Source organism: Martes martes (genome assembly GCF_963455335.1).
Source record: "Martes martes genome assembly, chromosome: 1".
In the NCBI taxonomy this organism is placed as follows: domain Eukaryota; kingdom Metazoa; phylum Chordata; class Mammalia; order Carnivora; family Mustelidae; genus Martes; species Martes martes.
In genome coordinates this window covers 131,940,868-132,229,225 of record NC_137888.1, presented here as the reverse complement: position 1 = coordinate 132,229,225, position 288,358 = coordinate 131,940,868, and the positions used below count along the sequence as shown (strand labels likewise).

At 42.2% G+C, this 288,358-nt stretch overlaps 1 protein-coding gene across 1 annotated transcript; it reads right to left on the bottom strand.

Annotated features, from left to right (window-relative positions):
- Positions 1-56,801: 56,801 nt before the first annotated feature.
- PLCL2 (phospholipase C like 2) lies at positions 56,802-247,792 on the bottom strand (the record flags this gene model as incomplete). Its single annotated transcript, XM_080809822.1, has 6 exons — positions 56,802-58,107; positions 75,829-75,938; positions 99,205-99,280; positions 126,956-127,159; positions 130,231-132,717; positions 247,460-247,792. The coding sequence occupies 6 exons, from the start codon at positions 247,790-247,792 to the stop codon at positions 57,928-57,930; spliced, it is 3,390 nt and encodes a 1,129-aa protein (XP_080665948.1). The 3' UTR covers positions 56,802-57,927.
- Positions 247,793-288,358: the final 40,566 nt, after the last annotated feature.

Sequence of the window (288,358 nt, the reverse complement as noted above, 5' to 3'; positions counted from 1 at the left end):
CATAGCCAGTAAAGACATGAACAGAGCCCCTTCCCTCACCATGGCCCTAACACCCTGGAAAAAAAGTCCCTCTTCCCAGTTACACTAAAAAGGAAAGAGAATGAGCCATGGCTGAGGGGACCACCCTGACTGAAAAGGGATGGTGGGTGATGCCAGAGGGGCATGTCTTCATCCCAACAGCAATGGGAGGGTATCTAGTCAAGGAATACCACCAACTCACCCATCTAGGAAAAACTGCATCAGAGGTCCTCCTCCAGAAGCACTGCTACATCAGCCAGCTACCAGCACCATGCCGAGCAGCTAGCGAGCCATGCATAACATGTGCTAAAAATAATGCTCGATCTGCACCACAACCCCTGCCAGGTGTCCAGAGGATGGGAGTAACCCCTTTCGAAGATCTAGAAATAGACTTCACAGATATGCAGCCGAGCAGGGGGTTCAGATATGTCCTAATAATAATATGCATATACTCTGGATAGGTCAAATCCTTCCCGACCAGGACGGAGCAAAGATGGGAAGTAGCCAAAGTCCTCACGCGGGAGATTATACCCCAGTTTGGCCTGCCATAAACAATCCATAGTGACAAGGGGCCTGCATTTGTAGCAGACACTGTACAGGTCTTGCCCAAGTCTCTCAACATCACATGGAGATTCCACACCGCCTACCAGCCCCAAAACTCAGGGAAAGTAGAGCGGCACTCTCAAGAAACCTTAGCGAAGTTTTGTCAGGAGACTAACCTCCCATGGCCAGATCTGCTACCCCTAGCCCTCTGCGTGCCCACTGCATACCCGGGATGCTAGGTTTCTCCCCTTTTGAATTAGTGTATGGATGGCCTCCCCCATGCCTGGGGAGCCTTCCAGGAAACTTATGTCAGATTGGGGATAAAAAGATAGAAAAACGACTTCAGGCCCTGGGGGCCACCCTAAATAACTTACTAGGTATACTAAAGGTATACTATTGAGAGCACCTCAATCTCCCTAGGGTCCCAGGTGCACTCCTTCGAGGCAGAAGACTCAGTCTGGGTAAAAGTTGGGAAAAAGGACCTACTCAAACCACAGTGGACAGGGCCTCACACTATTGTTCTAACCACCCCTGCTGCCCTTAAGGTCTCTGGTATCACCTGTGGGTCCACCACTCAAGAGTAAAAAAAAAAAGCCCCTCACTCAGACAAAAAGACACAGGTGCGAAGTCCAGCCAAACCCCACAGACCCCCTCCGACTTTGCCTCAAACAAGACCCCACTGACTGATGGACACCTGCTTGCCATGGTCCCTAGCTCTCATCAGCATAACATCCCTCATCCTGGGGGTCAAACTCTACACTGTTGAGCCTTCTGACGGACTTTCCCCCCAGAGACTTGCCGTCGTTGTTTTTTGGGTGACCCTAAGGTGTATTACTGCACTTATTTTCCACAGGTTTTATCTGCTATCAGGTTAGCCACAATGGCTTCCTCTAACTAAGTTCATGGACCCCACTTTTCTTGGCCCTCTGCTGTCTACTCCTAAGTGCATTTCACTATGGTTTTCCTGACCCCAGTCAGTCCTGGTCTTCTGCCACCTGGTGTGCTATTCCTCCTCACTGCCTTTAGCCCACCCAACCCAGGAGGGGGGCCAACCTCTCATATCACTATTACTGGCAAATGGACTTTCCAGCTTATCCCCCTCAATCTCACACCAGTGCCCCCACTGGCTTCTTCCACCTGGAATGGCACATACCAAAGTTTGACCTCCACTTCAGTGGATGTCAACTTCTTGATACCTCCTGGAAACCTCATAGATGGTGTTCTCACCATTACCCTCACTCAGGTTACCAACTGGTAGATATCTACATCTGTGGGGGCCCTATGCCTCAGTAGCCAAACACCTGCCCTCGGTTCTGCTCAGGCCTGAGGATGGGAGTCATGGGTGGTGACTTGGCTGGGAATGGAACGATAGTCCAATGGGTGGTAGAGCCTCAAACCTTGCAGTAACATCCAGATTTCTCTGTCACACAATGTCACCAGTTCCTCTTGTCTCAATGACCACTGTGTTCTTCTCACCATCTCAGGCCTGAAGCCCATTGTTACCTCATGGCCCATGGGAATCACTCTCCTCTTGGGCCAGTACCACTCTTTGGGGACCAGCCCCATGGCCAAGTTTATGATTAAGTCCACATTCACCCCAAGCCTTACGGTCAAACCCCAGAGTCAGACAGAGAATAACTCGCCCTGGCGTATCCCTGGGTGCCCCATCCACACACAGCAAGCATCCCTAGCGCAACTGTTAGGTACGATTAATGCCTCCCACCAATCACTTAACCATTTAGATCCACTCCTAGCGTCTGACTGCTGGGTCTCTATGAAACCTGGTCGTGTCCAATACCTAGGTGTCATCCTCAACCAATCCACGTGTCACCACCCACCTCCACACCAGGGACCTCAGACTATCCCTCTCTGACCCCAGTACCACTGTATGGAAATTCTTCCTCTCCCATCATGGGCCTCAGTCGGGTTTGTGCGCCTAACAACACTTTTCTGGCTTGTGATCAAGGTGTGTACACCTGCATCACCCCGCACAATCAATCATGCACGCTTGTCAGTCTCTTACCCAATCTTCCAGTCCTCCCCGGAACGACGCTTCACTCATATGAAGACTTCCTGGCTGCCCTCTGATGCTCCCCCGAGGCCATTACCCTTCTCGTGAGCCTGCTGGCCGTGTCGGGAGCGGCCCGTGGCACCACTGGTGTGGGAATGTCACAGGTTCATGACCAGGAGCTAACTCAACAACCCACGGTGGATTTTTCTGCCCTCAGCCAGCCCTGGTCCTGCAGCGCCAGCTCGATTCGCTGGCCTCAGTGGTCCTCCAAAGCAGGTGCCGGCTCAACTTGCTCACGGCCATGCAAGGGGAACTCTGCCTCTTCTTACAGGAGAAGCATTTCTAAACTAATGAGCCAAGGGTGGTCCGAGAAACTCTGACCCAGTTACACAAACGAGTAAATCACTGGTGGGAAGCACTCCAGCAGGCAACTTGGTGGGATTCCCTCTCACAATGGTTCCCCTGGTTCGCCCCTCTCATTGGCCCCCTCCTTCTGCTCCTCCTCACAGTAGCATTTGGCTCTTGTATTCTTAATGCCCTTACCAGATTTACCACTGCTCAAATTGCTAAGATCAGACTCCAGTTGCTCCTTACTCACTACACCCCTTGAAAAATAAAGATGACGCCCTCTAAACTAGGTGTTTAACGGGGCACCCAAGGCAGGGAATGACAAGGGAAATCTGTGTTCTAGGGTGGCTGACCAATTCAGCAGGGGAATCCCAGTCCTGGCCCCAGGACCATTCCGGGTTTTCCCTCCTGCCCCACCGGCTGCAGTCTCAAGAGTGGCACAGATACAGAAGTAGAAGTGTATAAACTACCCCCGTTGTGCTGGGGGCTCAGACCTTGAGAGATTACTCTCCCCTGAGCCCGCCGGCATCAAATAAACCTCCGATCCTCCAAAGTCTCCGAGTGCTGCTTGGTGGTTCCGTCAGGATCCATCCAGTCCAGCTTCCCTAACAGCAGGACTCATCCTCTAAACTCCATCTTGGGACCAACCATCTTTCCCAGCCCTCTAAGCCCAGAACTCGCACTTCCTTCCTTGAAGAGAGGGCCTGAGCTTTAGCAATTCATTCACCCATGTTTATTGAGCACTTACTATACAAGGGCAGTGAACAAGACACAAGATCCCAGTCTTCAGGGATCCAGTGGGGGAGCCAGGCAATACCTTCTTACTCAATGCATTGCTTTTGTGAATGAATGAAGGACATAATGACAGATGAGAATGATGTAGCAGAAACTCTTCAGAAAGTCCAGTTCCTTTACTGCCTGGGCAGGGACACAGCTGGACCACGCTTCCCTCACAGTGACTGCCCTTAGACCACTGGCTGTGGGTGATGACCCAGGAGCAGTGTATGGAGGAGGAGGAGCTGAGGAGATGATCTGAGCAGCCCAAGAGTGCAGGAGTTGGGAGGCTGGGAAACCCTTTTCTCCCCTAGGTTTTTCCTAAGCCTCTTTGTCATTCTTTGCTTTCATTCCCACAAATCTTACCCCTAGGGAAAGAGCCGGAGTCAGCTCTGACAGACCAAAGGGAGATGGAGGCCAGTGTCACTACTCCTGCCCAACCCCCACTCATCCAGAGGAGAATTAATGCCATTGGACTCCAGGGCCCTGAGCCCTGCCTGTGTTAACTCTCCAAATGCCAGGGCGCCAGCCCACTCTCAGCTAATTAAAAGGATTTTTTGAGTGTGACAAGGAAGCTCTGACAGCCTCCATTTCCTGGTCTGCAACATGCCCAGGGCCAGGTGGGGGGTGGGGGATGGTTGCTGAGCGTGGCCACCTCTCAGGGGTGCTGCGAGTAGAATCAAGTGTCAAGTACTGGGTCCAGCTGCCACTTGCTTTATTAACTCCTACAGTAACCCCACGGGGATGCAGAAGTCACAAAGCCCTGCTCCCTCCCCGCACAGGTCTGAGGGTGGCCTCAAGCACCTGGGTACCTGGTCTATGGGATGCCTGAGCACAGGGGCCTCTGCGTGGTCCACCTTCCTCTGTCCATGACCGCACCAGGGCCCAAACTCCCTGTGTGGTGAAATAGGGAGACGTCATTCCTGGGTGTGTGTGGGTGACTCACCTAGTACTCTGGTGGTGGCGGCCAGGCTGCTGCTGGGTTTCTCAGAATCCTGCACCTCAGAGATTCAGAGAAACTCAGGCTTTCAGAGAAAGTCTGTCGGTGTGCCACAGAGATGTTAACCACAGAGCCTGAGCACAGGCCAGGTGACAGTTCAGGAGGCCAGGGAGAGTTCACCCTTCCTGTCCCCAGCTGTGGGCAGAGGTCCCCAGTAGCAGAGCACAAATGTCAGCTCCTTGCCCCCAGGTGGGTGTGGGAGGAGCACTGTCTCGGGAGTCCGCAGCTCCTGCAGTCAGCTCTGCTCCATTAAGCAAGACACAAAGCCCACTCAGGCCAAGCGTTTATCCCCAGCCCCCACTCAATCAGAAGACTGGGGAGCCCCTCACAGTTTCTGACAATTGGTTTCTCCATGTGAAAAATAAAGGAGTTTATAGATCAGGTACTTTTTTCAAGCCTTTTTGACCATAACCCACATTAAGAAAAACATTTTACAGCATACGACACAGGATAACCTTAAGGGCTGTAACTCAGGTCCCCGGATGTCAGCGGCTTAACAAAAGAAAAGTTCATTTCTCACTCACATAACTGCAAATGCAAGGCTGTCCTGGTCTGAGGGTGACTCTCCTCCACACGGTGATCCACGAACCCAGCCACCCTGACCCAGAACGAACATGTCCTTTTCAATCACGGTCCACTGATGAGAGCAAGTCAGCCAGGGGCCCCACCTAGAGGCAAGAGTCTGGGAATAGTCCTTCCTAGCAGGGAAGCCCCCTCCCCTGCCTGACCCCAAGGGACACGCATATTCTGTGGGAGGGGAGCACAGATCTGGAGGAGGTCAGCCGCCTCTGCCACACCCTGGACTCCCACACTCACACATGCAACTGAAATAGAAGGTTCACAAAACAAATTTGCTCATGCCGCCAGCGATGCCTTCTGATTCTGACACCTTCTGCCTTATTTCATTAGTGCTGGGCATGACCCACTAAATTAATCCCATGACCCACTACTGGGTCAGTGCCTACAGTTTAAAAATTCAGAGGACTCCTCCAAGAAATGGCCATGATATTATCCAATCCTGTAAGAGTGTACAGAACTGAGTGGCCACATGTCTTGGAGGACTCCATTCAGCCAAGAGAGCTGCTCAAAGCCACAGCTGTTGTTCAGGGGAAGATGCAATGAGGAAAAGGTGGCTTTTAACCTGTGATAGATCCGGATGAACTCCTAGCCAAAGAAGTGAGACCTGGTCAGATGTCCAGGAGCAGAAGGCATGCCTGGAGGCCCAGGAGGGTGGATTCCAAAGCAAATTCCAGACTGGGGTGGGAGGAGGAACATGCTGGCTCTAAGCTTCCGTCTGAGAGGGATTTTGAAAGTTCTTTTCCCAGAATGCTCTTTGAACAAAATTTCAGCTAGGTGGCAATGGCGATTCACTCAAACATTGGAGAAGGAGCAGGCCTCTTACCACCTGCAATGAAATATCCCGGTATCCCCCCGCCACCAAGACTACCTCTTCTCTCTCACCTTACCCCCACTCCCAGGAAAGTTCTGGTCTGCCCCATCTCTTTGCTGGTGTTCCCTGAGCTCTGAGGGCTTGCAGAACAACTTCCATACCTGGATGCCTTTTCTCAGGAACACCTGGGAAAGAGCCCCATAACTGTGAGTCTGCTCCTGACGTCTGTGACCAAAGTCACCCTGGAGACATGGATCCTTTTCTTCGGAGGGACAAGTCAGCCTTCAATGAGTGACCTAGATTTTCCTGTATAGATGTGGTGCAAAATTTAACCAATTTTGGTCCATACACCATACCTTGTGCAACTCTCCCATTACGAACCCAGAGCAAGGATTCTCTCCATGGAAAAGGTGTGTGAGGGCAGGAATATGGGATTGTACAGACAACAGATCTGGGTTCAAGAAGGGCCTCTGACCCACATAAGCTGTGTGCCCTTGAACAACTTGTACAACGTCTCTGGACCTCCATTTTCTTGCCTGGGAGCGATACACACTGCCTGCCTTTCGAGACACATGTGAGGAGCAGGTAAGTTAAAATAAGGAAAGGGCATGACTCATGGTAAATGCCCAGGAGGCACTGGCCTGTCCACCCTGACCCCTGGCCATGAGGAAGGGCCACAAAACCACATTTTCTAAGGAGTAAACTTCACTGCCCTTTACATGGACGTGACAGGCCCCACGAGCCCTTTACTAGGAACCCATGTGTGCTGGACTGGGGTGCATCCAGAGGACCACATATCCAGCCCAGCCAAGGGACTGACCTCCGGGAACTTGCCGCCCCCCCCCCCATATATATCTCCTGACAAGTCCAAGTATGACAATTGTGAATCTGGAAAAGGCAGACTCAGGAGTAGAAGAGGGATGTGCCCTAAACCAGGAAGAAGGGGTAGCAGGTGGGCTTGCCCAAGGAAGTGGAGCTGGAACTCAGAGTTGACCAGGCAGTTTTGGAGGGAGGTATTCGGGACAGCAGGAGCAGCAGCATGTGCAGAGGTGAGGTCCTGAGCAGGGAGGCAGCAGGGGATGTTCCTTGTTGGGGATAGTGCTCAGCAAGAGCCCCCCCGCCCCAGGAAGGTCTGAGGACTCTGAGGCTTCTCTGGGACCTTCTTCCCACTCTGCAGTTGTGTTTGTTGGAGGTGAAAATCTGCAACTGCTTCTAGAAAATCTGCAGTTCAGAGCCGAGGTTCAAAGTTCAGATTTAAGGAATCACCTCAGAACAGCCAGTCTGTGTCCGATGGGAACCTAGGGAGACTGGCACTGTGATAGGAGAACAGCATGAGCAAAGGCAGAGAGGCTGGGATAAAAGGAAAGAAAGATAGTCTACAGAGAATTTTCTGGTGTTAGGAAGGAGCAGGAGCTGGAAATAAGAATCTGAGTTTCTGCCCTGGCCCTGCTTCTCCCTGGGAGACCTCAGGCCAGTCTTGTCTCCTTATTGATGAAATGAAAGGGCATAACTGGACAGAAATCACTGTAGGGGTCTAGAGTGTGGACTTCCAGAGTTCAGGGTACAGGCTCTGCTCACCATCCCTCCAGAGCATGGGATCTGGGCACTATACAAATAGCCACGGGGAGAAGGGCAGGGGGGAGAAGGAATCAGCCCAGCAGGGAGTCTACAATCCATTCCTGTTTCTGATCTGGACAGGAGTGGGGTGGGAGGGGGCAGGAGGAGGTGGGGGGGTGGGGAGTTGGGCAAACAGGTGGAGGAACTAGAACTCTTCATTTCTAATGGGAGTACAAAATGGTGCAAGGGCTTTGCAAAACAGTTCAGCAGCTCCTAATAAAGTCAGACATGCCCACTAACAATCACACTCCTAGGCATTTACTCAAGCAAAATGAAATTCACGTCTCACAAAAACACTCACACACAGACACTCAGAGCAGCCTTGTTCGTTATCGCCCCTGGCCGGAAACAACTCCCGTCCATGGGCAGGTGAGTGGACAAGAAAACGGCGGAACAGCCGCACAACGGGAAGGCACTCAGTACAAAGGAACGAGCTCGAGTTACAGATGACACAGATGAAGCCCACAGACAGAGGGTCAGCTACAAAAGCCAGACAAGGAGGGATACCTACTAGGATCCAACTTCAATAAAGGTCAAGAAAAGACAAAAAGGAGTCTCTAGGGACAGACATTAGAAAATGGTTGCTGCCAGTCAGTGGGGGTGCGGGTTTCCCGGGAGGAGGCCTGAGAGAATGTTCCGCACTGTGTTCAGTAAATACCCTCCTCTTCTCCCCCATCTTGTCCCCCTCCCTCCCTTTCCCTCTTCTCACTGAATAAAACTATATTCCACCTCCAAATAGTCAAATATAGCTATGAGTACCCAAGGAAAGCACCCCTGCAGATCCTACGGACGTAGGAACACATACATGCATTCAACAAGTATTTATTGAGCATTTCAGACACCATCCTAGGCACTAGAGAAGAGGTAGTGGGGAAGAAAAACAACGCATGTGTCTTTATGGAGGCGACGGTCCAATGTTCCCATTCTTGCCCCCTCCCTACCCCAGCCTCCTCTGGTCTCATAGATGTTACAAATCTGGGTCATTGGTTTGGGTAAATGAAAGAGCTCAGAAAAAGTCATGATGAATAATAATTGTGGTTATAATGATGATAATAATGATAAACCAGAAAGAACAACTTGGAAAAAGTGATTTTATATTTCAACATTATACATAAATGGAAACTTCACAATTAGGTGGAAAGATGGGAGAGAGAATTGAGAACATAAGGTTTCTACTGGCTCTCTTACATAGGCTTTTTTTTGCAGGGGGAAGAGGGAAGCAGAGGGAGAGGGAGAACGTTAGGTAGTCTTCACACTGAGTGCAAAGTCTGACTCGGGGCTTGATATCACGACCCTGAGGTCATGACCTGAGCCGAAATCAAGAGCCGGACTCAACCGACTGAGCCACCCAGGTTCCCCTCTTACACAGGTTTAAAAAAAGAAGAAATTTACCTTTTTATTTTGAAATAATATTAGACTCACATAGAAATTGCCAAAATAGGGACACCTGGGTGGCTCAGTCATTAAGAGTCTGGCCTTTGGCTCAGGTCATGATCCCAGGACCCTGGGATCAAGTGCTGCATCAGGCTCCCTGCTTAGTGGGAAGGCTGCTGATCCCCCTGTTTGTATGTTCTCTCTCTCTCACTCTCTGACAAATAAATAAAATCGCTTAAAAAAAAAAAAAAAGAAAAAAGAAAAAGCAGGGGCGCCTGGGTGGCTCAGTGGGTTAAGCCTCTGCCTTCGGCTCGGGTCATGATTTCAGGGTCCTGGGATCGAGCCCTGCATCGGGCTCTCTGCTCAGCGGGGAGCCTGCTTCCCCCTCTCTCTCTGCCTGCTTCTCTGCCCACTTGTGATCTCTCTCTCTCTGTGTCAAATAAGACCTTATAAAAAAAAGAAAAAAAACAGAGTGTTCACCCCTCACCCAGCTTCCTCCAATGAAAACGCCTTCCTACCCAGAGAACAGTTCTCATGACCAGGAAATGGATATTGGTACCTTACTATCAAGTGCACTGCAGGTCCTACTCCGACTTCACCCCTTTTCACAAGCACTCGTGTGGGTGTGTGAGCGTGTGTGAATGGTTCTGTGAAATGTGGCCCCATGTGCAGATTCGCGGAGCTGCGGCTGTAGTCAGGACACCTGAGGACTCCCTCCCGCCCCTCCACAGCGTTGGCCTCCCTGTCACCCGAACCCCTGGGGGCCTGTCCTCCACGGCTACCGTCTTCTCACCTGAGAGTGTTCTGTAAACTGAATCAGTGTGTGACCCGCCTCGGGGACCGGCTTCCGCCTCAGCCCTAATGCTCCTGCCATCCATCCAAGGCGTGTATAGCAATCGCTTGCTCCCTTTGTTGCTGTGTAAGAACCCCACAGTGTGGACGTAGCAGTTTATCCACTCATCCCCTGAAGGACACTTGGGCTCTTGGTAGTTCGGGGCTGTTGCAAATAAAGTTGCCAATTAAACTGCTGTGCAGGCTCTTAAACGGCCTTGACGCACGGACTGGACTTCTTCTGCTCGCCTCCAGCCACAGATCCTCGTTACCATTACTCCACCGTCACGCACAAATCTTCACCCAGTAACACAACCGAGAGTCGGGAAGAAAGCAGACAAGACACGGAGGAGCGACAGTCCTCTGTAAGTGTCACGGAGTCCCCAGAGAAGGCCCGTCAGCCTTGCCTCACATGTTTTACTGCATGTTTTACACCAACCTAAAGGCTTGGCCACATTCTCTCCTGACCACAGCGGCATAGAAGGCATGGAGACGGCTTTTTTTTTTTTTTTTTAAGATTTTATTTGACAGAGATCACAAGTAGGCAGAGAGGCAGGCGGGGGCGGGGGGGGGGAAGCAGGCTCCTTGAGGAGCAGGGAGTCCGATGCGGGGCTCCATCCCAGGACCCTGAGACCATAACCCGAGCCAAAGGCAGAGGCCCGACCCACTGAGCCACCCAGGTGCCCCGGAGACAGCTTTTGACAGCAGCTGGAGTTACAGCTGACAGGAGGCCATGGGGGTGAGACCAGAGAAGCATCCCATAAAGCTGAAAATGCAGCCGTTCAGAGCCGGATGACTAACCCTATTCCTGTCAATAATCCAGAAGGCACCTGTGCCACTGCCACCGAGCACCCTTCCCAACAGTTACCAGAAGCCCCTGGAAAAGACTGAACTATGCTTCCTATGCCCCTCAACAAGACAACAGATGGCACGCATTTGAGAGCAATTTTCACCTCAACTCATGGACAATTACAGAAATCAAAACACTTCAACTAGTGAGCACTAGCAAACAGACTTGAAGAGTACCACATCCTCTAATGCCAAATAAATAAGGTATCATGTTCTTAATTTCAGTGACATCCCAACAGAAGCCAGGCCAGGAGACCCACATATGCTTCACGTCTAGAAGCAGGGTGGAGACAGGAACTGAATCCCACTTTCCCCAAAGAGCATGGCTCTGAAGTCTTTCTCTCTCTCTCATTCTCTCTCTCTCTCTCTCTCTCACACACACACACACACACACCCAGATGTGGTAGTCAGTGGGGTGACCTTGGTCGAGTCATTTAATCTCACTGAGCCTGGGTTTCTCCATCAGTGAATGGGGGTGGTAGTACATGCCAGCAGGGGTCATAACAAGAAAGGGATAGGATGAAGGTCTGTGGCATGTTAGGGGCTTGGGAAGAAACAACTTTCATGTGGGAACAACTTTCATGTGGGGACCCTCCTGGACATGGGTGAGAATGGGGCCAGTTGGTCGTGGCAGTGAAATCTGTCCTCAGCCACTTCCTGCCTCAGTGTCCCCCTCTGTCCCCAATGCCAACCTCAAAGGCTGTGAGTTCCGTTGGACTCTGGGACACTCAGGGATCAGCTGGCTGGTGAGGAATCAGGTTCAGGGCCCCTGGAACACTCCCCGGCCTCGGGACTCCTGTCCACATCCCCTCTCCTTCTCCACCAGCAGACAAGCACTGTCTCTCCTCTCTGGAGACCTGAGGGCTCCTGGAGGCAGCATCTGAAGAAATTATCTTCAGATAATTTCTTCTCGGCCTCTTCTCAAGAAATTATCCTCCGGCAGCTGTCAACTTCGAAACCTCCCAGTGACAGGAGCGTCTCATTCCCTCCAGACACTAACCACACTTAATTAGATGCACTGGGGCAAATGTTCTCTTCCTGAGAGAACCTTTTCAATGCCCCTGTCTGCCTGAGCAGGAAAATGCAGGCACCCTCTTTTCTGCTCTGAATCTACTCCATGCCTACTGGAGGGGACAGGATTTTTCAATGGAGAGTCTGATCCCAGAAAAACTCCTGCTCAGGGGAAGCTCAAATCCCAAGCTCTGCCCTGAGTCCAGAGGTGTCATGTCTCCTGGTGCCACCAACCAAGGCTGCAATGGGAGAAAAAATCCTGGGACCCAAGTGCGTCCTCAGTTTCCTCACCTGCAAAATGGAATGACAAGATCCCCTCCAAGGAGAGTGGTAGGAATTAAAGGAGATGATTTATGGAAGAGTCTCTGAAAGGTCATTGTCCCCAACAAGCAGGCAAGGACACAATTTTCTGATGGCGAGAGCAGCCCTGCAAGTGAGTAAGCCCCACTGTGCACATGCAACTCAGACTCTGGCTTGCACATGTCTGCCATTGGCCAAAGCCAGGAGGAGGGGGAGTAGGCCCCCAGTGGGATGAGGGAGGGAGGGCGGGAGAGAAGGCTAGAATAATTCTCCAGTTGGCCACGGGTGGTGTATGGCTGAGCTGGGATTTGCGCCCATATTCTCTGAGGGCAAAATCTCTACGTTATTAACCTGCAGTGACTCAAATTAAGAATGAATACTCAGGTTTTCTTACTTATAGGAACAAGTCTTTTATCAACATCCTTCTGTGATTGGCCTTAAATTGTTTTCCCAGCAGGGAAAGGCCCACTTAGCAAGCATTTATGGGCTAGGCCTGGGAGTGCTTTACATATATTAACAATGTAATCACCACAACTTTCCTGTGAGGTAGGTGGGGTTCTTATCCCATTTTAGAGAAGAAACAACTGAGGCACAGAGAAGTTAAATAATTTGGCCAGAGTCTCACAGTGAGTAAGAGGCAAAGAGAGGCTATGAACCCCACTGGCTCCCTCTAGCACATGGGCTCTCCCCTTTGGGCCCGCCTGGGACGGGGGCAGCCCTGAAGGACTCTGGCGGTGCTCAGCAGGCAGCAGGGAAAGGGTCTTCTCCATGTCTCACCCCATTTGGGATGGTTTCTTTCATGAGCAGCCTCAGTTCTGATTTCACGCTGCCAGAACACCCCCTCCACTGCTAACACACACTGCCGCCTTTGCAGACATGGCTTCCCTTAGTCCCCGCAGCTGCTGTGATACCCGTTTTCTAGGCAAGGAGCATGAGGGGTGGGGAGGGAGCCACCACGTGACCTCTTCCTGGAGCCAGCCTGGGAACCATGGGGCCTGAGGAGAGAGGGAGAAGGGCCCCAAAACTCCCAGCCTTGGGGTGAGTGGACGCAGAGGGTCCCAGCTGTGGCATAACATGGGGGTACCCCCAATAAGGGGGAGGGGGTGCTGTTTTCCAGGGAGGACTCCGCAGGGCTCTCCTCACACGGGTGTCCTGGGGGGCTGGCATTCCAGCCAAACTTGAACCTTGTCCCCTTCTCCTAGCCCACAGCAGAGGAAACACACAAACACACATCTGATCTCAGAGAGGACGTTCTCTCTTAGAAGTCCTTCCCACTCGACCTTTCCCACTCCTCATGTCTTGGCCCACAACGGCCTCTTACCGGCTCAGCCCCAGCTGCTTGGCCCTGTGCTTGAATGCCAAGAGATCACGGTGTGTGCGCCCCAAAGACCCGAGAATCCCCAGCAACCCTGTCATCAATGGAAACACTACAGGCCAAAACTTTTAAGATGAGGTGGTTATAGGCAACAGCTGAGGGCTTCTTCGAGGCCCAGGGGGTTCTGTGAGGCCCGTCGCATGATGGGCAGCGGAGCGGGGCCACTTCACTGCGGACCTTTTTCAATCAACACGTTGGGGAAATGTTTTGGAGATTAGCAACAATTTGAAAAAGCTCACAGACAAACCATATAGGCTAGAAATATTTTCAAAAATTAAGAAAAAGTGAGATTATAGGAATACAGTAGATCGTACACATACAAAATCTGTCTTTTGATAGAGAGAGCGCGTGATCGGGGGAGGGGCAGAGGGAGAGAATTTCCAGCAGACCCCCAGCTAAGCAGGGCTCCATCCCAGGACTCTGAGGGCATGACCCGACGTGGAATCAAGAGTCAGACACCCAACCAACTAAGCCACCCAGGTGCCCCATGTAGAGAATATGTGTTAAGTGATGACATGAGCAGTAAGGTTTCTGGGCAACAGTGGGCTATTAGCACTATAGTCGCCAACACTAATAATGGGGAGATCTGACCCAAAATCAGGATGCCTTCTCCTGAAGTCTGGGTGGCTCTGTCCACGGGCGACACCAAGCCGGGGCTAGGGAGCCAGGGAGGCACCCACGGTGCATGATCTTAAGGAGCCCCTCCCCGGCCTGCACCCATCTGTCCAGGCAACCATAGCGGTCGAGTGGGGCGTCATGTTTGTCAGGCTCACATTTAGGACTGATGGATATCTCAGTTTACCCTAAGTGGACCCTTGAGAAGCCGAGCCACATTCTACTCTTTCTGCTTCCCTCCTTACCCCTCTTTGCTTTCCTTTTTTTTAAATTTAATAACTGAATTTGAATTCACATACAGTAAAGTAGATCTTAAAGACTCAACCAAGTGAGTTTTGACAGGTGTTTGCACCGCGTAACAGTAAAGTAGATCTTAAAGACTCAACCAAGTGAGTTTTGACAGGTGTTTGCACCGCGTGACAATGGCCCCATCAAGACACAAGAGTACTTCCTTCTCCCGGAAAGCTCTCCCGTCCTCCCAGACTCCAGACCTCCTCACCTGAGTTACCACTGATGCACCTCCCATCACCAGGAATGCTTTCGCCTATTCTGGGACGTCACAGGAATGAACCCTACAGCGGGTACTTTTGGGGGCGCCTCCTCTGTCTCTCCACATACCATCTGTAGACGGGCCCACAGCTGCAGGTCTCCCCAGTGGTTCCTTTTTAGTCCACTGTGGGGTCCTATCGCCTCGGGCATAACTGTTCTCCCGCTGGTGGGCAGCCAAGTCTTTGGTGGGCCGCTGTGAAGAACGTTGACACATGAAGAAGCAAGAGGGGATTTGCTGGAATCTCTAAGCCCCTCACCTTCATGGGGGAGGAGAGAATGTAGATCAGGCCCAGTCTTCCCAACCCTCCCACCCCCCAGCTTTAGAAAATCTCTGCCTGTCTTCCCTGCCCATCCTTCCTGTGGGCTCACAGAGAGAAGGATTTGTGAGAGGGACAGAGAGGGGAGGGGAGCAGCCATAGAAGGGAATTCAGTTTAAGAGTGCTACAACATCACACACTTATACAAACACACACACAGGCGTGCACACGTGCGCACACGTGGCCAAGCCACTACTACATCTGTGGGAATGGGCAGAACCTCCTTAGATCGGCTCCTGCTCATGAAGGCGTCCCTTGACAGTCTGTCTTCTAGCTGTCTGTCTCGCCTCCCACCCTGCCCATCATTCCCGGAGCTGCCGGGTTTCTCTTCCTGCATAAGATACTATTTTGCTCACATCACCCGCTGCTCAAGCACCTTCCATGCCCCCAGTCTGATCTCACGGGCCATACATAGGTGGCTGCTCCCCCTGCCTCCCTCCTGCACACCCTCCACACCTGTTCCCATGGCAGGGGCCTTGGGGCTTTGGCCCGGAGGACCTTTCTGCTTTATCTAAGCCTAAAACCTGGTCAGCTGCCCCCTCCTGGATGAAGCCATTCCCAATGCCAGCAGCCCCAATCCTCTGCTCACGATCTGCACCTGCAGACACACTATCACCTGACTCACCCTCTCCCTGATGTCATTATTTTTGTGACCACCTAGGCGCAGGGCTAGAGGAAAGAGAGGAAAGGAGCACTCAGTAAGTTGTCTCAAGGCCAGACCGTGCAGTTCCCGGCTGACGGGACAGGTCTGTGTGTCTAGCCTAACGGGGGGGGGGGGGGGGTGGTGGGCAGTGTGAATCAGGTGCAGTGGGACAGATCTTGGTCCTCGGCCCCCTTGGCTGCGCTTGGGGTCCTTAGGTCTTTGGGGCACATGCCAGTTCCCACACCCCCTAAATGCATAGGGAAGGTGAAGGCCACCTTTGCATCAAGTATAAGTGACCCCCAGATATAAAGTTTTCCCAGTAAGATCTTTCGGATTGTGACCATCTAGATATTTAGGGATCAAGTGAAACTACTCGAATGTTCTGTACATTTGATTTATTAATTGGTTGCACATAAATCCAAAGCATCTCTTGACACTGGATTGTCTTGTGTGCACTTTCTTCCCTGTTAGGTCTGACCCAGTCTGAGTATAGAGCTGCTTTGCACAGCCCAAGAACAGCCCCATGATGGGGATATGTGAGGGGGAGCCATCCTGGGGACGACCAGGACCAAAGTTCTCCTGAGGGTCCGTGGGGTAGGCAAGGCAGAAAGGGCTGGACAGAGTGTATGCCCAGGCTTCTCCAGGAAGTACACTTTCCCCTTCAGACAGACCAGCCCTGGCTGGCTTCCCTGTGGTTTCCAGTCACAGCCAGTCCTGACTCACCCATGTCCCCATGCCAAGGTTTCTGGATTAGACCAAAGAGAGAGTGAGAGACAGAGACAGAGAGAAAGACAGAGATAAAAAGATATACACAGATTGAGAAAGCCAGATAAGAAAGAGAAAATACTAGCCAGAGAGACACAGAGTGGGAGAAATAGCCAGAGAGGGACACACACGCACGCACACACACACCCCCCCCAAGAATAGCAGCGAGACACTGAGGCGCTCAGAGACACAGACAGAGACACACAGAGAAACATGCCTAGCCACAGGAGCAGATGCAGGGATGGGGAAAGGAAGAAACAGCACCAGAGAGGGAAAGACTTAGAATCTGCAGGAGACAAACAGAAAACTCCTAGGTGGCTGCACAGAGCGCTGATCACGGGGCCCTCCAGGCTTTCATCATGCCCCCAGCTGCCTGAAAGATCACACGTGGATGCTTCTTCAAGAGTCTAATAACCTTCTCACCCAGACCCAGATCCCGGTCCAGAATGCTTTCTCAGCAAGGGGTTCACGAACAATCCAACAGTCGGGGTCAGGAATGCACCCTTCCCCCACCGCAACGGAGAATGAGGCCACTGGGTCTCCAGCCTCAGCCTCCACTGGGACAAGGCTGAGGCCACTTGTAGGGACAGCTACAAGTTGCCCACAGGGGCCACAGGCTGAGTTTCTAGGGGAACAACCTGCTGCCCAGAAACTCTCCCCATTCCGAGGGGGCAGGAGAAATGTCAACACCCCAGAGATGTGTCCTGCCACATCTCAGCACCCTAGCGGTCCCCGCAGTGCAGTCCAGGACAGAAGGCAGAGAGAGAGATGACTCGGGGATCATAGTCTCAACCGTGGCCTGACTTATCCTGTGTGTCTGTCTGTCCACAGCTGTTTCCCGGGGAAAGCCAGGGGAGAGGGACGCTCCTCAGTGTGTTGGGTATAAATAAACCTGGAGCCACATGGGTTCAGACCAGGGACCTATTTTGGGGTTAGAACACATGCTGGCCCTGGATGAAAGAGAAATTCCACCAGCAGCCCAGACCACTTTCCTCCAGGCTGGGATTAAGTGTTTCTCCAAGTCACGGATGCAGGCCAACGTGGCCGCACTGGCTGCTGGCCGGGCCGCTGGGCGCCCCACTGCCACCACAGGGCCCAGAAGGGCTACGGTCCCCTGCTGGCTCCCGACCCCTCCCCGAAGCGCCCTTTTCCTGTCTGCCTGTCAACCGTGCGAACACATGCACCAACTTCCCCCCAGAATAGATCAGAGTTGTTGGGCCCTTACTAAGAAGAAACATTCAAAAATATTTTTTCAAAAAAAATGTCACACAGCAACGTGAATGCACTTCAGGCCACAGCACTGTACGCTTAAAAATGGTTGAAATGGCAAATGTAATACTATGTATAGTTGACACTTTTTTTTTTACAACAAATCTTTTTAAAATTGAGGGGTGCAAACTATGCCATCAGGATCTCTCAGCTCTGCTTTCCTGGTGCTGGCATCACTGGAAAGCAGTCTCTCCCTACCCAGTGACAGAATGGCCAGACGCCCCCTCCAGCTCAGCAAGTCCGCCCACACTCTGCCCGCCAACAGAGCAGGGCACTGTTCCCCACCCACCCAAACCAGCCAAACCCTGGGGCTCGCTGCTGCCCACCTGGGGTCACGTGCCCAGCCAGGAGCCCACCAAGATGTAGGGGTTTGTGGGGGACGGGGCATGGACACCTTCCCGATCAGATTTGGCTCTGAGCTCAGGGACATCCACCTCTACCGGAAGAAGACTGCACGTTGCAACTCCCCCAACCCCCGGCCCGCCCCGAATGTCCCATCTGAGGGCTTCTGTCCTGGGGGAACACACAGGGCAAGCCAAGATGCTGCAGAATGCCATCCCCAGAGCCACCTGGGCCCTTGATGAAGAGTGGAGCTGTGAGCATCCTAGCCTGGTGACGCATCCCGCATGTCGTGGTACCTGCCCTTTCACATCCCTCATGCCCACCTGGCCACCGTGTCTGGTATCACCTTAAATGGGCTGCTTGCACTTGAATCCTTGTCTTAGAATCAGCTTCTGAGATAACCCAAAGCACACAGGGCTCCAGAGGAGCCAGGACCCTGCTCAGAGGGGAGAATGGTTCTGACAGGCCACACCTAGCCTCTTCTCCCTGTCTCCGGACAAGACAAGTGGGCCAGAAGACCCTCCGTCTGGGGAAACTGGCTCCACCCCAAGGTCGTGGGACTTCCACCTCCACCACACACACCTCTCCCTCTCCTTCCCTGGGCAAAATCCCGCCAAAAGAATTCCTGCTTTGAAAGACATGATGGTGCCTCCCGGCAAGACATTTAGCCGCTAAATGTCAGAGGCACCCAGGCGGCAACAATGGATTTAAACAGAAAATAATAATAAAAAAGAGATTAGAGCCAAGCGCTGGTGCAGGAAGGCCTGTCAGCAGGCTCGAGGGACCCGGAGTCGGCAAATCACTTCCCTGAAGCTGAGCTGTCACTTGAGGGTGTGGGATTCAGTCCCAAGTAACCTCAGTAAGAAACAAGGAGAGCTAATGAGAGGATCAGTGGCTCTCGGGGACCAGAATCCCCTTTTGTTTGTAAGTGTAAGGAATTAAGGGGATTTCACGGGAGAAGGGCTTCCTGATGACTTACTCTGGAGCAGGACAGAAGGGCAACTGCTCTTCGGGCTACCTGCACCCAGCCTTCTATTCACGTGCCCACGGCATGTCTGTCCTCCTGGGGGACTGAGCAGACCCTGCTGGGGGGCCAAGTGGCTGGCAGGCTCAAGAACGTCAGTACCAGCAACCAGGATCTGTTGCTGGCTCAGAGAGAGGACTGTGCCTCATTTGATCCGACTGGTAAATGGAAGGGGTAGAGTGGGGGTTTTGAATGTCACAGGTGATCTGCTCCAAAGACCTCTTCATGTGGAGACATACAGAAAGATACACACACACACACACACACACACACACACTCATGGCATCCTGAGTGAGGTACAGCCACCTGAACAGACCCTCCTAGCAGCCATGCCCACCCACTCAAGGCTGTCTGGGTCTGAGAAAGTCCTGCCGGCAGAGGAGCAGGGGGAGAACAGGCTGGAGAGACAAGGCCCCGCCAGACACACTGCCTTTGCCCTCTTCCGTTCCAGGGCTTTCTGTGCATCAGCTGCACCTAAGGATTTCCTCAGGGTCCCTTGCCTCGGGGCCAACCCCATCACATCCTGACCCAGGGAGACTCCACCCCTCCCCAGCAACACCCCATGGCAGGCTGCAGTCCTGTATTACAAGGCTCCCCGCATCCGCACGAAAACTAGGCCACTGCGTCCTTCAGACCATAATGGGGGTGCTTCGGAGAGCTCTGCCAGTCACATAGCAGGAGAGAATGAAGCTTGACCGGCTGGAAAATTGAGGGTAAGTACAGCTGCAGAGCCAGTCACCATCCAGAAAGCTTTTCCCTCTGCAGCCAGGGTGCCAGCTTGAAAGAGCGGGACATGGCTTTTCTCATGCAAGAGCACAGTAGGAAGGGGGTCCCTTCCTACTGCGGTAGGTGAAGGTAGCCCCCTAAGTCTACCCCCTCTAAGGGCTTTGGCAACAACATGCTGAAACCTCCTCTCCCTACAGCCCCCCTGGCCTGCATCATTTGGGGTCAGGCTGTGAGGCAGGCTCAGTAAGGTCCATCCCAAGGACCTCTCCCTTCCCCTGGACCCAGATCAATGGCTTATGCAAAATAAATTGTTACTCAACAAATACTGGGCTCTCTCAGCTCTGTGTCCAAAGTTTCACAGAGTCAGGGTTGTCCTTGGGCTCGTAGGGGCATATGGCAAGGTACCATAAGTCTATGCTGTGTCACAGAACCCACACCCCAAGGCAACTCAACTCAATAACTCTAGCTTCCATGCTGGGCAGAGCCCTGTCCTCGGCTTCATGAACTTGCTTAATCTCCCCAGCAATGCAGTGAGTGATGGTCTAGTTGGGACTGAATTCAGCTGTGAGCCACAGGCCCATCTCAAACAACCATAGCTCAAATCTGTGAGTGCTTCTCACTTTATTTTGCACACAAATCACCTGGGGATCTTGTTAAAATGCAGACTTAGATTCAGCAGGTCTGGCGTGGGGGCTGAGATTCTGCATTTCTAACAAATTCCCATGTAATACCACGGCTGCTGATCAAGCATCACAGGCTTCAGTGAGATAGTAGATTAACTTCTCTGCCAGATAAATGATGTTCAAAGAGAAGCAGCCCTAGGCTGATACATGTCTTGATAGTATCCTTTTGCTCTGCCATCTGCAATATCTAACATCTTCCTCGCAGCACAAGATGACTGCCCAAGAACAAGCCATCACATTCATAGTTCAGCCAGCAGGGAAACATAATAGTTGAAGAGGGCATAATTGCTCCATTGGGGCACTCCCCAGAAGTTATATATGACATTTCTGCTTGTATCCCATTGTCCAGAACTTAGTCACATGCCTCAAAGAAGCCTGGAAAATGTACCCATTATCCCAGGAAGGCACCTGTGCTGCTAAAACTTGGTAATAGTGGTGGTGCTGGTGGTGGTGGTGGTGGAAGGTCTATTACAAGGGAAGAATGAATATTGGGAACACCTATTCTCTCCCCCATTTTACAGATGAGAAAATTGAAGGACAGGGAGTTAAGCAACTTGAGGATTAAATGAGTTATTATATAACACATATTGATCATCAGCTGATGTATTTTTACATGAGTCTGTCATGTTAAAAAATAAAATAAGCAATAAGGTTATGAGCACTGAGAAGCCAGAGAAGCTCAACCTCCTGTCAGAAGAAACATTTGGAGGAGGTACCAGATGGTCACAGGTTCCTCTAATCATTGAAATGGGTCAGTTGAAATGGAGTGGGAGAAGGTGAAGGAAGGGGAAGGATGACCTGCCCGAGTCCTCTGTGCTTCCAGGACCAAGCCACCGAGTTGCAGACCAAGAGATAGAGGAAAGAGTGGAATGGGCTGAGTACCCAGTATGGCCGGTACGGGGCCAGGTGTTGGGGGTCAAAGTGAAAGGGCTGCTCGTGGCCTGGGGGACATGTTCTACTAACTAGAGAGCTGCTGGCTCAGTCAGGTTGGGCGGGGTTATGCTACAGTAACAAAACATCTCAGAGGCCATAAACAGCAGAGCTCAGTCACTCAGGCTCCCCACCTGGGGACCAGGCTGGTGGAGCCTCCACTCATTACGAGTTGCCTGGAAGGAGAGAAGAGTGAGTCTTGGACTGGTTCTTAAAGCTTCCATCCACACAGGACACACATCACTTCCACATACATCGGCCAGTCACCAAAGCAAATCACATGGTTATGCCCAACCTGAGCGAGGTGGGGTACTGGAGACTTACCACATGTCTGGAGGAAGAGCTGGAAAGTTGAATGAATGGCACAACTGACTACCACACATGCACAGGGGTGTCTTGTCCAGGCCGGTAGCATCAGGGAAGACTTCTTGCAGGAGGAGATGCCCAAAACAAATATATGCTGTATATAGTGGGAAATGCATATTATCATTGCTGTTATTATTGCTTGAAATAGAAGAACAACAACAAAAAAATAAGACTTACACTTTCTTGTCCCTCAAGTTCACTGGGAAGGGCTGTAACATTTATAATCAACCTTTCATGTGCTGGACACTTTTCTGACTGGCGTGTCCCCCTCACGGAACCCCTGTGAGGGAGGAACTGTGATTGCAGATGAAGACACTGAAGCTCAGAGAGGTAAAGCAACTTGCCCATGGTCACAGAGGATGGGAAGTACAGAGATTGGGTTTGAACTTGGTGCCCTCAGACTCCAGACGTACATGCTGCTTCACAACCCCCCCACCCCTGCACCCAACATTTAGCCCCTTCAGAACATGGCGGCACAGCTCACAGCTGCATTCCACCCAAATGCTGTTGCTGGGAGGTTCTCACTGGTTTCTTTGGAGTTTAGAGGTGCCAGAGATGGGGGTCTGATCAGGGAGTTTTTAAAGGACCCCTCCCTGGAGGCAGAAGAAACTCTGCTCTCTCCCCCCAGGCCTCAGCCCTCCTGAAACTCCCACATCCAGCTAGGGCTGGCCAGAACCACACACTGTGGGCTTACCCCTGAGAAGCCAACTCATGAAGAATTCACTGAGTCATAAGAAATCACTTTTATGTTGATGTTAAGAATATCTAGAGGGGCGCCCGGGTGGCTCAGTCAGTTAAGCATCTGCCTTCGGCTCAGGTCATAATCTGGGGTCCTGGGATCGAGTTCCACATAAGGCTCCCTGCTCAGTAGGGAGCCTGCTTCTCCCTCTCCCTCTGCCATTCCCTCCACTTGTGCTCACTTTCTCCCTGTCTGTGTCAAATAAATAAATAGTTATTTTTTTTAAAGAAAGAATATTTAGAGAAAAGAGAAAGCCAAAGTAAAAATCAAATTATCATGGAATTTGTACTGTGTTTTTCCAGACAGTTCCATTTTTAAGCTGAGAAGAGCCAACTGTGGTTGAGGGCATCCCAGGGCCAGGAGCTGCACTGAGCCCTCGAAGCGTTAACGCCTTGTTTCCACACAACACCGCACAGGTGCAGTTAGTGCCCGGTGTTCCAGATGAGGAAGCAGAGCCAGGGTTTGGTCCAGGTAGCCGGACTCTCGACTGCTGTGCTCCATCGTCTCTGGGAGGCCCGGAAACCCACAGCCTGACTGCCCAGGAGAGGCCTGCGGCTGAGGACTGCAGAAGACTAGTCACCTTCTTCCCAGGGGCAGGGCCCATGAGGTTCATGATGCCAGACCAGGGCTTTGAAGGGTGGATAGCAAGTCATCAGGGGGCCCAGGGAGAGGAAGACATTCAGGTAGAAGACAGGATAAGGGCAAGGACCCAGAAGCTTGAAACACCCGTTAATACCATGGAATTCTTCATCATGTGAGGAGAAATGGCAGAAGGTGGTGTTTGAAAGATGGAAGAGTCCAGAGGGAAAACGACAGCATCTGAGGATGGCTTGTTGCCGGAATGAGAGAAGCCAAGGATTCCAAGGGTCCTGGCCTAGAGGTGGGCCGTTATTTATTCGATAGGTTATTTTAACCACTCATCTCTTCACTCGCACCATGCCTCGCCTGGAAGGGAGCTGAGGCAGCTCCTTGGGTCTCTCCATTATAAAATCAAGTAAATACCAGAAGGAAATTCCTCCCAAACACCTGTTGAGTCATAGACTCACATAGAAGTGACATACCCACAGGGGTGTGTCCATATTCCTCACACTGTCATTCATGTTGGATAAGAATTGGGGGTGAGAAAAATGACAGAGGCACAGATAGAGTGTGACACATTTGTACACTAAAATGCTTACATCAGGTTTAAAGCATGCAATGATAGGGGCTATTGAACTGGAAAAATTCCAACTGTTTTTACATGGTATGACTAAAATAATGTACCTAAAGAAAACTCTAGAAGGGACTATATGAAAACACTTCCAGCTATTTGGTCCGTGAGGTTCTGGGTAATTTTTGGTTTTGTCTTTATATTCCTGTCCTTTGTTTTCAAAGTCCTTCATAATTGAGAAGATGTTAGTTTTAAAAATTAAAAAGTATTTTCTAAAATAGTTGTAATCTATTATTTATGTTCTTTTAGTAAGTTTCTGGAGTCACAAAAACATAGCTGAGAGAAATGAGGAAAAGGGAGAAAACAAGGTAATAAGTAGAACAAAGTCGGGTGTAAGATTCCTCTGCAGAAACATCTGCCACACAGGTCCCCAAGAGATGCCAGCTATGAGCTTCCTGAGAGCCAAAGCAAAAAGGGAAAGAGTTCACAGAGCCGTTCAAGTCAACGTTAACAACCATTACCACCACACCAAAAGCGTACCTTTTCCTGGGAGGGGATATTCAACAGCAATCGCACCCCATAGGGAGAAGGCTGGTATGATGATGGATACCAGGCAGGACACACAGCCACCCTTGCTAACATTGGCCTGTGCTGCCCAGGTGCAGTGACACAGCCCTAGTGGGAGATGAAGCTGTGTCCAGGGGGACTGTGAGAAGCAAGTGCCTGGAGATCCCACAGTCTGACTGCAGGAGGGGTTCTGGCCCCCTCCTCATGGTGAGTGAGAGCTGTGGGCTCACAGCTCAAACACGGGAACCAGACTAGCCGCCGGCCCTTTCTGTGGGCGGTCTGCCCCTAACTCCCAGCACACACTGTGCCAGGCAGGGTCACCTTCCGCGGTCGGCTTAGCAGACATGGGCCCCCAGGCTCACGAAACTTTGAGGGGCCCATAAAAATGGTTTAATTTCTTTTGAAATCAGAAGGTAAAAAACCGAAATTCAAGGTTAAGGAAAATGTTTCAATATATAAATTAATAAAGTTTTTTATAGCAACATAATTATTATCGTTTTCCGCACATCTTTGTGGAGGAAGTATTCACAAAGGTCCCATCATGTCCTGGGGGCTGGGCTCCATCCTCAATTTTTCCATCCACGATCTGATCTAACACTCGTGATAACCCGCTAAATGGGTGGTAGATGACTCCCAATTTACAGGTGAGCAAACTGAGTCAGGGGGTAAGTGGCCTGCTCTGGGTCACCCAGACGAACGGCCAAGCCCCTCCAGATGCAGGTCATCTGATGACAATGCTCGAGTTCTTTAGATGCCACAGAAATGGTGGTTCCACTAAGCTGGTTGCTCTTGCCCCTGTGGGACCCATGGGAGATGACAGCAAGCAGCCTCGTGGCTGGGGAGTGGCACTGGCTGAGAGTGAGGGAAGGAGGAAGGAGGGGAGGGAGGAGAGGGAGAGCCTGTAGGGAGCAGAGGAACCCTGGGCTGGGTGGGCAGCATGAGGTGGGGCTGAGGGTCTCCTCACATTCAACAACCCTGGATTGGGTTCAGGGGTCTGTGGATGGGTCTTGGGTGCAAGCCCACTGAATGGCTGGTTGTTGGGCCTTGGGCAAGTCACTCTACCTCCCCGAAGACCTAGGCTATAAATGCTTGGTAAGGCCACCTCCACCATGTGTCCCTGTGTGGCTACAATGACATGGTGTGGCCAAGTGCCTGCACTGAGCAGGTGGCCCCAAATGCTTTCTCGTGTGGAGATTATTCCTGTGTGCCCTACCCAGGGGCCGGCTCCCCATGGGTGAGTTCTCTCCCTCACTCAGCCATGACCAGGGACCTTCCAAGCACCTGAATTCATGGAGAGAATGCTCTGAAAACATCTAGAAGCCTGTGCAGAGACCTTCCAACCTGGAAGGCTGGATGCAAGTATTCCATAAACAACTTCTCCAACCTGTGGTGACCACTGAAGGAACACCAAGTGACATGACAAATTACTTGAAACGAAAGTTTCAACAAAAGTTACTAAGGCAAAGAGAGGCCGGAGGTTCGTGTGTACTGTTTCTGAGTCCTCGGGCAGGCTAATTAGGATCCCCAGTCCCGCCGTGGTTGGAGGCAGCCGTGGGGGGAGGAGGGGGCCAGTGCAGGGGAGTGAAGGGCAGCATGCCCCTTCCAGCCCCGGCCATGAAGGCCATTGGCATGCCCTACATTGCCAGCCAGCCCAGTGCAGAGGCTGAAGCAGAAGACACCACAGACCCTAGGAGATCATGCCCTGTGGTGTCCACGGTGTGCCCTTGGCACTCACTGTACCTCAGATACAACTCCAAGCCCGAGGCCTCTTGTGGGCCACGGATCACCCTCAGCCCATCTGTGGGGCAGGCCCCCAGCCTCTGGTGGGTGGAGGTGCTGGGCGAGGCCCCGGGGCCCGTGCTGCTCAGGTGGGAGCACTCAGAGGCCTGTTTCAGTCAACCACGGCCCACATGGCCAGGCCCCACAGCTCAGCGAGGCATCCTGGATTTGCTGCTTCTCCCCACCTCAGCATCCCACTCCCCAGAGGGGCTTCCCCAGGCCCTTCGGGATCTTCTTCTGGGGCAAGGCCCTAAGTCACAGCAGAGGATGGAAAGAGATTCCCTTCCTGGCACCTGAAAGGCGGCCCACACACCCACACAGACCGTGATGTGACCACAGAGAGAAACACATCTTGAGAGCAGCCTGCAGTCTTTTCTCAAAAAGGCCCCAAGAGGCAACATTAGGCTCTGCGTGAGCAGGGTCTCAGCTCTAGGGACTCAGCTCTTCCGCTGGAGAACCTGCCCCCAGAGATAACACAGGAAGGAACAGGCATGGCGGTGGCCCAATAGGACACCGCCTGGAACAGGGCAGCAGGCCTCTGGGCTGACGGCTGGCCTCTGCTTTACAGTACGAAGCCACCCAGAGTGCTCGCCCTGTGTCACGGCAGCTACTGTTGATTACCTTTCTTCTGGGCGTCCAATCCTCTCAGAAATGGTGGCAGAATGTGATTTGCTCTTCCCAGCCATCCGCACAGTGAGTTGGGATTTTCAGCATGGTGAACACTACTTTCTACTTCTTGTGGGAATTAAATTTCCTTTAAAAGAGGTTTGAGTCAAGAAGCTAAAAATGTGGGGGCGCTTGGGTGGCTCAGTGGGTTAGGCCTCTGCCTTCGGCTCAAGTCATGATCCCGGGATCCTGGGATTGAGCCGCGCATCGGGCTCTCTGCTCCGCAGGGAGCCTGCTTCCCCCCTCTCTCTGCCTGCCTCTCTGCCTACTTGTGATCTATCAAATAAATAAATAAAATCTTCAAAAAAAAAAAAAAAAGAAGCTAAAACTGTGAATCAACTTAAAAAAAAAGAGTAAGCTAGCCTCTCCCCCAATGGGGAGAAGAAAAGTGGTAAAAATCCTGAATCCAGGAGGAGGTCTGCTCTCTGGGGAGGAGCTGGGGGTAGAGGACGGTTTCCAGAAAGCCGTAGGCTGAGCTGGTTTCTGGAAGCTTGGGTGTCAGCCAGAAGGAGAAGGAAGGAAAGGCCTCATTAGAAGGGCTCTGCTGGAGGGCCAGGCACCTACAGGAATGATGTTTCTATAGGGCTTTCTAAGGGTCTCAAGACAGCTTCATTTTCTGGCAGAGCGACAAGAAACAGCCAAACGGCTCACCAATGTGTGAGGGGTCTCTTGTGTAAGTGAGCACAGGCCACACCAGACATGAGGTGCCTGGTTCAGCCATAGCGAGCTCCCAGTTTCCCGCCATAACCCAGGATGACTGGCCAGTCACGAAATTAGGGCCTGGCACATTCCCGTTCTCAGTGCCTGTTTTGTTATCATGGCACCTGTGTCTCCCACGGGACATGCCCGGCCTTTCTGCCTCTTGTTCCCCCTCCTTAACAAGCCACTGTTACAGTGTTTGGTCAAAATGTTTTTCAGTTTTGTTTTTGTTTTTGTTTTTGTTTTAAATTTAGGGTTAGTACATGTTTTCCCACAGTTTGCCACCAGCCCCTACCAGCCCCTATTACTCACCACCGACTGCTTCCTTGGGCCCAAGCCTTCCCTGACCGGTACGGGTATTCAAGACTCTTCCAAAGTGGCTGTGGTGACCAGCACTCCTCTTGGCCAAAATTACTCCTTCACAAATTGGACAGGAGTAGAATAGAGTAGAGAAGAAAACAGGGCAAGTGGTAGAGGAATCATGGAGAGGACAGCCAGGGCAGGGGACCAGCCTGGGTGGCTAAGGTGGTCTAAGCTGAGGCCTCCTTGGGACCAAAGTCTGCACAGCAATGAAGAGGCCATTTGGAAGGAAAAATCCAAGCCACGGAGTAGGAGAGTCTATGTGCAAGATACACAGTCCAGAAAGGGTTCCTATTCAGAATATACAGAGAAAGCCTAGAACCCAGTAAGCAAAAGGCAGAGAGTCCACAGGAAAACATGTAAAGGTCTTGATCACAGTCACAAAAGGGATATCCAAATAGCCAATAAACTTACGAAAATGGCTCAAACTCTACTAGTAATCAGAAAAAAATGAATGAAGACCAAAGGAGAAGGGCCTATCCATAACACTATGTGATTTAGGGGGAGAGCAGGAATTGAAGGCTCATGTGCATTTATCTAAACCTTTTAATGTTTTCCATTAAACTGGGAAAGCTGTTAAAAAAATACATTTTTCCCTTTCGGTTTTAACTTTCATAATATACCTTCATATGACAAATACACCTTCACATACATCTTTGGGGCACCTGAGTGGCTCAGTCAGTTGAGCTACCGACTCTTGATTTCAGCTCGGGTCATGATTTTGGGGTCGTGAGATTGAGCCCCACCTAGGTTTTCATGCTGAGCATAGAGCCTGCTCAAGATTCCCTCTCTCCCTCTCCCTCTGCCCCTCCCTGGCTCACGCACGCATGTGTGCCCATGCGCACAAGCGTGCGCTCTCTCTCTCTCTCTAAAAAAAACAAAACAAAACAAAAACTAAAATAAAAAAACAAAAAAAACCTTCATAAAGACAATATTGCAAATATGAATAAAACTACAGTTTTTATATGACTGATTCAGTCACTAAATATTAAAAATGACTGACTTTAATTGATACTTTACCTCTGTGTTCTGTTACTGGGCCAGTGGTGTTTGGATGGGTAATAAAATAAAGACATAATAATTCATAAATATTTATATGTATAATCTCCACAAAAGTCATTCTTTTTGCCTTCCCTTTCAGCCAAATCACTAATTTCAGAAAAACTATAAGGTTTTTGTATAATTTTATTCAATTAAGAGAAATAATTAAAGGATTAAAATATATTCAATGTATATATAATTTTATTAATTTTTATCAAAAAATTAGTGTAAAAATTAAAATTATTTTGTTTTTGAATTTAAAAAATTTTTAATTTTAAATTAGGTAAATCTTTGCATTTTTTAGAAATTAAATTTCCATCATTACAGCATTCAGTATCTACTTACTGCTCATGTAAAGGCCTAGTGTCCCTTAGTGTCCATGGTCTTTATGGCTAGACCAGGAATTCTCAGTCAGGGGCAGTTCTGGATACATTTGGCAATGTCTGCATACAATTTTGATTGTCATAACAGATGCTGGTGCTATTGACACCCGACAGGTGGAGGCCGGGGCTGCTGCTAAACATACTGTGTTCAGACACCTGCAACAAAGAATCATCAGGCCCAAAATGTCAACAGTGCCAAGACTGGAAGCCCTGGTCGAGACTTAGGTAACAGCAAATGTGAACGGGTTTTGGGTTGGCTAATGCAGCAAAGGTTGCTCAGCGGCACTGTACGGGGCTGTGAACGAGTACCCCCAGAACCACAAACTGGAACAGGAAGAAAAGCAGGAAGTGAAGAAATGGGACTCCATTATGCAGGAATCCACTGCCTCCCTGCTACAGGACAGGATCGATTTGACAAGTTTGTTGTGTTCCCTCTTGCTAAGGGCTTCCTCCATTTTAACCCTCCCGCCTCCCAAGGCGGGGCTGGTCCCCGGTGTTGGCTGTGGCCCAACCCACACACCTTCACCAGATTTGGACATAGTTACATTTGGTTGAGGATGGAAGGTGAGAAATGTGGAGAAATGGTTCTCCCAGGCCTTGACAGTGTTAGGAAGAAATGTGGGCTCTCTGAAGCGTGGGTCACAGAGCAGGGGCCCCTTTGGCCCAAGCTGAAAGTTAGTGCTGCGAGGTGACCACCACACACCCATTGGAGTGGTTAAGATGAACAACACTGATAATACCAAGTGCTGACAGCGATAGGAGCAAACGCCATTCATGTGCACTGCTGACGCGACAGTATGCTTTGTGCTAAGGTTTTGTTTTTTGGTTTTTTTTTTTCCTAAGTAGTCTTCACACCCAGCAGCATGGAGCCCAACTTGGGGCTTGAACTCATGACCTCGAGATCAAGGCCTGAGCTGAGATGAAGAGTCGGACACTTAATCCACTGAGCCACCCAGGTGCCCCTATCCTAAAACGTGAATGCAAAAATGTTAATGAAGAATGTCTTATTTACTGTATATTTCTTTGGAAACTAGCAGCATCCACTGAAGCTGAACACACACATACACACAAACACAGCAATTCCAGTTCTGGGTAAATGCCCAACAGTGTGGATGAGCCTGGCACACATGACAAATGCCTTTTTCTGTTAAAAAAGGCAGTGTGTGGGAGTTAGGGTGGGGAGGATAGGGTGGCTGGGTCATGGGCATTGGGAGGGTATGTGCTATTGTGAGTGCTGTGAAATGTGTAAGCCTGATGATTCACAGACCTGTACCCCTGAGGCAAATAATAAAGTACATGTTAATTAAGAAAAAAAAAAAAGGCAGTGTGTATACTTTGTAAAAAATTAAATGGAAAGGAAAAAAAGTTGTCATTATTTCCAGCTCCCAAGGATAAATATTATTAACACTTTGACTGATGCTTTAAAAACTCCTTATGTATATGTATATATCATAGAAAAAATATAGTATAGTCTTTGCTTTAAAAGCATTACAAGCTTCTCTGGCAATTAACCTCAATTATAAGCATTTTTGCATATCATTCAATAATTCATTATGACCAGATTTTAACAGCTGTATAAATCCAGTGTATGTAATAAGTATTCAACCAATCTCTCATTAACCAGCCATTGATGTCATTTCCAGGTTTCTGCTTTATATACATCTGTCTGTATCTCTCTGATTACTTCCTGGCATGTTTTTTACAGGAGAGATGGCTGGGTCAAAGAATTATGAATATTTTTAAAGTTCTCCATGCAATCTGTAGAATAGACTGTTTTTCAAATACAGCAGCAGCTCACCTTCCTTTCAGGAGGATAATAGACTGCCCTTCTCACAGCACTTGCTCCAAGTCTGATCTGAACATTAGTGTTTCTTGCAATCTTTGCCTATTTCATAGATGGGAAAACAGTGTCTTGCTTTAGCTTATTTCTCCCAGATTACTAGTGATGTTAAATATATTTTTTCTAATGTTCTATAATTCTATAGAAATATGAAAATCACTATTCTCAAAGATCACAGTCTAATATATGGAAATTTTTTTAATATATGGAAATTTAAACTTCAAGCACAAAAATATTCACAAGGAAATGTGTATTACTGCATATCACTGTATAATCCTACAAAGTACTCTACAATAATTTCTGTCACTGTAAAGAAGCATAAAATATTAAAAACTATAACTGATACAGTGAACACAGGGACATGTAGCATACAACAAAAACACAAAACCTGCCTCTTGAAAATATATTCAGTGAGGGAATTTCCACACTGCCTGGGATGACAGCTCTGGTGTTACTTTTCTGCTCATTCATAGGTATTACTCTTACGGTCCTTTACACACATAGGCTCAATTTGCTAATTAAATTTCCCAGAATCAGAATAACTAAACTTCCCAACTTGCTTCCGAGTTAAATCTTCCCCTCCCCCCAGCTAGCCTGGCTCCAGGGGACAGGAGCGGGTGTGATCACTGCGCTCTTCTTCCTCGCTTTTCTGCTTGCTGAGGAAGTGGCTTCTGGTCTTTTCAGAGAGTTACACAGAGAAGGGGACGGAGGAAGTTCTTTACTTGTCTGATACTGTCCTGAGCTGGTATTTCAAACTCTGGGCGTCTGGTGAGTATTTAAGGGTCATTCCTTCATGAGAACACTCAAGGACCTATCAGACATCCCCTTGTTGAGTCCCACCAGCTACTGCTCCTGAGAGAGAAGGAAGTCCTTCTGCTTCCCCCTTGCCCCCACTCTTGGTTTTTCGGTGGTCTCTTCAGCACAGAACTCCCTCCATTGGAGTCCACTCGCCCCTCCTGGCTGTTCTCTTGCATTGTTCCAGAGGGCCTCTCTCTCTTAGGTGACCCATCTCTAGCTCATAAGAAACATAACGCAGACTCTTCACCCCATTCTTGGTAGCAGTGCCGTGACTCCCCCAATCCAGCCTTCTACTCCCTCTCTCTGCTGGTGACTGTTTAGAGGTAGCCATATAATTTAATCTTAAAATTCCTTAGTCAGGTGCAAGAAATTAAATTCAATGCCCCACCATAACTGCACTGTTTCAAGTTCACCAAAGACTCTTGAAAAATTAGATACAATTCTCCATCCCTCACCGCCCCCCCGCAGTCACACCGCTTTCCATTGTGACTCCATTGGTTCTCCCAGCAAGAGATGGAACTTATTTTCCCTCCCTTGAAAACGGGCTCGTCTAGTGACTTGATTTGGTCAATACCATGCAGTAAGATTAGGATGGGCCTTATCCAAGCAGAGACCTAGAGAGGCCTTGAACACTTGCGCTCACTCACTTGGATCTCTGCCACGGTCTTGTGAACAGACCTAGTCTAGCTTGCTGGGGAATGACAGACAACATGGAACAAAACTGAGTCGGCTAATTTGTCCCAGACTCATGAGGGAGCTCAGACAAGATCAACAGAACCGATTTGCTGACTCAGTAGCTGACCACACACGTATAAAAGTAGGACCATCCTAGACCAGCTAATCCCTGGCCAACCCGCATGTGACCTAAACGAACGCCTGTTACCTTTTTCAGAGCTCTCCATGCTGTTTTCCTTAGTGCTGCACCAATTTACACATCCACCAACAGTGTACTAGGGTTCCCTTTTCTCCACATCCTCACCAACACCTGTTTGTTTGTTTTTTAAAACTCTATTAGCCAACATATAGCATGCATCCTTAGTTTCAGATGTAGTGTTCAGTAATTCATCAGTCGCATGTAACACCCAGTGCTCGTCACATCGCGTGCTCACTAGCACTTGTTATCTCTTGTCTTTTTGACGTCAGCCATTCTAACAGGTGGGAGGTAATACTTCATCGTGGTTTTGATTTGTATTTCCCTGATGATGAGTGATGCTGAGCATCTTTTCGCGTGTCTGTTGGCCATCTGGACGTCTTCTTTGGAAAAATGTCTATTCAGGTCCTTTGCCCATTTTTTAACATAGTTTTATTGTTGTTGCTTTGCCGTCGAGTTGTTGGAGTTCGTTATATATTTTGGATAATAAGCCCTTATCAGATATGTGGCTTACAAATGTTCTTCCTATTCCATAGGCTGTCTCTCCACCCTGTTGATTTCTTCCTTTGCTGTATCAAAGCTCAGCCCGTTGCACTCTCATGTGTCTATTTTTAGTTTTGTTGCCTGTGCTTTTGGGGTCATATCTAAGAAATCATTGCTCAGACCGTTGTCAGGAAGATTTTTCCCTGTATTTTCTTCTAGGAGTTTATAGTTTCAGGTCTTACATTTAAGTCTCTAATCCATTTTATGTTGATTTTTCTACATGGGATGAGATAGGGATCTAATTTCTTCTGCAGGTGGCTACAGTTTTCCCAACAGCATTTCTTAAAGAGACCGTTCTTTCCCCATTACGTGTTCATGGTACTTGTCAAAGATTGCTCCTGGGACATTTGCAAATTGATTTCCAGACTCTCTATTCTGTTCCATTAACCTATGTATCTGTTTTTAATGTCATGCCATACTATTCTGATTACCATAGCTTTGTCATATATTTTAATAGGAAGTATGATGTCTCCAGCTTTGTTCTTCTTTCTCAAGATTGTTTTAGCTATTCAAGATCTTTTGTGGTTCCATATGAATTTTAGTATTTTTTTTCTATTTCTATAAAAAACGTCTTTGATCTTTGATAAGGATTGCACTGAATTTATAGATTGAATCTTTGGGATTTCACAGTTATCACATTACGGTGCCTTAGTCAAAACTCCAACTTAAGATGCTGTCACATTTCTAGAAATATGTCTGCTAGTTTCACTATCTTTTGCTTATTGCAGGTAACATTTAACTTATAAATGCCAGTGCCTGGTGATTTCTGCCTCATTACTGTCACTGTAGTTTGTGAATCACATGTCCAGAGTGGTCTTTGCACACCAGGTGAAGCTACTCACTCACTGCAATACCATGAATCAACCTAAGAAACAAGTTGTGTCCTTTTTCACACCCCATAGCTCCGGTGTGGGTAAAACACTTTATGATGTATGCAGGAAGTTATTAATACCCTCACTTAATAGATGAGAAAACTGGGGCATAAAGAGATGAAGCGAGTGAGCCAAAGTCAAATTACAGGGCCAGAGCCCAGGGCTCCTGCCTTCTGCCCAGATCCTTGTTTCTTATTTCCCCTTTCCTTTACACCCCTGTCCTGTGCCCATTCCAACTGTCTGGGTCAGGGACCTTGTGACCTTGTAATCTCTTAATCAAGAGAACATAATCAAAGATACAGACAGGTGTTGGGCTTGGCGCTTTCTTTAAGAGGTCCAGGCTAACCTTGTTCTAAAATTTCTCTGTAGCAAGGACCAGGCAGTCTCTTCAATAAACAGTAAACAAGCGGACTATAAAAGGAAAATTACAGTCGCATGGGGTTACACAGCCTATTTATTTGAATTTCAGTTATTGTTACGAGAATTTATGGTATATTTATCATCATGAAAAGCATTTATCTTTGGGCAACTAAAGCAGTAAGAAAGGCATAGCATTTAATTTTACCCACAACGTTTCCTTTAATCCAATCTGACACCGCAAAAAAGAATCAGCTAGGATTTACTGGCTCAGGATAATCCCTAATTCTCAGATGGCAGCTGCCAGAGAAGCTAATTAATTCAGATTGACTGCTGGGCTTCATTTTTATTTGGATTTTAAAAAAATGAATGAGAGGAGCAGATCAATAGCATATGTACAGCCTGGACTCAAATTCTAAGATGTTGCCTGCCAGCTGGGTTCTGTGGCCTTCTGAAGCTCCGTCTGCAGAGGGAAGTTTCCAGGAGGCTGGCGCCTTTCAAGTATCATCAGGAACCAAAACCCTCTGGCCTGGGTTCGAGAGCAGGGCAACCGGGGAAAGTCTGAGCACTGAATTCAGATGAGTCTGATCTCATTCCGTCACTTGCTGACTGTGTGACTGTGGGCAAGCAGAGTCACCATTTCGAGCCTCTGTTTCCTCATCTACAGAATGGGCGTTATACCGCCGATAGCACAGGCTGTTAAAGGGAATTAAATTGCAAGGTATGTGATCATTCGATGGTAAGAGCCTTATGAATGACATGGTCTGTTACGCCAGGTCTTCAATGTGTAGTGTTGTCTTCTAGAAAATGTTCATCCCTTCATTTGTTTGTTCAACTAATATTTACTGAGCCCCTATGATGGGCTGCGGTGCTGGGTGCTGGGGACACACCAATGAACAAGATGGACCAAATCCTGGCCATGATGGTGTCTACATTCTCACTGAGGGAGATAGTTGGTGTACAAGTAAACAAAACCAAAAACAAATCTTGAAAAGAATCAACAAAGTTGATAAACTAGAGAGTGAGGAGTGAGATCTGGTGGCCAACAAAGACCACGGGAACATTAGGATTGAGACTGGAATGATGAGAAGGGACCAGTCTTGGGAAGTGCTGGGAGGAGAAGGTACCCAGCCCCTGTAGGGGTAAGCACGGCGTGTGGTTGGAGAATGGGAGGGAGATTGGACCCGCAGAACCTGGAGATGAGGCTGGGGCTGGGCAGGTCCACATCATGTGGGACCTTCTCATTAGAGGTTGGCGATTTTTTTCCTTTGAGGGAGCCAGGTAATAAACGTTGAAGGCTTTGTAGGTCATGTGTACTCTGTCACAACTAGTCAATTCTCCTTTTGTAGCTGAAAACGGCCATAGGCAATATGTAAAGATTGGGTGTGACTGTGTTCCAATAACCCTTGTTGGTAAAAACAAGTGCCATTACTAGGGACTATCCAAAGGGGCACCTGCATCCCAGTGTTTTTTGCAGAAATGTCCACAATAGCCAAAATATGATATGGAAAGAGCCGAGCTGTCTATCGATAGATGAATGGATAAAGATGATGTGGTATATACACAATGAAATATTACTCAGCCATCAGAAAGGATGAAATCTCGCCTTTGCAATGACATGGGTGGAACTAGAGGGTATTATGCTAAGTGAAATAAGTCAATCAGAGAAAGACAAATACTGTATGATTTTACTCGTATGTGAAATTTAAGAAACAAAACAGATGAACATAGGGGAAGGGAAAACCATAGGAGATTCTTAACTCTAGGAAAAAACCTGAGGGTTGCTGGGCGGGGGGCAGAGGTGGGTGGGGGATGGGGTAACTGGGTGATGGGTATTAAGGAGGGCATGTGATGTAATGAGCACTGGGTGTCACATGCAACTGATGAGTCACTAAACTCTACCCCTGAAACTAACAATACGCTATATATTAACTAACTTGAATTTAAATTTTAAAAAAATACACACACACACACACACGCACACACACACACACACAAAACAGATGGTAAGTAGGATTTGATCCACAGACTGCAGCTTGCCAGTCCTTTGTTTAAATCCTGGTGATGAGTTCGAAATTTATTCCGGGTTCAATGTGTTGCCATTAGAAGGCATCAAGCAGGATGGTGCCATGGTCGGACCTGGGCTTATGACTTCCAACGGGGGTTCACTCCAATAATATTCTGAAACACCGCAGACCCCCCAGGTGCTCTGCATGGAATCCCCAGGAGCTTCCAAAGCCAACCATAGAGAAGAATTAAAAGAAGAAAGAGGAGGAAGAGGAGAAGGAGAACAAGAAGAAGAAGATGTGGAAGACGGAGGGGAAAGGAAGAGGAAGGAGAGCACGCAAAAAAATGCACCTTCCTTGTATTGAGTAAGACTGGCTTACGGTCTGGCTTCCTTCTCTCACCGTTACACCCATGAACACCTACTGTGGTGAGCTGTGGTATTTTGTTTACCACGGCTCTAAGGTATTCCACTGTGTGAACATATCACAATTTATTTACACATTTCCTGTTGCCCACACAACAAGAAGTACATGGGTGGCCAGGAGCCCTTAAAGATCTGATTCTGGTGTCAGTACCCAGAGCTGGTGCCAGAGCCAGGCCCCGGGTCATATCTGGCTGGCTCTGGGGTCCCCGGAGCCCCCCACCCCTAGGTTCTGCAGGTCCTAATAGACACGGAGAGCAGGCGTGAGTGTGAGTTTCCCACCGGCCCTGATCCAAGCCCCATGCTTCGAACCCAAACTAACTGATTTCAGGTAACAGGACATTGACAACCTAGATCTGTGTCCTGGAGGTGTTCACAGGAGGACGTAGTGAGGGGGGCGGGGCTTTCGTGTTCAGCCCAATTGTCCCCACCCCACTGAAGGTAAACAGACCCATGCTGGAATGATCGATCATACCTATTGCTAGAGTGTTGACATATTTCCATAAGAGTAGGAAAGGAGCCACTGCCCTGAATCTCCCCTATATCTCCCTCCTCCTTAGCCCTCCAGGCTCTGTCAGGGGCCACACTGGATGTGTACCTGCCAGCTAGCCTGTCACAGCTCCCAGGCCCTGAACTCTGCCCCTCTGGCCAATGAAGGCCTGGACCTGGTGGGAGGGAGGGTACTGGTACTCACATGCCAGTACTCACATGCCAGTACCTGGTACTGGTACTCACATGCCAGCCTGCGGACCCATGACACTCACCAGCCTCCCAAGGCTGGGGCCGCCTCACGTCACCACAGTATCCACAGTGCATGGTGCCAGTTGTGAAGCCTTTGGAATATCACTTCTGCCTTCCCAGACCAATTTCCTGCCTCAGACAGTTGGAAAGAGAATTACATTGAGGGCTAAATTTGATCCTTGATGAGAGAGTTACCAAGAACTAGAGTAATAATTCTCTCAAAGGAGACCCTGATAAGGACCATCATAGCTGACTCAGCTCTTACAACATGCCAGGCATGGTTCCAAGCATGTTACGTGTTTGAGCTCATACAATCCTCAAAACATTCTTCTGGGGGGCGCCTGGGTGGCTCCGTGGTTAAGTGTCTGTCTTCCACTCAGGTCATGATCCCATGATCGTGGGATCGAGACCCACGTCGGGTTCTTTGTTCCACGGGAAGCCTGCTTCTCCCTCTTCCACTTCCCCTGCTTGTATTTCCTCTCTCACTGTCTCTCTCTCTCTCTATCAAATAAATAAATAAATAAACAATATTAAAAATAAATCCCTCTGGGGTAGGTGCTGCAGTCATGTCTATTTACAGAAACAGAAACTAAGGTCAACTGAATTGCTCAGGACCACATGGTTAGTCAATGGCCAAGCTGGGATTCGAACCCAGGCACTCTGACTCCAATGCCTAGAAAGCAAAAGATAAAGAGAAATAAGAAAATTATTTCCCTTATGCATTTGTTTCCCTGTCATTCCAGGACAGTGGAAACGGTATGCAAAGGAGATAGCGCCTAGAACACGGGTAGAGGTGGCGGAGACATCCTGCCTTCACTGCTTATCTCTACTTACAGTTCTCATGTACTCAGTGCTTCATGCACGCATTGAGTCGTTCATTTAATGGCATTTATTGAGACGGTATTAAATATGAGACTTTGCCAGACCCAGGTGATACTTATGTTCTCAGTGGGAGTGGGAGTCAGCCGGGAACAGACAAGGAAATGGAGATGTCTTTCCCTGCCAGCTCTGAGCAGATCTGGGTTCTAAGTGGGATCTTTACCCCACCTCCGCCCCTGCCATGAGCCCAGAGTCTCACACAATGTCTGTTGGGTTTATGGATGTGCTGGGGCATGTCCACACCAGGGATCCTCCGGGGGATTACGGCTAAGCTGGGTCCATCTTGCTGGGACTTGGTTCCTGGCTGATGGCTGGCAGTAGTTTTGAAATATAGCCATTAATTCTTGACATTGAAAATGTTGGGGCTATGTCATTTCCCCTTGACCTGGTTGGGCCTGTGACTACTTCAAGGAAGGGGTTACGGCAGGAGTACTGCTCAGTGACTTTTGAGGTGAGATTATAAATTGTCACTCAGCTCTGCCTTGTCACCAGGGAATGTTTCCTTCCAAGTCCTCGAACAGCTGGACCTCCCTGAGACTGCCATCAGGACATTCATGTGGAGGTGCTCTGGCTTGTAGTCTGGCTGAGCCCAGCCACCCTCCATCCCAGCCCCAGAGCCAGAAGTATGTATGAGGAAGTCATCTTGGCCTGGTAGTCTGATTCCCTCAGTCAACTGAATCCCACCCCTCACCCCACCACAGCCATTGAGGTCATCCCAGTGGAGGCCCCAGCCATTTACAGAGGAGAGAGAAATGCGTGCTGTGCCCTTTCCAACTTCTCAACTCACAGACGCCATGAAGAGAATAAACTGGTGGTTGGTTTAGCCACACAGCTTTATGGACATTCAGTAATGCAGCCCTAGCTAACTAGACACCTGCTCCTAGCAGTCAGAGTCCACCAGGACATTTATTGCAACAAAATGGCCAAAGCGATGGTGGAGGCTACTGGCAAATCCAAAATCTGTAGGGCAGAGATGAGGAAAGGCAGGCGGGAAGTGAGAGCAGTATAAGAATACAAATTCCAGGTTGGGATCCCACATACATGATCCCACATGATACAAGGTACCCAGAGTGACATGGTGGGCCAATGTTTGGGGATGGAAAGGTATGGGAAGAATGTGTTCCCCAAGCAGCATGCAGGAGGGGTGAATAAAGGATAAGAAGAAGGTGGCCAGGGAGGCTGAGGGGTGGGAGACAGGGCAGGAAGCCATACATGCCAGAAGGGTCAGTATCCCTCCAGTGCAGCTGGAGCAAAGGGTGCTCCAGAGAGGGTGGTGGGAGGCTGGGCAAGAGGACTGGCTCCTCGCGGAGGGCACTGGCATTTGGACTTTATTCTGAAGGAGATGCAAACTACACACTGTGTTACAGTGTTGATTGCTTCCCATGACACACACAAATCTTGCCCTGTGTCAATGTCAACGAGATAAATGGTTAAAAAATACAAATGGCGCCAGCAACAATCCACTGGCGGTGAGTACCTCTTCTGCTTCCTGCCTCCTACACTGTCTCCAAAATGGTACATTTGGTTCTTCACATAAAATACCTCTTGTGCTGTTGCAAAGTATGTGGGAAACATGACTCAAAGCAATGTCACCCAATACCGTAAGAAAAAACAAGGACGTCAATGGTGAGAATTCCAAACAAGCCGCTTGTCTGCTCTTAATGTTGGAATCCTCATAGCTGTCCTGAGTCCTCCACTTTACCAACACCCTCTCCCAGATATTCTCATCAAACTCCTTGGCAATACAGGCCATGTATGTATGCTAATGATCCCCAGATTTATCTTCCCATCCTTGGCTGCCCCTCTATGTTCCAAATTCATATGTCCACCCGCCTAAACATCTCCACTTATATGTTTAATGGGATCTCAACATCAATGTGTCCAAAAAGGAACTCTTGAACTCCCCCAAATGTGCTTTTCCCCTAGTCTTTCTGGTACCATTTCTTAAGTAAGAATCCTAGAAGTTATCCTTCATCCCTCCTTTTATTCATCCAACTCATCCATTGTGTAGAAAGTCTTTGTCACCAACATACGTCCTGGATGCACCCTCCTCTTTCCTCTATTGCAATCTTTGTAATGGAGGCCACCGCCCCCCTTGCTAATATATTATTGCATCTGCACTCTGGTCCTTCCACTACAGCTCTTGCAACCCTCCACTGTTTCCTCCATCAAGCGACAAAAACGATCTTATAACAAAAATTAAATCAGACCCTTAAAATCCTTCAACAGCGGTCCGATCATAATCATATTTAGGATAAAGCCCACGCTTCTCACACCTGTGGCCTACAAATCTCCACGTTATCCAGTCCCTGCCTGTCTCTCCAGACTCACGTAGGTCACTCTTCCCTTTGTGTGTCTCCTCTTGCTCCCCAACAGACCGAGCTCCCCAACATACCAAGCTCCCCTGCCTCAGCTCCCTCCACACATGTTCTCCTCTCTGCCCAAAATGCTAGCTCTACCACTTTTTGTGTAGGTAAATCCAATCTTCTCAAGGTCAGAAGGCTTTGCCTTCCTTAACAACTATACCCAAAAGAGAATCCCTCCTGCCGTTCTTTAAAGTAACTCTTGACTTGTTTCCATAAAACTTCATTACAGCTCGCCATTTATTCCAATGTTGGGTGGCTTGTTGCCTGACCCCTTTATAGAGTCAGCTAGTGTCCTGTTACCCCAGAGCCTAGAACAGAGCATGGTACATATGGGAGCTCAAGAAGTAAGTGCGGTATGAATGCAGACTGTATAACGTCTTCGTTTGCTGCTGATGGGGAAGAACAAGAATCCTATCACCAGCACACATTCATGAGGGATACTTGGGTGAGAATTTTCTTGCTGATATGGTTCTTACACAAGATGTGTTCCATTTAGGTCAAAGAAATCTCTAAAGAGAGAGGGGTCCGAAAAATCCTTAGGTGAAGAAGACAAAGAACTCTGAGTCAGAGATCCTTGGGGGACGCTGCTGTATGCGTGTGTGTGTGCGTGCGCGCATGTGTATGTGTGTGTGTGTGCGTGTGTGCGTGTGTGACATATCAAGTCCACTTATAAAAGTCTGTTGTGTGATTACAGCTCAGCCAAATTACCTCACACTTGGGGAGCAAGAACCTCTTTTGGCTGAGCCCCAGGGGCCAGGCATTCTTATTTCTAAGACCCTTGTCCAAGTTCACGCTAGGCATTTGCGGGGGAAGGGGATCCACCACAAGGAGGAATCCATTTGAATCCAAACTCTGGTCCTGGGTCTGAGACAGTACCTGTTTCTTCAGAAAGGAAACGGGAGTGATGACAAAGAGAGTGGGGGGTCGTTTAGGGAAGAGCGGTGCTGTGAGAACAGGGCTGATAAGAACACTGGCAGGACCAGGACGGGAGCTTGATCTCTCTAGGGAAGTCACTTCGCCTCTCGAGGCCACAATTTCCTCATCTGGAAAGCACAGTTTCCAAATTTCCCTTTTTAAATATTTACAGTTTAAAAAAAAAAAACCAGGTCTAATGTACATTTGTGTCTCCCGCACAGCAGCCCCCAGGGCACCTCTGGGAAGGCAAAGGCTCCCGCAGGTGCTGGTTCTAGCCAACCCTTCTGTGTCATCAGTCTGGTCTGCCTGAGGGTCCCTCGTGCTCCCTTCTCCGGCCACAGACATGGGGACAATGGGAGAAGCTTTCTCTTGCTCACATGAGCCAACACAAAGATTTTCTGAACATAGGAACGATCCAGGATAGAAATGAACATTTATTGATGATTTATTACAAATTATGATGAATATATATGGTGTATCATAGAAATTTATGAGAAATTAAGGTAGTGCTTATAAATATGTCATATACTCTCACTTATAAATCCACTCAATTTTCCCCAAACTCCTCATTTTTCCAGTGAAAATCACTGGGCAAATTTAAATGCCTTGTATATATTATTGGCAGAATTCATTCATGGAACTGCCTTTGTACAGACAATCAGGATAGTCTCTAGACTCCTGCTGTTCAGATGTGGTCTTTGAACGCACAGTGTAGACATGACATGGCAATCTGTTATAAATGCAGAATTTCAGACCTCGTACCCATATTGACATTTTGTTTTTTGAGGTTTTTTTCTCCAAATACTTCTCTCTCTCTCTCTCACTGTCTTCACTAATGCTCTGTATTCAAATCCAGGTCAGGTTCTTTTTTGGAGAAAACTTGACATGTTACAGATAGGAAACCATTTTGTGCTGCTGGTATAGACATGCCAATAAAAATCAATCTCTAAGTTTGTTCTATTAAGGTGCATTTTTATGAGCATTTTCTAGCTATATTTCACCGGTCAACATCCTCTGCATTTTTCTGCTCTCTTCAAGACCTGATCTTATCTTATCTATTTTGTATCTAAGATAAAGCTCGTGCTTTCTAGAGTTATTTTAACAATAGATATAATTTACATGGTAGGAAGATATGTATCCATACTAAGGGAATATGGATTTTATTTTTTTTAAGATTTTATTTATTTATTTGACAGACAGAGATCGCAAGTAGGCAGAGAGGCAGGCAGAGAGAGAGGGAGAAGCAGGCTCCCTGCTGAGCAGGGAACCCGATGTGGGGCTTGATCCCAGGACCCTGGGATCATGACCTGAGCTGAAGGCAGAGGCTTTAACCCACTGAGCCACCCAGGCGCCCCTGGATTTTATCTTTTAGGCCTAAATTTCGATTTCTTGTTTAAGTGAGGGAGCAGGCAGTATTACAACAGTTTCAGAAATTTTATTACTGATAAAAATATGTTGTTAAAATTCCTAAATGAAGATGGGTGCAAAATTTGAGAACCGAATCCCACACCAGGATGAAAACATCTAAATGCGTATCTGATAGGTGACATCACTTTGGCTGGTCCGTTCCACACTGTTGACCTATGTGAACCGAGGAGTCATTTCCAGAGAAGATACATCACTGTTAGGCATCAGCTCCAAATTAAACAAAATTATAGGAACAGAGTTGAAAGGGAATTGTGTTTGGAACCAGAGCTCCCAGGGTCGGGTCTGACATCTGACCCTGGCAAGTTCTGTGGCCTTGGATAATCTCTTAACATCTCTGGCCTCGGTTTCTGCATTTTGAAAACATGTTGGATTTGATGAACCCAGGAGCCGTGGCCACATCTGAAATACTACTGTGCCATCCAATTCCTTTACCCAAGCCTAATGAAGACAGATTTTCATCCCTGATAGATTCCTCCTGAGATTATAAAATGCCAAGACTCGAGTGTCGTGAGTTCCCCCAAATCTTGTGAACATGACCTCAATTTGCCTTTTTCATTTAATCAGCATTCATATTATAGTCGCATGAATATTCATGTTCCTAGTGAATGCCATGAGCCAACAGCAGATGTGGGAGGAAAGCTGCAAGAAGATTCTCCATCCCAACCACACCCCAATCAGAGCACTTCTTTTCCTTCTCCTCTATGTCTCTGCAAATTAAGTGGAGATTCTGGTGATAATGCTCCCTACACTGAAGGTAACTTTGTAGATAGGAAGCACCGTGAAACAAAGGTGGCTGGATAACAAGGCGCACTATCACAACCCACAGGCATCCCAGGGGCGGCTGACTACGCCAACCATTACTGATTCAACAGTTCTAGGGACAGGGGATGCTGACTGCCTGTGACGCCACAAATACAGTATGCTGGGAGTTCTGAGAAATTTCTGTATGCCTGGCCGGTACGTTGGTGGTGGCAGTGAATCGGAATTAGAGTGTCTGCAGAGGTGATATTAACTCTCCACTTAGCTGCAGCCTTCACTATTCCCTACTGCCCTCCCGGCTATTTCACGCATTTATACCACCAGCCTGGCTTCTGGCTTCTGGAAGCACTTATGGTTATAGCTCTGGCCCATTTCCCTCTTCAGATCATCATTTGTCCCATCATCACATTTCTCTTTCATATTTCTGATTAACATTGGGCCTCAGTGACTCATGAAACTGGGACTGAATCACTATAACTTCCCAGTGGGAGCCCCATTAACCTTGCATGCAGGCGACCTCGCCCACCTTGCATTTGAACTCTGTCCTCCCTGTCTTCATTCCTCTGAATTTTTCCCTGTAGCTACAACATGTGCTGTTACTTTTACTCTGGCGTCCTTTCTAAACCATTCCAATCTGTCTTTCCAAGTTGCTAAAGACAACATCCAGTTCGTGTTCTTTAGCAGAGTCCGTAAATATGCGTCTTTCATATCAGCCATTAAAAATACCATCAAACACAGTGCACTCCGGTTAACCGTGTCTGTGGAATTAACAGAGGTATGTATATTCCAAAAATAACCTGCATCTAGCTTGGGACACCATCGCTCCCCTAATCAACGTACCTGCACTTTAGGACTAAAGTACACAGCTGCTTCATAGGCAACCGGGTTTCCTCTCAGGTCAGCCCTCCTTTCAGCATTCTGGCAATAGAGACCAAAGTAAATCTACACACATCTAACTGTGACTTATCACTGAATAGAATGATGGCTGTAAAGGCCCCCAGATCAGTTCCTGAGCATCTCCTCCAGGCTGACGGAACTACAAATTCCCGAGCTCTGACGCTTTGACCCTGGTGTGGTCTGAAGCAGGAAGCACACAGGAGAGCCGCCTGCTCTGAGCCCCTCCTCCCACACACAGGGCAGGCATCATTCATCAATCAAGGCTCAGAAAGAGGTGGGATTAATTGGTAATACTTGCCTGTGTTTTCAGAGAGGGGTAACTTATGTCCGCCACTTCTTTTCTAGTTTATAATGCAATTTGTCCAATTTACGAGCATTTAAGATATCAGCTTGACTGACAGTTCCTGCTTATGGGCTGCCGCGAAGCCTGCCGACAGGCACGCTCCATCCTCTCGGGGAGTCCCCACTCAGGGAAAGACAAGAGAACACCCATGCGCAGAAACCCTCCCAGCCATGTTGACCGGTCCAGCAGTGTTTCATTCATAAACAGGAACGGAGCACTACAGCCCTCCTGACAACCGATGAATAGCAGAGTACAAAAGAGAAGGTCCGGGGCGCCTGGGTGGCTCAGTGGATTAAAGCCTCTGCCTTTGGCTCAGGTCATGAGCTGGGATCGAGCCCCACAAACGGGCTCTCTGCTCAGCAGGGAGCCTACTTCCTCCTCTCTCTCTGCCTGCCTCTCTGCCTAGTTGTGATCTCTGTCTGTCAAATAAATAAATAAAATCTTAAAAAAAAAAAAGAAAAAGAGAGAGAAAGAGAAGGTCCAAGAGAAATAAACAGAACAGCTGACCACATAGGAAATAACACAGGGAAAAGAAACACACTTACAGAAGGTCTAAATAGGGTCTTGATTCTGGTCATGAAACAAGAACAGATGTCCCGAAAGAAGAGACAACCATCAGAAAACAACAAAGAGATCTTGGAAATTATATATATATATCTCAAAGCCAACATCACCTGGATCAATATGACAGCCAGACAAAAGAGGCAAGAAAGACACAGAACAGAAGTGCAAACAGATGGGGACGCCTGGGTGGCTCAGTGGGTTAAAGCCTCTGCCTTTGGCTCAGGTCATGATCCCAGGGTCCTGGGATCGAGCCCCACATCGGGCTCTCTGCTCAGAGGGGAACCTGCTTCCTCCTCTCTCTCTGCCTGCCTCTCTAGCTATTTGTGATCTCTCTCTCTCTCTCTCTGTTAAATAAATAAATAAAATCTTAAAAAAAAAAAAAGTGCGAACAGATGAATAAAACGGAGGAAAATAACAAAATGAGGATTGACCCAAGAAACGGAATATCCACCTAATAGAAATTCTGGAAAGAAAGGTCAGGCAGAATGCACAGGTTATAATACAGAAATAGCAGGGGGAAAAAGGTCCAGACTTGAAGATGCACAATTCACACACAGACTTCAGAAAGGAAGGTCCCGTCAGGTCTCATGCAGGACACCACACAGCACCTGCACGTGGGAGACTCTCACATCTGCCTCCCTCGCCTGACCTGGATATCTGGCACAGACACTGGACTCCGACAGTCTCTTGGGCATCCCGGCTTAGATGTGATTTTCTCCTCCAAACCTGCTGCTCCCCGTGTCTCCCTCTTTCAGTTAAAGGCACACCATTCTCCTAGTTGCCCAGATGAAAACCCGAGTCATTCCTGCTTTTGGGTTCTCACCTGCCACATCCAATTAAGAGCCCAGACCGACGATGTCTCCCCATCTCCACTGCTACACTCTGTTCCCAACCGTCACTGCCTCCCTGGTTCAGCAACGGCTTCCTAACTGGTCTTCCTGCTTCCTGCGCATTCCCACCTCGGCCCTTTGGGGGTGTGGTGTTTTTTGTTTTTTTTTTTAAGATTTCATTTATTTATTTGACAGAGAGAGCATGAGAGAGCACAAGCAGGGAGGAGGGGCAGAGGCAGAGGGAGAAGCAGACTCCCCGCTGAGCAAAGAGCCCAACTCGGGGCTCGATCCCAGGACTCTGGGATCATGACCTGAGCCCAAGGCAGACGCTTAACCAACTGAGACACCCAGGTGCTGTTGTGTTCCCTTTATTGCAATGTTCTTTCCCAGATCAACCCAGGGCTCCTCATTACTTAGGCCTGCGCCCAATGCCACCTCTTCAGAGAGGCCTCCCTAGACTGGTTCAGCTAACGTGCTCCTTATAACCCCATTCCTCTTTTATTTTCTTCTTAGTACTTATCAACATCTGCAGGGATCTCATGTACTTGTTTATATTTTATCGTCTCCTTTCCACACCAGAATGTAACCTCCATGAGAATGGGGAAGTTATTGCTCTATTTCTAGCTCCCAGGCTTCCCTGAAATCAGTATCTACAATAAGTGTCTGTTGAATGAGTGAGTAAAGTTATATATACCTCATCACAACATTTTAGAACACCAAAAATAGAGAATGGATCCCTAAATTCCCAAGAAAATGAAACTGGTTACCCACAAAAGAATCAGAATCAGAATCAGAATGGTCTGTTGCTCAGAAACAATCCTAACACTGGAGGAAAATGTAGTGATACTTCAAAGTTCTGAGAGAAATGGTTTAGAGTCTTGGATTAGACACCCAGTCAAACTGGCCATCAAATATGGGAGCAAGATGAAGAATTTTTGAACATGGACAGACTCAGAAAATCTGCCATCCATAAACACTCTCTGAAAGAATTACCCACAGGTATCCTGAGCAAAAACCAAAGACTACTCCCACCCCCTCAACCCCAACAACACATAGGATCCAGGACAGAGCAATATATAGTAAAACTAGGTCAGCACCGTACTAAATAAAATAAATCTCAGAATTGAATCTGTGCAGCAGTTCTGGAAAGCAGTTAGTCCAAATTAAAAACAAGAAATCAGAAGACTCAGAGGGGAAAAAAAAGTCTTCAAAAGAAAATAATGTGTAAAAAAATTATATAATTAAGAAACAGAAAGGATTTTACTGATAAAGGAAAAATACGAAATAGTATCATATTCCCTCTTCCCACTCCTTTTCCCAATCATTTTTCTCCTGGTCTTTAACATACAATCTCCTTTTAAAAATGTAACCTCAACTTTATTGAAATATAACTTCTATACAAAAAATACTCAGATTTCAAATATAGAAGTCAATGAGTTTTTGACAGGTGGCTGGTACGTTGTAACAAAGATCAGCGTAACTACAATCGATCTAGGGGTAAATTCGCATCCATGTCATATCTGCGTCCCTCCAGAGGGTCCCTTGGCGAGCGAAGCCCTGTAAAAAACCCTTTCTATGGTCGAGTCTGGCTTTGCCTGTTCCAGAGCTCCCTAGGAACGGAAGCACAGGGCAGGCACTCTACAGTGTCTGGCTTTATGCACTCAGCACGAGGGGTTTCACAGTGATCCACGTTTGTGGCGGCCACCAGCAGTCTGTTCTCTAGAGCTGAGAAGTATTAAATTGCATGAATATAGCACAATTTTGTTTATCCATCTTCTTGCTGATGATCATTTGGGCAGTTTAAAGTTTTGAATATTATGAGTAAAGCTGTTGTCAATAATCTTATACAAATCTCACAGAGCATGTAAGTTTTCATTTCTCTGCAGAAACTCTAGGATCGGAATTATTGGTTCATAAATTAAGTGCTTAACTATAGCAAACATCCACCTGTTTTCCAAAATAGGTGCACCACTTTGCATTTTGACAATAATGTATGAGAATTAGAGTTGTTCCATATTCTTGTCAAAGAGTGCAGTATTGCCAGTGCAGTATTGTCAATATTTTTAATTTTAATCATTTTAGCAGGTGCGGTGTGGTATCTTATTGTGGTTTTCATTTGCATTTCCCTAACAACTACCAATACTGAATATAATTCGTAAGCTTTTTGGCCATTATATTTTCTTTTGTCAATATTTCTTTACCTATGATTTTTTATTATATCCCTTGCTTTCTGACTACTGAGTTGTAAGAGTTCTTTACGTATTCTGGAAACAAGTTCTTCATCAAGTATAGTGTGATAAATACTTATTCCAGTCTGACTTTTAGTTTTCTCAGCAGCATCTCAAAAAAACCCACAAAAAACCAGAAACTAATTTTCAAGTCAGATTTATCAAATTTTTGTATTTGATTTTGCCTGTTGTGTTCTATTTGCCCCATCTATGCGTCCTTTCCCCCTTTTTCTTCTTTTTCTTTAGAGTGTTTACTGCTCCGGTTCACCTCATTTGTTGAATTACGAGCTAGAGCTTTGTTTTGCTCTTCTGGTGGTTTCCTAGGGGTTAGAGCATACGTCTTTACTCACAACACTGCACTTTGAAGTGCTGTCTTATCACTTCACACAAAGCTCAAGAACCTCACAGTGATATACTTCTATTTCTCACCTCCAGGATCTTGGGCTTCTGTTGTGATGTGTTTTACGTTTACATAATATTCCAACATTATTTTTGGAACAGTCAAAGATCTTCTTAAAGAGATTTAAATAATAAGAAAAACATCTTATCTATTTATATACACAGTTACCATTTCCCAAACTCTTCATCCCTTTGTACAGATCCATAATTCTGTCTGCTATCATTTTCTTCTTCCTGAGAACTTTCTTAAAAAGTGATGTCTTGGGGCACCTGGGTGGCTCAGTCAATTAGGCATCTGACTCTTGGTTTCAGCCCAGGTCATGATCTCAGGGTGGTGGGATCAAGCCCCACATCAGGCTCCAACCTCAGTGCAGAGTCTGCTGGAGATTTCTGTCTCTGTCTCCCTCTGCCCTCTCCCTCCTGCTCTCTCTCTTGCTCTCTCAAATAAATAAATAAATAAATAAATAAATAAATAAATAAAATGTTTTTTAAAAAATGTTATGTCTTGTAGTGTGGGTCTGTTGGTAATGAATTGTTTTAGCTTTTGTACACATTAACAAAGTTTTATTTTGCCTTTTTTGGAAGATGTTTTTGCTGAGCATAGGAATCGAGGGAGACGGCTACTTTTCTGTCAGTCAGTCATTTACAGATGTTGCTCCCCTGACTTCTCACTTGCACTCCTGCCACCTGCCGAATCTGCGGTCACCCTCATTTTTGTTCTTCCGTGTAGAATGTCTTTTTCTCTCCAGTTGCTTTTCAGATTTTCCCCTTTATCACTGTGGGCTTCGAGCACTCTGATTTTGATGTTCCCTAGTGTAGTTTTCTTCATGTGTTTTGTGCTTGGGGTTTGCTGAGATTCCTGCGTCTGCGGACTTAAAGCGCTTGTCAATTGTACACAATGTTTGTTATATTTTCAGTGTCCTTTTTGGTTCTTCCCACTTTCTCCTCGCCTTTGGGCACTCCCCAATGACACATATTAAGCCACCTGCAGTTGTCCCACAACTCACTGATGCTCTGTTCATTTGTTTTGCTTTGCTCTTTTTTCCCCCTTCCGTGTGTTTTATATTGGAGAGTTTCTATTATGATGTTTTTAAGTGCACTAATTTTTTTCTTTTGAAATGTCTAATCTGCCATTAATCCCAGCCATTGTAGCTTTCACACACACACTGATGTTTCCATCTCCAGAAGTCCAGTCTTTATCTTTTCTATATCATCCATGCAACTGCTTGATTTTTTGAACGTAAGGAACAGCTGAAATAAGTGTTTTAATACTGTTGTCTGCTAATCCCAATATCTGTTCTAGGTTGGTTTTCGTTCATGGATTCATGGATTTTTCTCCTCATATAGGTCATAACTTTCTACTTCTTTGCAAGCCATGTAACTCTCTAGTGCATACACACACACACACACACACACACGTTTATGCATATAATACATAATTATATAAAGTATAATACACATACGATACATGATACATAAATAGCTATGCAGATATATTTGTACGTATGGTGTTAAATTTCATGGGAGAGAATGATTGTAAAAAATGTCTAAGATGACTCATTAGGGGCCTGATAATCTTAAAAGTTTGAGAAATGCTCTCCTAATGACAGTGGTTCTCCTGCCTTCGGGAACGTCCTCATTTGTGCTAATGGGCACCGTGCTGAACACTGATTGTCTGCAGGTGTCTGTTCTCTGTCTGTGCGGCTCTCTCCCCTCCAGCACCCTGTCCCATGAACTCTAGCCAGCTAGATCTCCCCGGTCTCTCAGCTCCACTTCCTGGACTTGGGGGTGAGGGAAGGGTGGCTTCTAGGCTCTACCTTGCTTCCTCTCCTGGCACAGGGCCAGCAAGCTCTCTCAAGATAATCACAGAGACCTCCATCTGCTTCTTTCTCTAAGAGATCACTGTCTTTCTACGCTTGAGGTCCAGTGTCTTGAAGACCATTGTTTTCTGGGTCTCTGGGTTTGTTTCATGCAGGAAGGAAAATCTGTTCCCCATTACTCTGTCTTGGCTGACAGTGGAAGTTGGTTCCATTCACCTGAAATGGTACAGGTTTGGTGGCCTGGGATCCCACAGGTCTTCTAGGAAGGTTGAGTCACACTATTTCCATAACAAATTAGTTCTTAAGAAATTATAACATTATAAAGGCTGGTTATTTAATTTTAGAACCAATCTGAAAGAAAGCAGAGGAAGGTTACAATTCCAGAACAGAATGTAATGCTATCCAGAGACCTTGACAATGGGACAAACATCCCTGAACTGGTTGGTGGCTCTGAGTGCAGGCATCTTGGAGGGAAACAGGGAAGAGCTCTAATAGCCTGACCTACCAAGGTGGTGGGGCGAAGCATGGTAATCAACAGTGGATGTACCGAGAAGCACTATAAAATATACTGCTAAAAGCTATCATGATGAAGCAACAGCACTAAAACTAAAATGTTCCTAGCAGGGCTTGGGAATGAAGGGAGGGCAAAGAGAAGAAGCAGTGAAGTGAGCTGAATTTTTATTTTCCTTTATGTAAAGTAACAGATCTTTTAAAGTTGATAAAGCAGAAGCACAGGGATGAGCATAATCTCTACAGCCACACTGTCCGTTATGGTAGCCGCTAGCCACATGTGACAGTGGGATGACCGAAATGTTGCTAGGGTGACTGAGGATGCAATGTTTTTATTTCACTGAGTTTTTATTAATTAAAATTTAAATTTATAGCCACATGCGGCCAGTGGCTATTGCATTAGATAGCACAGATAGAGATGGTTCCATCATCTTAGAAAGTTCTTTGGACAACATTGGTCTAGAGTTTGGGAGACAATTATCAGAAGAATCAAAACCAGAAATGATTAAGCATGACAAGTGCTTAGCCCTGGGGCTAGGGGGAAATGCAAGGGGGTTTTTATTCTTCATATTATACCTACTGAATGCTTTGACAATTCATTATTCAAATCATATTTTACTATGCATCCAGAATGCTCATCTCAACCTATAATCAACCTCAATGGCCACAACAATCCATTCCCGAAGAATTTTTGTGACTTTTGGTTCAGAGTAAAAAGTAATTTTATTTTTTTTAAAGATTTTATGTATTTATTTGTCAGAAAGAGAGAGAGAGAGAGAGCACAAGCAGGGGGAGCAGCAGGCAGAGGAAGAAGCAGACTCCCTGCTGAGTAAGAGCCTGATGAGGGGCTCGATCCCATGACACTGGGATCATGACCTGAGCTGAAAGCAGACACTCAACTGACTGAGCCATCTAGCTGTCCCTAAAAAAATCTTTTTAGAGGGAAGACATTTGTTCTTATAAATTCTAATAGTCATAATTCACAGAAGTTGTTAATTTCTTTTCTACCTCACATCTGTGGCTTTGATAAAATGCAAATTATTGTAGTTCGTAAAATCAAATTGCTATTCATCACTCTCCAGGCCATAGCTTTACTTCTTAAATACTCGGTTCTTCGATTTCTGTGATCCTTAAAGAAAGTTCTATCTTTTCTCGACAGTGAAAGTGGGAACTTCTGAGAGAGAGAAAGACGGCATTTGCTGGTGTTCTCTGAGCATCCCCACATGAGGAGGAGCTGGCCGAACCCATTTCCCATGGGGAGCAGGAGATGGGCAGTGTGAGAGGCATGGGCACTTTTTAATTTACATTCCTTAGCATTTGATCTTTTTGGTAACAAGGAGCATATATTTCTTTTGCAATTAAACAAAACCAATAAAAGGTAGATTAAATGTAAATAAAACTAAATGTTTGGCACCAGCTTTTTAGGAAAACAAGACCAAAATCCCTGACAAGGCCTACAGAGGCCTTCATGATGGACTCCATGCAGCACCCTCACCACTCATCCCCCTCTCATTGTCGGCACCCCAGTCTCACCCTGCTTCCTTGGGTCCTCAAACATGCCAGCTTTCCTCCTATCCCTGGCTTTTACAACATGCCAGTTTCCTTGCCTAAATTGCTTGAAATGCTTCACCCTCTCCTGACCATTGTTGCTTTCAGGTCCCAGCTAAAATATCACTTTCTCAGGGAATCTTCTGTGGCAGTTTCTATCTTCCAAAAGTGGTCCTAATAGCTCCTATCCCATATCCTCTTCTGCAGCGTGACCTTGCCACAACCCTTGCAAGAGAGGGAGTTCATTTCTCCACCCCCCTGAACCCAGGCAGACTTAGTGACCTATTTGAACAAGAGAATACAGGAGAATGTTGTATTGTCAGAAAGATAGGTTCAAGAAGTCTCAAAAAGACCTGGGGCTTCCCTATGGGTCTTCTGGAACACTCACTCTTAGAACCCAGTGCCCTGCTATAGGAAGTCCAAGTCACATGGAGAGACCACATGTCGATGCTCCGGTTGACAGCCCAGCCCAGCGCCCTGCCCAGGGCCCTGCCCGGAGCCCTGTGGGGGAACCATCTTGAATGTGTAGCCAGCTGGGTGACTGCGGCCCCGGCTGACATCTGGCAGCAACTGAGTGATAGACCCCAGGCAAGAACCACTGAAGTGAGCCCAGCCAACGCCCAGAACCACAAAAGGTATAATGACTATTTTAAGTTCTGAGGGTGGCGTTTCAGAACAAAAGACAGTGAGTCCATCTTCGCAAGAGGGTAAGGGCCCTGTATATATTCTCATGGCTCTGCCTTTCAAGAATAACTACTGGTGATAATACAGGTCCACCACAAGCCATGCACCTTATAAACACCATCTTATTCAGTCCTCCCAAGAATCCTGTGGGGGGGGGGCGCCTGGGTGGCTCAGTGGGTTAAAGCCTCTGCCTTTAGCTCAGGTCATGATCTCAGGGTCCTGGGATCGAGCCCCACATCGCGGTCTCTGCTCAGCAGGGAGCCTGCTCCCCCCCCTCCGCCTCTCTGCCTACTTGTGATCTCTGCCTGTCAAATAAATAAAATCTTAAAAAAAAAAGAAAAAAGAATCCTGTGTGGGAAAGCAGAATTTCCCCCCCACCCCCAATCCTTGAGTTACAGAAGCAAGAGAGGTTGAGAACACTTCCCCTCAGTACGCAGCTAGGATGTGAGCCCAGGGAGCCCCTTCATTGCCCTCAACAGAGTTCTAATTATATCTTATCTTTGTAATTATTTGGATTAATGTCTCCTGCTCCTCAGAACCAAATTGTGAGCTCCACAGGGGTTGGGACCAGGTCTGCTTTTGTTCATGGTGATCCCTAGTGTCTAAAATGTGCTCAATAGAAAAGAGAGTAAATCTCAGTGGTTTCTAGGGAGCTCATTTTCAGTGTGAACGAGAAATAAAATGACAATTACCTCATTATTCTTTATGACCTAGTACATACCTTGTAGTTTAGCAGAGAAATATATATTTGGCATTCAGAAGAGTATAGTGCTTGGGGACAGACTTCAGAGCAGGCACATCTGGGTTCACATCCGGCCTTGAGCAGTCTGTGACCTTGGCTAAAGTCATTGTTTCACCACCTGTAATACTGGATAAATACCTTGCCAGCTGTTGAGGGGATGAAATGACATATGCAAAGTCCCCAAACACAGCCATTGGCATACCACCTCAACAAAGGGTCCCACTGTCGAACATAACAAACAGAAAAGTCTTCCAATTTGCAGTTGATGTGTCTGCTCAGATGAAAGCCTTGCTCAGACGCGAGCACCTACCGAAAATGGTAGAGAGAAATTGAGCCTGGGCTTTCGCACTCAGTGGGTGACACTCAGGGGAGTGATGCTGTTTACTGGGTTTAAATTTGCATTATATTGTTTCAATCCTTGACTAAAGATTCAGTGCAAAGTATTTAATATACCAAATGAGGCCACGTGGTGAGGACGTGGAGGTGGAGAGCATCCTCCCTAGGGAACAGGCCAGTCAGCTGGGGAGGAACTCTCCTTGGGCCCAGACCCCCGGCCACATGGAGGGGTGAGCATCTGGGGCTTAGAGGTTTTCATTCCAACTGTTCAGAAGCTGTAGCTGCTGAAAGCAGCAAAAAGACCAACACTTACAATGGCTCAGGTAGCAGAGAGGATCCATTGGACAAGCAGAGGCCTCGGGATCTCCTCTGTGGATGGTAGTCCACAGCTGCTGGGAACCTGGCATTCCACTCTGCCTGCCTGTTGCCTGTGGGGCGTCTCCTTTCCCCCTGAACTGACCGGGCACTCGCCGTAATCTGTGCCTCAGGGGACGATGCACAGCCCGTGTGGACAGTAGGACTAATGTATGCATTAGTCAAACTAAAGGGCATTATTTGTATTTACAATAAGAGACTTACCGGGGGGTGTCCCCCCATTTAAGGAATGTAGATGACAATGGGGAGCTGGCAAGTCACCCGCTGTTGCCACAATTTATGAACTCAGGAGCATGACTCTCCTTTGTTTGACCAGTGGGGTTAGAATAAAGCCCCCACTCATTCAATACAGAGCAGACCAGTTAGTCCTTTATAGAACAAAAATGCTTACGAAGGTCATAAATCATAACCTTGGCCCTAGGCCACGTGACAGACAGTTCCAGTTTCAGTCTAAATGCGGAAGGAAGGAGCAAGAAGCTCAGATCGCCACCAACGCGTGCTCCGGGTTGGAGCCACCATCTTTTTTTTTTTTTTTTTTTAAGATTTTATTTATTTATTTGACAGATCACAAGTAGGCAGAGAGGCAAGCAGAGAGAGAAGGGAGGAAGCAGGCTCCCCGCTGAGCAGAGAGCCCGATGCGGGGCTCAATCCCAGGACGCCGGGATCATGACCTGAGCTGAAGGCGGAGGCCTTAACCCACTGAGCCACCCAGGCGCCCCATGGAGCCACCATCTTGACCGAAGGGTGGGGGTCTCGGTAGGCGGGGGCTAGACAGCCAGGAGGAGCAACGGGGCAGCTTTGGGAGCAAGTCCTCAACAAGGGTGCCTCCTTTTTCCCATCATGTGGCTAATTCCTTCGAAAAGATGGGTCAAAAGAAGGCTGACTTTTTTTTTTATCGAGGAAAGGTGGAGCAAACCCAGGGCTGGGTGTACGGCCAACAATGCCCTATCAGACTTTGTATCGTTCTTGTCTGCAACTCCTGCATCTGGGAAACAGTGTCAGAGGCAATCAGACTTCCTAAAGTGCTGACTGTGCACCTGGAAGAACTGCAGTGAACCACGGGTGCCTTGCTCTCACTCATTCAAGTCACATCTTCCACAACGCCTGCCACCACCGTAAATGTAGCATTTGCTCCAATATTATATTTTTAATGTTATTTTTAATTGTTTCTGGTTTTCACTTTAAGTTGGATATTGCTATATATTTGCCAGCTAAATTCAAGGATTGCTAACATTAGTCTAAATTATACATTATTTTATTTTTCCTTCTATGAAACTACTTTTAATTCTTCGCTCTTTTCCCTTTCCTTTTTTCTGGGTAGAGTTCCTATCTGAGCTAAGAGCCAAAGCTAGCAGCCAACTGCTTGCTGGGGCATGCAGGGAACTCTGCTATTACTCAGGTAACAGATAGGTTTAATTTTCTAACTGGAATTACATCTAGGGAGAGCCAGTGGAGATGCATACCTTAACTTAGGCATGCTATTAGAATGCAAACGACAGGAGCTGAGCAGAGAAAGTGCTTTTTTAAGAGGATGTTTAGGAGTCTGGGCAGAAATAAATCAAATATATTGGCCTGAGCATCTTCCTAACTGGGAGGACATAGCAGGCTCCTTGTACTTAATCTACCACCCAGACCTGAGCCACCGAAAAGAAAATGGACAAAGCAAGAAGAGTTGCTGAAGATTTAGATAGCTTTTACTCTTCCAAAATCTGAAAGCAAGTTGGGTTTGGGGGAGGCGGTAATTAGGCTGCAGTGTCTGGTATCTTTTCAAAAATAGCACAAAGCGTCACTGATTTAGAAAATAAAGGCTTGGCTTAAGATCCCCGCTGGCCGAGGACAGCTAGGAGCGCTCCAGCCTCTGCCGTCCTTGCCGCACTCTTTGCAGGACCGTGAGAAAGGCAGGAGGCAGAGAGAGGCGTCCCCGTTCCCGGGCACCCGCTGTCAGCTGTCACGGGGCAGAGTCCTGAACACCTTCCTCGAGGCAAAACTGTTAACGCCAGACAAGCAACTCACTTTTGACAAAACTGTTTGACAACTGGGTACTCTGGAGAGTAGAATAGTTTTAGCTAGAAACTTTGAAAGTTAAACTTTCATGAAAGGCAGGAACTGCTATTGGAGAAATATCATAAAACATCTTTTTAATGTGAACACTACTTCATACAATGAAAAACTATTTACAATGTGTTGCTTCCAGACCGGTCGCCGTTAACATCGCGTGGCTACCCAGCGGGCGTCTTCAGCCAGAGGCTTCCATCCTGCATGTTCTCCTTGTGCTCGACGGCTCTCCAGGGCCCCTGGGGACTCGGGGCATCTGTCCACTTACATTCTCCCTAGTAATTATGGCTCAGCAGGCATGCCACCAAAATCATCTATAACCCAGAGACTCTGGCAATCATCTATAAACAAAATGCGTAGATTAGATTTCTCTCCAATAAATACTACTTTGACAATACAATCCATTTCCGTCTCAAGAAATTGTTTTCAGGCAGAGAAAACCTTTTTTTTCTCAATGGAACTAGAGCGAATAGTCCTGTTGTTCACACTGGAACTGTTATGATGTCTTTGTATACAAATATAGCATATTTGGGCCAGGAATATAGTTTCTTGTTAAAGAGTTTATTTGCCTTCACACGCAGAATTGCTACATACATTCACAGTTTTAACAGACTGTAATTAGCTATTCCAGTTGTGCTTTAAAATCCCAAATATTATTTTCATTAGTGAGTGCAAAGCAAATGTCCCATTTGACTACAATTGGTCCTAGAGTTATAAACTCCATAATGGTTTCTAGAAAATTCCTTCAATCTCCAGTTTCATCATTTGCTTTTTCAGGTATGACTTCCAGGCTCCGGCGCGGCTTCTGAACGTCGGCATTTTCTGTGCCTGGTTTATTCAGTCCACATGAAAGAGCAGCATAATGGATTTGTTTCAGGTTCTCCAAAGTCTCGTTCTTAGCATATTTCAGAAGATCCGCTTGTCCCTGTAACAAGATACGCAATTAAATGTTAGGTGTGACATGACTTCTTGCTGCAGTCTGACAATATAGGTCTCCCACTGAAATAGAAACATTTTGATGCTGCACGAGGGCATGTTATTTGATACTGGCTCTGCATCCGAATAGGTTAATTTTAATAAAAAAACAAGTTTGTCTTCCCAGTTTTCCACACCAAACTCCAAGAGTGTGCTGTGTCTTCAGTCCTTTCTATTTATCAGTCTGAACCGAATTCGGTGTGTGTGGACCACAGCTGCCTACCCTGGTTAGAAGTATATCTTTAGCTAACTTGTTTGGCCCATCTTGGTTTTTCTCTTTTAAGATTTGCTTTATTTTTGGCTTTTCATTCTGAAATTAGTATAAATTCACAGAAGGATGCAAATATAGTACAAAGAGGTCTTCTATACTTTTTCCCAAATTTCTCCCAGTGGTTCCATCTTATATAACTATGGTCCAGTATCCAAACCAAGCAGCTGGCACAGATGCCAGGCATGTGTATAGCTCTGTGTCACTGCATTCTAAGGGGGATTCATGTAACCACCCCTGCAACCAACACACGGAGCTACTCTGCTGCCACAAAGATCTCCCCGGTACCATGACTCCATCATCACACCCAACACCATCCCCCACCATCCCTAGCCCCTTGAGCACCTGAGTCCTGTCTCCATTTATAAAAATGTGCTTTGGAAGCAAGCTCTGGCAGACAGGCACACAGCAAGTTTTCACTGACTACTTGCTAGTCTTTACTTTACTTTACTTTGGATAGACTTTCTTAGCCAGGTTGTAATTTCTTTTATGGGGTGTGGCCAATTAAACATATATGCGGTCTAGCCACATTACAGGTCAAAATACAGTGGGAAAGACTGGGAGTCTTCACTGGGAGTCCGTCAGCCTTATCACTCTAGACATTTTGACCAGAGCATTCTTTTGCCAGGTGGTTTGCGGGGGTAGGTGGTGGGCAGCTCTGTTGTGCATCTCAGGCTGGGTAGCAGCATTCCTGGCCTTTTTCCACTAGAGACCAGTAGCACACCTTCAGCTGTGACAATCAAAATGTCTGCAGATGTTGTCAAATATCCCTGGGGGTTGAAACTGCCCACGTATCAGCCAATCATTAAGATTACTGCTTAGGAGAGATGATGTGGTGCTCCACTGGAAATTCCAACGTTCCCACTTTGGTAGAACTTTGGCTCTATTTTTCCTTCCTATCTTTAACTGCCTTCCATGAATAGTCTTTCTACTTATTCTATTACCTTCCCTTCTTATTTTTCTTGTTTGCTATTTTTTCCTCTCCTCAGGCTCTAAGTTTATTCTATTATTCTCTTTATTATCCCTCCACAGTTTGGCTTTTTCTTCGGTCATACTTACATGCTTGGTACGATCCTTCCTTCCTCCCTTTCTGTTTTTGTTTTTTTTAATGGCCTCCCAATGCGCATCTCCATTAAAGTACTCCTGTACAACAAAAGCTGGGGTCCAGCTGCCCCAGGGTAACAGGTATAGGACTTGGCTTGGCAGGCAGCTGGACTATAATCAAATCTCAGTCTCTGGGGAGACCAAATTGCAATGTAATTTTAAGCTACTCAGAGGCCAGAATCCACACAATGGTTTGCTGTTTACCACTTACTGTTCATGATTTTCCTACTCTACAAAGACCTTTAATTAGTAACTATAAATAGATGCTCCACTGCTTAGTTTAACTGAAGGAGCTTCATTTTTTATTCATTCTTACTAGTCACTGGATTCACATACTGAAATTTTACAAGCAGTAAAGTCTTTGTATATAAATACAGCATATTGTGCCCAAAATGTAATTTCTTGTTAAAGAGTTTATTTGTCCTCCCATGTGGGACTGCTACATACATTTATGGTTAATAGACTATAACTAGATATTCCATTTGTGCTTTAAAATCACAAACATTATTTTTAAAAATTAGTAACTTTATTTTTTTAGAGCAGTCTCAGGTTCACAGCAGAACTGAGCAGTAAGTACCGAGATTTCCCATATGCCCCCCTCCCGACAACAGGCACCACCCCCTCCACTACTGACAGCCTGCCCCACCATAGCGCATCCATTTGTTATAACCGATGAGCCTACCCTGCACATCACTGTCACTCAAAGTCCACAGTTTACATTAGGGCTCACTCTTGGTGGTGTACATTCTGCGGGTTTGGACAAATATGTAATGACCTGCATCCATCACTACAGGATCACACAGAGTAAGTTTCACTGCCCTAAATATCCTCTGTGCTCCACCCACTCATCTCTCCCTTCCCCCTAAACCTGGGCAACCACCAATCTTTTTACTAACTCAATAGTTTTGCCTTTTCCAGAATGTCACATATATGTAGCCTTTTCAGATGGGCTTCCTTCCTTCTGTATGATGCATTTAACTTTCCTCCATGTTTTTTATGGCTTGATAGCTCATTTGTTCTTAATGCTGGACGTACCACAGGTTATTTATCCATTCCCCTACTGAAGGACATCTCAGTTATGACCAAGGTTTGGCAATTATGGATACAGTTACTGTAGGCATCCATGTGCAGAGTTTTGTGTGGTGTAAGTTTTCAATTCATTTTGGTAGATACCGAATGGAGCGTGATTGATGCATCATATAGTACATTTCGTTTTGTAAGAAACTGCCATACTGTCTTCCACCACAAGGGCTGGGCCATTTTGCATCCCACCAGCAATGAATGAGGGTTCCTGCTGCTCCATACCCTCATCAACATTTGGTACTGTTAGTGTTTAAGATTTTGGTCACTCTGATGGGTAAACACTGATGTCTCATTTTTGTTTTAATTCGCAATGCTCTCATATTTAATGTTGAATAACTTTTCACATATCTACTTGCCATCTGTGTATCTGCATTGGTAGTGTCTGCTCAGGTCTTTTGCCCATTTGTAAATCAGACTGTTCATTTTCTTATTGTTGAATTTTAAGTGTTCTTTCTATATTCTGGGCAACAGCTATTCATCAGATGTGTCTTTTACAAGCATTTTCTCCCAGTCTGCGGCTTCTCTTCTTGTTCTCTTATCTTTTGCAGAGCAGAGGTTTTTAATTTTAATAAAGTCTGGTCTTATGAATTCTTTTATGGATTGTGCTGCTGGTGTTACATCTAAAAAGTCATCACTGTACTCAAGGTCATCTAAGTTTTCTCCTTTATTATCTTCCAGGAGCCTTATAGTTTCCATTTTACATTTAAGTCTATAACCTCTTTTAAGTTAATTTTTATGCAGGGTGTAAGTCTGTATCTGTCTGTCTGTCTATCTATCTATCCAACTATCTATATATATATTTGTGGGTTTTTTTGTTTGTTTGTTTTGTTTTTTTGCATGTGGATGTTCAGTGATTTCAGGATGGTTGTTGAAAAGAATATCTTTGCTCCATTGTATTGCCTTTGCCCCTCAGTCAAAAATCAGTTGACTGTATTTATGTGGGTCTATTTCTGAGCTCTCTATTCTGTTCTACTGATCTAATTGTCTATTCTTTCACCAATATCACACTGTCTCAATTTCTGAAGCCTTATAATAAATCTCAAAGTAGTGTTAGTTCCCTGACTTCATTTTTCTCCTTTTATACTGTGTTGGTTATTCTGGGTCTTTTGTTTCTCCATGTAAACTTGAGAATCAACCTGTCAATATCCACAAAATAACCTGATAGAATTTTGATTGAGATTGTGTTGAATCTATAGCTCAAGTTGGAAAGAAACATCTTGAAAATATTGAGGCTTTTTAACCATGAATAAATGTCTCTCCACTTACTCATTTTATCTTTGATATATTTCCTCAGAGTTTTATAGTCTTCCTCATATAGACCTTGCACATATTTTGTTAGATTTATACCCAAGTATTTCATTTTTGGAGGTGCTAATATAACTGGCATTATGTTTTTAATGTCAAATTATCCTCATTCCTTGTTATTATCTAGGAAAGTAATGGACTTCTACACACTAACCTTGTTTCTTGCAACCTTACTGTAATTGCTTATTAGGTCCAGGAGTTTTTTGTCAGTTCTTTTGGAATTTCTATATAGACAATCATGTCATCTGTGAACAAAGACAGTTTTATGTCTTCCTTCCCAATGCACACCTTTTAGTTTTCTTGTCTCATTGCATCCACTAGGACTTCTAGTACACTGTGGAAAAACAGTAGAGTCGGGATATTCTTGCCTTGTTCCAGATCTTAGTGGGAAAGGTTTGAGGTCTCACAAGTATGATGCTAGTTACAGGTGTTTTTTAGACGTTCTTTATCAAGTTGAGAAAGTTCTCTATTTCTACTTTCCTGAGAAGATTTTTTTTTTTAAATCATGAATGGGTATTGGATTTTGTCAAATGCCTTTTTTCAATCTATTGAGATGATCATGTGATTTTTCTTCTTTATCCTGTTGATGTGATGGATTACATTAATTGATTCTCAATTGTTATACCAACCCTTTATACCTGGTATAAATCTCATTTAGACATAGTGTATAATTCTTTTTATACATTGCTGGCTTCAACTTTTTAATATTTTCTTGAGAATTTCTGCATCTATATTCATAAGAGATACTGATCTGTAGTTTTCTTTTCTTATAATGTCTTTGTCTGGTTTTGGTTTTAGGATAGTGCTGGCCACATAGAAGGTATCAGAAAGTATTCCCTCTGCCTCTATTTTCTGGAAGAGAATGTAAAAAATAAAAAAAAAAACTGGTATAATTTCGTCTTTAAATGTTTGATAGAATTCACCAGTCAACCCATGTGAGCTGGTGCTTTCTGTTTTAAAAGGTTATACTTAGGGGCACCTGGGTGGCTCAGTCGGTTGGGCATCTGCCTTTGGGTTGGGTCATGATTCCAGTGTCCTGGGATCAAGTCCTCCGTTGGGCTCCTTGCTCAGTGGGGAGCCTGCTTCTCCCTTTCCCTCTGCCTAATGCTCTCCCTGCTTGTGCTCTCCCACTCTCTCTGTCAAATAAATACATAAAATCTTTTTAAAAAGGTGATAATTGTTCATTCAACTTCTTTAATGAGGATAGGTCTATTCAAATTGTCTATTTCTTCTTGTGTGAGTTTTGGTAGATTGTGCCTTTCAAGAAATTGGTCTATTTCATCTAAGTTATCAAATTTGTGGGACAAGAGTTGTTCATTGTATTACTTTGTTGTCCTTTTAATATCCATGGGATCTGTACTGACGTCCCTTCTTTCATTTCTGATATTTGTAATTTGCATCCTCCTTTTGTTTTTCCTTCCTAGTTAGCTTGGCTAATGACACACTGATTTTAATGATCTTTTCAAAGAGCCAGATTTTAGTCCTCTTGATTTTTTCTATCAATTTCCTGAGTTCAATTTCATTGATTTCTGTTCTTGTATTTTTACTAATAGAAAATCAGTGGGTCTATGTTCAAAATGCTCACTTGGCATGTCCTCTTAGACTTCACATTTCCAAAACTGAGTTCCTGATATCCTACCAGTTTCTCTAACCAACTCTTCCTAGGTTAAGACAACTCAGTTCTCTCAGTGACTTGGACCAAAGGCCCCACTACCATCTTTGAGTCCTCTCGTTTTCCTGCATCCCTCACCCCACTTGTCAGCAGCCCCCATTACCTCTATCATCAATCCACATATACACATATACAGGTTCTCGGCACTTCTTCCCACCCTCATTGCCACAACAGTAGCCTGAGCCACTATCACCTTTGTTTGAGTTTATGATAATGCCCTTCCAACTGGCCATCCTGCTTCTCTTTTCTCAACATGACAACCAGAGAGACACAATTACACGCAGTCAGAACATCTCTTCCCCCTACCTTCTGTGACTCCTCATATAATTCAGTGAGAATCAGAGTCCTTTCCCACAGCCCTATATGTCCTGCCCTTGAGCTGTTCTCACCCCCTTGATGGTCCCACCTTGTGTGCTCAGCCACTGTGATGCTGGGCCCCACAGTGCTCCTTACACACAGCAGATACTCTCCAGCCCAGCCTCAAGGGGGCTCACTCGGCATTCCCTGTGCAGGGCAGGCCTTTACCCAGAAAGGAACATAGTTTGCTCTCTCACCTCCTTCAGGCCTTGACTACCCAACCACCTTTCCAAAATGAAAACTGCCTATCCTGCCCACAGCTCTCCTTGTCCCTTCCTGGCCTTGCTTTCTCCATAATATGTACCACCATGTAATGTTCTCTGTTGCTATTTACTGTCTGTCTCTCCCATTAAATGTGAGCTCCATGAGAACAGGGGTTTTTACATCTTCAGACCACTGTTGAACGCTCCCCCTTCAGGCCTAGAACAGCAGCGGCCATACAATATGGGCTCAAGAAACAGACTGAGTGAATATAATGAGAGTAAAATATGAAAGTACCTCTTTTACTCACAGAAGCCTCCCAAAGATGGAGGCATTTTCTTCTGGATTTATATGTATTATGAACAGGTATTTTATTTTACTTTTACAGAAATGGAATCAAGCAAACTATTGAAGTCTTTGGTTTTCTTTTTGTTCACCAAAAATCATGCCTTGGCAATCTTTCCATGTCAGCCTATACAGATTGGCCACAGGACGATGGGGCATTTAAATACAGAAATCCCCAGATGGTAGAGGATAATCACTGTGGTAATAATACAACTCTTTATGTGGTTGGATCTTCTGCTTCCCAAGTTCAGACAGGTCATTAACTGTATCTCGTACAGACAAGGCGATGGGCCGCTAGCCTGGGAGACACAAAGAACCCCTACAGGCTGTCAGCCTGGGCTGGGGGACCGCTGGGCTTTATTCATATTACTTCTGTTTTGTTCTGTGCATCTAAAACTTCGTGTCCGACACGTCTTGGGACTGCACCATCCAGCGGGAATAAAGAACAATTTGAAAGGGGCGATGATGGTGTTTGCTGCAGCAGCGTTCACATCTCATTGCTTCAAAGACTTCAAAAGAGCAAAGGCTATTTAAAACACTGCCGCCTACCGCCACAGCGTATCTGGGTTTGAAGACTCCTACGAAACTGGCTTCACAATGTTTCCAGTTGAGAAACTCAAACCCTATTTGGTTGCACACATTCTGTTTTGAATTTCATAACTTATTCTATTTGGTTTTCACCATGAAAGACTTCTAACAACCTTAGGTCAAAATATTTAAGGCTCCTACTCAAACTCAGAACATAATCTTTAAAAGACGGAGCTAAGGGCAGGGCCAGATCCCAGCGGCTCCTGCTGAGAGTCTGGCCGACCATGTTCCTTCTGGCCCTGCCGGTGGCTGCCTGAGATGGGGTCAGACGCTGGAGCTGCCAGAAAGGAATGATGGTGGCTGATACCAGACACTGGAGCCAGATTCCCAGCCATACTCAATGATCGGCCAATCACCAAATTTTCTCTCTGACCATAAAACATGTCTTAGCTTTGAAAATATTTTAAAAATACTTCCAGGCACATCTGTTAGTGCTACATAGTTTTTGAATCTAAAATTAACAATCACAATTCACTGCTTTTATTTAGACCTAGAGCTGAAACAATAGGGATTCTATACTTCGGTTATTATTTTTTTTCAAAGCCTTTTCTATCCAACTATCTATTAGAGAAGACCAGAGTTGCCTTCCTACTGAGGTGAGTGAACCAGAATGGCCACAAAGACTCCCCCGACCTCTGCCACGAAACCACACAATGGCCACATGGCCAAGAGCTGGAGCAGGCAAAGATGGCCACCTGCTGTTCCCTGGGAGTTAGCAGACCTATTTCTTCCAAATTACAAGCAGTGGGAGGGAAGAGAAAAAAGAGGACACTCACACCATTTTGGGAGTCTGAAGGAGGCATAAAGGTAGTCAGATACTTTTAAATTTAATGCAAGTGAGAACCCAAGTTATCAGTATCTGGCTTGACCTCAGCATGTCCAGGGGCCACCCTGACATTTGTGTTGTTCTGGGGCTAAAATCTCCAACCCCAGAAGGTTCCCTTGGTTGGTAATGGACTATGCTGCCTCCTTCCTGCTTCCTTATCCACTCAGGAATACAGTGAGAAGAAAGAAGCTTCTAGGCACCCTCACTGACACTTTCTGCTCCCCCAAGAGATGAAGCTAACTCTGGCAAAAAGAGATGGGGGCAGACACTTAGCCTGAAGGCCCAGCAGGAAGATGGACTGCCACCCCGCGTAAGCCTAGCACCAACCCACAAGCTGGGCCCTTACTCAGCAAGTTGCTATGCACGTGTCCTTATTTTTCCTGTCGCCCTGGAAGTCTTCAAGAGGCCACCCATCTCCTCCCTCAGCATCACTCTGAGAAGACGACACAGGGGCCTAGGACTCTTCTGCTACTTCTCACAGGAGCACCTTCTGCAACCCGAACCACAGAATCAAAACTGCAAAACCCTAACATAGTCTCATGACCAGGAAACACAGTTACTGGGAACACAGTAACTACAGCGCACTAGGCACCATATTAAGCCCTTCACAAAGATTATGTCATGAGAGTCTCTCAGTTCTGCCAGAGGCGCTCTTCCTATCCCTACTTTTATAGATGAGGAAACAGAGTTTGGAGAGATTAAGGGCTTGGCAGAAGGCAGAGTCTACACAGCATGTTACACTTAAACACACAACTTCTTCTCTGTGTGTTCTGTTTTCTTTTTGGATTAACTAAACCACTGGGCCCAACCATAGAGCTGAGCCCCATGTGTGACACGTGACACTTTCAAGCAAGCCAACTGGAATGTCCACCACCACCTCTAATGTCCTCAGTGCAGACAATTCACTCTTCCTGGGCTTAAACAGAAGCACAAAAATAGAGCGCTCCCTCTGTATTTATTGAATGAGGATAGAGTGAACACCACGATGGTGGGGCTGTGGGTATCTTGGTTCTGGGATATAAGCCGCCTCGTTACACTCTGACAGCTCCCTCTGAGAGGCCTGTGTGGCCGGCAAAGGCTGTAGCATGTTCATCCGAGGTACAGAAGGCCCTCTTCCCACTGACGTCCCAGTAAGCCTTACACTTGAAAAAAGGCCCCCTGATCATCAGTCTAAAGTGAGAGCAACAAAGCCTAGCAGCACGCACTTCTCTATAGAACATTAAATTCCTTTTACGTGTTTCATTATTTTTTCTGTCCTTTTAGCTTCTACTACGTTCATTCACGTGTTGGGAGGGAGTGGAATGGAAACTGTATATCGCCTCATCTCCCCGCAGCAGGAAGACTCTGCTGCGGAGTCCCCAGAGGGCTCCTGGGTGCTGGCCAGATGGATGAGGACCTGGGAGAGTGTGAGAATAGTTCTGGAAACATGGCTCCTAACCCCGGTTCTTCCCTTAATCCAGAGCCCCTCCAGGCGTATAACGCAGTGTCGATCACACAGGCCTGCTGGGTGGATCCCGAGACGCCCCCGGCACCTTGATCCTCTCACCCTTGCCGAGAATTTGGCTATTTCATCACACTGACAGCTGTTCCTCAATTTCGCAGTGGTGGCGCTCAAAGATTTATACAAAGTTTAATTTAAATTTTTCAATATAAGATGTCATTTAAATTCAGAATGGACATCTCCCACCTCAGAAACAAGTTTATGCCTCACTCAGCGAAGATGGGGGGGTGGGGCAGGGGGCTCCCAGGAGCTCCTAGGCAGCACCGTGGAGGAGGTGTGGTGTCTGAGTTGGGCCCCGGCAGACGGGTAGGAAAGGCTTTCAGCAGGCCGACGGGCTGTGGAGGAGGCCACCTTCCACACGTGACCTATGACTCCAACACATGATGCCTTTGGGGCCTAACCACGGCTCAGGAGCATGACTTCTATACTACAAAGCTTTCTGAGCTCCAACTGTGTTGCCATCTCCCTATAACAGGAACGGCCATGGGAAGGGCTAAATTTCCCACTAGTGGTGAGTGCCGGCCCCTGCCCTGGGAGAAGACCTTGCCTGACACAGAACTGGTGGCTCTGGGGGAGGGGGTGGGGTGAGGGTTTCAGGAGCTGCCCCTGGAGGCTCCAGACAGTGGAAGGGAGCCGGGACTGAAGGGCAGAGATGGGAGGTCGAGAGAGGGCTCTGGGGAGTGGCACCAGGACCAGACAGGAGGGTGGCAGGTCTGGCGAGAGCAAGGGGTTGTAGAGGGAGGAGCAGGGCCAGAATCATGAGCGTGGAATCTCCTGAAAACACTAGTTAAAACAGCATGCAGAAGCACTTCCCTCGCGCCATTAGTCTTTTAAGCACAACTTCTGCATAATTAAACATTAGCTGAAAGATCACAAATTCCACATTAGTAGGATCCAGTGTCTGAGGTTTTACTGTTTTAAGTGGACCAGAAAGAACAGCCTGCCTAATGACAAACACTACTGTAGTTTGGTTTCCTGAGCCGTGCTGAAGAATCTGCACACGCCAACCAGAGGAATGGCGTTCAGCCGATTATAGATTTTCAGGAAAACAGGCAATATAATACATTTCTTATAATGCATAACATAGCTAAAGGATATTGCCATCAATAAAGAAAAAAAGTTGCACAAAGACCATCGCAGAAATTTTTGGAAAAGAAACAAATGTTAGTCTTCAGGTCTTCAAGGTAAGTACTGCACCTCAGGTAAAAACGAAATCAAGATTAATGTCTTACCAGGTGCAAAGACCGTCTGGTTTAATTATTTATTTTTGGCAGAAGTCTTACGTTCCTAAAGAGAACAAATCTCTAATTGCTTTCAGGGTTTAGCTTTTAGTCTTACTTCTGAGGGTGGAGCGGCACAGAGCAGGGAGAGCTAGCTTGGCAGCAATTCATCTGGAAAACATCTTGGATTGTAATAAGCTCCATCTGAGTTTAGGATATGACACAGGTGCTAGAAAAATCCAGCATTATTTTGGCCTGTATTAACAGTAAGATAATTTTCAGACTATGAACAAAATCATACTGACAAGTCCTACCCTGGGGTGGTTAGTGCCCTGTGCACCCAAAGTACGAGGACAATTCTGGCCACCCCATCTTCCAACAGACACTGACAAACTAGAGCCTTCAGAAAGCCAAGGAACTCAGTGAGGAGGGGGCCAGATGCCATCTCATCCTGGAATCTGCACAAGCTGAGCATGTCTGACCTGAATCGGGGAGGTTTAAGAGAAGATAATGAGAGTTCCCAAAGGTATAAAGGGATGTTGAGGAAGAAGGAATAGAATAATTCTGGGCTATTCTGAGGGTATTACTGGAACCAGTAGGAAGAAGTGAAGTTACAGAGAGATCAAATTCTACCTACTGTATGGCAGAACACAGCTAAAACTCCACGACGGTAGAGGAGGCTGGCAAGCAGGAAGGAAGAAGCGGCACGAAGGTGGATTTGATGACCCCACGTTGTTGTGGGGCCAAGTCTCCACTCGTCAAAGGGAAAATGCTTCATTCACAGGTTCTACCACTGTAGGATGCTCTCTGCAATGGCAGCTGCCCATAATTGCTTCTATCCCTGTCCAGGCATCCTGCTGCTCCATCCACTAAGAGGTGCAGTCCAATTCCCCCTCCCTTGAATCTGGACTGGCCTTGACTTGCTTTGGTCAATTAAACGTGGAGGAAGTGGTCTAATGAAGCCTGGCAGCTTCCCTTTTTGTCTTCTTAGAATCTCACAGCCATCTAGGGAAGCTGGGGCTGGACTACTGAATGATGATGGACCTCGGGGGGAGAGAGAGAGAGAGAAGAGAGAGACCTAGCCATTCCAGCCATTTCTGGTTAGATGCCAGCCATGTGAGTGGAGCCTTCTTGGGTATTCCAGGCCCAGCTGACCTCCCAGCTGGACCGTGCCTCACAGGTGACCTGGTCAACACCAGAGGGAGCAGAAAAGCCACCCAGCTGAGCTCAGCTAGCCCACAGAATCACGAGTTTTGGCATGGTTTGTTACACAGCAACAGGGAACTGAGAGAGTAGGTCAGATGGCCGTATTTTATGTGTTGTGACAGTGCCTTTCTGGGCACAGTGGATTGAAGCAGGCAGAGAACCTGATCCAAGGAGAACATGATACAAGAAGAGGCTTATAACTTTAGGATTCCTGGTCTGGATGTGAAATGAAAGGACAGGCTGAGCCGATCAGATTTCCTCTCTTTGGAATTTAAATTAGGAAGTACAAGTAGATTGAGGACTTGGAATAAAAACTTCTAAGGTATAGTCAGGGCCAAAGCAACACAAGACCAAGTCATAGAGCAGCAGAAACCACGAGTGAGCAGGGGGAGCCACTGGCAGATGGAGAAGGACAGAGTGGATGACCACAGTCCCCCAGAGAAGAGCTGTCCCAGGCGCTGCTGGGCTTCCTGACTGCTCTTCACTCTCGTGTGGCCAGACCACAGCTTCTGGTCTCGGGCCTCCCTGTCCTCTCATGATCCCTTCTATGAGCCAGAATTGCTCATTTCTCCTCTGTAAGCCAGCCTACAGGAATCTGGCTTCTTATACCAAAAGGGACCAATTAAAACAGGGCTCTTCTACCATGAGGATTCTATCATTTGGGGAACAATAAGAAATAGAAACAATGAAAATGATCACCAGTTCAGTGAATATTTTAGCAAATGGAAAATAAAGGGAGAGGAACATCTTGATTAAGCTTGTGGGTGGAAGACATATTAACAGAATTTCCTTCCCACATTCCTGATGAGACAAGCAAAAAGTAAAATTGGCAAACACACACATACTCGCACACACAGACACACACGCACACATAACACAAGCAGCAAACAAACAGAAGGGTGTGACACAATTTAAGAAACTTCTAAACCTCACAGAATTCACAGTGGCAATTCATAAAAATCCCAAGAATTCTAAGAGCCACTCAAATTGGAAAGACACAAAGTGTCCTTCTCTTTTACGTCTGTTTGATGGAGCAGAACAGACGATGGGACAGAGGGCAGGATGAAAGAGATGACACAAGACAAGTGAGGAACAGGGCTGACACACAAGTGGAGAAAACTGGACACGATGTATTCAACAATGATGTTCCGACAGTGCAACACAGAGAACCCTGAGGGAAAAGATGCAAAGGGGGGTCCAGCTCCCTATTTGGAGCTGTGGTGTGGGAAGAGGTCCAGCCCTCTTCCAGGCTGTGGTGTGGGAAGCCAGAGCCCAAGCAGAGCCCAGAGGCCCCAGTGAGCCCAGGAGATGGACTCTGGAGTTTGGGGAGGTAAGGTGGCCAGGATGTGTGTGGCAGATTGGGGGGCCTCTTAAACAATCACCGTAAATATCTACGTTCAAGAAGACGGGGGATACGGTGAGCACAGAGACGAGAGAAGTGGGGAGCTGGGAAGGACTAATGGCAGCGTAGATGCTGCGGAAGACACAATAATATTGCTTGAAGATGCAGAACTAACAGAAACTATCAAAAAAGAAGGAAAGAAAAAAGACCTAAAAAGAAGTGAATAGTGGATCTGTCACTTCTGGGAAGGTAACAAGCAATAAATAAATTAAAAAAAAAAAATATATATATATATGGAGCTACAGAAGAAAGGGTAAGACAGGAAAAAAGATTTAAAGAAATAAATGGCTAAAAATTTTCCAAATTTGATGGACACTATAAATCCACAAGTGGAAGAATCTCAAGAAACCCAAAGGAGAAGAAACATGATGAAAATCAGACTAAGGCCCATCATAATTCTTTTAAAAAGCTAAAAAAAAAAAAAATCCAAACAAAAAGCTGCTCTACCTCTACACATGCCGTACACTGGCTAAACTGACAATAGCAAATGTCGACATGGATGTGGGATAATTAGAACTCTCACAACACTGCTGGGGGAATACTACATGGGCCAGTTTGGAAAGTGGTTTGGCAATCTCCTATAAAGTCTGACATACACTTAACCATATGATCCGGCAACTGCACTCATATTTATCCGAGAAAATGAGCACATGTTCACACAAAGACCTGCTTGGGAATGCTTACTGTGGCTTTAGTCACGAGAGCTAGAAACTGGAAATAACCCAAATGCCCATCAGCTAGTAAGTATATGAACAAAGGGTCCCATGGCCAGCAAACAGAATACTGTTCATCAATGAAAAGAAATGGATTGCTGAAACACACCTCAACTTGGATGAATGTGCAAAGCATTATGGTGAAATGAAAGAAGCTAAATGAATCACTGAACAAGGTTTACTGTGAGAGATAATTATTTCCTATAAATAGAAATTCATTTAAGTTCTTTATGGTTTACTTTTCTTCTTTTAAATTAAGTAAAATTTAGTATTTTTTTAAAAATTAAAAAGAGCGGGGGCGCCTGGGTGGTTCAGTGGGTTAAAGCCTCTGCCTTCGGCTCAGGTCATAATCCCAGGGTCCTGGGATCGAGCCCCGCATCGGGCTCTCTGCTCAGCAGGAAGCCTGCTTCTCCCTCTCTCTCTGCCTGCCTCTCTGCCTAGTTGTGATCTCTCTCTGTCAAATAAATAAATAAAATCTTAAAAAAAAAAAGTTAAAAAGAGCGATCCTAGTAGGATTCTGTCTATTGGCGTACCTTATTTCATAATATCTGAGACATCAGTTCTTGTCAGAGGTTCTATTAAGAAAGAAAATCACTGCCAACGAACTAGGGTATAGTGTACAGATACCATGGACTATAAGATACATGCCAATTTAGAAGATATCAGAAATAGAAAAAAGAAGTATGATTCAGAATCAATAATATGTATCTCCGTCCATCCATCCATATGCAACTAAAATGGTTCCTAAAATAAGGTCACCGACATTTAAATTTCTTTTAAAAAATTTATTTATTTGACAGAGAGAGAGAGTACAAGTAGGCAGAGCAGCAGGCAGAGGAAAAGGGAGAAGCAGGCTCCCCGATGAGCAGGGAGCCCGATGTGGGGCTCAATCCCTGGACCCTGGGATCATGACCCAAGCCGAAGGCAGACACTTAACTGACTGAGCGACCCAGGTGCCCCAATATCATCTACATTTAATAATAGTTATTTCTCAGAGAGCTTGAGGTCATTTTAAAACTTTTATCTTTTCTACATTAAAAAAGGCTTCATATAAATGAAGATGCATTTACAAAAACAAATGAATGATTTTTACTCAAAATAAAAAGTGTCTGGGAGTAAATATGCTAACGTGTCTATAGTAGATAACTCTGGATGTGGTGATCAGAGCTGACATTTCTTCTTTATTCATTTTTGTATTTTTAAAGCAATTCTTAAAATTGCAAAACTAAACAAAGCAAGCAAAAATTCATAAAAACTGGGAGGCACATCCCTAGATGAAAGGAGTTTATGGCAGGAGGCTCCCACGCTGGGTGACCATCATCTTCTGGTTTGCCCAGGTCTGTCCTGATTTCCACACGGGAAGTCCTGTGTCCCAGGATGATCGGTCACCCTGCCTTCTTCAATGTTCAAATGAGTGGAGGAAGATACTTTCGATTTCGTTCTAGAGCAGAGGTATTCCATTTTTTTAGGATGCCTCAGAATCCCCCAAGGAACTTGTTAAACAAGTAGATTCCTAAGTTCTGCCCCTAGAGATCTGACCCAGCTTCTGAGGTGGGGCTCAGGAGGCTGCATTTTTAAGCACTACAGGAAGTTCCTGTTTGGCCTCACAGTTCCAGGGCTCCCCGGACATGTCTCCCCGCCCTCCTTCTCCTTTTCTCTCCATACCCAGTGTCATCTGAAACCTTCCCCTAGCCTCTGGGTCCACCATGAGGTCACGGTTGCCTACTGCCCACCATGCATAGCCTCGGAGGGCCGCCACCTCTCCTAGCTTACCACGAAGAACAAGTGGTCAGAGGAATGCAAAGGATCTGATTCCTTCCTGCCAGGAAAAGGTTAGTATCTCAACTCAGATCCAAATTCACATCCAAGGGGTCACTGATTCTCCTAAACAAAGTTAAAACTTGTGAATCACCCAGGGGTGGAAAAAGCCCTTCCATTATATGGAAATGACACATAGATCTCTCTGGTTCTTTCCCATTCCTCACTCAGCTTCTACCACACTCAAACACCATCTAGAACAAATATGCTGGAAATTCTAAAAAAAATCCTTTACCCTGTCCTATACATTAGTTTCCATATGAATGCAAGTCTGAGGTGTTAATTCTCTGTCCTGGACATAAGTCAAAAGAAAATGGGTTTTCTCGGCGTAACTACTAAATAAGTTCAATTACTTATTTCTAAAATCTGGTATATTACTTTATGTCAGCTGTTTCTCATTAATGTGTGTGCCAGGCTCCCATTTTCGGTGGCTCTTAGCCAAGTGCGTCTCAGACTTTAATGTGCACGAGAATCCCCCGGGATCTTGTAAAAATGCATATTCTGATTCGGTAGACCTGGGGTGGGGCTTGGGAATCTGTATTTTTGAACAAGCTCCCAGGTAATATCCAGGCTTCCGGTTCCCAGACCTCAAACAAGTAGCAAGGACAGTTGACAGGTGAAGGGTCTGGTCTGTAAGTCTGGTTTTGCCTTTAATAAAAGCAACACGAGCATTTGTTCTATCACAGGGCTTAAACTACTGTGCTACTTTGTTCCCTGAGATTTGTGGGAAATTTGTTGTGTACCCCCACCTCTGGGTGGGAATGAGTCAGCAAGTTATAAAGCTAAATTCCTTTTCCTTGTAAATTCTTCTATCTGCTGTTTACTAAATTGCAAACTATCAAAGTTAACCTCTAAGGTTAACTTTGATTAACCTTTTGAAAGCTTACAAAAGAAAGCACATGTGAAGGAAGGGAACTGTTTTAAGAAGTCAAGAAAATGATTTTAATTATACAAACAAGTAGAGGTTTAATGTGAGAAAATGCAAGTTGGCTAGCTTTGGAAGGGTGACTTTCTCTTAAATCAAATCAGAAAACCATTGTCTGCTGCAGGGATGCATCGTTTAACTTGAGGAGAAACAAGGAAATTAAAAGAGGCAGCAGTGAGAACATCTTTATAGTTTTGACTTCAAGGGAGCAGAAAGTTTGGAGGGTGACTACCAGAGAGTAATTTTAGATTTAGCTGTCCAAGATCCAGAGTGAAATAATATTTCTATGTTATGATTATTCAAGTGCCCAAACACGGAGAAGAAAAGTAAAGACCACTGAGACAAAACTTAACAAAGGCTTCAAGGTACATACATAGCCTCATTTTAAAAACCATGTCACATGATACACAGCACAGAGAGAAAGACAGGGAGAGTGTACAGCACAAGGCTGGTGGTAGTCGCCTCTGAACGGTGGGACCATGTCCATCTTTGCCTATTTCAATTTTGACAGTTTCAACTATAATGTATTACTTTTATAGTAAAAAATACTAAACATTTTAAAAATGGTCATGCTGAGGAAGGAAGGAAGTGAAGGAGAGGGAGGGAAGGAGGGAGGCAGGAAGACAAACAGATGGCTTCTAAAGCAAATTTTCTTTCGAATGGCAATTCCTTTACATATTTGTTTTAATTATGCCCCACGTAAGTCTTTCCCATTTTGTCCGGGATCATATAAATATTAAGGTTGTGATTATACTTGGAAGTATTAAATGACATTTGAGTAATTAGAATCTAAATTCCCAATCATCCCTCTATAATCACACTATTTCACAGATAGCAACTGGCGTTTATAAACTTGACAGTGTTTTAAGGGTAGAAGCCAAGGTCCTCTCCCTTCCCGTCAGAATCCACAATGTGCCAACCACAGGAGTCCGCTGTGCTCTCTCCAAGCCGCACCGCACCGCCCGGGGACTGTGCCTGCGGGCTCTCCTGAGGGCTGAGTTCTCACTGGACGGCGGTGGCCGCGCTATCGCCTCAGTGGCTGATAATTCCTAAGGCAAGACCTGTTCTACTTAAAGGAGGAAACGTGCTGAGAAAGGCTGCAGCGTCACCGGCATCAGAAACAGCTTGGCCACATACCTTTAAGATGGTGATATTCCAGGTAAAGCTCTCCACTGCTTTTTGTAGTTTTCGTTCCTTCAGTCCTTCCTTGGTGCCGATGCTGTGTAAGTGTTCATGGAATTCCATGGCTGAAAGAAACAAAGCATTTTACTTCCATGTCCAACCTGTGCTGATGAGCAGGCAATGCTTATTTTTCTAGGTAGAGCTCAAAGAATTCCAGTCTCCAGTGGAATTTCATAAATGTGACTCTTTAAGAGTGTAGTAATTGAGGGGAAACACTGACAATTCATGGTCTCAGCAAGACAGAAACAACTTAGAGGTCAGCAGTCACTCCTCACGGTCTGGAAGGGAGAACGGGGCACATAAAAGCATTCTCGTCCTTATTTTAGAGATGAGGAATCTGAGGCCTGGCAAGAGTGAGAGATGGACAGCTGTGGAGGAAGCAAGAGGAAGAGCTGGGACTAGAACCCAGGTCTTTGGAACCTCAGGAGGCAGATTTCAGCTCTGTGGACGCCATGCTGGCAACTGGTGATGAAATAAATGCAAAGTAATACCCTTCCTGTCACAGAGAGTGTCAGTCTGAGGTTAGACACCAAGCCTGCGTGAAAGGGAATGGACTGGGACAAAGTCCCTGAACTCTAACTCTGCATTCCCATTATGACTCTTTAACATAATTTACATAATCAAATGAACGTTCCCTATTGCCATTCAAAATAGTCTCAAAGAAGCGCCCTATGCAACAACAATACAATAATGCAGGAGTGCTATGATGGTTCTTTTGCTGTTTTAATACCATGAAAACCCATGGAATTTTATATATTAAACTGCGGTCAATGATCCCACTCTGGCCAATGGGGACCCTTCAGGCGGTTCCTATATCCTTTTGAAATGACTCATCAGCCTTTTGGCCCAAGATGTTCTAGACTCACCGAGTACATTTTCCACCTTGACCCTGGAGCCAGGCATTTCTTCAAGAACCTCAGGGTTCTTTTACTGGGGAGTGATATTTAAAGACCACAATCTGGGTGCCAGGAATGCCTATCTTTACTGAGTTTTCATTATTTTTTAGCCCTTTTCATTGGACAGATCTCAGACACATTTCTTTCTTTTTTTTTTTTTAAAGGGAGGAATAACATCTTGCTAATACTTCCTTTTTTTTTTCTTTTTAAGATTTATTTATTTGAGAGATGGGGAGAGCATGCGTGCATGAGCACAAGGGCAGGGCGGAGGGACAGAGGAAGGGAAAGAGAATCTTTTAAGCGGACTCCCTGCTGAGCGTGGAACCCAGTGCAGGGCTGGATCCCAGGACCCTGAGATCATGACTTGAGCTAAAGCCAAGAGTTAGCTGCTCAACCCACAGCACCACCCAGGGGCCCTGCTAAGATTTCTAATTCAAATTTAAGGGTATGAGGTTTTTACATATTTTGTAAAAATTTTTATGCTTATTTTATATCTCTTAGGTGGAAAATCTTAATTCCTAACCACATCAACCTAACTATTAGTAGTGAGACTGCTGAATATGATTTAAAATCTGCATTTGGGGGGAGGGGGAGGGTCCTCAGAGAGCATCTTATTAAGAATGTATAGTAAGAATATTGTCTTCGAAGGTAAATCAAAATAATTTTTTCTCCACGTTGTTATGTCACCAACAAAGTCCAATTAGGTTCATTTAGCTTTTGTTTTGCTCTTCTTTTTCATTCTATGTGTGTGTGGTGGGGTAGTGCCTTTTTGGATGTAATCTGTTTTACGACTATGTGATTACGTCAAAGCTTTATACATGATTCCAGAGCCAAACCTCCTATCAGAGTGTGCTCAGTTAAGTCTTGCTTCCTCCTTGTGTCTTGCATCCAGATCCCTCCCTTCCCCTACACATTTTTGGTAGTTTTTAATTTACTTTCTCCTGTATTGTTTCTCCTTGAAAATATAAGCAGCTGTGGGGAATGACTGGCTCAGTCAGTTAAGCATCTGCTTTCACCTCAGGTCATGGGTGAGGGTGCTGGGATCCAGCCCCACATGGGGCTCCTTGCTCAGCAGGGAGCCTGCTTCTCCCTCTGCCTGCTGCTGCCCCTGCTTGTGCTCTCTCTGACAAATAAATTTAACTAGTTAATTAATTTTAAAAATATATAAATAATTTTTTAAAAGATTTTATTTATTTGACAGACAGACATCACAAGTAGGCAGAGAGGCAGGCAGAGAGAGAGGAGGAAGCAGGCTCTCCACAGAGCAGAGAGCCCGATGCAGGGCTTGATCCCAGGACCCTGGGATCATGACCTGAGCCGAAGGCAGAGGCTTTAACCCACTGAGCCACCCCGGCGCCCCTATAAATATTTTTTAAAAAAATATATAAACAACTGTGTATGTATATCCATGAACATCCCTTTCTTGCACAAGAAATTTCTGTACTTGGGTTTTTGTTTTCTGTGTACTGCTCAGAAATACACTGTTCTGTACCTTGGTACATAGTGGATGGAGATCACTCCATGTCAGCCTGGAGAGCTCATTCTCACTTTTTTTTTTAATAGCTCATGGACTCCTTGAGTGGATGAACCAGGATTTATTTAACCAGTCCCCTCCTGATGGACACTGGGTTGTTTCAAGAGCATTTGCTGTTACAAATAATGTGGAGCAGTCATAATCTTTGTAAGACATTTCCTGTGTTCCTCTGTGCAAGCTTACTGCTCAGTTGGGCATTCCAATTCCTAACTCCCTATACTGTGATTGACAGCAACTCATTTCTCAGTGTCTTTAAACAGTAAGCTAAAGCTGACACATATGATAAATATAGTAAAAGCTGCCAATTTTGTCTTTTTTCTTCTTTTTTTTCCCCTCACTGAATAGGAACGATGGTTCCAATTCCTGTCTTGTAAAGGCTTAACAACATAACTGGTTTCAAGAATGAACAGTAAAATTCATTGCACTGTTTAGAAAATTTCCACACTAACCACTCCCTTTTTCTCCAACTTCTCTTTTGCCAGTGATGGTACCTGAGAACATTCCCAACTTGATCAACTAAACCCTTCCTCCACAATGCTGGTGACCTGGCGCAGACAGTGGGCTGTGTACCCTCTGTCTAGTTCTTCTTGGCTTAGCATACTGCACACACATACAAACTAACTAACTAACTAACTATGAGTAGGAAGCAATCTACAGGGTTTTTTTTTTTGCGAGAGCCTTTAATTGCAGGTATGCGAGTACGTGCACACTTTTCCCCTGGCCACATCTGGGAGACTCCTGGAGAGCGCTGTGATGACTCAGACCCACTTCTGAGAACATGGCCCGGTGAAGACTGAGTGGTGAGACCTTGATGTTCTGGCTCTTCTGTTAAGATTTAACACTGGACTAAGGCAAGATCTGGATTTCAGGAAGGGACATGAACACTCAGTGTTTCTATGCTGTTCATCAGGAGGCAATGCAGGCTTACAAGCATCACTGAGGATGGCAGATGGAACTCGTCGCTGGAACTCAGGAGAGAGAAGAGACACCGGAGAACTGCTGGGGGAGAAGCTCTCCATAAACAAGAAGGTAAACAACCCTGTGGTCTCTAAGGGAGTGCTGAGCTTAGACAAACATCTATGCTCAATTTTTAGCAGCTTTCTGCAGGAAAGAACAACGCAGGGCCAGAGGCAGTAAAAGGATGGGCTGCCCTGAGAAGGACTGAGGACTCAAGGAAGAAGAAACACAGTTAAAATGATTTAAAAAAAATGATATCGATAAGGAAGAAACAGGGAAACGTGTAAAGAAATAAGGGTAGCTGAATACATGGCTGTGTCTAAAAATCTCATATTTTATATGTTTACTGAAAAGTGAGATGACATGACTCCCTCTTCTCTCCCCTCTTGAAATATCAGTAGTCCAATAAAAGTCCATACAGAACTACTAAATGTATTAGTAATGAAATTCTTTTAAAAATGTATGCAAAGGGACGCCTGGGTGGCTCAGTGGGTTAAGCAGCCGACTTCGGCTCAGGTCACGATCCCAGTGTCCTGGGATCGAGTCCCACATGGGGCTCCTTGCTCGGCAGGGAGCCTGTTTCTCCCTTTGCCTCTGCCTGCCTCTCTGTCTGCCTGTGCTTGCGCGTGCGCTCTCTCTCTCAAACAAATAAATAAATAAAATCTTTAAAAAAAAATGCATGCAAAGGGGGCGCCTGGGTGGCTCAGTGGGTTAAAGCCTCTGCCTTAGGCTCAGGTCATGATCCCAGAGTCCTGGGATCAAGCCCCACATTAGGCTCTCTGCTCAGCAGGGAGCCTGCTTCCTCCTCTCTCTTTGCCTGCCTCTGTATACTTGTCATCTCTGTCTGTCAAATAAATAAATAAATTTTTTTTAAAAAAAATGCATGCAAAAAAGGTGAGAAAACTGGAAAAATTATTTTAAAAATATAAAACCTGACCAATAAATATATATATGCATACATATATGCATATATATATATATAATCCAAAACTTTAAAAAGCAACCAAGATGATGAGTCCTACTGTTATATTATTCATTATTCAGCTTGCTGCATAACACAATGGTTTCTTTAAAAAATTTTTTATATTAATAACTTAGAGATGGATATTTGCAAACACCTGCTAGTCCACTGATTCAAAGTGTATGTTGATTTTAAGGAAATCAAAGGATTCTGACCTTGGCCCATAGAACATGACTGTACCTTTCACTTGCTCCCCTGTGATATGCAAAAGCCCAGGGCAAGGACTAAGGGCACACAACTGAGGGAAGTGAAAAGCAACTGGCCAGGTGCTTTACATGTATTATACAGGAAACTTGGAGAGAGGCTAGAGCACTTTCCCAAGGAAATGAGAAAGAAGGATTTGAATACTGGTTTGTTCGAGCCCAATGTCCCATGGTTTTTCCAACTACCATGTCTTCTTTTTTTTTTTTAAGATTTTACTTATTTATTTTATGGAGAGAAACATAATGAGAGAGGGAACACAAGCAGGGGAAGTGGGAGAGGGAGAAGCAGGCTTGCTGCTGAGCAGGGAGCCAGATGCAGGGCTTAATCCCAGGACCCTGGGATCATGACCTGAGTGGAAGGCAGAAGCTTAATGACTGAGCCACCCAGGAGCCCCTACCATGCCTTATTTCTAATCAAGAGTCTCTACCCTTAATGTGAGCTCATGCTATGGTTATGCATATCCAATAATTCTGCCATGAGGTAGAGCACTGTAAGGGCAAATGCACAGGCACTGACCCAGTTCTAAGGGAATACAGAGGGACAGCAAATGAGATTATGCGTTCGAACTGGGTCAGCCCGTACATAACAAGGAAATCTAATTATATTAGATGCAAATTGCATTAGTCCCTTGATATTAAATTATCAGGAAATCTACTCTAACGTGTCACAGGAGGTCTTTTTGGTTCTTTATGTCAACATTGAGTATAAAGAACTTGTCTAGTTTAGATGTTAAGTAACTTTCTCCCTATTTTCCACATTATTTTCAGCAAAGAAACATGAGCCCAATGAGAAAGTGTTTAACTTACTAAGATACCACTTATATATATACCCCTTCTCCGTCCGTAAGTTATACCATTCTGTCTAAAGAGCAGAGTGAGATTTAAAGCAACTGGTGAAAATCTAATAAGCAAAAATTTTAAGACAAAATTAGCACCTCTCTCACCCCTGCCCCAACCCCCACAAGGAAGCCAAGTTGTTTTTGTTTTAAAATGCTTTTTCTTCAATTAGAGTTTGAGGGAGGTGGAGATGGGTGTTAACCAGCACCAGGAAGAGCCTGGGGTGGGCAATGGGTCAGAAAATAACATTTATTGATCACACACCATGTGTAGGTCATTTGACTATATGCAGGGTTGAGCTCTACTAAAATCCAGTGCTTAAACCTGTTACTGATCATTCCGCAAAAAACTAGATTTCGGGGTGCCTGGGTGGCTCAGTGGGTTAAGCCTCTGCCTTCGGCTCAGGTCATGATTCCAGGGTCCTGGGATCACCCCCCGCATCGGGCTCTCTGCTCAGCAGGGAGCCTGTTTCCCCCTCTCTCTCTCTGCCTGCCTCTCTGCCTACTTGTGATCTCTGTCAAATAAATAAATAAAATCTTAAAAAAAAAAAACAAAACTAGATTTCGAGAAGTATGGGGAACAATCTGAGGTAAGGGAACTAGTGCTCATATTATCAACTCACTGGCAACTCTTTCATAAAGAAATATTTATAGATTTGTTCTGGAACACAATGGCTGAGTTTAGAGGCATCAGGATAGCAAATAGGGCAACAGCATTAAAATGATGATGTGAGAATACCTAACAACAGCTGCTTTTTAAATTGAGGCCAAAATAAACTCTGTAGGAACACTATCAAAGCAGGACTTTTGTACTAAGAAACAGACACTATGCATGGGAGATTTAAGAGGCATCTACAGTCTATGTATTAAAATGTCAAATTCTACTGAATAAATTACAACCAACTGATCATTTAAGACTGAATTGCTTCATCTTAACAAAGTAATTGAAAAATAAAAATTCAGACAAATTTAAATTTCTGAAGACCTAAGTAAGTCCACTCGGTGTTTTTCACTTAAGTGACTGGATAGAAAAGGAGCAGATAATAAATATGTCCTAGGTAGCGCTGATCACCCTTGAACCTACTATACAATTGTAAGCAATTCCATTGGAAAGCTACATAATAAGGTGGACAGGGAGGCCTTGCTCATTTCCTGCTCTTGATCCCTGCTACCTTAGTGTTCTAAATGAACCGGTAAGAACCCTGGATGCTGATTCAGGAGAGGCTTTCTGCTTAACTCTCTCCCCAGCAGGCAGGTAGGGGGCGGGAGGAGCCAGGGAGGCAGGGCGTGCCAGCCCAACCCCACCCCCCAGCTCAACTGCACCGGCCACATGCTGGCTGGGCCTCAGGATGCCTTTGTTTAGAAAGGGGACCTGGCCTCTTCTGCCAGCTATTCTTGTGTTAGCCTACACAGCTCAGCCCTACATCCTGCCTTCCTACTAACTGCACTATTATCCAAACTGACATGCAGTTACACAGACTAAATACCAGACATATTTGCACGTTCCTCGTTTACCAATTAGCAGTGTGTCTTTTATCTGCCTGGTGTATTACCTGTATTTTTTAGAGTGAAAGCCCATGCGATCTGGGAGGGGGCTGTTCATTTACATAGGCGCGGTGTTTAGAAGCAGTCCTCACAGCTGGCTTTTAGCTGAAGTGAAGCCTTTACGATTCCTTTTTTTTTTTTTTTAAGATTGCATTTATTTACTTGATAGAGACACAGCGCGCGCGCGCGCGAGAGAGAGAGAGAACACAAGCAGGGGGAGTGGGAGAGGGAGAAGGAGGCTTCCCGCTGAGCAGGGAGCCCAATGTGGGGCTTGATCCCAGCATCCTGGGATCATGACCTGAGCCCGGAAGGCAGAAGCTTAACAACTGAGCCACCCAGATGCCCTGCCTTTAGGATTCTTAAAAGGGTAAGAAGAGGGCGCCTGGGTGGCTCAGTGGGTTAAAGCCGCTGCCTTCGGCTCAGGTCATGATCCCGGCGTCCTGGGATCGAGCCCCGCATCGGGCTCTCTGCTCAGCAGGGAGCCTGCTTCCTCCCTTCTCTCTCTGCCTGCCTCTCTGCCTACTTGTGATCTGTCTGTCAAATAAATAAATAAAATCTTTAAAAAAAAAAAAAAAAAGGGTAAGAAGATGCAGAAGCCCCCAAACCAGGTTCTGAGAAAGTAGAAAGAATAGAGCACTGCAGCTGTCGCTCCCTCCACAGACACGCAGACACAATGGAGGTCTGTCCCTACACACAGCCCTGCCAGCACGTGGTGGGAAGAGGCACACGAAGGCGGCTTTCTACGCAAACTGCATATTCACCTGGGGCATTAGCGGGTGAAAGAGAGGGCTTTTTAGCTCTAAACCACAGTACTTCTCATTGATGAATTATAGGTTAAAAAAAAAAAACCCGAAAAACAAAAATCCTATATGCTTCTGAAAATAATGAGAATTTTGTTGATCCTGAGAAAATTTCTTTTGTGATCATCTGCAAAATCATTATTTGGAGGTTTCGAAATTGCAGATTTAAGACCAAAGAGTTCTAATGTTCTTACAAAATACAGCTCTTAGCTTCTGTGGCCTGAGTGTGGCAGGTGGACTTAGAGAGAGCCCCCAGACAGGGGCTGGGGAGAAGGGAGGGGTCGCTGGCTCTTGCGCACATACCTATCATGGCTTAGTGACAAGAATCCCCACCGTGAAAACAATATCCAGGTTCAAAAATAGAAGCCAGGCCAATAATAAGGAGGGAAAAAGAAGTGGGATCATTTTTCTTCTTTCAGGAACACGTTGCATTTCCCTGTAGGTTTCCGTTACCTTCCAAATACGCCACCAACACAGTTTATTCATAAATCTGTGTATTTTAGGGCCATGTGTTGCTATTCACAATATCTTGTATTTTTCCTATAGGTTATGTCCCATTTCCTTGTCTGATATACATTAAATGGCAGTATAAGAGCCTCAAAGAAAGTGTGGCCTAACTAACATTTACAACATGTGGGGGCAACTAGAAAGGTAGGGGAAGGAAACAGGATTCCTTGATTCTACCAGGATGTTGCCACCCAAGTAAGACAAGAGATAACAGTTAATTCTGGCCAAAGAAATGGAAATCTTTATAAGTTTTAGGAAACTTCACTTGAAAACCAATAGTAACTAGATAAACTGTCTTTTGAAAAGGGTGACATGCTATCCAATTGCAATGGGCTATACTATTCAACAGTCAAAATACATGGTGTGTATAAAGGCATTAAAGTTTGCAGACTGTGAGCATCTGTTACGCAAACCCAATGAAGTGCACGGGAACATGGACAAAAGCCTGGGGGAAATGAGCCAGAAAGCAGAGAATGGTCATGTCTCATGCACAGCCCTGGCCGGGCCTGCTGTGACCGCTCTTTTGCCCAAAGGATTGTCTTTGAGCCCTGGCTACTCTGTGCCAAAGAACCTACACTTAGGTTCCCCTGACTCCATGACCCCAGGTTTCTGTTTCCAGGGAAAAGATGTGAATTATTTTTCTTCAGGAATGTTAACCAAGAAGAAAATCTGCTCGAATTCTTTGGTGGTAATGAACTTGAGAATTAAGGAAGTGAAGAGCTGGTGATCAGCAGCAGAGAAAGTACAAAGGGAAAACCCATACTCAGGTGACTTCTATGAGAGTTTAGTTCCATCCTGGTCTAAGAGAATGGGAGACATAGGTCATGTGAACAAAGAACAGGGTCAGGTGTCCATGGTGGGAACTGAATAAATCATTTAATCTTTCCATTTTTAGCTGTAATATTAAATTTTAAAAATTGGTCTGGCCACACAAAAGTATATGATTTGGTTTTGTTTTTTTTGTTTGTTTGTTTGTTTTTAAAGTTTTTTTTTTTTTAAAGATTTTATTTATTCACTTGACAGAGATCACAAGTAGGCAGAGAGGCAGGCAGAGAGAGAGGAGGAAGCAGGCTCCTCGTGCAACAGAGAGCCTGATGCGGGGCTTGATCCCAGGACCCTGGGATCATGACCTGAGCCGAAGGCAGAGGCTTTAACCCACTGAGCCACCCAGGCACCCCTATGATTTGTTTTTTTTTAATGTTAAGAACTAATTTTGGAAATTTGTCATTTCTTTCCATGTCATCTCTTGAAAATCTAAACAGCTAAAATTTTTTGTACACATAGGTATTGGTTTCATATAATTTTCCAATTATTATTTCAAAATACTTTATAATCTAAATATTTTAAAGAGTTTCTTTTGGGAAGGGCTTAAAGCTTTATGACTAAAAATAAAATGTAAAGCTGACAGATTAAGTATGTTTTATAAAAATTAATAAATAAGTATACATTTTCCAGGATGATACAATTAAGTTAACTGAGCACATTACTAAAACTGCAAAGAATAGGGCATACTGGAGCTTCTATTAAGTTTCCTGCTTCCTATCACAGATAAACTTAGATGAAAGCCAAACAGCCATAAAAGTAAACTAGAAATGTAAAAATATATGAAACATACAATAAATAACTAAGATATGAAAAAGAGGCTTTTGCTTGGAAGGGAAGGGAGACTCAAGAAACATGGCATCACTTCCTCTTCGATTAAAACGAGTGCCATTTCTTCTTGCCAAACATAAAGCAGATGACCTTTCAAACATTCTGGTTGGGATTTTCTCTACCAATTTAAATGATATGACTCTAAAATACACCTGTAGCACAAGGCTAAATATTTTTAGAAACAAATACAATTTAAAAAAAAAAAACTTAGAGAGACATATTGATCTTAAACTTATATACTTTTTTTAAAAAAGATTTTATTTGTTTATTTGACAGATAAGGATCACAAGTAGGCAGAGAGGCAGGCAGAGAGAGAGAGAGAGAAGAGGAAGCAGGCTCTCGCTGAGCAGAAGGCCCAATGTGGGGCTTGATCCCAGGACCCTAGGACCATGACCTGAGCTGAAGGCAGAGGCTTTAAACCACTGAGCCACCTAGGTGGCCCTTAAAATTATATACTTAAAGATCAGTTTTTCAACCGAAAATTTACTTTGTTGCCCTAAAAAGCTTTTATCACAAACACAACCAGTGCAAAAATATTTTTTTTATGTGTTGAAAATAGAAACCACAAGCAAAGTGCAAAATCTTTCAAATGGCGACAAAAGAAATATATATTTATATTTTGTTTCAAATTCCCCAAGTTGGGTATAGTGAGGTATTTCCTGGAAGATGGAATTCCATATAACACAGGTCTATCTGGGACCTCATTCAAGAGGATGATTTATCAACAGTATTAAAAGTACCTTAATAAGCACACTCTGCACGTGCCTTGTGGCACATCAAAGTATCTTGAACACAAAATACGGTTATCTGATTTTTCTCCCCAACTAATTTAATTATAGCACCCGTTAAAATACACAGCCTTTGTAAACTCTACGCTCTGCCCCCAGACTCCAGGGGCCTGAAGTTTGTGTGTGCTGCTAACATGTGGGCCTTTACACCATAATCCCCACAGAGACATGGAAATGCCTAATTATTTTTCATACAGTTCTAGCTGGTAGTCTCTTTTTCTTGGCCTTCTTTCCAATCTTGGCATTAACAAAAGCCAAATTATTTTAAGATGGATTTCTGAGCTGTTAAATCCCGTTCCACATGAGGTGGGATAGATAAACCAGGTCTCTTAAATATATCCCTGAAACCCAGATGGATGACAAGATCCCCGGAATGCCACATCCACAGCGGCACACTTTGTGAATGAATTGCACAGGGAGGTTTTCCTTCCTCTGCCAGCCTGCTCCATCTGGGTAAATTGAGGTGAGAGGAAGTTGCATAACTTTCAGGCCTGTGCGGAATCCAAGTGCCAGGCCACCATCCTGACCATGAGGCTACGTGAAGCACGCGGGCCGGGGTCACAGGAGCCATGAGGCGGTTAGCAGGACCCTCCCCAGTTCATTTCGCTGAGAAGTAAAAAGGCCTTCTTCACCCCAGTTATCTCAAAGATTAGTTTCTTTTTAAACCTAGGACACCTTTACTTGGATTGCCACTCTTAAATTGGATCCTGTCTCTCTAGGTCAATGTGACACGATCACCCCGGCACACCCGGCCTCCTCACCTTACCCTGTCCGTGCCTCCCTTGCTTTTTGTACCACTTCTTATCTAAATTTTTGAACAGATATTACTGTGATGTGACTCAGCAATTTAAAAAGTCTAAACTGGTATATGGAGTTCTCTCTCCTTTCCCCATCCACCAGTCTTCTTGCTCCCTTCCCAACAGGCAATTGCTGTCGACTCCCCCTTACGAATCCTCCCAGACAGACTCACACCCTCACAAGCACACAGGGCCCTATTCTCCCACCCCACCTTTTAAAACAAATGTTAGCAAACAGCATACACTGTTTGATTTTGAAAAATATATATACAGATTTAACCTATACGTATTTATAAGATCTTCCTTGTGCATGTGTAATCCATAGCACCTTTGGGGGCAGGAGAATGTATATATACAGATATAGATTTTATTCTTTTTTATGCTAGCATAGTGTTCTATTATGTGGATTTATCAGAATGTATCTAACGAGGGCCCTTAGGGTAACATTTAGCCTGGTCTCAGTGTTGCAAAGAAAATTCTATACACATTGTCCTTCCCCAAGTATATGATCATATCTGTAGAATAAACTCTGAAAGAATGGAATTGTTGGTTCAACGTGTACATAACTTGTAAATCTGACATTTACTGCCATACGGCCCTCCCCAGGTGTGGACCCCCAACAATGTGACAGGTATCATTTTCCCCTGTAGCCTCACCAATCCATCATGACCCCTGTGTGATGGAACTCTGCAATCCTGGATATGAACGTTTGGATCTGATATGTGAAAAGTGGAATCTCCTTGAAATACCTCATTTACTCAACTTCTAGAAGATCAGTGTTCTCCTCCTGCCTGTCTGGCTGCATCCACACCTCCTGTGCTTGGTCTTCCACAGGCACCCCTCCCACCGACACCTAAATGGTGGAGGGCCAGGGCTCTGTCTTCTCTACCCAGTCACTTCTTAGATGACGACTGTCTCCAGGCTTAAAAGATCACTTTGTGCTTATGGATTCCAAACTCATTACCTCCAGTCTGGACCCCTCACCTGAACTTCAGATGTGGAATTCAACTAGGCATAACTTACCCTGTTCAAACCAAATCCTTGCCCTTCCCTCTCAAGCCTCTCCTGCTCAGTCCTCCCACCTCAGTCAAGAGCAGTGTCTACTTTCCAGCCCCCAATCCTGCAGTCATACTGACTTCCCTCTTTCTTCCCTCCTACCCACATCCAATCTACATATCCAGAATATAGCCGAATATCCAGCATATAACCATTTTGCCTCATTCCACCCAACTACCACCCATCAAACCATAACCACAGACGGGGCTGGATTGTTGCAAAAGCTTCCTGAATGGTCTTCCGGCCGCTGTTCTTGCCCCCACGTCCTATCCTCAAGTCATCTGCTCAGACCCAGGAAAAGACTGCTCACCTCACTGAGAACAAAGCCAGCCCATGTCTGGCCTCCTGTTAGCTCTGGCTCATTGTTCATGCTGGTTCCTACCCTCCCTCCCTGTCCTGCAGACACTGCAGCCACACTGGCTACTAATTCCTCTGCTGACACATGGACCGCCCTCACCTCAAGGCCTCTGCTTCCACAGCCCCTCTTCCTGGGATCATCCCTTTTCCAGATGTTTGGAAAGCTTGCTCTCTACCTCCAATCATGTTTCCATCAGAAGTCACTGAGGGCTTCAGTGAGGACTTTAATTAAAAACGCCACCCTGACTGCTCTCCTGGCACGCTCTCTCCCCTTCTCTGCCTCTTGTTTATGAAACACTCACCACTGCCTGATACCTAAATGTTTTATCCATTTGCTTTTCGTTTCTTTTCTGTCTTTCACAACTAGCTCTCAGCTTCACGAAGGCAGGGGTTTAGACTTTTTATTCATGACTGTATTCCCCATACCTCGAACAGCTCTACACCTTTGACGAATGAGGCTTAACATCTTTTTATTTTGTTTTCAGTCTTCTGAGTTCTGTTACCATGCACTATGTTCAAATTCTTTGCAAAGAATATAGGGTTGTTGGCCTTTTTCTTACTGATTTGAGGGGTTCCTCAGAGCAGGGGTATTAGTCCTTTGTGATATGTATCGCTTACATTTTTTCTGTTTGTGGTTTTTGCTACAACTTTGCTTCTGATAGTTTTTGCTATATAGAATTCTTTTTATGCAGTACTGATATATCAAGTTCTCCTTGTCATTCAAGGTTATGTCCAGGCTTCTGGGTTTGTGCTGTCCCTGCCTGTACCTCCAACCACAGTTGCTGCTCCTGCCTTTGTCACGGCCACTGCTGGCATGGGCCGTCCTGTGTCACCCTGCACATGTCCTCCTGCCTGCCTGCCTGGAATTCCTGTCCCAACCTGCCTTATTCCCAGAAACCACTTGCAGGACTCAGCTGCTGTTCTGAGACCTGGTTCGCTGATCACCCAGGACGGAGTTGATCGCAGGGCGTGCTGTGGAGGGCATGCCCTCTTGCTACCGTGTGAAGTATGCTGTGCAGGGGGGCTCTCTTTACAGGCCTGTCACTGGAACTTCTGCCCAAGTGCCCTGGGGACAGGGAGCGAAGTCCCCAGCTTCTGTCGCATTGGGAGTAAGGACCTTGTAAGTGTCTGGTGAATAAGAATGATCGAATGAGTGCAGCATTCAACATTCAATTCAACTCAACATATATTTGCTGAATGCTGAGCACTGTTGTTGGAGTTTGGGATACATGATAAGTAAACTCCTGCCCCAAGAAGTTTATATTCAAGTTGCAAGAAAACACAGTAAGCCAACTGCTTGATCAGGTGTGCCAGGAATGCTTTTACGACTTGAGGTTAAAGTAAAATAACCAGTACTGAATTAGGGGTTCATAATCATGTCCCTGGATTTTCAGTATTTCCTCCCAACCCCTTGTTCCTTAGAGAACTCATCCAAGCAAGTAACTCTTCCATATGGATGACACCAGTTCTATCTGTAAGCCTGACTCCATCCCAAGCTTCATTATAGTTGCTTCAACAGCTTACTAGCTTTTTCCACTGGACCATCTGCTAAGGTCTGCATGTTTGTGTCCTCCTCCGAATTTATATCTTGTAATTCTAATGTCCAGTGTGATGGTATTAGGAAGTGGGACTTTGGGGAGGTGCTTAGGTCGTGAGGGTAGAGCCTTCATGAATGGGATTAGTATCCTTATGAAAGGGATCCCAGAGAGTTCCCTAGACCCTCCCACCACTTGCGGACACAGCAAGAAGGTGCTATCTACCAACCAGGAACTGGACCATCACCCACCACCTATCAAATCTGCTGGCACAGTAATCTGAAACTCCCCAGCCTCTAGATCTGCGGGAAATACATTTCTGTTGTTTATAAACAGTGCTGTCAGTGGTATTTGTTATAGCAGTGACGCCCTACTGTGATCATGCTCACCAGACCTGACACAGGTCTTCACAGTCAACTCCTTCCTGTTCTCACATTGCAAGCATCCACATTCCTTTGCTGGGAGGAGCATCTGAATGTGGAGGACAAAGGGCAGAGATGAGTCAATCAATGAGTCCCTGAGCCTGTCCCAAACTATTTCGCACCCCCACCACCTACAGCAGTTTCCTAAGTATTCAAGACACTGACAGAACTCTAAACGAGGGCTTTATAAGAATGTAAGTTCAGGACACGCTGAGTTGAACTGAGGATATTTAGCACGGTAATGTGTACTGAGAATTTCCAAAGGGGAGTAAGTTTGTTATGAAAAGTTGATGATGAGATCCTTTCCTGAGTGTGACCAGTGTTCCTTGAATCAAGCTTTGAGAAATGCTGGTCTAGAAAGGCAACCCCAAATACTTTATCCTTGAGTTAAAACGCTTCCATCATTTGAAGCAAGCTCTATTTCCAAACCTAATTTCTGCTGCTTCCAGAAGCAAGTACTTCCCTTAGACCAGGGCGATATATTTCATGTGCGCAGAAAGCACAGCTCGGTAATGAGGCCTTCTACACTTCGGCCCACCTAGAAAGTCCTGTTCCTTCTGTTCTGCCTCCATGGATCCTGCATTCCTTCAAGTCCTTTCATTATTATTATTATTATTTTGCAACTTTAATAAATAATTAGCATATCTTGTCATTGAACATATTTCACAAATGCATAACTGTGTTCTTCTTATCCTATGTTAACATGTATAATGACATGTTTTTGACATGGCACTGACTGACCTGTAATGAAAGAATACAGGTTAATTAAAGTTGCTTTAAACTCCTTATTCCTATAAGAAGACATATCTCTAAATATTGTTTCAACATTCTTAGAATGCATTTGTTCACTTTTACTCACTACAATGCCTTATTTCTATTATATTATGGGACTTGTAGACCATAAAATTTGAGAGCTGAAAAAGCCTTAGAGACCATCTGGACCATTTATTTTAGACCCAAAGACATCGATTAGGTGTACACATATATATATATAAGCTTCTGGTATTTGTCCGAGAAAGACGATTTATCTGTGGACTTTATTTGAATTGTGGTTCTTCTCAGCTTTAATAAACAAGTGTAACAGAACAGTAGCAAGAAAACAAAACAAAACAAAAAACATGTATGGGAGTGCCAGTGATGCTTTTAGACTCCGGGGGTTTACAAAGGAGGAGGGAGGAAGAAATGACAAGAAAGCATAGCTTTGGGATTTGCTCACAGGACAGGTATCTCAGGAAGGTCAAGCATCCCACCCAAATTCCCTCCCCTTCATTTGTGGAGAACTTTCAGTCACGAAAGGCATGTTAGGAAAAAGGGATCCACCTCTGGAGAAGACAACTTGGCTGCCAACCAATCACGCCACCAAGTACATGTCTGTGTCTGAACAGTTTTTCTCCCTTTGTGGAATGTGAACCCCAGAGGGGGCTGCTCCGCTCCACCCTCCAAAGAGAGGTTCTCAAAAACCTGAATGTCCTCATTCAGGTGCAAGTTCCTGAGCTCTATCCCCACAGATTCACTGTGGGTAGTGAGACAGAGGAACAGCATTTAAAACAAGCATCCCCAGGAGATTGGGACCACACTTAGGAGGAATTCTGTTGTATGATGGAGGTTGTGGGAATCTTAAAATGCGACTGGGTGGCGGGCACAGGAGATGGAGAAGTGTGGTAAGGCAGAGGATTCTAGGTACCAGTTCCTTATTTTGAAAATTTTTTGCCCTGAATTGGGCCTAGATGTCACCTTTGTGATCATTCTCTTTACTCTCCCTGATCAGCAATTGAAGGTTCCTTCTGGGGGAACAAAAGGGCAGGTGGGGCAGACTTGCAACTTCTTGGTGTACCACGCCTTCACTAACCAAGCTAAATGAAGTGGTTGGGGGAGGATCTGTCAATTCAGTCTCCACTCTTTAAGAAGAGTACAGATGCTGAGGGTCCCGGAGGACTTTTGCGGTCCACCTCCAGGTCCGTGTCTCAGACTCAGAGAGGTCACTCTGCACCTTCAATGTTAGGCATTAACTTTCCCACTTGAAACTCATGAGGAGCAGCTGCAATTTAAGTGTCCCCATGCCACTGGATGAGGCCGCTTGTTTGCTTGTTTAATCTTGTAATCTTTTTAAGTAACTGTAAGCAAGCCATTCCAAAATTGCTAATTAGACAACTGATCTAAGGTCACTGCGTTTCAGCACCTGCGGCACCAGGAGGGAATCACATACTCCAGTGTCACTCATAAGGAGAAAAATGAGACAGAGAGGGGTAGTGACTAACCTAACGTCACACACAAGGCACAAGAACACAGGTCTCTGGATCCCCAGGGAAGAACCTCTTACTTCTGTCAGACACAGGTGAGAAACACCCTGACATAAATGAAAACAGAAATTATAGGTTTCCTTTTGCAAACTTGTGAGGTGCTTTCAGGATAAATCTTAACAGCTGCTTTTATGTTTACTGTGTTGGGTAAGACACTGATGTGAGCAAAGCAAGTAATGGGTGGTGACAGGTTGCTTCTCTGGTAATCCCAGCTCCTAGAACCATGCTGAGATCCGAGGAGTTTCCAAAATAAAAAAAAGAGCAATCAAATGCAGGACACACAGGCCTGGCCCAGTGCTCTGCTGCTTCTCTCTGAGTAGGAGTGCATCGGGCTCTCACCTGCGTTTAGTGAGACAAATCTATCAAGCCTGGCCACGGGGGAGATGCCAACTGCTCAGCAGACTAGAAGCAGCAAATTAGAAAGGAAAAAAAACGTCGGTGTACTAATAGGCAGTCGGATACAGTACAAATTAGCAGTAGGAAGTGAAAATTGAATGGAAGTAACGAATAAACCATTAACCCTGGAACGGGATCTGAGCAGGCAGAGCGGTTTAGGGGTCCTCTGGGAACATACAGGCTCCTGGGGGACTCACCATTAAACTGCAAGATAATAACAGATGCCTCTCAAAATGACCCTCGGTCGTGAAAGTTCAAATTATGTTTGGTAAAGCAAGTTTAAGGAAGCAGGGACCTACAGAATCTGTTATAGAAAGTGTTCCATTAAAAGGATTAAAATGAAGGGTAACAAAAGCTTTCATTATTTGGAAGTTTAGCTTATATCCCACTTCACTAGGTAATGATGTGACCCTACCATGCATGAGAATCCCTTAGAGCTTTTAGAAAAGGAGCTTCTATTTAAATAACTCTGGGGTGGGCTGGGGTTTCTTTCATTTAGAGCTTGATCTTCCCCCGTCATTCGGAAAGAGGGTAGAATCAATTCTCCTGCCAGAAGAGGAACTAGGCTGTTGCCCACCCAGGCACCCGGACATCACCTGTGCACTGGGCCTGCCCACGATGCCCGTGGGTTTCCTTGGCAGAAACCCTACCTAATCATTCAATACTGTCCCCACACCTGGGGAGTGTGGCCCATGCCTTCTCCTGGAACATTCTCAGTCAGGGATTCTTGGGACAGCTTCTGGCCCTTGATTCCTTCCTTCTTTCTTCTGTTGTTTAATTTAGTCATTTAAATGAAATTTAGATTTATTATTAATTTAATTTTGATCAATATTATGTACATAGTTTAAAGAGCCAAATCGCTGTTACCCATTCCCCCTTTCCAGAAGTAGTTATATTCGACCCCTTTAGTTGTTTGTTTCTTGTTTCAGTGTTTTTGTCCATATTTCTAAGTAACATGATGATAATGTTCCATTTTTTTTCCCTGGACATTACCTACTCAACTCCCCAAATGAAGGATGAAAATTTTGTTATTTTCACATTTCCACTGTCAGGACACATGCCGTCTCCCAGGCATCTGCGGTCTAACAGCTCCTTAATCCCCCCTCTCAGACACTTCTCTCTTTATCCCCACCTTCACCCCAACCTGCAGAGAGGCGTCTGGTGCCCCCATGTTCTGCGCAGTGGCAGGGGAGGGGTGGGCGAGGCTGGCAGTATAAATCAGATTGCACGCAGTGTCCGCTGCCAGCCTCCAACTTGGCTCTCCTGCACCACCTAAGCCAACTGCCACTTGTTCGGGTAGTTTTCAGTTTCCAAAGTGTTGTTCCTCCCATTTTGTCCTGATGAACTTATGCCTTAAAATAAAAAAAAATAAAAAAATAAAAAAATAAAAAACACACACAAAAAAACAACCAACATACCCTAACCATCATTTTAATGAGGTTCAGAAGGGAGGGGAAAGTAAGTGCGTGTGTTAATTCACTGTCTTTAACAAGAAGTATGTCATTGACTTCTTTTTCCTTTCTGGAGAGCAAATTATTTTCCTATTAAATTCACCAGATAAAAAACACCCAACGCACTGAAGCAAGGCAGTTTGGGTTTCCTTCTACATCATCTTCCTATCCTTTATGAAGCAGATCAAGGCAGTGACCAAAGAAGAAATTAAAATTCAAAGATAGGCTGCCATTTGGGGCCAGCAAAAGAGAGACAGATAATACATAGTGGAAAAGACTTATCCCCAGAAAGAATCTGGCTACCCTTTTATCACCTTCTATAAACTTTTTTTAAAAGATTATTTATTTATTTATTTGACAGACAGAGATCACAAATAGGCAGAGAGGCAGGCAGAGAGAGAGGGGGAAGCAGGCTCCCCGCTGAGCAGAAAGCCCGATGTGGGGCTCGATCCCAGGATCCTGGGACCATGACCTGAGCCGAAGGCAGAGGCTTTAACCTACTGAACCACCCAGGCGCCCCACCTTCTGTAAACTTTTTAAAGAAGAACTCCTAGGAAGCTTCCCCCTTTGCAGATCTCAGTCCAGCTCCCCTGCCTGTGCTCCCCAGCAATCTCCTCCTTTGCCCTGTCTTGGAAACACAAGCATGTGTTAGATTTAGGAGAGAGTGAGAGTGTGTTCATTCACCTGTGATCCTGGAAATGCACACTCACACGCATACAGCCACACCAGATCTGACTGACCCCTCTCTCACTCACGCATCGGCCCAGACCCACTTGCCCTCCATCCCTCCTGCACCTCCCTCTGTGCCACCTGTCCCTCCGCTGGCACTAGGCCATTGGACTCTGCCCCTGTCCAGAGGCCCTTCTTCCACTCTCTCACTCCCGAAGCCGGTGCCCTCCTATGGCATTGTGTCCACATCTACCTGCCCAATGGAAAACGGTCCTCTCCTCCTCGGAATTTCTCTCGATGTCACAGCTATTTGGAGTGTCTGGGAAGAAGAGGGGCCTAGTCCCCTTTCTAAGGTCAAGTTGGTCACAACTGTCCTGGATTTCTGCCCTCCTCCCTTCTTCCCTCCTTACTCCTTGTTTCATCTTTTAAGGTCTTCCTCTTCACCTCTTCAGTGGCTCTTTCCTATTTTTAGGGACATGGTTTGCTTATAAAGAAGTCCTTTTAACCCCTCAGCCCTCTGTGCTGCAATATTCTCCTCTTAAAAGAATGGGCTCCGCAGGCTGCCTGAACCACTCATCTCCTTCGTCCTGTCCTCCCCAAGGGGGTCGCTTCTGGCCAAGTGTCTGCCTGCCAAGGTCTGCAGGATCCCAGCCCACCCTGGCTGGAGGTCTTCACTTCTTGGCATTCTTCTCTTGCCTTACCCCCTCTTCCTAAGAACACCATGAGCAATACCCATTTCTATCTATCTATCTAAAAAAAAAAAAAAAGAACCAGAGAGCTGGGAGTCGGAACCTGTTCAAACTGGGCACGATTTTGAACATGGGCTGGAGGTGGCTGCGTGATTCCATATTTCATGGAGCTGTTTGGATGAAGGTTTATCTATAAGAATATAAATTTGGGTTTAGAAGTTTGAAATGCTTCTAAAAGAATCCTTGCTTATAGCGCTTTGGTACCTGTATCTTCATTTTGTCACTGTCAGATTAAGGTTCTGTAAGCAGAACAGCAATTATTTTCAGAAGTAAAATCTCATGCAAATGTTTTTGAGCCCAATACAAATTAGCAATTCTTCATATGACTAATGACTATATGCCCTTCCGATAACTGTAAACATGAGAAACAAAAGATCAAGGACTCTAAAATAAGCACTTGGGATAACAGAGGGGCTGTGTAGGCGGTCAGCAGTAGCTGTGAAACCAAAAGATAATCGTTATGTGCTTCTCAGGATCTTCCAGCCCAGAGCAGCACGCACCATTACACTGTGGTTATTCCTGCTTGCCCTCCAAGCAAAGTTCTTAATAGGCAACACTCTTCAGCTTTTTAAATACAAGCAAATATATCCCTCACCGAAATTCAATAGAACGACAACAGAAAGTTGCATTATGCTAGAAATAGTCACATTTCATAAACCAATGAAGTCGCAAAGAACTGACAATAACTCTAATTGTTAATAAATAGTTCTTTTTTGTCCGATAAATACAGCTTCAGATTCTAAAAGTCCACAATTCTCATGACAATACATGGATTGAGTAGAATTGAGTACTTAGTACAAGTCAAATCACATTTAGTCAGTACTCTACTACCCGGTGTAGAATGTGAGAACGGGTGCTGTGGGTAAAATACAGAGATCTCAACATGCAAGCCTGTGGCACAGCAGGTCATGAGCCTGTTTAAAGGACAGGGAACACATTAATAAAACACAGTCACTGAAGTTCTGTGAGCTGAACCAAACACATTCTGCAGGGCTGAATAGAATGGTTAGGTGACGTAACTCCTGCAATCACAAAGGTCTCCTGGAAGACCATTGAGACAAAAGGACGAAATGTACAGACTAGCCGAGAGGAGGGGAAAGAAGTCTTACCAGAGGAGAGGCTTGTGAAAATCTGACTAAGGAAAAACACACTGAGAAGTGGGAAAGGCTGCCCAAAGGCCAGGCTGGATGCATACTGTCACTTCACTTCCTTCTCACTGTTCCCAGCAGCCTCCCAGTTGGTTCTGCCCATGAAAATTTTCTGCACACAGATACTGTGATCACCACCTTAAAGCTCAAGTTCTCTCTTACTCTGCTCAAAAAAAAATCAATGGCTCCCCATTCAGTCTGAATGGCTCCTCATTCAGACTCCTGAGTAACACAGCATAAGTACTCAATGTATTCGAGTATGTGTGATTACTTTCATAATCTCCTGCTTAATTGAAAAGTTCTAGAAGGCAAACAACTATCTTGCTTACTTTTTAATATTTTGGTATGTGATAGCTCTTACAAGTACATCTTACAAGTACCTTTGGTACGTCAGAAGTTCAAAACATTTATTAAATGAATGAACAGATGATTTAACTAACAAATTTTATATAGCATTGGCAAAATGGGCGGGCCCGTTAGTAGATAACCTTATATGGGAAGTCAGAAGCTTAGATTTGATACAACAGACTCTAGTCAGCTACTGGATAATTTTGGTACAACAGTGACAGGATAAAAATGGTGTTTGAAGTATCTCATTCTAGTTGCCGTTGTAGAGAGTATTAGCCCAGAAAGGACTAGATGTAGAAAGATCACTTTGCTAATGAATAAAACAAGATTAGGATTTTCGTCTGTTGATTAGTCACTAATGTGAATGTTCCTTCAATAAACACCAAAAAAGAAAACTGTCACATGTATCTTTGTCTTTGATCTATTTTTAACAAGTTCATTTCTGAGATAAGAGATGATTTTTTTTTTTTTTTCAGACTAAGTGGTACTTATAGTCCCTTGATGTTAAAGAATAGCAACCAGGGGCACCTGGCTGGCTCATTTGGAAGAATATGTGACCCTTGATCTCAGGGCTGTGAGTTGGAGCCCCACACTTGGTGTAGAGATTACAAAAAATAAATAAAGGCTTAAAAAAAAAGAATAGCAACCAGAAATCCTAGAAATTAAGGACAGATATTGTTATTTATGCATTACAAATATTCTCCATATTAACATCTTCCAAAATGATGCCCTAACAAAATAGGAAAATTGAAAGAATTCCATTTTGTCTATTCTTAGTACAATGCAGAACACTTGAGTTTTTGGTTTTATCTCAGCTAAAATTCATCAGATGGTAGCATTTTATAATCTGGTATAACATTTTGATATAAAATGGATGAATCCATCAGCATTTGAACATGCCAGTGTATTAAAAAGTGTCAAGAGGCTCTAACCGATGCCCACTCTCCTTTCTAAGAACTTACAGCAGAGAGAGCTCTGCTCAAGCCCCACTCACCCTTCCCACTGCCTGCTGGAAGGTCATGGGGGAAGCAAAGGGGGGTCAGCAGCATAGGGCAAGCTGAGGAGAAGGTCAGCGCAGCAGCTCTCCATCTTGGCTGCTCACCAGAAACACCTGGGACATTTAACAGCTAGGAATTTTTCATCCATACCCCAGACTGTGTCAGTATATTTTAAAAGCTTCCCCCAAGTGAGTTTGTTATCCAGGCTTGAGAAGCAGTGAATTAGTATTTTCTTTAGCTATGGAAAAATAATTCTTCATCTGATTTCCTGGATATAGTTTCCAGCAAAAGATAAAATAGTTTAAGGACATAAATAATGATGCTACAAATTTCATTTTAAAGAGAAGAAATAAACTTTCACTTACCTGCCTTCTGACAATGTACAATCTTTTCATACACAGCATCTGCATTTTCAATCACGGCCTTGAGGGACTGGATCATCTGCAAAGGGAAGACCCAGACACAGGGTTACACCTGACGACCAAGCACCCGTCTACGCATGAGCAGGGGCCTCTCTTCTCCAAACAGGCTGAGGTGTTGGGGCAAAATGCTCTTTGAACTGACTTCCCTTGACTCAGTCCAAACGTGTATGTACAAAATGAAAAATCCTGCCTTCCAAGTAGTGGTTCGAACAGACTGGGAGTATCGTGTTTCATAGTTAGGTTTGTACAACACTGAATTTGAACCTTGTGTCAATGCTGAATGGGGTTTCAGTGTGAGAAGCTACAAATAAATATGTATACACATCTGATCTGTGTTTTAAGTTATAGTTTCAGTCATTCATTTTAACAAAATCTTTAGTGGCATCTTACAGAGAGCTCTGCCACCTACACACCTTACTCATTACAGCTAAAATGCCTTCATCTGAAAATTAGTTTAAAACTTACCATGAGGATCAAAAAAACAGCATTTATTATATGTTTTTTTAAGATTTATTTATTTATTTTTAGAGAGAGAGTGCAGGGTGGAGGGGCGAAGAGAGAGGGAGAGGGAGAGAGAGAGAGTCTCAAGCAGACTCCCCACTGAATGCAGAGCCCAATGCAGGGCTTGATCTCACAACTCTGAGATCATGACCTGAGCCAAAGCCAAGAGCCAGATGTTTAATTAATTGACCTACCCAGGTGCCCCTTAAAACAGTGTTTACTTAATGCATCACTAATGATATCACTCAAACTAGTATTTTTAATGTGCCTAGCAATGATCTTAAAAGACTTAATTTTGAAAAGAAAATAAATAAAAATAAAAGATTCAATTTTGAGTTCCTATTCCAAATTACATGTGTTTGTTTTAGCAGGCAAGCTTGAATGAAAAAAAAAAAGAAAGAAAAGAAAAGGAAAAGGATAAAGGCACAGCTGATCGATTATTTTACTTACCAAAATGTTAGGAAAAGATCTGTCTGAAGTAATCCTTTTGGCTCTAAAATCACTATGAAAATGGGATAGCCATTTTTTATACCAAAATTGTACCATAATTGAGTACTAATATGATGCTTACCTTAACTATAGATTTCAACTTTTTGTATTTAAATGTCCAAATATTTTGCATTATAATATTACCCACCTATATTACATGACCATTTTATTTTAAATAACAAACACCCATCCATCATCGTGCATTTCTTTAAATCCTGCCTTGTTTTTCTTTATAGTATTTAACACTAACTGCCACAGTCATTATTTTATAGAAACCAAATATATGTAGGTTGGATTATTTGTATAATTCAAAGAAGGAACACCCTATTTTGACTAATGACAAACCAGAGCATAATCAACGTGCCTCTTAAATGCACCAGGTCCTTCAAATGAGTCACACAGCATTTATCAACTTGTCTACTGTTCTAAGAGAATTATAGTGAACACCAAAATGTTTAAGGCCAACACAGGTGTTCATTTATGCCTTCATTCACTATCCATGGCCCAGAGCAGGAACTGGGGACACACGGACATACAGGATATAGCCCCTATCTTCAAGAAGCCTATATTCCAGTGGAAGAGCTCACACTTTGGAATTCAGTATTTTCACATTCATTCTTCAAGATCTGAGTCATGCCTGTAACTTAAAATATTCTATTTTATAACTTGACATATTGAACAGGCAATGATAAAAATGAATAGTTAAGAGCTCAATTACACTGATATAAAGTCATTCATACCATGACATCATTTGCATACTGAAAAGGTTCATACCGTCATCAGTAACCTTTTTCAGCTTTGATGTCAAGCCAAAGTGACAGATATGAAGAAGCAAGGACTTCTTAAAGCAAGGATGGTGGTTGTCACAACCCACTATCAAAGAACTAGCTAACTGTGCCTCCATCACGCAAATAGGAAAAAGGAGGGAAAAAAGTACCAGCAATGAAAGGAACCTGGTCAGGAAGCAGATGGGCAGGACAAGGAGCGATTAACAGAAGGAATATAGGAGAATAGAACAGCATTAGGCACAGGCTCCCGCATACCTGTGGGGGAAATGTGGTCAGAACACACCCTTACCAGGGGCGGTGTGGGGGCAGAAAGAACACAGATTTCTATGGGCTCAAATCCTGGTTCTGCTGTTCATTAGCTTTGCCATCCAGACCAGGATATTAAACATCATGAGCCATAATTTCCTACCTATAAAATGAGTTTAATAAAAGACACTACCTTCAAAATGCTGTGAGTAAATGAAAGGATGTGCCATTAAGGCACTTGCAAACAGATGTGACCATGGACTCCCCCACTGATCCAGGGGGCCTGGCAGAGCATTTTCTGGCAGCCCAAGATCAGCTGGACGAGCATGCCTCACTGGCAATGTTTCAAACATCCATTACTAGTTTTAGTTTTACTTGAAAACCCTGGTGTGATGAAGCTGAGAGAAACAACAAATCACATTCTTCTTCTTAGAAGCCTCTTTCAGTTTAAAGTGTCACCAAAGGTTAAACAGTTAAGCACCTTTCGGTTTATAAAATACATGCAAAGTTTAAGGCCAGCACATCCATTACAAGGGTCTGGAGAGAGAGAAGCTCGCTGGCCTCAGATGCTCTGAACTCTTGAAGGCTCAATCCTTTACTGAGGTCCTCTGAGTGGGGGGCCCCTGAATTAAGTGCTACAGATGAATACAGAAGAGTTGCTGACCCAGGACTCTGGGCAAAAAATCATCACAACAAGATGTGGCATTGCCACTGTAGCCCACGTGCTACTGGGCATGACAAAGTTAAATACGCCTAAGCCACAGTAGGCAGACAGGTTATTTAGTGGGGGAGTAACTGGTGGTGTGGAAGAGGCAAAATTTGTGTCCTAAGATGGCCCACCAAGCCAGCAGGAGAGCCCCAGTCCCTGCCCCAGGGCTCTTCCCGGTTCTTCTCCCTGCTCTGCTTCGCACGCGCACCAAAAGTGCCAAGTATGCGGAAGTAGAAGTGTATAAATTAACCCCCTTGCTTGTGTTCAGAGCTCAGACCTTTGGAGATCACTCTCCTCTGAGCCCGCTGGCGTTAAATAAACCTCCTGTCCTCAAAGACCTCCGAGGGCTGCTTGGTTCTTCTCTCAGGATCCAGGCCGGGTTCCGGAACAGTATCATGGCGACTCGCTGATGCTCTGTCTGCGGACCAGACTTGAGCACACACTCCACCCCTTATTTATGAGCAGTATATCAAACATGAAGGGGCAACTCCACCAGGGTGGAGAATGCAAACACAGCGAGAAGCCACTCCTCTCAGGTCTGGAAGTCAACCACGCAGGTTTTTGCAGACCATATTGGAGGGGTATTCTAGAGGGAACCAGCCTCAGAGAAGGTCAGGCACCACAACAAACAATCAGCAGAACTTCGAGAAGCAGGAAGAAAGCACATCCAGACCTTGGCAGAGATGATTCATCTTGCCACACCTATTACTAAATGTTTTCACCACTTCCTTGGGAAGGAGGAACTGCCAGTTTATGTCTTTTTATAGTTCTAGGGTACATATTTACAGTTAGGGTGGGCACTTACGTTAATGTATAGTAAACAGTTTATAGTTCTCGTCCAGAGAGTGAGTTCAGTAATCTTCAACTCCTGCAGTATTTGCATAAATTGTCCTTGAGTGGGAGAACCCCACTGCGTATTCCCCAGCAAGCTCTCTGGGCTGTGGGCTCCTCTCAGTGCACTCAGCACAGGCTGAGAGGGTGGAGCCAGGTGGTGGACCGTCCTGCCTGCCCACCCAGCTGCCTGAGGTCTTGCTTCATTAGCTCACAGCTAGGACTGAATGTAGAGCACATGGCACGGAGGGAGCACAGACAACATGGGGAGGACCATTAGATCTAGTGGGGGCCCATCTCTGCCGTGGTCTGCAGCTTTATAACAAGCTGTGATCATAAACAGTACCAGTGTTGATTGACTGAATCAAAATGAAAGCCACTGAACACGTCCTCTGCATCAGGTGTGTCCTTGGTGCCTTCTATTTCATTTCATTTAAGGTGGGTATTTATAGTGTTGGTGTTACAGGTGTGAAGGCTGAGGGCCTGAGAGTTAACTTGCTTCCCCAAGGTCCTCTGGTTAGATGGGCGAAGGGACTGCCACTAAGAAACAATGCATTCTGATTGACCTCAAAGCCCCTGCTTTTCCACAGCACCATGACGCATCTTGCTGTAGGAGTAGAACTGCACAAGGAAAGCTGAGGAAAGGGCATTCCAGCCAGAAAGACACACAAAAGCAGAAAGGAATCTAGTAACACCTGACAGGTGCTACACACAGTAGGTGGTATAATCTGTACTACTGACTTCAACCTACAATTGTCTTTTTTTTTTTTTTAAGATTTTATTTATTTATTTGATAGAGCGAGACAGAGAGCACAAGCAGGCAGAGAGGCAGGCAGAGGCAGAGGGAGAAACAGACTCCCTGCTGAGTAGGGAGCCCGATGCAGGGCTCCATCCCAGGACACTGGGATCATGACCTGAGCCGAAGGCAGACACTTAATCGACTGAGCCACCCAGGCACCCCAAGAATTGTCATTTTAAAAATATTTCTGTAAAGTGCTTTGGGAAAACATTTCTTTTAAAATGACAACAATAAACTATTTGCTTGGCTCCACTTAACAATTCATCATTATAAGAGAGAAATCATTTGCATTTAATATGAAGCTACTAGAATAAGCACTTCAGAGTAGACAAAAGCAAATACATGGGGAGTGACATCAACAGATGAGTCAAAGGGAGAAACTGCTTTATATTAAGTTACATTATTTTCTCTGTATATATTACATGAATATGTCAATGTAATAAAGACCAGTAGAGTGGTTGGCTTTAGAAGCATCATTTGCATTAATGCAAATGAGTTTCCATTGATCCCTTTAAACACAGAGCTATGGGTCTTGGCTCAGCAATGAGATCACTCTGCTGCTAACCCTGGTAACTTCCCACAAGGACAGCTCATATTATTTATGAAGTACAAGATGCTTTTGGGTAGTTGTTGCTAATAGATTTTCTATTAGTGTCCAGTTACCAGTAACTCCCTAAATTTCTGGAACTAATGCATTAGGAAAATCTACGAATTTAACATAGCCTGGAAACCCATTTCATAAATTTGATCAACTCTAATATATATATATTAGGGTTTTAATACAAGACTCAAGCAGATGAAAAGCAGGATATTTCAATTAAAGGCAAGTAAAAAATTCATATTTTATTAAGCTGGACAGAAACCAGAAAGGCCTTTCCTAAGAATATTCTGTTTTGAAAGTAACTCCTCTATTTGTATAAAGCAAACTTCTCCATTTAAGGATATGGTTCTGAGAACTGTTACTATACTAATATATTTTATATCACTAGATTTCTAGACTGCTTCTTAATTTTATGTTTTGAAATTTGCACATCAAGCAGGAAAATTATGTTTTCACGATAAGCAAGTCTACAGTTTTATAGAAGGATCTTATGTCTGCTTTTGGACAGTACACCAAATTTCCTTTCATCCCAGGGAACATAGATTTTGAGAATTACAAAAACAATTTGCCAATAATTTCAAGTCCTCGGGTGAAATTAGTTTAATCATAAGATTTCCTGAGTTCTAGATTTTTCCCTTTATCTTGCTTTGACCTCAGCTGCAGGCTGAAAATCCCTTCCACTTAAGACTTGGCTTTGCCCGTCCCCATCTTCACACATGGCTGCTGCTGCTGCTTTGGCTGTAGCTATCTGTAATGAAGTTACAGGTCTCAGAATTGCTAATGTCCTTATAAAAGGGAACTTCTAGATAATAAAAAAGGTTTGTTCCTTGACACAGAATCTGTGACTCTGTGACATATAACAAACTCAAGTAATTGAGCATCATTCTCAAACCTGCCAACAGGCTTAGAGAAACGGTACACCTGCCCCGACCTCTGAGGTACCTCCCCCCAACCCCCTGGCCCCCAACCAGGTTCCAAGGCTGTCGTGGAGATCCATGGAAGGCTTTGGTGGCCAGTGAATGCCCAGCTGGCAGGTGTGGCTTCAGGTACCACCCTGGACCAAAGCAGGACTTGCCTCTCAGGACTCGGGGAATGAATACGAAAACAGCAAAAGTGAATCAAGGATTGATGTCCTCAGAAGACCACCCAATTCAGTCCAAAGCAGTGCTCTCCCCTCAGTCAGAGTTATCTGTGCGGATGTCTCTAAAGCTCAGTGTCACCAGGGGACTGTCACTACATAGGCCTACAAATTGAGTCACTTCGCTAATGCTGAGAATGGGATTAGAGAAGAAGGGAATTCTCTCAAGAATCTGTAAGCTTTGGTGTTCACTTCTGGGCTTTTGAAAAAGTCATGTCTCTCTAATAACACCAACTTTCTTTTTAATACTTTAAAAAAAAGTTTTTAAGAATTTTGACGAATTTTAGAATCAAATACAAGAACACTGGGATTCGTGACTTCGAAACTGAAAATTCAGAGGTAACGTTTTCTTTCAGTAAAGTGTCCCAAGTCCAGCAAGATGTCCCAGAGCTGAACCAATGGAAGAGTTACTGTTGGAAAATACGAGACAGCTTTTAATACTTGAAAATAATAGGAAAATCACATAATTGAATGAAGCGTCAAAGTTCTATCCCTGTGGGGGTCCTTGCCCAGCTGCCTGCTAGTTAACCCCAGCCCCCCTGCAGCTCACACGGGGGAGGGGGGAGGGGGTGTGGGGGGGAAAGCGAAGGGGGGCAGAGGCCGCAGCCACAATCTGTGGAGAGCTGGTCCCCATCTAGGGGATGAGGTATGCCACGTCATTAATAGCTGCAGGCATCATCCCTTCCAGCAAGGCCACTATAAAAACAATTTCCGTGTAACAAATGGGGTTTCCAGAGTAATTTGTCTTAGTTTCCTCTTGAAACCTCACTTCCACTTCCACAGTTTTCCACTATATAACTCAAAAGAGAAAAGTATAGAAAAAAATGCTGTATAAGAGAAAAGTTACAGAAAGAACCTATAGCAAGATGAAAACCACTCCTGAGTTGTGGCCAGCATGTAGAGAGGAGCACAGCTGGCTGCTAGGGCACCTGGGGCCCCACTGTAGGCGTGGTGGGGATGTAAATCAATGTCAAGTATCATTACCCTCTCTAGGCACTTCCACCAGGTTAGAGGAAAGCAGGGAAGGGTCAGTTTGGATGGGATACCTAATCACAGCTGTGAGCAAGAGAAAGAGGAAGAAACGCAGGGTGGGGGTGTGACGGTGGGGACAGGAAGCAGGCAGGGAGCCAAAGCTCTGGAGGGAGGGGAGGGACATGGGAGGTGGCAGAGGGGCTGGGAAAGGATGAAAGTGGGAGACTCTGTAGGGGACAGAGCAGGTTTCAGTGACTGGCTTGCTGTCGGCACAGGGGAAGAGCCAAAGACTCTTTCCCCTTAAAGGGGTAACTGGACAGATAAGACACACCCCACAGTGGGTCAGAAAGCATTTCAAGGTTACAAGGTGTCTTTAATGTGTTCACTCCTCTAGGATGTGGAGTTCTTCCTTAGTAGAGCAAAGTAGGTGGCTACAAGGAGGCAGTCAGTGTGTGGAGGTCTAATTCTGGCACTGGAAAATTGGGGATTTTCTGCACAAAGGTAGCGGCTGAGATGAAAACAGATATACATCTCCGAGGGAGGAATTTTAGAAGACAAATGAGGTGAAAGCATCATAGTTATGCTCCAGAATCACTTAAATTTAAGCAGAGAGAACTGGTGTATGACACACAGCAGGAGCGGTCAGAGGGGAAGGAACAGACAAGGATATTAAATGTTTACAGATGTGTGAGGAGTTTCTGGAAGGAGGGTGGATCTGGGCCTGGGAACTCTGGATTTGGGCATTTGGTAATTGACCCCATAGTTCTGCTATAATGGGATGTGCAGGTTCCTAAAAATCATTGCACTATACAGAAACATTTTTTCTTGCATTTGCACCATGCAATAAAAATCACAATGTTTGTGGGGAAAATGGGGTTAGGGCCAGAGCATTCAAAAATTTTGCAATGACACATTAAAAACAGACAGGAACTGAATAAAAGTCACAGACCCGCTCTGCATATGTTAAAGAGTTAAGGAAGGCAAACCTACTGCAAAGCATGTGGTGACTGACCTTGAAAAAGACCTGAGGTTTGCTTGGGAAGTGGGTGTTCTGAGGGTTGGTGGAGGGGGTGATGTGCAAGGAAAGCGGGGAATAGGAGCTGTGGGATGGGCCCAGCTCCAGAGGCGCTCATGCACTGGGGGGGCTGGGTGCTGTCTGAGGTGCCTGTGTGCGTGCAGGTCAGCCAGGTCAAGTTTTCTGTGTCCACCAGTGTTTCTTGTGGTCAAAACTGTACACACCCAAACACAAAATGTGAGGTTAAAATTGTTCCTTAAGGTAGCCATCACATTCAAATAAATTTGCATTTTCAAAACAAGTGTTATAGCCAAAGTGACTATAAAAGGGAGAGCACTTCACAACCCTTCTGAATTTTTTTTCAGAATATCCCATGCAATTTTTTTGTGAAGTCCAGTTAAACTCTCAGTTGCTATGATTTTCAACCGAAGCATGGTTTCAGCGTTGTATAAGCCTGCCTCCACACTGTACTCAACTATTTTAACAACTGTTTTTGTTGTTGTTTTTTTGCCAGAGAGTAGATGCCAAATGCTAGATAAATCTGGAGTGAATTATGAGTTATGAGTGACCCAGGGTCCGCATTCAGGAAGCCAAGAATTCTCTAGCTTTTCAATATGCTCTGATTTTTCATAAAGGTCACTTCAGAGCTAGGGTGGTATATACCTAAGGAATGAACGTGGCTTTCCTGTTATATAACTTTGAGATCTGAATATTGGTACAACATGAATCCCTTATGCACTAAACTTCAGATCAAATCCTGTAAAGCAACACTGTATCTCATGCATAAGTATCTAATTGAATTTTCACATGACATAAAGCCTCCTCTAGAGGGTTTTGAAGGGGCGGGGGTGGGAGGGTGGGGGAACCAGGTGGTGGGTATTAGGGAGGGCACAGATTGCATGGAGCACTGGGTGTGGTGAAAAAACAATGAATACTGTTACGCTGAAAATAAATAAAAAATAAAAAAATTAAAAAAAAAAAAAAAAAGCCTCCTCTACCACCATCATCGTCTCCATCTACCACTTCTCACTTTCAGTTAATATATAATGACATTCACAACACTTAGAAAGGGTGACATTTCACACACTAAACCTCAAGTTTTTTTTTTTTCTTCTATATACCTCATTTTGTTTCTTTTTAAATTTTTTTAATTAACATATAATGTAATATTAGCCCCAGGGGTACAGGTCTGTGAATCGTCTAAACCTTAAGTTTTAATTAAACTGCAGATTCTCAAGTGAATCACCAACCACATAAATACAAGACAAAGATATTATGTTTATTATACCAGACTAATATAGGTTTCTCCTGTACTCACCTAAAAAAAAATTTGGATTCAGTATAAAATTTATGAAAATAAATAGTATCATGTAGTCAAAACAACCAACTGATTGCCCTGGGTTCTTGCTTTCTGCCAGTTCCCTGGCACCCAGCTTACACGGAGGGCCAAATGTTTATACATGTGGGTATTTCTGAGTGGCATTTCCAGTGTCAGCCGCTAGAAGTCCTTAGTTAGACACATTTGCTACACTGGAGGAGAGGAGAAAGGAGCAAAGATGAGAGAAAACACTGCAAAGAGAAAACTGGGCTTGGGGGGAGTGCTACAAAGAAGAATAAAAGATTGGGAAAAAAAGGAAAAAATCACAGAGGCAGAGCTCAAAGGAATTAAAACAACAAATGCACCAGGGTGATCTATCTTATCAAAAATCATATTTTAAAACAGATAAGAAAATTTTATTTTATGTAGACAACTGAATAAACTATTAAGCCATAACCAAACACTGATTTAAAAGAAATTCACTCCTATTTCTAGATTAATTGGGGTTTAGCATTACTACAGATCTCCATATATTCCCAAACATGTTTAAATAGACCAGAAGCTGGAGGAGCTCCACTAGGCAAAATAGCTTGGGGTATTAACAAAGGGCTCTGGAAATACCTAGGGATCTAACAGATCAAAAGATTAGTTATAAAGCTAGTATACAGATTTTAAATGTTTATCCTACTATAAACTGTTGGCGAAGTTTTAAAACTTCTGAATAGTTTCAGCCTCAGGAAGTACACAGAAATCCAAAAAGTTGAAAAGAATTTTGGTTTTACTCTCGGGCTCTTGTTGGTCCTATACAATACAATATTCCAAGGAAACAAAAACTGTTGAAAATTAAGCAACAAAACATAACCTAAGCTATCCTAAAGAGGAACTCCACCGAATTATAAAACTATATATAGAGAAAGTATATAATAATTCTTATTAGTTCATATAATAATATATTGTACTATACTTTTCTGCATGGAGAACACATATATTGTAAAGTTCAAATGCATTTAAATTATAATAATGTTCTCATCTCTCCATTTTATGGAGCCTTATCTCATCAGGGAATAACTTGGTGTGCTACACAGCATTACATGGGGTTTACACAATCACTGTGGGAAGACTCAAAGTTCTCACACTCAATGGGCCATCTACGGCGTGTGATGAGTCACTGGGCACCATGGCTGCCTCAAGGAGACACACACATAAACCCCATCCTCGCCAGGACTTTGGTCATGTCATGTCAGCCTCTTAACGCTGTAAACTACATCTCCCGCTTTCCCAAACTATAACAACAATGTGATTGCATGACACACGGCAGGAAACCCAAGTGCATCTGGTGTCCAAGCAGCCTCTGCTGTCAGGATAGAAGGAAGGAATGGGAGGACAGAGGGACGCAGCAACTTGCAAAGGGACTTACAGCTGGGCCTGAGGGGCAGCCAGGCACAATCCAGCAGGGACACAGTCTATAGCCGGCCACTCCCTCTGCCTCTAGTAAATGCCTGGAAAGCCGGAAGGAAAGAAGGGCAACGCTCTGCTGTTTTAAGTCTCCAGTCTCGGAAGTTTTCTGGACAGCGAGTTCAGAGGCTACCCCTTGGATGGAGGGGAGTGTCCTCAAGGAACTGATAAGAAGGGCTTAAAACTTGGCCAGAATCACCCCTGCAAAAGAATGGGGAACTCAGCTCCTTAAACCCAATTATTCAGTGAGCAAGCTACTTCCGGAAAGGGATTAAGAACTTCTGGATGCTACATTAACTCTTTCAAGTCACCAAGGACCATTTTGAGCTCCGACATCCTTGTTTAAAACAATTATTACAACATTAATTGAATTTCAAAAGATACAATTAGAACGAAACATAGTACCACTTTTATTACTGTCTACTTATACAAGTCTTTTCTCCAAGGGGATCAAGGTGATTTATAAACTCCTAATTAACAGAAGGTAATTCAATCACACTCTTACTGTAAGGTATCATTAGTTTCTCTCAGGTCTGTGTGACTAAGTATAGATGTTAGTTAAGAGAAAAAAAGCAATTGGAGGTTTCTCTGTAATGAAAAGCAGTATTTTTATTTTATTTATTTATTTAATTTTTTAGCCCAGTGAAGTGCCCGCAGTATTCCAGGAATTGCAGATCAAGAAGGAAGACAAGAATGAGGTTGACCAGCTACTAGTATATTTACGGTAGAAACCCAGGATTTGTTCCGGGTGTTGACAACGTAACTCAAGGGTTCCCCTGTCTCTTCCCCTTTCAGAGAAGAGAGACAACTCACCTAAACCTTATCTTCTGCTTTTCACTTTGTAATTTAAACCTGCCTTTATGAAATGGAGCAGCCATGCTCTCTCTACAGCAGAGCTGTGCTCTGAACTTTGGAGTGATACACGCACAGAAGGTTTTAAAGCTTCATGAGCTGCAGGTGTCTAGCATTTGGAAACTAACACCATGATGATAACTCCCATTTACTGAGAATTTACAATGGTCTGGGCTATTTACATATAATTTTGTACTCTTGGAGGTGGTGAAACTATGCCCACTTTACGGATAGAGAAGTAGACTCGCCCTCAGTCACACCCTCAGATAAGCACCGATAGGCAGGGCCCATTTCATCATCAGGGCTCATATTCTTTGCCAGCACAACCCCAGCCCCCAAAACCCACTCATATACTTCCTAGGGTCTGGGGTGTATACTTCCTCCTTCATTCCCCAATTTCTAGTCACGGTGCCTTTGGAGAGAGCTGTTTTGCACGTAGGTATTCATACTGCACGCACACCCGCCCAGATGGTCAGTGTGAAGCTACAACTGTACTTACTGGCGAAACACACCGGGGCATTACCTTCTGCTGGATGCCCGGTGCACTAACTCAATTCATGATGGCAGGTGAGATAAGGACAAAGACTTTCCCAAGGTGGGGTCAGAGCTGGTGGGCAGTGTGCATGTGCGTGCATGCATGCGCGTGTGTGTGGGTGTGTGTCCAGGAGAGTCCGGATTTTTCTCCCAGGAGCACAGGAGTGTGATACAGCTCACTTAGCAGGGACAGTGAGTGCCAGCAATGAAGCGGGTGGGACAACTGAGAGAAGATGGCTGTCTGACTCAAGTATTTCTCTGCTTGGTACAACAGGAGCCTATGCCCGTCAATTAGCTCGAATGAAAATCCATCTGTGGACCCGCTCTAGGAAATCCTAGAACAGTGCACTCTATATGAGCAACGTTCCCATCCCAGGGTGGCTTCACTGAATCCAGCTGGGTGAACAACTAGGACTCTCCCTTCCACTCCTCACCTCTGCTGCATTTTCCTCTTAGGACATACGAATCTTTAAGTAGGGAATTTCAGACACAGCAAAGTCCTCTGGCAAAAGGTAGGGGAGATCTGAGAGTATGAACAAGAGGTAAATGATCTGGGAAGGGGACCCTCATGCCTGCATTCCTCTATCCACCTGTTGGGAGTCCCAAGCCTTTGGCCTCTGGCCCACCCCTCCCACTGGCATCTCAGGCATCTCCTTCTTGTGGGACCCATTACAAAGGCTCCACTCACTGCCTTAGGACGTAGGGACTGCCGTCTGGTACCAAGCCTGGAAGAGCGGCAGTCCCAACTTCCAGCCCCTGGCCAGCCCTGAAACCTAACCCTCCCAAGGAAGACTACATGTGATGACATAAATCAGCCAAGTTCAGGAAAATGTAGCCATTTGGGGGCAGAGAGACAGGGTAGGAAGAACACCTGATCTGTGTCCTGGAGATCAAGGTCATTTTCATTCACTCATTTATACATCTACCTTGTGCACCTGCTCTCTGATAGAGACAGCATGGTGAGCAGGGCACACACTGTCCCTGCCATCCTGGAGCTCCGATCCAGCAGCGGGCGAGAGAGGTACCTTAAAAAAAAAAAAAAAAAAGAAACCAAACCAACGAGTATATAATTACAAGCTGCAATGGGTGCGAGAAGGAAATGAACAGCATAAAGAAGCAGGGTGTGGGAAGCTGCAGAGGGCCCTCGGAGTAGACCCCATTCCCCCTGGTGTGGGGTGGGGTTCACAGGTTCCATCTCCGCCTCTAGCACCCTTTATATCCCTTCCCTGATGAGACAGCTTTAAATAGAATGTGGTTAGCACAGCCTGAATTTTTTCATTTGAGAGAAAGCCCTGCTCTCTGCTTGGAAAGGGTAAAAGGAAACCAGGGCTTTTCAGAGACATACAGAGCCTGCTTGGGAATTCCACCCAATTCCCCCTTCTCTGCAATAAGAGAAGCTGGCTTCAACTGATACAAGCAGCACCACTTAAACTCCATTCCTTGGCTCATTTTTTAACGCCTCAGTACTAAGCAGCACAAGCAGGACTATACGCTCATTGTGAAGTAAGCTAGTTACACAGTTTTCTGGATAACAAAACTCTGCGCGATGGTTCACCATTCCCGCCGAGGTAGCCAGCTTGCCTGGGGAGCACTGCCAGCAGCCAGAGCAAAAGTTTTTGTTGACTTTCCTCTTCCAATGCCCCCCTCTAGTGCCTGCAGGTTCTTGACCATCAAAAAGCTAACAAATGTCAACAGTGTTAAGCTTTTCCAGGACAGGAGCCCTCCAGCTCTGGCGGCGTGCTCCTCCTACCAACTGAACAAGTAGAATGCTGTTGTGATGGGTCAAAATTCAAAACGCATTACTTTAAAAAAAGTAACTCCATTACTTTAAAAAAAGAGAAAGAAAACCCTCTGAAATCATAATTTAAACTGGTGAAGGCAAATATGGGAACCAGGGCATTAAAATACCCTAGGGACTTTTTCGCCTGATCCTCTTTGTGAGGGGTTGGCCAAGCCTTCCTGCGAAGGAGCAGACCGTAGGTATTTGAGGCTTTTAGGCTCAGGCTCAGTTTCTGTCTCAACAACTCCGTGCTGCTGTTGTGGTACAAAAACGGTCACAGAGCATGTGAGGGTTCTAATACAGCTTTGTTTATGGGCACTGAGACTTGGATTTCACATTACAAGTCATACAGTATTATTTTTCTATCGTTTTCCATCATTTAGCATGTAAGAACCACTCAAAACAGCTTGCAGACCATACAAAAACAGCTGGTGGCAGATCAGGACCCACAGGCCAGTTTCCCAACCCCTGACCTAACATGGTACAAGATGCATTGGTGACATTGGACTAAATGTATTCAAGAGAACATAGCTTGAGAGATTACATTCACATTTCAGAAAAGAGCATGAAAAATTGAGTGCAACTAGTATTTCCAAAGGGTAAACATATGATATGTGTCGGCTAAAGAAAGATTTGGTTATGGAGAGTCCTAACATTGGTCAAAGACTTCCATAGATTCACCACAAAAACAGGGCTCCGTTTCAGGAAATCAACTAAAAATTAGTTAAGTACCATCCCACTTCCATTTAGCTAAATACTCAGCCATTTCTATTTATAAAGATAGGGTTTGGGGGGTTTGTTTGTTTGCTTGCTTCCTTGCTTGTTTTCGGCACCAGATAAGTGATTTAAAAACCAAAATTATTGGGCTCCTCCGTGGCTCAGTCAGTTAAGCATCTGCTTTTGGCTCCCAGAGTCCCAGGGAAACAGCCCCATAGCACATGGTGGGGAGCCTGCTTCTCCCTCTGCCCCTCACCCAGCTCATGAGTTCTCTCTCTCAAATAAATAAAATCTTCAAAAAAACCCCCAAATTATTTTTTGCCCATACGATGACATAAATGATGGTGTGACTCCATACACTCCTCTAGCGTAGGAGTGTAATGTTTATAAAGACAGAATGATCAACACTCATTTCAAAGAAAATACCAGAATTAAAGAGTTCTGTAAGTTGATAAAAGATGTCCTATATAAAATCTCCATATAAAAATCTAAACCGGTCAGCCCTAAAGATCTGACTAATACGAAATGCAGTAGGGAAATAAATATTTTAAACTACCTAACATGTTATTTTTAAGTTAATTGGTAATTAAGCTTGTAGAGTTAAACTTAACTCTGAACACATCATATTGTCCACCCACTGAGTTTACAGTGAGAGTAGTTTTCTTATGGTTCAGAATTTAAAATACCCTAATTAAGTTAGAAAAGCCTTTAAAGCCATTATTAAGTCCTATTTTTATTCCTGATAAATTCATGTGGTAGTAAGGTCAGATTTCTGGTATTAAAGGTGGTTATTTCTGTGGGGTGAGTGGCATTAATTATTTCATGTCAATCTGGGGGAATAGAAATGAACAGAATGAAAAACAGGAGCTGTTAAAATAGAGTAAGGAGTGACAGTTCCTGCGGTCCCCACTGAGCGAGAAGTCGGTGTGCAGAGGGCAGTCACTGCGTGGCCCCCTGCACACTCGAGGGTTTTGGTGAGGTTGAGGGTGAACACTCCCACTCACGCCAAACCGGGAGAGAACAGATCCACAGGCAGGGCTTAATTTTACTTGTCTCATGAGGATGAGGTCAAATGTAACACATCAACAAGATGTAGGCTTCAAAGCTTGTGTAGTGCCAAATGTTATTTATAGGCACACATCTAGCTGTGAAGAAAAATCACCACCTCATTATTCAAAAGGCTGTGGAAAAACACCTTTAAAACTTTAAAACTAGGGATATAACAGACTTAAAAAAAAAAAAAAAAAAAAGGTCAGAAATGAGTATACCCTACTGCCCCAGAAAAGATGTCAGAAGGTGGTTCGAGTAAGTGCCTACAATCACATTGTAGTGCATACAATCTCAAAACCGATTCGGAAATACATGATTTTTCATATAAGCTGGTTATCTCAGTAGCTTCATTTTCACGGAGTTGGTTCCATTCAAATTATCCCATTTCCTGGAGAGTTGTCTTCTAAACTGTGATTGCACATCTAAAGCATATTGTCCACAAAAACAGAGGCGCTCATCTTTGCGTTTATAAACAAATCTATGTATCACCACTAACAACTTTATACAAGTATCTGATGTAATTTCAGTCTTTTTAAACTCAACTCCAAATTACACTTGTGACAGTGCTGAATTCCTAAATGGAAGAGTATATGCTGTTCTAAACTCCACAAAAATGGGTGGTAATAAATCAAATCAATCTTTGAATGGATCTCACATGTATAAAGTCAGGGCATGATAGTAAAAACATCAAAATTCTAAATAATAAAATTATATTATCCAGGTAACTTCCATGTTTTCTAAACTCTAACCTGAATATGGACAACAAAGGGACACACTGAAATATTAAGCTGCTCATCCTTTTGATGAATCTTTGACCAAAAAAAATACTTCTGAAAAGAAATTCACACGTGTGATTCTTACTTGTTAATTGTAGCCAGCACTGGTAAAATAATCACTCAGGCAAACGATTTCCATTTAACCGCCTGGAGAACATTCTGAACCCCAAATGGAGCCAGACACAGGGCAAACTGCAGGCTCAGAGGGCAAAGGCAGCCATTTCTCCAGCCTTTCCTGGGTCCTCCAATGGGGTGTGGCCCAGGTAGTACTTGGGGTTTCAAAGTGGAGCCCACACTTGGGGAGCTCCAGGGTTCCCAACTCAGGTCTCTGCATCCTGACAGAGATGGAGATGAACACACTGATTTCTCTGCCAAAGTAGCTGGCAAAGCCACCTCTGTGCCAACAGCAAAGGTTAGAGGGTCAAGAGAGACACAGCCATCTGCTGGGTCCAAGGTGAGAGGACCAGAGGGCTCCCAAGCTCAAGGGAAAAAGCAGGCTGAATGTATCAGTGAGCTACGAAGTGCATGTTCTAGGTCAGCTAATCTTCATTTCTGTGAATCTAAAAGGATCTGGAACTCACAAGCTGCGTAAAGACATACAAATAAATTACCATGCACTGAAAGCCAATTAGGTTCTTTTTGTTTCTTTGATCATCACTTTTCTGTTTGAAAAGGATTCCCACAAAAGAGGACACTCACACCTACCAAACTAGATGTAGAGATGATATTGTTCTGTGGACATGACAAAAATAATTCCAAACTTTAAGATGTCAAACAGATTCTGGAAGTTGAAAAAACTTTTTCTTTTAAAGAGCTTCACAGTAGGGGCGCCTGGGTGGCTCAGTGGGTTAAAGCCTCTGCCTTCGGCTCAGGTCATGATCCCAGGGTACTGGGATCGAGTCCCGCATCGGGCTCTCTGCTCAGCAGGGAGCCTGCTTCCTCCCTCTCTCTCTGCCTGCCTCTCTGCCTACTTGTGATCTCTGTCTATCAAATAAATAAAATAAAATCTTTAAAAAAAAAAAAGAGCTTCACAGTATTAATAGTAGCAAATCAAAAATTTTGAATCTGGAAAACTTCAATTGCTGGAGAAATATAGGCATGGAGTAATTGTCCTTAAAGTTATTTTTCTCCCCTTCTTGCTTGGCAATTATTAGGCTTAACATAACTTCATCAGTCCAAACACACCAAACAGATGCCACTGTTCCAAGAGGCTCTAAGAAGAATGTTATTCACCTAACAATAAATGAAGGTCGCAGAGAACAATCTGGCTCTGCTTCTCCAGATGATCATAACAGAATCCCTTTAGCTGGTGGGGTTTTTAAAGCTGTCCCATCATACTTCTACTTCTACCCTCTGGCTCCTTTCTGAAACCCCCGGGGTTTCCTCTAGCTGGGACTTCAGGACTCCAGCAATCCCAAAGATGTGTTGCAGTGGGAAGGGAATGCTGACATCCGGGGGGTGGGGGGAGGGGGGCACAGCAGGAGCACAGGTGCTGTGGGAAAGGGGCAGAGCCACTTTTTCCCACATGCACTGCCATACTTTAGAAACCATTTTGCCCCGGGGGCTTTCCACCGATTCAAACAGCTAGTTTCAGAGCCCTGGGTGAAGCGTAGCTCGCTTATAAAATCAGACACTTCTCCGTTTTAAAGGTCAAATTAGATTTTTATTTGGGTTCCCACCAAAACAACAGGCTTGAAAGTCAGGATGTGTGGAGGAGAAATAATTTTCTAGATTGTTTTAACATGCGAAGAATCAACCCACAGATCACAGAGCCTTAAGCCCTGGAGTTGGGGAGACGGCCATCCACCTCCCAAGGCTGGGCGGAAAGGTTGGCGGCACGCAGACAGGAGGAGGGAAAGAACAGTGGAGAAGTTAGAAGTCCGTCTCTTGAAGTCCTGAGTGAGAGTAGCTAGGGAGTCCCTCCATTGCATGGCCATGAGTGTGGCTAGGGAGTCCCTCCACTGCATGGCCCGGTCTCAAGGTGAATGGGGACAGAGGGGAGGAAGGCAAGCTTTAGAGTGATGCTCTTTATAAGCACAAAGAAAGAAGCCTTCTGCAACCATTCCCCTCCAGGCAACCAGTGACCACTTTGTAGAGAAGCAAAGGGAAAGAAAGTCCAAGAGACTGAGCATTTTACCTCAAGAGATGAGTATTTACAGTCCAAAGAAGATAAAATAAATCAATGCAATGGATTCAAGTTCACCAAACTGAACAGAAATTGGGGCATACCCACCTCCCTCCTGAGAGAGGAAAGCTGCATTTTCCTTTGCCTTCTAAGTTGAGTGTGAGGTTTGCACTCAGACTCTGCCCCAGAGGCACAGATCATAGAGGGGCTGAGCCTGGGTGCTGGCCACAGTAGCCCAGCTCCCTCTGCTCAGTGAACTTTTACTTCTTCAAAGTTAAATGGAGACAAAAGTTTACCGAATAAACTAGGATAAGAAAGCTAAACACTTCCTCACAGCTTCTAGAAGCCACCAGTGCACATCACAACTAACCAAAAGAACAGTATGAATGTATTATTTACAGAGGAAGGACAGCATTTTATGTATACAGTTTGTTCCTTCTTTCTTTCCTTCCTCCCTTCCTCTCTTTCTTTCTTAATTTCCTGGAAGCATCCTTGACAGAAAGAACTTAGCAAACAACCTGCCTTTACCCAATGCAGAAACATAAAATACTTTCAGGCAAGAAGAGACTATATCAAAAATAAACTGAAAGAATGTAAGAGCAAAATCGAAAATGCAATGTGGGATTTGATGGGAACAAGTAATTCCCCTGCTCTTGTATAGGCAAAAAAAAAAAAAAAAAAGATCACAGGGCTTCAGTGATCTTAGTACTATAAAAAATGTAGTAGTGTTCTTCTGCATAAAGCATAGGTTTAGAAAGAAGTTCCCTAAAAAAAAAAAAAAAGAAGAAGAAGAAGTTCCCTAACTTTTCTGGAGCTTTAGGTGGCGGATATGTTTTATACATAGTTTCTACAAGATTCAGTAAAATAAAAATATGAAAATAATAAAGAAATTCAGTGTTTGAAAAATAAGCAATCTTGCTTTGCCCTTTAAAAGGCCAAAGAAAGACTCCAAACAGAGAAGTAAAAGGGTAGAGACCCCACCAAATACATGTCCCAAACCACTGCAGGGTAACAGTTCCCCAGGTAGCCTTGGTTCAAGTGATATCCACCCGAGAACCGAAATGAGCCAAGAGCCGGCTCCCGTTTCCTTTTACCAATATGGTTGGACAGCACCAGCCATATCACCGTTTCCTAGCTTACGCAGAAATTTTAAGTCAGACTGCGGGTATGTCAGATGATACAGGGGCTTGCTTAATACCATTTATCACTTCTTGCCTGAAGACACCGCCTGACAACATGTTGAACTCCATTACGGTTTTCATGTCTGTCCTCCCAGAGAGTCTGGAGTTAGGTATCCAATTTAGTTGATAAAAACTGCTGTAGGGTGAAGTCTCAAGGGAATGGTCAGTCCTTCAAATGCTATTCTTTCCCCAACTGCTCATTGCTTAAGTATCTGGTGGGGGTGTGTGTGTGTGTGAGAGAGAGAGAGAGAGAGAGAGAACTTCTGAGTATGTGCTCCTTGGTTTCTGCGGAGACATATAAAACTAGAAAACGGATCAGAAGGAAAATCTACCATCACCAGCGCGTGCACACCCTGAGCACTATCTTCCAAATGTTTCTGAGTCTCCCTGTATCTGATTACCGAGTGGCAGCCTGCTGCATCTGATCTAATCCTGCATGTGACACTGTCATCACGCTGTAATCTTTAACGTTTCCTCCCCCTCCTAGCAGCGCAGCAGCTTGAACGGTTTTGGAGTGGCTCAGCTGTATGGTTTGAACGGTTCCAGGGAAATTGCGTTTGGACACATCACTGGCTGGACCTCCCCTGTCACTGAATTAAATGACAGCCTTTGAGTTTCTGATCCTCCCTCTGTGGGATATCCACCTTTCTACACACACACACACACAGACACACACCCTAAGCTCAGTCTTATCCTAAAGCATAGTAATCTATCTGGTCTTTTTTCTCTGATTACAAAAGTTGGGAAGGTTGACACCTCCAATTAAAAAGAAGCTTTTAATGTCAAGTTCTGAGGCAGTAAAGTGATAAAAGGAGCCACAAAGGAGACGGGGATCAATAGCAGCCTTATTATAGATCATCTCTGGCTTGGTCCAGATGGGCCGACTCCATTAATTATGAAGTGTGATTTATCTCTTTACCGCATTAGGCAGTGGCAAGACAAAATACATGAAATCACACCCGTAAGATAAAGCAGAATGCTCCTGACGTTGCATGCCAACCACCAGCATGTCTGTATAAGAAGGAAGACCTTCATTTCACATATTTCATTGAAAGAAACTTGTTTTAAAGAAATATTGAAAGTAATGTGTTAGAAGGGACTATTCAGTAATTTATATAAAAACACTCAGAGAGCAAATAATATCCTCCCAGACAAAGCATCAGTTTCCTCCCTTTAAACACTGAAAAAATACTATTCTCTACTGGATAAAGGGATTCCCCAGAGTATGCTTTCTTAATTAGATGTGAAAGCAATTAAAACCAAGATTTTTGTGAAGCTGTAAAAAGATCAAAACAAACTGAGTTTCAACAGAAAGTAGATACAAAGGCACTGCAATGGTAGGAATGAGGTCCCGTGTAATCTTTGAACAGATGGGGCTGCTTGTGCGTCCACCGCTGTGCGCAGGAACAGCCCTACTGCCTGGAACAGAATCAGGCATAATTTTCTTTACTGTTTCTTCTCTCCTTTCATTCCCTACAACTCCACTTTCAAGTTCATTACGGTGACTGAAGCCTATTCCGTGTTACAGAAAATCCTAACAAAATCAAGGAAAAACTTTTTTTCTTAAAAGAGCTGCATGAAGAGACCCTTCATGGGAGAGCTATCCTCTTAACCAATTTTAGGTGTACAGTCCATTTCTGTTGGCTATTGGCACGATGTTGGCCGGTGGGGACTCTGGAGCTTACTCGTCATACTTCACCAGAGCTATGCCTATTGATTAATAACTCCATTCCTCCATATCCTCCAGGTCCCTGGTAACTACCATTCCAGTCTTGGATTGTATGAATTTGGCTATTTTAGATCCCTCATGTAAGTGGAATCATGTAGTACTTATCTTTCCATGTCTGGCTCATTTCACTCTGAAGACTGTCCTCAAAGCCCCATGAAAAAAATTCTTAAGGAGAACTTTCTTTTCATGCAACATTTCCAAGTTTTCTCTCTAAAGAGGAAAGATGTTGAATCCTTGGTCTCTATAGTTTATTACAGATCTCACAAAAATTTAGAAATTTTAAGTCTGAAATAGGACACTAATAAAGATAGCTAGAAAGCTGAATTATTACTTTCATCAATACTAAAAGGATGGTAAAAATCACTTTCATTTAAAACGATGCTGAATTAGATCACTGATACTGATGGGCGGGAAGGGTTACACTGACCTGCCAGTGCAGGTGTGCTCTTAACAGCACTGTGTATTGTAAAGAGTACTGTTGTTCACTGTAACATAAACTCAGGTTATGTAATCCTTATTTTCTCCTACCAGCTTTTAATTACATGAGAGAACATTCTAGCTCAATTTTGATATTTGATTGTGAAAAGCAAATGCACTCAAGTTCATTTACATAAATTTTACTAAAATATTGAAATGTTTTGTTTTCTGAACTAATAATACAAAAGATATGTTCAGCTACCTATAACCAGATTTCTTTGAGTGGAATCTGATCTAGCTTTTGAAATAGGCTTCCTCAGTTTAAGCTCATCAAATCTGTCTTTTAATCTATACCAAAGTATGAAAAATGAATTCTTTTTCATCGTCATAAGGAACAGGAATCAGAAACAAATTACCTCCTACTTGGAGAACCCCACGTGAACAACTTTAGATTATTATTATTGAAAATATCTGAGCTTTATCTGTATATTGATCACTCATCTATACATCACACATGGTAATTTTCCTGACCTGGATTGCAGAAAAAACATGGGACAAAGACTCCTAAGCCTAGTTCTACCACTAATTTGATGTGCCAAAGGGTTTCCGTGGTTTCCTTTGGATCAGGAGCAAAATAAAAGCACTCACCATGTGGTCTTCAGGCTCTCTCTCACTCTCAGCCTCCTACACTGCATAATGCCTGAGGAAACATGCAGTGTGTATACGCATACTGTTCCAAGATGTACAGGAACAACCATGGCCCTCAGGTGAATCTCCCAGAATATCTGCTTCCACATTTCGGAGCACGTTTCACTCTGTGAACTCAGCTTTCAACAGCCTCCTCCTTATCACCTCTACCTATTCAAATGTGACTCATTCTTAAAGGTCTAGCTCAAAGGCCAGTATTTCCCTGAAGCTTCCTAATACCTAAACCTGAAACTGACCATTCTTGTCTATAACATCCAAATGGTTCGTTTACACATTTTATTTTTTTTAAGATTATTTATTTATTTATTTGACAGAGAGAGAGAGAGAGAGAGAGATCACAAGTAGGCAGAGAGGCAGGCAGAGAGAGAGGGAAGCAGCAGCCCCCCCCCCCCCCCTGCCAAGCAGAGAGCCCAATGCAGGGCTCAATCCCAGGACCCTGAGATCATGACCGGAGCTGAAGGCAGAGGCTTTAACCCACTGAGGCACCCAGACGTCCCTCGTCCCTCGTTTATACATTTTGAAATATCTGTTATGTATCATCTCACTATCTACGGATACACTTTATCTCCTCTATTAAACTGTAAACACCTCAAGGGGAGAAAAGGCTTATTTGCCTGACAACACATGGCCATTCCCAATCTCCATACCAGTCTAGTCCTTGTTTTCAATATCCCCCACCCCAATCTGCCTAGCCTAAGAAGGTGTCTCTACTTCTCTTCTTCCTCTACTCCTGCATGGCTTTGACACCTGCATGACTTTGACCCAGGGTTAAACCTCACCACTTCTAGGACCCAAGGAGGGACCACACATAGTACAAAACCACAATTTAGAAGGTCCATTTGTTGATGGTAATCACAAGGGCCATTAGGGCAATCAAGGGGCCATGGATAGGGTAACCACACAACTAATTATCTAAATAGGGTCACTTTTTTTTTTTTTTAAGATTTATTTATTTATTTATTTATTTGAGAAAGAGAGGGAGAGAGAAAGCAAGCACAAACAGGGTGAGGAGCAAAGGAAGAGGGAGAAGCTGACTCCCCACTGAGCTGGGAGCCCAGTGCAGGGCTCAGTTACAGGACTCCGGGATCATGACCTGAGCTGAAGGCAGATGCTTAACCGAATAAGCCACCCAGGCGCCCTCGATAGAGACACTTCTAAGTGTTAAAGGGGAACTATTAATAATTACTCTGGGGCAAGAGGTGTGTCAACAGGAAGACCAGGATATGTGGCCACCCCAGACGTGGGCATTCTTTCCTAGCCTCCAGAATGGTTTATAGGTTGTTCACATTTGCGTGATCAATTCCTTCTCTGCATTCTCCCCTTTCCCAAAGAAATGGCACATTTTTGATATATTGGCTTATTAATAAGAGTTTAGACACTGAGAAGTAATCACAATCGTGACAGCATAAATACATAACCGCACACTCTTAGGAGACGGCACACAGGGCTCTGGCCTCCCCAGAGGGCGAGCTTCAGCGGTGCAGACGGGCAAGGACACAGGAGTCCTGGAGGGGGTTTCTCACACTACTCTTAGTTCTCACTTGCAGCCTTTGTATTATAAATGGGAAGTCAACAAAATGAAATAAGATCTTATTTCCAAGGTTAATTTTGGGTAAAGCTCAACATAATATTACAAAAACAAAGAGCTATATTTAAGGTTCCAGACTGTCCAGGACATTAGCATACTTCCCATCCACACTCCTTTAGCTAGCTTTAATAAATTAATTGTCACAAGGTAAGAAACCATTAAATTACTTTAAAAAAGAAATATAAAATATAAGTATTACAAGAGTTATTGCTGTAGCAATATTATTTTAAAGTTAAAATTATAATAATTTGAATTTAATTTTAAATATTCTATGGCTTACTTTTTCAGATGGAGTTAAAACAGAACAAATCAATAGAGCTAGGGGTGTAATGCACCACAGCTATGTCTGTAAGGGCCTATTTAGCCAGAGCGATGCCATCCGGTTAAATAATGACTTTGTTGTTTACACAGTAAAACTTAAACTGTCCCTGCCCCCCTTCCCCCAGGGGCCTTACTTAAAACAAATCCTGGAAACTAGTCCCAGGTAACAAAGCCCAAATACAAGGGGGGGTCAGGCCAGGTGGAGGCATTCAATCAGTGGGGGTGCATACTGTTTCTTAGCTACCAAGGAGTGTGGGCCCCACACTTTGGGTGCCTTTTGGGCGCCCATTCTGCCCAAGGTGATAGGCGAGTTCAAATAGCTACTATAGGGTAAATTGTAATTCAGTTGGTCACTTATGTGTGACCTAGCAGGACTGTGCAGCTTTCTCCGTGTTACAATCTCATTGACCACCTCTGCGTGGCCAGGCCCAACCACACGGCCTTTGCCTATAAAAGCTAGTCTGTAAGGCAGAGAGGGTCATCGCCTCTTTGCAAGAGACGTCCCTGGCCAGTCAGTTTGATTCTTGATGCTTGGCACGAAATAAAGCTTTGCTTGACCTTCGCTTTGTATCAGTCTTGCTCATTTGACCATGGACCCCACATGTCCATTAAACATTAGGTAAGAGTAAATTTCACAGTTTAAAAAATTTGAACATACTAAAGCATTCTGTCTGATCACTTCTGCAGCAATACAACTATCCAGTTATGTGCAAATAAGAGTTTCGTGGTTAAGAGTTATCATTCAGGAGTCCAGGAGAAGAAGGGGCAGGGAGCTAAGGAGCCCTAAGGGATTCCTGTGCCGGATCCTGTGATGGGCGCTGGGAGGTCCAGGCGTCCAGAAGCCTCTTTGCCATGAACCCTGAGAACCTCCGTGGTCAGCACTCAGTTGCTGGTCTAGGTCCTAGGTCCTCACCCTTGTCCAGTCACCCCTGTTATCACCCACGTGGGGTGCCATCACCCCACTCTCGGGAAGTTCCTGGTAAAAAGGTTACCATGAAGAAAGGTCACTGAGGGACTGCCACAGAGATCCATGAAGCCCCAAGGGTCTAAGCCGTGCTAGATTTTGGTGAACAAAAGAGGTCTACAAGATGTCTAAGGATTTCACATGTGGCTTAAGCTTAAGAAGCATTTATATGCATCAGCTACCTCTTCTGTTTTCTTCTCATAAAACATGAGGAGGTGGGAACTAACGAGGTGGCCTCAGCCACAGCGTAAAAGAGTTCTTCAAACTTTCCCGTTTTTATCTGTTTTCCTACCTTTCCACTTTTTTCACCTTTACCTTCTCCTACCTTTCCACTTTTTGCTGCAAAGGAGCACAGCATAAGTGTCCCGTGCTTTGCTCCCCAGCTGCCTCCCTTACCCTCCGGTGGACTGGATGGCTCCCTGAGGACAGGGGCAACTCAAGTTCATTTTTGCAGCCCCCACAGTACCCAGCACAGTTCTCTCCCAAGTGTTTAGACGAACTTGCCCCTGGCCTTCCCTCTTTCTTCAGGCTGACCGCCACTCTCTGCAGTGTGCCTGCAGAGCCCACTGTTTTGGTCCTTAGATTGCTCACACTACCATGAATTCTAAGCTAGAAATAGTAGGGGACTAATACATATCTGCTAAAACGTGTGGCTACTGTGCAGGAATCGAGGAAAAAGGTAGGTAATGAACGGATACTCTGTTTAAAATACTGCATTCTACTGACTCGTACTTCCAGAACTTCTTTGCCTGAACACTTGAGCGAGTAAGATCAGGAAGTGACGAAGACCAAGAACAAAGGTATTTAGAACTTCTGTTTTTGGAAACAGTACCCCTTGGTCCAGTCAGCTTGTGAAACAGGGCATTCTCTATGTATCGCCCTCTTGGGAACTCAGTGTCAGCAAAAGCCCTAAGATATCCCGCAGTAAAGACATATGATTAGTTTTATTCAAACCAGTATTTCCCCAAATTGCTTTACCAAGGAGCCCTTTCTCCCATGTGACATTTACTAATCCCCTAAGAAGCCAAGGTTCCTCTGAACACACTGTGGGAAATGCTGGTCTAATCTGTTTTGTCTTTCCTTTGAATTGTATAAACCCCTCTGAATTAAAGCTTTCAGATCCAGTTCTAGAACGGTCAAAAATATTTCTGTTAAGTCTTATGATGCCACTCCCATTCTGTCTTATTAACCACAGCAGCTACATCATTCGAGGCCTAGTGTTTTGTGGTTGTAGCCCATGCATTTTGTGTAGAAGAGGTGGTAGAGGCGGCCTCCCAGTGCAAAGCACCCTGAGGAGCACAGGCTGCCAGCCTGGCCCATCTGGGAGAGGAGTGTCCCACACCCTTAACCTTGCAGGCTGGAGAGCAACCGTCAGCACTCCCGAGTGCTGACAGCCTCCACGACATCCTGGGGTCCAAACAGTGCTCTTCGCCCACTAATTCTCCCTTAGAGCTACGATAAGTCAAAAAGTACAATAAGACCAGGATAGGATTAACACAAATGCGATATATGTAAGAACAAAAATGTAATATTCTAGGTATCCTGAGGATACCTCATTAACGTTAAGTTGATTACGAATTACAGGTATCTCAGAGCAGTTGCTGTAAGGAAGGAAAGCGTCACACATTATAATCACAAGATGGAAGCAATTGTCCCTAATGGTGCTTAAAATTTATTTCAGAAAATAATTAAATTTCTCAGTTCTACCAGCCTGAACAATGAAAACAAAATAAAAATGAGCAAATCAAGGGCTGGATGCAGAGAAAGATAAAAAAAATTCTTCGCCGTGTATGTGTAGGAAATAGCACATGCTTTAGAAATCAATTCAGATATGTTCTTGAAAAGCAAACCACTATTTAATTCGACGGAAGCAAGTATTTCTGAATCCTGCTCTCTAAAACAACACTAATAAAATACTGAGCTCTTTCAAATGCAGCAAGGTCAGAGGAATCATTTTTCCAACATAGGTAAATGAAGCATGAAATGGGAACGCTCACCCTAGCAAGAGTGCCTGCCTGAGTATGTCTGGTTTTTTTGTCTTGAGATATCTCTCTCACCCAGGCTCCATAAAAATACAAAGAATAACTCACCATGTCATAAGTTGTTACAATCTTCTTTAGAACCTCAGGCACAATTCCCTGCAACTCCATCGTGGGGTACTGCTCGCTCAGATTCAGGACCACCAGCGGCGTGTTGTCAGGTCCCAAGAAGCGGGGAGACACCGCCAACATGCACTGCATGAGATTGGCCACAGACGAGAGGCCACACAGCTCCTTGAATGACACCACAGCATTCTGTTCAGTGGAAAGAAAGGAAGCGCTTACTTATTAACTGGAGGTTTTAGTTTCTTGTGGATATTCTACTTGATAGACTTGATTATACTTGAACTGCCTGGTACAACCACTATTAGCAATGTCATGACAGAATTAACCAATGATTATTCCATACCAGGGAAAAGTGGCTATTTTCCAAAGTAAATACAGTTATAGACATTTTCAATCCAATTTATCAAAAGTACAGAAGATGTGAGTAAGTTAAATTCATCTGAAGGATAAAACCTCTTTTCAGATCCAAGTTCACGGTGGTGCTAATGCTGATATGCAATCACAAGCAAACAAAAAGAATGACTTCTATGTTCAAAAAAGGTAAAGGAAAAAAAAATCAAATCAGGTTTACAGTAAGCATCAAATATGCCAGCCATCCAAAAAGGAAAGGAATATTTGCAAGGAAGGAAGACACTTGAGTGTCTTTCACCCATTTACACCAGTTCCAAATAGAAAGGAATTTTTTTTTTTTTTTTGGTTTAAACAACAAGCTTTTTGTCTCAGTTATGGAGGCTAAAAGTCCAAGATCAAGGTTTTGATATGGTTTGTTCCTCTGAGGGCATGAGAGACAGACTGCACTATCTCTCTTAGCTTTGGAAGTCATGTGAAGACAGAGCTCTACCAGCCAAGGGATGCCGAGGATTGCCAGCAAACTACAGAAAATCTAAAGGAATTTTAAGGACAAAGCAGTTTACTCAGGAGGTCTGCCCAGTAGGAGACCCTCCCCTATTAGCATGTCCACTGATTGCAACATCTCTCCCCCACCATCCCCTTCTCTCTTTTCTCACCACCGGAGCTATGCCATTAAAATCAGAAAGGACAAATACCCAACTTTTGTAGCAACATGGACAGGACTGGAAGAGATTATGCTGAGTGAAATAAGTCAAACAGAGAAAGTCAAGTATCATATGGTTTCACTTATTGGTGGAGCATAACAAATAATATAGAGGACAAGGGTAGATGGAGAGGAGAAGGGAGTTGAGGGAAATTGGAAGGGGAGGTGAACCATGAGAGACTATGGACTCTGAAAAACAACCTGAGGGTTTTGAAGGGGCGGGGGTGGGAGGGTGGGGGAACCAGGTGGTGGGTATTAGGGAGGGCACAGATTGCATGGAGCACTGGGTGTGGTGAAAAAACAATGAATACTGTTACGCTGAAAATAAATAAAAAATTTAATTTAAAAAAAAATCTCTGGTAAAGAAAACCCCTTGACACTGTCAAATGTCATGGTTGGCATTCTTAGAGCACTTACCAAGTGCTAAGCGAGTAGGACTACCTAGTATCCATTCCCTCACTTAATACTCCCAACAAGCTGTGCTGTGGGTGTGAAGCAGAGTCTCGGCTCTGACCTCTCTCTGTTGTTTCCCTAAGGTCACTCATCTGGTGAGGGAAGGAGTCAAAATTTTACCTGGAATCTGTTGATACTGAGGTTTATGCTTTTAGTTACTGTGCTATAACAACCGGTAAATTCTAACCAAAATGGGAGTTATTCCCGGTGCACTTGGGTCCTGATCTGGGCTGAGCATGGTGGCCAGAGGAGAAGAATCCAGGCCTTCCAAGTCCTGTGTCTTCTGTTCTCAGATACCCCAGTCTAAGAAATAAGCAGCACTTTGGTTTTCTCAAACATTTTCTTTAATATCTCTTGAAACATGGACTTTTAAGGACATTTCATTTAAAATCTCTTGGATGGTGACTGCTCATGATACCAAACCATGGCTGTGGGGTCTTCCAATCACTCCATCACACCTCCCTGTTTTATCTTCTTCACAGATCTTGCTAGCGTCTGCAACTGTCTTATTTGCTCATTCACCTGCTCACGGTCCATTTCCCTCCCTGCCGCCTGCTTGCAGCTAAAGGCACTGCTTGTTCATGGCTGCGTCCTCAGGGCCCAGACTCTCTGTGCGACAGGTGCCCATTAACCCTGCCACCGACCGCTCTGCCGGGCATGGCGCAGACACGCGACTCTGGACACAGGATGCTAGAGCTCCAGAGGATCCCCGCGGGAGTGCTGGGGCACGCACAGCCCTAGGGCAGGCAACAACAGTGAGCCTTGCTCTGAGCTAAGGGTTTCCCAAGCCATTCTTGCCCTCAGAAACAGGTAAGAGCCCTTCAGGTCTCTGCTAAAGCTTTGACTTGGAGAGAAAGAGAATAAAATTCCTCTATTGTGGCAAGGTCTTTTTATGAATGAGGTATCTATAAGATCTGTGCAGGGTTGAAATCTGCTGAATATTCTAAGTCAGATTTTACTTGCTGGTGGCATTCTTCTCGTGATAGTTATTTATAGTTATATAACCAGCTAATATATTTAATATATATGTTTTAATAAACACACACAGAGCAGTTACCACAGAGTGGCAGGCACTCTCACACACTGGGGTGGGAAAGGGCCAGAAGCTGTGTGAGGCAGGCCCTGGCACACTGCTGGACATGCGGACAATCCTTAATTACTTCCTGACTGCTTTTAGCCATTACACAGTTTAGAGGTAATTATTATCTTAGACTTCTAATAAATACAGACTCCACACGTCTTTTACTTAAACACTTGAACAACCGTCCTCCAAAAACAAGAGGCAGCTCAAAACACACACACATCAGATCACTTAAGTGCTTGCTATTTTCCTAGCAATACAGCTTCAGAAGAAAGGGTTGGAACATGGGCCTTTTAGTTTGGTAGGTCATCAAAGTATGTTCCAGCTAACGGATATTCTGGAAAACCAGAGATTCCCACGTACACTCTTAGAAAACAATGGAGATCTGTGAAGCAGACAAGGACTAAGATGTGGTTATGTGAGACAGCAACAAAACTGGCTTACTCTAATGCATTATCAATACTTTCGATACCAACTGCGGTTCTAGAAATGCAAATGATAAAAAAAGATGAGACTACTGGTAAATGTTCTAATAACAAATTGGAATTTACAAATTACCGAAAATGAAACATACTGTTGTAAACCCCAAAGCCCTCAAAGTATTCGTGGATGGTGCAGAGGGGGCACTGTGAAGAAAAGCCATTAAGGAAATACTTAAACCCAAGAGCATACCTGCATGTTCTCTCTCAGATCTGTGGCATCCCGGATAGGGGGCTGGGCATTCTTGAACACCTCGTCCACAGTTTTAATCCACAGTGTTCTTAAAGATGCATATTCCCTGGATTTCTTCCCTTTTCTCACAGAAAGGCCCCTTTTATGAGGTTTCCCTCCTCCTCTTCGGTTAGTAATAGCCACGTGGACAAACAAAGAGGCGTGCGCGAGGACCTCTCCAGTCAACGACTGCAGGGGGACGTGGCGGTAGCCTGTCTGTAAACATTCAAAGGGAATTGTGTACTGGCCAATGAACTCATCCCCAATGTAGTCATCATCCAGTACTACAAAGCGCACCATGGCCAGTTCAGGTAGGTTGATCTGAAATTCGAAGCTTTCATCAAAAATGGGAGCATCTCCATTCTGGTGCACAGTTTTTGTCCTTTGTTCTGCACAGTCGGCAGGGATTCCGTGAATCTCCACATAGACGTAAGGATCCACCACATCCCCTTTGGCACCTGATCCTTTGGGTTTGGGAAAGTTCTGCCCGCTGATGATTTTAATGTGAAGAAGCTGCGGTGAAACTCCTGGCACAGAGTCCTTCGTGTTGGCACTGAAGAAAGAAACCTCTTCCCTCATGATGGCCGGCCGGAGGACGTAGCCGCAGTTTCCGTTCTGCCGAAACCAGCCAATATTCAGGTCCATCATCAGGCCTGGGGTCTGAAAGTTCATGGCTACGATCTGACAGCCACACTTCCAAAAATCTTGAGGGTTCATGTTACTGGAGTCAATTCTCATTGGGCTGGGGAAAACCCTGGCGAGAAAACGTTTGTTGTAATTCACAAAGTCCCCGGGGTTTTCATTGGCGTATTTGCTGGCAAGCACTTCGTTAAACGAACAGACCTCCCAGTACTTCTGAACCTGAAATGATACCTGAAATTCTTTGAACTGAACGGACTTACAGATGCTCACCAGCTCAGACAGTTCTTTACAGAGCTGAAATCGCTTCACAGGCACATTGTTGGGCTGCTCCACATTCTCTTTGCCCATCCTCTGAGACATTTCTGCCCCTTCATCTTCGTCGGTAACATCCCCTTCAACGCCAGAGCAGTTTGAGGACAGCTTCTTTGCTTTAATTAGTATCCTCCCTTTCAGGACATCTGGGGATGGTAGGTAAGATTCCTCCACATTGGGCGATGTTGTATAGAGTTTGTCCCCTAAAATCTTCTTCATGTGCTGAACCATTACCTTCTGCTGTTTAATAGAGCAGTGATTTTCTAAACACAAGATTAGAGGGTACTCTGAAGCAAAGAATGCATACTTGTTAATAATATCAATGACGCTGCGGAAGACTATCTGAGAGGTCATGGTGTGGCCCGTGTAAATTACAGGTTCGTTATCTGGCCCATCCCACACATCCAGTTCAACACTCCGGCAACCCATTTTAAGAGCTCGGATGTATCCCGTGATGTCAGAGGGACCTCGGAACTGATCCTCTATTAAGTATGTATTATGAGATGAGTTTATAAAGTAATGAGACAAAGGTTGCTTCATATCTTGACAGACCTTCTTATGTTCCGGATCAAATATATAACAATCAGGGGACATAAGGTACTTAGTGAACCCATCTATGGAAAGCCAGCCCTTTTCCTGACCTTCTTTGGATGGCTCATATTTGCTAATAATTTCAAGGCTTATTTCCTCATTTATATGTGCCACACCCTGCTCTGCCTCAAGAAACATCATAAGGTCCTTGGTATCAAGAAATTCTTTATTGCTTGAAAACTGAACTAAAAGGAAATAAATTTCAGGTCTGGTACAAAGCTCATGGAAAACCTCAACAAATTCTTCCTTTGTGACTTCAGTACCAGCTTTGTCCTTGGATTTGTGCAATTCTTTGAACTTAAGCTCAATTTTGCTAGTTTTTAAACCGGGATTGAGGTCTCTGATACACTGCACAGCATTACACAGAGTTATATGTCCAAGGTTATCTACATCAATTTCACTAAACATTTGTGAAACCCAAGAAGTCCTCATGTTGTCTTGGCTACTTTCTAACATATCAAGTGTATGTTTTCCATAAGAAATTAGGTACCGCAGTCCCGTAACCCAGATGTTCGCAACATCTGCAGTGTTGGCAACCAAATCAAGTGACTCATAGTTCTCTCCATATATGACTGAAAATGCACAATCTTCAGATATCTGGTCAGAAATGCCATTGCTGCGGAATATGTCTGTATTTTTTCCTGTTCTCACTTCCTTGATGGATTTGATATCAATCTTGGCTTTCTCGGAATCCTTCTTAGATGGTTCCCACCTCAGGCTCTGCATGTCAGCATCCAATAAAAAGTACCTATGGTAAATCCTGGAGTTGGAGCGAACCTTCTTGAGTTCGGAACCCTCGACCATTGAATTGATGCAATCGCTTGCACTGCTGATCTTCTTCTCTGTCGGCATGCTACTAAACGAGACGGTCTTCTTCCGTTCTCTTTTCTGTTTTGTACCATCCTGGGAGAGAAAAAAAAAAAAAAGTGTAAAAGAATAACATAAACATGGGTTTCTGTGTTCAAGACTAGGAATAAAAATTTAATTTCTTCAAAAAAATCCTACTGTGAGGATCTCCTATTGAATGATCTATGATAAATGACAATCACTTCTAGAGCTTAGAAGCAGCCCTGGAATTTGCAGTCTAATATAAACAGGTAAAAAATCATTATTGAATAATTGCAAGCCCATGGGTGTCAAGAAACACAATTTCAGTAATACAAAATAAAATCCTGTACAGAGAATGGACTGCTTAATTTGCAAGGCTCAGGGAAAAATGAAAACGCAGGACTCCTTATTCAAAAATTGTTAAGCATTTTAGGGGCTCTTGGTGGCTCAGTCAGTTAAGCATCTGACTCTTGATTTCAGCTCAGGTCATGATCTCAAGGGCCATGAGGGCAAGCCTCCATTAGGCTCTGCACTGAGTGTGCGGAGCCTGCTTAAGATTCTCTCTCCTCGCCCTCTGCCCCTCCCCAGTCTCTCTCTCTCAAAAAAAAAAATTTTTTTTTGTTAAGAATTTTAAGGTGACAAAGGGGGCACCTGGGTGGCTCAGTGGATTAAGCCTCTGCCTTCGGCTCGGGTCATGATCTCAGGGTCCTGGGATCGAGCCCCACGTGGGGCTCTCTGCTCAGCAGGGAGCCTGCTTACTTCTCTCTCTGCCTGCCTCTCTGCGTACTTGTGATCTATCTCTCTGTGTCAAATAAATAAGTAAATTAAAAAAAAAAAAGAATTTTAAGGTGACAGAAGAGTATTGATTCAAGTACAGGGCCTTACTGAGTGTGGGGCCTACCCAACTGCACAGGTCATACACCCATGAAGCAGACTCTGCATCTGAATGCATCTCCCACACCAGTGTTCCTCAAAGGCCTGTCCCCACACCACTTGCCTCAGAACCACCTGGCTTACCTGATTAAAATGCAGATTCCTAGGCTCACAGGATCAGATCTCTAGGGGGTAGTGCTCAGGAATTCGCACTGTAAGCAACACTCTAGGTGAAGGGGAGGCACACTGAAGTTTGAAAACCACTTCCTGACCACTTGGACTCACTAAGATATCTGGGCTATTTCTGGAAACGCCAAAAATCCAGAAACAGCTAAATACTGACCACTAAACTGTGTGTTAAATGAGTAGACACTGAAATTCCAGCCAAAATTCCTGGCTCTTAAGTGTCTCCGATTAGTCATGGTTCTCAAGACTTCGCACGCGTACGGTTCTGCGGCTGCAGTTGTACTGAGTCTGGGTGGGAGGACAGCTGAGGGTGCTTCTGACACCCTAGAGCTGGATTTATTAAAGCCTACTGCCACGCACAGGGCTAGTGCTCAGAACAATGTCACCTAAGTATGTGCAGCATCACCGGGTTGTGAACGCCATCAAGGGAAACACTCTCAGCAGTATCTATTTCTGAAGAAGTCTGCGTCTCCAAGGGCACAGCCCTCAACTTCCTGCACAGTGTCACAGGTGCCCGCCTTAAGAGGTTGATGCCATAGTTATGTGTGTATTGAAGTTCCTTCCCTGTACAGACATCTTTATTACCTTTTTTTAAAATGCTCAAATGACCTCAAAGCATCTTTCATAATTTTCACCTAAAACGTGATATTGCCTTTCAAGAAGTATATGAAATTTTTGATAAATTTTCAGTAAGTCATTCCATTCATACACAGGAAATAGACGTGGAGGTTGAGATTATATAACTTTTGTGGCAATGAAGAGAAGAGCATGAAGAATATTATACAAAGGCAATTCTAACTTTTCTGCTTTGGAGAGAATCTATTTTGAGTAAAATCTCTACATTTTAGAGAGTGATTACACCAGTCTCTGCATCCGAAGTTTAAATCCACTCTTACTTTTTGACTACCTATACTTCCAAAAGCAATTTGCAGGAGGTAATTAAACTTGAACTTTAAATCATATGGTTATCATTTCCCTTAAAGTTTCAAAATGAACCATAGAGGCTTTTTAAATACCAAGATACAACATAAAAGCCACAAGGTAGCATATTTCTTTGTAACTGAATCCTCAGAACAATAAAGTGCAAAAGACATAAAAACTGTGGCAGTTGTATCCATAAGATGAATTGCATCATAGCTCTTCCAAACCCCTAAAGCATAGCCTGTGTTCTATCTATTTAAGTGAGTTGGCATGAAATTAAATTTGTAATCAGCCATGCATAAGGGCCTGAAACAAATGTATAAATTTCCAATTTTTCAGAACGACGGTTGCTTTACCTTTAAAAACAAACATGTACCTTTAGTAAAGACAACATACTAATTAAGTAAGGGAATTTTATAATCGTTATAAATTATATCTCTAAGGTGCCACTAGTAAAAAGAAGTCACAAAGATAAATGAAGTTGCTTACCCATTTATCCATTAAAAATACATATAGCATTTCCTCAGCACCGTAATCTTTCATTCTGTCCATCTTAACATACTGATTAATACTCACCTACTACTGTCTAATGTATTACAATTGGTACATTTCAGATTCATAGTTCTCTTTGTTATTAAGAAGAAAAAGCCAAATCACAAAGCACGTTAATAACATACTTATGTGCTCACACATCCCCATCTGTGGGACAGACAGGAGCTTAACCACCACACTTGAGGCTTTCAAAACATTGCCCTGCTTTTCACAAGCCAGCTAGGTTTTGATTGGTGAGTTCTGATCCTTCATTGCAGACACAGGCACATGACGGTCACCCCAACATAGGCTGATATAATGACAGCAGGGACTTCCCTTACAAGAGACCTTCCTGTCTCTTCCCCCTTGTCTGCTGTGACCCAGAACCTTCCTGTCCTCTCAGAGCACACCACGGCCTCCTTCCTCTCCAACAGATGAAGCTATTAGCAAACACCAACAGTGTGCTTGCTTAGAGACCAAACAGGAGAACGGATGTGCAAGCTTGCTCTCGCCACCGGATGGACCTGAACCACTGGCTGGAAGCTGCAGGTGGATGTGAAGGCAGGCCAGCCCCCACGGCCCAGAGGAAGAGAAGAGAAGGACAGAAGCCCCTGTGTGGGAGGGAGGAACAACTGAGGCTCAAATAGCAGGAGATCCAGGTCCCCAGTTGACCTGACTCCCAGAATCTTTATCCCACACCTACTCGGCTTTCACTTTTCAGCCCAGGTGTGATCAAGAACAGCTCACCCTTGAACAACTCGAGGGTTAGGGGTGCCCATCCCTCACACAGTTGAAAATCTGCTGATCATTTCTGATTCTCTAAAAACTCAACCACTCAGAGCCAGCTACTGACCAGTAGCCTTCCCGGTAACACATAGTTGATTAACACATACTTGGCATGTTATGTATTACATGCTGTATTCTTAGAATAAACTAAGCTACAGAAAATGTTTTTAAGAAAATCGTCAGGAACAGAAAATACATTTACAGCACTGCACCATATTTATTGGAAAAAAAAAAGTCCACGTCTAAGTGACCCATACAGCTCAAACCCTCGCCTTTCAAGGGTCCGCTGTACTTGCATAAACTCAGCAGCTGATCAACACCACATGGCTGGAGTCTCTTTCCTATATTCGCTCCTAGTGTTACTTAGTTTAAATTTAACAGTGAAAAGTGCTACATATATAGTCTTTTTTATCTAGAGAAAACAAAATTCATATGATTTACATGAACTAATCACCTAAAACCAGAGGAAAAGATGTTAAGTTTCTGCTGAGATAAAGATGTCTCAAAATGCTTCTAAAAACAGTGTGATGTTTCGAAGCTGGTTCTTCCATTTTAAGCACTCACCATCTAAATCTTCTCAGTGGCAAAAACAAGAGAATATAAACTTCTGATACTCTATCAGCACTTATTAACACCAAGAGAAGAAACACGAAACAAATGTTCGGTCTGAAGGAAAATCAGCTTTCGAAAAGCCTATCTCCACATCAACCCTAAAATGCTGAATTCTAGATACAGGTGGGGATTCCAGAGTGGGCTGGGGGTGGGGCATCTCAGAAGGAAGAAGGGGATGGACTACGAAAATATGAAAACCAAGCCTTCGTTTGCCTTTCTGGTTTGTTTTGAGTCAAGTCATTTAATTTGGTTTAGAAATAACATTTAAAAAGACCTTGAGATCTATGTGTTAATTGAAGGGGGCCTAGGAATAAAGAGAGTTAAGAAACACCAGGTTAAAGAAATTTCTATCCTTAACAAAAGAAAACAGGACGCCCCCAGAAGCAACTTGAGGCCCCTTAAAGGAGCACAGCAAGGCCTGACCTTTCTTAAGCTCAGTAACAAGAACCTGAATTGAAGGAAGAAGTCATGCTGGGCACATCAGAGCTACCTTGCAAGGTTTCTCATTCATCGTTAAAACTTTGATGTGCTCTCCAAGATGAGCAAAGACGGTGGGGGGGTGGATCTGGAGGAAAATCGGTCACTTTGAAGGTCATTTTGTACAATCAGATGAACTGAAAAGAATAAAATAACTTGAAGAAAAGCTAGGTACAGCCAAATGTTGCTTCCCGCTCACGTGGAATTCCCTTTACTGCAAATAACAGAGAGCTGCTTGGCCCACAGGTTCCTCTCCTCACGGCCCCCCTCTCCCAGGATGCCCTCTACTGCATTCCCAGAGCTCACCCTGGCCCAACTTTGGCAAGAAGTCTGTGAACCCGCAGATCAGCTTTTGGCTTGGGAACCCACAGGAGAATTGAAAGTCACGTGTGTGAGCAGGTACCATCAAGAGGATAGCTCAGAATATGGAAAGCCAAGAGAGAACATCATTACCACCAGGATGAGAAAAAGCCAAACTATCTATAAAATCCTAAGTTTTCTTCTATTCATCAGAATAGATGTGGTCACAAAGCAACCAAGGGAGCTGCATTCCAGAGAGTGACAGGCCCTTCCAAGGACAGACAAGACCCAGAAACTGCTTTACGTTTGACCGGGCATGGGAAAGAGAGGTCATCATGGAAGCCACACACATAAGAAGTCGGCTAAGATTTTCAGGAATTCCTACAGGCCAAGTGTGGGCTAGGATATCAGTGTAGAGTAACAGGGAGCCCCAGACACACGCAGAGTTTGCACACATTTGTAGGTCTGCTTCATGGGTGCTCCTGAGAAAAACTGGGAGAACAGGAGAGAGAGCCCCTCTCCAGGGCACAGACATGGGGGGCAGATTGAAACTCTGCCTCTTTCCCCAACTACCCTCCCATATTGAAGCAAACGCCTTAAGCCACTGAGGGAAGGGCAGCAAGCCCTCTTTCTCCTGCACCACTGGGGTCAGGGTAGAAGCAAAATCCATCTATCTCTACAGCCAGGCAAAGATCTACTGCCCCAAAGGGTAGAAGAACCTCTTGGACTCAGGAGCCTGCACCAATAAAAGCAGAACTCTATTACCACCAAGAGAGAGCAGAAGACTATCTCCAGCCCCAACTCCACACAGACACTGGCCGAGTGTGGCTGCTGAGGGGAGCAGGGCAGGTGTGCCCACAAGGTTCCATCCTGATGAACAGAAGCATATGGCTGCGGAATACTGAAACTAGATCAGGAGGACAAAGAACTCCCCCTGACTTTCCCAGAACCCTGGCACCAAGGAGCAAGCCGTGCACCATGGAGGTGGGGCAATAACACGGAAAGAGACTCCTTTCTCACACAGCCATCTGAGGATTAAGCCGAGGGCAGAGCAGGTACAATAAGTAAACCTCTGGGACTCTAGTCCCCACCCTAAACACAAGGCTATTGTTGCCCACTGGGGGAGGAATTTAAAGTCAGTGGTACAATAAAGGTAACAATGGCGCTTCAAAATACAAAACCCATGCAATTATTAACTAGACTGGATCAACTTCCCCAACATTAACGACCCAGAAGATGAAGAGGCATGTTCATTTCTGAGCATAAGTGTTATTTACTTCAGTCTTTACAAAACATGATGCCCAGCATTCAATCCACATTATAGGACACACACACACACAGACACACACAGACACACACATACACATAAAACACCCCTTTGACATCTCACAGTCAAATTGCTCAAAAACAAATACAAAAAGAAAAACCTTAAAGTTATATACAGAGGAACACAAATAAGAATAACAATTCAGGGACACCTAGGTGGGCTCACTGGGTTAACGTCTGATTCTTGGTTTCAGCTCAGGTCATGATCTCATGGGTTATGGGATCGATCCCAGCATCTGGCTCTTCGATCAGCGTGGAATCTGCTCAAAAGATTCTCTCCCTCCGCCTCTCCCCACCTTGTTCTCTTTATCTCTCTCTCTCTCTCTCTCTCTCAAAATAATCACTCTTTAAAACAATGACAACAGGAGTGGATTACAGGTGATCCACTTAAGTCTAGCCACAGGGCATCTACTTGACCAGGCTTGCAAATGTACTGAATTATTTTCAAAAGTTATTCCCCTTTAAAGCACTACAGTTCCTAAATTTTCCTGTGCTGCCAGAAAGGTGTCCCTAACCTAGATGTCAGTCTCTGAAGGCTCACAGGAGGGTTTCAGAGTCCTCAAAAGACTGAGTGGATTCTGAAAGTGATACACAAACCCATCCCTCTTCCTCGAAGAGGTTTAGAGTCATGCACCTTATTAACATAAACTTCAAAAGGCAAAGAAAAAGATTATCATTTCCTAAAAAAGAAAGTCAGCCTTACACGTTAAAGGCAAAGGGTATATGTTTTATAGGACTGTCAAGGAAATTTTAAGGCTATCCAAAAGAGAGATGACAAACTGAGAGGCAAACAAAAGGAAACCACATAATTTACGAATATAAGGAACAGATTTTCACTAATAACAGCAAAACCAATCAGTCATAGGAAGAGTTCTTATTTATAGCTGTAAAATAGGTTTTCTTAATTCCAAGGGGAACAAAATAATCTGATAGCTTATGTACTTTCTAATTTAGGAATCACCCACAGAAATACTATGAGCCCCAAGAGGCAAGCTAGCATTATATAGTCTTTAGTCCTCCAGCTTTCCAACTGTAAAACGGAGACTTAAAAAAATACCTGTGCCCCCCATGTGTTATTTATAGTATCTACTTCATAGGGTTGTTATAATAATAAATGAGTTCACAGCTGGAAAGTGCTCAAAACGCTGCCTGAAGTTTTGTACACTCTGCGTGAGGTGCTGTTCAATAAATACATTTCAGGCTGAAATTATTTCTTCATGAAAGAATAATAAAAAGAACACGATTATAAATGTGCAATTGCAGTACTCTAATCACTTAGGATTTGTTGGAAGTTAGTCCCATTCCAGAAGGAACAGAATGAACACAGTTCCCTTCTGTGTCGTGTTTCACTGAGGCTACCAGTTAATGCTCCTGGGGGGACTTTTAAGCACAACCAAGTGGATGTGATGCCCAAGATATATTGGGAAACTGTCAAAAGCAACCAGATGCCCTCTTCAGCAGGTTGTATCCCCACATTCATAGGGCACAAATAAATAAATAAATCAGTTCTCAATGTCTTTTGTTAATTTTATTTATTTTTCTTTTGTTAATTTTAAATCCCATCAATTTAGTTAGAATTATAATTTAACTCACACGTAAGTATTCATATGTAAAAAGAAAAATACGAAGCAATGATCTTCATAATATTTTTGTCTAAAAAATACTAAAACGACTTCACTCAAAGCACTTTCTGACCAGAATTATTCAGATGACCCCTTCTACTTCATACGCCTATATTATTTCCTACAGTGTTCAAAATAACTATGCGCAAAGAAAATACATTTCCAGTTCCTATAAAATGAAGTTTTCAATGTCAGGTTAAAGCTTCCAGCTCATTCAATGTGATGGGTTGCCCCTGCCTTGAAAAAAAAACAGGATCTTTAATTATGAAATCAGGAGAACATAATGGAATACAATACTTTTATGACAACACTCTTTTGGTCAAACACTTTCACTACCACTGAAATATTTATTCAAAGTAAAGTAAATTTATAAAACCATAATGTACATCTGTGTCCAATGTACACTGCAATAAAATTCATTGGTTTTCTCCAGTAATGAAAAACTTAATGGTGAGCACTGAGCTCCTATAAACTATGCAAGTGCTGCTTTACATTCCAGTGAAATTATTGATGCTAATGAATTTTAATTTATGATCTATAATAATGGTACTTAAGTGGCCCACTTTGGTGTGAAAACTGTCAGTGTTTCCCAACTGTGTATATGATAATTCTTTATTCAGCACATCATAAAGCCGGTTGACTTCCTATACTACAGTGCTATTTCAAGATGTGGTTACATAACTTTAATTGTTAATAACTGTTTGGTAAATCATACCGAGTTTTAAAAGCCATGCAAGCTGAATCACATAGTATATAATCTTAGCCTCCAATATGATCAATTCTAAGAACAGCTTCTCAATCACAATTTTTCCACCTACATTGTGCTGGTTCTTCATTATTTCGGGATAGCATGGAAGGATATTTTCCTTCTTTCCATAGAAGGATATTTTCCTCACTTTTTACCTTTAAATCCATCACTACGTGGCACTGAGGGGAAATGATGGCTCTGCGGGGCTAGTCAGGACCCAGAAGGAAAGCTCCCGGGACTCCTGGCTGGCTCAGTTTGTACAGCACACAACTCTTGATCTCGGGATTGTGAGTTCAAGCCTCACATTAGATGTACAGATTACTTCAAAATAAAATCTTTAAAAAACCGAACAGGAAAGCCTCACAGAGACCTGTAAGCAGGCAGACCTGCAGAGTTGCCGTCTTGGACCACACCCACCACAGAGAAGGAAGAGGCAGTAGCTCTTTCAGTCAGAAATTTTATATTTTAAAATTAAAACTTTTATATTTTATATATTATAAATATATATTATATTTATAAATATATATTATATTATATATATATTATATTTTATATTTTAAAATCAAACTTTAAAAGGAAAATTCCTTCACAGATAATTTACTCTGCAATCATCTTGTTTATTATTTTCCATCTTGTCTTATAGGCAAAACAAACTTCTTCCTGGGGCTTTTTTTAATCTAATGGTTTATTTGCATATGAGATTAGTGTGTGTGAACAATTAGCCCGGGGGTGGGGGGGAGAGCATGAATCAAATAAAAGGGAAAGTTCACTTTCTACAAAATATTCTTTTAAATTCCAAACCATTCACAAGGCTGTGCTCTCAATGCCGTCTCTTCTCCAAACTCTTATAGTAGTTAAAGTCTTTACCCTATAATTTAACACTTAATTATAGTCTTATTCAGTTCTCTAATTGTTTTATGTGGGTTCGCCTTATCTCTCAAGCAGAAAGTGAACTTTTTGAGGGAATGGGCTCTTATAGTCCATAGCCCCTGGTGAGACTAATGCTGGCCATCAGAACAGTAGCCCCTTTTCATGAACTGGTAATCTCAAAGATCAGAGGGTCAACTCAACAAAAGGATGTGACATTTGTAAATATTTATGCACCTGACATAGGAGCACCTAAATATATAAAGCAAATATTTACAGACCTGAATGGAGAAATAGACAGCAATACAGTAATAGTAGGGAACTTTAATACCCCACTTACATCAACGGATAGATCACCCAGACAGAAAATCAATAAGGAGACACTGGCCTTAATGACATGTTAGACCAGAGGAATTTAGCAGATATATACAGAAAATTCCATCCAAAGGCAACAGGATTCACATTCTTGTCAAGCACAGATGGAACATTCTCCAGAATACCTCATATGTTAGGTCATAAAAGAAATCTTAATAAAGTTAAGAAGACTGAAATCATATCAAGCATCTTTTCTGATCACCATGGTCTGAAACTAGAAATCAATCACATGAAGAAATCGGGAAATTCACAAGTACATAGAGATAAAATAAAATGCTACTGAACCACCAGTAGGTCAATGAAGAAATGAAAAAGCCTTGAGACAAATGAAAATGGAAATACAACATACGAAAACTCATGGATACAACAAAAACTGCTTAAGAAAGAGGTTATAGCAATAAATGCCTACATCGAGAAATAAGAAAAATCTCAAATAACCTAAGTTTATACCTCAAAGAACTAGAAAAAGAACAAACCTAAGTAAAAAGCTATTCGAAGGAAGGAAATAACAAAGATCAGACTGGAAATCAATGAGAGACCAATAAGACAAAGGGAAAGATCGGTGAAACCAGGAGTTGTTTTTTTTTTTTTTTTAAAGGTGAACAAAATAGACAAACCTGTAGCTAGACTTACCATGAAAAAGAGAGAGGACTCAAATACATCAAATCAGAAAGGGAAGAGGAGACATTACCACTAATACCACAGAAACACAAAGGAAGAGTTATGTTAATTCTTCCTCAAGTGTCTGCTAGAGTTCACCAGTGAAACCATCTGCTTTTGGGCTTTTCTGTGTTGGGAGGTTCTCACAACAATTTTAAAGCACTTATTGTTTTAATGAAGTGCTTTTTGTACACTGGTCACGTGCTCTTATTACTGAGCATGCCTTTGAGATGTGTGTGTGTGTTTATTAAATACGTGTGCTAGCTACTAACAGATTGTGTATGTTGGAGAACATTCACAAAATGAAACTGAAGTTCTAATATTTTCTTCCTGGCATACTCAAGCTGGCCAACACCACGCTAAACCATGAGCCCAAGCTAGGTGCTGTGGCTCAGCAGGCTTTGGAGACCGGTTCCCTGCCTGGCAGCCTTTGGCCATCAAAACCCTGCAGGCCTTCTTCGTGGACCTCCCAGGCCTGGTCCCAGCTGTGGTGGGTGCTTCGTGGCTTCCCTTGCTTCTTGCTCTTCATCCAGACAGCCTCCGGATAGATCCCTCAAACGCCCTAACTTCTGGTGAGTCTGGCCTCTACCACTTGTTCCACTCTGCTTTCTAGGAAGAAGAAATGACCAGTGCAAAGATGCTGAGGCCCAAGCGACATTGAGTACTCCAGCACACAAAGGAGAAAAATGTAGCGGACGTGTAGGTAGGTGGTGAGACTGGAAGGAGAAGAAACCACAGGGAGGCAGAGGCTAGAGCCGATAGAATTTTACAGGAAGGCACTGGATTTAATTCCAAGGGCAACTCCTTGAAGGAGAGTGCCGTGGTCTGATTTGCCCTTCTAAAACAGGCCAAGTGGAGTGGATGAGGAAGGGAAGGGCCGAGGCAGGGAGACAGCAGAGAGATAACTACAGCATCCCACACATGGGACCATGGTAGCCGGAGCCATGGCGGTGACATGATATGGAGAGATACGGAGAGAAGATACAGATACGGATCCGCTTCTCTCCGTATCTCCAGATACGGAGAGAAGCGGATGGCTTCACGACGTCAGTGACAGAGCTGATGACACTGGCCGATGGGCTGGAGGCCACACATGAGAGAAATGGAGGAGTCTGAGGCAGCTGCCAAGTTCCTGGCTTGATGAAATGGTGTGCAATGTTGTGATGTCTAATTAGAGGGGAAGATTAAGGGTTAGTCTTGGGGGGAGCGGGGACTGAAAGGAAAGTGAGGAGCAGAGAGCGTGAGTATGGTTAACTCCATGAAGAAGGGGGTTAGAGGGAGGGAGAGAGAGTGTTTAGTCAGACTGGAGACCATACAGCAGTGTTCAAGGCTGAAGGGATTCACCCAGTAAAGAAGGGAAATTAATGATGCAGGAGAAAGGAAACATGTCATCTCCGAAGGAGCAGAGTCCTTTGGGAAAGCAAGAGACAAGACTGTCATTAGCTTCCCCCAGACGGTGGCTTTTGAGCTGGATCCTGATGAAAGATGAAGAGGGGAAGGCTAATCAGAGGGAACAGCAAATGCAAAGGCACGAGAGAGGAAAGAGCCTATAAGGTTTGAAGCCACTCATGGGGCCTGGGAGCAGGAGAAGGGGAAGCAGGCCAGGAGGCTGGCTCTGAGCCAGCACCTCCTCTGAGAAGGCCTCCCAGTCTTGGGAACACATACTCCCATGCCGTAGACAGAAAAAATACAAATATGTACAGAACTGATAATCAGGCGCATTTTTCCTATGCGTGTGAATACGACTCACCACCTGTTTTAAAAGGTCAACAAAGGGAAAAAGCCTCATTTGTTTTACAACTTTAACAATCACCAGCCCGTTTAGGGAACTATGTATTTTGCTTCCGCCTTAACAGTCTGATAAAACTGAGCTAAAGGATAGATAATGTTTAAATGTTATACAGTTTATCAACCCCCCTGAATGAATGAACTCAAAGATTACTATTTTGAACACCAGATAGAAACCTGCACACTTCTAAAATAACTTTTGAACAGTTAGAATTATCTCCAAAATTATAGTACACCTTGTTATAGTCCAATTCTTTTAATCATTGAAAATTCTTAAAATTAAAGCCAATTTCTAAAATTAAAGCCAAATACACGGCTTTCCTCCTCAGAGAGGTTCAAATAAAAGATTGTCTCATGCAAACACCAGCCTAAGTAGCACAGACAGACCTTCACCATCTTTTTATCTACTTGATTTACAGCAAAAACATACATACGCTTTATGTTATGCCCACAGTAAGACTTTTTTTTTTTTTTAATTAAAAGCCCCACTTGGCTTAAGCAATCAATAAAAATGCCAATGCCGACATGGCAGGAATCCATAAGACTTGCACAATTAGCTGAGAGCATTTGTAAAACAGAGCAGTGCCAATTTGGATTGTAGAAGGTCCGGTTCTGCCATTTTCCTTCATCGTCGTATACCCTTTTAAAACCATAAGTCCCTTCCAGATTAATTAGCTCATCAAACTGAAATGAAAAGCAGTTTTAAAAACCAGTAAGATCTCATCATTAATGCATCTCAGACGGTCTATGAGGCCAGTGACAAAGCAACGGAACTGCTTCCGTGCCATCCCGTGTCACATTTCCAGCCCTTGGTGCCGTGAGACTTGGCAAGGGAGAGAACACAGGTCCCCAGCGCACAGGTCATGCCCCACAGCTGTATGACACTCGCTCTACAGACGGCTTCCCGCACCTGGCTCAGGCTTTAAGTAATACAACATAGAACGCACTGTGAATAGGGGTCTCTATCCCATTCTGTATAGGACATAAAATCAAGAAGCTCAGGCAATCCTACAAAAGTACATCCCATAAACTTGGGTTTTGAGAGTTGGAACTAGAAAGCTTTTCACGCCTATGTTTCAGGATACTGGTGTGAAGACAAAATACAGGCACTTCTAAGGCATGCTTAGATTTTCTACAAAGGTAAAGTATGACAGTTGACCTTTGAACAACATGGGTTTAAACTGCGCAGGTCCCCTTATACACGGATCTTTCTACAGCACAGTACTGTAAATGTATTTCTCCCCCTTTTGACTTCTTAATAACATTTTCTTTTCTCTAGCTTACTTTATTGTAAGAATACAGTATATAATACATATAACATACAAAATATATGTGTATTGACTGTTTATGTTACTGGTAAGTTCAAGAGTAGGCTATTAGTGAAGTTTGGGAGGAGTCAAGAGTTATATGAGGATTTTTGAGGGCAGGGGGAGGTGTTTAATTTTCCTACCTCCGTGTTGCTCAGGGGTCAACTGCATAATATAAAAGGCAAAAGATTTATGCAATCTGAAGAGAAACCAGAGTATCAACTACATAATGTAAACTTAAAATACCACATTTAACTATATTGTATTATATTTCATTAAAGTTACCTAGGAGTGGACAACAAGGACTAATTCCGAATCTACTTACAAACCAATCACCAAAAGCCCTTACCAAGCAGGGTGCTGTCCTTATTCCAGGAATCAGGCTGCTTTACATACTACACCTCTAAACACTGCTTTAAATTCTGAGAGTGTCGAAGCTGATCCTTCAGCCAGTTATGCAACCCTGACTGACTCGCTAAGGCCCAAGCTTCTCCCAGGGAAGACTTCTGGGGAGAGAGCACTGGGGAATGAAGCTGTACCCCAACAGAAGCCTCCGAAAGGAGGACAAAGACACAGGCCCCCAGCACCCACAGACCACCAGCAAATGGTGGATTCTATTCCCCCAAGGTAGAATGACATCTAAACTGGGACACTTCTGGGAGTGAAAGTGGGAATTAGTAATAAATATGCCACAAAAACCGGGGTGGTCCTGGGCAAACTGAAATATTTGATCACCCTGTTTGAAAGTGACCTTATTAACCATGTGTTAAGTTGTCACCATGTGCCAGGCACTGCAGAGTCAGGTATAACCAAAGTCTAATCTCAGCTACAGAGATGTTCCCGGGCCAACTTGCAGGCTCGCAGGCTGGCGGTTTAGCCTCTCTGGACACTTCCAACTTGCACACCTCACCTTGTCCAGTGTAAGAGCCCATCCTGCCTAGGCCAGGAACCCACGTCTAGGTGTTTGTGAGGTGTGGTTAGTCCTGCTGTCTTGAACCAGTGGACAGATAGCCATGTATACCTTTGGGCATGGTGACCTAGTCCTTAGAGCTGTTTCTTACTAATTTCCTGAGGTTGCTACAGTTTTCCCTACCCTCTGCCCCTTTGTAGCCCAATCTCCAGCCTGCCTCGCTAGAACAGAGTCCCTGCCCAGCTCCCGGCTGGAGCTCCCCTTTGCTCTGCATGGACCTTGTTGGGAGAACAATGAGATCACCTGCTTAGCTGCACAGAGCTAAGCTGTTCTCCCATGACTCGCAGGAAGAGCTGCCCTGCAGGCACTGGCTTGGGCTCGCCACACAGCCTTGGGTGTTGCAAGTCAGATTCCCCTGAAGTTCTTAACTCCTGACTCTCCCAGAGTCTGGACTTGTTGCAAATCACACAGAATTCCCTATGCAGCCCACAGAAGGGGGAGCAATACACAAATGGATGTTACAATCTTCTGGAGAGGTTAACAGGGGCATGGGTAAGCATTGTAGAGAGTAAGCAAAGGGAGGGAGCCCTGCAGAAAGGGGATACAGTTGTTAGAAGGGGGTCCTGGAGCGGGGGTGTGCATTCTTGGAGCTAGAGCAGAGAAGTAAGGTGTGAGGCAGGGTAAAGGAACTGAGGGCTGGGCTATTCCAGTGGACCACAGACCAGTTCTTCTGGGGATCGATTCATGCCTCCCTGCCCTCCAAAATATGCATGTGTATTGCAGATCTCATTCCAAATTGAAACATGAATGTACTACACACATATAACACCATCATCATCACATGTGTCACCACTGACAACCTAGGACTCTGCCCCAGCCTTCTCACAATTCAACTCTCCAACTTCGGACATCCTTTGTAAGGTTGCTCGGTTGAGTCTGTGGCTCATGACATTTAAGAAATGCATCTAAAAACAGGATTAGCAAAAAGTTTATCTCTTAATCTGATTGGATGCATCTCCCCTCCACCCCCCCAAGCCAAAGACGACGCAAAATTCACTTGGGTTTACTGGAAATTATAATGGCAATACAGAAATCACATTTTATCCTCTGGAAAGAGGAATTTTAGCTGAGTCACGTTTACTCCAATTATAAAATTTGTTTTTCAAGTAATTTAGTTGTGCTTCTAAAAGCATTACTCTAGAGCAGTTTTTAATAAGACTAAAACTTGAGACCGAGGGCTTTTCAGAGTAAGTTGGGGCTAGAAAAATGGGTAAAATCAACCCTTGCATGACCAGCATCAGTGCCCTCTGAGCAATCCTACTTCCCTCTTGTAGCCCACTAGCCCCGGACAAAATGGGAAATGTCCTTGATGTAGTTAATATAATGCATTTTCTTTATGAAGTAACTGAGAAAGAAAATTGCAAGAAGAATGAAGAAAATGAAGTGTGGAGAATGACTGGAATAATCTGTGACTTTTTGCAGTGCTCAGACCATCAGGATCTCACTCATTCTCATGTGCCACACACCCATGCTTTTTAGGTCACATGGTAACCACTGTCCATGCTAACTGCAGGTGTTCCCTTGGGCAGGGGAGGTGGGGCAACCTCTGCTGAACTATGTCATCCACAGGCACTTTATAAACATTATCTCTTTGAATCCTCAACTCTGAGGCAGGACCTATCATCACCCCCATTTCAGAGGTTAAATGGTTTGCCAGGCAGATGGGTTCCTTCTCCAACCTTGCAGTACTCTGTATTACCAGGGAGCCGGCCCTTGGGGTAGATGTCCTAAGATCCCATGTCAGCTGTATGACTGCTGGATTACTTTCAGGAGCTCTGACAGAACCAGACCCTGGGCAGGAGGAGGGGCGAAGCTGGGTGGGTTTTCATCTTCCTCTGTCTGCAGGGGAGAGGCTAGCAGAGGCTGCATCCCCTCAAAGGTCCCCATGGTTCCTGGGCTCAGGGACCAATCTGCATCGTCTCTCCACCCTGCCCAGGGGGATGGTTTTCTGCTGTTGCTAATCTCTGGGTGGCTTCACCAATCCCCCATTTGGCCTTGTGGTTCTTTCAGCACCTGTAACAATCCCCTGGATTAAATTCTCAAGAAAAATGCTATTTTTTTGTTTTGTTTTTCTGATTGGAAGCGATTTAGTGCTAAGTGATTCAGTGCTTGAAGGCATAGCTGCTGAGTGCAAAGCCCGGTCCCTCCCACTGCCCGAGCTGGCCCACTTTGCCAGCCAGGGCTGAGCTCTCCCAGATCCCCAGTGACCGACTGCATGCCTCGGACGGTCAGTAAACCTCTTGAAACCTCAGTCACTGATTTCATAAAATGAAGAAAGTAATTACTTGCCCTTAATTACTTCACAGGGCTTTGTAAGGCACAGGTGAGATACCAAATGTGAGAGTACTACATAGGTTGACTTACCCAAGACTTACTTTACAAGTCCTCAAGTCCCATCTACTGGGATTGCTGTACAGAGAAAAAGGAGTTTATTTGAAATCCACCCCCAAATCAATCTCAAGGATCTAAATGGTTAAAAATGACACAGAGCTGCCCTCTAAGAGCTCACCAGGCACTGACAAGCACTTTGACCTCATAGAGATAGTGGGTTGGCCATGGTGTCTTTGGCTTCCACAGGTATGGTCTATTGGTCTATTGTCTGTGGTCGGCTGGAGTCCACACCACTGCTTCCTGTGTAACTACCCCTGGCCTGCTGCTTTGGGAACCTGGACTAGATAACAGTGCCTGCTTCCTAGGATTGCTGCTCAGTATTACACAATGTAGAAATCAAATAATATAGAAATGCCTACTGAAGCTGTTGATGCCCCCAGTCAATGTCAAATGTAGTCCACGTGGATGATCTTATCACTACTATTCTTATTAGCATTACCACTATTCTTTCCTAGGATGAGCATTTCACAAGAGTTTGATTAGAGCTTTCTCTTCTGCTTGTATCATTCCCAGAGAAGTAGCAGCCTAGGATATGCTTTCCTGGACCTCATCACCCACATCAAGCAGTCATGATTACACACAAGAAGGACGGCTCTCTTTCCCACCCCACCTCTTCCTTTTCTTTTATTTCTAGTCTAAGCACCTGGGAACTTCAGTCCCCCCGCCTTTTTTTTTTTTTTTTTTTTTGTATCATACTGTGACAGAAGCAAACTATTATGTAGCCATGTGTTCATATAAGAATGGGTTAAAGGGCTAATAATAAACCATAATACTCTGATTTCCTATCCTGTTACTCTTTGATTGCTATTGTTTGTTGTGGTTATAAACATGAGCACTGATGGAGAAAACACTGAATTATTTTTGGGAGATGGATACCTTCCCTTGGCGATAGCACTAGAAAAAAGCAGAGATCATCTAGATCAGTGGTCCAAAAAAGTATGAGTCATATATGTAATTTTAAAATTTTCTAGTAACTGCCTTAAAGAATATAAAAAGAAACAGATGAAATAAACGTTAATATTTTATTTAACCCCAAATACTGTCATTTCAACACGTAATCAGTATAAAAATTATGAAAACACTCTGCCTTCTTCTCTCATACTAAATCCCTGAAACCTAGCACATTCTGATTGACCACAGCACAGTTCTCAAGAACTACAAGGATCCAAGCTAATGCATCAGACAGCACAGGTCCAGATGACAAGCTCCTTAAGGGTAGGAACTTGTCATATTTCAATTCCAAATTCCCCCTGACATTTCTAGTGTGGTGCTTTGCCCAAAGCAAGCAGTCAACAAATTTCATCACTGATCTCAGGAATGGATGGCTGGAAAGAAGGGCTGTCACCCATAAAAGCAAGCAGAGCCAATATAAGTTTCTTGGAAGAAGTTACATTTTATGGGTCTTACACACTTTAAAACATGCAAAATGAATGTCATTGCTAAAAAGTCCCACAATGTTCACTTACCCTAATATCACTGCAAAAGTCACATTATATATAAAGAGAAAGCAAGGTTAACTTTCTTCTAAAAAAGAAAAAAAAAGTGAGGGGGAGAGAGTAAAATAAAAAATGGCCCCAACAAGATCTCTGTAACAAAAGACCTCAACGAATCATCAACTATTGTTTAAATGACTTCTTATGTCTGGTGTTATGTAAGACCATGTAGTGTATGCTTGGATATAGACATACCTTGAAAGAGCATTAAAACTAATATTGCAACCAGTTAATTTATGGAAATGATGAATACCTTTTTTGTTCAGTGTTACTAAAAGTATATTTGACTTGAAAGTTTTGAGGATTAATAAACGCTAATTACAGTTAGCTTTTACCTAGTTCATGCAAACAAATCAACTTTTCAGTCAGGATAAGCACTTAAAAAAATAGCTTGCATTTCCTGAAGGCCACAAGATCACACTGTTTATAGAACTATAATACACACACAGCCAAGGTTAAGAAGGTAGCTCCTTCTGGCCTGTGGTACAGAAATCACAAAGCTCAAGTCCCTTTTGACTACCAGAAATACTAACTGACTGCAGCCACTGGTGTGTGATAGCTTCTCCACAAAATTCAACAGGCTTCCCATTCCCCTCAAGAAAAGGAACTGGAGAGCCTCAACAAAAGTTGTATGAAATGGCGAAGTACTTGGTGTATCTTCGCTAAGACTGTGAAATGAACTTCCAAGGAAAAGTCAACTAGGATTAAAGGCACTTACTTGAAAAGGTGCTTTCTGTGGGAAAACAAAAAAGCCTCTCCTTTACCATGACAAGATTGGTTTTTGCTACTTCTAAATACACTTTGACCAAAGGGATTTAAAAAAAAAAAAAAAAAAAAAAGGTATCTCAGGGTGCCCAGCTCTCTGTTAAAGCTCCTGTCTCCTAGGTAAGGGGGATCTGAGGTGATTCAACCAACTGCAAGGCAACTGTGCTGACGAAAAGCTCCATGGTCACAGCGGTTGTTTTTTACCTGTGGAGAAAAGCTCTCATTTAACTGAAACTTGACTTGTTCAACCTCATAGAATTTCCCTCAGATCCCAGGCTTGACAGATTTATGGTTCTGTGGTTACTCATAAATACCAGTGTTCAGCTAGCCTTTTACATTTCTATCATCAAAATTCTCATAAAACTATAGCTAATAGCTGCATATAGAATTTATTTGGTGAAGAACTGGCATGGTGTATTTACTTCTTCAATTATTGTATTTACTTTTAATTTTCAATCTGATTGAAAATTTATTGTTCTTACATGAAAACAAACAGTGCTTTAAAAAAATCTCCATTATGGCAAGATTTGAACATTTACACTTTAGAAGAAAAGAAGTGGAGAACACACGAATCAAAATTTATGTCATTATTATTTTTTAAGAGCTATTTTTAGGCTTATCAGTTTACTTTTCTCAAGAAGCAGCTTGTGCCTCTTCAATCGTTTAAAAAATTGTTGACATCTTTTGAATTTTATCTTGTGTCAGTTATTCACATATTGTCCAATTTTAAACACAGATCTTTAAAGTGCTGGATAGCCACTTGAGCGGAGCCTGTATTAATAAATGTCACATATTTTTCAGTAACTCAATAATGTTGATGACAAATTTCATATTGCTGACAACCTGCCACTTGCTGAAATAATTAGTTTTCTACCTTAACTTGTGACTTTCATTCACTGAGTAAATATTTACTGAGAGCTTGCCATGTGCCAGATGTTGCTGGGCTCTGGGTTTACCAAGCAGAAAAGGCAGCTCCGGCCTTCCAGGCACTCACTGTGCAGAGGGGCTACTGTGACTTTTTAAAAACCTGCCCTGCCGGGAGGCTTTCCCACATATCACCCAACGTCAGAGAACCCCTGATGGATGTGGGTCTGAATTCTGCCTCTGCCTGACAAGAGCTGGCAGCCACAGGCTCCTAGATTTGTCCTCTGTCAGCCTCAGTTTCTTCATATTACACAAGGATACTAATTTATTCTACAGGGTTATTGTGAGAGCCAAATGAAATGGGGGAGGTAGCCTGATTCCCCCATCTTGAGTTTCTCTGACAACTGACATATTTTTAGTCAATTGTTAGTTATCATTTGCTCTTCCTCCGTCAGAGCTTTAAAATCAGTTCTACCACGCCCACAACAGGAGCTAAAGAACCCCTAAGGTTGTGGCCCTTCCATTGACGGGGGGGGGGGGGGGGGCGGCGGGGAGGGGGCAGCGACTCACACCAGAAGAAGAACTGTAGGGTCAGGAAGGAACTAACATGGTAATAAGCATAACCGTGGCGTGCCAGGCCCAGGGCTAGGTGAATCGTATGTGTTACCTCCTTTAAACCACACAAACACTCCAAGATGCAGACACCATTATCTTCTACCTTCTACAAAGAAACCCAGTACTCAGGGAGCGTGAGAAGGTCCACAGTGATGAAGATACAAGTGGCCCAACATCATTTCTCATGACTTCTCTTTTGACTTACAAGGCCACTAAACTCAGTTTGGCAGATGCGTGGCTGGATGCTTCCTACAGCTCCTCTGACAGTTCCTGCTGGTTAGACAAGATCTCCCTCCTACGAATTAGAATTCCCTATGTCTTGGTTCCACTCACTGTTCCTACCAACATCTCCAAGGTCATCAGACTCAGGGGCAGCTTATGACATCATGGTTCCATGGGCCATCTCATTTTTTCTGTTCTCCTCCCCTTGGTCTCTCCAAGGGACTGCCAGGAATATCGAGAACTGCCGTTCAATGCTGATGACTGCCTCTGTTCCTTTCACAAAGCCCTCAGAAACTGCCGGTGGAAACAAGCCAACAGTCTTTCATGCCTAACTCCCACCTGTCCTTACTAAGGGTGGATGTAGCCCGTCTAAGCCTCCATACTGGGTGCCTATAAAGATAAAGGTGGCCTTCCAGGGCACAGCAGAGTAGTTGTTATCACTCCTCTTGGCAGGGCCCGAACACTGTAACACAGAGGCAACAACCCTCAATCCTTTTCATATATTCTCTTGTGGAGGCAAAAGCACATAGAGAGCACAAATTAAGCACAGACAAAACCATTAGACTCTCAGTCCCCTACGGAAATAAACTAAGAATGACACTAGATTAGAATAATAAGCAAAAGTCTCCCTCACCTCCACCCCTCAATGTTTCAATGTGGGTAACTAATGGAATATTATACTCATCAAGTATAGTACTAACTTCAGGCATAAGACAGCACAATTTTATGCTTTCTATTTTGGCTTTTAGTTTAGTTTCAATTCAATAAACGATCAAAAGCATCATGAGCCAGGTACCATGGAAGTACTAAAAAAGCTTAAAGTATGGGGATGACAGAAATAACAATTTCAAAAGGATGTGATACAGAAGTCTGCCCAGGGAACTATGGGCATCTAGAGTGGGGCTACCATCCCCACCAGAAAGGCTTAGAGAAGGCTTCGTCAGGACTCTCAAGCCTTAAAATAACTAAAACACAGAGAGGTCAAGTTACTACCTCCTTTACTGAAGAAAAGAAATAACTGAAGCAATTCCATGAAATTATGTCTTTGCAAATGATATACTCTTACAACCAAAAATCAGAAATGAATGTCCTTGCACTTGTATTTCATGAAAACAATCAACCTTAGCTTCTTTTAAGTAATCTATTCATGCCTGAAATTGCTAGGCATGGGTCTGGTTCTTAAGTCACAACCCTTAAATCATAACTCTTTTTTGCCCCTAGTGGTGACACCCTCTTCTTTCTGACTTTCTATGTCAATTATGAATGATCATTGCTCTCATTTTTAATTTATGGAGATCAGAAGCTATGTAGATTACCCAAAGAAGGAACACTGGAAAAATTCATATAAAAACAAAAACTCTAGCACTCTGTCCACACATAATGCCTTATAATCAAAGAAACAGGGAGATGATATATAATTTAATGAAAACTTATTTTCCCAGTATTCCAAAACTTCACAACCAATTATAAATCTACTAAGCAAAATCAGAAAGGAAAAACCAGTGAAAATAACTGGTGCTAGTTTAGTTTTATTCTCAGAATTATTAGATATTTATTTCCTCTTTAAAAAATCATAAACTTGGGGCACCTGAGTGGCTTAGTCAATTAAGTGGCTGGCTCAGGTCATGATCTCAATCTGGATCATGAGATCAAGTCATGTTTCAGGTTCTGCACTCAGTGGGAAGTCTGCTTGAAGATCTCTCTCTCCCTCTTCCCCTGCACTTCCCCCTGCTCAAGCTCTTAATCTCTCTCTCTCTCTCTAGAATAAATAAATCTTTAAAAATAAATAAATAAATCATCAAAAATCACGATCTTAAAAAACAAATTAGCTCTGTTTAAGTAATTTTTTAAAAAGGTTTTTTTTAATTGAGAGAGAACAAGAGCACAAGCAGGGGGAGGGGTGGACAGAGGGGGAGAAGCAGGCTCCCCCTGGAGCAGGGAGCCTGACGTGGGGATTCAATACCAGGACCCAGGGGTCATGACCTGAGCTGAAGGCAGATGTGTAACTGACTTAGCCACCAAGGCACCTCTGTAATTTCTTCTAAAAACAAGTATTAACACCTGCCAATGGGGTCTTATTATTTAAGCTTCAAATATTAGAAAAGAAACACTCTCAAAACATTTAAGTGTGAAGACATAAGAAGGCTTTAGGCAGAAACTGTAGAATTATACCATTTCCTGTCTTGGTTGTGAACAACAATTTACCTAAATGACTGAAAATAAATAGCTTTCATATCTTGACTGTCTTCACAATACACACAAAAATGTAGTTTGCTGCTGACCTACAATGAGGTACAAAATCATTACATTTGAAAATGTGACTCCAGAAAGCAATGGAAGCCTTGAACATATTCCACATCAAAGGAATAAGAATTTGCTCAAATGATATTTTACTTTTCTGATAAAGTAGAAAAAGTCTGGACAACGAGGATATCTCTGTCCTTATTAAAATCATCTCAGTTTAAATGAGTCATTGTTAGCATTATAGAATGCATTAGTCTGTGGTGGAGGATTCCAGCCACTTCGTTTATTAAATCTTAGCTCTAAAGACGCTGAAGCCCTTCTCCCATGTGGGCCATTTTATTTCCATAGAAGACACTCAGCTTTGCTTTGAACCATGGCCACAGACCACAGACTTTTGAACTTGGTTGGGCATCTTATAAATCCAAAGGAGAGTTGGATTAGAGACTGTGGTTGGATGGGGAGACGACCAGCCCTGAACAACAGCAAGCATCCTTTAACAACAGCTGTGCTGGATGTGTGGACAACTAGAAGGCAAAATGCACTAACAAAAACAGTGGTGTGGGAGGGTGAGACCTGGAAAGATTCTTTTTTTTTCAAAATGTTCTTAAATATATACTCTCGATCATCTTTAAGTTAATATAAGAAATTTAAAGACATAAAAAAACAACCACACTGCCATGGAAAAACAACTCACAGCGAAGGCCCACTAAGGGTAGATGGATGCATTAGGGCTTATATCGAATATAGAAATGCAGACACGGTTGAGGACATAGTGATGTAAAAATAAAAATATACTTAGAGATAAATAATTTTGTGTCATTAAATTGGGAAGAATGGATTACATTTTTGAAAACCCTCACTCTGGCTTTCTTTTTTTAAATTATCATGTTTTTGTGTTCTGGTAAGAAAACAGGCAGCTGTTGAACAGTTTCCCTCCTTTGAAGGAAGGAAGAAGAAAGCTAGGCAACACAGCAAGGGTGCTCAACACTGTTAACAGAGGAAGTGACTTCCCCCGCTGCCAGGGAGCTCACACGTCAAGGGGAAAATGAGGACACAACTGCTAGACCCTAAACACTAAATTAAACCATGCAGGTCCAGACAACCTCTCACTCTTGCTTTCCAATTCAAAATGGCTGGAAAACCCTCTGCCCAGAAGTGTGCGTTTCTGTCTTGGCTTTGGGCCACCTTCCTGGGTTTTGATAAACGGAGTAGGTTCCAGCTGCTGCACTGATGATGATAAACACTCTCTCCACCACCCCAAAACACAAATACCCCAGAACAGGAAAAGAGAACAGAAATGGCAAGTCGTGCAAACACTATGGCTCAGAAGCTCTCACGGAATTCTCAGGCAGATAAACAGTAGCTCCTCCAGACTTGCAAAAGCCTGAGTAAATTGGTACCATGATAAAGAGGATAGAGTCTGGGATGAAGAAAAAGGGCACTGAGGGGAACAGGTCTTAATTTACAGTTTGGAAGAAAACTCCTGTGGTATAGCCACATCAGTTCATCCAAATTTTACGGAGTGCCTCCCATAAGTAATGCCATGGACTTTTCTAATGCACTCCGGGTTTTCGAACATGAAGCAAACGCATTGTCTGCCTCAGATGTTCCCCACTTCCATCACTTCCATAGGGATGAAAGTATTAACCAGAAATAATATTTTTAGAAACGTGTATCCTGCCTACTTATAAAGAATCTGAAACGGCATATGGTTACAGCATAATATAAAAGAGGATAATTTGGGGTGAAGAAAATAGAACACCTAAAAAAAGCTTTAAGATGTCACCACACACCTGAAGTGAGCAAACTGCTATAGTTAGATAGAAGATTATTGTGACAGAAAAGTCACAAATGGCAACACGCAGGATTATGCATCTTCCACTGTCCAAGAAAATTAAGCAAGCGAAAGGCCTTGCTAAGATCCTTCCGGAAACTAAATTCGAGATGCAGCTCATCACATGGTTCTTATGTAAAGAGCACTGTGGAGGAAAGTGGGTGGCAAGTGCTTTTCTATCTAGGAAAGAGAGACCCAAAGAAGTGAAAATTAACCATCAAATTAACCTTCAAGTATAGTCTCTGGATATGATTTAAAAAAAAACAACAAAAAAACCCATCTTTTGGAAGATGTATCTACATCTGAACCAAATAACCAAAATCACAGACACCTTCATTGCCATTTTAAACTCCATGTGATGTCCCGATAACACTGAAGCTACTCCTTCTCACAGACAGTGAAAAAAGAAGATGGAGTCACGATTTTAGTCAGGATATTACTGTGGACTTACTTTTCCAAACCTTCAAAATAAAACTTTAAAATGTTATTATTTTTGAAAACCTAATTGATGTACAATTTGTTTGCATTAAAATGAAAAGTAAACTGGGAGAAATATGCCTTTATCATTTTTGCTGCCTAATCAGTATATAACCAACATTATATTATTAAAATAAACATATTTCCAGCAAATACAAATTACCACAATTTTAATTAAGGGCAGTTTGATAAACTGTATTTTTTCAAAGTGGTAGTTCAAGTTAAGCCACACCCCAAATAGAATTTATATATGCTGAACACCCTGGGGGCAGAGAGGAGAACATATCCATAAGAACTAAAAAAATTAGGAGTTCATGCATTACGCCTAACTGAGGCTTTTAATCGCAAAATAAATGTGGCTTGTATTCCTACAATGTATAAATCACATCATCAGATGATTTTGAAATACGAGTCAAATTCCAGGATTCCAATTTGGGTTCACAACGGACCCCAGGCATACTATCCAAAAAGTAAATAAGGCAACAACAAAAACAAATTACTGGCGCTGTGAAAGAGTAAACATTCCAAAGACAAGACTTCTTCATTCCTTACAATCGTCTTTTCTTGACAATTCTCTCTCTGGGCAAGTAGCTGCTAACAGGTCTAACAGAACAGCCAAGGCCACGCACGAGTTTTCTTGCACTTTGGCATAGGGCAAGATCTGGCTTCCTCTCTGCCAACAAGACTTCCTAATGTGAAAAGAGTCATTTTCAATAAGTTTCCGACATTTAAAATCGTTGCTAGGATTCTGGGCTTGTTGCACTGACATAACATCGTCTGGCATCGGAGCCTGCCAATGCTTCTACTGCGAGAAAGCTAATGAGCTTGTGAGAATGTCCTTACATCGTTACATCCCCAAGAACACCGTGGCCGCCAGGACTTCTCCTGTTAGAATATTCTTCTGTGAAGTGGTGATATCCAGGCTGGACTGCAAAAGAAGCCAGCAAATTCACTGAACTGCAAAAGAAGCCAGGAGGCTCCCGCCTAGCCTCTTTTTTATAACTTTTCTACCTTTTTCCCTTCTCTCTCCTTCTCTCATGTTACTGGACTAAAAGTTCCTCACAGTAACTAACTGCAGTAATAAGAAAAAAGAGGTTCTAGATGCTGTCACTGGCCCTCAGGGCAAAGCATCAGTAACCAGTTTGTGAGCGCTAATGAAAATGGAGCTCACTGATGAAGAAGTCACAGATATTTTTAATCTGTCTTGTAGCCATTCATTTTAAACCTCCAAATGACTGTGGGTTTTTCTGGTCAACTACCCTCTTATCAACAATAAAACAGGCAGGAAGCATCACTATTTCTTCTTCTGTCTTCTGACTACATTCCAAATACAAAAAGAAAAGTCTGAGATTGTCCCGAAACTGGATAATCACCTCAAAATAAGAATGTAGTGGCTGAACAGATTCCTAACATATAGATCAAACATGCAAGGCCTGCTGGAATCCTACTTCATTACCACCTACAGAGTGCAAGGTACTGAGCAGGCACGCAATACAGAGTGAGACACAGACCCTGTCCTCCAGAAGCTTTCACCACAGGGACAAACAGAACACACACAGTATCCAAAGAGAAGTCACGAAAGGTCTGTGATCTTTGCAGACAATGAGCATGGGGTCCTGGGGAACCACCAGAGATTCTTGTCTACTGAAGAGTGGATCTGAATGGGTCAAAATGGAAGGAACTAGCAAGATAGGATATTTCAGGGGGAAGGAATAGCAAAAGAGTGAAAATGCTTCTGGGGTGACTGTGAAGGGAGGCTAGTTTGGTGTGGCCTGAGTGCAGGTGATGGGAGGGGAACAGTGAGAGCTGAGGCTGGAAAGCTGAGGCAATCACGCGAAACATGAGTGCCAGGCAAGGAGGAAGCTCTTACAGAACTCTGTTCTAGAGTATACTAGACGGAAATTCCCCTCCAACAGGGGAGGGGAGGAAAAGGAAATACAAATCATCATGTGAAGTGATGCGAAATAATTCACTCAAGAAATAGATGCTCAATAGCTATTCCAATACCTAGCACAGTGCCTTGAACTTGGAAGACTTCAATACTTTTCAAATGAACAATGTCCATTATGCATGAGGCTCAGTACTAAGATACTAGACACTCTGGGGCTGCTACCAAAATGAACGAACACAAATTCTATCCTTAAGGTGCTTCCACCTATCTATATGGGCTCAAGAGAAGACCAGGAGTCTGGGATTCTGGCTGGTACCAATAAGGGTAACCTTTTCAGGAGACAATGATCTAGGATACAGTGATCCATACCATACCAATGATCCATGGTAGAGTGTGCCAACAGAAGACTCTAAGTTCAAGAAGTAGCTAAAAACTGGGGTGCCTGGGTGGCTCAGTGGGTTAAGCCTCTGCCTTTGGCTCAGGTCATGGTCTCAGGGTCCTGGGATCGAGCCCCACATCGGGCTCTCTGCTTGGCAGGGAGCCTGCTTCCTCCTCTCTCTCTGCCTGCCTCTCTGCCTAATTGTGATCTCTCTCTCTGTCAAATAAATAAATAAAATCTAAAAAAAAAAAAAAAAAGAAGTAGCTAAAAACTAAAAAAAAAAAAGTTCCACAAATAAGGACTACACGCTCCTCTTTCCACTACTTCCCACCATCTCTTGAGGGGAAATGCTCACCTAATGACCTTTCTTCCTTTGTAAGATGACAGTATTCCATGAGACTGTGGTAATGGTTAATTTTATGTGCCAACTTGGATGGACTTTGGTGTGCTGCTGTGTGGTCAAACACTAGTCTATATGTGGCTGGAGAGGTATTTTTTTAGATGTGATTAATAATAACAATCAGTTTACTTCAAGTAAAGCAGATTAAACTCCATAATGTGAGTGGGCCCCATCCAATCAGTTCAAAGCCTTAACAGTAAAGACTGAGGTTTTCCCAGGAGGAAAAATTTTGCCCCCAGAAGGCAGCACAGAAAATCTGCCTGAGTTTCCAGTCGTCAGACTCAAGACTGCAACATGAGCTCCTACCTGAGCCTCCAGGCTGCTGCTGGCTTATTTATTCTATGGGTTTGAAACATGCCAGCCGTGACAATCACTTGAGCCAACTCCTTAAAATCAATCTCTCATTCTTTCTCTCATATACACATGCACATGTACACATATACCTACATATGTGCATACACATACACACACACACACACACACACACACACACACACACACACGCCTACTGATTCTGTTTCTCTGGAGAATCCTGACTTAGCTGTGATCTGGACTGTGGCCTCTTTTATAACCATCCCTTTTCTAAATAGCTATTTGAAACATCCTTTTTGTCCTTTGCTCATTTCTTTCCCAGACAGAATCACCCAGATGAGCAAGATTCAGTGTTCCGTTCTCCTATCAGTTCATTCTACAATGGGACTGAGGCCCTGCCAGCTACCATCTGCTCCACCAACCAGCAGTGGCTCAGCTACACCAGATCTGAGCCAAGGAGAGTGGGCCTCCTCCAAGACTGGCAGTGGCTTTCCTGCTGCCAAGAGGGTCTGAAGGAGGCTGGCTGCCCCAAACCTAGGGCATGGCATCTGGATGAACTTTGCCCCCATCACTCAGAGCACCTCAGTTCAAAAGCTTCCTTTTCCTAATTGAGTCACCCTGGACTTCTGCCCAACCAGTCTCCAGCCCTTCAGTTTAGGGCATGGCTTTTCACCACCCCAGCCACATGGAAGAACCTCCATGGTACAACTATGGGATGTGCCTGCATCCAAGCATCCTATGGCCTAGAAGCCCTACAGCAAGTCCCACGCTACCTGGGCCTCTCACACCTTTCTGCCAGTGTGAACAGTCAAGAGGGCTACATCCTCTGCACTCTGTAATTGGAAAGTCCGATTCATCACAGGGGTCCAAAACTATTATAACGAGAGTTTTTTTTTTTTTTTTTTAAAGATTTTATTTATTTATTTGACAGATAGAGAGATCACAAGTAGGCAGAGAGGCAGGCAGAGAGAGAAGGGGAAGCAGGCTCCCCGCTGAGCAGAGAGCCCGATGCGGGGCTCGATCCCAGGACCCTGAGATCATGACCTGAGCCGAAGGCAGCGGCTTAATCCACTGAGCCACCCAGGCGCCCCTATTATAACGAGAGTTTTTAATAAGCTTTTGCAAAGCAGCCAAGCCTGCTACCTAAGACAGCGAAGGCCCGAAATCAAAGTGATTCTAGGCTTCAGTGAGCTGTACCTTGAAGAGATGAATAAGGAACCAAATCCTAGCCTCAACCTCTCATTACTTAGGAAAGGTCACCAGGACATCCTTGGGAGAACAGGCCAAACACAGGTCTTGTGAGAAGTCTCCGCATTTATCAAGGGTCTTTCTACTTCTGCCCTACTGTCATCTGAGACTTGGGCAAAGAACATGATTTGTTCTTTGAGAACTTTCAGAGGAAGGCAGTACTCTTGGAACCCAGGGTGGGGTTCTCCATTCTCACTGCCTCTTCTACACAGCCAGACCTGAAGCGAGCAAGGTCTTCCACTTGGGCAAACCTCCTCACATTAAACATCCATCACTGGGAAAAAAGGACCAGCACCAGAACTGGAACTGATGGAAACAGGAGGCTCTGGAGGGATTCCAAGTGCCTCGGCCACAGACTTTAGCTCTTTCCCTTCCAATACATATAGAGTCTCGTCAGGACAATCTTCAAGACTAAGAAATAAGCACAAATTGTACCTAAGACATAACTACATTTTCAAAAGCTATTAAATCTTTGTGCTATTGGGCAAAGGCGTAGGAGCTTAAATTTCACTTAGCAAATAATATAAGGCTCAGGAAGATAACTATGATCCAAAATCGGAGCTCTTAATACCAGCAGCAGGAGAGGAACTAAGTTCTATGGGAACTCAGGGACAGGAAGGATCATGTCCATCTTGGTGACAACAGTCTGGTTCTCTCAAGAGCACTCAACCTGTCTGCCCAGCTGCCTCCCTGACATTTCTTCTTGGTGGTCTCAGAGGCACTTCAATTTCAGCATATAGCAAATGGGACCTAGCTTGTCCTCTGGAGATGTTCCCCCCTTAGCAACGGTTTCACCATCCATAGGCCAGAAGCCTATAAGCATCTTTGACCAACCCACACTTCCTTCTGTCCTTCCTGTTGATATTACCTCCAACATCCTGCCCAGACCCATTCACTTCTTTCTTTTTTACCACCATCGTTATGTCTCTGGGATCCTATAAAGGCCTCCTAGCCTTCTATGGTCACTCAGTCCTGTCCTCTAACCCACTGTCCACTGCAGCCATGGCATATGGTCTTGATGCCCATCTGTTTAAAACTCTCCAATGTTTTCCCTTCCCTATCTGGTTAGGGAAGGGAACACTCCTTCAGGTGGCCCATGGAGCTTGGCAAGACTGGCCCCTCCCTCTCAAGTCCCGGCTCATGTCCTGTCTCCCTCTCCCCACCATTCTCTCTGATACCTCCCAAGCCCCATCATCCACTGGGCCCTTGCCTGTGCTGCTCCATTTGCTCTTCTTGTCCTCTGCCCTCTTTGCTTAGCTAACTAACTCCTCCTCAGTCTTCATATTTCAGAAGAGTGGTCATTTCCCAGATCCCCATCATCATGGCTAAATCTCCCACTATGTCTTCTCTCCGTTCCATGTACCTCTGCTGTCCAACACTTGCCATTGTTGGAATTTTATATTTATTTCTCTCATTACACGATGGACACTTGTTTCTCCCATTAGACATTAAATTCTAAGCTCCCTGAGAGCAAAATCATGACAGTTTATACTCCCTGGTGTCTAGCACAGGGTCAGAAACTTGGCACACCCTAAATAAAAATTTGCTGAATGCGGGGCGCCTGGGTGGCTCAGTGGATTAAAGCCTCTGCCTTCGGCTCAGGTCATGATCCCAGGGTCCTGGGATCGAGCCCCACATCGGGCTCTCTGCTCAGCGGGGAGCCTGCTTCTCCCTCTCTCTCTGCCCGTCTCTCTGCCTACTTGTGATCTCTCTCTGTCAAATAAATAAATAAATAAAATCTTAAAAAAAAAAAATTTGCTGAATGAATGAGTATATGAAACGTACAGGCTCACGGTGACAGGAGCAGTAGCAGAGCTGAGACTCTTCTCACTCCCATGCCACTCCTCCTGATCACACTGTAGGGTTCCCAGTGTTTTTAAAAACAATACTTCCTAAAATTCATGATTTTCCTTATCTTGATCTTCCTTCCTTATTATGATTTTCATTATCTTAAGCATAATTCAAAAATACTTAAGGGTTATAATATTTCTGATAATTTACATAGTTAAAAAATTCACTAAATCTGGGTAACTTTAAATAGTATAACTTTTCTGCTCTTTATTTCAAGTACTTTCATTGACTAATTACAATGTTTGAACACAGTGCTGGGTATTAGGAATATAAAAATGAGTAATGCATCTCCTGCCCTATTGTGGGCTTTGGAGCTCTAGCCCCTAGGTTCAAATTTCTGTCTGGTCATTAAGGAGCAACATCATATTAAAACAAACAAACAAACAAACAAAAAAACTGCTTAAACTTCTCAGGCTTTAGTTAACTCACTTGCAGAATGAAGATAACAATACTAAGTCACAGGTTACTCTAAAACTTGACATTCTGTGTAGAAGCATTATTATCAGAGGAGCTTTTTAGTACTTTTATGAATACCTGCTAGAAATACAAGTTAAATGAGGATGCACTCTACTTTCAAAGAATTCACAATCAAAAGGGCAAGGAAATGATTACTAAAAAAATAATGTGAACATGGAGTCATAAATGCTATACTCAGGTATGTATAGTTTGCTGGCATAGGCTCAGAATATACGATCTTATTATCTATTTGTGAATTAATTCATGAATTACTCTATTTGTAATACTAATGCACAGCTACTCTTCTCTCAAGATAAACTATTTTTTCATCTTCATGACTATGATGGTCTTACTTTTTTCAGAGTCTGATAAGATATATTGCCTCAAAAACATACACACATATCTATGTGTGTATATAGACTTTACTTTTACTACTAGATCCTATTATCTTTAGGAATCAAGAAAAGGGAGGTTTTAATACTTGGGAGACAGTTTTTTTTCAAATCTCTTATTCACCATATGTTTTGTATTTGGAAAGGTCCTCGTAATTCCTTTTCCTCTCAGTTGTTCTTGGTTCTATTTTCAAAGCAGCTTTAATTGTTTTTCCTCTCTTCACATTTGAACTCCACTGCACAAAATTTTTACAATATCAAGTTTTATCAGTAGTAGGTGATGCCACAGGGCAGAGTAAGGATTATGAGAATATCAATGAGTACTCCCATTACTTTCATTTTTTTCACTAATTATTTATAGTTAGGTTATTAAAAACAATTGACTCTGAATTATTAATACTAAAGAACTAAAATAGCATAAGAATCAAACATGAAAGGTCCTAGGGGGAGAAAAAGAGCCTAGGTGGGGCTTCTCCTGACTGGCTGAGAATCCAGAAAACTGAACATTTGGGTCATGAGGCATGCCAGCAGTTAAGGTCTGCTGTGATTCAAGGACAGAGAGGCCTCATTCTGACCAGACCTTATCAGTATGTCTCTGCTAGCTTAGCCTTCTATTTCAAGACAACTCAAAAGACCATAAGCTTTCACAATAAATCTATTTTAAAATAATCTCTTGTCTAATATCCCTTCCCCTTCATTCCTTCAACCAACTGGCTATTTCTTACATATTAACTGCCACATAAAGAAAATGTCTACTGTCCCTGGAATCAGAGCCACTCGTGTCTAGCCCCAGACTTCCACATTCCCTGAGCTTGCCTGTAACCCACATGGATCTCGGATCATTCCTGCATAATTTGCCAGTAAATTCCTGCCATTTACTTTCTTCATCAATCCCAGCTTCCTCCCAACAGGAGCTGGACCCCATTTCCTTCACACAGCCTTCAAAGGGTCATCACTGTAACCTTCAGCCAAACCTTCAGCCTTTTCCCTGCTATTGGCACTTTCCCTCAGCATTAGACTTCTTCAAATCCCTTCTATATTAAAACATCATAGGGGTGCCTGGGTGGCTCAATGGGTTAAAGCCTCTGCCTTTGGCTCAGGTCATGATCCCGGGGTTCTGGGATCGAGCCCCTCATCGGGCCCTCTGTTTTGCAGAGAGCCTGCTTCCTCCTTTCTCTCTGCCTGCCTCTCTGCCTATTTGTGATCTCTGTCAAATAAATAAATAAAATCTTTAAAAAAAAAAAAGAATCATAAACCAAAAAGTTTTCCTCTCCCTCATGTTCCACTGTGTTTCCACTTTACAGGGACTTGTCTGCCTCCTCTAATAGATTATGTTCTTTGAGAGTGGGGAATGTATCTTTTTTTTTTTTTTTTAATGTATCATTGCCCAGCATGGCCTGACATACTGCAGGTGCTCATTAAGTGTGTGTTGGATGAAAAAAAATGTGTGAATAAAATATATGCAAGTGTGCAGTGGAAAGGTATGTGGATTTGATGTAAGAACATAGCATAAGTAAGAACCAGCATCCAGTCACAGCCTCAACATCTGCCAGTGGTAGAACGGGCCCCCAATTTCTGTTGCCTTCAGCTGTGCAAAGAGAAATTTCTGCCAAGACTATCTGTAAGGCCATTCTAGCACTGACTTCTGTGACTCTAGCATGAGGGAGTTTTATGTTTTGAATGTTAGAAGGCTCACCTAAGCAAAGTGGCCGACTCTCCATCTCCGTTGAAACAAGAGGACACATTTTAATATTCCAAGTATTTCAGCTAGAAAACATTCTTGTTTTTTTAATTCCAAAAATGTTAGGCCCTGGTGTGTTGCTAATATTTCGTGAAACATTGATGTTTGGATTATTTAAAATCTTCTTTAAGTTTCCTTCACCTGTGAAGTATTCAGACTGTAATGCTCAGCATTTAATCAATAAGTAAGTAGTTACTGAAATTATCCCCTGAGTAACAACAGTCACCAGAGGGGACAAAGAAAGGGATGAAATAGACTGTCAGCCTTAAGAAGCTTCAAGTACAGGGGTGCCTGGGTGGCTCAGTGGGTTAAAGCCTCTGCCTTTGGCTCAGGTCATGATCCCAGGGTCCTGAGATCGAGCCCCGCATCGGGCTCTCTGCTCAGCGGGGAGCCTGCTTCCTCCTCTCTCTCTACCTGCCTCTCTGCCTACTTTTGATCTCTGTCTGTCAAATAAATAACTAAAATCTTTAAAAAAAAAAAAAAAAAAGAAGAAGCTTCAAGTACAGTCAGGAAAATAAGACAAAAATATGTTTGAAGAAATGATTAAAAAATGGAAGGGATTTAAGAAGGGCTTCTGAGGGAGGGTGAGGTTTATGTGCAGGTGATTGCTTACTTATTCACACTAGACAGAAAGGAACACTACTCAGTTAAAGGTACTGACTTGAGGTGTAGCCTCAGAGAAGTGTTGGCGGTCCTTGTAAGCGAGGTAGGACTGGGAATGGAGTGAAGCACGCAATCCTGATAAGGAGACACATGACTGAAGGAACAGACAGAGAATGCAGCTGACTCAGGGGCATGTGGACAGGAGGAAGGAAGCGGGACACAGACGGAAAGGCAAACTCCCAAGGGTTTTGAGAGTCAGGTCTAGGAGCTAAAACCAATTGCAAAACAAGGAGGGGATGGCTGGAAGACTGGTGGCTTGCCGCAGTGGTGTTCACAGAGTGGTCTTAGGTGGCAATGCTCCAGCAGTCAGAGGCAGGACAAGATGAGCAGGACCCGGGTGGCGGTGCTGAGCAGGGGCTGGGGGTGGGGGGTGAACTGACCTAAATCAGCACATGACGCCACTGAGGAAACAGGGTGGGCAGACTTGAGAGACTTCTAGATTTCTCAGCTAAATCACTAGAAAAGGTGGCATCACTTACAGAGATCAGAATAATGACGGTGCTTTGTTGAAACAAATAATTTCTATGCATTATAGGTTTTTTTTTTTTAAAGATTTTATTTACTTATTTGACAGAGAGAGAGAGAGAGACAGCAAGAGAGGGAATACAGGTAGGGGGAGGGGGAGAGGGAGAAACAGATCCCCACTGAACAGGGAGCCCCATGTGGGGCTAGATCCCAGGACCCTGGGTTCATGACCCGAGCTGAAGGCAGAGGCTTAGCAACTGAGCCACCCAGGCACCCCTGCATTAACCAGTTTTAAGGAGAAAGTGACTTTCTTTTCTCCCAAAAAATAGCACGTTTTCAGGGTGGAAAGGATCGTACAGGTGGAGAGCTAATTGAAAAAGTTCTGGATGTGGGTGGGATACAGTCCGGACAGCCAGGTTAAGTCTTCAAGGATAGGAGTCACTGAAGAAGCTGTTAGTGTCGAGGTGCTATCTGCTGCTTATGAGAGTTCTCCAAGGGAGAAAATATTTATTGATAGAGGAGAGTATGGACCTGCAGGCAGAGGCTTGATGAGTGCCTACTGTCAGACAGCAGGAGGACAGTAACCAGCAAAGTATGCCGGGAAGATCTGCTTTACTAGTAGGAAAAGAATCTCAATGGACAACATGAGAAAAACGAAAAAAAATTCTCATGAAAGGCGTAGTCAGCAACATTAGGGTAGTGGAAAGGCAAAAGTAAGAAACAGTGAAGAAGAGAGTTTGGGTTTTGCAACAGAAAGATCAAAGGCAGCACTGAAGAAAGAAGTTCTGTAGACTGGTGGAAATGAAAGTCCATTCGGAGAAGCCAGGAGATGGTGGCCATGAACCACTTCTTCAGTGTGTTTCATAGTGAAAAGGAGCAAAATAGAATAGGAGTGCCAAAGAGCAGAGTATTATGATAGTGAGGCTTCAGTGTGTGCCTGAATTCTGAGGGAAAGGCAGAGATACCGGAGAGAGTAAGGATGAGGATGGAAGTAAGCAGGGAGGTGGGAAGGAGTTACGCCATCAGGTACAGGCAGGGGCTAGCGCAGGAGTGAAGCTGGGACCCCCTTTCTCTGCATTTGGATGGGAAGCTGGAAAGATGCACCCGAAGCTGAAGATGGTCTAAGGTGCTGATGAGGCTAACTGTAGAAGTTAAATTCCGGTAGTGGAGAACAGGATGCAAAGATACCTAATCCCAATAAAGGGGCAAAGGTGTCCGGGCAAGGCCTGCTCAGCAGTCATGGTATACAGCTAATGGGGAGCAAAGCTAAAGGGAACTAGAACCTTCCTCTGCCACTTCCAGAGATGTAGCTTTCAGCATTGCTTCTGACCCAGGTGTGCATTCAAACAGTATTCCACACAAATGCTTACTGAAAACACATTGTCAGCTTGGACAGAGCTTAGAGGTACAGGATAGAATCAGGCAAAAACTAATGCAGGAGTTTAAAAGTGCTTCAAAGTGGAAAACTTGTTTTTACCTGCAGTGACTTCACTTTTATACAAAAGAATTAGACATCATTATTTTAGGCCAGTACTTTCATTTTTACTCTGTGTGATCTACTTATCAGGAATTTAGCGTAGTCATTCAAGGTAGCACTCATTTCAAGTATCTGCCAATGATTCTAAAGAAAATAATGACTTCACCTATCTATGAACTTTCAGGGAATAAACTGCACATGGAATTACTCTTGCTTCTGTTGCTTGCACTTTTAATTTGCTTTATTTTCACCTTTACTTTGATCACTGTACCCACACTTACTGTACATAAAGTACATTTTCAGATACCAGAAATAAAACATGGAAGAATGAAAACACAGAGTATGTGAGCTGTAGTGATGTGACATTTCTATAAACATTGTTTAAAAATCTAGCTTCCTAATTACCTACAATTAATGGTTTCTTGCTCATCCTTTTCTAAGCTTGGCTTTCAGTTAAGGGTTTCTGGTAACTAGGCAGTTAAAGAAGGGCTAACAGAACTGCTCAAGAAACACAAATGCCAGTGAGTGGAAAGTATAGCTCAATATTGTATGTATAACAGGTATTTTAACGTTCATCTGGTCCTTTAAATGAAAATGAGAAATCAGCTAAAAACTTAAATATATGCATGCATCTTTTTAACTCTCTATGATACTTATGACCCATGGTAAATAATAAATTCTCCTAAGACAATACTATGCAGCCATCAAAAGACATGAAATCTTGCCATTTGCGACGACGTGGATGGAACTAGAGGGTATCATGCTTAGTGAAATAAGTCAATCGGAGAAAGACAACTATTATATGATCTCTTTGATATGAGGAAGTGGAGATGCAAGGCGGGGGTGGGGGTTGGGGGGAGGTAGGAAAAGAAAAAATGAAAAGATGGGATTGGGAGGGAGACAAACCATAAAAGACTCAATCTCAAGAAACAGACTGAGGGTTGCTGGGGGGAGGGGGGACGGGAGAGGGTGGTGGGGAAATGGACATTGGGGAGGGTAAGTGCTATGATGAGTGCTGTGAAATGTGTAAACCTGGCGATTCACAGACTTGTACCCCTGGGGATAAAAATACATTATATGTTTATTAAAATTAAAAAAAATTTTAAAAAAAATCACGTTAAAAAAATAATAAATAAAAAATAAATAAATTCTCCTAAGACTTACTTCTGTATCTACCATTAAAGACACAGCAGTACAAACATTGCAAAAGCTTTAATTGTTTCATAGGAACATTTTTAAAGTTTGCACTCATGTTACTAATTCTACCCATCTAATTCCTTTTTCAGACAAGTTAAATATCCATTTTGGGATTATCTGACCTGTAAAGGATAAACATCCATTAAATTAGTTCTAGTCCACTGAGGGAAGAAATTACTAAATTGTTATTAGGTTGACGAATGTTAACTAGACCTGCTATAGTGAGATCATTTTGCAATATCTACAGATAACAAATCATCACGTTGTACACCTGAAACTAACATAATGTTATATGTCAATTAAACCTCAGTTTTTCAAAAAGGAATCACTCAGTTGTAATTATTTGACTTCTAGCAAATTATCATGTTACTACCAAATAAAAATAATTACATGAACTTTGTATACCTATTTAAAAAAGAATTTCAAAGGGCAAGCTTCTCAGGAGCAGTCATTCTATTTCACATGCTGATTACATCACTAGGATACTACCACACACAGAAAGGGCATACATAATAGTATCTGATTGCAGTGCTACTTTTTTATACCTTTTTAAACCTAAAATTTACTTTTATCAACATTTGTTTAAAGTAATTCTGTTTATTGTAAAAATTCAAAATTATGGTAATACATGAAGTCACTCAGGTTCCATCTTTTGCTCACTGGTAAGTAATGTTACCTACATCAAACGTATTTCTCCAAAATATTTTTAATGCATATACATAGTATGTATGAACATGTACACATACATCCTATTTTACAAAACTGGGATCCTACTATACATGGTATTTTGTAACTTGTTTCACTCAGCAATGCATCTTGGACATTTTTTCATGTTATTATCCAAAGATTCCCCTTTCTTTTTAAGGCTTGTATAATATTCCCCTATTTAGATATAGCACAATTTATTTGACCAGTTCCATACTGAGGGATATTAGAATTTTTTTTTTCCGCTCAATTTTTTGAGAATAAAAATTCAGAAAGGTGAAATCCTTTGTACTTTTATAAGAAATTGTAATTAATTAACTAATTAATTAATTAATTTTTAAAAAAGAAATACTGCAGGTTAATTCCTAGCAGAGAACTTTCTGGGCCAAAGGATATAAATATTCAAAATTTTAACAGCTATTGTGAACCTGCCCATCACATGGTGCCTAGCACTACTACCAACAGCAGATAAACACACCAATTTCCCCTTGCATTCTGAAACACAAAATATATCATCATCTTTTTATTCTTTGTCCATGTGATACTATTTTACTTTAAACATCCTTGACATATTTTAGATTGAATCAGTCATAATCATTTAAAGCACTTCTACCCTTATATAGCTATTCCAATATTAAATTTAGTGCTCCTCTGATTTTAGATCACAATCATCTTAAACTAAAAAAATTATTTGGTAAAAGATGTTTCCAAAGACATATATTTCATTATTAAATAAATCATCACTGTAAAAATTTTGAAAACATAGCCAAGTATAAAGAACAAAATGAAATTACCTATATCATAATTCAAGAGATAACTGTTAAAAAATCTTTTATTCTATGTAGATATTTAATATACATATACTGTTTTTCTCAAAATGCAATTATATCATATCCTATTTGATATCCTGCCTTATTAAATAAAAACATCAGCAGTAATTATCCCATAAGAGTAAATATTTTTTAAAAAACGTGATTTTTAAATACTTTTTTCTAAAAGTAGACTCCATGCCTAGCATGGAGCCCAAGGCAGGGCTTTAACTCACAACCCTGAGATCAAGACCTGAACTAAGATGAAGAGTCAGATCCCTGACCACCTGAGCCACACAGGTGTCCCTGTAATATATGATTTTTAAAGATTACATAATATCTTTTCTTTCTTTTTTTTTTAAGATTTTATTTATTTATTTGACAGAGAGATCACAAGTAGGCAGAGAGGCAGGCAGAGAGAGAGGGGGAAGCAGGCTCCCTGCTGAGCAGAGAGCCCGATGCAGGACCCGACCCCAGGACCCTGAGATCATGACCCGAGCTGAAGGCAGCGGCTTAACCCACTGAGCCACCCAGGCGCCCCAAAGATTACATAATATCTTTTCATTTAACTGTTATTACTGGACATTTACCTCTGATTTTTTATTATTACAAATAATGCAGAAAGGCATCTTCACATCTCTGAGTATTCCATTAGGTTTGAGCGATTCTTAACAGTGGTTAGAGCCTATCTTGAAAGAAGTTGCTGTGGCCGATGTCAAAGAGGTTACTGTAGGTTAACAGTATTGTTATCCTCTAGATTCCTGCCTCACATTGAGGTCTTTTACCCATTTCAAGTTTGTCTTTGTATATGGTGTAAGAGAATGGTCAAGTTTCATTCTACTACACATTGCTGTCCAATTTTCCCAGCACCATTTATTGAAGACATTGTCTTTTTTTCCATTGTATATTTTTACCTGCTTTGTTGAAGATTATTTGACCATAGAGTTCAGGGTCCATATCTGGGCTCTCTACTCTGTTCCACTGGTCTATGTGTCTGTTTTTATGCCAGTACTATGCTGTCTTGGTGATCACAGCTTTGTAGTAAAGCTTGAAATCAGGCAACATGATGCCCTCAGTTTTGTTTTTTTTCAACATTTCCTTAGCAATTCAGGGTCTCTTCTGGTTCCATACAAATTTTAGAATTGTTTGTTCCAGCTCTTTGAAATATGCCAGTGGAATTTTGATCAGCATGGCATTGAAAGTATAGATTGCTCTAGGCAGTATAGACATTTTAACAATGTTTATTCTTCCGATCCATGAGCATGGAATGCTCTTCCATCCTTTTGTGTCTTCAATTTCTTTCATGAGTGTTCTGTAGTTCCCTGAGTACAGATCCTTTACCTCTTTGGTTAGGTTTATTCCCAGGTATCTTACGGTTCTTGGTGCTATAGTAAATGGAATTGATTCTCTAATTTCCCTTTCTATATTTTCACTGTTAGTGTATAAGAAAGCAACTGATTTCTGTACATTGATTTTGTATCCTGCCACATTACTGATTTGATGTATGAGTTCCAGGTCTCCAAAGACAAAGGAAACAAAAGCAGAAATGAACTTTTGGGACTTCACCAAGATCAAAAGCTGCACAGCAAAGGAAACAGTCAACAAACAAGAAGGCAACCCATGGAATGGGAGAAGATATTCTTAAATGACACTACAGACAAAGGGCTAATATCCAAGATCTATAAAGAACTCCTCAAACTCAGCTCACACAAAACAGATAATCACATCAAAAAATGGGCAGAAGACATGAACAGATATTTCTCTGAAGAAGACATACAAATGGCCAACACACACATGAAAAAATGTTCATCATCATTAGCCATCAGGGAGATTCAAATCAAAACCACATTGAGATACCAGTTAGAATGGCCAAAATCAACAAGACAGTAAACAAGTGTTGGAAAGGATGTGGAGAAAGGGGAACCTCTTACACTGTTGGTGGGAATGCAAGTTGGTGCAGCCACTTTAGAAAACAGTGTGGAGATTCCTTAAGAAATTAAAAATAGAGGGGCGCCTGGATGGCTCAGTCGTTGGGCATCTGCCTTTGGCTCGGGCTGTGATCCTGGGGTCCTGGGATCGGGCCCCGCATCTGCCTGCTTGTGTTCCCTCTCTCACTGTCTCTGTCTCTGTTGAATAAATAAGTGGAATCTTAAAAAAAAAAAAAAAAAGAAAGAAAGAAAAGAAAAGAAAGAAAGAAATTAAAAATAGAGCTACCCTATGACCCTGCCATTGCACTATTGGGTATACAGATGTACGGAAAAGAAGGGCCACCTGTACCCCAATGTTCATAGCAGCAATGGTCACAGTCGCCAAACTGTGGAAAGAATCAAGATGCCCTTCAACGGATGAATGGATAAAGAAGATATGGTCCATATATACAATGGAGTATTATGCCTCCATCAGAAAGGATGAATACCCAACATTTGTATCAACATGGATGGGATTGGAAGAGATTATGCTGAGTGAAATAAGTCAAGCAGAGAGAGTCAATTATCATATGGTTTCACTTACTTGTGGAGCATAAGGGATAACATGGAAGGCAATGGGAGATGGAGAAGATAAGTGAGTTGGGGGAAATCAGAGGGGGAGACAAACCGTGAGAGACTGTGGACTCTGAGAAACAAACTGAGGGTTTGGGAGGGGGTTGGGTGGGTGGGGTGAGCCTGGTGGTGGGTATTATGGAGGGCACGTATTACATGGAGCACTGGGTGTGGTATATAAACAATGAATTTTGAAATACAGAAAAAAGTTAAATTAAATTAAATTTTAAAAAGTGGTTAGAGCAGATTCTGTACTTTATCTCTTTTAAAAGTTTTTATTTGAGTACAGCTGACACACAATGTTACATTAGTTTCAAGTATACAACATTGTGTTTGAACTCTATCCTTTATGCTGACAAGTGTAGCCACCATCTGTCACCATACAACACTATTATAATACCATTGACTATATTCTCTATGCTGTACCTTATATTCCTGTGACTCAGTCTGTATTTTAAAATAATAAACAATATCTCTACAATATTAAGTCCTTAGGTTTTTACAGCCCCAACTACATAGGTGACTCCTTACATCCTTAGGATATGACAGGTGCCATGGTTGAACTGAACTCTATAAATAAACCAGAAATGTGTCCTTTCTTATTTTTTGTAAAATTGTTTATGACTTTGAATATCAGCATATTTGACTGACAAAGCAGTAATCACGGAGACACTCTTATATTTTTCTCAGAAATCATCAAATTAAGAACAGAAAACTAGAGAGGAGAGTGTCTAAAACAAACATTAAATAAGTATTAGTCTTTAGTATACTCACAAAAAGCAATCTTGTATTATGCCACAAAAGAGCACTCAAAAACGTTCCCCAAACAGAAAACATACAGGTGAAATAATCTGACTGATCAAAAGTACCCTACACATGTAGAAATTTTGAAACACATTTCAAAAAAACTTGTAGGTTAAAGGAAAAACTAATCAAAATGGAAATCACCAATTTTTAAAAAAAAATGAATCATATAGGAGTACCGCATGCCACAGCCTTTGTGCTGCTGGAAAAGGAGATCTGAGGAAAACCTATAGCTCTAAATGCCTGTTTAGAAAATAAGAACAATAAAAACTAAGTAGGTAAACTTTTGATCAAAAAGCTAGAAAAAGAGAAATAAAATAAACATACGGAATAGGGCGGTTTATAAAGATATAAGAAGAGACTGATAAATGGAAAAATCAAGAAACAAAGGCAACTCTGAAAATGGTTGAGTTGATCAATAAAACCAAAACCTATTAATTTTCAAGGACAAATAAAATCTCTGGCAAAATGAATTATAAAAATAAAAAGAGTAAAACTATTACTTTTAAAATCTAGATGATATATAATCAATTTAATAGGGATAAATTAGGAAAAAATAAACAAAATGGCCAATTCCCCAAGAAAACACAATTATCAAAATTAGCTCAAGAAGAAGATAACGACTGAGATCTACAGTCTAGAAAAAAACTGAAAAGGTAGTCAAAGCACTATCCCTTTAAAAGGCACCAGACTCAGATCATTTTGAGTAAACTACACCAAACTTTCAAAGAGTAGGTAAATGTTATGTTATATAAACTATTCGGGAACTTAGGGGAAAAAATAGAGAGCTAACCAGCTTTATAGTCTAGCACAGTGTTTCTCAAATTCAGTACTCCTGACATTCTGGACAGAATCATTAATTTAGGGGATGGGCGAAAGCAGTCTCATGTATTGTATGGTTTAGTATGATTCTGATACTCAAACCAGACAATGACAACAACAAAAAAGAAACAAAATGTATCATTCACACTTACGAACAAAGATTCAAAAGCCCTTAATAAAAAATACCCGCTAATCAATTTATCAAGAATAGGCAGAGTTTATTTCAGAAATACAATGGTATTGTTTATGAAATACAATGGCACTGTATCTATGTATAGAAATACAATAAATTTTCAATTTATAATAGAAAATTCTATGAAGGCAGTCCCTATATTAAATTAAAAGAGAAAAATTATATGCTTGTGTTAACTACCGCAGAGAAAATTATTTGATAAAATGCAAAACACATTCATGGTAAGATTCTTAACAAATCAGAAACAGAATTTTCCTTAGCTTGAAAAAGGGAACCTATGAGAAACCAACGGTAAGGTTTTTATTTAATGATGAAATGCTAGAAGCATCCCAACTGAAGAATAAGACTTGTACTAGCCAAATCGGTATCTCAAGAAAAAGACAACATAAGACATATATATTAGTAAGAAAGACACAAAAATGTCATTATTTGCAGATTTTTAAATTGTCTGAATGAAGAGCAAGAGAACCAACTGGCAAACTATTAGATATATAAGGATGTCAGTAAGGAGGTCAAATACAAGATCAAAAACAGAAAAACTGTTAGCTTTCATATACATTAGCAATGATCAATTTAAAAAACTTAGAAATAAATCCCATTCAAAATAAAGATTTGAAAAGGCCTGACATACAAGACTGTTAGGAAAAAATATACAAAACTTTGCTGAAAAACATAAAGTAATTACATAAGTGAAGTATCTGGTCCCCAGATAGAAATCTCAATATTAAAAAGCTTTAATTTTTCCACAAATCAATGTATAAATTTAATGTAATCTCTAACAGAATACCAAATGGAATTTGCAAGAAATCTGACATGCCGATACAAAAAAGTAAAGCAAATCAATAAACATACAAGAGAGTTGAGGCAATCTTAAAAAGAACAAAGGTCTCGTCCTACCAGATATCAAAAAAAAAAAAAAACACCTCTGTGAAGATACAGTAATTAAAACAGCTTGATACCAGTGCATGAATAGATGACCAGATTCACAGAACAGAACACACACACCAGAGACATCCCAATGAATACAAGGAAATTCAAATATAAAAATAGTATTCTAAATCATAGGAAGAGGATTAACTATGCAACAAGTGGTGTTGAAGTAATTAGTTGGCTGTTTGCAAAAAGCACAAAATTAAAAGCAATAAAATCTCTTCTTCACACAAGTCGCACTCAAATATATCCCAGAGTAATTAAAGACCTAAAATCTAACATAACATATACGCAGGACCAACAACATAATTTGTGGGGCCAAGTGCAAAATAAAAGGTGAGACATTCAAGGTGGCAATGGCAGAGAATTAAACAAAGTGGGGAGGAGATGGACAGGCCCTGAGCACAAGGAACGTTATGTTGCACTACATCTAAATTTAAAACTTCTGCCTGAAAAAAGATACCAGTAAACAAAGTTTAAAGACAAGCCACAGAAGAAGAAATGTTTACAACACATATGAGACAGAGATTAATATCTAAATATATAAAGGATGTCTGTCAATCGATAAAAGATAAGTGATCCACTATTTTTTTAAATGGATAAAGGATATACAAGAGTAATATGCAAAAGTGAAAATTAAAGCGACATTAAACATGAAAATCTGTTCAACCTCAAGGATACTCATGCAAATATAAATGCAAATTTAAACAAGGAGTTTTTTGGTTTTTTTGGTTTTTTTAACCACAGATAAAGACTGATGATGTCAAGTATGGGCAAGTGTACAGGGAAACTGCTGGTGGGAGAGTACGCTGGCATCTCCGAGAGGCAACTGGGCAGTTTCAGAATAGAAACAAGCGTATCTTCTACCTAGCCATTCCGTTTCTTGCTTCCTACCCCAGAGAAAACATTTCCACATGCAAGGAGTCCTATATGGGGACTTTACTGTTAAACCGCTCCTAATAGCAAAAATTAGGGGGAAAAGCTTAAATGACCATCAATAGGGGAGGGGAATGGTTAAACAAATTATGGTATATTCATATTATTTATCATACCTGCATATAGTAAGTGTTCTGCAACAGTTAAAAAGAAAGGTATAGAACCTTATACATACAGGCATAAAAGGCTTTCTAAGACCTACTTTTAAAGGGAAAAAAATTGAGTTGCAGAAAAATAAACACAGGATGCTACTATATGTTGCTTGATTTTTTAAAAGAAACCACATATCCAAACTATAGATTTCTATAGAACGTATGTGTATATATGAAATACAGAGAAAAAGACCTAGAAGCCCGTGGACAATACCTACCACATCAGTAACTAACAGTAGTTTCGTCTCTGGAAAGAAATGGGATTGGATGGTGTTTTGAAGGGAATTTTAGCAGAATCTGTGATGTGATGAGATGTGTGTATCTTTTTTTTTTAAATGACACATACTCACAAATTATTTAATAATTAAAAATAACTTAAAATGTGTCAGAATAAATATTGCCTATTTGAAGACAGATTTTATTCTTAATATACTTCACCTGGGCAGCATTAAACAGCTTCAAATCTCCTATGCCCCTCCCCTCAAAAAAGTGTCTTCCATCTCAAAGAGGAAGAAAAGAAGCCCAAATATTTTTTTTCCCAAATATTTTCTTGAGACCTCTTTGCAGTACAATGATGTCTCATTTCCCCTTCATACAAGCAGAATTAATTATTAAGTGACTTTAATTTCCCAAATCCACACGACAATTGCATTGCCTGGACAGCCCCTTATGGTTTATGCAAACCATGATATTACGATTGGCCTGGAGATACACAGAGCAAGGTCATCGCTAAAGCAAACAGCAGTAACAGTCTAAGTTTCTGCATGAAACATAGCAGATTGTTTCAGTCTTCCAGACCTTAAATGAATATTTAAGTACATGTGAACTCTGAGGTCTGCTCCCCAGTACATAAGTACAATAATATTTTCAAATTTATGGAAGAAGAAAGTTGTTCTTTATTCATCCTCACTGAATAGCGTTTCAAAAAGATGTTGAGAATTTTCTTCAGTAAATTCATTTGCTCACTATCCATTATATTTATCTAACTGACCATGCTGTATACCTCTGAAGTCTTTTCCTGATTATATTAAATAAGTGGATGAATTACTAACAAAATCTTTAGTAACAGCTTTATTGAGCTATAAGTCATACATGATACAATTCATCTATGTAAAATGTACGACTTCAGTAACTTTTAGGATACTCAGAGAGGTGTACAACCATTATCACAGTCAGTTCTAGAACACTTTCATCACCCTAAAAAGAAGTCCTGTACCCATTAACAGTCACTCCCCTTGCCCTCCAATCCCCCACTCCAGCCCTAGTCAACCACTCATTTATTTTCTATTACCACAAATTTATCCCTCTGGACATTTCGTATAAATGGAATTATAAATATGTGGCCTTTTGTTACTGGCTTCTCTCACTTTAGCATAATGTTTTCAAGCTTCATCCATGTTGCAGCATGAATCAGAATTTCATTTCTTTTTATTGTCAAACAACACTCCATGGTATGGATATATCATATTTTATTTATCCATTCATCAGTTAATGGATATTTGGATTGTTTCCACTATTTGCATATTATGAATAATGCTGCTATGAACTTTCATGTATAAGTCAATTTTTTCTTATTTGAGAGAGAGAGAATGAGTTGGGGGGGCAGAGGTGGAGGAAGAAGCAGACTCCCCGCTGAGCAGGGTATCCCCCAGAACCTTGGGATCATGACCTGAGCCAAAGATAGACTCTTAACTGACTGAGCCACCCAGGTATCTCTCAATTTTTTTTTTTTTTTAAGCTGACCAATTCTATGTAAAGGTGTGCTGGAAGACTTAGAAAGTAGGACAATTAAAATCCATGTTTTTCTTTATTCATACTAACAAGAAATCCCTAATGAATCAAATGAGCCATTTTATAAAAATAATGAACAGGAAACAAGTACTGATATCATACTAATCATAATTAACTTGCAAATTAACTTTATTTTAAATGTTAAATTTTATGAAATTAGTTTTTTGAAACTAGAGAAATACCCTTGGCCATCAACTATTTTACTAATTAGAATTTTATAAAGAGAAAGAAATAAAAGGGTTTCCTGGAATAGTGGGAGAAGGAAGGATGGTTAAATCTTGCCAATCACTGAGGTAACTGAATACTTTGGTGGCAAAGATACTTTGCACTTGGACTCAGAGTGAATTTTTATAAATTATTTGGAATAATAAAATAACTGGAGACAAAAGTATTGCAAAGAAAGATATTCCATTTTTAAACCACTTCTTTCTTATGGATGTAATGAATTGTCCTTCAAAAGTGCCAAAGTGCAAGACAGGTAAGGTATATCCACCCAAAGACTGCAGATGGCCCTTGCTTTCTGACTGTCTCAAAATAAATTGTTATTCGTTCAGCCCCATTTATGGAATGTGGTTCCAGGGACAAAGGTCTGGTCCCTTCTGAGGAGCTCACCCAGTAACTGGTCCAATCCCACAAAAGTAAGAATTCAGAAAATCTTTATTTACTGTTCTTTCAACAATTTTGAGCTCCTGTATAAAATAATATTCATAATGTTTTATTCATATTTATTCAACTATTCATTTTAAGTGGGAAAATGAATATAAAAGAAAATCTCTACCTAATTATAATATGATTAAAAGGCAGAAGAAGAACTACCAATCATTTGTAAAATACTATAATAGGAAATTTGAAATAAAATTATTTATGATAGGACTTAGAACTTGTTTTTACTTTTTGATTAACTGCATAGAGTAGTTACAGAATCAGAAGGAAAAGCCCACAGTGGATTCCACTTATAAGACTAGAAAAACAAAATGTGAAACCAAATCTTAAGCAAAACAAAAAATAAAGTTGGTTATAACAGATCAGTCTGCCCTTACTGTATAGTCCAAACATTTCTATGTAAGTCACTTGTTTGCAACTCCAAATTCATTCTCTCACAAAACTACAAGGTAAACAGTGCTTACAGTCTCAGAGCAACCCAGGAGAGCCTATTTAATCCATAACGTAGCTGAAATGACGAGGATGGACAGTATTTTAAAATGGCAAACTACTGCTGGAATGCTGGTAATTAAACCAAACAGAAAATAATTCAAATTCAATAAAAAATAATTTTTAAACCTTTCTTTGATCCTCCTATTCAATCTAGAACAGGAAGGAAAGTACACGAACTGAGGGAAGACTAGATGTGTTCCTCTGCTGAACGTTGGAAGGGTCCTCCAGGCATGCTGCGGGGCTGAGGAAGCTGGGGGACAGGAGGTGGGCACTCTGCTTCAACCCCCTTTCCCTTTCTGCTCTTCTATCCGGATTTTGCCAGCTTCTGATATTCGGTTTAAACCTATGTCCATAAAGGCCATCTGTCAGCCTGAAAGGATCTTGACCTAGACTAAAAGGCTGCTGCTTCCACAAGTTTTTGCTGTTCCTCCTGCAGCGAGCATCTCCATGCCAGCCCTGCTCTTGTTCTTCTTCTCACCAGTCAGGGACAGGTATCTGCTGGCCAATAAGGGATCTGAAGTGAGCGGGGGAGAAAGATAAGGAATGGACCCCTTCCGAGAGAAGTGAAGGAGAAAGGAGGGAAAGGTAGAGAAGGAGTTGTTGCATCAGCCTACAGGGCATGAAGGGCAGTGTAGGGTAAACGGCAACGGGGCAGCTACTAGAAAAGACCCCCACTCCATTTATTAAGTAGAGCATGAGCTCAGGGCCACCAGTTTGCTCTGGGCCAAGTGGGGAAAGAATGGGGTGCAAGATGGCTATGGGAATGCTGCTGCTGTTAGTAGCCAGGCATCGTCATTCACTGTTTACTGAGCACCTAGTGTGTACAGAGTACCACTAGATACCCTAATCCAAAACTGAGGCATTTTTTCTGCTCAAGGAGTTCACAGTCTATGGGGGAGAGACAGCACAGAAATTATAGTAAATCTAGAATATATTAAGAACCACATGAAACAAAGAGCTATAGGAGCACAGAGGGAAAAAAAGGAGATTGGAAAAGAACCAAAAAAGAAGAAGAAGAAGAAGAAGAATTAGAAGAAGAATTCAAAAACAAATGTATGAAGTACCTAATAGAGGCCAGACAAGGTTCTAAGTGCTGTGGATATACAGTGAATAAAATGGACCAGAAGATCAGCCCTGATGGTATAACGAAAACAACAAAAACCTACCACTTAAAATACAAGCACAGTACATGGCATGTAAAATGATGAGTATCATGAAGAAAAATGAAGCCAGGGGTGCCTGGGTGGCTCAGTGAGTTAAAGCCTCTGCCTTTGGCTCAGGTCATGATCCCAGGGTCCTGGGATCGAGCCCCACATCGGGCTCTCTGTTGCACGAGGAGCCTGCTTCCTCCTCTTTCTCTGCCTGCCTCTCTGCCTACTTGTGATCTCTATCTGTCAAATAAATAAATTAATTAAAAAAAAAAAAGAAAAATGAAGCCAAAGGGAAGACAAGGGTTCTGTGTGTGTGTGTGTGAGAGAGAGAGAGAGAGAGAGAGACCACGAGAGAGAGTTCATTGAGAAGATATCGAGTACAGACCTGAAGGAGGTGAGCCTGAGCACCACAGATACCCACAGGAACAGTGTTCCTGGCAGAAGGAAGGGACAAGCATGGCCGTGCGCCTGGTATGGGAGCAGCAAGGAGGCAGCAGAGGCCAAGCAGATGGAGACAAGAGATGTTTGAGAAAAGACTAATGGTGACAAGTGCCCGGATCACGTAATGACTCACAGTCCACAGACAGACATAAGCCTTGATTCTACAGGAGCTGGGTTTTAGGAAAAAGAGCAACATGATAAGATTTAGGCCACACCATCTGGGTGCTGTAATCATCCAGCCTAAAGATGATGTTGGCTTGGACCAAGGCGATAGCAGTGGAAGGAGGTAAGAAATAATCCAATGCTGGATATATTCCAGGGGGACCTGAGAGGATTTCCTAACAGATTCAGTGTCAGGTACAAGAGGAAAAGATGTGTTGTATTAGCCTACAAATATAACAAATATCAAACATTCTGCCAACTGGATGGCTTCAACAACAGAAATTCCTCTTCTCATAGCTCTGGGCGCTGGAAGGCTGAGATCGAGGTGTGGACAGGGCTGTTTCTTCTCAGGCTTCTCTCCCTGCCTTGTAGATGGCCATCTTCTGCGTTTGTCTTCACAGGGTCTTTCCTCTGCAAACTGCGTTATCTCTGTGCCCTCTTCTTAGGAGGACACAAGTCCTGTTGGATTAGAGCCCATCCCAGTGGCCTCACTGAACCTTACTACCTCTTTAGAAACTCTGTCTCCAAATACAGTCACATTCTGAGGCACTGAGGGGGTTAACGCCTCCACGTATGAATTCTGGGGAGACACAATTCATCCCTTAACAGGTCAAGAATGAGTCCAAGGTTTTTGGTGCAACCAAGTAGAAAGGTAGAGAGCCATCTGAGCTCACTATTGAGCAATGAGTAGGTTTCTGATGCACAGAGATGGTTGGGTGCAGAAATCACAAGAGCCAATGGCCAATGAACATGTATGGAGGGCTTATTAAATGTAAGGCACCACACTTGGGACTTCAGGCGCATTATTTCTTTTAATCCTTATGACAACATGAGAATTTTGGGATTATCATCTCCATTTACAAATCAAGAAGCCAAGGCTTAACAAGGTTACACAACTTGCCCAAAGTCACACAGTCAGTAAGAGGAATAAAAGGGATTTATTTGGATCTAAGCACTCAGATTGCAGCAGTCATGTTCCTAACCACTATTGACACTGCCTCTGCCCCCAAAAGCTGGGAGGTGAAGGCAAGAAACCATAAAGCAAACCAAAACTGACCTGAAAGATGGTACGCAAGAGATCCTCAAACTAAACTCTAGGCTTTTATAGGCATCGGCGTGGATTCAAAAGGTGATCAAATTATTTGTTCAACACAAGCTTTCTAGAACAGGCTTTAATTAGAATGTCCTTTACTTTATAATACAAAAAAAAATGGAAATAAGTGTATTTGGTTTGAAAATTACAGAATGACTCTGTAATAAAACACCTTGCAACTATTAAAACAATGCTGTCAAACTACACTGATTACGTGGATAGATACTGTGTTTATGAAGTTTGGTTTTTTTTAAAGCAGGTAATACAATAACACTTCAGAATAACCTTTTAAAAATGTTACATACATTGCATGTATATGCAAAAGCCTAGATGAATATACAGTAACAAGGAGACAGTAAGAAAGTGGGTCATTTCCACTTTCTTTTTAAAAACCTTCTATGTCTGATTTTTTTCTATAGTAAATGTGCATTGTTTGTAAGAGTAGAAAAACAATAATGCCAATGTAGAAGGATTTTTTTAAAGCTATTTCCTCTACACTTTGCTGCCCAAAGCTCCTCCCATCTTCAGGGCTCTCCGGAGAGGCTGGCCTTCAAGCCCTCCAGGAATTTCTCTCTCTGGTGGCTCTGACAACCCGCAAGGCCGCCCTCGGGAGGTGATCTGTCAGCAGGAGCATTTCACACTTGGTACAGAGCACAACTGTACTCCCAGTTCATCACTCATTTAGACTCAGAGAATCAACTTTTCACAAATGAAGTGTCTGACCTAAGAAGTGAAAGTATATTATTCAGCTGGTATTTTTAATAGTATCAAATCTGTCAAGATTGTCATTGGTGTCAAAGTCATTTATGTCAGGATTATAAAACGAAGCACTGACAATAACATTTGAGAGAAGGAAGCAGATCAGGGCACAGACGAGAGTGGGGAGATGCTTGGGGCAAGCCCGCCAAAAAGCCATCGCAGCACCATACTTAACAGTTAGTAATTCACCCTAGCTGGACAGCAAACTAGGACTGAGCTCACTACTCCCTGCATGGCACCACGCTACGCCCTACAAAGTTAAAGGTCAGCAAGCCACGGCCCCCGAAGGCCATGATCGTTTTTAAATATGTGGTCTATAACACTATAACAGGTTCCTTTCCCCTTATAAAGTGTGGGTGCCCAAAGAAGTGGAAGCCATCTGACAACAAGCTTTGTTTACAGCTGTTTCCTTTTTCTCTTCGCTTCTGAGGCAGTGGAGGGGAGGGATGGAACAGGAGGAGGAAGAAGGCAGAGTGAGAAGACAGCGGGGCACATGAGAGGAAGGGCCAGGAGTACTGAGGACCAATGCTGAGCTGGAAAGGCAAAGAGTCTGGAAAGAGGACAGCACAACTCAGAAGGGAAAGTGGTACACATTACCGAATTTCGTCTGGTCCCTGCCAAGTCCACGAGCAGGGCAGTGAGGGAAGTCAAGGGGAGGTGTCGGGATGCCCTGTCAGAGGTTCTGAGAACGGCATCAGTGGGCCCCTGAGAGGGAAGGACATATGCCTCTGCCTCGGGCGGGTGTTTTCTGGCCTGCCTGTGGAAAATGCACAGGAAAGTCAATACAGAACCCTTCACCTGATCGCCCTTACCTTCCTCGGCTACCCTGGCCGCAGCAAAGCCATTTCACAGTCTGATGTGGTGGAGCCCAGCATCCCGAAAGCAACAGAGAGCTGCCTCCTGCCCCCCAACTAACAATCACATAATCTCTCATACACATTTGCACAGGAGCACAGGTATTCTCCTCCGCAGATCCTCCCTCACCTGAGCTGTCCTACACAGGATTGAACTGCTCCACGGGACACGGAGCTTCAGTGCGGAGGCCGAGTCAGGGATGCGCTTGGTCTCAGGGAAGCTGCCTGTCACACAGTCACGTCCTTCATCCCGGGAATCCATGTACTCCACTATTCCCCCACCCTTGCTTCTTTGAGAAGTAGCAGCTTCCATTTAACAAGCTTTTTATTTGACTACAAACTTTGCTAAACATTAGGGCTAAGGGGATGAGAACAGTCCTGACCCTTGAGGGGTTTACAATCCATGGGGAAACATAAACACACTTTTAGCAGAGCATGGCAAATCCGTGCTTTTCCAACGTTTTTGTTGTGCCCCTCAGTAACACCCGCAGTGTACACAGCAACCCTATGTACATCTATACACCCACATGTGAAACAGCATTTCCTCTTCTGGTCCATTCTGTCCAGTTTTATTTAATCATTTAAAAATGGGTCAGGATGACAGCCTGAGCAGTAGGTGGGGTGCTGTGGGGGACAAGGCGGGCCTTAGCCCAGGATTCAGAGGGCCTTGTACAGACAAGCTCTGTGCTGAGGTTAAGCAAAGTGGGCTAAGCGAAGAAAGGAGGAAATGTATTCCAGGCCGAGCAAACATCACGAAGCTGGAGGCAAAGCACGCGCAGTGCCCTAGCGGCCCCGTCAGCACTGGACATCATCAGAGCATTACTGTGACGCGGGGAATGACGCGGATGGGGTGCCCAGCAGGTGGGCGCCTGGGGGAGAGGGGACTGGAGAGTCAGGTAAGGTGCTGAAGCTCTCATGCTGCTGGGCCAGGGCCTTGGCTGAAGGGATTTAACAGGGACTAATGGATTTGTCTTCCAGAAATCACTCTGTGTGACAAATGATCTGAGGAAAAGCACATACAGAAGAAAAGAAGAACAGTTAGGAGGCTAGTGCAACAGTGGAACTGAGAGGTGTTTGGGGTTTCTCCTGCACTCTGAAGGAAGGCGTGTAGGGCTCCAGGGATCATGTCCGATGATGGAGAACCAGGAGCATGGGCGGGGAAGCACATGGTGAGACACCAGGAGGCAGAGGCCAATGTCTGGCGGCCTCCTCTGAGCAGCACCTAGGGCAAGCCATGGGCAGGGGCTGGAGCAAACCTACAGAGTGCAGCGCAGAAGGTGGGAGGTGGGAGCCGCGGGAGGACCTCGGGCGGACTGCAGGCCTCCGAGTTCGGGCGCCGGGCTAACGGCCGGCTCTGTGCAGACTTGGGAGCAGCACTACCCTTCGTGAGGCATGTCCTGTGGGCTGGCACCACGTGCTGCAACGCTGTGAGATGCTTCTTGAGCACATTTATGCTGCATCATATTCAGTCTTTACAACAAAAGAAGCTGTTAGCATTCCATCGTATGACATGAGGCCCAGGCAGGTCACACCACTATCTACCCAACGTCACTGGATTCGTTTATAGCAGAGCCAAGATCCAAACCCCCAACTATCTCACACCAAGGTTTGTTTTAAAAGGACTACATTTTTACAACATGGAACTTAGTTGTGGCCCTTGTAAAAGCAAACACAAGCTCCCATGTAGTCATAGTTGACGCAGAGAGACAGACAGTAAGGGAGGGCTGAAAATGACAAGGAGGAAAACCCAACAGAGCATGCTGACCCTAAACAAGGATGGTTTGGGAAGTGAGGGAGCAAAGCTGGTTTAGAGAAAGCATCTGAAGGTGAGGCAAGGGGCCCAGGGAACATGTCACCCTCGAGGCTGGAGTGGGGCAGGGAGGAAGGGAGCTGCTGCCTAGACGATTTGTGCTAAATGACCGTTTAACGAGTCTTTCTCTTACTCTCCATGGTTTCCCTTGAAGCCCTCTCACTTGAAGAACGGTTTTGAGCGCCACCGTCTCGATTACAGAACTGTGTTTTTACAGTATGAATATTTTTGTTTGTAGACCTGAAGGCCCAAGGTACAACCCACCCCCCACATGCTTGGATATTCTCTCGGCTCCCCCACTGCCCTGCACAAGGGGAACGGTCTCTCAGTTTCTTCTCCTTCTACAGCGTCTGGAAGCAAACATTGTTCTGAGGTTTTCTGAAATATGTTACTTTGCAGAGAAAGAGATGGAGTGAAAATAACAAAGAATCATCCCAATGAAAGCTGTCCCCGATATTCTGCACAATGTAAATTCAAGACCCTGGACTTCTGTATTCAGAGGCTCTGTAACTCCTAGCAATCATTTTTGTTCCACTGAGGACTAATCCATCTTTACTGATTTCTTTCTAGAAATAACCACCTTTTGGTTGTCTCACCCGATTTTAATAATCAGCATTCACTTATCTGATAGCTTTCTCATTTATGTGTCTGTGGTCATCTTGTTTGCTGGTGTGAGCTCAGCAGAACAGACATTCACAAATATCTGTGGAATGCAAGGATGCTCTCTTTGGCCCCAGGACCCTGAAGACCACCTCTTCATAGGGAGTATCAGGGAGAATTAGATTGCCAACATTTGCACAAGCACATATGCGCCTTAGCTGATTTGCAGGAAGCCAAAACATAAAGCAGGGATCTGCAGTGTTCCTAGAAATGTCTATATTTAGACAGAGACGAGGTCAGATGATTCAGGCAAACTCTATAGCTAGCTATTAATAAGCTTCTTAAGTTGAATAAAGAGACAGGACTAATACCCTCCCTCACACACTTGTATCCATTGTCTTCACATTGCTAAATTCTTGTGCTCTAATTTTTAGACGGTGTTAGCCATCTCTCTCTTTTTTCATGCAAAAATATGGAAGCAGTAAACAGAATGTAAATCCTTGATAGAAAGCATTCATGCCTGGGTGAGGCCTTAACAAAAGGAGAAGAGGTACAGGGAAGAGAGGCTCTGATGACATCTGTTCCAGTTGTTGCCAGGAGGAATCCAGTTATGATAGATTCTGACATCAGTTTCATCAAACTGCTACCTTTGTACTATATATACAATAAAAAAAAAATGGGCTCCTACTTCCTGCTTTCATATGGAAATGCATTAGGACAAGGGCCAATGAAAAACTGCTAGAAAAAAAAAAATTAATGCACCATCTTCCACAAGTGGATTCTGAGTCTGTGGCTTCTCCCGACCACTATCCCATCAACTTCTACTATAGGTGAACCATGCAGGCTGCACAGAGAGAGACCGAGGATGGCGAGGCTTCTTGTATTTCTTTCCAAATACTTTTTTGTCTGTTTTCTATAGTACCTCTTCTTTCCTCTACTAGCAATGATTACTGAAAGGTGACTATAATTTTAAGTTCTAATTATTATTTTATAGTCCTTTAAAAATTCATTAAGGGGCATTTTATACAGTGCAGAAACAGTTCATCCTAATCTAATTATCTGAAAGCTTTTTTAAAATCATCAGAATGTTTTTTAGAAAACAGATCCAAATATGACTGATTACTTGTTCAATATAAGTAAAGCAATGTTTTTGGCAGGGGATTTGTAATTCATTCCAGTTAAATAATTAGTAAAAATATATTTAACAATGAATTAATGCAAGTGCATTATATAGGCAGTTATGGTTGAAAGCAGTACTAAAAATTAAGTACTAAAAATTAAGACAACTAAATTTTAATATGGAACATCAAATTACACATCAATTGCCACCTTTCAGACCTATTTTTCATAAAGTAATTTCTATTGCACTATTAAAAAAAATCCAACATAAAACTGTAACCCATTACCCCAAATTAATGCAACTACAACATTTTCTGCTAGAGACTTAGTCTGTGGCTTTTTGTCTTTTGTTTGACATGTGTTGCCAGTGTTAATAAAAAGGAAACACCTTTAAAAATCAGCAACGGTGGAAATTGAACCGTCTGAGAGGAAAACACATGCCACTGATTTCTAGTCAAGTGTATAACTTGTAGTCATTAAAATACGTAGTCAAGTAAGGGTTTTGTTACAGGCTTTGGTTGATTTTCCAGATTTTCCACAGCAGGTGGGTGTTTCATCTGAATAGGTCAACTGTCCACAGAAGGCCAGCAAATCTTGCATAGCCAGCACAGCCTAGAAGGGCAGGAGGCTATTTTAGGAAAGAAGCATCCTGTTCTTTGATTTATGCCATTAGCGCAGCAAATAACTAAATTTAACGACCATAACTGATTTACCATAGGAGTGCCATATGATTCCTGCCCTTTGCCTGGAATCAACTGAGACCTACATCAGTCTTCTAATCAGTCTTTCTAGAAAATAACCTCCCAGATTGTCAAGACTATCCTTGGGTTTCAGTTCACTGATCTTATTTTCAATCTAACAAATTTAGTTAGTGACTTTCAGTGCTATGGAATTTAATTGTATTTCCACTGCAGCCCAGGTAAAGGGTTTCTTCCAGTGGCCTATTACTACCCTGAAGACAACTACCTGACTTGAAATTAGACCACAGAAAAGTCACACATAAATCCTGATCTGACCAATCTTACCTTCTCTGCATTGATGACACCAGTGGTTCTCAACCAGGGATGATATGCCCCCAAGGGGATACTTCGCAATGTTTATGGGGACATTTTTTAATTGTCATGGTTGTGGGGGGAGTGCTACTTTCACCTAGGGAGTATAAACCAGGAATGTGGCGGAACATCCTACTGCACAAAGGCCAGCCTTCTGCAACAAGGACCTAGCCAGCCCTAACTCCAGCTGAAGCTGGAAAGCCTGAACTATAGCGATTAAAGGGTTACTACCTATACCTGAGCAATATCAGAAAACCTGTGCCATAATTATAAAAAGGATGACTTCCAATACTCCTTCTTTTATTGACCGATATGCAGAGTACCCAGTTATAGCCTTGCTTTTTGAGAAACGATTGCTCGGCCTGCTGGAAAAAAGTGCTTTACAGAGTCTTATGTTCATTTTCATAGTTAATATTCATATCCTTAAAAAAAAAAGAAAAGACCAAATCAGGGGCACCTGGATGGCTCAGTCAGTTGAGCATCCAACCTGGTCTCAGCTCAGGTCTTGATCTTAGAGATTTGAGTTCGAGCCTAGCATTTAAAACAAAAACAAAAACAAAAATAAAAACAAAACCCTCAAATCACCTCAAAAAAAGAAAAAAAAAAAACCCACCTCCCAGGAAAACGTTCTGTTCTTTCAGGAATACAATTACATTTAGATTCTCCATAAATTCATGTAAAATTGTAATCATCTTACATATCATTGTTTGCATGCTTTTTTTTTTTTTTCAACAAGTTGGCAAAAACACAGAACAGACAAACCACAGAATTTATCAAACAGAAGCACATGGCATTCTGGGTGGCCTGAAAGCCACCAAGCCGTACCTCAGACTCTTGCAAACAGCATTTACTGGGAAACATGGCTTCACTGGAGAGCCCATGGTACACACTAATGGGGACAACACAGCCCCTCTGGGCCATGCACAAACAAACAGTCCCATTACCAGACGCCTCTCTGATTTTCTCAACAGGAAGAACAGGGCAGTCCTTTTTCTCAGGAAAAACAAATCAAGCTCCAGAGCGTTTAGGTGCTTAATGGAAATATATATATATATTTATATATACATATAAATATTAATATAAATATAATATAAATATATATATTTATATATATAAATATATATATATATATTTCCATTAAGCACCTAAATTATTTCTAAAGGTTTAAAAATGTTTATCTTGCTGCCAAAATGATGAATGTCAGTGACTATGGCACTTTATTTTCTAAGATTTCTTGAGTCATTTTGAGGCTTTGCTTTAGTACTGTAGGTCAGCACTCTATAACGTTTGGTCTTGTTCTGATTTCCTCTACTGCAGTCAAGAGAATGGGTTATCTTGGACATTCTGTGCAGAAAGAAACCTATGAATACACAAAGATCAGAGCCATCAACCACCTGAAAATTCATTTCAATGTGAGTTAATGTTTCAAAGAAGAAAGAATAACTCTGAGTTGATGAAATGCAAATTATAGCCACATAAACCATAACCTTAATTTTCCCATACATTGAATTCTTTTGACCATGTATAATAACATCAAAATCCTCAGAAATTCCAATATCAAATCTCTAAGACTGCCTCCCCACACAAACTGCATAAAAATTCTTTGCTGGATGGAGTGTGGGGGCACGATCTTGATTTTTGCTTTCAGAAAAAAAATTTTTTTTTTAAGATTTTATTTATTTATTTATTTGACAGACAGATCACAAGTAGGCATAGAGGCAGGCAGAGAGAGAAGGGAGGAAGCAGGCTCCCTGCTGAGCAGAAAGCCCGATGTGGGGCTCGATCCCAGGACGCTGGGATCATGACCTGAGCCGAAGGCAGCGGCTTTAACCCACTGAGCCACCCAGGCACCCCTTGCTTTCAGAAAATTTTTTTAACTTTTTTTTTTAGTCATTGGGAACTACAAAGGTAGATTCCTACATCACATCTTAATCCTGATTAATTAATTAATTTCCACATCACAAAAATCCTGATTAATTAATTATTTAAAGGTAAAAAATGAAAGTAAATACTTACACAAATTCCAATATTTATATAACCCAGGGTTGAGGAAGGACTTTATGGACACTAAACTAAAGGCAGAAAGCATGAACAAAACATTTTATTACATTTAAACACAATCTTTCTGCTCAGTGAAACAACAAAAGTAAGCAGAATAACAAATTAGAGGAACATTAAAACAAATAGGGCAACATATATAAAAGACAAAGGGTTAAATATTTATGGAGCTCCTAGAAATAAAAAAAGACAAAGATAAATGGTTGAAAAGAAAAATAAAAACATGAAAATTGCCGTTTGTGGAAATATAATTCATACATATACACGAAAAAATGTCCAGCTCACAGTACTCACAGAAACAAATGAAAACAGAGGAAAGACAGGTATTGCCTGCTTATTAGATTGGTGTCCATTCGCAGTGTGGTGACACTCAGGGAAGGCGATGCTGTGGGGAACTGGCAGCGTCCTAATTACCACCAGACCTATAAATTGGTAAAGCCTCTAGGGAAGTGATTTGACTACATTATGAAAAGATTTAAAAATCTCATTTCCTTTCACTCAGCAATTCCACTTCCAGGGTTTATTCAAAAGAAACAATATGGGGGCACCTGGCTGGCTCAGTCAGAAGAGCAAGTGACTCTTGATTTTGAGGTCACGAGTTCAAGCCCCACGTTGGGTGTAGAGATTAATTAAATACATAAAACTTAAAAAAAGAAACAATATGGAAGGTTCATGAAGATGTATGTATTAATTGCATTGTTTATAGTTCTGTTTTAACTGAACACCCCGGGGGCCAAGTCTCTGCTTCTACACGTACGTCTGGCAATCGGCCCTCATTCGGATTACTATAACAGCTCCCTAAATAGCATCTCATTGCTTTCCACTTCATTCTCCACCTGGCAGTCAAAATGAGACTTTAAAAACACACATGAGGTCACTTCACACCCCTCGTAAAAGCCTCCAGGGGACTCCCACTGCTAAGTTCCAACTCCTCACCGCTTGCAAGAGTCATGGCTCTTCTGACCCCTGATGACCGTGCTGGCCTCCTCTCCCCACGCTCCCTCAGACACTCTGAAGTTCCTCCAGTGATGGTCTCTGGGCTTGCTGCTGTTTCCTGTCCTAGAGCAGGGTCCCTACACCAGCCCACCCCATAGCTAACTTAGACACCTCAGGCACACTCTTCAGGGTTCAGCTCAGCAGACCTTTCCTCAGGGCAAACCTCTCCTGCCTCTCCCACATTTGAGTCGGATGTAGCTGCCGCAGCACCCTGCTCTTACCCAACAACAGCCCTGAACACACTGTATCGGGACCATGGGTCACTTAGTTTGTGGGTACCTCCGGGCACCATTATTACTGCTTGGCCTTTTCTGAGGACACAGGAGTCAGCATTCGCAGCAGCTTCCTCCTTCATTCGCGGACCACAACCCCAACAGCTCTTTGACACACGCTCAACTCTTTCACAATACATACATACACCTGGGTGTAGCTGCCTGAGACAGACCTACTGAAGCTGCACATTTTTAGACCATTTTTGTGGTTCTTGGGCCCTCATTAGTTCCCCTTTAAGCAGTATCAGATGTGATGCTAGTTGTTTTGGAAACAGAGATCCTACGTAGTTTCTTTTATTCTTTTTTCTAGGACAAACTATTCATCATATGAATAGAGCACAGCATATGAAGACAGCTTTCTCAAACTAAGAAGAGAATTTAAAAAACCAGTTCCTTCATTCCCAATCCTTTGGTAATAATCAAAGATGGAAAGCAACCTAGATGTCCCTCAAGAGGGGACTAGTTAAATAAACTATACACCAATGCAGTGCAGTACTGTGTGGCCATAAGCGTGAGACTCTCTTCACATACTGACTTGGACAACATCAGGAAGTAGCGTGAGGATGAATGATACTATAATTCACTGCTGTGTCTAAAAAGGGGAGGCATATGCATCAGTTAGGTCTGGGAGAACACACTTACAAGGAGGGAAACTGAGGGGCAGGGGCCAGGATGGAGAGACTTGTCCCTGGATGACCTTCTTGTTCAGCCCTGTTAGTGTGCTATGCACTTCCATGACAGCTTACTACGGATTCCCCTTTAACTAAGTACATACAAATGTTTGACAAAACTTTTCACACGGGAAGAAGCACAAAGGCTGATTCTAATATACCCCTTCCCCTCCCACATGCAAAAAAATCCTTACAACTTCCGGTGCTCTGGACCAGGCTGCCAAGTGGCAGCAGTGGCACCATCGTCCCTGCCAGGTAATTAAAGTACGTCTCAGAGGAGGGTTGCAGCCTTCTCTCTTGGGTCTGTTCTGCAACTCTAAGGCCTTCATCCCAGAACATCCTGAGCAGCAGCCACTATAAAATACTTCCCCGACTAGCAATACTTAAGTACATTCCATTTCCTTGGAGGCAATGTGAACCTAGTAAGATTTCTTCCCAGAAAGTGGTGCTGAGATCAACCTTAAAGGAAAAGTAGAACTATGAATCTGTACAGCCAAATAGCACTAACTACAAATTCTGCTTTTGTGGCTCCTAGTAGCATAAAAAAATGGACGGACCAAGGGAAAACAAAAGGAAGAAACAAGAGGGAGGGGAAAAAAAGCCTTTATTCCAATGGGCTTTTCCTTTGACTTGGGACAGCCAACAGGGCAGGACAAACAGGGTGGGCCGATTTCCCTGGGAATCAGTACTACGGTATAGATTCTGTCTACAACTATTAAGTTGTGAGTCATATCTCAGAGTTGTCTTTCCTACAACTTAAAGGTATGTGTGAGGAAATACTATGTTCTAGATCTCCTATTTATGCTGGTACCAACCAAGTATCATGCTCACCCCATATAAACCAGCATATGACTATGGAGAGAAGGTCCTTTCCCAAAGGAGAACTTCAATGGATGGAAAAAATTCAGCAGAAACTCCAAAATAATGATAACCATGAAATATCTTACTTCTCATCTTCATGCAAAGGTGAAAACAAATGCCTCCAAAATAAAATTGCTAAATTTAATTACCAAGTTTTTTTTTTAAGAAGATACCATTAATTTGGTATTATCCAAAATATGGGAGAGAAATAATGAGGATTCCAAAAAAAAATTTTTTTTGAGAATTCCAAAAATTCTTAAGTGAAAAGAGGAAAATTCAGTCCAGTTATCTTATAAAATCATTAGTTGAAATAATATTCATAAGTTGTGAATACCACAAAAGGATATTACTTATATGAAATAAAGACAGATCTGGAAAACTCAGTCCTCAAGACATCACATACACTGACAGCTGATCTGACATAAAGCAACTAGTAGAATGAGTATCAAATCCAGGTCTAACAAATCCATCTACCTTCAAATTCAACTTAAAAATTACATGAGAGGTTGTTCTCATTTTTTTAAGAGTTTATTTATTTATTTAAAAAGAAAGAGAGAGTGCTCGCTTCGGCAGCACATATACTAAAAAAAAAAAAAAAAAAAAAAGAAAGAGAGAGAGAGAGAGCATGCACAAGTGGGGAGAGTGGCAGAAGGAGAGAGAAAACCTCAAGCACACCCCCTGCGGCTGAGAACAGAGGCAGAGGTGGGGCTTGATCTCACCACCCCAAGATCATGGCCTGAGCTGAAATCAAGAGCTGGATGCTCAACTGACTGAGCCATGCAGGCGCCCCCAGGAGAAGTTGTTCTGTATCAGTACTTACTCTAGGTCTTACACTATACAGGATGCTTTCCTATCCAGCATCTGATCCAATCCTTAAAATAACTTTATCAGGCAGGTATTATTAGTCTCCTGTTGCAAAGGAGAAAACAGAGCCTAAAAACACTGGCAACTTGGCTGGGGTCACTCGGGTAAAAAGTGACAGCACCAGGCCTGGAACCTGGATGCTCAGCCTCTAAGACCATGCCTTGTCTCTATAACATCAACAGATGTTAATGAAACTGCATTTTGACAGAACAGTGAGAATGCAACCAGGTTATTCTATCTGTCGACACAGGAAGACTGTATTTAAATTGTTTTTATAGAAACAGAACTTTTATGTACTTCTTTCTAAGTGAGAGAATCAAATGAGCAAGGAAGACAAAAAAAGGACAAAAAAGAGGTCAACAAAAACATAATAAGCACCATTTAACGGTTCCTCTTTGATTGTATATATCTTTTTCTAAATTTAAGTCAATTAAATGTAGCCACTAGTTTTTGCACTGACATACGTGCCAGACATGGATCTCAGTAAAAACTGAATTCCTACCCTCAGAGATCTCATAATCTAGCCAAAGGGCCAAACCTGCAAACACAAAGTTACCCAATAATTTCGTGCATATTAGAGTGAAAAAAGAAATGGCAATCCAGAGGAAGAAGGGAATGCATCCCTCTGGGCAGGGGGCTCAGGGAGGAAGGGCTCTGCTGAGGATGTGACATCTGGGTGGGGGGCTGGGAACCAGCCAAGAGGAAGAGAATTCCAAGCAGATGCATTAATGTAAAGATAAGGGCCCTATACCAACAGCTACAGACACACACGAAAGAGTACAGGCTGACTTGGCCAGAAGACACACCTCAGAAAATGGGATAATCAAATGCACACTGGAGGTGAGCAAAAAAGGAGATAAAGATGGCTTCTAGATTTCTTGCTTGGGTCATTAAACAATGCCATTAAGGACACAGGAACTACTGGAGGAGGAGGAGACTTAAGGAAATGGTCTGCACATCTGAGACATGCTGAGTTTCAGGAACATTCCACGTGGCATAAGAAAACAAGTGAGCCAAGTTTAGGAGAGATGACGGGGTTCACAGATCGGAGAAGCAGTCCCTCGGGGAGTTTCCAGAACTCTAGGTTTATGACTCTAGGTTCAACTTCTTAGAAATGAACAGAGGCTGATGAAGTCTGCATCAAAAGAAACAAACACTGAACTACGGTAAAAGCCTGAGGAGTTTAAGCAAACAGCACATTAGACCGCTCTTATTTACAGCAGTCCTGATCAAAACAAGGAGATATGATCAGCAAAGGTCCTATTCATACATTTGTTGGACCGCAGATCTACAGATGGAATAAATAACAATTAGGAGACTGTTCAACACAGCTGTTCTCTGCAGTAGCTGAGGGAGGGCCATTGCTTTCTCTCCACCGCAAGTATTGTGCCCTTGGAACACTCCCTCAAATTCGGGTGTTCTCCCATCTACTCGGGAAGTCTTGCCTGTCTTCAAACTGAGGGAAATAAAAATAGGAACCCACGAGGTTACTTCCTCAAGTTACATGGAGAAATAATCAAAAGCATCCTCTAACCCACATTCATTGTTATTTAGACAGAAGGAAAAGGGAATAAACTAGGAGCCTGTACCGCAGAAGAGCCCTGCTCCCAGTGCTGGGGGAGAGGGCATGCCAGGCAGTCAGGCTGGAAGAACCCACCTCTCAACTCAGAGTCCTGGGACCCTTCTGCGTCCTGTGCTAGTCCCCTCGCTCAGCATTCCTCCATCTGTAAACAGAAGCCGCCACCTTCCTGACAGTTGTCCCTGAGGCCCTATCGGTGGTGAGATGCAGGAGAGTCCAGAGAATAGTGTGGAAACAAAGCCAGGACCTCAGGGTTCCTCGCTAGGCCCTAGAGGCCGTCAATATGTGCGCCAGCTGTCCACTTGCTCCTTTGGATTCAAGCATGGAGAATGCTCCTGAAACTCAACCAGTTCCTGTGTCAGGGAGCAGAGAGCATTCCCCTCTCTTTAAGTTTCAGGAAGCCTAGGCTTCCCCAATCCTCCAAGACTGGGGGATAATGGGAATTGCTCCCTGCCTAGTATTGGAGACCGGGAAGGAAGGAGAGTCTGTTCTCCTTCATCAGAGAAACATGTCCACGGCTACGAGCGAAGGAGGGGATGTTGGCAGACACATCTGTGCACAAGGAGACCAGGACAAGCACCGAGGGCTGCAGTTCCGAGGGCATCTGGGAGGTTTGTTTTTTGTTTTTTGTTTGTTTGTTTGTTTTTTTAAGTTAATAATTACTGCAAAGTGAGTCTGCATTCCAAGGTGACTCCCAGTGTTTGACATCTTTGCCAAGATGCTCTGACTCTTACCTGTCTTCTCAGAAGCCCTTTCAGGATGCGAAATCTGTTCTCTTTATGTAGAGAATGCCACAATGGTGCACTAACCCCTGATTTTCAGGAACCTGCCAGTCTCAATTCCAGTGGTATCTGGACACTCCAAGGCAAGTCCTGGTGAAGGAGGGTCTCCACCCCCTGCACCTTCCTAAGCCTTTGCTTTTCTAGTTCTCACCAGCCCTTGCCGAATTTCACCACCACTGCACCCCCCATCCCCGCCCCCAGCCTCCTCCTCTCAGCATTTAAGTGTGCTCAAGCCTCTCCTATCTATTTCTTCTAAACCTGTAATCAAAAGCCAACTGTCTCCAGCAAGAGTCCTCCCCCAAACCATTCACAACTAACCTTGAGAAAATGTCTACACGCACAGCCTCTACTCTTCCACCTCCTACTCACTCCTCAAACTGTCACTCCATGGAAGTGGATCTTTGCCAAGGTCACCCACAACCTCCATCGCGCTGAACGCAGCGGGTGTTTCTGAGTCCTTGTCTTATTTGAAAATAATAATGATGCTATCACCCTGTGTTTACTGAGCACTTTCATGTGCCATCTCTGAGACTCCAAGCTATGCATGCCTCATCCGGCCTTCACCAGCACTTGATGAGGTAGCTTTGACAATTACACCCCTTCTATAAATCAAACCTTTGAGAAGCAGAGTACCGTGTACCCACTGTCACACAACCTGTGAGCAAGGCAGTTAGGACTCAAAACACAAGCTCCGCTCCAGAGTCTCACTAAGCCCTCAGCCACTCCAGCCTGCCGTTTCCCTGCAGCACCAGAATGCAGCCCGTTGCCTGTCCCCACGCTTCCTCCTACTTCCTCCTTGTCCTCCATTTGGGGCTGCTCTGTGTGTACCCTTAAACACTGATGTCCCCAGGGTCTGGCCTTGCCTCCTCATCGCCAGGGTACTCTCATCCAGTCCCTGGCTTATTACTCACAGAATCAAAATCTGTCTCTCTAGCAGTCTACTGGTTGGTCTCTCCAACTGGTCTCCTATCGCCTCCAGAGGTGCCTCAAGTTCACTGCACTGCACTTGGGTCCCCCGCCCAATATTGTAGTCACCAGGTCTCTAGCTGCCTCTCCTGTGTGCTGTCACTGTCTCCCCAGTCCTAACGCTGACGCTACTGGGCATTCTGGTTCTCCCTCAGCAATGAGATTCATTAATATGGAGCCTTTGGTTGCCTTCCTAAGACCTCAGTTTCCTCACCTGGAAAACAGACCTGGAAGGGAAATGCTATTGACATCTAGTGGATATAGATCAGGGATGCTGTTCAACATCCTACAATATACAAGACAGCCTCCCCAACAAAGAATTATCAGCCTAAAATGTCAAGAGTGCCCAAGCTGGGAAACCCTAAGCAAGACTGATCTTTATTGTCGAGGTCCCCTCCAACTCTAAAGTTGCTGATGTTACCAAGCCACAAAGACTTACTAAGACGCTCCAGATGAAGATAATGGGACATCCCATCTGGAACAAAGGCTGAGCCAAGATGCATTCTTTTTCAACGAATAAAGAGGGTTTGGTCAGAAGGTTCACTAACCATTCTTGGCTGTTCTCATTTTTTCGTCTTCACTTGTTTATTTCATATGTCTTGCATTTTATACTATTTTATTTGCATGTGTTGATAACATTACATTATGGGGCAACAACTGGAAAAATTCATTTTGTCTGGTTACTTACTATAACAAATAAAGCAAAATTAAAGGGGAATGTGACAGGTGACACCCTATTGCACAATCAAATGTCTTGCAAACATTCTGTGAAGGATTTACCCTATTCCTTCTTACAGAGCAACTTCAAGTGATGCTAAAAGGGATGGTGGTTTTAACCTTTCGTCTTTGCTAAAAAATAAATTTTCTCTGGGGGTGCCTGGCTGGCAGTCCATTAAGCATTCAACTCTTGGTTTTTGCTCACCTCAACAAGGGTCTCAGGATCAAGGTCAAGGTCAAGCCCCACATCAGGCTCTGTGCTCAGGATGGAGTCTGCTTTAGACTCTTTCTCCCTCTCTCCCCACTCATGTGCTCGCACGCTCTCTCTCTCTCAAATAAATAAATAAATTGTTCTAAAAAAATTTCTGTGTCCATTTTTTTTAACTTTAAGAAAGAAGGAAAAGTAAAACAAATTGCTTTAATTTTTAATTTTAATACACCAAAGATAAAATGAATAAAAACTACCAAAAGGCAGTTTCAAAGTGATTTTTTTCAGCTATTCTCCCATTCTTCCTTCACCATAAAAGTTTTGATTATACATTATTTTGTAAAAATAGAAAATCTGATCTTTATAGTAAAACAAGTTTCATCTCTGAACAGTCTCAGAAAGTATTTTTATTTTTTTAAAATTTTTTAAAGATTTTATTTATTTGACAGACAGTGAGAGAGGGAACACAAGCAGAGGCAGAGGGAGAGGGAGAAGCAGACTTCCCACTGAGCAGGGAGCCCAATAATGTGGGGTTTGATCCCAGGACCCTGGGATCATGACCTAAGCCAAAGGCAGACACTTAACTGACTGAGCCACCCAGGTGTCCCCAGAGAGCATTTTTAAAATATTATTTATTCTTCCAAAGAAAATCTCTGTAGTTAAATAATAATATAACAGTAATAATAAGGTTAACAATAGAATATTTATTGAGTGCTTGGGAGGTGCCAGGCCAAGTGTTCTTCATATATGATCTCATTCTAATACTTACAGATGTAAGTAAATTACACCTAGAAGTAGATACTATTATTAATCCCATTCTACAGAGAAGGATACTGAGGTTCAAGAAGGGAAGTTTTTCTCCCAAGGTGACACTGCTAGGAACCTAGCATCAGAGCCAGCAATCACATTTGTCTGATTCTAAAGTATTTAATGTTATAAATAATGGGCTATTTCAAAATTTGTGAGCAATTTAAAGTTAGTTTAATCAGAAATGCCAGCATTTCTTAATTCTGATAAGCATGGCAGTAAGATTTAGACTTAATTCTGATAAGCATGGCAGTAAGACTGAGAAGCCCTGGAGAGAGTAATCAAAAGAAAAAACTGTTAACTGTTTTCATCCAGACACTCCTCTTGCAAACTCTTACAGCACTTGAAACATTTAGTTCATAGACATGTGAGTCAATAGGCCACTCCTTTGTTTTATGAACCTGAAACAATAACCTGGACCACTTTAGAAAACATTTGTCAATTCCTCAAATAATTAAACATAATGTTACTACATCTGACCCATTAATTCCACTTCTAAGTATACAGCCAAAGAGAAATGAAAACACATGTCCACACAAATATACAAATGTTCACAGCAGCATTATTAATAGCCAAAAGGTAGAAGTAACCCACATATCCACCAAATGATGAACAGACACTAAATGTGGTAGATACACAGGATGAAATATTACTCAGCCATAAAAAAGAATGAAATACTGATACTACATACTACCACATGGAAGGACCTTGAAAACAATTATGTTAAGTGAAACTTGTCAGTTGCAAAAGACCACATAGCCTATGATTCCATTTATGTGAGCTGTCCAAAATAGGCAATTTAAAGAGACAGAAAGTAAGTTTGTGGTCACCAGGCGCTGGGAGTGACTGCTAACGGGCAAGGTGTTTCTTTTGGGGGAGATAAAAATGTTCTAGATAGTGGTGACAGTTACACAACTGTAAATGTACTAAAAACCCATGAAATGTACACTTTAAAAGGGTGCATTTTTCGGTAGGGGAATTACATCTCAAGAAAAAAACAAAAAAGGCACAGTGGATAACTGCAAGAAACAAAATGAATAATGAAGCTCATGTTTATAACTTGAATTGGTTACGGTAACTAGGTGCACCACAAGACATACTGATTAACCCTATAACTTAGGTCATTCACACTAAATAACAAAGACAAGAACAAAAATCCAAACAGATTTAAATTCTGTACATGTGAAGTAAACCTGAACAAAATCTGAAATTCAGACCTAAAGGTATCTTCTAATACCTAGTAAGAACCGTAGCTTCAGGAGTAACACTGATGTACAGTGAGCTGGTAAACCACCTTCTATCCCACCTGGAAACAGCAATGACCCTTACAGTGCCAGGTGGAACTCTACCATCCCGCATCCTCTGTGCCAATGCCCCTGTGCCAGCAATGGACAATCAGAGGGGGACTGAAGGTGATGGACAAGTTAACTTGTTCCCACAGCTTGGAATGCTAAAATCCTAGACTTTTGATTTAGATTTCACTCTTCTTGTTACAAGATATTCTATGACCTAAGAGTATTTTGTATTCCTTTAAATACAACTATCAAATAAACTGTCTTGAAGGTCTAACAGAAAGTGATTAAAAGAGAGTGGGCACATAGAATATGGTTTTTAGGGTTTTCTAAGTAAACCACAAAAACTAAGGATAAAACTTACATATGCATTCTTTGACCAGGAAGGTTTCCTATAACTCCATTATTTAAAAGGTTTAGATAATTCTAGATAATGAAGTCATGTAAACCTTCACTCTAAGTCTTCACCTAACAGCCCCTATGTTTATTCATTCATTCTACTTTTCTTTTCTTTTTAACATTCATTTATTTATTTGAGAGAGACAGTGAGAGAAAGCATGAACGAGGAGGTCGGAGGGAAAAGTAGACTCTCCGTGGAGCTGGGAGCCTGATGTGGGACTCGATCCCAGGACTCAAGGATCATGACCTGAGCTGAAGGCAGTCACCTAACCAACTGAACCACCCAGGTGCTCCATTCATTCTACTTTTCTTGAGCACCTACTGTGCCAAGCACCATGCCTAATGCTAGGGGTACAAAGGTGAATAAAAACAGAAATTGTCCTTGGATTAGAGGGTTCTTAGACTGGTGGGCAAGACAGTCAGTCATCAATCAGATAATAACATATAAAAGTGTGCAATGAACACTGTTTATTTAGAAGTTAGGTAAATTCTAGGCAAGTTGAACCTTGCAGCAATTGTTAAGATTCACTAAGCTTTATCTCATTTATTGTCATGCAAGGGAATCTTACTAAAAGAAGACACTAGAACTTAAATTTTTATTATATTAACTTGGAAAAATCAATAAAATTGCTCCAGATATGCCTACAGACTCTCGAGGAACATGGAAAGCATATTATTAGGAAAAGCAAAGGTTGCAGTATCAAATGGATAAGCAAAAAAGGGTATACCTATTCATAAATTTCAGTAAAAAAGATTCATCAAGAAAGGTTTAGTTTTAGACCAAGTTTAAACTAAGCAGTTCATTTGAAGTTGATAGCAGCCTATAAAACGAAAGTCAGATGGTAAGTGACATTAGTGAAAATGACGGAGTAGGGAACCCCAAAAGTTCCCAGCTCCATAACAGCATCAAATAAACTAGCAAAGCTGTCAAAATCAGCTTTTTGGGGGGACTGTGGAAACAACCACAATATTGCAGCAACTCGAACTTAATAAAAACCAGCTAGGTCTCAGTAGGAAAATCCAGCCCCCTCATGGTATTATAACTTGCCCCAGTCCAGTCCCTTGCTCCCCAGCTCAGTGAAAGGCCTTGAAGACAAAAGCCCATATTCCGTGTACAGTTACCATTACCAGAAACAGCAGAATGGAGCTTGCTCTGAAAGAACTGGGGTTCTTTGTTGGGATCTGCCTCCTGGCTTCAGTTGGAAGGGCTTCACCAAACCTCTCCAACCTGGAACCCTACCAACACTCAGCTGGCTGCCCAAGGGGGTGGTCAAAAGCCCTGGAAAGCTGATGCCTGGGGCAGTAAGTCACTGGAGGTAAACAATAAACTAACCAAAAGGCTCGGGAAGAAAATTTGGGGAATGAGATATTTTGTCAAACATATGTCTATCAGACATAGAGGGGTTATAGCTGAGCATCTGACTAAAAAGATCAGACATATTCTTGGGAATCTAGACAGTCGTGTGCATGCATGGCACTAAGGACATGCTCAAGAAAGCCCTGAGATAACTTTAAACTCAGATGGCTTGCTGACCCCCAAGTTCTGTGCATACAGGACGTGAAGGCTAAGTCAGAGCTGTTATCTATCCAACCACTAGCTAAAAACTAAGCTAACAGAATAGAGATAGCGATGGCTACACATGACAAAAAATACAGAATTCACAAAATTAGTACAGAAAAGTCACAAAACAAGCAACAGCAACTGTGACAAGCAGCAACAAACCTCAGGGCTGAGAAGAATCTGATTTTCTGAGTTGCCACATCAGTATATTAAACATGCCACAAAAAAATTCCACAACATGTTAAGAAAGAAGAAAATATGGCTCATATATAGGGGGAGGGGGGGAAAGGCCACTAATAGAAACTATCCCTGAGGAAACATACACATTGGCCTTGTTAGACAAACACTTACGCCAACTATTTTAAATATGCACAAAGAGATAAAGAGAACCGTGTACAAAGGACTAAAGGAAATCACGAAAATGATGTCTCACCCAATAGAGATGATCAGTAAGTAGATAGGAATGATGTTTTTTAAAGGAACCAAGTGGAAATTCTGGGTTTATGAAGTACAATAACTAAATGCGATTTTCACTGAGCAAGCAGAAGAATCAGCAAACTTGAAGATAGGTCAATTGCTACCACCCCATCTGAGGAGCAGAAAGGAAAAAAAGAATGAAGCAAAATAGACACAGACTAAGAAATCTCTAGACACCACCAGTCCCACCAACATACACATAATGGGACTCCTGGAAGGACAGGAAAGAGAGAAAAGAGCAGTAAGAAGGTTTTAAGAAATAATGGCTGAAAACCAGAATGCAATGAAAAATAAGAACTGATGTTTACTTAAGGCCAAAATTAACAGAAGTGGTTGTGTGAGGCAACTGCCCCATGCCAGTGGTACTTCTGACACAGGAAGAGTGAGAGAATTTAAGAAAACAGGATTACTTGTGAACAAAAGTCCAGTGAAAGTTGAGTGCTCTGACAGGTCTAACAGCACTCTATGCTGAAGATCCTTTGGATAACAGGAGACAGCAGACAGAAATCCAGGCCTCCATCCATGTACCCTTGGCCACTCTCACTCACCAGTCTCCACGCTTCTGCTCTCTTGCTGTGCTTCTGCTCCCTTTACAGCCATAAGCTGCCTGGGCCTCCCCAGCCCTCACAACCAGTTTCCTGATGTCACACACACACTCCCTCACAGGCCAGTAGCCTGCCCCTGCTCCTACTTCCAAATCACCAGAGTAGTGAGTGGCCACTGTTAGGGGCTGAGGTTTGCCTGATCCCTCCAGCAAGGAACAAAGGGCTGAGATGCCCACCCTACAGGTGTCAGGGAGTCTGACCCGCCCTGGTCAGTGGGGGAGTCCGACACAAATCACATTTCAGTCACTGGCTGGAAGAGAGGTGGGCTGATTTTAAATGCTTAAAACATTTTATTATACTTTGTAATCTTTTAAATTCATTCTTAGAGGTTCTTATATTTTAAATATAATAGGGTTACTATTTCCTCCAATTAACACTTTTCTACTTTTACAGCCGGTATCAAGAGGGAAGTGAGGGCTCCATATGCAAATTCAACCTCCAGAAGCTTTTTGTTTGTCCGAAGTATTAATGGATGCTTTGATGGAGGAGGGATGAAAGAGAGGGTCTTTAATTAAATCCCATAATTTGATTACTTTTTTTGAGGTAGCATATTAACTGTCTCTAAAAAGATTTTTTTTCCTAAAACATAATATGTTCATTTTTATTATTTGGGCTAAGAAAGGAATCTGTGCCCATTTATAGATAGAATGTTTCAATTGCCCCATGCGAATTATGATTTCTCTACTGACAGAAATAAACTGGCAGAATACATTTCAATAGTATCTAATACCAAAGTTTCTAAGCCCGCTCTCATACATATTATACAGTTAACAAATACATACATAGGAAGATTAACCGCCCAAATACAGCCTCCTCCATAGCCATATTTGGTGGAATTACAAAATTGTAGGAATGATTTCTTTTGACCAAGGAAAGAATCTCTTATGAGAGTTGAGATACAATGCATTATCTAAAAAGTTCTAACTGGTTAGAAAAGCAGGAAGAGATTTCAAATCTTTTAAGTTACCATTTTTAGACCATTTCAAAATTTCAGAATTCTTTTAAAATTTTGAGAGGAGTTATATGCTTAAAATAGGTTTCAATTTAGCATTTCTATTACAAACTCTAAAATTGCAGTGCTGAATTCTGAATACTAAAATTCTGCCCGAATAAGTTTTAACATAACAAAAACTCCAGAGCCAAATTCTATTCTAGCAGTAAAGATTCTGCTTTGCAGGAATTAATTTTATACATTCATAACCATTAAAAAGCATGAGTTTTTCTCTTCCCCACCAGAGATTAAAAATAGCTTTTGTTGTATCACATTCTTTTCAAATAGTTGCATGCAACTCTCTTTTTTTGTCCTGCTAAAAATATGTACAACTTAACCAACCTACTAAAATCAAAGCAACTTCAACTTTTTCCCCCATAGCCACCAGTTTCCTGGATGAGATTCTTCTACACAGCTATCTTAGTATTTCCTGTCCTCACATAAATAGAAAATAGTTCTATTTGGACCTTTCATAATCAAATTCTCTCTTGATGATTGCCTAATTAATAGAAAGAGGCTGTGGTAAAGATCATGCTAAAATGATCTGCACCTGTCTTTACAGAACATTTTTTTGCACTTGTATATGAAAATGAATAGTGATATGCTGGGAATTTAGAACTTTATTCTTTCAAAAGCTGTCATGCTCCTATTTCACTTTTTTTTTTCCTAAAATACAGGCAGCAGTGCGTCTCCTGTTTTCCTCATCCAGATCCTCGCCCAGCCTTTGAATAATTCTGAAAGCACGGTGAAATAAGATCTCCTCTTAGGGAAATCCGGATGCTGTTTTCCTCAAAAGATTGTTCTCAGCTCATGTGTTCAATGATTTTACCATTTGCTAGATATTTCATCAGCTTGCCAAGAATGGCTATGACAGTCACCAATTTACAGTCCTCCATTAAGCAGGTAAATCTCATTTCCAATTTACCAGTCCCCTGACCCTTTGGTCACTCCATTAAGGCTTTTTTATACGATAAAGACAGATGATTACAAATAAAACAGTCTGCTTCTGCACAAGAAAGATCCTCTACCAAAGCAAATTCATTGTGGGATTGTCCATTTTAAGATATGTTACGGCTCAGTCAGTTAAGCATCTGACTTTTGTTTTCAGCTCAGGTCATGATCTCAATGTCATGGGATCGAACCCTGCATCCAGCTCCACATGCTTAGCACACAATCTGTGGGAGATTCTTTCTTTCCTCTCCCTCTGCCCCTCCCCCTACATGTGTGTGATGTCTCTCTTTCCCTATAATAAGTTAACTGATTAATTAAATATATATATGTGTCTCTCTCTCTATATATATATTTAAAACAGCTATCTACCGGGTAGCAGCTATTTGTTATACATATAGCTATTGTTATACATATAGCTATTTGTATATATTTATAGATTATGATCTCATGCTGAGGAACTGATATTCAAAATGTTTTCTTGTATTCTCATGTAGTGGTGGTTATAATGCAGTGGTTATCAATACAGTAAACTCTTAGTTATTTATAGTAGTGGAGGAACGGGGTGACCTGCAGTTAAATAAGCAAATCTATTTTATTTTATTTTATTTATTATTTTTTAAAGATTTTATTTATTTATTTTGACAGAGAGAGACACAGTGAGAGAGGGAACACAAGCAGAAGGAGCAGCAGAGGGACAGGGAGAAGCAGGCTTCTTGCGGAGCAGGAAACCCGATGTGGGGCTCCATCCCAGGACCCTGGGATCATGACCAGAGCCGAAGGCAGATGCTTAATGACTGAGCCACCCAGCCGCCCCAGTAAATCTATTTTAATTTTAAGTAAAAACACCACACAAGCATCTGTACTCCTGCATTCTGTGAGCACATGCTCCCTAGATGGCTGGCCCTCTGGACCCCACCAATGGCCAAACCAGTGGACAAGAGCCACTTACCAGGTTCACAGTGCATGTTTCTTGCTCTCATGAGTGCACGCACTCTTCTCTCTTATCTACGTATCTTTTTCCTAAACTTCTGGTTGATCTTTCCAGTTGTTTGTTTTCTCAATAAACAGAAGTTTATCGTATAACTGTATTAAATAATAAAATTAACTTATATTTATGTAGAATACCCTACGAGTTAATACAATGCTGTCCTTATTCATCTATAAAAGAAGAAAAATGTATGAGGATTAACATTATATCTAATAAACACAGTTTTAAAAAGTTAAACGATATTATAAAGCCATGAAATAATGTCCTCCCTGGCCTTCTAAATAACAAGCCTTTCCAGAATCTGGAATCCATTATAATGTGACTCAAGAATCTGTTGTCACATTTACGTGCTACTGTATGGAAGATGTTTTTTCAGGTAACAAAGTAACTAAACTACAAATAGTACCATTAACAAAACATTATGGACAAATTATGTTAATTTGTTTAAAAACACATGGGCTCTTTGTCTCACTGATTTTTCACCCTCAGAGACAGTGAAGGAAATAAACTGGGTTCTGGTGATTACATTTTAGACTGATGACACATACGTGGCACATATAGGTATTATTTATTTCACAATTTGCTTGAACGAACTCCCAACTGTTTTGTCTATTCTTATGCCACAGCTTCCAGAAAATACCATCTTGAAGTCCATATTCACAGAATCTTCGCAGTGAGGATTCCCAGGGAAGAACATTCTTCCTGCACTGTTACCTGAGATAACTCTTCCTCACTCTGGGGGAAGCACCTCCAGGAAAACAGATGCCCACTCAACCTAAAAAAGGTTAGTCAGAAAGAGGCATGTATTTTTTGTAAGCTAATTATACATGCCACAGAATGAATACCTTAAAAAGAAGACTAAATACGAAAGCATTTAACTTCTAAAGTCAGAAAAATAGCAAAAATAATTTAAAAATTAATAAATAAACTCAAAGAAGAAAAGAAGAAGAAACAAGGATAAAGGAAGTAAAGAGAAAAGCAGAAACTAATGAAACAAAAGGGATACAACAGAGCAACAGAGAAGATCAGCAAATCTTTTTTAAAAAGTAACGAATCTGATAAGCCATGGCAAGCCTAACTGAGAAAAAAGAAAGAACAAATAAAAAATACTAGTAATGAAAAGAAGGACATAACTACATATGCAGTGGATTACAAAGACTTGGGAGAATACGGTGAACATCATTTCAATAAATTTGAAAACTGAGGGGAAAAAAGCCCCAGAACCTCTACTGTACTATGTCTTATTAAGGTGTTATTTAGTAACTTAAATTCTGGCTCCAAATGAGTAAATTCAGGTTTGGGGTTCAAATGAATAAAACTAAAAATTTTATCTACAATATTTCATACTAAGTATTATGATTTGTAAATGCTCTAAATTTAAGAATGATGTCTGTATCTTCTTAAAGAATTTACCTAATCAGAGTTTTCCTCTGGTATCTCTATTTAAATTTTGGGATTAATTAATGAAGGTGTCTAGATGTTGCCAAGTGTGAATGATCATAATTTAATAACTTTCTAAAACAGCTAAATGACCCTTGTACTTCTATATTTAATATTAACTTTCAGCTGCCATATAACTGCCTTATTTCAGGCCTAGGTAAGTACAAGAACAATAAAGTCAAAGCATTATAGAGCTGGAAGGGATTTCAACCCCTTATTTTACAGATAAGAAAGTTGAGACCCAAAGAGGTGAAGTAACTTGCCCAGGTTGTCATATTAACTATCTCTTTTTCCTCCGACACAGAAAGTCATGATAATTCTGTATTCAGTGGAACATAATTCTGCCCCATTACCTTCACTAGAAGGTAAAAGGAAGCTATTGCTAAACCCCCAACGTGCATCTCTCTGCGGCACACTTAGAATCAGTCCAGTCATTAGCATCACGGGAAGTTTTCGTACATTATCTAAAAGACTATTTTCAGCACAAAAAAAATTTCCACTATTTTAACACTTCTCTTTTTTTTTTTTTTTAAAGATTTTATTTATTTATTTGTGAGAGAGAGAGAAAGCACAAATGAGGGGACTGGCGGACAGAGCAGGCAGAGGGAGAAGCAGGCTTCCTGCTGAGCATGGAGCCTGAAGCAGGACTTGATCCCAGGACCCTGGGATCATGATCGGAGCCGAAGGCAGGTGCTTAATTGACTGAGCCCCCGGGTGTCCCAACACTTGTCTCCTTTTATCTTCGTGGTTAAATGCATTGTTGACCATAAAGTTCCTGGTTATAATTTGCTCTTCTTTGTAATAACCAAGCACAATCTTATAGTCTTACTTTAGTTTCTCAGATTAAGAATACAAGACTGTGTTGAACAGTCATCCTTTGATTCTACACTTATACAAAAGTTATATAAAAAGTCAGTAACACAAATAGGCTAAAGGGAGAATAATCAAGCAACCATTCTAAAGTTTTTTCTATATAGTACTAAATTTTCAAATTATGAGACATTTGAATGAGTCACATAAGAAAATAGAAATTTGGCATTGTAGAATCAAAATATCAAGATGCAGTTTCCTCTTTCACATAAATTCTCAAGATGACTGCTACGATGTCCCTCATGCTGGATGGTTTTTTTCTGTATGACCTTGTCCTGCCCCATCAAAAAGTGGGGGTCTCATTGCCTACTCCTGAATCTGGGCTGGCCTATGACTCACTAAAACAAAGCAGCAAAGGTGACTCAGAGTGACCTCAGGGGCTAGGTCAGAAAGACCATGGAGGTTCCACCTGGTTCTCTTAGGAGGCTTGCTCTAAGGAACATTCAACTACTTGAGACCATCACATTGGGAAGGCCACATGCAGGCACTCAGCTGAGCCCAACCTTCCTATTACCCACACCAAGGTGCTCAATATATGGGTGGGTAAGCCAACTTGCAAGTGGAGCCCCAGCTGTTGAAGTCACCCAGTCATTCAAGTCTTCCCAATTGAGGCCCGGACACTGGAGAGCAAAGACAGACACTCTGGATATGTCTTGTCCAAACTGATGACCCAAAGAATCCATGATCTTAATAAAATGGTTATTGTTCATGCCACTAAGTTTAAGGCTGTTTGTTACACAGATACAGTTGAAGATGACCAGAAGGGTATGTTTGGGCCAAAAACAAAACCAAAAATAGTAAAAAATCTACAACACTGCTGAATGTAATTTTAGGACTGATTCTTCTATTTATTAGCTAGGTAGTGAGATAAACCAGAAGGTTAAAAAGGCCCTTCAGACTTGACCCAACTGAAAGGAAGATCAATCCACTAGCACACAGAGGATGTATGTCCTTAACAAAATGGGACTGTAGCCTATGCACATCCGGATTGGGAAGGACTGAAAAGGGCTAAAAGTACCAGGAAAAGGCTCAGCCAGGGGAGGAAGAGCCTTTTATAGCATAGCTATCTCATTCTCCAGTCACTGCCAGGCAACCTACTAAGGAAACTCTGAGTCTCCAAGGGGCTCCTAAGACAAAGAACACAGGCAAGGGGAGAGGGAGATAAAGAACACACACGTTGTTCCTCTACGCTTTGAGGTACAGGCTGACACATGGCTAATGTACGACCGCAAAGGAGAGAAGAGAGCCTAAGATATAATTTACCATACAGACCTGAACACCAGTGAAGGAAAATCAAGTATTTTAACTATCTTTACCTTTTATCCTTCAAAATTTGTTTGATAATATATGTATATTCTAAATCTCTTCAAGTACTTTTCATCAAAATAGCTCCAACATTCATCATTAACAATTCGGACTTTTCCTCTAACTAAAAAGATGATAGAGTCATATAAAGCACATTCATTTGATGCCATATTATCACTGACTCTTTATATAGATGGTATCAAGGTTCTTCTTTTAGACTGGAAGTTCTTGGCGGTAAATTATTCCTGGAGTTTTGGTAGTAACAAATTTGAGTGCGAAACTTCAGAATATCCGAAATAGTGCCAGGAAGACTACGTCCCTCTTGATCATTTCCCCCCCACCCCCCATTTTATTTCCTTTCTTCAGTGCTTTGGGAATGATACTCTCAGCAGATGTATGAATTCATTTACTACAGAAACCTATTAGCATCAGCAAAACCTGTAACAGCAAGGGATATTACATTTTCTTAATCAAAATAAGTGAGAAACAACTAGATCAAAAGCAAAGACTTTGGTGGTTGTTTTAAAAAGCTGAGTAATCTTTCATTCCGTATTCCACATCCTTCCTCAAATTTGTCTATTCCCTAGTAGGGCAGGCCTAGACAAGTTTGAGGAAGGATGTGGAATACAGAATGAAAGCAAAGAGCAGCAACGACAACAACAAAGAAAGACCTTTCAGTCAGATCAAAACACAAATGCTTTTCAAGAATGCATCCCCTTACTAAGTATGCTTTGATTCAGTTAATTAAAAATAATGAAATATATACCGAAAATTTCAGAGATCCTAACAGCAAATACATGCTGACTTTCTCTAGTTAGGTTTTGGCTAAATGTTAGCATAAAGAGAATGTGTGGAGTTAATACTGAAAACTCTCACCTTAAAACTAAAAAAGGCAAGGTAAGAATAAATACGAAATTTCAAAGAAGTCTTAAGCAAATTCTAGGTCTAGGTCTAATCAAAAGCATTAACCTCATAGAGAGAAGATTTTTCACTAATACGCATTATTTGGTTTATGCTGATTTTTCTTTGCCACATTACAGAAGATGTTTTCATTGATTCATTCTAACATTTATTAATACAGCTTTTCATACAGATGAAATCTTTGTTTTTTAAATTGAAAGTATTATCTAAAATTTTAAGTGATATTTTATGAATCTACCTTTAAATCTTTAAATTTTTAATCATTCACTTCTATTACAGTGTAATTTCATGAAAACTATAAATTTACCGAACTGTATTAAAAGAAAAGATATTTTACTTTCAATACCACAAATTCTAGACCAGTAAAATTGGACCACCAAGAGAAAAAAATTTGAAAAGTAAAATTTAATTTATCTTGGAAGTACACTAATACACGAATTAATAGGCTCACAATTAAATTCAACATACTAAAATTACAGATGGGTGAACTTAAGAATATATCCTTTGAAATCCCATCTTTCTCCTATATAAATATTAGTGTTTAAGAAAATTTAATTGAGCTAGTATGCTTCTCCACTCACTGTTATATATATTTCTCCATATACATACATAAAATGTACTTTATTATCCTCATGAAAACTTTATAGACCATATTAAGATCTATGTTAGAGTTACTTTAATTTCCTCTCCAACTACTTTCTCCCAAACTCAAAACTAAAAAAAAACTTCTCATAAAATATGTGTACACCAAAAGTTCCACATTAAGGGGCACCTGGCTAGCTGTAACGCATGTTGCCTCTTCTTTTTTTTTTAATAAATAAGTATCTTTTTTTTTTAAGATTTTATTTATTTATTTGACAGAGAGAAATCACAAGTAGGCAGAGAGGCAGGCAGAGGGAGAGGAGGAAGCAGGTTCCCCGCTGAGCAGAGAGCCCGATGTGGGGCTGGATCCCAGGACCCTGGGATCATGACCTGAGCCGAAGGCAGAGGCTTTAACCCACTGAGCCACACAGGCGCCCCAAGCATGTTGCCTCTTGATCTCAGGGTCATGAGTTCAAGTTCCATGCTGGGTTCTAGTAGAGCTTACTTTAAAAATAAATAAATGAATAAATAGATAAATTTTAAAATTCCACATTAAAATTCAAGCATTCTATTCAAAATGATTATGAGTTTCGTTTTGTTTTTAGCAATGTAATCATGAAAATAACTTCATGAAAGCCTAATTATATATGTACAAATATATTTATAACATTCCTATTCTATAAGTAAATGGATTTAATTTCATGTTCTCAAAGCAAAGTCACTTCACATTTCTCAAAATCTTCGACTAAATTTAAATATTTATTTTCCTTACAGCCAAATCTAAAATGATATTAATTAAATATAGCAGAAAGCAGTAAACCATTAAAATATTATTTGTTTACTAATCATAACAGAATTTCAGCAATAATCTGATAATATGATTTTTTAAAGATTTATTTATTTATTTATTTATCTTAGAGAACACAGGGGGAGGGGCAGAAGGAGGCAGAAGAGAGAATTTCAAGCAGACTCCTTGCTGAGCATAACACCTAAGGGAGGAGTTGATCCCACAACCCTGAGATCAAGACCTGAGTCGAAATAAAGAGTTGGAGACTTAACTGACTGAGCCACCCAGGAACCCCTATTTATTCATTTGAGAGAGAGAGGGAAAGAAAGCATGAGCAGGAGGAGCAGAGGGAGAGGGAGAGAGAATCTCAAGCAGACTCCACATTGAGTGTGGAGCCAAACATGGGGCTCAATCTTACAACACTGAGATCACAACAGGGCCAAAACCATGAATCAGATGCTGCGATCCAAGCACCCTAAATCTGATAATATGATTAAGAAAAATCTGACACCATATTTCATACCAGGCAGTCATCCCATTTTCTCAGTGAAGACATTTAGTAAGCCCACAGAAGAATCTTAGAAGCTAAAGAATATAGCAAACCCCTACAATCAAAATTTCAATTAACAAGTGAGAAGTGAGCCCCGAGAAGGGCTGGGCATGCTAAGCAAAGGAGAGGAAGAGAATTTCTGGAGTAAGACACAGCATACAAAACCACAGGGATGAGAGGGATGGTAAAGTGACTGCAGTCTGAGGGGCCCAAGCTGGCTAGAACAGGGGTTGATGAGAAACAGGAAAGGATTCTCGAGAGACACCAAGGATAGAAGGGAGATAATCTGAAAACCAAGATGAAGGTCAGGGCTCCAGCCTAAAAGCAAAGAGCATCATGGAACTGTTGAGTGAAAAAATTCTCAAAGTAGTGTTATAGGGGTATTAATCTGAAAACGATCGCGAAAAGATTGGAGGGAAAGGAAGAGGACAGGGAAAAGGAGATTAATTATTAGTGTTCCAAGCGTATGGTGACAAGTGCCTGGTTCCAACATTAGACGTAACGAGACAGATGTGGGGAATAACGAGAACATGGTCAGCTGGTAGGAGGAGGCCATCTTTCAACACAAAGATCTCAAGAAGGGTTTTGCTCGTCTGGATGATTGACTTGGTTTGGTGAGGAAGTACATCTTCATACAACTAACTAGGATCCGTGTCACAGTCCTTAGTTATTCAGTATTTTGTGTTAATATTTTTTAAGCAAAGAAAGCAGAATAACTCAGCATTGATTTCACAATTAGGAACCCACAAATCTATTTTTGACTTTTTGAACAATGTGGCTCATCACCTTATACAACCAAATAGGTCTAAGTTCCCCTCAAAGAAACTCATGAAGGCGGGGGGGGGGGCGGTGAGGAGGGGTAATGACAAACAAACTTGAATCTGTGCAACCAAATGCCTAGGAATAAAACTGCTACATAAATGCGAAACCACTAGCAAGTAATATTTTCTGAATGATGCCAGATGACCTTTAATTTTACCAAACTGGTTGCATTTTGTGTTATTTATGAGAATGTTCATGTCTGAACACGTTAACACCGAAATTCACCATTTTATCTACCTATGATCATCTTTCCATAACTGTGTTTTGCTTCTAAGCTTAAAGATCAATCACAATTGTGATATAATTTTGAAGCACCATATGACTATTTTCAAAAACTGACAAGCAAAGTATTTTCCATAAATTCAAATCCAAATTAAATATTTAAAACAAAAATAATATAGGGGCGCCTGCATGGCTCAGTTGGTTAAGTGTCTGCCTTTGGCTCAGGTCATGATCTCAGGGTCCTGGGATCGAGCCCCGCATCATGCTGAGCCTGCTTCTCCCTCTCACTCTCCCTCTGTGCACTCTCTCTCTCTCTCTCTCTCTCAAATAAATAAATAAAAATCTAAAAAAAATTTTTTAAATAATATAACAGTTGAAATAAATCACTTAGCAGGCTGTCTACGAGACAAGGCTTCAACATACTACCTATGAAAACAAAGAGACAAAGAAATGATAATTTTCATTTTGCATGAAAATTGATTGTAAGGAACACCTAACAGTCAGTGGAGATAGTTCTAACTTCCCCTTGTCCATACAAGCTGCAACTGCACGACCTCTGAGAATCCAGCCCTATAAATAATAAAAGCGAAGCTTATACATTATCAGCTAATTGGGGAAAAGGTTTTGAACTCCTGTTTCTTCAAGATCTGGGTTCCTTCAAAAGAGAACAGAGTCTACTTTGCAAATTAGATTTAAATTTCTTAGCACTAGGGAGACAAATGAATTCTAAAGATACCCTGGAATATTCTTTTTCTGCTCCTCAGTTTTGCATGGTCTCCCTATTCTCCCATTAAGCAGAGACATTTTTAAACATGTAAATATCAAATTAAAAATGTATTAATGCAAAATAATAGTGAAGACTTTGGAACCTGACAGAACTGATCAAATCAGAGATGCACCCATTACTAACTCTCTAATGGGGATAATATCTTCAACACACACTCAGACTCTACATATATTTTGAAGACAGGACCAGAAGGACTTGTTGATAGGTTGGATGGTGTGTGAGAGAAAGAGAAGAGTCAAATAGACTGCTAGGCCTCAACAACCAGGAAGGCTGCCAGCCAATGGAGATAGGAAAGACCTCAGATAGAGAGAGGGAAATGGAGAAATGCACTTGAGACATGGTAAGTGGAGAGTTCCAGGAGGCAGGTGGATATAGGAACCTAGAGTACAGAAGAGATACTAGGCTGGAGATATAAATTTGGGAGTGGCTGACACACAGATGGCATGTAAAGCCATGAGACAGGATGAGATCACCCAAGGAGCATAAACAGATAGAAAAGAACAGATTGGAAGGGAAAGAGATCACTACAACATTCTGACGTCAAAGAGAAGGAGGATCACCCAAGGGAAACTGAAAAGACAGTTGAGTGAGATAGGAGGAAGGCGGGAGAGGAGGGAGCCATGAAGATGTGTGAAGTAACTAAAGCGAGATAAGAGACCATCAGCCATGCCCCATGAAGCTGATGAGGAAAGGGAAGGAAGAACTGACAACTGACTGATGGATTTAAGGACTTGGTGACCTTGACAAGAGCAGCTCTTCTCCTCAACAGTGAGGGAAAGAACATGAATAGAGTGGGTTTAAGAAAAACTAAGAGCAAGGAATTGGAGACCGTGAGCACAGACAATTCTTCGAGTTGTTTTGCTGCAAAGGGAGACAAAGAAGTTGGACCGGCAGGGAAGTGGCATCAAGAGAAAGGGAAGAAATATCAGAATGTTGTCTGCTGAGGGGAATGATCCAACTGAGAATAAAAACTAACTACAGGAGAGAGAGGAGGAAAATGCTGATGAATGCGCTGAGAGGACAAGGAGGGTGGGTAGTGGAGATCTTACATCTGAACTGGAGACTGGTTTGGGGAGGACCTAGACTAGTTCACCTTGGTAATAGGAGGGAAACCAGAATATGTGGATGCAGTGCCGAGAAATGGGTACACAGGTAGTGGGCCACGGCCAAATAGCAATAATGGTAATCATTCACACCAATTCTATTATTTCTTAAGAGTGGGAAGGGAAGACCCCCATAAAGAAGAACAAACCACCCTAAATTTTAATTTTTTTCACCCTAAATTTTTAATGTCCTAATTATCTAAAAGAAATAGCTATTAGGGGCGCCTGGGTGGCTCAGTGGGTTAAGCCTCTGCCTTCAGCTCAGGGTGATCTCAGGGTCCTGGGATTGAGTCCCGAGTCGGGCTCTCTCCTCGGCAGGGAGCCTGCTTCCTCGCCCCCCTTTCTCACTCTCTGCCTGCCTCTCTGCCTACTTGTGATCTCTCTCTCTGTCAAATAAATAAATAAAATCTTAAAAAAAAAAAAAAGAAATGGCTATTAATGCAATGTAGGTTGTGTTAAACCAGAAAAGGCAGTTATTTTTTATATATTCCTGCCTTTTGTTGAATAGGAGTAGGGACTCCAAAGCAATATTAAATAGGTTATAGAGTATAAAGGAAGTTACAGAATAGAAAAGAAGCATTATAAAGAAGAGTTATAGCATGCAAATTTCAACCCCAGGACACATAAAATACCCTTGTTTCTAATCCTCTTCATTAGTCATTAGTTGTCATCTGCTTATGCACCTTAACTCAATGATCCCAAAAGATACTGAATAAACAATAACAGTAAGAATAGGAAGAATGATATATAGAACTATTGTGAGCTTTGGTGGACCAAACTCTGTGCTAAATGCTGTAATATACCCATTCTCAACAAATCAGTACAGAAGGCCTCTGAAGGAAGCACTGTTTTACTCCCTTTTCATAGATGAGGAAGCTACAGCACAGAGAAGTTATATAACTTTCCCAACAGTAAGTGGGTGAGCTAGAATTTAAACCCAGGTCCTTGTTGACCTCTGTGTTAAGAGTGTACATTTTAAGTTATTACCTCAAGAACTCAGCTCATGAGCATCAGTTTGGATAACAATTGTTTAAACTTATTAGACAAAAATATGAAAATATCTCTTCAGCTGGTAAACTATTTCTGCCTTCACCCAAGTTCAGTAGGTGGATAATTCAAGTTCTTCTAGATTATTCCTGGGACTCAGTGATAACGACAGTCTGCCGTCTGGGATGTCATTATAGGTACTAACATTACTTATATAATTACTAACATTACTTTTATGATATAATAAAAAGAAGAATATAAAGAAGCCTGACCTGCTGTGTTCCAAACGATCTAGTTAACTTAGATGCCACAATGCTTATCACACATTACCTTAAGTTTTCAATTTAGGCATTATCAGATAATAAACTGATACACTACAGCTTTCCAATAGTCTCTGCTACCATCACATTTTTATTAATTGCATCTTCATCTGAATAAACAAGCACTTTTAAAGCCCAGGACCAAAAATGTATAATAAACCACACACCTGGGAGGCAGCCTCAGTCTCCGGCATCTCCTCCCTGAGGCTGTCTGCCTCCAGGACAGCCAAGTTGATTACTCCACCAACAAGCCATACTATGCCATTCCTGGGTCTTTGCTCATGCTGTTTCCTTTGTCTGGAAGTTCTCCACCAAGTAGTGGATGCCTATCCAAGTCCCCCAATTGCTCTGAGTATTGGTTGTTAAGAGCTCTCCACTAACCATGGGGTGTTATGTCCCCAGGCAATGACTGACTAACATGGGGAAAATTAAAACTTAAGAGACACATCAAGAGAATTGCAATATGTGGGACCTATCTGGACCCTAAATTAAATAACCTACATCTAGGACAATAGGACAGTACCCACAAAATTCAGTTTCACTTCTATTTGTTTAAAGATTATTTGGAGTAAAATACTGGGATTAATAGAAAGCACTAGAATAAAAAATGTAGTGAAGATTCATTAAATGTGTTTCGAAATAAACTGAATTGAAATAAAGTGAATCGCTATTTCTTTCATGCAGTCATTCTAAAAGTAGGTAAAGAAAACAGCCAGATCCCACCTGAAGGGCATGACCTAAGATATTAAGTTTACACTCCTGCTAATCTGTAAGTTTGTACAAAAGCAGTCACTAATTCTTATGAAGGTTGTGTTCTACATATACAGCCTCAATTGATTCTCACAAAAACCCAGTGAGGTTGATCCCATTATTAAACCTATTTTAGAGATAAGGAAACTAATGCTAATAGGTGATCCCAGTCTAGACTGAGAGTAAACCAGTGGACTCCAAAGCCTAAGCAACGTACTGATCCTTCCAAAGCAGTGCTCTGTGGAACTGGCATCATCAGCGCCCTACTGCCCAGATGCAGAGTTAAGAAAGCAACATCACTCGGGCAAAACATCATGACAATAGCACATGCTTCAAGCACCTGACTAATAAGACGTGTGGCTGGTCCACCAGGGGTACCACTGGGCTGCCCATCTGGTGGTCATGGCTTTGCATTAAGCTGAGCACTTCCCCAGGATCCTCATAACCCATCACACAAATGACAGGCTCTGGTTAATGTTCAGCCCTATGAAGCTGTGTCTTTCCTAGGTGATAAACCTACTCAAGAACTAAACTCATACTTAGGCCCTTTTAAATACAATGACCAAATAAGTAGCTATCTTTTCAGACATGCTAGCATGAAAAACACAGGAAAACTTAGTTATGAGCTAATAAATTTCTAAAGCATAATCATTACTAAAACCTACAATTTCAAAATTTCCTTTCATGAAACAGAGCTTAAATATATAAATAAAAAGAAAGAATAAGGAACCAAAAACTAAACTAACATGGCCAATTTCATTTTCAGATAACAGCACGTGAAAATAAATCATTTGAGCTGACAAACAAAGGAAATAGGAATCAGAAGTTAAAAGGATGATCTCTTTCTTCAACTCTGCAACAAGGGGGAAGATGATTTTAAAAAAACACCCTCCAAGTCACCATCGGCAGTCCCCAAGCCTGCAGCCACACGGCTGTGTTTTTGCTTGGGTGGAGCAGAGAGTAAATAAACAGAGTTTCTATTTTTAGCATGCATTCCCTGGCCACTCTGAAATTTCCAAGTCACAAATTATTGCCTGTTATCTCTTAAAGTAGATTTTTACTCAAAGAATCATAAAAAAAAACTTCTCAGGTCAGGAAGTGACTATATAAGTTCCTACATAAAACTAATTTATTTTAGAAAATAATTTATTATGTAAAAACCATGATACATTCACTTAATAAACACACTAGAAAGAATGTTTAAAATATTTCCATTGTGTATACTCAAAAGAGTACATCTTCTCAACTACAGAATAAAATTACTGGTGTTAAGAGGGTAAAATTTTCATTTTGAAACTCAAATTTTGTTTGAATTTTGAAAATGAACTTCTTTGCAAAAATTGACAATACAATGAAATCTCAATTGAAGAGACAATTTATGTATTAACCAATGCAAAATTATCTCCAAAATTTAAATTCACAGTGTGCTGAAAAATTCAGCTTTACTCAAGAATAATAGATTGGAAATAAAAAGAACAAAGCTATTTGTATATTCTACTTTTCACACATTTTAGAAAGAAAATCAAGGGATCGTCTATACACATCAGGCAGAGCCAAGTTATCCATTGAACAGTAGACACAATGCTTAAGGTCCACAATATTTTTTAGGGGCCCACAAAAATGTATGAATTTCTTTTAAAATCAGAAGAAAAAAGGAATTTAAAAAAAAGGTTGAATGTTTTACTATACAATATTAATAAATTTGTCTTTATGCCAGCAAAGTTGCAATAATTTTAATTTTTTTTTAATGGAGTAAGGAGAGCACAGAGAGCAAAGGGCCTAGGACCATGAAAGTCAATTAGCAGGCCTGCTACACATATACTTGAGCATCACAGGTTTGAGTTGCCCAGATCCACTTAGATGCAGATTTTTTTCTTCAATAAATACAGTATAGTAATGTCAATGTATTTTCTCTTCCTTATGATTTTAACTTTTTTCCTGTAGCTTACTTTACTGTAAGAATACAGTATAGAATAATATAATATACAAAATATGTATTAATCAACTCTGTTATCAGTAAGGCTTCTGATCAACAGCAGGCTGTGAGTAGTTAAATTCTAGAGGGAGTCAAAAGTTATACATGGATTTTTGACTGCACTGGACTCGGCACCCCTAACCCCTGTCTTGTTCAAGCATCAACTGTAAGTCCTTCCTGTCCCAGAAGCCTCTCTACGTGGATCTAGATGATGCTTATCAAAGCAGAAGATGGTTAGTGGTGCCTTTGCTGAGCCTGAAGAGTGATGGGCACCTGTCAGCAGCTACTCCTCCATTCATGGGGACCCATTCCCAACAATCTCTTCCTCCAGTTGCCCCCACAGACAGGACACAGAACTAAAAGGCTCCCTGTATACTGTCAATATTCTGAGGAGGCTTAAAAGGTAAGCTGGGGCTGCTACCACAGCACAGTTTTGCTCTGAATCAATTGTTTGGTTCCTTCCTAAGTTTCAGATGCCTCTGGAAATCTGACAAAAACTTCTCAGAAACATGTGCACATAGCCACAAAATTTTACATGTAATTAATTTCATCCTTAGAAATTCATTTCTTACACACAGATTTAAATATTTTGGAAATACTAATACTCTCATTTTAAATGCAAAAATGAACTGGCTGTTTCTGAAAAAGAAAATGAAAGAAGTCTAAATTGTACAGATAAAACAGAAAGTACACTGTATCCCACAAGAAAGCTGCAGTGAGAGGGTAGCTCCAGTTTGATACAGAAGTTGAAACTGGGCCCTGGTCCTCAACAGTCGATCAGCTTCAACTTCTAGTTTCTGTTTTAATGAGAGGAGGCACGTAAGTGCCACATGCAGTCACAGCCTACTCTGCCAGCAGACTAGACCAGGCATGAGTGATGAGTGTAAAAATCCCCCAAACCTCTTCTAGTTCCATTCACTTTACATTCACTCCCTGTGCCCATACACCCTGGGCCTTTTGTAGCAAGGACAGCACCAGTGATGCCGTCTGTGTCTTGAAGGAGGGATCTAGTACACATTTCAATAGAAGCCTGTCAGAACTGAAAACACTTTCATGAGTGTTCTGGAGGTTTTCATGGAGTCCACCGGCTTCCTCGTACACACAGGCTGCCAGGGCTATTGTACTAGGTTGTCGAGTTGCTGGGCAGTGCTGGAGCAACAATGCACTTTGCCATCTTTAGCATATTCCCGTGTAAGGAGAGACAGATGTCCATGGTCTTGTGGCAGGACAGGCCTGCTTTAGTGCCTATCAACAAGGAACAAAACTGGTTCTGTAACATGAAGGTCACTGCAGTGGTGACTTCCAGACCGTGCACAGAATCATTCCATCCCACTCTTACTCACCTGCAGCAAAAACGTTTGGTAATATTCTTGGCATGTGCACGTGCATACACACACACACACACACACACACACACACACACATTCTTCAGAGAAACAAATTTGAAAGTAGCAGGAAGGAAATTAATGAGGAAAAATTACAAATCACATATTCCAGAATAAGAACTGCTTCCCCACTCTAAAGATGATTAGACTCCAAACAGAAACCTTAAAAGAAAATCAATTCTTCATGTAGATACCCCTCTTCAGAATGCTTAAAAACTGTCCCTCTCTGACTCACAAATATGCATATCCCTAACTTATAACACCTTTCCTCTCAGAAACAAACGGTTCTGAGCCAGATACCAATTAAATTTTCCTTTGTATTAAGTAAACCAATTCATGGCAAATAGTAGGAGACTCTCAAAAATTAATGGAGGTTGAGGGCAGAGGCAGATGAATACCTAGATAGCTGTATGATTTCTACCAAACCATTTTAGAATGAAAATTAGAAAATTATACCTACAAGTTATATCATTTTAATTCAATTCAGCCCAAGTTCTTACCATAAGAATCATGCACTTACTTAAATTTTAATAGCACCATATACCAGAACTGATCATCTCTTTAAAAAAAAAAAAAAGGTAAATGCAAGCATTTTTCTTGTGAAAGAAGAGCTTGCTATAATTTCTTAAGCTTTCCAATTCCTTTAAAAAATACTCTTTCATCCAGACTGATTCTCTAACCACAAAGAAAGGTAGATGGGCGGTGGTACCATTTGCCAAACTAAATAGCTGTAGACAAGGCCCAAAGAGGAGGGTGGGAGCAGGATAAGAAGGGGAAGGCCAAGTTTGAACCTGTTGCAGTGAGATGCACTGAGTGCGCTGAGGAGACAGCTGGATCTGGGGTTCCGAGGGCAAATCTGAGCTAGAGACATCAACTGGAGACTCAGCAGTGATTGCCTAGTTAACTGCAGCCCAGGGTGTGGAAAAGCTGTCCAGGATGAGGCCTGGGATAAGGGAAGGAGGCCTATTAACTGTATGGCACAGTGAGCCCCGATGACCTTCACTGGTGGCAGACGGTAGAGGAGCAAATGCAAGGAAAGGAAATGGAGCAGAAGATCACAGACACTTGCTCTTTCAAGATGTAGCTGAAGAGCGAGGTGAAGAGAGAGGAGGGAAGTTATTGCAACCTCCCTTGTTTAAAAACCTGAGCATGTTTACATGCTGCTGGAGGAGACATGAGCACAGAAGTAGAAGCTAAAGATACAGGAGGAAGAGGATGGGAGCTAGGGTACAGGGACAGTAGGCAAGGGAGGCAGCCCTCTACCACAAGATACGGGGGGCTGGGGAACAGGGCTCAAGGCACAGACTGAGGGATTTCTCTCAGAAGCATGAGATGAGATCATATGCTAAGGACGGTGGGGAGGAGGTGACAGGATGGACATCCACAGATTTCCTAGCCAACAGTCATCCACCTGTGTAGGCACGCTGTCCCCACCCCCAAGGGCCAGGGATGCAGACTTGGCCCAGAGAGTGAAGTCTTTCCCTCAGAGAAACTTGTTGACTCAGAAGAGGGTAGTCTATGACCCCCATCAGTACCTGTGCCACCCTGGGTCACATGACCGTGGGAAAAGGACTGCCCCAGCACATCTGGCATGACGCAGCCCTCACATTCTGAAGGGTCTCCAGTCACCCGGGAGCCGCACCCTCCGTGGAGCTCTTGAAAGCAGCAGGTGGCCTCCAGAATGGCCTGGCGTGATACTCTTGCTCTCTTGGAATGACAAACAGGTACGACTTGCTAAATAAATTTCGTGAAAAAATTTAATCTTTTTAACTTCAAGGACGCACAGATGCTCTGCCTTATCAGAAGAAGCAGTGAAGCAGTTAATTTTTCTCAGTACTAGTGGGCCGGAGACAAATGTTCAAGGTATTAAACTTCAGGGCCTTTCACAACAGAAAAACAACTCTGGTTTCTCAGTCAGCACCTCATATAGGTGCTGCCCCAAGATTACTTGTCAATGATACTGGGTTTCTATTTTTGTGTCTTGTTAGTTAAGTGGGTGAGGAATTAAGAGCCACCTGCCCAGTTTACATGAGTAAGATGTGTGAACGTACTTGCACAGCACAGAGAGTGAGGGGAGGACTGGACAGCAGGTCAGGGGAACCCAGGCAAAGCTCAGCCTTGCTGACCTTTTGTGCAACTCTGTTTCACTCTGTACACATGGGGCTCAACACTTTTGCCTATAAAATGGGGGCCACCAATGATGTCTACAGTCCAAGACAGTTGTCAACCTAAGTTGCTGTTAAAAGTGCCTCCTAGAGATTAAAGAACTATGCAAATATGAAGTGTTATTAACATACAAATGAATTTGCCCAGATTTTTTTGGTTTTGAAGTGGGTTTTTTTGTTTGTTTGTTTGTTTATTTTGTTTTACCACCATTTTGTGTTTTCAAAACATCTTGCTTTAGGAGTTTTAAACTTCTTTCAAACCATCAGGAAGATTATCCTGATGAAATGAGCAGATCAACATACAGCTTTATTTCAATTTATAGAAAATTTAAAAAGACATAAAGAGTTTAACTGATTTTCTTAAAAGTCAAAATACAAGCTAGATATAAAGTTCAGATCTTCTGTCTTCAATTGGATACTCTCTATGTGAAAAAAAAACCAAAGTATAGTTCGTAATTTGTTAATTAAAACAAAAAATAAAGAAATAACTGTATTTAAATTGTTATTGTCTTAAGACACTTCTCAAATTCTCTCTGAATTTTATCACTGTCCAAAAAATTTTAAAAAATGAAGGTGATTTTCTTTAGTATCACAGTCACTGCTACCAACTAACAGACACTTTTGAGACTCTGAGATTAAGACTTCGACTTCGCTTTCCTGGTAATGACTAAAATAATCATATCAACCCACCAGCTCACAGAGCTGAGAAATAATTATGGACTGGGGACAATACACAAGGTCTGGGGTTAAGTGTTTCCATTTAAAACAGTAAGCAAACCAAAGTCAGAGTGAACGAAATTAAAAATATGAAACCAAAACATGATATTCAAATAAGATGGAACAGGGTGTGTTGAAAACAACATTTTAAGCTATGGATGATAAAAGAAGGGGAAAAATTAAATGTGACCTTTAAAATAGGATAGAGGTTTTGCTGGGGTTTTTGGAAGGAAGAAAGCAAGTAGTTTAATGGATTTATAAGCAAACTGACAGGAACAGCACAGACCTTTCTCACAAAGAGAATCAAATGAACAGTAAAATGGGAGAAACCGAATCATTCAGACAATGATTATATCTATGAATGTATCTATACATTCAGACAATGTATAGATCCTCCCAAGATCTATACAGTTTTACTTGCCACATCAGTCATGCAACAAATACCGAGGTGCTCGAACTACCTGTAAGAAATCTGGCAGATAAGAAATCCCGTATTTCTTACAGCAAAAAAAGGGGAGATACCAGAGTCCTTTCAATCACCCAGAGGGTTAGACCCTAAATCAGAACACTTAACTCTGGATCTGCAGCTCCAAGTCCCCATGGCCAGCTCCCTGACCACCAGAGCTGGAGGCCAGGTACCAGGTTTGAGCCTCTCCGGAGAAACCAGGCGAAGTCAACCTCTCTGCCTACTTGAGGCTCTTCTGTTGTCGCTTTTAAACACAAGCCCGGTGGTCCGCCCTGTTCAGATACAGCAGAAAAGCCTCAGGCTAGATTCACCATCCTCTCTTGGTATGAAATTAGGCCTCCTGAGAATATAGTTCCTTGACTGTTGCTCTCACTCTTGAGAGGCTCCATTCCTGTTCAGTTCGCATGGCCACAAGCCAGGCCAACCCGTCTGCTGCTCTTGTTTGCACAGTGGCCACAGCTCCATGGCATGTCTTAGAGCCAAGCTTCAACCCACCATCAAGTAAATTTGCTCTTGGAGCTGTTTATGGAGGGCATCCCCTTGACAGCAACGGAGGCTGAGCACCCCAGAGCTGACCGTACCTTTCCTTGTACCTCTGTTCTCCTCTCCATTGCCTTTAAAGCATTGCCCACTGATGAATGTGCCTGAGTGCCCCTGGCCCACAGGCCTGCGGAGCTATTGCATCCAGCACCCAACCGACCCCTGCCTCCATCCCTATCCTCACATAGCTGAGCAGCACCCCTAGCCACAAGCAGTCTCTTCCAACTTCCTGTGCAATTACATCTCTTCCTAACTGCAGCCTGGTGTGGGACTGCTTGAAAGCACTCTTCTGGAGCATGACTGATGGATCCCATGGCCCTGGTGTTCCTAGGAGTGGTGAGCCTGGGAGCTGCTGAATTCCCTCTGGGGACAGAAGCCTTCTCATACCCTGTTATTTGATGACATATTCTAAGCATTATCTTTGTTTTTTACAAGGACAGCAGGATAAATGCAGTGGGTCAGGGCTCTCCCCCAGAAAGGACACTTCTCATCTACTTCTCACAAGTAAGGAGCCCAGCAGAGGCCCATGTACCTTGTTTCTCTCCCTGTATTTCACTCTCTAGTTTCCAGGCCCCTCAGGGTACATGCACCAATGGCAGCTATTCTTTGGGATAAAAGGGCTACTTAACTATTTAAAAATATTCTTCAACAATACTTTCTTCCCTAACAAGGAAGATGGGGAAGAAGATCTGGCTAATTATGCTGGAGGAAAGAAAATTCTTTCCTTACAGATTCTTTGCTTGGTAAATACTACAGAGTACTGAATTTTCACAAGAAGTTTGTAGGCTCTCTCCCCCCAAAGAATGTTAAAAGTTCATTTCTACTGTTTTTCCCATGTATAAAGAAATAAACTACTTATTGAAGATGTATATATGAATAAACAGCCCCTAACCACGATCAGGAAGGCACCAGGACACTCTCTTTCTGTTGCCAAACTACGAGTACTCCTCCAGGCTCTAGAGACTGGAGTCCCCAGAGACTCAGCGCTCCCACCAGACCACGTCTCTCCTTCAGTGCCTACCCAGGGTAAATGGACACAAGCTTCTCTGCTGAAAGATCCACCTATGCTAACATGGAAGAGAAAAAAATGACCTAACAGAATAAACATGACTGATGATGATGTGCTAACGGAGCAACGAGGCTAAGGAGAAGTACACACCACGTGACTAAGACCGTGACCATGCAACACCACGTATTTACATGTTCCCTCTCTGCAGCCAATAAAATATATCTCACAGATGCTCAAGGAGTTCAACAGCCATTCCTCCTGACCACAAGGGGCTATGTGGCGAAAAGAAAATGCCACAGCATTCAGAAAGTAGACGTTCACCCAAAGGTCATGACATACCAGCCCAGACTGTCAGCCCACCACAATGGGGTGCACTGAAGCATCACCAGATGGGCTCTCTTCCTCCTAGTGTAAATTACACGTGCAAGTAGATACCTGTCTGACAAGGGTCGCTTTAGGATGTTCTCTAGGTAACAAGGGTTTTTACCATGCACTGCCACCTGAACACAAGATGAGCTGGTTAAAGGAAATGTGAGACTCCTTCAGCAAATTTTAAAATGTATGATCACTAGTCTCTAGAAACAGAGCTAGTGCCTCAATCAAACTATTGATGATTCTTTCTAAAAATATTCTTCCTAAAAATATTCCCCCTGCGGAAGTTCTTCCTCCGTATGCAGAATGCCATAGGCACACAAATGCCTCTTCTCTTGTGAGGGATAGAAAAGGGCCAAAAGATGGAGGAAGTAGTGCTGCACAGTAATGATTAATTCAGGTAGATGAAGGCTCCAAACAACCAAGCCCCAGGCTTTCTGGAAACTGACACAACATATTCCTTTACTTGGATCAAAAATACATTCTTATGGTACAATGATGAGTACACAGTGTAGACCATCGTTTTCAAATTTAAAATCTGTTTCTACAGATTTGACTAAGGAATTGTTCCCCTTACTCAGTACTTTTTCTCCCCTCAGAAAAAGGGCAGCTCAACTTCTTATGGGAAAGCTTCTGTGAGGCAGCTGAAGGTTAAACCCTATCCCCTGTTCCCCACCAGCCACAAGATCACCAACTGTCTCTCGCCTGCAGAACCTTGGAGCTGCTTGTTCTCTCATATCTAACAGAGCTAAATGTGGCAAAGACATAACAGATGAGAAAGGTCTCACAGCTGTTCTTAACCCTACTTACAGCTTAAAATCTCCCAGGGCATTTTAGGAAAGCCCCAGAAATTCTGATGTAATTGGACTCGAATGGATCTACACACTAGCAGTTTTAGAATCCAGATTTAATTCTAGTGTCCTAAAACGATCTATCTGAAGATTTGTTTTTTTCCCCACCTAGAATAATATTTAGATGAGACAAGATAAGTATCGGTAGAGCTAAAACTCTTTGCTGACCACCCAGTGCTAATCAAACAACTCTCACTTTTTTCTTGAAAACCTGGATAGCTGGTTTCTGTTTGTTAGTTAACTGCTTTTAAGACAAAAAAGAGCAATCTAGAAAACCATCATGCGGAGAACAGGTGCTCCACAAATGAGTGGTTCTCAAAGTTTTGTACACGTAGCACACTTTCGAACATTAAACCTGAAGGGATTAAACATAAACCTGAAGGGATTAAAACTCTCAACAGGACACCAAACAAGACTTAAAAACTCCCAGCAATCAAAACAGTGTAAAAACAGTATAAAATGACTCCAGTGACCAAGACACTACTTCACTACTTCACTACTGGGTCAACTCCCCCACACCCTCACCCCGAGGCCCAGCTGCCCATGTGCACACTCAATATAGCCCAGGAAAGATACAGTCTTCACACTTCCAGCCAGCTGCCTTTCCCTCCACCTGCCCTCCACATCGTCACTCGGCTCAGAACTCTGCCAGGTCCCACTGCCACCCAAGGGCTCCACATTTCATGTGTCCATCAACAAGCAGCAGCAAACTGCTGTCCTTCACATCCTGCAGAGTGGAGTGGCCAATAAGTACCTGCATTTGATTAATTTTCACAATGGAATTGTTTAAACCAACTTATTTACTGAAGTATGATATACCTCCAGAAAAATCATGAGTGTCTACAACTCAATGGATTTTTACAAAGTGTCCACTATCAAAACCACCCCCAGAGGCAGCAACAAAAAAATTAATGGCACTCAGAAGGAACTTGAGGTTCCACCTCAAATGTTCATTTAGCCTCAAATGTAACCGCTATTCTGACTTTTATCACCACAAATTAGTTTGCCTATTTTAGCATATTATATGAATGGAATCATACAACATGCATTGTTTTCTGTCTGGTGTCCTTCCCTCAACATTATGCTTGAGAGACTGGTGTGGAACATAGCAGTTACCTGTTTATTTTGTTCTTTCTTTTGGTCCTTTTTCTTCCTAGTATTCCAATGCATGATATGCTATTTTTACAAGATGGGCATTTGAGCTGTTTCCAGTTTGGGGCTACTACACTTAATCCACTATAAGCATTCTTGTATGTATCTTTCAATCTAGTACATTTGGGTATATACTTCAGAATATACCTAGTAAGAAAGACAGTGTGGTGTGAACAGAGGGATAGACAAATAAACCAATGTAACAAAATAGACTCCAGAAACAGACCCACACATACACAGTCACTTGATTTATGACAAAGGGCCAATGCAGTGCAGAAGGAAAAAATGATTTTTCAAGTAAATCATGTTGAATTAATTTAATATTTATATGGAAAGAAAATCTTGACCCCTATCTCACACCATACACAAAAATAAATTCCAGATAGACTATAGATGTAACTGTGAAAAATAAAGGTACTAGAAGTCAAATAAATTAGTATCTTCATGGTCTTAAGCTAAGTAAAGATTTCTTAAATATGACATAAAAATAATAACCATAATGGGAAATATTGATAAACTGGATTCACTAAAATTAAGAACTGCTAGTCAATAAAACACACCCTCTAAGACAGGGAAAAGACAAGTCACATACTAGAAGACATTTTCAACATATTTATCATACAAAAGACATATGTAGAAAATGTAAAGAAGTCATACAGTGTTTTAGAAAATAAAAGCCCAATTTTTTTTTTTTTTTTTTTAAGATAAAGAGAGTATGAGGAGGGGGAATAGGGGAAGAGGGAGAGACAGAAAGAGAATCTTAAGCAAGCTCCATGCTGAGCACAGAGTCCTATGCGGGGCTCTATCTCACAATCCTGAGATCATGACCTGAGCTGAAATCAAGAATCAGACGCTTAACTGACTGAGCCACCCAGGTGCCCCATAGCCCGATTTCTTAAATGGTCACTTAACAAAGGAGAACATCCAAATGGCCAAGAAAACATACGGAAAGGTATTCAACATCATTAGTTATCAGGCAACCTAAAAGCCACAATAAGGTACCATTACATAACCACACCATACCAAGTGTTAGTAAGCATTTACAGCAGCTAGAACCTGGTGGGTGTGTAAATGTGGTTTAACCAAGTAGAAAAATCACATGATAATATCTACTAAAGCTAAACATATACATATCCTATGTCATAGCAATTCTACTTTTAATATTATTTTTAATACATAAAAAAATTTTATGGGAATACATATAAACTAGAGAAAAGCCTTGAACAGATCTCTTTCAACAAGCCGTTAAAAACCCCAAAGATAAACACATCTTTAAAACTGGCATTACGTCAGGAATTCTATTAGTTCCAATATGAAACATCTGAATAATTCTTTTGGTACTTAATATGGACTATTAGCATGGACTGGTAGACATAAAAATCTGAAAGTTATTTGCTGTATTTCCTTCAATAATAGACATTAAACTGTATTAACTGTTTGAAAAATTACATCTACTATGCCCACAGGCTATCAGAGCTCAGAAGGAAGATGAAAAATAAAAGGTAGCAGGAAACCATATGGAGAGAGTCATATGGCTCGTGGTTCTAATGGTAGCTGCAAATGAGGTCACTTATCCCTCTGTGGCCACACTAATTGGTCAAGAGCAAGAGAGGCTTCATCAGCAATGCTCATAAAAAACAGCCAACCTCTTCCTGGGCATTTTCAGTTTAGACAGCAGACACCTGCTACCCATCAGTCTCTCACAAGACAGGACTTGTGTCAACCTACCACTACATTATTTGATTTGCTCCTAATCATTGCTATTTATAAACAGAGTCTTCAGAGTAGATGCATGCACAAGTATAGTGTGTGTACACATGCAGCCATCTATAGCAAAAAACAAATTCTCAAAAATAGCTGCTTGGAAGACCACATCTTGTTCTATTAATACTCACATACTGCAGTATTACGTAACAAATTTTTTCCAATTCTGCTATGCTAATATGCAAATAAATGAACTCAACCATAGCCAGGAGCTAAATGTACTAATCAGTACGGCCTTGTGTATCTCTAACTACAAAAGAATTTTACATGATCTCTTTCGGTTCTAAAAATCCCATGAATCTACATTATTAATTACTTTTAAATCCAGCTGCTTGGTTTCTGGGATATTAATATCTGTAAATCAGTATATTTAGCATGCTCCATGAAAATACCTGAACACCAATTACCTGGTAATGTGTTGTAAGTATTAAAAACATTCTATCACTTCATAACTATTTGACAATTCCAAAACAATAACAGGGATAGATACTATCAGAAGCTCACCTAAAAACAAATTGTTACTAATGACTACCTGCTTTACTTTCCGGCACCCTAAAAAGTGGGTAACTATAAATCAACTTTAAAAAAAAAAAAAAAAAAAGAAACAAAAGTGGAAAATGACCTCCCTCATCCTTTGATGGGTTTGAAAGAAGTTTTCAGATCCACGAAAGGAAAGCAGAGAGGAAAAAGACAAAATCCTAGTGTTGTGGATCAGACAGAAACCTACAGCATGGTGCAGAGGACGACTGCTATGGCTTTTTGTTGATTAGGTACATGATGGCTTCATCCCAAGATTCAGCCACAGAAGGCCAAAATTCCTTAAAATTCAGTCATCTATTTTAGGACTGGTAGGAACTGCTATGATCAAGGAGTCAGAATTCCTTAGTTAAGCAGGAGAAGAAAGGAAAAAGTCAATGATACATTTCAGAAGATGAAATAGAAAGTGGGTGATGAGCAGTTCAAAGTGTGGGCTTTCAAGTCAATCAAACCTCATCTCATGTGGGCTTTGCCTCTTACAAGTTCTGTGACCTTGCCTGGAAATTCCCAAACCTTGAGGAATGAGTTTCCTTGTCTGCTAAAAGGGAATGATAATGTCTCCTTGCAGGCTGTGGGGAGACTTGCATGAGACGATACGCATACAAAGCATTTCTTAGTATCTCTTCTACACCAATCCTTGGGTGGCAACTAAAGGTAGAATTTCTAACACTGTATGATGAAATATGCTGAGGGATTAAAGATCCTACTTCTCCAACTGTGCCTATTAGTACTCTATATTCTTTACGTATTTTCTTTTTTATTATTAATTCTATAGCATTCCCAATGAACATCTTTTGACCATCCAATAATAATGACAATAAAAAGGATTAAGTTTCTTAAAAATAAACTAAAACTAAGCAGAAACCACAGATATCACTTAAAGAAATCAAATACCAGAGAAGAAATCAAATGCTTTAACAAACAGTAAGATCTTTTGCCATGCTTTTTCAACTTTGATAGCAGAACATAAATCAAAAGAAATTTTCAAAGGTCTACTCTTATTTCAGGGGCACAAATGGGACAGATCATTTATATTAACATCTCGTAGAACAATTCTTGAACCATCCAAATTCCTGGATCTAAATTCAATGAAGGTATTTCCTTCCATTTGATCATTTCCAAAATTATGTATGTGAAATAAATTTTTCTTTGAAATACACAGCCCACTGAGTTTTACATTCCAATCAAAACCAACTGGAGTTGGAGGAGGTCCAAAATGGCAGCATAGGAAGATTCTGAACTCACCTCCTCCCACAGCCACACCAAATTTATAGCTACAGATGGAATAAATCCTGCCGAAAAAGAACTGAAAACTAGTTGAACAACCCTCTCCACAACAAGGGATAAAAGGGTCACATCGAGATGGGTAAAAGATGCAGAGAGACAGGGTCTTGCCCAAAACTCCACCCCAGCACAGCAACCCACAATAGGGAAGGATCTCACAGGTCCAGAGCTTCTCCCTGAGGAGTGAGAGTATTGTTCCCCACATGAGACACAGCAAACCTTGGGGCCTGCACTGGAGAGATGAGGCCCCCAAAATGTCTGGCTTTGAAAATAAACAAGGCTTATGCCCACGGGACCTAGAGGTCTATGGGAATCCGAGATACTCCTTTTGAAAGGCATATGTGTGGCCTTGCTCATCCCAGGATGAGCACAAAGGCAGCAGTTTGCAAGGTGACTGGATAATATATGGAGATTCATTTGCCATTCATAAAACATCTGCCGGAGGGGCAGGGACCAGGAGGGGTTCTTTGGGGACAGGGCTACTTGTGAGCATTGTTTTTGCACTCTCCCTCCACCTTGCTAGCTCAGGAGGGTGTGCATGGATACAGACTTGCTAAAGCTGCCAGTATGCCCCATCCCAATGCTCCTCTCCTATATCTCTAAAGCTCTGGGCATGCCCTGCCCCCAACATTCTTCCCCATCACTAAGCCACAGATTGGCTGCACCTTCAGCACTCTCCCACAGCCTGTTAAAGAGTTCAAAGTAATGGTCATAAAGATGCTCACCAAACTCAGGAGACAAATGAATAAATACACTGAGAACTGCCACAAAGAAACAGAAAACACATGAAAGTACCAAACAGAAGTCAGAGAGCTGAAGAATGCAATAACGGAACTGAAAAATATACTAGAGGGGTTTAACAACAGCAGACTAGATGAAGTGGATCAGCAACCTGGAAAACAGGGCCATGGAACTGACCAAAACAAAGCAGCAAAAAAGAAAAAAAAGAATTCTAAAAAGTGAAGATAGGGGCACCTAGGTGGCTCAGTTGGTTAAGCATCTGACTCCTGATTTCAGGGTCACGAAATTAAGGCACGCATGGGACTCTGTGCTCAGTGGGGAGTCTGCTTGAGATTCTCTCTCTCTCCTCCTCCCTCTGTCCCTCCCCCAACTTGTGCACTCAAAATAAATAAATAAATAAAATCTTAAAAATAAATAAATAAAAAGTGAAGACAGCTTAAAGGATCCGTGAAACAACATCAAATAGAATAACATTAATATTATAGGGGTCACAGGAGAAGAGAGAGGGAAAGGGGGTAGAAAACTTATTTGAAAAAAATAAGGTTGAAACCTTCCCTAACATGGGAAAGGAAACAGACATCCAGGTTCAGGAAGCACAGCGAGTTCCAAATAAGATGAACCCAAAGACACCCACACCAAGAAACGTAATTAAAATGTCAAAAGTGAAAGATAAAGAGAGAAGCTTAAAAGCAGCAAGAGAAAAACAACTTTTACATACAGTATAATGTCCATAAGACTATCTGCTGATTTTTCAAGGGAAACTTTTAAGGCCAGGAGGGAGTGACATGATATATTCAAAATGCTAAAAGGAAAAACTTCCAACCAAGAATACCCTTACCCAGCAAGATTATCATTCAGAATTGAAGGGATGAAAAAAACTATCCCAGACAAGCAAAAACTGAAGGAGCTCATCACTACTAAACTGACCTTACACTTCTTTAACATGAAAAGAAAAGCCAACAACTAAAAAGAAAAAAACATAAAAGTAAAAATCTCACAGCTAAAGATATACAGTAAAAGTAGTGGATAAGCCACTTAATAAAACCAGTATGAAGGTTAAAAGACAAAAGTAGGAAAATTAACTATAATTAAAGGACACACAAAATTAAAAATATAAAATATGATGTCAAAAACATAAAATATGGGAAGTAGGAATAAAAAATGTAGAGTTCAGAATGTTGTAAGATTTAAGTTGCAATCAGCCTAAAATAGATTGCTTTATAGGCTGTGATTAGTGAACCCCATGGTAATCACAAAGCAAAAACCTATAGTCGATACAGAGAAGATCATGAGAAAGCAATCTAAACAATGCTAAGGAAAGGCATTGAATCACAAAGGAAGAGACAAAAAGAAGAATGAAACAGAAAGGATCTACAAAAACAGCCAGAAAACAATTAACAAAATGGCAACAATTAAATACCTATTAATAATTTCTTCAAATGTAACTGGACTAAATTCTCCTATCAAAAGACAAGAGTGGCTGAGTGGATTTTTTTTTTTTTGTAAAGAAGATTCAGCCATATGTTGTCTACAAGAGACTCACTTTAGATCTAAGAACACACACACTAAAAGCAAAGAGATGGAAAAAGATATTCCACACAAATGGAAACAGAAAGCTGGTGCAGCTATACTTACATCAGACAAAATAGACTTTAAAACAGAGAGTATCATAAAAGACAAAATAAAGGGCATTATGTAATGATAATGATGAAGGATGTCACAATTGTAAATACTGATGCACCCAAAATAGGAGCAAGTAAACATGTACCTGAAGAGAGAAATTGACAGCAATGCAATACAGTAATAGTAGGGACTCTAATACCCACTTACATCAATGGATACATCATCCAGACAGAAAATCAATAAGGAGACACTGGCCTTAAACAACACTTTAGACCAGATGGATAATAGATATATTTGACATGGACAGACCAGATGGATGTGGAGATATATTAATTGATATATACAAAACATTCCATCCAAAAGCAGCAGGATACACGTTCTTCTCAAATTTATATGCAACATTCTCCAGGACAGATCATGTGTTAGGGCCATAAAACATCACAATACATTTAAGAAGACTGAAATCATATCAAGCCTCTTCTTTGACCACAATGACTAGAAATCAATTATAAGAAAAAAACTGGAAAACCACAAATATGTGGAGACTAAACAACATGTTACTTAACAACCAATGGGTCAATGAAGAAATCAAAGGGGAAATCAAAAAAATACCTTAAGACAAATGAAAATTGAAACACAATAGTCCAAAATTTATGGGATGCAACAAAAAACAGTCCTAAGAGGGAAATCCATAGTGATACAGGTCTACCTCAAGAAATACGAAAAATAGGGAGGGAAAAAATGAAACAAGACAAAATCAGAGAAGGAAACAAACCATAAGAGACTCTTAATCTCAGGAAACAAACTGAGAGTTGTTAAGAGTGGAAAGGGGTGGAAGGGATGGGGTGGCTGGGTGATGGACACTGGGGAGGGTATGTGCTATGGTGAGTGCTCTGAATTGTGTAGGGCTATGAATCACAGACCTGTACCCCTGAAACAAATAATACATTACACGTTTAAAAATTTTTTTAAAAATCTGAAATAATCCAACTTTACACCTAAAGGAACTAGAAAAAGAAGAAAACAAAGCCCAAAGTTAGTAGAAAGAAGGAAATAATAAAGATCAGAGCAGAAAAAAATGAAATAGAAACAAAAAAATTAGAAATGATCAATGAAACTAAGAGGTGGTTCTTTTTTTTTTTTTTTTAAGATTTTATTTATTTATTTCACAGTCAGACAGAGATCACAAGTAGGCAGAAGCAGGCAGAGAGAGAGGGGGAAGCAGGCTCCCTGCTGAGCAGAGAGCCCAATGCGGGGCTTGATCCCACGACCCTGGGATCATGACCTGAGCCGAAGGCAGAGGCTTTAACCCACTGAGCCACCCAGGCGCCCTGTAAGAGGTGGTTCTTTAAAAAGAAATAAAATTAACAAACTTTAAGCTAGACTCACAAAGAAAAAAGAGAAGACAGATATAAATCAGAAATGAAAGAAGTTACAATGAATACCACAGAAATACAAAGCATCAAGAGACTACCTGAATAATTACACACCAAAAAAATTGTTGAACTGTTGACAGCTTACAAGAAATGGATAAATTCCTAGAAACAGTCAATCTTTCAAAACTGAGTCATGAAGAAATAGAAAATCTGAATAGACTAATGACCAATAAGGAGATTGAATCAATACTCAAAATCTCCCAACAAATAAAAGTCCAGGATCAGATGGCTTCACTGGTGAATTCTACCAATATTCAATAAAGCTTCAATACCTATCCTTCTCAACTCTTCCAAAAAACTGAAGAGGAAGGAATGCTTCCGAACTCATTTTATGAGGTCAGCGTTACCCTGATACCAAGACCTAACAAGAACACCACAAGAAAATCACAGGCCAATATCCCTGATGAATATAGATGCAAAACTGCTCAAGAAAATATTAGCAAACCAAATTCAAGAATACATTAAAAAAATCATACACTATGATCAAATGAGATTTATTCCAGGGATGCAAGGATGATTCAACATCCACAAAACAATCAACATGATACTCCACATTTAAAAAATAAAGGAGAAAAATTATATGATCTTCTTAATAAATGCAGAAAAAGCATTTGCCAAAATTCAATATCCATTTATGAAAAAAACTCTCAACAATGTCAGTATAGATGGAATGTACCTCAACATAATAAAGGCCATATATGACAAACCCACAGCTAACCTCATACTCAACAGTGAAAACCTGAAAGCTTTTCCACTAAGATCAGGAACAAGACAAGGATGCCCATTCTGGCCATTTTTATTCAACAGAGTATTAAAAATTCTAGCCAGAGGAATTAGACAAGAAAAAGAAATAAAGAGCATCCAAATTAAAAAGGAAGAAGTAAAAGTGTCACTATTTGCAGATAACATGACCCTAAAGATTCCAATGAAAAACTGTTAGAATAAGTGAATTCAGTAAAGTTGCAGGATACAAAATCAATATACAGAAATCTGCTGCATTTCTATACACTAGTAATGAACTATCAGAAAGAGATTTTTTTTAGCTACCATTTACAATTGTATCAAAAAGAATACCTAAATATAAATTTTACCAGGGAGGTGAAAATTCTGTACACTGAAAACTATTAGGCCCTGAAGAAAGAAATGAAAAAGACAAATAAATAGAAAAATACTCCATCCTCACGGATTGGAAGATTTAATATTATTAAAATGTTCATATTACCCAAAGCATTCTACAGATTCAATGTTATCCCTATTAAAATTCCAATGTCATTTTTCACAGAACTAGAACAAATAGTTCTGAAATTTGTATGGGACCACAAAAGATCCCAAATGGCCAAGGCAGACTTGAGAAAGAACAAAGCTAGAGATATCATATTCTCTGATTTCAAACTATAGTACAAAGCTATAATAATCAAAATAGAATGGTATTGGCACAAAAACAGACACACAGATCAAAGGAAAAGAAGAAAGAGCCCCAAAGTAAAGCCACACATATATGGTTAATTAACACATAAAAAAGGAACTAAGAGCATTCAATGGGGAAAGGACAGTCTTTTCAATAAATGGTGCTGGCAAAACTGAACAGTCACATGCAAAAGAATGAAACTGGGCTACTATCTTACAACATACCTAAAAATTAACCCAAAACGGACTGAACACTTGAATATAAGATCTGAAACCATAAAACTCCTGGAAGAAAACATAGGCAACAAGCTCTTTGACATTGGTCTTGGCATTAAATTGTTTTCATCTGACTCCAAAAGCAAAGGTAATAAAAACAAAAATAAATAAGTGGGACTATATCAAACTCAAACACTTGTACACAGCAAAGGAAACTATCAACAGAATGAAAAGACCTAGTAAATAGTAGAAAATACTTCCAAATGACAGATATGTTATGGGGTTAATATACAAAATATATTTTTTTAAAAACCTCATATAATCAATAGTATAAATAATAGTAAATAAATAAATAAATAAATAAGTAACAGGCTGAGTACAAATAGACATTTTTCCCAAAGAAGACATAAAGATAGCTAACAGACATATGAAGATGGTCAATATCATTAATTATCAGGGAAATGTAAATCAAAACCACAATGAGATATCACCTCATACCTGTTAGAATGCTATTATCAAAAAGACAAGAAGTAACATGTGTTGTAGATGATGTGGAGAAAAGGTTGGAACTTGGTACACCATTGGTGGAAATATAAATTAGTGCGGCCACTATGGAAAACAATATGGAAGTTCCTCAAAAAATTAAAAATACAACTACCATATGATCCAGCAATCCCACTTTTTGGCATTTATTCAAAGAAAACAAAAATACTAACTTGAAATATATATGTATACCTATGTTCACTGCAGAATTATTTACAGTAGCTAAGGTATGGAAACAAACTAACTGTCCGCTGATGGATAAATGGATGAAAAAGTTCATACAGTGGACTTGCACCCATAAAAAGAATGAAATTTTACCATTTGTGAAAACAGGGACAGACCTTGAGTTATGCTTAGTTATTATGCTAAGTGAAATAAGTCAGACAGAGAAAGGCAAACACCTATCATATGATTTCACTTACAAAAGGAATTCAAAAAGCAAAGGAATAAACATTATAAACAAAGCTTGTAGATATGGAGAACAGACTGGTGGTTATCAAAAGAGAACAGGCTTGGGGGTGGACGCAATGGGTGAAGGGGACTTACGATGGCAACCATGTTTATCGTGATGATCGCTCTGTGCAACCATCAAATTATTACGATGTACACCTGACATGAACATAATGTTTATACCAATTTTAAACGAAGTCTAAATATCTTGTTTGAACCCCTAAGGTAAGTTACAACATCCATGTCTATGTATTCAACCATTCACACGTTGATTCAATAAGTACATACCTAAAAACAGGGCTTTTCACAAGACCTAGGTGCCTTCCTAAATTCAAGGTGATGAAGACGAAGTTACCTAAGAGGCAGAAGGAAACAAGGCTGCACAGAGATACAGTCAGAGTGGTATTTGGAAGGCAGAGAGAAAGGGACAATTCCTTCTGAGAAGTGATCACCTGAGGAAGCCTTTGAAGATAACACAGAAGAGGGAAGCACCCAGGCTGAGAAAACAGAGGCTGGGTGTGGAGAGCAGTCCACCGGGCTCCCACAGAGCTGATCAGTAGGGTGATCACATTATTTCTCATCCAAACTAGGATGCCTCTGAGAGGGAAAGGAGACACTATTACTAATTTTGTCAGGACAAAAGGTGTAAATCTGGAATGTCCTGGGCAAATGAAGACAAACAGGTACTTGGCTCAGTGAAACGGACCATTCAGTACCCTCTGAGCCCTCAGCTGGGGTAACTGACGCAAGCGCACTGTTGTCCTGAGGCATCAGATTTAGAAAGGCACCAAAGCAAATCATTTTTGAAAGCATCTTTAGAATATGTCTGAAAAATCTCTCTGGGTACATTCTGCAGATTTCAAAAGACAAAACTTCCAACATGGGCATGGCAGATCTCCAACTCAAATGGAGCTAAGTGCGTTTGCTCATCTCAGGATAAACTCGAAGTAAGAGAAACTAAAAATCGGAAAAACAAACATATTAGGTAGTGCTTATTGAGTGCTTCTTAGGCACCACACACTGCTCTGAATATTTCAGACACACATCATCTCATTTAATCTTCACCACAAAGCTATGGGAGGGGGTATTCTTTCCATTTTAGAGACAAGGTAACTAGACACAGAGACTTAAATATCTTTCCCCGCGGCCACACAGAAAGGAAGAGGGGGAGCCAGAGTCTGATCCAAGCTCCTAACTTCACACTCTATTTTTCTCACCACTTTCCTGCCTCCTGAATAATCCAGACATGCAACATGTGGGCTGAGTGCTGCCCAAGACCCCGGAGTACAGTCCAGCTGAAAGTATTAGCTAGAACATGCTTTACCTAATTACCCCTGCCAGGCGACCAAGCACTGGTGGCCAGCAGTGCCTAGCCACCTGCTCTCCTCTACTACTTGGAACTAGGCAGGTGCCAAGTGTCCTGCCAGCAGCCTGGACCATTCACATAATTGTCATGAAAGCTCAGTGTGATTAATTATATACTTTGAGTACTCTAATGCTATGCAATTATTCTGACACAAGGAAAATGGGTACTACTGAATCTTCCCCGGTGGTTCTGACTTGTCTGAGTCACTACTAACGCTCTTATGCCAAGGACATCCCTCTTGGTCTACCACTCTCAACAGCAGAAAAAAGCCAGTCAGGCAGCTTGCAAACACACAGTGTCTGGTTAATGGTAAAAATACCTGAATATCCCTTGCACTAGAGAATCCCATTAATATAAAATAAAAAGGTAGCTAAACTAATCTAGAGGTCTGGTAAAAGACTAACAACAGCCAAAACTTAGCATGAATAAGAAATAGAGCAACTATTTTTTTTTTTCCAAGTAGCTGGGCGTGGAGCTCAATCTGTGGGCTCACAACCCTGAGGTTATGACATAAACTGAGATCAAGAATTGGATACTTAACTGACTGAGCCACCCAGGCACCCCTAAAGCAACTATTCTTGAACCTATATGTATAAAATAAAGTCTGTAGAGAAAATATGAATGTTCACACTCTCTTTTATGTCTGCATTTTAAGCTGTAAATAACATTGCCTTATTTTGTTGAATAATGAAGGATGGGTAACTAAAGTATTTAAAAAGGGAAAAAGGAAGAACAGTCTAGTTTAGCACCCCTTGCAGAGCACACAGAGCTACAAAAGGAATTGAACAGATTCTGGGAGAAAGCATTCTAAGAAAATATCTTGAGTGACCAGGATCAGTAATTTAAAAACAAACAAACAATTTCCCAACAGTTGTCTATTTGGATTTGGTGGGGGAAAAAAAACAGAGATCAAACAACTGCTTTGAGGAGAGACTGGAAAACAAGAAAGGAGGCAAGTAATTTTTAGGGTATGAAAATTAATACCCTCTGATCACTCCTGAAAACCGAACTCTGAATTGTGACAAAAGCTCTTTGAGTAGGCTGAGAAAAGCAATCACGCCCCAGACTTTCAGTAGTTATCTTATGTGGCCTAAAATGCATTAGGACAAAGTGAAGTGGAGAGTTGCTGATTGGGCATTAGAGTTTTCTGACCTACATAATCCAGGCTGCCTATCTATCCAGACAAACTCACTTTGTGATCCAGTTACTGTTTGTGTAATATTTGTGACATGCCCACAAGTTTGCTGGGCATGGAGCTGTCACCCCCTCCCCCACTACTTAAAAAAAAATCTAAAGCCAAATGCAGATATTATTTTAAGACCCAGTTCAAGAAATGATTATTGAGTGGCTGTTACTCATGCAGAACTGATAAATACAGCCCAGCTTTTGCCTGCAAGGAGTCTAATTCATTTAAACCACAGGCCAATATAATATCCATATGTACATTTTTATTATTTTGTTTAAATATAATTTAATTTTGTTTAAATGTATAATAGATGTAAATGTCTGCTTCTTCCCACCTTGGGGCACTCAGCATCTAGGGATATACATTGATATAAAGGCAGTAAAAGTGCTTCCCCTATATACCTTGATACTGTGAAAGTAACAATAATGGTATTAAGAAAAGTAAGGGCTGCTACCTTGGGCAAGACCAAACCATTGTTCCAATGAAGCTGGAGGCTCTGGTCAAGTAGCCATGACAGGGAACTACAGCTGCCCGGCTATATTAGCTCTCCACTTCTTCTGCCAGCGGGAATAGCCTTTGGTTCCCTCCAGTATCCCCTAAGTTTAAAGGGAAAAATTAAATCCGGCATTCCAAACCACCCATGCTACTTTAATGATACAGAAAACTTAAAACAGCCAGAGTAATTTGGGGGACAGTGGAGTGCCACCATACCGAAATGGGGTACAAAAACCAGCTCTAGCCCCTTAGGCATGTGGTTCACTTCTCTGTGGCACTCACAGAATTATGTTAAGCACTTTTCATGTGTTTTGTACACAGTATTTAGTAAATAGAGCCTATTATAATTACTTTTAACTATCAAAATACTGTAACAGCTATAGTTTCTTATTAAAAAAGCACCCAAGATCAGTGATTGCCACAGTCTGAGCATGGGAAGAGTGGAAGAGGGACCGGGAGAATTTTTTTGAGGGTGATAGACTGTTCTATATTTTGATTGTGGTGGTGGTTATGTGAATTTGTGTTTTGCCAAATCTCATAGAACTGGACACCAACAAGAGCAAATTTTACTTTATGCAAATTATACCACCTTTTTAAAAGTACCAACCACAGTACTCAAATTAGTTTTAATTCAAATAAACCATCTAAAATAACGGGCATTTTAACTCTATTTATTTCTAAAATTAGAAGGAAATGTAAGGCCTAAAATGCTACTTCACATTTTTAGACCAAGTCTTTGAATTAAAGGCTTGAGCTATTTGTAAAAAATGGATGTCACCTAAATAATTAAGCAAATTAAATGTTTCAAAAGAAAGCGTGGATTGTACCAAATGATGTGATGAAATGAAATATGGAAAGAGAAAATGAAAGTGATGTTTTCGTTTACTAGATTACTTAAGACGACAAACATAATGGCTCCTTCCCTCAAAATTTGGTAATGGGCCTTTGTAAATAATCTAAAAAGTGTAACATGATTTCCAATAAGCTAAGGAAAAGTAAAGAAGGCTGGTGATGGATTCCATGATTTATTTATCTTCTCAATGTATTTGTAAAAGATTCTATAGGGCTGCTCACTCTGAATTTTTCATCAACACTGTTACCATAACCAAGGAGCTCTTTTGGTACAGATCTGTACATCTATTTTGGCAGAAAATGTAGTTTTACAACAATTTCTTACTCAACACCATATTTACAAAACAGATGGAGTTCCAAAGAAATCATTTTAAATGAGAAGGATAATTCTGGTCAGCCCACAGTGTATTTCTGCATATGTCCTGCATCTCAGCAATAATCCCCTTTCTGTGCCCACTGCTCATCATATATGGGCTGTTATTTCTCCCTCTGACTTGGAGATCCCCACCTAAGAGGAATGTCAAGATGGTAATGAAAATGGAAGCTAGGAAACAGGCATAGCTCAAAAGCCTGACATTTCAACGAAAGCAACCCCGTCAATACCAGCTAGCAACTCCCTGCCATGCCCTCAAGCCCCCAAGTACCATCTTGCTTACCCATCTACTCCTACCCCTCTATCTTTCCATCACCTGACTGAATTCATCCCTTTAACTGGAAAAGAACATAAAGAAACCAGGGAAAGATGTCATTAGTGTTTCTTCACATGAGCTTCTGCTAAGTGGTTTGGGTTTTTTTTACTATTTTTTTAACAAAAGTGAAATAATTTCTGCCATTCATGTGACAAAATGTGCACTATTCATTGCTTTATGAAATTCGACATTAAAGATCTCTTTATTCTATCAGAATATTGCCTTCATACTGTTATGTCTTTAGAAAATACCACATTAAGTTTCTAAAATCTTGATCTTTCAAGGCACCAATTTAAAGGGAAATATACCAAGTTAGTTACCTACTTAAATATAGCATACCCCTTTCTATAACCCAGGCTTGACCAACTATCAACACTATTCCCATAGTTTCAAAGGGTGTTTAAGAAAATGCACATTGACACAAAGGAAAGAAAAAGGAGTAAATCAAGTCAGTTTAGGAGGTATAAGAAAATGAACAAGATATGAGACTTGTAAATACCAAACCACCAATTTTAGAAATTAACAGAACTTAGAGAAAACAGGTACTTCCTTATCATGCCTCCATTCATTCAGGAAGCAATCTATTGAGCCCCCACTATGTTCCTGGCAACGTGTATCCAGGGATACAACCCTGAACAAGAAACCACCTGCCTTCATTAGGAAAAAGAAAAATGACAAAGATACCTTTCAAGGTTTCAAAACTCAAAAACCAGTGATTGTTGAATAATCAATGATTTTCCCATGTGCTCCTAGAATCTTCAATGAAGAAATGAAATCCACCAACAAGGTCTCAGTTCCACATATCAGAAATACTGGCAAATCATCCCTCTTTCTATTCTGAATATAAAATTAAAGCAGCTGTTTTAATTAAATAAGTTACGCCGTGGATCCCACTGTGGACACCAATAAAGCTTGATTTTAAAAAAAAAAGTGCAAAAACAGTCCCTCCATAAAATTGGGGAATAAAATTAAAATTAGATAGGCTGGTATCTTCTCTGGAATTTTCACCTCAAATTTCATTAACACCACAATGCAATATCACAACAAGTATCTGGTAGCCAATAAAAACAGACATGACACATAACTCTGTTAACAGGATTGATTATCACGCAGAGCTGAAACAACTTCCATGGAAGTAAAGTAAAAGAAAATATAAGTCACCTTTTAAAAGCCAGGTAAGCAGCAAAAATAGGTTATTTTCCTTAAACTCTCAACGCCTACTGCAGGTAGTTAATACACTTGATCTTTAAGCCCTTCACTTGTGCCCTTGCCCAGACATAAACTGTACAAATAGATGACAAAGCGAAAAGCAGTTTCACAACTGCCTGTTACAGAGAGTAGGAAGGTGGTATATTTCACTAGATTACTGCAGAAGCTGATAACACCATGAGACACTACAGAGTACTTAGAAGATTTCTCAAGGTCCAATTAAATTTCAAATACCCCCAGTGCCAATTCTCTTTACTGTGGCCTGTTTCGCCCTCTCCCCCACGGGTTATCAGCCACAGGAAGGGTGGGTGCAGCCCTGTCAATGTGCTTTGCTGCTCACTGTCCTGGTAACCCCTTGATTTTCAGAAAGCAATGTTTTCATATTTGCTCTGAACTTAAGCAGAATGAGCTACTCTTGCCTAAGGCTCTGCTTTTCTTAGCTCATCAACTGTTTTTTTTTTTTCACTCCATGTCACAAGAAATATTTTTACATTAAAAAATGTAGTATTAGAATGAAACCAGCACAAACTCAGAGGAGTTCCTAATGTTACTTCTTGAGTTTAAAATGCACAAAACAATTGCTGACTTTCTTCTGCTAAGTAACACTATGCAAAAGATATCAAAACCAAGCAAACTGCTCAAAAGAACTTCCACAGAACTGGAGGCCTGCCTACTGCAGCAAGGAAAAGATTGAATTGTGCAGAACTGTAATGTCTCAGTGCTTTTGAGCCTAAGAAAGCGGAAATCTTCACTTACGTTCAGAAACCTACTCCATTCCCCTGCGTGACTGAGTGACCAGGGATTTTGTACCCTCCAAGTCTAACCATTTTGCTAGAGGCAACTAGATACAGATCAGAAGAAACCTATTGAATAAGCTCTGTTCACCACCTGGGATTTTCAAGAAAATGTTTTCACAAAACCAGTGTCTTTAACATACAATAGACACCTTATAGGGAGTCTGTTACCAGCCAAGGCTACCACAGAAAAGCACGTCCTGCCCAACCAGGTACAGGCCATAATTCCAGGCCAGTCCTGAGAGAGGTGACAGCCCCAAGTTCAACTGGGAATGTCTGAGCACAGCTCCCCCTGCACATTAGGGATCACCTCTCCATTCTTTCCAAATGCCATTTGCATCCAACGCCTGCTCCAGCACCCCAAGCACCCGTGCACCAGTGGTTCCCCTTAGCAGGGGACTCCTCTTACAATCCCCCTCCTTCCACCACCACTCCCCTCTTGGGAACTGACCCCAGGGGCGGCTGGGGGTGGGCGATGAGAGCCCTTCTCCCACCTACCTTGATGATGCTGCTCCGGCGGGGCAGGCCGCCGGGTTTGCTTTCCCGGGGGAGGGGGCAGGCGGCCGGACCGGGGGTCGGGGCGAGCGCAGCGCCGCGGGGTCCCCTGGCGGGGCTGGCTCGGGCTTCGTCCCCGGACACGCCGAGGCTGCAGTCTCCGTTGGAAACCCCGCCGCTGTCATAGCGCGCCCGCCCGTGGCCGAGGCGACCTCCCCCGCCGCCGCCGCCGCCTTCCCCGGCTCCAGCTTTCAGGGCGCCCTTGGAGCCGAGGGCCGGGCCCGGGGAGGTGGGCAGGGCCCCGCCGGCGGCGCCCCCCCGGCCGCACTCCGCCATGGGCGCCCCACGACCCGCCAGCACAAAGCCGCGTCCCCGCGTCCCCGCGTCCCCGCCGCCGCCTCGGGCCGCCGCGCGCGGCCCCTCCTCCTCTCCTCCTCCCGCCGCCGCCTCCTCGGCCGCTTGCTCCTTCCGCTTTTTTTTTTCTTTCTTTTTTTTTTTTTTTTTTTTTTCAAATTTAGATGTGATGTTTGTTTCAAGCTCGCGTCGCACACGGTTCAAGTCGTGGCGGCAGAATTATCGGAAGATTCCTGCGGGGAAGAGAAGAGAGAGACACAAGTCAGCTCCGGCGGCGGCTGCGGCGGCGGGGCCGGGGCTCCCAATACCTGGGGAAGGAAAACACGCCCCGCCACACGCGCCGCCGCGGGCGCCAAAAATAACCCGCGCGGGCCGGGCGCCCACCAGGCCACGGGGCACCCACCCCGAGATAACGCGGCGGCTGCCTCAGGGCCTCTGGGCGCTCTCCCCAGAGATTCAGGGCACCCCTCCCCCGCGGGGATCGGAGCGCCTATCACGCGGGAACCCGGCGCCCAGCCCCTGGCCGGGGTGCCCACCTCGGGCTCAGGGAGAAGGGAAGCGGCGGACGGCCGCCGCTCTCTGGCCTCGCGGAGGCGCCTCCCGAGGCTCTCGCGGCCCTAGGCGGGCGGGGTGTGAAGCCGGGTCTCCCCGGACCCCAACTCCCCAGGGGCCGTCGCATGCCGAGCCCCGCCGCGTCCCCCCCAAAGTCGCCCTGAGGCCTGCCGCACCGAGAGGAAGCGCACAGCGGGCAGGGGTGGCGGGGCCGTGAGAGTGGCGGCGCGGCCCCGGGCAGCGCCTGAAGGGGGCAGCCCAGAACCCCCGCCCCCTGCCCGCGGCCGTCTCCTCCGGGCTCGGCGCTGCCCACTGTAGGCCGCGGGGACCCTCCCCAGCCGCCCCCGACCCACCGCGAGCCTCCCGGGCTCCCACCCGAGGTCGCCGCCGTCGTGGCTGCTCCCGCCGAGGCCGGGTCACGGGGCCGCGGGAACGTCGCTGCCAGCGAGCGGACAACCAGCAGCGGCTGCGGGTCCTGGATACCCCCGTTCCCCTAAAGCTGCGGCAACTGCCAATCACCCGCCCGGCGCCGGAGGGGCAACGACCGAGCAGGCCGCGGGGCCCCGAGCGGAGATCTGGGGCTCGGGGGCTCGGCCTCTGCGCCTTCCTGCCTGCCCCCAGCCCGCGCGCGGGACCTGTTCGCCTCCCACCCAGCTCGGGAAAAGGCCCTCCGGACATTCCTCTCTGGGCTTCCCCAGTGGGTCAGACCTATTTCACATACAGAAACCAATTCCGTTCCCCGGGCTCCTAAGCTGTGATTTGATTCAACTGGTTGCAAGGATGCTGGAACTCCGGCGGGGCGCGGGTGGGGAGAGGGTTGGGTGAGGAGGGCGGCGAGAGGTGAAGAGTGGAGGACCTCAGCAGAGCCAGTTCTGTACCCTCCGAATCGCCCTACAGGGATTTATCACCGTCGTGCCTCCCTCCCAATGTCCTTCCTGATCCCGCCGCCAGGGACGCGGGCTCATGTAGCCTGCTGTGGGTCTCGGCTTTAGGTCAGGATTATCTTTGGGGGCAGGATCACAACAGCCAGTCCCGCTTCTCCCAGTCCTTTTCCCTTCTTCCCCTCCCCTAATGCTTCAGGTGGAGTGACCTGCCAAAAAAATCAACCTGATCTTGCCGCTCCCCAGCACAAATATCTCCCCAGGATCTCCATCCCCCGAGCCAGATGGGCGGCCAGCTCTTCAGGGTGGTCCCCGAGGCCCCACCCAGCCTGGTCCCTCCCACCTCCCCATCCCAGGTTCCCTGGCTCTAGCCTCCAGCACTTCTCCAGGACCCCAGTTCTTGTCCAACTAGTGTGTTTCCTTTTCCGAGAATGCACTTCCCGAAGGGTGCAAAGGATAGTCTGCTGGGGGGTGAACTTAAAGACTTTGCTTTCATTAGCATGATGTTGTAGCAAACTGCCAAGTAGCCTCTGAGGAAACGGACTTTACATACATATACATACCCACCCTTGCCTCTGAAGCAACTTCAAATACCTTCATGTTATTCTTGGGGGCGTTTTAATTCTTCTGATCTTCTGGATTCATGTTTTTGTAACCCATCAGGAAAGCTTTTATTCATCTCCAGCCAACCTGGGCCTACACACTAACAGAAATATTTTCACATCGATGGACCACAATGTTTTAATATTTTATTCAGTCCCATCCTCTTCTCTTTTTTTCTAGTTTTGGTTCAAAAAGAATTTTTCTGTCATGATAGTTTTGCAAGAAAATATTATTCAAATAATTCAAATCAGGCTGTTAATCTGCTTTATATTGGATTTATAGTCATAGTAGCCAGTGAATGAATATGCTGAGGGGGAGGAAAGGAAAAATCCTGGGCCTTTATTCTTCACATTCTCTAATTTTGATGTTTTGAGTAATTGCCTGAAGGTCTCGCTGCCCTTTCCCGCATTTACCAATCACTAGCAACATGCTATGAGCATCCTATATCTTGCAGCTCGTACCATGAGTTTCCTCCGGTGAGTGGGGGTACAAATACGGATTTAAACCTCCGGGATGTTTTTTCATAAAACCACGATCTAATTCACCTAATGCTCTCCAAAATGAGCACCTATCTGTCTCACTCTGGACTCCAGCAGGTCAAACCAGGGAGACTTCGTTGAAATAGACTTGGCATTTAAATTAAAACGTTTCCCAAAGCATCTTGGCAGACCTGTAACTAGAGATGCCAGAAGCCCAAGGCCTGTGCCAGGTTCCTTTTTATCCCCCTAAGTGCTTGTCTCCCACAAGCTGCTGGTCACACGCCTGCTGATGTTATAGCTGTACTTCTGCATCACACCAACAGCCAGACTATTGGTACATTTCTCCTATATGGTGATGGGAAGGAGCAACCGGCTGCACGGCTCCCAACAGGCTTTCTAATAGCTAAACTCAGATTTTTTTTCACCAAAAACAGCAAAGTAAGCAATTGTTTTTCCTCCTTCCTGCTTATCTCTCTGCAGTTACCAAGTGATTGCTTTCCATTTCTCCTGTTCCATGAGCAGTGTTATTAAAGAAATTATAAACATTTTGCCAAAATCTTGTGGAAGTGTTTTCATTGCATTGTAAAATTCATAGAAGTTAGAGTTAGAAATAAGAGCCAAAATATCATAGTCATTCCTAGGCAAATTCTCTCTAATGCTTTCTTCAGACAAATGTTCAGAGCGGGGTAATAAGAGATAGGCAAGACACGAATAAAATTCTCATTCTGGATAACTCCCTGGTGCTCATTCCAATTTACTGTATCAATATATACTTGGTTAGATGTTCATGAGTCATTTGTCTGTAACGTTTAAAGCCAATAAATACCTTTAAACGCTCATTATCCGGTTACACAATACGTTGCTTTACAAAGCAATACATAGCTTGATTTAAGTTTTCTTCATATTTCAGTCCATCTCAGCTTTTAATCATCATTGTCACCCTTACCAAACTGTCTTCTGTTTGTTTGTCTCTTTAATTTGATGGCTAGAACATAAGCTATTCAGGCTCCCTGGTCCATAATAACTTTCCTTTAGCCTCCCAAAATAACACTGACGCTGTTTACTGACTTCTTGCCGTCATTTATACCCTTGTAGGTTATGAATTCATATCTAGTTTCCAGTTCGCAGGCTCTAACGTTACGACTCTCTAAATTTTTCTGACTCATTGAGCACTTGGCCTTCAGATTATTTTTTCCCCTCAATGTATTATAACAATTTTCATTTCCCAAATCTCAATCTCATTTATTTCTGCATTTAGCCAAAGACACAGTTCAACTTCTAAGCCTTCATATTCGACTGCTCTCTGTATGCTTAGTATGAAAGCTTAAGTAGAGCAGAAAGTAGAAGAGCAAAATGCCTTAAGGAAATACCAGATTATATCAACGTACCAGTCCACACTGGCTACCCATTTGCCTCCTGAGTTAATCCAAGATGTTGATTTTAATCTAGTATGCTCCTAAGGCTTGGATTATGTTTATTTTATCATGATCCTGAATGAGAGATATTAGCAACTGCCGTTCTTCCTAAGCCCCAAAGAGGCAAGTTAGACCTGCCAAGAGCTTTCATTTTCATACTCTTCCTCTCCTGTGACACTAAAGATCCTTCACCCATTTTCCTTGGCTCCACCTTTTACAAGTAGATACGGCTGCCAAGAAGCTGGGCACTCAGGGAATTACACCGACACATTCCCGCCTGTGAGGAACACTGAGGAACAATTTATTAAATCTTCCTCAGTAGCTATTGAGCTAGGCAGCACTTTGAGGGAATCCATTAATTACTGAGAATTTGATAAGATTATCCCATCAACAAAGGTAACAATATTATTTGCTCTAAAAATTGCCATTGCTGGGGCAGCTGTGTGGCTCAGATGGCTAAGCGTTTGCCTTCAGCTCAGGTCATGGTCCCGGGGTTCTGGGATCAAGACCCACATCGGGCTCCCTGCTCAGTGGGGAGCCTGCTTCTCCCTCTCACTCTACTGTTCTCCTCCTTGTGCTCTCTCAGTCTCTCTGTCAAGTAAATAAATAAAATCTTTAAAAAAAAAAATAGGGGCGCCTGGGTGGCTCAGTGGGTCATGGTCCCAGGGTCCTGGGATCGGATGGAGCCCCACATCGGGCTCTCTGATCAGCGGGGAGCCTGCTTCCTCTCCTCTCTCTCTGCCTGCCTCTCTTCCTACTTGTGATCTCTGTCTGTCAAGTAAATAATAAAATCTTTAAAAAAATAAGATAAAATAAAGTAAAAGTTACCATTGCTCCTCGTGCTACTTTTGTAAGCTCCCATGTCTTTGAATGTATTTCTATTCTTATTTTCTTACAGGACTCACTGCAAACTGAAATGCCCATAAGAAGCCAGGTGGATAATGTAATGAGTAAAGCTGGAAGGATGTGTTTCATAATAACATCGTAATTTATAGTTTTGCAGCAGTGACATGTTTGCATATCGAGAACAGAGGAATACTCCTCCTGATTCATCTTTGTTTTTCTAGTCTTAAAAGACCCTTGGATATAAGAAATATTTCTCTTTCCTCCTAACTCTAAGGAAGATAGTGTGAGCTTAATGATAAATAACACCAGTCAGGTGTGGGGCAACGATATGGAGTGATAGGGACTCAGATAACCTGGTAAGCAATCTTACTGTTGCCACAGGGAATCCTGGCCCAATGCTGCCAGGATAATCTTATTTTTTCAGAGAAGCCAAAAATTTGGAATGTAAAATTAACTATTGTGTTAGTTTATTCTCTTAAGAGAAGGACACCCATGAAGTGAGGTCTCCCTGTATTGTTCTTTATAAGTCTACAGAGGGGCCTATTTTTTCCTATCCCACCTCCTAACAGCATGATGAGCAAAGTGTAAATGACTTCCACGTCTTGCCTATTTTGGGGTCTTGTCAAAATGATTTCCAAGGATAGCTTTATTTTAATGAGTTTAAGAAATCTGATGACCATATCATTTTCAGCATCCCAGTGTGTGATGTATGACTTCCAACTTACTCCCCTTCATCTACCCATGCCCACCTCCCCATCCCAGAACTATTCCATCTCTGAACTCTAAAACTCAGAAACCCATTGTCTAGCCAAAAACTCTGCCCTTCCAGCGGTCTCTTTCCTTTATTTCCCTGTCTGCCAGCCTTAGCAAAACATGGGCTTCCTTCACCCCCTCCCACTCTCTAGGTCCATTAGTCTATGTTTTCATTCCTTTCCTTGGGCCTCAGGAACAAGACTTTCAACCACATTTCACATCAGCATTCTAGGCCCTTCACTTCCGTGTCCTTCTACTCTGCCCATTCTGAATCAACAGCTTTGTATACATCCAACCATACAACCCAGGCTGCCACTCTGCGAGAGAGAAAAAAAAGTCCTATGGCCATGTTGACTGAATGAGTGTATAATTTATGTGTTCAGTGGGACCTTTGGTTTTCCAAGGCACTATTTTACCCTTTCCTAATTGGCTCCAATTTCCATTCTCTAAACTCTCCCAGTTGGCCCACTGTCCCCCACACCATCTGAGCCATAGTCCTAGAATTCTATTTCACACACACAATAAAATACATCAGAAAATAAGTTGCTTTAACTTCCCCTCCATGCTATTTAACCTTACCTCACCCATCACCCTTGATCTTAAGCTAACCCTAAATCAAAAACCATGTATGACTGCCTTTTCCAATCACTGGACTCTTCCATTCTGATGTGTCTTTTTCTCTGGGGACCAAAGGGCTTCATAACCCTTTTTTGGGTGAAGGGAGAGTGGGGTCTTCAATCTCAATGTCAATCATACAAGGATAAGAATCAAGGGTTTGAAAGGCAGCCTTAATCAAAGAGAGAGGAAATTTCCTCCTCCTGGTCCACCTTCTCCTTGTGGGCCTGGTGTGTCTTCATGGGAGCTCCAGAGAAGTTAGGAGGAAAATAAGGCCTCCAAGAGCCAGGAGAAGACTGCCTTCATCAGAAACTCCATAAGGCTGGGCCTGTGGACTCTCCGGATAGGAACATTATGTGGCCAGTTTCAAGTTACTCTTTGTGGTATAATTCCCCCATGCTGTAAGCAGGGAGAGGTTAGGTATTAAAGCTCCTCTCCATTGTACTATCTCTCTACTTCCCTTTTATATAAATATATTCTAGATATAATTTCCTAGTAATTTTTCAGTTACCAGTCTATTGTAACTGATTTCCTTCCTCTTCTACTGAAACTGCCCTCCCAGAGGTCATGGTTGACATCCTAATTAACCAACCCAATGGCTACCTTTTAATCTTTATCTTTTTTGACCTTTGTGGAACATTTGATGTTGTTAACTCTCCTTATATCATTGAAACTCTCTCTTTCCCTGCTGAGATTTTTTTGCCTGGTTGTGCCACAGGAATTGCAAACTCAACATGCCTTAGTCTTTACTCCAAACCTCTATTCTCCTGTACTCCATATTTCTTTTTGTGGTACTCTACCCACAGAACAGCCTTATGAAGAACTCAGCATCAGCCTCAACTCCCAGCACCCCTTGTTCCGGTTAACTCTTAAGGCACAGTTAACCATATAAATCAACCTAGAAATGGCTCTATGTGGTCCCATTCCCAGCAGAGTGACCTAGTTTACTGTCTCACTACACATGGCTTGGACTATTGCAGAAGCCTCCTAACCCTGGCTGACTCTAGACCCCCTTCCTTGCCACACCCCACCCCCAGCTTCAATCTGTTTCTCAAACCACAATGAAAATTGCCCTGAATGGATCACCCGTCAACCTAAAAGTCTCCAACAGTTCCACTTCAAGACAAACATCATTCTCCTTAGCCAACACACATGGCCCATCATAACCAGGTCCCCAGATTCCTCTCTAGTCTCATCTCTACATTCTCAGCCTCTATATGTTTGCTAGGTTTAGAATTCCTGTTTCCCTCTCTCCATTGGGAGAACTTAAAGGCATCCTTTAAGAAAGCACAAATGTTTCTTCCATTGATAAAATGTTCCTGACTCTAGAAGACATAATGAGTTACTCCTCTAGGCTCTTAAAGCACTTAGTACATACCTCTACCACAGGCCTCATTATACTATACTGTAATTATTTATGAGTCTTTTCCCCATGAGTTTGAGCTCAACAGAGTACAACTTAGAAGGCTTTTCTCCATGCTAACTGAGCTTATCAGAGTTTGACAGTACATAAGGTTCACCTTCCAACTCTGTACCAGCCTAAGACTTGACATATAACAGATCCTCAGTAAATTTGGTTTCAATAAGCCTTTTATAAAAATCCTCATATGTTTATAAAATCCTTTTTTATTTCATAAGGCCTTTTCCTTTGGATATGCTGAGTACGTTTTAGTCTCTGCCTTCCAATTTTTATCCCTATCTTTTCTAATTATCTGATTCCAATAAATCCCTTCATGAAGCTAACATCTGTTAAGCATATATGTACACGATGAAGAACTATATTTAATGCTATGGGGGGAAGGTGACTAGGAGTTTGGGGATAGGAGGGAGTTTTAGTTTCCATTGTGCACGCATTACAGTCTCAGTTTTAAAAGTACTTAAAAATAATAAATTAAAGGAGCAGTCCCAGCTCTGTCACGGTTCAGTAAAAAGTCTGACCCAGCTCTGAGAGGTAGGATGTAGCAAAACCTGACCAGATCGAAAACATTACCCCTCCAGCTTGGCACGCTGCCCAACTCTCTTCTTAATTAGTTAGAAATTCCCATCGCTAACTGTACACAACAGAGGAGAAGACAAAATCTCCAGAAGGCTGCTGTTAGGATGTACAAATTACCTGGCAAAAGGAAGCTTCCCTAGACAGCTCCCACTTATGCACATTAACAAAAAATTAGCCAAATGTCACCTTGTCCTTTCCAGCATACACATATGGAGGCCACATGAGAGAGAAAAGACAGGTTATTCTCGTTACCCGGAAGGAGGAGGACGAGTCTTAGAACACTAGCCACTCCCATCCCCACCACCAAAAAAACAAAACAAAGGAAACAAAACAAACAAAAAACCATAGGTAGGCGGTGGGGGTCAAGTGAAGAGAGTACTGTGCCGTAGTTTTTATAATGGAGTTCCAGGCCTGCCCTTTACAACGTAACTCCTAAGAGAGGACTTGGGGACAGACGGAGCAAGACTTGAGTGAACGTGGGCCTTGCAGGAAAGGATGGAGCTGGCTTGGGGTCAGAAGGTCATTCTGGGGAAGGCAGCCAGCACAAACCAAGACACATCCAAGTTCCTCTGCTTGTCACCAGTTCCTGTGCAACCACTTCTTGCGTTACTAAACCGTAGTTAAGACACATTGTGAAGGGAGCCTTAAATGATCTTCTAAAATCATTGTGATCATACAAACAGAGGATCTTGAGCTCAACTGGGACTAGCACAGGAACACAAGGAAGTGAATAAGCTGTGGCCACAGGGATTTTAGGTTCTATGGAGAGGAAGCCCTCCTTGTGAGAGCCATTGGACCCTGGTATGCATTGGGGGTGGGGGTAGGCTTGGAATTTCCTTTCCACAAGAACCTTAAGCATAGGGCAGGCAATTATCCACCAGGATGGTCTGGGCTGCCCCAGCCTGAAGGCAAAAGGTCATAATGAATGACTCCTTTGACCTGATGATTCTGGAGGTTTAATCACAGAGTTTTTTAAAAGTCAAATTAGATGCTGGAGTTTTTGTTTGTTTATTTGGTTGGTTTTTGTTTTTGTTTTTGTTTTTGTTTTCAGTTCTCCGTAGTCTTCATTTTAGTGGAATTACTCTTTGGTGTGCTGTAATGAAATGTTTCAGCTCTCTTCCAATCCCATGTGTTTCTCACCGGAGTGTCCAATTCCCTCTCATTTGCTGTCTTGAAACTGAATACCTTTGTAATATTGCATTCTCATACTCTGAGTTTAAGTGTTTCACATAATTGGTCCATTTTCCTACCTTTTAAATCAGGTTCCCTGGTTTCTCTTTATCACTGAACCCAAGATCCCAGGACACTCTCTCTTCCGGGTAGATTCTCCACTTGGTGAATTTTAAACGGCCCTTTTCCTAACATGGCAACTAACTTCTTTGATGCTGAGGGCATGCTGTATTTGTAACAGCTATGGGCAATTAAAGTGTCTAGTAGAGTACAATGTTAATGGGACTAATTTTCAATGCGAGTAATTTTAAATCACCCTCAATCTCCAGTTTTGATAATGGGTAACTTGTGTTTTAGACTCTGTGTTGCCTCTAAAATAAAATTTCTTATCACCATATTTTCCAGTGTCAAACTCAGCCTACTGCCTCCATAAACACTTCACACATTGAACCATTTCTGTGTTCTCCAGTCCATCCTTCTCCCCACAAAGATTGTATTAGTCGACACTGACATTTCAGCCATAAAAATGATCACAACCATCTCTGCTCTGCCTTCTCTTTTCCTTTTAAACACACAGCTTAAATCTTAAGTCTTTCATAAGCCCTTTTCTCTACAGTGGTGTGTAAACACTTCATTCCAACAATCTACTGTTCTCGCTCTTACTTGTAGGGAAATTCAAACCTTCTGTTTAATATGGGATGTTAAGAAGCAGCCTGGCTATGTGACTCAGTCCCCAGACCTGAGATGCTCTGGCTAGAAGCTCCTATCAGAATCCTTGCCATTTGGTCACTACTTGACATAAGATAATCCTTTAAACCTTGGGGATTTCATTTTCCTCCAAGGTCATCCAGGGATAAAAATGCTGACCTACCTTTTGACCTGTTTCCTGGGGTGGGTACAGACCAATGTGTCTGCACACTGTGTATAGGCTAAGAAAGGCATAAATGCTGATTGGAAAAGTAGAAATCTGAGCTCACAAATAATTTCCCCAAAAGGTCAGTTAGCCCACAAGATTTCTTCTCTGGCACACATAGCAATTCTCAGTCTCATCTGTACTTAATGTACTTCCCTCCTCACTGGTCCCCATAAAGGTGAGTTTGGGGTATAACAAATTTTTCACAGTAAAAATTTCCATGCTCCCAAATTCCAGAGCCCCAGTCAGTGGCTCCCTTATTTTTATTTTGAAGAGAATGTCTGCTCAATCACAGAATATGGATATTTGTTGGAACATAATCGACTGCATCCCTTTATAGTGTTATCGACTACTGATTCTTATACAGTATGTCGACCTGGGGATTGTATGACTGCCCATTAACTCACCCATCAGCACACAGTGTGTTATACACAGATTTTACTTCCTCTAAGTGCATCTCACAAGCTAATAATTCTGAAGAGAAAGAAACATAAAACAATAAGAGGACAGAAATTGTGTTCATTGTGATCTGACCTAGAAGAAAAGAGGGAGGCCACCCAGCAACTAGGGACTGTAACGGGGAAAACCATTCATCAATCCAGAAGGGTGGATGAGTAATGGGGCTTATGGGCTGGAAGAAGAATTATTCCTATGTATCAAAATGAAAGAAAGCATTAGTAGAATTAGTGTTCCTTGTGCAGCTGGCTCAGGAGCCCTCCTTGCTTCTGGCGTTGAGTGGAGTAGGGGACAGGAACCAAAGACTTATCAGTTAATTGCCCTGGGCAAGTCCATATCATTTCAGGCTCAGGGCGGGGCATGCGGGCATCTTGGGAAGAGAGGGACAACTGAGAAGCAGCTTCACTTCCTATCTAGCCCCGAACACTTCCCTTCAGGGGTAAGTAAACAGGGCCCCTGGGATGGGTCTGCTTAGAGAGTCAAGCTTCATGATTTTATTTCATCAAGACTCTGTCTCCAGGATCTGGAGGTGAGATTTCTGTGAGTATAGTTTCAGCCTGCAACAGCAGTTACCCATCCCCCCCCCCCAAAAAGAAAAATGGAGCTCAGTTTGAGAAATGAGAGGAGTGAGATAAAGGAAATCAGGATCCAAAGGCGAAAGAGAGCCTGCTCATCTCCTTCTGAGTCAATCACCTCCTTTACGTGAGTGAGAAGGAAGGAGGAATGTCATTGTGAGACCAGATGAAGCTATAGAGGCACATCCAAAGTTAAGTAACATGCCCAGGGACAAGTATGGCTCCAAAGTCCATTAACTTAACCTTCATGCAATTTTGAGGGGTGGAGAAGAGCCAGAATGCCCTCTTTGAAAGTCCAGCCCAGGAGGAATGAGTAGCTATGGGGAGACATTTATATGTCTATTATTTTCAGCAGATTGAGACTTGGTTAGTCATCCTGGCTGGCTATTCCCTTTCCAGGTGCACACAGACCTGGACAATTCCCTCTACGTTCCCTCCCGGTGTTACCATACAAAAACGACCTCAGAGCATTGAACCAGTACGGTCATCTCGGTGTAGCCTTGAGGACTGAGCATGCAGCTCAGGGGAGAATCAGTGAGAATTTATCATGCAGTTTGCACCCTTTCGAGGACTTTTTCTCCTTCATTTCACGTATCCCTCACAGAGACTCTGCTACGTAGCTACACTTATTGTCTCCATTTTACAGATGGTAGAACTGAGAAGGCTCAGAAAGGTGAAGGGACTTGCTTAAGACCAGACCACGGGTGAGAGAGAGGCCAAACTCAAATTCAAAGCTTCAGTGATGCTCCAGTGGGTTTTAACCTCATTCTGCTGTGTGAGACAGCTCTGTTTCCCAGGAGGCATCCAGCGACCGCCTTCACTCCTCAAGAGAAAGTCTGTGTTTGAAGGAAAGTGAGTTTTGTGCCTCCAGGATGATGAAAGTGTGTAGTTAAGGCAGAGGAGAATGGTAGGGAAAAAAAGGCAGGCCTAAAATGCTAAGTGTAAGGGATCAGGCCCCATCCTTCTTGTGTGAAGAGGCTAGGGGAGATGAGGACTCTTGGGTTGTGTGGGAGGGAGGGAGATAAGGGGAGGAGCTTGCCTGTGTTCCCACTGCTGCTCCAGCCAAAAGCCCTATGGGGCCTGAGCTGAGTCTCATCTGTGGGACACCTGACCACAAGCTCCTCTGGAAGTAATAAAAGAACCCTTGATATTAAGTGAAGGAGACTTGAGGAGAGAACTCTCAGCAGTGACTTCACCCGGGGGAGGGCGAGGGGAAGAGCTAACCAGAGGACTTTGCTGCTGAAGCTGCCTGGCTCCAAGAGGATCTCATTTAGATGATGGAATGGCTTATCTAGAAAATCCAACAAATCATCCCCAATCAGCTCGTGATTTTAAAAATGAGTTCAGCAAAGTCACAGAACATAAGGAACAAGCAGGACCAGTGACATAATTTGCCACATCCCATTGCAAAATGAAAACTCAGTGCCTTTTGTTCAGAAATTTTTAAGAATTTAAGGCTGTGACAGCAAGCATTAAATCAAATACAGGGCCCCTCTTAGAGCAGGACCCTGTGCTACTGCATGGGCTGAAATGCCCCTGAAGCCAGTCCTTGATCCAGATATAGATAGGAGGAGCTGACCAAGTGCAGGGAGAAATCCACAGAAATATAACTAGAGCTCAGGACTAAAGGAGTATGGCAGGGCCTATGGACAAACAGAAGAGAAACAAATACAGTTTAAAAATGTAAGGAATAAAGTAGAGCTAACAGGCATATGGAAAATATTAGATCATAGGGCAAAGTATTATAAAGATTCTTTCTAGTTGTACAAATTAGTTATACACTGGGGCAGAAAAATGCACTTAGTTAATACAAAAAACAATAGCATGAAATCTATGAAACCATTCTCACACCACAACATAACAATACAATTATAATTAATAGGAAAAACAGAATTCTACAGAAACAAATGACATGGAAATCAAACTTTGAAATACCATATTAACTTAAATAGAGGAAAGCTGTAGTAACACAAATATTTTTTAAAAGATCAAGCTTATAAGTACAAGAAATCATAATTAATGAGATGTGGCAGAAATGAACTAAGAAAACTCATCTATTTATTTTTTAATTTTTCTTTCTTTCTTTGAGAGAGAGAGAGAGAGAGAGAGAATGCAAGTGGGAGGAGGAGCAGAGAGAGAGAGAAAATTCCAAGCAGGCTCTGTGCTCAGCATGGAGCACAATGCAGGGCTCTACCTCACACAGACCTCATCCTATGATCAGGACCTGAGACAAAATCAAGCGTGAGAAGCTTAACCAATTGAGCCACCCAGGTACCCAAAAACTTCTCTCTCTAATCGTATATTAACAATAAATGAGAACAGAAACATCATGAATTAGTTCTGTGCCTCAAGAACTTTAAAATGGAATAATGTGATGAACGAAAACAAAGTAGGAAAGTAAAAATGCGACACAAATTTTAAAAATAAAGAAGGGGGCGCCTGGGTGGCTCAGTGGGTTAAAGCCTCTGCCTTCGGCTCAGGTCATGATCTCAGGGTCCTGGGATTGAGCCCCGCATCAGGCTCTCTGCTGGGTGGGGAGCCTGCTTCTCCCCCTCTCTCTCTGCCTGCCTCTCTGCCTACTTGTGATCTCTGCCTGTCAAATAAATAAATAAAATCTTTTAAAAGAAAATAAGAAAGAAAGGAAGGAAGGAAGGAAGGAAGGAAGAAGGAATAATAGAAACAAATCAACAGAACAGTAGCTTGCATTTTGACAAAATGGACGAAATTGATAAACCTCTGGACCAATGAGGAGAAATTACAAATTAATGTAACAACGGAAAAGATAATTAAAGCAGGGAAAAGATAATTAAAACAGCATAGAGTTTGTTGATTATTAAAGAACATTGTTCTTACCTATAAGGTATGGTTATTGATTTAATAATCATGTTTATATAATTTCTCACAAACAAGTAATAAAAAACATATGCAATGAGAAATAGAAAACACTATTAATTTGTGACATATGAATAGGAAAAGTTAGGTATTATGACCCTGGCACTGGAGAATCTTCTAAGTTTTAAAAATAAATAAATAAATAATAAATAAATAAACCTTCATATTATTTAAATTGCTCCCAATATATATTTTTAAAGTATAGTATATTTCCATAGGAAACAATATTTCCTAAGGGAATTTGTTGAGTTTTGTCAGGGTTAGGAAATCTCATTAATGAAACAAAGGTGCACAACCTTAACCAAAGTCTCAGAAAAAGAAAAAGAAAAAAAATATATATATAGGGACGCCTGGGTGGCTCAGTTGGTTAAGCCGCTGCCTTCAGCTCAGGTCATGATCCCAGGGTCCTGGGATCGAGTCCCACGTCTCTGACAAATAAATAAATAAAATCTTAAATATATATATATATATATATATATATATATACACACACACACACACACACATATAATAGGTTTAAAAAATTGCCCAATATGGAAAAAAACAAGATTTGTTCCAAGAATGTAAAGTTGGTATATTACAGCAAAATATCTAATAAAATTAATCATAAAAAATAAGCCAAATAAGCACAGTGGATTACCACCTTAATATAATAAAGCATAGATACTTTAATAGTAAAATCCAAATATAAATGCCAGCACAATGTATTCAAGAAGAAAAAACGTGATATATAAATACAAGGAAAAGATAATATTTAAAGTCCTGTTTTTGTAAGTTAATGCAGCTGTATTTAGGAACTAGAAATGAACAAGCCACAAAAGTATTAAAGATAATTAAGAAAAGATGAGAGGAATTAAGATGAGAGTAACAAAATTTAGTGGAATTCCTTTATTATAGTGATGACACACCAGAAGAAAATACAAAAAGAGTTCCCATTAAACAATGAAAAAGGTAATGAAGCCAACTTAAAATAGGTTGATAAAAAACCACTGTAAAACCCAAACGGAAAAATACAGGAATATGTAAAAAATTAAGAAGAAATCAGCATTTTGGAAGCCTAAAAGTAGAAAAGATGACCATACTTCAGGTTAACAAAAAGGTTTAAAAAAAGAAAAAACAAGTTTAATGGACTACGGTGTCAAAGGTCCCATGATATAATATATGTTAACTTTATAAATTGCTGATACATGTCAACTGATACATAAGAAACCAATAATACCGAATACTATCCTAAAGATATGATCATACTCAGGTTATATTTCAAATATATTTTAAGTTATTAAAATAAATGTCAAAACCACAGAAATTAGGTATAAACAATTAGAAAAACTTAATCAGAAAATCCGGAAATAGATTGAATGCATTAAGTCAGTGTTGTCCAAAAGCAATACAGTTGACCCTGGAAAAACTTGGGTTTCAACTGTGCAGGTCCATATACATGGAGATCTTTTTTTATAAATACAGTACAGTACTGTACATGTATTTTTTCTTTCTTATGATTTTCTTTTTTTTTAAGATTTTATTTATATTTATTTATTTGAGAGAGATAAAGAGAAGGAGAGAGAGCACGAGCAGGAGGAGAAGGAGAGGCAGAGGGAGAGGAAGAAGCAGACTCCCCGCCGAGCAAGGAGCCAGATGTGGGGCTTGATCCCAGGACCCTGGGATTATTACCTGAGCCAAAGGTGGACACTTAACCAACTGAGCCACCCAGGTGGCCCCCCCTTATGATTTTCTTTTCTTTAGTCTACTTTATTGTAAGAATACAGTATATAACACACAGATCATAAAAATATGTGTTAACTACTTATGATATCATAGGCTTCTTTTGGTCATCCGTAGGCTATTAGTAGTTAAATTTGGAGAGAGTCCAAATTTCTTCGCAGATTTTCTACTGTGCAGGTATTGGCAACCCTAACCCCATTGTTCAGGGGTCAATCATATATAATGTGAACCATACATGTAATTTAAAGTTTTCTAATGGCCATATTCTTAAAAGTACAAAGAGATAGCTAAAATTAACTTTAATAATGTCATTTAATCTAATACATCAAAAGTATCATTTCAACATGTAATCAATATAAAAATTATTGATGATATATTTTATATTCTTTTGTTCATATTAATCTCTGAGATCCTGTCTGTATTCTACACCTACAGCACATATCAGTTCAGATTATTCACATTTCATATTGTTGGTGGCTACCACAGTCGGTGGCTACCATAGTAGATGAGACAACATGGATAATGATAATATTTGACCAATTGGGTGTGTGTGCATGTGGACTCTAGAGAAAAGTAGAAGAAGTAGAATACAAGTTTCTTAGTCCCTTCGGGCTGCTATAACAAAAAATACAGATTGGTAGCTTATAAACAACAGAAATTTATTTCTCTCAGTTCTGGAGGCTGGGAAGTCCAAGATCAAGGTGCTGGCAGAGTCATTTTTTGGTGGGAACCCTCTTACTGGGTCATAGCCGGTGTCTTCTCGCTGTGTCCTCACATGGTGGAAGGAGCTAAGGAGCTCCCATGGGGTCTCTTTTATAAGATCACCGATCCCATTCATGAGGGCTCCACCTTCATAACTCCATCACCTCCCAAAGACCCTGCCTTCTGACACTTTGACCATGGATTTAGGATGATCACATGCGAATTTTGGAGGAACACAAACATTCAGACCTCAGTAACAAATATTACCATCATAGCACTATTTATTATATCAGCACACTGGAAATATCCTCATGGCCCTAAAGAGGGGTCATTCTAAGGAAACACTGTTTAATCAATAAAATAAAATACGCTGTGATGAGGTCTATAGATATGGGCAATGCACAAAAAATGAAAGTATAAAATTGCATGAAGGGAGCAAAAGCCAAATAAAACAATATATAATGTTCCTTACAATTATATTAAAAAGCATCTTTGTGCAATGACAAAGAAAATATCTGAAATTATGAGGAATGCAATATTAATATTGCCATAACAGCATAATGTGTGACCATATTCCAAACAGTTTTACATTAATAACATTTCAGTGGATGTAGGGTCCCTTTCCTTTTAAAGATACTTCTGTTTATGAAGAAAGGAAAGGAAATGCTATGTTATATTGCAACACGACCACAATAATTGCCAAATTCTGGTTATACAGTACAGTTGCACCATATCTTTGAGCTAGGGACATTCAACTACACTCACTTACATGTCCTTTGATGTAATTTAAAATGCTGCCAAATTATGTTTTTTCTTTCTCACCTGGGGTTCCAGGAGAGAATTACCCCCCAATGTCCCAAGACATCCATTCACAGTATGTAATAGACTCACTTCCGCCTAAAATTGTGTTAGCTATGTACCATCCTTGGAAGATGTGTGTTTCGTGCTTCAGAAGAGAAACCCTGGTTTATTTACTAAAAATAAAGAATTGTACACTTAAAGTGGGTGAATTGTAAGGTGTGTTAATTATACTTCAATAAAGATTTTTTAAAAATCATCTGGCTATTGAAAAGAACAACTGGTTTCCTTTGCTTGTTTGCATTTTAAAAATTTTATTTATTTATTTATTTATTTACTTACTTACTTACTTACTTATTAGAGAGATCGAGAGAGAGAGAGAGAGAGAGAGCTCACAAAGGGAGAAGCAGACTCTCCACTAAGCAGAAGGCAGACACCTAACCGGCTGAGCCACCCGGGTAGCCCACAAGTGGATTCTTTGAAAACAAAACAGACGCCCCAGCTATGGAACAGCACTGTCCAAGAGAACTTTCTGCAGTGTTGGAAATGCTCTACCTCTGTACTGTCCAACAGGACAACGTGTAGCTATTCACCACTTGAAATTCACCTAGTGTGATGGAGGAGCAGAACTTTCTGTTTTCTTTTATTATTTTACTTTACGTTAGTTAACTTAAATTTAGACAGCCACATGTGGCTTGTGGCTACCACATTGGACAGCATGGCCACAGTGAATGTAAGGAATGCACCTAGAGACTCACCAGGAATGAGCTGACTTCAGAAAACTTTTTCAGGAAAATGCTGACTAGAGCAGTGCACGAGAGACCTCTTCACCAAATGCAGCTTCTGTACTCCTGGCCCACCCAAGAAGGCAGAATTCCAACTCAACTCATTCCCAGCTCCATCCACCCCTCACTGAGAGCCATGATAGAGAATTTAAACCCTAACAAAGCTGCTTCATAATTCAGTTTGGGAAACACTTCCTTTACAGGTGAGAAAACCGAGATCCAAAAACTGTCATAACTGGGCCGTTTTGTTGCTCAGACCGCATAGGCTCAATGTCTTAATACTGGGGGATTTTCAAAACTATGGAAAATGGTCCAGATCTAAAATGCAGGCATGAATGAATGAATAGCCCAAAGTATGAAAAGGGAAAAACAAAATCAATGATAATTTTCATAGTAAAATTGTTAAAATCCTCTTAATTTTCAACAGGAAAAAAGAAATGAGGTCACCACCATTATGATCTAGGGTATTTGGAGGTCTCAAATGATTTAACCTAAGAGGCCTTTCAGCTTGTTGTTATTCTCTTTAAAACACTTTCCACCTTTTATTTACATTTTAATAGTAATTTTAATCTCGTGAGGTGGCTGGGTGGCTCAGTCAGTTAAGCACCTGCCCTCGGCTCAGGTCATGATCTCAGGGTTCTTGGATGGAGCCCTACATTGGGCTCCCTGTTCAGTGGGGAGTCTATTTCTCCTGCTCCCTCTACCCCTCCCCCTGCTCATGTGCACGCTCTCTCTTTCTCTCTCAAATAAAGAAATAAAATCTTTAAAAAATAAATAAAGATAAAAATAGATAATCTCAAAGTCATATATCCATTTCTTTTGTGTTAATATTACAAAGACTAGCAACAAATATTTAATATGTCTAGAACATGTAAACTTAAGAGCTTATTTTAACAAAAATTCAACTACCCTCTATCTCTCATTTATTTTTTTTAAGATTTTATTTATTTATTTATTTGTCAGAGAGAGAAAGAGATAGCACACAAGCAGGCAGAGTCTGAGAGAGAAGCAGGCTCCTTGCCAAGCAAGGAGCCTGATATGGGACTCAATCCCAGGACCCTGGGATCATGACCTGTCTGGAAGGCAGCCGCTTAACCGACTGAGCCACCCAGGCGTCCCTGTCTTTCATTTATGAATACAGGTATCAAAACAAGCTGAGCACATTGTTAATTCTACCAGTGGCCAGCGCCTCACACCCCTTCAGTGATTTACAGGATTAGCTGCAGTATTCATTGTACCTGCTATTTTTACAATGTAAACTGTAGGTCTTTCACTAAGCAAGAGGGGAAACACAAAAGATCCATTCTTCTTGTGATCCAGTTTTGGAAATGCATATTGTCTGACACTTCTTGCCTTATTTATATATTATAAGCCTGAACATTGTGAGTATTCTGGGTTTTTGCTTAAATGCTGCCTTAATATGGGGGGAAATTGTACTTCCTATTCTTTCCTTGTCTGAAAACACAATGGGGCGACATATACAGACAGCCCTCGACTTAACAATGCTTCAACTTACAATTTTTTGACTTTACAGTGGTGTGAACATGATGCACATTCCATAGAAATGTTCCAGTTTCGAATTTTGATCTTCTCTCAGGCTAGTGATATGCAGTAAGAGCCTCTCACGACGCTCAGAAGCAGCACTGAGCCACAGTTCCCAGTCAGCCATGGAATTACAAGGGTAAACAACTGATACACTTCCAACCATTCTGTACTCCTACAACTGTTCTCTTGTTAAGTTTCAGTACAGGATTCAACAAATCATATGAAATATTCAGCACTCTATTATCAAGTAGGCTTTGTGTTAGATGGTTTGGTCCAACTGTCGGCTAATACGTGTTGAGCTCACGATGTTCTGGAAGTTAGGTGTATTTTTTTACTTAAGATATTTTCAATTTATGATGGGTTTATTGGGATATAATCCATCATAAGTTGAGGAAGATGTGTATTAAATATATTCTTACAACTGTCTAGGTCATGGTTGCCAGCTAAAATTCATTTACTTCACAAATAAGTGGTTTGTGCCATTAAAGTCATGCCATAATGTGAGTGGAAGGGGTGTTGTTTTAAGCCAGTTTGAGATACACTAAAATTAATCATTGTATATCTGTCTTTCTGGTGGCTATGAAAATTGTATTTCCTTTGACTGTCACTGTATTTCTTAGTTATTAAAGTCCAACTTTAATACTACATAAATTTGACCGTTTTGTCAACATTAGTATGTTCCATGCATCCACCATCCAACTAGAATTATTAGATTCATATTTTGCTACCAAAAAACAAAAACCAAAACAAAACTAGAAGAGGAGTTTCTGAGTATTAGGTCCATGTTCTATTTTGTGGCTATACATTCTGTTGTCAGAATTTGTCAGTGGAAATGTTTAGCCTTTTGGTAGAGCCAGTCCTATGACCCCATCTCCATGTCAAATGTTCCTCTCGATGCATTATTTTTTGACACCCAGAGATTTTTATTCAATTTTTAATTACATACAATGCTTAATATGTTGTAGGTAATTTTCTAAGTGCTTGACATATATTAACTCATATAATCCCCACAGCAATCTTGTGAATTGGACACTACTATTATCATTCTCATTTTACAAATGAGGAAATTGAGGCACACAGAGGTGAAGTAATTTGTCAAAGATCACATAACTAGCAAGTGGCAGAGCCAGTATTTGAACCTGGCTCCAGAGTATGTCCACGTAACCATTATGCTATGCTGTTTGCCACCATTCAGTGTATGGGGGTTCCACTAATCTTTTCCAGAATCCAAGTGTGACTCTATATCTAAGGTCATGTCTAGGTGGTAAGAGACTCCACAAGGGAGAAGCCTGGAGATGTCAGAGATACCTACAAGGTTCTAGTGTTCACATAGCAGTAGACTGGTGGGCCCACAGGCTGTGAAGGATTTGCTTAATGTTGAGCAATTCCAGTGCTTTCTGTTAAGTGTCTTTGTCCAGCCCTAGGTCATGAGCTGCTGATAAACCAGAGATTGACACACTCTGTCATCTCACCAACCAGTTGTAGCCCCTGTTACTTCCCTTTGGTAAAGCTCAAACAGTTCCGTCTTTGCCCTCTGATACTCTTTTTCTCCAATGAAATACTGCACATCTGGGGACTTTAACAGAAAGATAAAAGTTGTCAAAAAAGGAGATGATACATGAACTTCTGAATAATTTCACTTAAATCAGTGAACAGACCAGGACACCATCAATCCCTGGAGGCTTTCCGAGGAAGATTAATGATCATTTGAAATCAAATGGAAACAAACCAAGGCCAAAGAGCAGTAAATCAAGCCCCAAATAAACACACACTCTGAAAGTTCAGCCTTGGATCTTACATCAAACAGCAGTCAATGTTTTGAAAAACATAGGAAAACCAGAGGTGGGGGGGTCAGGCAGTGGGGTGGTGGGGGTAGATAACATCACTTCATGAAAGGGTTTCATTCACATTCATTTAAATAAAAAGGAAAAGCCCATGGAGAAGTTGAGTACAGAAGTATTTATCAAAACTGTTGATAGCCAAGAACCCCTCATTCTGTGTATTACAAAATTCTGTTAAAAATTGAATGGATTCTGCTTCATATGGTTAATTTCCTGGGGCTGAGTCCCTGTGAAACAGACTCTGAGATGGAGATTAATGTGTAGGAGGTCTATTAAAAGTATTGTCAGGATCAACTTCTCTAAAAAGGAAGGGAAAGAAGCAGGATTGGCAGAGGGAGAGGTTGGGTAGTCTTCTAGTCACAATAGAGGCTTCAGCTAGCCCTATGGGGAGCTCTGGAGCTAGGATGGCCCTTCACAGTTGTCCTAGGTTGTGGCAAGCTTTATACCCTTCCAGTGACCAGTTATTAGTTGCTGGCTGCCCTGAAAAGAGGTGTCTGCCCTTGGGTGAGATAGCTCTTTGCAGTCAAGGGTAATTTTGAAGAGGTTTGAGAGCCATCTGCTGACAGCACTCCCAGTAGCTGGGGAAATGGGTCCTTAAGTCCTGAAAATAGATGTGGATGATGTATGAAGTATCCATTACATTTGTTTGCATGTATTTGTTGAGCACAAACTATATCCCAGGCATTAGGCTTAGACTGGTGGGTAAGATAGGTATGATTCCATTCCTTGAGGATTTTCCAATGTCCAAAACAAGAAATCATCATTCTATAATAAGGGAAAAAAATCTCTAAAAGCCAGTCTGCTTTTGTTTGACGTCAAAACTAATTTGTTTTCCCTTCTCCATTTTGGAGTGGAACCTTAAGAGTTATTTTAGTAAGGATATGAGTCTGTGTTTCTAAAGGCTCATTTGGATGGCTTGGCTTTTTACTGGAACCAAAGAATCAAAGAAAGCCTACAAGACACATTAGAGATCATCTTGTGTAACTTGTCTCCCAAAGTTGAAGACTTCCTTTCTATGGCATCTCTGTAGCTGAATAATATGGTTATTCAGCTTTACTTGCTGAATAACCATATTATTCTGAGTTGATTACCCAGAGAGGAAGCCCATTCCATTTTTACGTAACTACAATTGTTACCAATGTCTTCCACATACTGATCCTAGTTCTGCTGTCTTGAGTAATACTGAATATCAACAGCAGATACCCATTCATCTTAGTCTTCTCTACTCCAGGTTGAATAAACCTGATTCCTCTGACTGTATCTCACAGAATACTATCTCCTAGGTTTCTTCCTACTTTTTCTTCCTGTGTCCCTATCTCTATCACTATTTGACTGAGTTCACACCTTAACGTTACATTGTTGATCCCAGCAGGCTCTAAACTGCCCTCCCAGAGTCCATTATATTACAAGCCATAATCTTTTATGGCTTTTTAAAACATAAATCTACTTGTCACTTCCGTTTAAAAAATAAATCTGCTGGTCGCTTTCCACTTTCACACACACTACAACCTATTAGAATCCAAGATCTCAATCTCTAATACAGCACAGAAGGCCCTTCAAGATGGGCTTCTGCCTATGATTTGGACCTCAACTCCCACCACCTCCAACGTGCACTCTATGATCAAAACACCCTTTTCTTTGCATATGTTCTCCTTCCTTCATTCTCTTCTCTCTTTCCAGCAAACTCCTACTTAATCCTCAAATTCCAGTTCAAAAGTCAACCCCTTTTTGAAGGTAACCCCAAAGAAGTTGTTCTCTTCTCTGTGCTTCTGCAAAACTGCTCAACCTTCTCTTTTACCATTTATCACATTGTTCAGCAATTATCAGTTATGAGACTACCTTTCCCAATTAAAATGTAAGTTTTTAAGAGCAAGAAATTCTGAGCTGTTTTCGGCATATTGTAATTAAGTGCACATGAGTGAGTGAATGAATGAATATAAAATATTTTTCAAAAAATTGATCGGCATAATTCCCCACTAAATTGTTAATATTTCTCTTAACCAACCCAGGACATCTCCGCACTTTGAGTATGCAAATAAGTTTTTGAAACTGAGAATAGAAATTTGCATTTACCCCTGGAAAATTCTATCTGTAGATTTCATATCTGCCATAATAAAGTCCAATCTTAATTTTGTTGCCTATTATGTTATCTGGTCCTGTTTTTGTTTTGTACTGTTTGAACCACTTTTATGCAAGAAAAGGGATAATGTACATCTTCAAATAAATTACTGACGAAATTGATGACCATAATTGGGCCAACTATTCATAACTTTCCTCTACCAGCTCCCTTGCAGATACCAAGACAACAAGCTACTTTCCTATAACGCTGCTATAGTTAAGTCCAATCATCTCCTCTTCTTGGCATCGTCAAAAACTAGCAAACCTATGCATTCTTTCTTCCTGATAAAGCAGTTAAGTCTATCATTAAAAATCTGTATTTGCTTTAAAGAAGAGGTTCTAATGTGATCAATAATGTGAATTGATGATTATTTTCTTGTATTTTCAAAAACTATATTTCAAAATCTTATTTTTATTCTTGAGCCTATGTATCCTAAGTCCACAATGGTGACATGAGTCATATCTTTATCTCACGAAGAAAAGAGAAAAATATGATTCATTAATGTATAACTGATTCTTTCCTAAAGCCAGAAAGCAGCCCCTGTCCCACCTTAGTTTGCACAAGCTACAAATTTGGAGGGAAAACATTTTGTTGTAAACGTTGTTTTAAAAAAGAGGTCTTTGTGTTATTTAGATCCTCCCTGTAACCAAACAACATAGTTTTAGATTAAATCTTTCCCCTTTATAGAATTTAGGGGATGTGTCTTACTCTAACTTGAAAAACCCTGTTCTCTTTTGGGAGGTTACAAGTGTGGTTCCTCTGAAAAGATCCTGATTATTCTCTCCGTTGATAAGTGTATGCCAGAATCACTATACTAAAATCTGGGTGTGTCAAATGGGAAAAGAAGGTTTATCTGCAAAATCTAAGACTGAAAAGAGGGGGAAAATAGATGATTGATGCTTACTTTTCCAACTCCAGTGCTGGAACCACAGTTCATGCTCAGTAATAAGTGGCTAACTGAGGAATTAATATAGCATCACCCTACTGGTTTAAAATATGGAAACTCAAGTCAGTCCTGGCCCTTTTAAAAATTTCTTGATTCATTCATAATGAGAGCCAAAATGTTATATTCTGTGGGGGAAATCTGAAAATGAGGATAAGAAATACATAGAGGAATAAAATTTAAAGGTTTCCAAATTCCAGTGGAATGTAGAAATTAAAAGATATAAAATTGGGGCACTTGGGTGGCTCAGATAGTTGGGCATCTGTCTTCCGCTCAGGTTATGATCCCCAGGTCCTGGGATTGAGCTCCGCATGGGGCTCCCTGCTCGGATGGGAGCCTGCTTCTCCCTCTGCCTCTCTTTCTCTCTCTCTGTCTCTCATGAATGAATAAATAAAATCTTTAAAAAAAAACACACACAAAATTTATCCCCACCATAGGCTTCATAAATATTTTTCATTGACCTCTTCATCATAATAAAGTTTAGAAATCCACAAAGAAAATTGAAATGTCAACTCACCATTTAATATATTTCCATGCATATTCTGACTTTGAATGAATCTATCCAACCTTGTTTTTCTATTTGCTAAAGAATCTTGACCTATTCTAAGGTTATCGTAACCCTCAGCCACCAGTAGTTATGTCTACCCAGGTACAAATGAGATTAAAGTATTGTTCACTAAATTAGAACAGTTTAAGAAAACTCAGTGCTAAGTTCAAAAGATGCCAGTAACTTCGTTGTTCAAATTATATTCAAGTTTTTCCAAATAAGCCAGTTAGGAATCAGTACAAAGCAGCAACTCATTGCCTTATTGAAAAAAAAAAAACAACCTAGATAATGTCCCTTTGGCAGTAAAACATTCATAAAGTCCAAAGCACAGTATTACTCATTCTCCACTTCTGACTCATGAACATTTTCGGAAATAATCCCTTAAATGTTACTGCAATGGGAAATATGAAGAGCAAAGTTGTTTTGGCACAACTTCACTCTTGTTTTGTTGAGTTATGAACTGTATTTAGTTTCACACTTTTGATCTTGTGCATTCTTGATGATATATTTGCACACATAACATCTCTATATACATTAGAAATAGGCCTGCTATGAAAATTCTTAAGATTTAAAAATCCTCCATACAGCTACTCACAGAAATTTCTTTTATAGTAATCTATTATTTACCACCATGAACATACTCAATGCCACCAAAATAAAATAAATTTCATGTTATATATATTGTAAAAATTTTTATTGGGAAATATGACATTGCAATCACACATAAGGAAAAGTCGAGAAGTAAATGTTTATATACAGTTAATTTTACTTTTGAAAATAAAAAGGGAAAAAGGATTATAATGTCAGTGCTTTTAGGACATATCTTCCCAACAAATCAAAAGAGAGAAAATGGTTTCTTTCAGCCTAGTTCTAAAGTAACCATTTTTGGAAAATATTTCTAAACCATTCTGTTCTGCCATGATTTCTCCCTCCCTTGAAGTTCAATGGAAACTTGTTTCACTTTTCCTAGCCCTTAACTAAATCCTGTCTTGTGGTTTTAAGCATGGATTTTGGAGTCAGTCAGAGATAAGCTTGAATCCCATCCTGGTTTTCATCAATGAAATGGAGCAATCATATCTCACACAAAGTGTTGTTGTAAGGATTAATGAACTAATGTATGTAAAGCATTTAGCAAAGGGCTATTATTATGATTTGATAGTTATATGTGTTATGTACTTGCAGAAATATTTAGAGGTGACATGTCATGATATTTGCAACTTATTTTCAAATGATTCAAGGAAAGAAAAAAATAGAGAGAAAGAACAAAATTTTAACTGGTGATATTGGATGAAGAAGTATATTCAATGTGTTGTGAAGATTGTGAAGAAATATATACAATGTGAAGAAATATATACGTTCGTTGTAATTTTTTTAAAAAAGTTTTTTCCATAGATTTGAATTTTTTAATAAAAATATGAGAGGAAATGTGAATTAAGTTATACCATTTCCCTGTTTAGACACCAAAAAGTTACTTATGTACCTTTATATTTTCAGTCTTATAATAACTGTTTAATCACATGGAGATAGCACATTTTCATGGTATACACAAAAACTTACTGTCACAGATGGCTCCCCAGTTTTTTTTTTTAAATATTTTATTTATTTATTTGTCACAGAGGGAGAGGTCACAAGTAGGCAGAGCAGCAGGCAGAGAGAGAGGGGGAAGTAGGCTCCCTGCTGAGCAGAGAGCCCGATGTGGAGCTTGATCTCAGGACCCTGAGATCATGACCTGAGCTGAAAGCAGAGGCTTAACCCACTGAGCCACCCAGGCACCCGGCTCCCCAGTTTTTTCACTTGTATCTTTTACTCAGCATTTCATGCTGTCACATGACCAGCACTCCATCCTCCAGCTCTTAAAAATTTGCTTCTGACATAACCTCTGTCTTGATAGCCCATTTAGTTTCTCTCTCTGGCTTGTTGAGATCCTGTTTCATGATTGTCTTAATTCCTTAATTTGTCTTAACTTAAAAATGCAAGAAACTAATGCATATTTGTTGTAATACATAAAATTCAGACTGCATTAAAATGTAGAGAAAAAAACAAGTAAAAGTCAATTTTCTCTCCACTTTACAGCCCCATGTTTCAAAACAACCACTTTTAATAGTTTAGCCTGTATCTTCTCGGGTAGTTTTCTATCCACATTCAAAGATACAGTTACATTTCTATTTCTGTTAGTTTTTTAATTGTATTGTTATATTTTTTCTTATCTTATTACATTGGTTTAGGCCTCCAGAAAAATGTAAATTAGCAATGATAACAAATATCCTTAAATTATTCCTGATTCTTCCCTTTTATAATCATGTTCTTAGATTTAAATTATACTTCTTTTGGTGGTCTTTTTCAAAATAAACTCAATACAGAGGCTAGTATAAGTTCTCTACAGGTAAGAGAAAACAAAGAATTGTATTTTTAATTACATAAAGGTGGGAACAATTTTGGGACACCTGGGTGGTGCAGTTGGTTAACATCCAACTCTTGGTTTGCGCTCAAGTTGTGATCTCAGGGTTGTGAGATCAAGTCCTGCATCAGACTCCGCTCAATGTAGAATCTGCTTGAGATTCTCTCTCCTTCTGCCCCTTCCACTCATGCTTGCTCACTCTCTCTCCCTCTCTCTAAAATAAATAAGTAAATCTTTTTTTAAAGAGGTAGGAACAATTTCTTATACTTTGTATTTTCTTTTGTATTCACCAGAGCATGTTTGCTATTTCTACATTTTGAGTGAAATGATAAAAAAAAAAAAGTACTTTTTTCTAGATGTGGAGTCATTTTTACTATGGATTAGTTTTGATACACTAGAACTGCATCATGATTATTGTGCAGACATTACTGATGGTGGCTGACAATTGGAAGGCAACAACTTTTTTTTTTAAATTTTTTTATTTTAATAAACATATAATGTATTTTTATCCCCAGGGGTACAGGTCTGTGAATCGCCAGGTTTACACATTTCACAGCACTCATCATAGCACATACCCTCCCCAATGTCCATTTCCCCACCACCCTCTCCCGTCCCCCCTCCCCCCAGCAACCCTCAGTCTGTTTCTTGAGGAAGGCAACAACTTTTAGACAAACACATCTCAAGCAAGTTTTGTAATGTCAGACCAGCTGTGACTAACCATTGGGCAACAGCATGCAATACTTTGCTTAAAGGTTCCACATAAAAGATTGACAAGACTAACTCCCTAAGTCTTTAATGTCTTCTGTAGAATCCAGTAAAGCCTACAGTGAACTACCCATTTCTGGAGATGGAACTCAAGATAGAGGTAAGAGTGGCAGAAAGGATGATTGATGAAAGTAGAATGTTGTTATAGGAAACCAGAATACATCTATAAGAAATTTACTCCCTGCAAAGTTAGAAAAAGAGTTGACCACATGAGCATAATGTTCAGTCTGTCAAACAACAGAAATATGTTTTTCCTTAAGAGAAAACTGCACACACAGTTATTAAATCTCCCTATATTTTGCTGTAAGGAAGAGGAGTAGATGGAGCCATTGAGCTTTCTTTCCTTTAGTCACTCAACTCCCAAATAGCTCCACAAATGAATTCTTACTACTTCAGAACAGGTCTCTAATTGACCATCAGAGTGCATTTTCATCCAGCCTATAACCTGAATGCCAGAATTCATATCAACCCATCACCTGATTAAAAATTACTTATTAGAGCCAATGCCAGATCATAAAGATTTTCTTTGGCCAATTATTCCAACTAATTAATTTATTTGTTATTTTATTCATCAAACATTTTTGAATGCCTACCATGTACCAGTTCCTATACTCCTGGTAGCAATAAAGTTAGGTAGACTAGAGTCCCTGCCATTAAGAAATTCAAAATCTCTACCTTTTCTTTTGAAAAAATTTTAAAAATTACATTTCAACATACTTTTTTGGCTTAGCTTATATTAGTTATTTTCATAGAAGTTGTCACAATTAAAACATATCAAGCAGCCTTAAGATTTAAGTCTGTTAAATCCATTTAATCTAAACATGCCAATGGAAGTCAGCCCTTCTAAGAAGCTTCTTCCATAAGTAACCTGTTTTTCCTATTCTCCCAGAGGATAACTACTGAAAATCATTAAGAAGAGTACACTGACTTCTGTCAGTGTAAAAGTATACATTGACTTCTGTATATAACAACATATACATAGGCAGGTATTGTATCCTAGGATATAACCTAGGTAACCAGTTACAATAGTGTTCTCTGACAAATGTCATCATTTGTCATTAACAATAGAACACGACATAATAATATGTAAGTTACCAGACTCAAGAAAACATGGATTGGATGCTTATATATTAACTTCATGGAGTTCTTCTGGAACAAAACTATACAACAATACTCAGCAGTTTCTCTGGTTTATTAACTACATGTTTTTAGTAGCCCAGTAAACCCAACACTCATCAAAAAAAGTGTTTTTTTCCAAAGCCAACTTGGCCCTAGGATGCAATCAGTAGGAGTGTAATAGGAGCTAGAAGGTATAGAATCAAATGTGTCAACACATGCCAGCTTGTTTGTAAAATACTACATCCAGCTCTGGCCCAAAGTAAGCCAAATCCTTCATTTTTTTTTCTTTAAAGCATGAATTTTAGAATATGCATTTATACTTGTAGTGTGTAAGTTAAAAGACTATCATTTTGTTGATTTAGATAAGAAATTAAAATCTCCACATCTCTGGCATTTATCAAATAAGATGAATTATTTTTTCCTTAAATTTTATAGAAAATACATTTCCTTCACTTTTTCCAGTGAACTTCGTAATCATATTGTTCCATGATTGATTCCATGATAGCTATGATTTCATGGCAACCACGTTAAAATTTTTAGTTTTTATTTTTATAACTTTCCCCTATGAAGACTCATTCATGATTTTTAAAAAAGATTTTATATATTCATGTGACAGAGAGAGAGAGCACAAGCAGAGGGAGCAGCAGGCTGAGGGAGAGGAAGAAGCAGGCTCCCCACTGAGCAGGGAGCCTGATCCAGAACTCTATCCCAGGACTTTGGGATTATGACCTGAGCTGAAGGCAGACACTTAATGACTGAGCCACCCAGGAACCCCTCATTCATATTTTTTCTCTGTGATGTCTGCCAACATGAGAAAAGAAGGAATTTATAAAGAAAATATTATGGAGCTGATTGATAATTCCTTGGATGTTTTTTTGTTTTTGCTTGTTTATTTTTGTAGTCTCTACACCCAGAGTGGAGCCCAACACAGGGACGGAACTCACAACCTTGAGATCAAGACCTGAATGGAGATCAAGAGTCGGATGCCTAACTGACTGAGATACCCAGGCACTCCCAAAATTACTTGTTATTAAGCATGCAATTACAGTGATTGGCATTCAGTGAAAACGATAGCTTTTTTTTTTTTTTTGAAAGAGAGAGAGAGAGAGAGCACAAGCAGGGGGGGTGGGAGAGGGAGAAGCAGGCTTTCTGCTATGCGGGGAGCCTGATGTGAGACTCAATCCAGGACCCTGAGATCATAACTTGAGCTGAAGGCAGATGCTTAACTGACTGAGCCACCTAGGTACCCCAAGAAATAGCTTTTTAATGAGATTACCTTAAAAATTATATCATCAGATTATACAGTTAAACTACTTGGATGCAATATTACAAAAAGAAGAGAAAGAGATTAAAATGTTAGATCTATTTATGGAAAAAAACATTAAATATAAACAGAGGATAGCGGGACGCCTGGGTGGCTCAGTTGGTTAAGCGGCTGCCTTCGGCTCAGGTCATGATCCCAACGTCCTGGGATCGAGTCCCACATCGGGCCCCTTGCTCGGCAGGGAGCCTGCTTCGCCCTCTGCCTCTGCCTGCCACTCTGTCTGCCTGTGCTCTCTCTCTTTCTCTCTCTGACTAATAAATGAATAAAATCTTTAAAAAAAAATAAAAAAAATAAACAGAGGATAGCATTATAGATTCAACTGGTTGAGAACATTTCTCTCCCTCAAATATTCATCTTTATCAAAAATAATTGTTCTCCCCTCTATTTTACTTGCAAACGTCTCAATGGAGTCTCCTTACGTCAACCTCATTTGCATCATTCAGTTACCCCTGTGCTCTCCTACCATATCAGTCCAGGGTTCTAGAAGAGAAATAGAACCAGTAGATGATATATAGAGAGAATATATATAATGTAATATATGCTAATATATTAATTAAAGTACATATATATTAATACGTGAATTATATCAATATATAGAAATTATATATTCATAATATTATGTTATATATTAATGTCTAGTTAATAATAATAATAAATAATTATATAAATAAATAATTATAAATAATAAATAATTATATAAATTATATAAATAAATAATTATAAAAACTTATATAGTAAGACATATAATAATATACATAATATGCAACATATACAGAGGCAGGTTTTATATAACTATGATATAAAATATTATATAGTATGTATATATGACGACAGAGATTTCAAGACATTGACTTCTGTATCTGTAGGACTGGTGAGTCCAAAACCCATATGGTAAACTGGCAGGCTGGATTTCCTCTTTAGGGAAACCTTAGTTCTGTTCTTTAAGTCTTTCAACTGATTGTTATGAAGAACACCTAGATTATCAAAGATGTTCTCCTTGACTTAAAATCAACTGAGTAGGGGCACCTGGGTGGCTCAGTGGGTTAAAGCCTCTGCCTTCGGCTCAGGTCATGATCCCAGGGTCCTGGGTTAGAGCCCCACATCGGGCTCTCTGCTCGGCAGGGAGCCTGCTTCCTCCTCTCTCTCTCTCTCTGCCTGCCTCTCTGCCTACTTGTGATCTCTGTCTGTCAAATAAATAAATAAAATCTTTAGAAAAAAAAATGGATCAAAGACCAGGGCTCCTGGGTGGCTCAGTCAATTAAGCATCTGCCTTCAGCTTAGGTCATGATTGCAGGGTCCTTGGCTCAAGCCCTGAGATGGGCTCTCTGCTCAGTGGGGATCCTGTTTCTCCCTCTCCCTCTGCTTGCTCATGCTCTCTCTCTCAAATAAATAATAAATAAAATCTTCTTAAAAAAATGGATCAAAGACCTAAATGTAAGAGCAGAACTATAAAACGATTAGACTGAAACACAGGAGTAAATCTTTGTGACCTTGGATTTGGCACTATTTCCTTAGCTATGACATTAAAAGCACAAATGATAAAAGAAAAAATAGGTAAATAGGATTTGGTCAAAACTTAAAACTTCTGTACTTCAAAGAGCACTACCAAGAAAGCAAAAAGATGATCCAGAGAATGGGAGAGAATATTTGCCAGTTACATATCTGATAAGGGACTTTTATCCAAACTATATAAAGTACTCTCCCAACTCAACAATCAAAGGACAAATAACCCAATTTAGAAATGGGAAAAGGATTTGAATAGACACTTCTTCAAATAGACATACAAAAGGCCAATAAGCACAAGAAAAGGTGCTCAACATCATTATTCATTAGTGAAATGCAAATCAAAACCACAATAAGATACCATTTCCTTCCCACCAGGATAACTAAAAAGAAAGACAGACAATAACTAGTGTTGACAGGGATGTGGAAAAATTACAACCCTCACACACTGCTAGTAGGATTACAGAACGGTGCAGTCACTTTTGAAAACAGTTTGACAGTTAATCAAAATGTTAATCACAGAATTAGCAATTCCACTCCTAAGTATGTACCCAAAAGAATTGAAAACATATGTCTAAATGAAAAGTTATATACAAATATTCATGGTAACATTATTCATACTAACCAAAACATAGAAATAATCCAAATATCCAACTGTTGAATGGATAAACAAAAGTGTTATGTCCATGCAAGGGAATATTATTCAGCCATAAAAAGGAATACATTACCAATACGTGCTACAATGCAAATGAACCTTGAAAACGTTATGCTAAATGTAAGAAGTCACTCACAAAGGGCAACACCTTGTATGATTCCATTTATAGGAAATAACCAGAATAGGAAAATCTATAGAGATAGGCTGTAGGTTAATGAGTGCAGGGGTTATGGGAAAAGGGGAGTTGGGAGTGACAGCCAACGGGTATGGAGTTTCTTTTTGGGGTGATGAATTAGTTTTGAAATAAGATAGTAGTGATGATTGTACAACTCTGCAAATATGCTAGAATCCACTATACCTTAAAAGAATATACTCTCTAGGGGCGCCTGGGTGGCTCAGTGGGTTAAAGCCTCTGCCTTCAGCTCGGGTCATGGTCTCAGGGTCCTGGGATCGAGCCCCATGTCAGGTGGTCTGCTCAGCGGGGAGCCTGCTTCCCCCTCTCTCTCTGCCTGCCTCTCTGCCTACTTGTGATCTCACTCTCTGTCAAATAAATAAATAAAATCTTAAAAAAAAAAAGAATATACTCTCTAAAAGCATAAATTTTATGGTGTGTGAATTATATGTCAACAAAGCTGTTTTCTTTTTTTAACCTAAGTCAATGCATCTTGCTATCGTTTTTGTTCTTGTGGTGATGATGTCTTTTCAATTTTTAGGCTTGTCTATGAAATGAGAATTCATGCTTCAGGTAAATCGCTGAAGTGTGTCAAATTAAAATACAAAGAAAATCACTGATATCTTCTTTTAGGAGGTAAATAATTCATTCTGAGTTTTTAAGGTAGAAGTAAATAATTAATTCTGGGTTCCATGCATTAAGGTATTAATTCTGGGTTTTCCCTTTGACAGAACAGTTTTATAATACAGTGATACTACTTAACATAATCATAACATTTGGAAACTTAAATTCGACCTTAATTTAATTTGCATGATTTTTTCCCCTCTGCATTCGGTACTCAAAAAGAAATGGTGAACTAATATCAGGTAGATCTTAATATTACTGCAGAAGAGGAAACATGATATGATCTTAGGTCTAAAGCAAATAAATTGCCCGGTAGGATTGCAATTCACCTCCAGATTATCTCAGCGTTTCTGAACCCAGTTTTCATGACAACCCCCTACAAGAAACTTCTTTAGACTTTTTTTTCCTAATTGTCCCTCTCCCTCATAAAATTTTAATTTTAAGGGTAAACCCCATTTCTCATCCTCCAAACCAATATTTTCTTGCTTTGGAGGGATATTACCCCCATTGGGAATGTATGACATACCTTGAAAATTCATGTGTTTATTTGAGCATATGTATTTTAGTTTCTTTACTCTAAACAGTATTTATGATTTCTTCAACAACATTTAACATTTACAAATTTAAGTGGATAAAAATTAATGTTTATAAATTTAACTTAATAAAAATAATTTGGGAAAAAATATATGGAAATAATTTTTAGGTATTCTAAGTTCAGATAAAGGATCAGGCAGCCTTCAAAATTATTTGTTCTGAGAATAATCTTTGACACTGGAATTTGTGTATATTACTAAGTGGGGAGAAAAGAAATATGCAAGACTATAGCAAGAACAGTTTAGGGGAGGCTGGGTGGCTCAGTCAGTTAAACAGCTGCCTTCTGCTCAGGTCATGATCCTGGGGTCCTGAGATTGAGCCCCACATTGGGCTCCCTGCTCAGTGGGGAGCCTGCTTCTCCTTCTCCTCCTCCTTTCTGGCTATCTCTGTCTTTCTCTTTCAAATAAATAAAGAAAATATTTTTTAAAAAATTAAAAAGAATAGTTTATAAATTTTCCAAAAACACATACATATGTGAGTATAAATGACTAGAAAATACTCATTAATCTATTTTACAGTTATTTCCAGGTGCATAAGTTATAGGTGATTTTTAGTTTCATTTTATACATATCTGTAATTTCCAAGTTTTCCATTATGAGTTTGCACTGCTATCATAGTTAGGGAAAAATGATTAACAACAAAATATTTATTGAAACTAGCTCATATTGAAATTAGCTCATAAAAGGTATTTATGTAGCCTTTTGGGGAAGGTTTTGTTTTTGTTTTTATGCTGCAGACAAAGATACACTATAACCAGCCCTTGGTTTTGCCAGCATTTTCAATGTTTCTGCAGCAAAATTCTTAATCCTTAACGAAAGACAAGTTTACTATGACTTAGGCTCCTAGCAACTATCCTTCTGTAGAAACAACTCTAATGTATTTCAAGGTTGCAGGGGAATCATTCAGCAGGCAAATGTTTGCTGATGAGCTTTTAAGGAGAGTGAATCTAACAAACAACCAGAAGCCATTATGCACTTGATTTCAACAGAGCCTATTTGAGTAATGACTCAGATTTGAATATCAGCAACTTTGGGAGCTACTGAAGGAAAGATACTTTAAATTTAAATATCACAGTTTGCAGAGTGCTCCTACTTGATACAACAATCCTGTGTGTCATTTGGTATCATTCCTATTTTCATGGGTACAAAATTGAGGCAAGCGAAAGAACTAGTACTCCAACCCCCAAGTCTTTTGACTCCAACTTTTGAGTTCTTTCTTTCTTTGGAGCATTCTTCTTTGCTGAATAAAGTCAGGAGGGTATTTTAAAAACGAGTGATGTAATAGCATTTAACCATGACTTACAAACTTACCAACCATGTTTTGCTATAGAGCAGAGATCAAATGCTCCCCTATGCTCTCCTACACTCTTCTGGCCCTCTTTGGCTTTACAGAAAGGGCCACTGGTGGTTCGAGGGGAGGTCTGCAGGTCTATCAGGAAGGCTTCATCCAGATCTTTATGATCAGCATAGTGGGTTCTGTGTCAAAGCATGATGGCTTTGGTCCTCAGTACTTTTAGGGTTGGAGAAGGGGCAGAACTGGAAGGGCAAAGGAATGGAACCAAATGATTTCAGGATCCACTCTTAGGCTGGACTCAGGGAGAATGTGCCTGTTGTGGAATCTCCATGTGGAAGCATTAAGGAGCATCACAGAAGGAGGAGTTTTGTATGAAATGTGCCGCAGTGCCCCCTACTTGGTTATTTTCTATGTCAGTTCCAGTCACCAACCGAAGCCTGAATACATTCAAGACATAAATCAAGACACCAAAACAATCCCAGTCTACACGTTTTCTGACAGCTTGGCTAAATTTAAGTTTTAAAGAAAATAAAATAGCTGTAGTTTAAAAATGCATATTCTGATTCAATTTAAAAGCCATTTTTCAACAAAAAATCCCAAAATTCATATATAAGTACATAAATTAATAATATAGAATAATTCAATGAAACAATAAAAATGTCATGGGTTATATCTATTGTCTTCCTTACAGCAGGAAAGAGCTCACAAATATTCAGGATCAGCCTGTCAAATTGGAAATGAGTCACCTCCAAGATTTTCACTTCAATTTCCTGTGGCTAGTAGAATAACAGATCATGATTTAGTTTTTGATGTTGCTATAAATTTAGGTTAAAAAATACAAAAATACATCAAGGCTTAAATACACCAGTGCTTAACTATACTATTTATATAATTAACATATAAAATGAACTGACTTTTGACAAAAGTGCCACAACAATGTAATGGATAATGGATAATATTTTAAACAAATGATGCTGGAACAACTGGATGTCAAATATGGAAGAAACAGAATCTCATTCTCATCTCACAGCCTATACAAAAGTGAATTCAAAATGGATCAGCGACCTACACATAACAGCTTAAACTATAAAATATCTAGAAGAAAGACTCCAGGAGAATAACTTCGTCCTTTGGAGTTGGCAATAATTTCTTAAGAAATAGGAAGCTTTAACCATGGGGGGAAAAGTGAGAAACCATACTTCGCCAAAATTAAGAACTTCTGCTCCTCAAATGACACCATTAAGAAAAATGCAAAGATAAACCACAGACTGAGAGAAAACATTAGCAATATATATCTTAGACAAACACCTTGTACCCAAAATAGGTAAAGAACTCATATAACTCAATGAGAAGAAGCAATCCAGCAGGGAGGAAAGAAGCAAAAGAGTAGAATAACCATTTCGAAAAAAGGTATACAAATAAAACTGAGCTCAGAAAGAAAAGTTAATCAACATCTTTGGTTATCAAAGAAATACAAATTAAAACTACAATGAGATACCACTACATACTGACTAGAATCCATAAAAGTAAAAAGACTAACAATACGAAATGTTAATGAGGATGTGGAGAAACGGATTCTCATTCACCGGCAGCGAGTATGTAAAACGGTACAATCACTTTGGAAAATAATTGGGTAGTATCTTATAAAGTTAAATGTTTATATACCCTATAACTCAGCAATTGCACTTCTAGGTATCCATCCAAGAGAAATTAAAACATGTACCCACAAAAAGAAATGTATGTGAATGTGTATAACAGCTTTACCCATAATTAGCCCCAAACTGGAAGCAATCCAAATGTTCATTACACATGAGTGAATAAAGAAACTGGTATCTTCATCCAATGGAATATTACCCAATAATACAAAGGTGCAAAATACTGACACCACAAAGTGATGACTCTCAAATCCATTATGTGAAAGACACAAGAGTATAAACTGTGTAATTTCATTTATAAAAAATCCTAAAACCTGAAAAACTTCTCTATGGTGACAGAAATCAGAACAGTAGTTAGTTGTCTCAGGCAAGGATGAGGGGATGAAAAAGAGGTGTGTTTGGCTTTAGCGCGGCAGGATGGAATTCGACTGGCTGATGGAGATATTCAGCATCATGATTGAGTGGTGACACACTGGTATTAACATTTGTCTAAACTCATCAAATGATAGGCTTTATTTATACTACATTTATGCATGTTATCATAAGAAAATTATACCTCAATAAGGTGATTAATAGCCATTTTCTAAATACTTACAGGCTTTCTAAAAATAAAACCTGTGTAACTGAAAAATGAGAATATTCCTTTCATGGAAACAGTTGACTTAAGTGAGTGAGTCCTTTTGCCTGAGCACATATCAGGATGTAGGATTTCACCTAGTTAAGACTGTATGATTAAATTAAATCTATCTCTCTGAGACCATGGGACCTTATTCTGCATGTTGTGTGTGTCTGTATTGTCTTAAGCAACTGATAGCTAATTACTGGCCAAAGATGGCTTATAGGCAGATCTACCAATATGATAATAGGCTACAAATTTTGAGCTTTCAGTTTACAATTTGAAAATAATTTGATTTCAAGTCCTGTGTTTTGTCTAGATCATAGTAGGTACTCCACAACTCTTGTTGAATGAATGAGTGATCCAACAAGATCCATGAGTGGATCTTTATCCTTTACTCAAGATAAAATAAAAACTTTATCAGATGTGCACCAAAAATTACACCCAGTCTTGATATGCTTTGCCACATACTATATGTAATCATATAATACAAATAAATAATAAAAACACTTGGTAGTCATCAAAAGATAATATTTATGATCTAACCAGGAAAAATCAGAGGCAGCCTGTAAGAAAATATTCTCTCTCCTTTGCCCTGACAATTATTTACACTCAAATTCCTTCTGATTTAAAACTTTTAAAGTATTTTATTATTTTGTTTATAATTAAGAAATAATACAGTACATGCTACTCTGGCTCTGATCCTGGATGGACATGGGGCATGTTAGCTATAGAAATGTGAATATGTATCATGGATTGGATAATAGTTCTATACCAATGCTAAGTTTCCTGATTTCAATAATTTTACTGTGGTTATGTAAGATGATATCCTTGATCTTAGAAAATACATGGTGAAATACTTACAAATGAAGAGAAAAAAAAAACACTAACATGTTCACTGTAAACAGTGTGGAAATATAAGAAAGTATGAAGAATATAAAAATCACCCACAATCCCATCACCCAGGAAAAAAAATCCCATCACCCAGAAAAAAAAAAAAAGACAATTTTGGAAATAGAAAGTTTTTCATTTCTCATTTAAGTATGCTCCCACGTCAGTGAATATTCTTAGAAAACCTGATTTTCAGTGGTTACATAGTACCATGACCTGTTTACCAAGTACCTGTCATTGCATGTTGTTTCTATTTTTCATTATTGTAATTACACTGTGATAACTCATCCCATATCAGTCTGTTATAAGAGATTATTTCCTTAGAATGTTAAGCATGAGGTAATTAGTCCAAGAAGGAGCTTCTGCTTTTTCCAAATCACAGGTCTGATTAACAGATTAATTAGGTTGGTCAAAGACCAGTGGTAACTAAACAGTTCCATTGGTCTGGTGTCTCCCTGAGGTACCCACATAAAGATGGGTGCTCTCTCACACTGCACCCTTTTCCTTCCCAGGACTCAGTTTGCCATATTTCCACAGGGAGACACTTAACACACTTCCATAATTATCCAACTTTCTCTATTTAAAACTCATTTTTCATCTGTATGAATTTAGTCATCCCTTTTTCAACACCAGAGCAAAATGTACATACGTGTTATATTGGCCTATGGAGAGATCTAGCCCCATGCTGTCTGACTGAACTTTCTGTGGTAATTGAATGTTCTTTATCTCTGATGTCCAATCTAGTAACCAAAAGCCACATATGGCCACTGAGCTTTTGAAATGTGGCTAGTGTGAGTGTGGAACTGAATTTTTTATTCTACTTGATTTCAAGAAATTTAAATATAAATAGCCATATGTGGTTAATGGCTCTTGTACTGGACAGTGAACCAGTATGGCCCTTGTTACTCAAAGTGTGGTCTCTGGACCAACAGCATCATATTGCCTGGCAGCTTATTAGAAATGTGGAGCTATAGGCCCCACTCCAGACCTACTGAATCAGAACCTAAAATTAACAAGAGATCCCAGGTGATTCATGTGCATAATAAGTCTGAGTAACACTGCCTTGTATCTAAAAGGATAAAGAACAAAAAGTTACTGATGTTGTCTTCTGAAGTGAGGCATGAAGGGTAGTGATACAATGGGAAAAGGACTTTGAGCTATTCCCCTTATACACCTGTATTGTTTGACTTTGATTCAACAAACATGTGTTACTATTAGAGGGATTAAAGTAGTAAAGATAAAATGGATGGTACAGAATGGGAAAAATATTTGCAAACCATATATCTAATAAGGGATTAGCATCCAACATATATAAAGAACCCATACAACTCAATAGTAAAAAAGGAAATATCCCAATTTAAAATGGGCAAAGGAGAGGTGCCTGGGTGGCTCAGTGAAGGCTGAAGTGTCTGCCCTCTGCTCAGGTCATGATCCTAAGGTCCTGGGGTCAAGTCCCACACTGGGCTCCCTGCTCAGTGAGAAGTCTGCTTCTCTCTCTCCCACTCCCCCTGCTTGTGTTTCTTCTCTCATTGTGTCTCTCTCTGTCAAACAAATAAAACCTTAAAAAAAAATTTTTTTTAATTTTAAAAAATGGACAAAGGATAGGGATAGATAGTTCTCCAAAGAAGGTATATTAAAGGCTAATGGATATATCGAAAGATGGTCAACATCACTAGTCATTAGGGAAATGCAAATTAAACCACGATGAGATATCATCTCATACCTGTTAGAAGGGCCATAAAACAAAAAACAAAAACAAGAGATAATGAATGGATATAGACAAAATGGAAC